Below are 288358 nucleotides of genomic sequence, written 5' to 3' on the forward strand. Positions count from 1 at the left end.
CTACTGTGAGGATGCTGCTTCTGACTTCGACGCTATCGTAGAAAGTGATCGAAGGTTGCTTCTCGACCGCGGTGTCTCCGTCGCAAAAGGCATTGCGCACTTTAAGCAACGCCAATCTCACGTTTTGGTCACTAATTTCACCGAAGAGTACCAGCATTTAAACAAGGGAGCTGCAATTGCGTTCCTCGAAGAAACACAAGAAGCAAGTGATGTGATCGCAGTCGCCGACTTTGAACGCACACCCGTAGAAACATTCAAGCTCCCGCAGCCCTTCGACGTGAATCCGGCGCTACCACAAGAACAACGGAACAAATTATTGGCTTTGCTACGTCGCTATAGCGAATGTTTTTCGTCGAGCACAAAACTACGTCAGACCCCTCTAGCGAAGCACCGAATAATAACCGAAGATGGAGCCCGACCTACCCGACAGTCACCGTACCGCGTCTCTTCACACGAACGGGAAGCCATCCGGACTCAAGTCGACGACATGCTCAGCGACGACATTATACAGCCATCGAAAAGCCCCTGGGCTGAGCCCGTCGTACTCGTAAAGAAAAAAGACGGCACATTAAGGTTTTGTGTTGACTACCGGCGACTGAACAAAATCACGAAAAAGGACGTGTACCCCCTCCCCCGAATTGACGACGCCCTCGACCACCTCTGCCACGCGAAGTACTTTTCATCGATGACCTGAAGACCGGCTACTGGCAAATTGAAGTGGACGAGAGAGACCGAGAGAAGACTGCATTTATAACCCCAGACGGCCTATACGAGTTCAAGGTGATGCCGTTTGGGCTGTGCACAGCACCAGCGACGTTTCAAAGAGTCATGGACACTGTGCTAGCTGGCCTTAAGTGGCACACCTGCCTCGTATACCTCGACGACGTAGTGGTATTCGCCCGGACTTTCGACGAACACCTTGCAAGGTTGGAGTCTGTACTCGAGGCCATTCGTACGTCGGGGTTGACGCTGAAGCCTGAAAAGTGCCGTTTTGCATACGAGGAACTCAAGTTCTTGGGCCACGTCGTCAACGCCGCGGGAGTCCTACCTGACCCGGCAAAAACTTCAGCTATCGCGAACTTCCCTAGGCCGAAAGACAAGAAGGGCGTGCGAAGATTTCTCGGGCTGTGCGCATACTACCGGCGCTTCGTCGCAAACTTCGCACGCATTGCAGAGCCACTCACGCGCTTGACGAAAGACAGCACCCCTTTCAGCTGGGAAAACGACCAAGAAAAAGCATTCTGCGAGCTGCAAAAACGCCTGCAAAGCCCGCCCGTGCTCGCTCATTTCGACGAAAATGCCGAAACGGAAATGCACACGGACGCCAGTGATATAGGCTTGGGTGCCGTCCTTGTCCAAAAGCAAAGCGGCTGCGAAAGGGTAATCGCCTATGCCAGCCGTGGTCTGTCGAAGGAGGAGAAAAACTATTCTGCCTCTGAGAAAGAGTGCCTGGCTATTATATGGGCGATTTCAAAATTTCGCCCATACGTGTATGGAAGGCCATTCAAGGTTGTAACAGACCACCATGCGCTGTGTTGGCTCGCCAATTTGAAGGACCCCTCTGGCCGTCTTGGGAGGTGGAGCTTGCGCCTGCAGGAGTTCGACGTTACAGTCGTTTATAAATCCGGCAGGAAACACTCCGACGCCGACTGCCTGTCCCGCGCCCCCGTCGACCCACCACCACAAGACTCTGATGAAGACAGCGCGTTCTTCGGGATCGTGACGGACAGCGACCTAGCCGCCCAGCAGCGTGCCGACCCCGACTTACGCGTCATAATCGAGTACCTCGAGGGATGCAACGTTGCCGTTCCTAGGGCCTTCAAGCGCAGCTTACCAGCATTCAGCCTGAGAAACTCCGTCCTCGTGAAGAAGAATTTCAGCCCCGGAACAAGAGCGAATTACCTTCTCGTCATCCCCGCGGACCTTCGTGACGAAATTTTGGAAGCGTGCCACGACGACCCGTCTTCCGGACATCTGGGCACAGCCCGCACTATTGGAAAAATCAAGGCGAGGTACTACTGGCCCGGCCTTACCTCTGACGTCACCCACTACGTCCGGAGCTGCCGTGACTGCCAGCGACGAAAAACGCCGCCGACAAGACCCGCCGGACTTCTGCAACCGATCGCCGTCCCATCGAGACCATTTCAACAGATTGGAATGGACCTTTTAGGCCCGTTCCCTACGTCACGATCACAGAACAAGTGGATTGTCGTAGCGACAGACTACATGACGCGCTACGCATAGACCGCCGCTCTTCCGAGGGGGACTGCACAAGAAGTGGCGAAGTTCTTTATAAGCCAAGTTGTGCTGCGACATGGAGCCCCGGAAGTCCTAATCACAGACCGCGGAACGGCATTTACTGCGGAGCTGATGCAAGGAGTATTACGCTACAGCAACACGGATCACCGAAGAACGACGGCGTACCACCCCCAAACGAACGGACTAACAGAACGTCTGAACAAGACAATCGCATATATGCTGTCAATGTACGTTGACGTTCAACATAAGACTTGGGACGAAGTGCTCCCGTATGTCACGTTTGCGTACAACACGGCTATCCAGGAGACGACGCAGCTGACGCCGTTCGAGCTTGTCTACGGTAGAAGGCCGACTACGATGCTCGACGCCATGCTTCCGCACGTAGAAGACGACGATCTCAACGCCGACGTCCACGAATATCTTCAACGTGCGGAGGAGGCCCGCCAGCTCGCTCGAGTTCGTATAACGGACCAGCAGCTGGTGGATGCGGGCCGCTACAACCTCCGACGCCGAGACGCCGAGTACCAACCAGGGGATCGTGTGTGGGTTTGGACTCCCATCCGACGACGCGGACTCAGTGAGAAGCTCCTGCGACGCTATTTCGGACCGTACCAGATTCTACGACGTGTTGGCCAACTTACCTACGAAGTGATCCCTGATGGTGACTCCGGCACATCATGACAACGCAGGCGGCCTGAAGTCGTCCACGTGGTTCGCCTAAAACCTTTCTACGGACGATGACAAACTTTTATTTTCATTGGTTCGGACTGTCGCTTATGTTAGCATCGGGTCGATGCACTCTTAGAGGGGGGGTAATGCCGCGAACCATACATTGGGTTTGTTTATTTGTGTTTTGCTTTTACCGCCCGGCTGCGCCGGTCTGCGTTATCTCTGCGCCAAGGGAAGCGCGTGTTCCATTCTTTCTTTCTGTGTCGCATGTGTTATCTGTTGTGATAGGGAGAGCATTCCGATCTTACGTGAACAGCCCAGAATAATCTTCTTGGATCTACTATGTTCTCGATGCGAATCGACGTTTCGAGAACCACGCGCGCCGAAAGATAAAAAGCCTGCAGTGCGGACGCCGGGGCATTCGATTCTGCGACGCTCGCCGACGCACGTACGTCACTTTGTTGACCACTGCTTCGCCGCCTCTGTATTCTTTTCAGTTGTTAGGGGAGCACAAGTTCGCTCCAATAAACTTGTTTCTTTTCCAAACAACTGCTTCGTCCTTGGCTACGTGACATATCTTTGTTTAAATAAGCAGAAATAAATGAACTTGGCCTGTCCATGTAATCAAACGAATTGACAACCGGTGGACACTTAGGGTAGCAGGGTGGATACCAAGATAGTGGCAAAACAGAAAGGAAGGCCAGTAACAGGCTGGGGGGATAAAAACAGTAATTTGGTAGTAAACTGTGGACTCGAGCAGCACGGCAAAAGAGCGCACGAAGGTCAATGGGAGAGGCCATCGCCGTTCAGTGGACCTCACCTGGATTTGGTAGTGCTGCTGCTGATGAGAATGATGACGACGATTGCTATTCAAAAACGACAGGTTTTTTTATATGATGGACACGCGAGGCAGGCAAATTAAACCAAATAAATCCTTTCTGGCAACTTATATTATCACAACTCCGACTGTTTAGAACACAGTAAATATCATTGCCTTATACTAAATTTTTCATTTCACTTCTTTCGGGCCCTATTCACTTTATTAGTGTTTCGACACGAAAAATGTTTTGGGCTATATTTTAAGTTTGTTTTTGAAATTCACCTTTATCACAGACATACACGACCTTGAAAACGTCACGCAAACTGTCGTACAGAAGAGTATAAAACCAGCCTGTTGAGATTAACCAATTATTAGCAAGCATTTTAAATTCAAACATGTGTAAATATCGAAATGTATTCAGCTGGGCTTTATTTTAATTGCTTTAACATCAAAAGGTTTGGGATATATTTGAAGTTTTTTTGAAATTTATCTTCATCATTGACATACACGAGCTTTAAAACGTAACAAAAACTATTGTACAGAAAAGAAGAAACCAGCCTTTTGAGGTTAGCTGAATATTATTATGTACTTAATTGGGATGGGCTTTAGTTTCATACCTTTATACTTACTAATCGTATCGTGAGTAATTAACGGAAACAGCACCACACCAAATATATTCTTGTTTACGACAAAAGAAAAGTCAATGAAAACAATCATAACTGCTCCAGAAACTACTAGTGTAAATAGGCACAAAAAAAACTACATTACGGGCACACTTCAGGTAACATAAAGTTTCTTTTATTTGAGGCAATAATTGGACGGGGAGAATTTCTATTTATTATCTTCCAATTTTCCTGACCACTACCTTGACAAATGTAGCAATAAAATCTATATTGGAAGGGTATAAATTGTGCGACAAATTAGTATTTTTGATGACTATAAAATGATGAGAAGAGGAAGAAGAGCAAAAAAATGGTTATGACTAAAGACTGAAAGGTTATTATATCACACGCAGCAAGAATACTCAGCAGATCAGCAACTGTGAAAAGATGAGATGCTTTAGAAAAACAATCTCTATGATATAAAATCATTATCCGGACGATGGTAGCCACTGCATACGCTCATCCTTTCAGTTCGCGTAACACCTGGTTGTGGATGTGTTTTGCCGATTGCACCACTGATATTTTAATTTCTATTTCAATAGTGCAATGAACGTCGTGAACTTTTTGCTGATTGCGCTAACTTGCACGCTTTTTTTCTTTTTCTCGCCCCTTTATTGCCGATTTTTTTATAACTTGGCTTTCACCGGAGTGCGGCAACAACGCGTACAGCTGGCAGCGTATCCCCAAATGCACACTCACGGCGTCAGCACATTGTAGTCGAGGGGTAAATTCTTACGTCGAGCCACCCACCCGTACCCCCCGTATAATTGTTTGCCGCACAGGGGTCACAAAGTACAAGAAGGATTTAAAGCACAAACCAAACCTTCTGTAGTGACTGGTGGCACATTTTAGCACTTTTGGAGTATCATGATTTACTCTTCAGTACCTCCGGTACAGAATAAATAATATTTTCTTCACTAGGCTTCCCAAAAATCTTCAAGTTGTGGGGTATGCCGTCCATGTACTTCGTTCCAGCCTCTATAAGGCTCAAGAAACGTGCTTTGAAGGTGGGTACGCTTGAATGTGTCATAAATTTAGACAGAACATTCCAGTAGCAAGTTTTGGCAAAAGGAGTCTTACACCTTTATGTTTGCCTTCAGGTTGGTACTTTCAGCACACGTGCCTTGGACGTAGGGGTAGTTTCTCCTCCAAGAATATTTAGCGTAAATTTCAAGCCAGTTGTAAAAACACTAGTTATGATTCCACGCCTTTCAAAATACCCTCAATACCTCAAAGAACAGATTCTTCAAACCACACTTATCGTTATCAAAAACAATTAAAATGTTCAACAAGTGTACCTACGTTTTATACCTTCGTTCAAACATGGTAAGTGTTACTGGGTCAGGGCTGGCCTGAAAATGGTCGCTTATGACTTATGCGCTGCAAAGTTTGCTACACACGACTTGTTTTGGCATAGTAGTGTTGCAATTTCATAAGGAAAACGTCCAGTACAAGTACTCCACCCGCAAAACAATACATGCATTGATAAGGCACTCGCACAATATTCTCTAGTTTTCCTAGCCCGTACATATGACTGTATGCTTCAAGACACTCGATCAATTAGCGATAGTGTACAACCTAATCTAAAACGTTGATGTCAAAAGACCAGGCCTTGTGCATTTTTTTTTCTTCCGGAAGCGGTGTATTTCTTTACAAATTTTACTTAGAGTGCAATCAGCAACACTCGGGGTGTTGCGCTTTCTAGAATAAACACTCCAAATTATTTCTGTTAGGTCTGGTTCTGAGCAACCTTTACGTGTAAAGCTCGGCCAACCTTTTGCGAAGCAGCGATGAAAATATTTTGTATAATAAGGCTGTGTATTGTTTTCTTGATCGTCTTGATCACAAGAACAAAGTTTAGCTGATTACGCGTTTTAGCAGGAAATATTCTCTTAACCTGGACGACCCTTTATTTAGTCATTTATTTAGCACTAATGTCTCTATTTTTTGGGGCGTATAAAATTTGTTGTGGAGATAGAAAATAATTTTGATTTTCACTACACCACATCACTGGCAGAAAATGACCTGGAAGTTGGTTTAAAGCGTTTAAAAAATAAAGCTTCCACAGACACTCGCATCCGACTCTGTTCGTGGAGTTCTGGCGTGACTTGCTCACCAAAACAATAACAACTAGGCTTGCAAACTCCCCAAAGCTTTTATCCTTACTGGGCGGTATTGCTAATGCCTAGAAACCGAGAAAAAATATACTGATACGGCATATGCCTGACAAGTAAAATTATGTGTAGTTTGAATGCTGAGTTTGTACAGCATCATGTAATTTTTTGTTCAGATATAAATTTCCTAGAATCCGTAAGTTATAAAACAATAATGCCCACTTGCAGAAACAGACGACTTGAAACACAAGAAAAGGAAAGAGAATTCTAGTTTTTGCCATTGCCAAAATAATGCATTCAATTGGCTTCAGATAACAAATACTTTGTTGTGACTAACAAGTGGACAGGGTTCATTACCTTTTTGAGCCCTCTTGAAGAGAACACAACCAGATATAGCGCCTTCATCTGCATAAACGGCGGTTTCGTATTGTTGAAATATTTATTTCATTTTCTGTACCATTTGTCACAGTTGTACAATTGCAGCATTAAAATTTTGTGAATGATTCGGCAGCCTAGGTAAACGAAAACCCCTCTTTCCCAAATGGACACGAAAAAAATTGTTAATGATAGCGGTGGGAGGGATGGCCAGACAGCCCCAGGTAATTTTCACCATAATCGACCATTTCCCAAACGGTGTCTCCATGCAGTGACTATCAGCTTAAGCCAACTAACCAGGCGGGTCGACAAGCCAATTTAGCACGAGAAGCGCGACCATGTGCCCCGTTCTCTTCTTTCACGGTAATGTAGGAGGCCTAATGAATTTACGGGGGACAACGTCATGTGACTATAAATACTGCAACGGCAACGACGGTAATGAGTTCTTTACTAGATTTTTGCAAACCCAGTTTTTTTCATCGAAACAAATCATTCACTGCTAGAAAATTATTTGTGAACGAAGAGGGGAAGTGCTTTATCTTCTCAAAATAACTTTGGCATTCATTTTTTCCGCATTTTTGTTTAATTCAAAAAGTGAAGAAGTAAATTTAGGCTGTTGTTTTTTGAGAGATGTGAGTGAATTTTTAATCTTAGGAACATGATAATTTTGATGTCGCCCGCGTAATGACGCTTCAGAGCACACAAAGGACAGAAGGCACGAACATGCACTAAAGCGTTGAGCATGGCAACAATCAAACCGGCAGCGTAAAAAAAATGTACCGATGCGCGCACGGTACAACCATTTTCGCGAAATCCTCGACAACAGGAATTGAGTAGGTTGGAGTTTCAGCAACCTCGGGCGGGTGCTTGATCAAACCAAAATCTGGGTGGTCACCTATCGGGTATAGTGTACCTTGAGCTGCTGCATCAAAGTTGAGGACTGGTAGGCAAATCTTGCTGTAAACCACTGTCACAATATTATCTAATGAAGTACAGAAAGGGCTATGGGATATCTAAAAGTCCTCTACGCGAGAAGATTCCAGCTTCTAAAAGACATCTCAGCCATGGAGGTGCTTATGCGAGTTGTCTTGGAGAAGCTTTGTAGCTGTGGAAATGCGACTTTTAGAGCCGTGTATTTGTGTGATTTCAAGATGTATAAACAACTCTTTGCAGTATATTTAAAAAAAAATACAGAAAAAAGTTACTGGGAATATACTATATTTTCAATATCCGTACAGCTGGATACAAGTACCGCGAAACAAACAGGGCTGAGTGTATGACACAGCGCAGATGATACTGACCGGGGAAAGTTATGACTATCCCAGGGCGTCATGAAAATTGACCAGGTTATTCAAGGTTTGTGTTCACGGGTAAGATTAGCGCACCTAGTAACTATGTATACTAATTTATATTGATCGCCATTCTGCTGCAGTATATATACTCCATGGATCACTTTGACAGGTTATGTGCGCAATTCCTTGTGCCGGAATATGCGGACATGGTTACCTCGGGTTATATATTGTAATTTCAATCACCAAAGTATTTAAAATTCACAAAGAAAAATATTTACGACAGTTATTTTTTAAGGTCTCACGGAACAGTTACTGGCATGCTATGCTGAAATATCTGTAAAGCTACCATTCACTATTTATAGTTCTTAAAAATAGTGGTAGCTCAAATGTGTTGTGGTAGCTAGTTTTAATGTTGTCTTATAAGTCCCAATGAGGATAATAGTAATATTGTTCAAATTTTTGTTCTGCAAGCAAAGCCGTCAGCGCCCGAAGCCAAGGGTGCATATATCTTCTGGTGCGTTGCCGAACTTCTGATGGTTGATTGGCAAAGGCCCATTGGCCAGTAGCCCGGCTGGTTCCCGTTACGAAGTCAGAAGCCCCTGACAGAGCATTGTCACGGTTCTATGATCGCAAGATCGCAGCCTCAGTTGTGGTTTGGCCCTGGCCAGTGTTAAAAAAATCGGGGATGAGTTGCAGGAGGAAATCCTGGTTTTCGTTATTTGTTTCCCTTAAGTTTCTCAGGTAAGTCCTTGGTTTAATATTCCTTTTGACTCGCCCCTAAATTTTTTTGGTGGTTATCGTTTTATTCTTTGGTTGCTTTGATGAAGCTCCTGTTATAATTGGGGGGTTGTTCATAAGATATTTCTCCAATCTTAACACTGAAATTCAAATTATAATAATAAAATGGAGCCATATTGGGGAGTGCTGCATAAGGCTTCACATGTTAATTTATCTAAGTTGAGTGGCGAGTTTTGAGTGAGAGTGGTAAGTGCGTTTTATGTTAATTGCTAACTTAAAAGATTTGTCGGGCGTCCCTGTGTTCAATTGCTGTGTTCAATCGCTGCTTAGTGTTGCCGGACAGGTTCTAATGAACACTTTCCACCCTCGTGGGAGGGGATAGTTAAGGCCAGTTTTTTGTTGGCAAACAATTTTCACTCTTGAGTGCAAAAGGGTCTAAAAATGTGGCGTGTTCAGGGTAGGAAGTAGCACACGAGTTAGTACATGGCATGCAGTAGCCGGATTTCTTTGTAAAAGTGCGGCACCCTGTTCGGTCGTCTGCTGTTGTTAGATTGTTTAGTAGTGCAGTCTTTTTCTAATACTCGTGTATTTGGCTTGTTGCAAAAGATAAAGGGCACGACTTCACCTAAGGTATGATTCAGCAGAGAACCAATCGCACCTGTGCTGCTTTTCAGATTTCTGTACTGTTGAATTGGGCACTAAGTGTTGCTTCTTTTGCCTTTGGTGTAGGCTATCTTTATGCCTAAATTTCTGAAAATGGTTGCCATGCAGTTTGAAAGGCCCGCTGATGACTGCTCCCGCGATCACCAAAAAATCGGTTGTTACTACAGGTATGCGTTGCCAAGAGGCTGAAGTTGACTCGTGCACGAGGTGTGCGTACACGTAAAAATAACGGGGGGAACAATTACAACTCTAGAGCCTAAAATAGGCTTTCATAATGGCTGAGTATCTTGCGGTTTCTTCGAGTGCAACTTTTTATGTGATGATCTCTGAAAGCGATTATGTTGCAGAACGTTGCAGACTGAAATCTCCCCAGCATGCGATGGTTGGAGAATGTGCAAAAGCAGAAAAATCTGTCGTTCATACTTTCTAGCTATCTCTCATTGATGTCACCCATTAAACAACAGTAGTTTATTGTTAAAATTAAAACGTACTGGAGGCAACGTTTATTCAGCAAGTTTTTTTCTATGTGAGTGGTTCTCTTTATTGGGAGCTCTTTTTAAACTTGTCTTTTTTCACGCATGAATTCCAGGCGAAGAGACTCCGATGAAAAGATGTCAACCCAGCTTCTTTGGAGGCTTCACAATGCCTGAAAGGCAGGTTTTATATGAAATTTTGATGCTTGCTTTTCAGCCGAGCCAGTTCCAAATGCTTCTAGTTCTTCGAATTGTACTGTATACACTAGTGGAAATCTTATCCTGCTAGAGATAGGGGCTCTAAATATTTTAAATGCCTTATACAGTGAAACCGCGATATATCGAACAGCGCGATACCCGCGAAATAGTTCGATATAACGAGAATTCGATATATAAAATTACGTAAAAAACGCGTCATAAACTGGTACAAATCAATAAATGAACGAATTGTGCAGTAAATACTCACTTGGTGCTTCAAAGTATTTGTTCTTTTAGCTTAAAGTACTGCAGCAGGGTAGCCTGGCGTGTTATACACGACTTTCTCAACGTTCCACAAGCGACAGGCCGGTGCCTTCTATAGCGCTGCTGTAGCGGTGCGCTAGGGCCAAAAAACCGCTGAAGCCTCGGTCGAAGTCGGCAGCGGGGCACTATCAGCGCTCGCGGGTACAACCTCGGCAGCGTCTTCGTTTGTGCGCTCAGTAGTAACCTAGCTCCGCTAAGATCTCTACATCCGTCAACTCCGCCGTCGTTCCGGTGCTGTCGTCACCGCCAACAAAGTCATCAATGCACATGCTTCGTGGCTCAGCACCAACAAAGCGCTCCAGCTGGCCCCAGGTTTCTTCAAGCTCGCATTCTTTTTTTGCACCGTCCGATTCTGCTTTGGGGCAACCGATGCGCAGCAATCGGGAACGTCCATCGCGCCACCGCTATCCTCGACGGTACTGCGGGATAGCTCGCCGCCTGTCAACAGAGCGCGAGCGGGCTGGGCAGTATGGGGTGGCGGAGTTCGATATGCACATTTCATGTCCGTCCCAGTTCGAAATAAAAAATAAAAAATGCAGGTGATTTTCCGCGTGATATAGAAAGTGTTCGATATAGGCAATAATTCGATATACCCGTGTTCGATATATCGAGGTTTGACTGTACTACTGAATACACCCACAAGTCTTTAAATGGGCCATGCAGACAAAGCACAAGTTTGGTTCATTTAAAACATTGCTTCGTTCAAGGCATATCGACACCAGCTTGAAAGTAAGCTTCGCTCAAATATGCTAAATAATCAGGGAAAAGGGAATGGCTATGCGATACCCTACCTCATTTTTCGCTACTGAACCTGTGATGTCCTATTCCCAGCCGTGCGATTGCCTGAGTCCGTCAAAAGCAAACTCAACGTGGGCAGGCCTTATAAGCTGGGGGAGCATGCTTTTGCCGCTCTAATGGATGGCAAATCGTTTCATACCACTACAAATTGTGCGCTTAACAACTAAACTATTTAACAAACACGGAAACTTGAAAGTACCAGTGAAAACTGCCGATGGTTCTTCACGCTGTATGCTTGTTATAGCTGCACAGTTGTGCGGCGCTTCGGGGTTGTCCCAGGTGATACTGGGTGATTAGCGTAGGTGACAGTGTCTTATGTTACCATATTCGTCAAACATACATCCTGTTTCACGAAACGATCAATACCTGCCACAAGAAAAACCAGGCAGCGCAAATACGGTCAGAAACAAAGCAAAGGAGGACAGCGGTTCTCCGGAGTATGATGGCGCTATATAGGAGGCCCGACCGTAAACAAAGCTTCACTGTATCAGCACAGCGCAGGTCCGGTCTAGTCTGTATGTGCCGTAGTCCAATGTTTGCAGAACAACCCACTTGACTTGAACAATGCACTTGAACGGCGGGCGTTGCGCACCGCAAGACCCGCTAGGTGACGTTATGCCAATCGTCATAAAACGCACAACTTGGCGGGAGAAATCGAGTTTTGACCTAAATTGATAATTTCTCAATATATAAAGTGTCCCTTGCTGAGGAAATAAAACCAAATATTTAAAAAAAAAACAATATTGTATTTTATCTCCATGTCCACTTTAAAACTAGTGTTCATTGAAGAGTAATGTAGGTAAGTGTACTCCATCTAATCACTGTCTGGATCGGGTAGCATTCATACATAGCTGAACTTGCTGTCAGCGAACTAATAAAAATTTGATGTCGCAAGTCAGTACAACCAGTAAAAGTCACTACGATAGTGAAGATGTCGATCAACATGGTTAACAGTGCTCACAACATTTAAAAGTTGTGAAATTGATGTTAGGATGTTAGGGCATGGATTGTTCTTCAATTTCTTGTTCGTTCATGAAAAGCTTTATTCTTTCGGGTTTCCGCAAGGCCAGGTTATCTGAATATCACGTTATGGGGGTTCAGCGCGGTGCTGACAAACCCTTATTCTCGTCGCTTACTTATTCTCGTCGCTTAATATAAGTCAAACTTTATGCGCTAGAAAGAGTAAGCATGCATCCGCCACAATTTTTTTTCTTGGCCTTTGAATGGCCTCACCTTCGAAGTGGGTCAGAATTCTGATGTTTTAAGTTACAGCCAGATTAGCGCATCGCCATCTCCTCCATTGCAGTAGCAGGATTTTTGTAACAAAAGTACGTATTTCAACATTTTCTTTCAATTTATTTATTGAACCATTAGAGGCTAAGATTCATTAAATAAGGCTGGGGAAAGCATTTTTTTGGAAAGCTCTTAATTACAAAAAAGGAAGATAGAAAAAATGTAAAAATTATGTACAAGGAAAACAACGGAACTACGCTCAGAAAGGAGCACGTGGTACAATAATCGATATCGCAGTTACTCAAAAAAGGCAAGCAAGCAATACACATAACTAGGCATTGCTATTAACAGGGTTCAAGTAACACAAAATCTTCTAGGTAAAACAATTTTTTTTGTGAAAGGCCTTGCGGTCACTGGTCAAAAGAATAATGTCGGGGAGATTGTTCCACGGGGTGTTGTATTAGAAAAAAGAAATTTTCACACCAGTTGTGCTAGAGTAAATGTGCGCGATTGGACTGGTGTGGTTGACGCGCGGGGAGATTCTAGGTGGCCGTTGAAGAGTATGGTGTCTAGCGACTGGGTGATAGCAGAAAGAGTGAAGCATGCCGACACGCCAGATGATACGACGTGATTCGAGGGTAGGGAGGTCAAGTGTTTGTTTTAGTTCAGTGATTCTGTTTATATGGGAGTTGTTTGACATGATAAGGCGCACAGCAAGGTTTTGGATGGATTCTTATTCGTAGGTTAGATAAGCTTTGGAGGGATGCCAGATAGATGAAGCGTATTCCAGTTTAGGCCGACGTATGTCTGATATGCGAGTTTTTATTAGCAGGTGACGCGGATCTGATATTGCAACGAAGAAAACCTTGTGTGCGTAGGCATATGCGCATATTGTTCAATATGAGCAACCTATGATAATGACGGTGTAAGGATACGCCGAGATATTTACAGCAGTCTAGTCGGGTTTATATGCTATGAGTGATTTGTGCTGCTGCACTTACGATAAACGAACATATATTGGCACCTAATAAGGTTAAGATGCATGACCCATTTTGCACACCACAAAGTTATGGTGGCTGTCTTCTTGAAGGTGAATGGAATCACTAATGTTATGAATGGCATTATTTATGACACATTCACAAGCGAAAAGACGAAGTCTCGTTTTTGCTTTGAAGGGCATGAATCTGAACTGTTCAATTTAGTAGTATTTTGCTTTATTTTTGTCTGTTGGTTTAGAGGGATTTATTAGCAACATATTAAACTTTAAAAATGAGATTCAGCCTCGCAGCCTGAGCGTCGTTTGTTTTTCATATTAGGCTTTGCTTATACACGCCGTCGATTACGGAAAATGTTCTGTGCAGTTGGAAGTGAGACAAGATTGTGTAGGCGCTGTGGGTAGAATGTGGTAAGAAAGAGGAGTTGACGAAGCGAAGTCTTGCTGTTGAAACAGCTGGGCCACCAACATTCCACTGGTGCCACAATGTAAGATGCCCTAGGCGTTGTTGCACAACGTGCAACAATTCATGCACAGCACGCAGCAACAGGACACAAAATTTTGGCCGGGGACAGCGCGCTCGGCCAGAGCTGTGTACATGTCATTTAAATTATCTTGTTGATGTGTACTGCGTTTACAGAATACCCCAAAAGGGCAGGCACAGCTACAGGTGCAGGGCTGACAGGACGGGTAAGCAGTAAAAGAACGCAGAAATCAGTTTACATTACGTTGTGTTGACTGAAGGAATGATGCAGATCAGTTCGCTAGACGTAAAAACGGTTACAGCAATCAACTTATTAATGGTGGAATGCCCTAAAATACCAGGCTATTTGAGGGTTTCGCATCCCTGTTACAAAGAGGCAGCCGAAATATTATCATAACCATTTGAATCAGGTCTGTACCCACGCCGGTGGCGTTGTTGCTTTTTTGCGTTTTTTATGTTTTTGTGGGCCTATCTTGATAGGGTGATTTGTACACCCACTAAACACCAACCTATTGCTGCCTATTTACGGCTTCTGCAGTTCAATTTGGCAAAAATGCAGAAACAACAGATGGCATCACACGTGGGGAAAAGACCGAGGGTTAGAGAAACACCTCCAAATATAAGTTAAAAGAACTCAGCTGTACTAGGACCCATGTAGAAAAGGACTGAAAATTCCTGTCCTGAGCTTCAGAATTTCCTCTCGTCAAATAAACAGTAGATGCAACCTGAGCTTCTTCTTGTTGAACCAAAGTACAGTGAGGGAAAGCACTTTTTGTTGATTTCTGCAATATTATTTAATTTGTGCAAATTATCTTATTATTTACTTTCTGGAACATTTGTTTAAAAGTCCTTCATTCTTTATAACAAAACTGTGCACAACTCCTGAAATACGTCTGCAGTAAATCGGGAGTTAAAAGTGTAGGCCTGCTTCTTGTGCTAGATTAAGGAAAATAGAAAACGTTTTTTTCACCTAATTTATTTAGACCCCTAGAAGCCACTCTTTGCTCTCTCCTTATATTCTGCTAAGATTCTTTACTCGCTGAAGTATTCCTTTCTCCTACCAGCCGCTTTCCACATCCTGCCATCACCTTTGGCTGCATCAGCTGTGGTTGCTGCTGCCACTTACAACGTTCTAGGGATGACCATGTACCCATTATTACAGTGACTGTTTACAGGTGTGTATTACACATCATTCTCTCAGTTGCTCAATAATTTTGTTTGGTATTAGAAGGTAAAACAGAAGATAACTTGTTGTAGCCAAAATCAGTCTCGTTGGGCTACGTAAACTCTTTCAACGCTAAAGTATATATCCACTAACTTCGTCCACCATTTTGGTTCAGATATGTGTTTTTTCTTCTGACTTTTAATTTGTGGCTTTTTGAACTTGGCCACCATGTGCTTGCACGCACCCTAGTCTTCTGATACGGACTTGTTTTCAATGTTATTAAACTTGAGAAAGACTTTCCCCCACCATAAAAATATTTCTACGCTTTTTCGTTGACATGACACCTAATGCACTCGAAAGTTTTTTTTTTTATGTACACGACCAATACATGAAAGCTTTCAGACCAGCACTTGAAAACGCTACAGAGGATTTTATTATTTGATTAAATTCGACCAAAAAACAGCTTTTTCAAGAAAAGTGAATATTAAATAGTAAAAAATTACTCTTCATTGCAAACACTTGCTTTAAGAGCAATGTTTTACCTGCAAGTCGTTTGTGAATAATATATAAAAATTAAAAAGTGTTCAGGACAGACGTATAATATACCTATTAACATAAACTCAAAGTAAAGTCCAACTAAACTCAGCCGGCAAATACTTATAGAGTTCACAGAGTGAGAGGAAGTGGCGACACATCTTTGTTGGGAATAAGCAAAAAATTCTGATGCATTCGGAAGGCAACAAATGAGGGAACTGCAGGTAGGTAGGGTTCATAAATTGGTAAAAAGAAAATGTGAGCAATGAAAACCTAAAAAGGGAGTGCAGCACACCACTTGAAAGAAAGTACGGGTGAAACACTCAAAATACCGTGAGGTCGCAAATGCGGCCACGAATCAGAACAAGGAAGAAAATACGCTTTGTCAAGTGATTTTATAGATATAGCATATTCCAGGGAGATATATCTCCTCTGAGCGACCTATATCTGCTTGTACTTCGGAATGTTTTGTTCGGAATCCCTGGAGACTAGGCCCTATCTTTTACGGTTTTTCTGTTATATGATTTGCGCCTAATGGGATTACCCAAATGTTCCATAAAAACCTGTACTACCCATATTGCCCTGTGTTATAGACGGACGGATAGATATATGGTCAAACTTCTAGGAGGGTGTCCTGTGAAGACACACATTTCAAGGCCTGTGCAGCTTGTGTCTATCAGTAGTATGCTCAAAGTGGGCTTTCCCCGCATTGATTTTTTTGCAAAGGCTACAATATTGCACCTTGAGTCTTTTAAAGCCCTGTAAATCGCTCATTTTCGTGCAAAGGGCGTGTTGCACTCTTCCACTAATGCTTCTGCACTTGAACCTCGCACTTCGTTATTTCAACCCCTTACCTCCCTCCTGCCCTCTCTTCTTCTTTACATTTGGCAGTCTCGTCTCACTGTACATCGGAGACTAAAATGTAAGTGCATTCATCCTCATCATGTTCGTCACCCACATCTGCGTGTCTACGCACAATGCACGTCAAAGGCCTTCCCCATAGATCCCTAATCATTCCGTTCCTGTGCTAATTTCGACCAATTCCTCCCCGCAGACTTCTTGATCGTATCTGCCAGTCTAACTTTCTGGCGCACCCTGCCAAGCCTGTATTATCTAGGGATCCACTCTGACACCCTTATTGAACAACGGTTATATTGACTTCGCATTACATGCCCTGCCCACTTCAGTTTCATTTTAACCTCTACTAATACGTCCTCAACACGCGTTTTTTCCCTGACCCACCCCGCTCTCTTATTTTGCTCTAATGCTACACCTATCATGTTTCGTTTGATTGCGGGCTCAGTCAACCTCAATTTAAGTTGAACACTTTTGGTGAGCCTCCAAGTTTCTACCCAACCGCTGAGTACCTGCAATAGGCAGATGTCATACACTTTCTTCTTCAGGAACAATGATGCGCTGCCAATTAATATTTGAGAAAGAATGCAGAATCCATACCACGCAAATCTCATCTTTCTAATTATCTGTGCATCATGGTTGGGATCCGGGTTCACTACTTCCACTGCCTCGTCGCCTATCTCAAACGGCTGGGCTCTGCCGAGGGCAGTGATATTACTCTACTTCCATGCATGATAATGTTAAGGCTCATGCTTCTACATTACCTGACTATGAGGTAATCACGATTTGCAAATCTTCACCCGATTTGCTTAGCAACGCACTGACATCTGCAAATCTGAGGTTACTGAGGTATACTTTATTAACATTGTGTCCACCAGCCCGGAATCCAATGTTGTGAATAGCTTTTGTAAACATAGTGGACATAACAGTAGAGTGGTTATATCTTCTTTTTGTAACGCCCTTCCTTACAGATATTTTCCGGCTCTCCTTAAAGAGCATATTAGTAGCTGTGGACCTACTGTAGATATTCTCTAGTATTGTCATGTAATGTGCCCCTACACAGTGATTTCGCAATGCCTGAATGACTCCTCAAGTTTCGACCGAGTTAACTGCTTCCTCATAATCAATGAAGTCAATATTTATGGGCTCAGTATACTTCGCGCGTTTCTCTATCATTTTATTGATCCTGTGAAAATGGTTCAATATTCAATACCCTAAACGAAACCCTGCGTTATTTGTGTGACTGGAATCTAAGGTGGCAGTACTTCGGTTAGCGATTACCTTGAAATGTACCTTGTAAAAAACTGACAGTAACTGATCGGACTGTAATTTTTTAAGTCCTTCATGTCGCCTTTCAGAACGAATTAGGACGATGTAAGTGTTCTTCCAAGAATATGGTGCACTCCAGGTCCTTAGAAATTACGTACACAAACTTTCTAGTTTTCCTGGAAAAATTTGCATGCCGTCCTTCAAGAAGTCTGCTCTTACCTGAACCTCACCACCGCTTTGCTTCCCTTCTTTTCTTTTGCGGCTTTTTTATTTCCTCGGTCATTACTGGTGGGATGTCTACGTCCTCTGAACTATCTCCTTTTTTGGTATTATCCTTGATGTCGCGGGTACATTACAAATCTGCATTGAAATCCTCGGCTACCATCACTATTTTATTCCTATGTGTTAGGACATTATCTTGGTTGAGTTTAGATGCATACATCTCATCGAGCCACTCCATTCCTTTCAGACTGCCTTTATTTTTAACAGCATGCTCATTTCTCTCAATAATATAGTTCTGTTTGCCAGCGTTCTTACGCTTAGTGATTAACTTCGAAAGCTCCACTAGTTTTATACTGTCAGCTGTGGTAGAGGTAGTCGTGCTTTGCCCCTTCTTAGTGAAATTTTTACGCTTATGAGAAAGGCTGTCTATCTAGAATACCTGCGAGTTTTACTGCACGCTCCGGGATAATGCGTGAAAAATTGTTTCTTGATTTCTGTGTAGTAAACTGCGCTTCTATAATAAAAGCTGAGTATTTTTGCTGAGTATTTTTGCTGCAGCGCGAAACTGATTTCTTTAACTTTCCGCCGGGCTTTTTCTCTAATAAGCGACTTCTTTTGTACTAGCTTGCTACTGCCTTTCGTCAAATCTAGCCTAAATTGAAATCTTAATATAGGGTGGTCACAATACCTCACCCTTCTGAGCAGTTACAATTCCTGCGCGACGCCAGGGTTATCACATAGTATAAAATTTATTTTATTTTTAGGCTCATTGTTCAGGCACTTGTACGTCCACTTCTGGCACCACTAAGTTGTCCCATCAATCAATCAATCAATCAATCAATCAATCAATCAATCAATCAATCAATCAATCAATCAATCAATCAATCAATCAATCAATCAATCAATCAATCAATCAATGTTTATAAGAGTGCCTAGAAACAGCCTGAGCCCTCGTGCTGCCGCACTGAGAGTGAAAATGTAGCACTGAAATACATGAACACTTTGCAAATAAACAGTCCACTGCGCTGCGCACTGAGGGTAAAAAATGCACTACTGAAGTACATCAACAGTTTCAAATTACAGTCGGTGAGCAAAACAACTACAAAATGGCAAAGAAGAATCAACCTAAAATAGTGTAATCCAACCAACATGAAACAATCAATTTGTTCTGGCACACAGAGAGGGTGTAGGGCAGAAAGGAAATGCATCACCAGCGGGAAAATAAACAGTCAGTAAGGAAAAAAGAAGAAGAAACTACACAGATTGCAAGGAAGAATAACAACAAAATAGTGTAAATTAACCAACATTGCACAATCAATCGGAACTGTAATGCCTGGTACATTGCAAACAGTCATCTCACCTTGAGTGAAAGGATAAGATATGGTAAGTGAAAAATGGAAAGACTCTACCGTATCTGGGTAGTGTAAACTTTTAATTTGAGATGAACGCCCGAAAGAATCACGGCTAATTACACTGATAAAATGAAAGAAAAAGCTAAGTTGTGCGATAAATGGAGTCGCGGAATCAACATATATACGAATAACTGAGAACAAAGACATGCTCCGTAAAATCAATGCATACGTGAGGACGATAAGTGAAGACAAAGAGCACTGCCAAAATGAACATCCTTTGAAAATGTTAACAACCCGGCCAAAAACGGCTGAACGAGCCGGTGAAAAATATCGAGCCTCTTGAAGTGAAACTTATGCCGATGCTGCAGTATTTGTAGAGACGGTGTGCTGAGAGGTTCAGCCGTTTCAAAAGGGTGGGCGAGCCTTGCAGGTTTTTGTGGAACACGAAAAGTGATTGATTTAGGCAGTTGCAGGGATAAAATACTACCATGAAGCAGTTTCTACAAGGAAAGAATGCCTGATTGGTTCCCCCGGGAACTTAAAGAAACAGTTGTAGGCAGAGGCTACGAAGGAAAACGGTGCTAATTATTATTAAAAATTTGGTCTGTACATGATTTATACGTTGACAATGAGATCTACAGATTCCATTCCAAGCGTCAGGAGCATATTTTAGTTGCCCAATACAAAATGTTCTGAATAGTTTCAGTAATGAATAAGGAAACCGCAATTCTCTTAAGAACCTCGCTCGCCCTATTCATAACTGCATACAGCCCCAAGAGATGGGAGCGCCCGCCTAGTAGGTTGAGGGACATTAGGTGAGATAGTTAGGCCAATGGCGAATAGCACGCCGAAGTCTCTGATCTCTTTTATATCGTCAGCATAGAGAAGCACCGAATACATCCTTATTTCTTCTCACACATCATTCACAAAAATTGAAAACAAGAGAGGTCGCAAACCGAACCTTGGGGCACACCGCTTGTTGATCTGTATAATATAGACATCTGCCCGCTAACGCTAAATAAACTGAACCGTATATTTACATAACTACCCAACAATGCCACGAGAGGTGTATCAATGCCCGACTCTAAAAGCCTATTGGGTAACAACGTCTAAGAGACAACATGTCATCCCCAGATGACACTAGACAACGTCCACCTGGCCATTTTCAGAAACGGCAGCGGAGACATGCTTCATGAAGTAGGCAAGATTACTTGTCGACCGTCCCGATATAATTATGTGCGGTTTTCTTAACAGAATATTGTGTACAGAACAGTACTTTCAACAGACTGTCTGAAACAGCTTGAAACAAGCACAAAAGAGAAAAACTATTCTATAGTTTGTTGCCTCCGGTTTGGAGCCTGACTTGAAAAGGAGACGCACCCGAGCAAAATTTTCCACGGGCGATGTAACACGTTTTTTAAGACACTGGTTAAATATCGCAGTCAAAACAGGTACAAAAATGCTGCCATATGTTTCGATAATGGCTGGAGGTGTTCTGTCAGGTCCACACGACAATGACAGATCCAGGGGAAACGTAAAACCAGGTATATCAAAATAAAAGCTTGGACATTTATTTTCTGGGTTATTTTACTTGGTCAGAACATGTTGTATACTTCAGGGTAGAAATTTCAATAAATTTAAGAACGGTGGAACCTGAGGAATGAGGAAGGAAGAAATCTTGCCAATATGGTTGAAACTACAGCTGAGTAAAGAAATAATACATTCTAACCTACAATATTCTGATCTGGTGTTAGACCACATGTCAAAAGGTTGTCGTGGTTAGATTCTGATTTCACAAAACATATCTTAGACCTATTGAAAACTTTTATCCAGGTAAATTTACACTGCCAATTTCCAAATTTTTATTATTTAAGGGGTAAACGTTGAGCTGTGTATTTCGAATGACTTTAAATCTGACGCCACGACGTTTCTTCCGAGTTACAAATGGCAACAATGTGGTTACAAATCCAAACAGGATCCACATATTTAAATATGACAAGCTACTGTAGCATCCAGTAAATAGATTGCAGTATACTAGATCATAACAAAGAATGGCTGCAATTGCGTGAAATAGCATGTATACCAAGAAAAACTGCACTGTTTAAAGAACACCAAAAGCCTTCTGGCTAAGCCTACAGTAATTATCAGGCGTATTTATATTGTGCTCTATGTTACAATTGCTGCTGTTCTTGACATTTTTATGATAATATATACACCAATTTCACTATACAGAGAAATCATTTAGTGGATTGTGTTTTGAAGAGTTTAACACTTTTGTTGGCACGCGGAAACAATGTCTTAATTTATTCAAATGGTGCATGACAACGAAAAACATCTGAAGTGGAATCTTCAAAGTCGTGCGGCATTCGCTTTTGCGTCAATATGTTGGTACAGTGTGTATTCTTGCGCTGTATTTTGAATTTCGCATAACAGTAAAAATTGCCTTTGAGAAATGAATTGATTCGAACTGAAACGAATACATAGCTCCAGGCCCCTTTGTATTCTACAATCTTGTTTTCCTCTTAGTTCGTTTAGAATAAGTATGCCTATAAATACTGGAGGCTGAGATTTTAAACATAAACATCTTGTTGCAAGAAGGCATAAACCGTTGTATTTATTTCCGGGAATACTGCCCAAATTCTTCTTACCGTATTAGTGCGCACCTGCACAAACAGGTAACAAATCATTCTTTTTCTGGGAAATGTCGCTGCCTACTGAGCTTGTAAAGCAAGTACCAACAAGAGAAATGGTAACCGCGAATGCGCACGCCGCAAGAGATACTCAGGCAAAAATAGCACGCCAGAATTACCAAATAAAGGGAGAACTAGCCGAGGACAACAATTATCTAGCTATAGTAAAGGAGAAGCGTTTATGTGAATCCGAGGGTATAGAGGTTAGTCACTCCGAAGAGCAATATCAATGGCATTGAGCAAGAACTGACATTATTATCAAATAAATTTTGTGAAGGTAAAATTATGGAATGGTTGCCTTTTGTACGATTCAAGAAAGTGCATTTGAGCAAGTAAAGTTCGTTTATTTGAAGTTGAAGTTGATGTTTATTCATCAAAAGTAAACGGTTACAAAGGAAGTTTACAGACAAGGGTCCCGAATTCAGTGACTGCACTGAGACCCTCCATGATGAAGTACAGAAAAAAACGTTACAGATGCAGCAGTGAAAGTGAAAACAAGTACAATAAAACTTTAGTGAAGAAAACAAATAAGATAAAAACATGTAGTGCATGGTTTTTATGTAAAATAATAAAATATTGAGCTATGTACATAAAGACAGCAATCAAAAAGCAAATTATCATTTTACAGAAATAAAAACTAACAGTTTATTAAAGTACAGAAAACACTACTGCGCAAAAAAAATGACGAAAGTCAAACCAGCAAAACCAAGACATTAGAAAGCCTATCAGGTAAAAAGAAGATTTTTTGAAGGTTTTAAAATCTGTCATAGAATGTGATGACTTAACAAAGTGGTAGGCGGTTCCACAGATTAATGGCAGAAAAATGAAATGTTTGCTGGGCATAATTAGTTTTTACCTTAGGTAACAACAAGTTGTTATTCAAGGCAAATCTAGTAGTGTTATGATTCACTAAAGTACCTAAGTCAAGAAGTTCAAAACATATTTGGTTGTTGAGTAGTTTGAAAAAAAAAATACCTAAGTTAAATTCGAACAATGCTGTGACCAATAAAACTGAATTTTTACGAAGTAGAGGTTATCCATTTTAATGGCGAGGGCTGCTAGTAATAATACAAAAAGCTTGGTTTTGAATATGCTGAATGGGTGTTAAGTGGGTGTGATATGTGTTACCCCAAGCAGTGATTCCATAGTTGATATGACTGTGCATGAAAGCGAAGTAAAGTGATATTAAACCCTTTGTTGGAACGAACGGTCGTGCCTTGAGCAATGCCCGGATGCCAAATGCCACTTTTTTCTGATATAATCGACGTGAGAAGTGAACTTAAGGTTAATGTCAAGAATTATACCAACAAATTGGACGCAGTCGCATGATACGATCCGATTAGAGCCAAGTTTTATATCTGGCAACATACCTAACACTTTCTGGTGGCTTCTAAAGATCATAAATTTAGTCTTAGTAGGATTAATATTTAAATTATTTCTGAAGCACCACTTAGTCACATTCGTTAAAAAAGCGTTTAATTTGATCAGTTAGAGATACAATAGATGCATCTGACAATGTTATTGTGGCATCGTCAGCATATAAAAGACAGTTGTAGCGGTGTAAAAAGTTGGGTAAGCCATTGATATAAATAAAAATAATAACGGACCGAGAATGGAACCCTGCGGGACACCTTGGTAAAATAGTTTTACAGTCGGAGAACGGGCTAGCTGCAGCTACCACGTATTGCCTATCAAACAAGTAATTTTTAATAGAGTAAATACTGAACCGGTTATACCATATGCTTCAAGTTTCATGAATAAAAGTTTGTGATTGATGGTATCGAAAGCTTTTGTGAAGTCTAAGAAAACTGAGCCAACATATTTACCAGAATCAATAGATTTGTAAAAAATCAGTTAAGCTTAGTAAAGCCAAGCTAGTGGAACTTCCCGCATGAAAACCGAACTGTGAATTATTTATTACGATAATTTTTTTTAGTTAGTTAAGCGTTTTGCAAGTAACTGTTCGATGTTCTTGCTCAAACTTAAAAGGATTAAAATTGGTCTATAGTTGTTAATAATTCCGTGTTACCTTTATTAAATACTGGAACAACCTGGCCCTCTTTAGGTTTTTAGGAAAAATGCCAGACTTAAAAATAGTATTAGTTAGTGTACTTATTGTTTCCGAAACGATATGAGCAACAAATTTTAAATGATGCATAGAAATGTTATCCAAACAAGGACTGGTATTTTTGAGGTTACAAATCGTTAAGTAGACTTCATTAGCAGTAACGGGGTTCAGATAAAAAGACTGTGGGGGGCGTGGTAGGGATTGCTGATCAGTAGTGGTAATGCTTGGGGTTCATAACGAGAAAAAGTTGCTGGAAGCATTAGCAACGTCGAATGGCTGAACCGAGACTGTCCGTTAAAGTTAATTTTCTGAAAATGATTACGCGAGGACACTGCATTTAAAAATTCACCGATTAGTTTGCGTTGTTTTGGGGTGTTATGACTCTCATGCGTAAATTCGGTTTCATAATATTTCCTTTTAGCAAGCTTAAGTTGATTACTGAGAGTATTAGTATATTTGTTTTAATGTTGGGCTAAAGCAGTGTTAAAAGGCTGACGTTTTGTTTTCGGGTAAAGGTTATCTCTTTTGCGTAAACTGGTCAGTAAGGCGTTCGTCATCCAAAGGGTTGCATGCGTGTTGGTACTGTTTTTTACATTTAACAGCTGTTCTGCCCAACGATACAGCCTTAAAAAACAATGTACAGAATTCATCGAGAGCCTTCAAAGGGTCAATACTGCTGTTAACACCACACCAGTCAGTACTGAGAATGGTATCAGTAAATTTATGTTTTGAAAAAAAAAACAGAAGTAAAAAAGGATTTATCAGAGAGTGAAGGTGAACGATCTAATAAAACAAAAATGGGATAATGGTCACTTATGTCAGTGTACAATACGCCAGATACTGGAGTCGGGTAAATTAGATAAGGCGTGATCTAGAAGTGTTTTAGAACCCCAAGGGCTGCAACTTGTGTAGGAGTTATTCAGGAATTCGAGTCCATAGCCAGAGAAGCACTCAGTGTAGTCAATATATACCTTAGAGCTTCCATCGAGAAGGTTAATGTTTATGTCACCTAATATCAAAACGCTCTTATTTAGCGGATGATAGCTTGTTAAGAATGGAATCAAGAGCATGAGAGAATTCAGGAAAGAAAGATGACGGGGAACGATACAATTAGCCAAGAACAAAATTTTTACGATTATGTGCTAGTAAAGAATCTTCTATTTCTAACCAAACAGCTTCACCGTTGCTAATATGGAACGATAGATCATGCCTCCGGGTGTAAACGATGGTGGGATCAAGGAAAATGGCAGCGCCTCCATAGATATCCGAGGGTCGATGACAGTATTCAGCCTGATAAGATGAAAATCCATGCCAGGTATTATCGCTATCAGAAAGCCACGTATCAGAAAGGCATATTGCTGAGAAATGGTGGTTGAGAGATGTGATAAAGTTATTGATATTATCATTGTTTTTTCGTAAGCTTCGCGCGTTGAAGAGGATCAATAAAAATTATTTTTTGGCAGAATATGATTGAAGTTGTCTGGAGATAACCGGGACATGAAAGTTTTGGGCGCGCGGTTGCGCGGGACAAGCGCCAAGGGATTCGATGAGCGATATTAGGTGAAAACGTGCAGGTCAGATTTGGATAAAATGCGATACGTCTTGCTGTCACTTGTATTACGTGCGAAGATGTGGCAGTTGTCAGTCCACAAGAACTGCCAGCCCGTTTGCTTTTTGAGAGCAAGTGCCTTGCCTAATAGCCTTTCGTTGTCAGCAGTGAGATGGTGATTGATGAACACTGGCGTCTTCAAGCTTTCCGGAAAACCAATCTGGTTGCCACACCGACGAGCCGTCCTGGGCTTCCGCAAGAAATCATTCTTCTTTTCGCGACAAAGAAAGCGGGCAATTAAATTTTTGCCACCAGATTTTGCGGGGACGCGGTGCACGATGTCTAGGTCGGATGGCGCAACAGGACACTCAGAGACCTCCCCTATCAGCTGCACGATCGCCGCACAGTCCTCCCCCTCGGTAGAGGGAGCACCTCTAATCTCTACATTGTTGCATCGGGAGTATTGTTCCAGGTCGGAAACTTTATTTTCTAGTTCGTTGTTGCGCAGTACAACTGCTTTGTTCGTGGAAATGAACCAAAGAAATGAGACGTGCAACAGAGACAGAGAAGATCGTAGTGGGAAGGTTTCCAGACAGGATTTGGACCAGCGTTTGAATACAAGAACTTTCATGCAATGAGGAAAAAGATTGTTGATGCAATATGTTGAAAAATATCATGCTTTAAAACCACTTCGTTTCCAAGATGTGTATTACTGTTCAGAATAAACAAACGTCATTACATAATATTACGAATCTTTAGAAAAGCAGCTGCATTTTATATATTACTTTTATCATTGCAGTAATACATTTTTGTTAGCAGCTACAATTTAAGCTCATGATTCGGTTTTCAGTATGACTTGGTATGTTTATTTTGTTTTTATTTGTCCGAAAATGTTCATCTTGTAAACAGAAACATTTCTTTCTGGATTGCCTTCTTGCAATTTTTATCTGAAGGTTTTTATTGCAAAATGCAGCAATAGAAATATCTAGATACACAATATATTCCATAAAGTCCAGTGGTTTATGACCATTACTCTATATATAACGTAGGTGTTAATATAATTATTCTACATATGTAAACTTCTACACATATACTCTGATCATACCCAAAAAATATGCGTTTATCAAATGGTTCCAAAAGTTTCATTGCAAAAATTTTGAAAGAAACTTGGCCAATGTTTTTTTTCGTAATAAGAAGAAGTCATGTAACTCTATCAATGCACATACCTCAAGAACATTTTGAATGTATACATAGTTTTTGAAAATTGTCAAAAAACGTCCCAAACCAAGTCGACGCTGCGACATCCAGACAACCTCCGCAGGATGACATTTCCCATAAATTATGATGCCTAAAAAACGTTCTCAAAGAATCCTAAAATTCTGTTTAAAGATTTAGGACGTCTGGACTCAAAACATCCTCACTACATCCTCAGGTGAGCATCTCATTACCTGCCTAGTTAGTTTTGAAACTTCCGTAACAAAACATAAAATTATAGCAAAATGGTGTAAACACAATCTCCGTGATATAAAATTTATTCCCACACACTGTACTGGCCGCTCTCGTCTTCCTGACCCTTTTGATGTGTCACACTACGGCATAGTTATCGGGGATAAAGTCATTGGAAAATTTAAAACGGACAAATTTTCAGTAAGATAAAATGCACACGGAAACTAGAATAAACTTGGACTGGTTAAAAAGTAATTGCGTCAGCATGTTACAACCGTGTTTCCCAAAACATCTATAGAGAATAGTGGTATGGAAACATGCAACGAACGCAGAAAATGCGGAAATATTTAGTGTTCGCCAAAAATTTAGCAACCCAATGCATGGGGGCGAGGTCTGAAGATATAGCATTTATTTTTACCCACTCGCGTTTTACTGCATCATGTTTTCTTCTCCAAAAGAGAATATCGAGACACACATGAGCCTCGTGGTTGACCCTAACAGGGCACAACTGCTGTCTGTATAAACTGGTAGAACTCCAAAGCCTGTTTTGTCCAGGTGCATTCGTCATCATTATTACCAGCCTATCTACGCCCACTGCAGGGCAAAGGCCCCTCCCAATAGTTTTAAATTACCTCGGTCCTGTGCTAACAGCGAGAAATTTATCCATGCAAACTTCATCTCATCTGCCCATCTAATTTGCTGCCGCCCCCTGCAACGCTTGCCTTCTCTAAGGATTAAGTGAACTCTGTTACCCTTAATGACCAACGGTTATCTTGCTTTCGCATCACGTGACCTGAACACGTCTATTTTTTCTTCCTAAATTCTCTTAATACATCCTTAACACGCGTTTGTTCCCTAACCCACTCTGCTTTCTTCTTGTCTCTTAACGTTACACATTATTATCGTCCGGCCCGGTGCCTTATGCAGACCAAATAAGCATCTGTTGCCGACTGACTAGTAGGTCCTGCCTTCCCTGAATCCTATAAATATGCAAAACCAGCAGAAAAAAACCCGGCAGCCCGCAAACCTCAATGGTTCTTTATGAACACCAAAGTCTGCTTTTAGCTGTTGAGAGTTGGTCTTTTAAAAGTTACCTTTGCAGCATTGTAAAACTATGTTTTACACAATACAATTGTTTTGACCACTCGCTGTTTCTGCTTCGTTTTTTTTTCAACTTTTCGGCAATACATGCGATCAGGTCTGGAGGACACTGCGGTGTCTGCTTGTGTTGCTGCGGCAAAGTTTTGTTTCATCGCCCTGAAAAAATTGTTATCTATTGCATAGGGAGATCTACCTCGCTTGTATTGCGAAATGCAGCTCAGGACATATACCAGGTGCAGCAGTCGAGACACCAGGACCAGTGAGTTTGTGCTCCTTAAAAAAATAGTTGCGCGAAAATATTTACAGCAAAGCTGTTTAGAAAAGCGCACTTTTTTGGGTCCGCGGTAAAAATTACAAATACATTTTCTAGCACCAACACATCAGTTTGGGGTTTCAGCCCACCACCGAGCAATTAACAAATCCAGGAAAATTCCGAGTGCTCGTGTGTGAGTGGTTGGCAACTACCGCCGAGCGTCTCCGGGACACGTTTGTCCAGCCAAGCATAGTCATTTAGGGAGATTGGCTAATAATGCGGCGACAGCCGGCAGTTAATAATACCAAAACGATTCCGAGCGCTTGTGTTTGCGTGCATCTGGTGACCAAGCAGCGTCCCAGGTTAACGTTTGCAAGCCAAGCATACCCAGCTAGGAAGATTGGCCAGGATTTGCAAAAAAATCTAGGAGCTGATGTATTCGTCGCAATACTTGCTCGGAACGAGAAAGACGCGGTGTAGCGTACACACCTCCAAGGTGATGTCGATTTTTTATCACTTCGATAACAAGAAGGAAGCTCACACCTATAGCAACATATAGCAACGATGATGGAGGATAGCTCGTTTCGGCAGCGAAGATGAAGGAAATCTGCGGTAATCATGTACTTAAACTGTCGTGATGGTCGTACAAGTTGATTAGAGCTTCGCTATCTTCAACTCTTACGCGCTTGTGTAACCTTATTTTATTTTTGCGTCCTGCCCAAACAGCAAGTGTGAAGTGTGCAATGCGAGAGTTCTTAAGTAGTCCCTTTGAGACCCGTTCAGCATAAATATATTCCAGGCTTGAATGCTCTTAAATGGCCATTTCACCACGTCAACGTCGTCGTCTCTGTCAGATTTTTCTGGTTCACTGTTCATCTTGCGAGTAAGTGCATCCAATTTTTGGCCGCACAGCTGGCATGTTATTTCTAAAGTGTGAATGTCCCTGAAAATTTCTGAAGTCTGCAAAATGCCACCAAATCGCAAAAAAATATTTGATTTAGCGAATATTGATTACGTGAAACCAAAGACAAGTCAAAAGCCGCCAAATGAAACAGCTGAGAAAAAATTGTTGACAGAAAAAGCAGGCACAGGTAAACGTGCTTACCATAAACCTTCAAGCTGCCAGCTGTAAGTATGTTGCCTGAAGGAGTCCTCAGCTCACCAGGGCTTGCCCTGGTTTAAAATGATGCAATAAAAATAAAGAAAAAAAAACAATACATTTAAATTTGTTACACTTGCTTTGTTCTAATCTCTATGGTTTTGTGGAATCTGTGCCTAATGAAGTGATGAATGATGGCCCCCTCAAGCACTCTGAGTTCCAAGCACTTTGTCTAAAACAGATTAACCTCAGTTCAAAATCCTTGAGCGAACGTCCCTAAATTGAACCTTACATTCTTCGCTGTGGACATGCAAAAGCTGTGCAGACCATTACGATGGACTGCTGCACCTATGGGAGTAACCTGCAAAGATGTCTTATAGAAATACCATTCTACTTGTACTATATAGGTTACATCAAGTGAACATGGCTGGTTCAAGGAATTCAAGAACTTGCAGACCACGGCTCCTGTCCTGTGGTCGGGTGCAGAAACTCGTTTTTTTCCTGCGACAGGGAAAAGAAAAATTTTGGCTTCAACGTTATCATCCCTGCCAATAAACAATAAAAGCAAGTTCATGTGCAAATGCTCAGGAATATAAACAGTTGTGGTGTGGAGGCAGCTAGTGCAGCAGTGTAGCTTAAAAAACTGCAATCATCATCGACCTCAGGCTATTGAAAACAGTGGGAAGCTGATAAATCAATACAAGTTTGTTCTAGAAATCGAACATGGCTGGTCTAGGGAAGTCAACAACTTGCAGACCACGCATCCCATCCTGTGGTCGGCTGCAGAAACTCTTTTCTTTCCTGCGACAGCGAAAAGAGACATACTGAATTCAAAGTTATCATTCCTGCCAAACTAGAGAAGCCATTAGTATCTAACGTAGAACTGTTGGGCAGCTGTATCTTGGGTAGCTCCTCGTCCTTCCCATCTGCAATAAAAGCAAGTTGATGCGCAAATGCTATGGAATATAAACAGTTCAGGTGTGGAGAAAAAAGTGCAGCAGTCGACCTTAAAAACTCAAATTAATCACCTTTGCGCTATTGAAAACCTTATAACGCTCAAGTTCAAGGTTAGAACGATTACGAAGAGCGTATTGATACACTTCGAGACCATTTTTTGGGATATCAGTTGCCTGCCCAGTTTCGAATGTCGCTTGGCCATGATGTGCAAACAAAATTGAAGGTTCGTTGAAACGGGCATGGCGTCTACACGACAAGCAATGCACACATACGATTGAAAGCTTATAAGTGTTCAGGGCCGTTTTATGCTCGCACAGACAATTATTCAACGAGCGTCCTGTATGACCAATTTCCACTGTCAACCAATTTCAACTGTCATTTCAACCAATCCAATCATCATTTCAACCAATTTCAACTGTAATTTCAATGGTGTCGTACACAACCGCCACGTGGCAGCAAATATTCTTACAAGTTTGTTTGATAGCACAAGAGCCGGACCCTGAGCATGACATAGCTTTTCTATCGACAGCCGCGGAAAGCCGAGAATTCTTACCAGGGGCACTTAATATTACATCACAATGAAAAGGTTTCGCCATTTCTTAGACAGCGAAATCACATGTATGTATAGTACACCCGCGAACATACCTTTAATACTTTGTGGCATTTCTCGGTCGGGCTTGGAGCAGAACCCAGACACCTGAAAACAGTTTATCAGGGAACGCAGCAGCTTTCAATCTGGCCACCTATTGTCGGAAGCTAGTGCTCACAGAATGGGGACAGGATTTTAAAATAACTGACTTGATGCACGAAAGCGCGATGCCAGTCTCAAAAAATTTTGAGTTGGCCGATCAGCACATCTGGAGGGGCTTAGTAAAACTAGGCGAGAACCACCAACATACATGATGATCAGAGAAACGTAACCGTATGTCAAGATTTTGGAGTACGTCGTCCTTAACCAGTTGGAACGAGAAATTCATTCCAAAGCCGCACTTCTTAAAAACTGCTACCATACTTCCTGAAATCTTACATTGCAGAATGGATCGCCTACTGGGGAAGTATATCAATGGGCTTCAGAGGCGTCTACCTAGATACGTAGTGGAATATTTCTTTCTCTCAGATAGGCGCGATTACCACAGAGTATGCATTATAGCCTGAATGTTGTCATGAGAAATGTCCAGAGAGGTTTTATGACCAGAAACTTCGAGAAATAATAAGGAAGACGAGCAAAAACCGGAGATCTCTTCAGTTCATCAGCTTTGTTGGCGAAACGACTAATGGGGGCTCTTCAAATGCTAAGTGCACTAATCTCTGCAGTTCAATAGTTAAGATCTTGGACGCCCCTTGCAAGCACCCATTCTTGCCTGCAAGCATGGCATATTGCCGCGAACGATGTATGGGTTTGTTTATATATCGTCTGTTTTTACTGCCCAGCCACGCCAGGCTCTGCTATCTCTGTCCAAAACGCAGCGCGTCTTTTATTCTTTAATTTTATGCCACAGGGGCTATCTCATTCAGTAAGCAGACTGTTTCGCCCTAACATCAATAGCCCAGAATAATCTTATCTGAGCTACAATGTGCTGGATGTAAATTGACGGTTCAAGAAACACTCGCGCCGCAAGATAAAAGCCTGCAGAGCAGAGGCCGCGGCTTTCGAATAGCCGACGCTCGCTTGAGCACGTCACTTTGTTGACTGCTGCTTCGCCAGCTTCGTATTCTTTAGGTTGTTAGGGAAGCACAAGTTCGGCTAAGTAAATTTGTTTTTCTTTGAAGACAACGGCTTCGTCTTTGGCCACGTGTCATCTGGTAGGTGCGGGGTAAATGTACCTTAAGCCCTCATCAAGCTGACAAACAAGGCCCACTCGTGTAAGCCGCCGACAGCCAGCGCTTCAGCCGGAGTTTGGACTGCTTAAGTGTAATGCGAAGAAAGAAGACGTCGTGACCACCACCATAATCAACGCCGGCACCATGACCAGCGCTACCAATCCTGCCCTCGTTCTAGAACATCCCCGGAAACATCATTGCTCCGCGGATCACGCAGAGAACACCCTGAGGACTGGTTGGAGAAAGTGAAGCGCGTCTGCATCTTTAACAAAATGTATAACGAAGAAACTTTCCGCAATGTTTTCTTCTATTTTGAAGACACAACCAGAACGTGGTTTGACAACCATGAACGCTCCCTAACCGACTGGACTCGCACTTAGCGTGTTCCTCGAAACATTCCCTACCGCCGCCCTGAAAGAACGAGCCACCCTTTTGTGGAATCCCGCCCAAAACACCCAAACAAATTCATTTTGATCGTAGTTGAGGAGACGAAGCAACTATTACGCCGAGAGGGCCCCGAAATGACGGTGGAAAAGCAGTTACGCTTCTTGATGCGCCGTGTGAAGGAGGAACTCTCTGCTGGAGCTGTACGCCACCCGCCCAAAACCATCCCCGAGTTTGTAACCGAACACAGCACAATTGAGAAGGCCCTCGAAATAAATGCTAAGCACTATGACTGCAACTTTGTTAGCGAGCCCAATGCGGACTACGTCGACAAAATGCAGATATCGGCTCATAGAATACGCAAGACCTTACGCGCAGTAGTGAGAGAGGAGCTGCGGAAACTTCTTCACACGCCGCCGCAGCCCCACGTCGCTTCCCTTACTGAAGTGATTACGAAAGAAGTGCAGCAAGCGTTGGGAACACTTACAATTTCGGAAGTACCCCCCCCCCCCTCTCCAGCATATTTCATGACGTACTCCGCGGCTGCTCTTCATCGACCCCGCGCCCTGCTACAGCACATCATGAAGTGGAACCGCCGTACCACCACCCACTGTCGGCGCTCGGCCGCCTGTAGTCTAAAACCACACGCCGAGGAAGACGGGCATATAAATAACTTCCGATAATCGTCCTCTGTGCTACCACTGCGAAAAGGCCGACCACATCTGCCGTCGCTGCCCCTACAACAGGCTCGGTTTGAGGGGGTTCACCGCCAAGCCCACGCCCCCGGCCGAGTGGGCGGACTACTGAGTTCGAAGTATACCGCTCCTATAACAAGCGAGGGCCAGCCCGCTTCCAATGTTTACCCTCGCCCTGCGCGTACTAGTCGCGGCACAGCAGTACTACTGCTGTATTCTCACTTGGAAGGTTCCCCAGCCCACGCGGGCGAAACTAAAAGCAGGAACTTCTGAAGCTAAAGTTGCATGACCGCGGAAAAATGAAAACCCTGAAAAACGCAGCGACTCGCTGAAGACCATGATTCACGACATGCCGTCAGCCCGACGAACCGATTAAACCGTGATGTGACTCTCGAACTCGACGACAGCAAAATGGCGCGCCGCATACCCGACATGACCGAACCTGCCGCTGAAACTACGACGAAGATAACGACGCATAGTGCCCCATCCTCAACACGTCATAGTAGAGATACGACGCCACGACGTTCCCGGAACTCGAGGAAGGCGGCCTTCAACTTTCAGTTATCAATCGACGGATTTGATGTAGTCGCCCTCTTAGACACGGGAGCCGACTACTAAGTAATAAGCGGACCATTTGCGGCGAAGCTAAAGAAAGTTATGGCATTATTGGCGTTCTCCACATACGCACAGCAGGTGTTCAGCTCGGGACGCCATGTGGAACGTGCGCATCGCGCGTCACCATAGACGGCACAGCGTACCCAGCGACGTTAGTCATTTTGCCTAACTACTCCCGCGACGTAATTCTCAGAATGGACTTTTTGACGCACCAAGGTGCCATAATGTGCAACAAGGTCGAGAACTGGGCTAGTTGGTATACATTCATGATTTACCAGCGCACATTAAACGGGACGAGAGAGGAGTCACAACACGAGCGCTCTTGTTGTGTACTCTTTTCTCGTCCCGTTTAATTTGCGCTGGTAAATCATGAGTGCAATAATGTATCTACAGTCCAAGTCTATAACATTTTCCTCCGATCACTGCATGACGCCGGAACCTAATCCCGAAAACCGTGCTGCTGTAACGATCGCCGATGATCATGTTACCTTGCAACCCCGCGCAAGCTTGGTGATAAGCGTCTACTTTGACGATGCGGTTCCTGTCGTCGGCGCTATCTTAGAGGGCGACCGAAAGTTGCTTCTCAGCCGCGGTATCTCTGTCGAAAGACGCATTGCGCACTTAGGCAACGCCAACCCCACGTTTTGGTCAATTATTTCACCGACGAGTATCAGCATTTAAAGAACGACGCTGCACATGCGTTCCTCCAAGAAACGCAAGAAGGAAGTAACCTGATCGCGACTGCCAAATTTGACCAGCACCATAAGATATCTTCAAGCTTCCAAATCTCTTCGATGTGAATCAGGCCTCACCGCCAGAAGCACAGGACATTTTTTTGGCTTTGATGCGTCGCTACTGGGAGTGTTTTTCATCAAACTCAAAAATACGTCAGACACCTCTACCGAAGCACCGAATTATTATCGAAGATGGAGCCCGACCTACCTGACAGTCACCATACCACGTCTCTCCACACGAGCGGGAAGCCATCCGGACTCAAGCCGAAGACATGCTGAGCGACAATATTTTACAGCCATAAAAAACCCTCGGTGAGGCACCGGGCGTACTGCTGATGAAAAAATACGGCACACAAAAGTTTTGTGTTGAATACCGGCGACTGAACCAAATTACCAAAAATGACGTGTACCCCTTGCCACGAATCAACCGTGCCCTCGACCACCTCTGCATGCGAAGTACTTCTCATCGATACATCTGAACACCGGCTACCGGCAAATAGAAGTGTACGAGAGAGAACGAGAGAAGACCGCAAATATAGCCACGGAGGGACTATACGAGTTCAAGGTGATGCGGTTTGTGCTGTGCACAGCATTACCAACGTTTCAAAGAGTCATGAACACTGTGCTAGCTGGACTGAAGTAGAACACCTGCCTCGTATACTCGACGAGTTTGTGGTATCTCGCGGATTTTGACGAACATCTCCCAAGGTTGGAGTCTGTACTCGAGGCTATTCGTACGTGGGCGTTAACGCTGAAGCCTGAAAATTGCCATTTTCCGTACAAGGAGCTCAAGTTTTTGGCCCAAGTCATCAACGCCACGGAGTCCTACTTGACCCGGCAAAAGACTTCAGCCATTGCGAACTTCCCAAGACCAAATGATGAGAACGGCGTGCGAAGATGTCTCGGACTGTGCGAATATTACCGGCGCTTCGTCGGAAACTTTGCACGCATTGCAGAGCCACCCACACGCTTGACGAAAAATAGCAACGCTTTCAGCTGAGAAAACGCCTAAGAAAAAGCATTCTCCGAGGTCCAACAGCGCCTGCAAAGCCCGGCCATGCTCGCTCTTTTTGACAAACATGCCGAAACGTAAATACGCACGGACAGAGTGATATAGGCTTGTATGCTGTCCTCGTTCAAAACCAAAGTGGTTGCGAAAAGCGAAAAAGTAATCGTCTTTGCAAGCCGTGGTCTGTTGAAGGAGGAGAAAAATTACTTGGCATCTGAAGAAGTGTGCCTCGCCGTTTTATGGGCGATTTCAAAATTTCGTCCATACGTGTATTGTAGACGAAAGTTGAAATTCAACAAGAACGAATCGTAAAAGTGGCTCACTTCAGCCTTCATATTGAGATAATTTTCTTTATCGTACACTGTTATTGTTTTCCACATTTCCTGTGGGCGTTTGCGTAGGCAATCAAACATACCATGAATGACTGCGTAGTCAATAATTCCGTCCCGATGGGTGAGTGGAGAGAAACTATCAGGGTAAGAGGCAAGAACCAGGTTAAGTAGATTGATCGAATGATTTGTAGTTTTTCTGGGTGATGTCACCAACTTCGATAGTCGAACGAAAGACACTTGTTTATGAAATCGCTTTCGACGATTTTGTACGCCGGCTTGATAGCGGGGTTGCACCCGTCAAGCGACGGAAAGTTAAAATCACAAAAAATTGCAATACGCGTGTTGGGGTGTAGGGTTGAGACCGAGTGCAAAGTGTCGTCAAAATTGGGTACGAATGAGGCGTCGGCATATAGGGGGCGATAGCATATGCCAATTATGACAGGCGGATAAGCAGCTGTGCATCGAATAAACAGTATTTCGAATGGGAAACTATTACAACACGAAAGCAGTGCAAATTGCGATGGGCACCCAACAAGACACGACCACCTCGCCTGTTTACGCAATCACATCTAGGACGTCGCAATCTGGGACAGAGAGCTGTACATCAGACCGGGCTGATTGGATTGCATAATCTCATAGACATCGTCAAGATTTTAAGGGAGCCTCTGCATTTTTTGGAATATCCTGTCTCTTCTCATTAGAGACATTTCAGAGCTTCTGCAGTTTGTGTATTTTTGTTTTGTCTATCAGGGCTTGTATTCTTGGAGGGGGCTTTTTAGGTGTTTATTTGGCTGGGACGCCGGAGGTTGCTGCTTGTGCTGCATTGCTGACAGGAATAGTATGATGCCCATCCAATCTAATGTCTTGGGGGTGTCCGGCAAACCGGGCACCCTTGTCTTCGTTTGGGTTCCCTTTGTTCCGCTAGCGCCGCAGGGGTCGGGAGTGCCACAGGTGGCATGGGCGGTGCGGACGGGCTAGGAGCACATGCGGGACCCCCGGTGTCTATCTCTTCTGTAGACCCCAGTGGGAGCAGGGGCAAGATGGGGAATCGGTCCCAACGGTGGTGGGTGCCATCACAGCCGCTGCTGTCTCAGCAAGAGGTCCGGGGACAGTTTGGGCTACGAGTGGTAAATTAGGGGAGGCGTGGGGCAGTGCTAGGCCAAAGTCCAACTCTCGGTACAAAATTTCTGTCGAAACCATGCGAAACCCCGCCTTCAGCAAGCCGCGTCGTCGTATCTCCCCACAAGGAGAGAGTTGAAACTCCTTTGCCACTATGGGAAGGTGATGTTCTCGGTGATATTACCATGAATTATATGTTTCTCATTTTTTAACATTTCACATTTCCTCTAATAGGCTGCTTGGGGTCTTTGGCAGTTAGCGTGCTGATGGTTATGATACGCAGTTTCTAGAAGGATGGTCATTCTGGCCACACTTATGCAGGTAAGTCGGCCACGCAAGAGTTCATACCATTACTCAAAAGTTCTAACTTGAAGCAGCGCCCCGAATTGGCGATGTACTGCCAGACCGAAAAATGCATATTGCCTGCATTTTTGGATTCTTGAAGGGTGGATCAGTTTATAGTCAGAATAATGTGTTTAGTTTGTATTTGTTAGCCATCGCAGCGTAGGAATATTCGGTTTACAGCCATGACACTCTGGTCCCACAGGCCTTCCAAACGGTCACAATCGGCTTCGTAATCAGATCTTTTGCAGAGATCACACCTTGAGAGCTTTTGAGGCTGCGTTAGGGGGTGACCCTGCTATTCAGAACTGCCATGCGGTTTTTTTAAAAGGGGATTTTTTTTATTGCTATTTAGTTTTGACTTCATCTAGCACTTCACCATTTCTTAGCTTTTTCGCGTGGTATGTTCTGCCGTAGAGGCCTTCAAAAATTGAGAAACAAAAACTTGAGACGTGCAGGCTTTGATTTGTCCGCGTATTCGACGATCAGAAAAAAGACGGTATTTATCCGGCTTTGGGAAAGCAATTGTTGGCTAGTGTGCAAATGAACCTTCGGTGCGGCCCGTGTGTTTTCTATTTATAATACGGCATAGAAAAAAGCAGGTAACGTGGTAAATTCTTTTTCAGGGTTGCACTGATATCTGAAGAGGTCCCGGGGCTCTCTGTCTGACAGACAGACAGGCAGACCATCCATATTTGCTTGACCATGGCTCCGATGGCAACCGCTTGTGGGTTCTTACATTCTACCTATAAACACATTTCCAAGGTAGGTTACAACGTATGCTTTGGGAGCACGGGGTCTGTGGTGTCGATGATTACTCAAAGAAGCCCGTGCGGGGATTTAAAGTACACCCGATCACTGGTTGAAAGCGACAGTACCTTCAAAAACTTGCCGAACAGGCCTACAAAGTGCGAAGATTTTTTTTATTCATGGCTTTGTTCGGAGATCCCGTCACGCCGCCCTTCATTTATTCCACAGCCTATTTCCACAGCAATGGCAGTTTTTGCCTGCAATCCTTCGTTGTATAATAAAAATACCCCGAAAGCGTACGCGGTTCTTTGGTTAGAACTCGATGCTGTCCTGGGAGGTGTTATAGCAGGCTCTTTCCAGAAATTATTTAGCAGACAATCAATGCCTGCATATATCTTCTGTTCTTTGACTTTTTTTGGGGACAGCTCTCTCGGGTGCCCTTTAGGTTTTATGGTACCTCTGCGTGTTCATATCTGCCGACCTTTCACCAATATTTAAATATCTCCAAAGCCAGCGTTGTTTTTCAGAGAACATGATTCCTCCCCGTCAGACGTATTACAAACGCCAACCTGAAATGATTTAGCATACAAGCAACGCACGCAGGCATCTTATGTTCATGAAATGTTTTTGCTGACGCCCTTTATGGCCTGCCAGCACTGCCTTTTAAGTGTTACCAGCGAACGCGGACGGGAACAGAAAAGGAAGAAACCACAGGTTTGGCGCATTGTCCTGTCGCTTCTTTCTTGTGTGTTCCCGTGTGCGTGCGCTGTTAAACCTGCTAATATGCACCTGAAGACACCCACCGAGCCATCCGTGTGTCTATTCTTGCTTTTTACCCTTGAGCCATTTAAAAATAACACTAAACCGTACTGTGTTTTTCGAAGAGAAGGCGAGGTTTTCCTGAGATTCAGAAAAAAGAAACCTTCAAAAAATGGTCTACCGGACAAAAAAAGCCTGTAGATCCCTTAGGTTCATCAGTATTCTTGGCGGTCCTCCTCACTGGTGATTTCTGTGTGCCCACCAGCAAAAACTTTTATGCCTCCAAGCATTTCACAATTTAATAAACTTAGTCAAATCAGTCTATGTTCTTAAGAGAACACGACGATATCCTGAGAGGTGCAACAACAAAAACCTTCCAGAAATCGTTCAGCAGAGGACCGAAGCAAGCAGATATCTTGGAGTCATTTTTATCGTACAAAGATGGTGCTCACAGGCAGCAATTACTGGCCTGGCTGCACTGAGTATTACTGCGCCTAAATCTTTCAGCAACATTTTTAAATACCCCGAAAGGGTTTTCAAGTTGTGCAGGAAAGACGATGCCGTCCTTTGAGACGTCATATCAAGACTGCGCGAGAAATGGTTTAGAAGACAAGAAATGCACTAAAATTTCTTCAGTTGAATGGCTTTGTTCGCGGAGACCCCTCACATGATGCGTGTCAGCAAACACTAGCTATTCTCACGTGTAAACCTTTTAGCTATTACGAGCTGTCCTAAGAGACATAAAAACAATTACATCCGCAAAATGATTGATCAGGCAAGCAAAGCAAGCCGATATTTTGGCTTGATCGACTGTGTTTGTGGACAGCTCTAACAGGCGCACTGTGCTTGCCCACCACCACTGCTTTTCTTGCCACCAAATCTTCAAGAAATGATAAAAACGCCCCCAAAGTGGACGCTGGTTTCAGGAGGAACACGACGCTGCCTCAGAAGCGTAATACCCTAATAACAAGAACTTTCGTGAAGTAATTTACCACACAAGTAAGCCATGCAGATCCCTTTTGATCATTTGTTTCATACACGAAAGCTTTCATGGGCGCAGTTTGCTTTTCCACCAGTACTGTCTATGTGGCCTGCAAACGTTTCAGCATTTACCAAAATCCCCGAAAGCGTATATTTGTTTTCAGAGATAACCCGACGATGTCCTGCTAAACGGTATAACAAGCAATTAGCATACGAGAAAAGCACTCGATCCATTTGGTCCATAGGATTTCGTCAAAACGACGTTCTCAGGCGCCCTTTACTTTCATTTAGCCCTACCTATGTTTGCGTGCCAACCTATCACCATTTATAAATTTACTTGGAAAGAGCACGCAGTTTTTTGGAAGAACGAGTAGCTGCCCTAAGAGTCATAATAGGCGACCCTGCGAGGAATGGTTTAGCAAACAAGCAGATAACGCAGATCAACAAGTTCATCAGGTTTGTTTGCGCACACCTCAAACGGACGTCCTTTATTGTCCCTACAGTACTGCTATTCCTGGCGGAGAAACTTTTACTTCGGAACAGCACCTGGGGAGATACACGATGTACTTTTTAGACAATACGAAGCTGTGCTTGGAGACCTAAAACACGCAACATTCAGAAAGTGTCTAGTATTCAAGGAAACCACGCCTCTGTGTTCGGTTCATTGACACAATTAGCCGACACCTCTCACTGGCACCCTCTAAACGAAAAGTACGCCTATTTCTTCGGTTTGCCCGCTTTGATTGTGGACCACCATCAAAGGCACCGTTTATTGCCAACCGGTAGTCCCTATTCTTGCCTGCGCACCTGTTAGAATTTATTAATATTACCATAAACGAGTGCACTTTTTTTTCGGGCGAACTCAATGCTCTTTGCACGCATAAGCACCTTTCAGAAATGGCTTACCAAACTAGCAAAGCAAGCATATCTCTTAAGTTGCGAGGCCTTGTTCGCAGACACTTCTCTCGGGAGTAGTTTGCGTGCCTGGCCTGCCTTGAAACGTATAGGATTTATTATTATCAACGAGGAAGCGTACGCTCTATTCCAAAGAGAGGCGCAATTGCATCCACATTCAAGAAATTGATTACAAAGCTAGCAATGCACGAAGACCTTTTCGGGTCATCGGCATTCTCGGTGGACATCTGTCGCATGCGTGCTTTGTTTGCCTGCGAGCTATTCCTATTGAGGACTGCAAATCATTTAGCCTTTAAATACCCTAAAATTGTATAGTGTGTTTTGGATATAACCTTGCGATATCTTGATAGGAGTTAAAACAAGAACCATCTTGAAGAACCATGTTGAAGCAAGGCAGGCTGATCCTTTTGGTTCACTGGCTTTGTTGGCGGACGCTCGTTACAGGCAGCGAATACTTGCCCGTCACCACTTTCCACTCTTGGCTGCAATCCTTGTAGGATTTATTTGCTTTAAGAAGAACCCGGCATTGTCCTCCTGACAGCAGGTATACCAAGCACTTTAGAGTAACGGTTTAGCAGAAAGGGACAGCCCACATATCTCTTGGGGTAAAGTTCTTGGTTCACGAACGCTTACCACAGGTGCCCTTTGTGTTCTCGCCAGCATGGAATATTCCTCCATGCCAACCTGGAAACATTTATGACAACACGTTTAAAGCGTACGCTATGTTTTTTAGAGAACACGAAGATGCCTTGAGACAGCAAAACCATGCCCCTTTAAAAAAGCGTTTACACGGAAAGCAAAGCCCAGAGATTTCTAAACTTCATCGGCTTTGTTTGCAGACCCCTCTCACAGGAGTACTTTGTGTCCTGAAATAGTTCAGCCAACAAGCAAGGTATGCAGATCCCTAGGAATCATTGGCTTTGTTTCATAACAAAATATCTTTGAAACGCACCCCTACGTGCGTTCCCGTATGGTGATTACAGTGTATAGTGCGTGTGTCAAACACCGATAGGTGACGCTAGCCGATGCGTCATGTGCACGTGCGTGCGTGTGCGATGAACAGTGAACCGCCCGCATCAAACACGTCTAGTGCGCATAAAACCAGAACATGTGCAGAACCAACCAAGTGGCTTAACAGCGGCGCCCACAAGAGCAGCGAGTGAATTGGATGACACATCCCGGACTCAGCGTATCGGTGGAATGGGAAGGGAAATGCGAGCTGAACTACAACCACGACAGTTGGACATCTGGGACAAGGCGGCGCATGTAGTGGGCGTGGATGGTGTGGCTTAGAACAATGGACTCAAAAACATTTTTGAGTGTTTGCGAGGCGCCGTTTTATTCTTTGCAGAATGGAAGCTGTACTCTTTCTTATTTTGCGATGCTCTCATGACCATTGTGTTGTATTCGGATGTTTCCCCCATGTTTTTCTGTGTCCCGGAATAAGGCGGTGATATCTGCTCCTTGTGTGTCGGTATGGCTTTTTTTGGCGGAGTGAGGCTCGCAAACCCTTCCTACAGGAAGGACGGTCCTTCACTGGCGCCCAACGTCGATTCCTTTTTTTTTACTTTCTTTCCCTTTGTCCCATTAAGCCTTGTCCCACCCGCGAGCTACAATACTGCCAGAATGAATGGATATTTTCGGAACGTAATTAAAGCTGTCTGTTTTATTCGGGCCGCTAACCTATGTCATGCGAGAGTTACCGACAAAATAGGTGGGTTTGAAAGCCAGGTGCACCACCGGCGTTAGAATTCCCGAACCACAGGAGAATTGTTTTAAACGCCCACCGCATGCCCGCACACTATGACGAAGTTGGCGTGGATTGGCGCGTCCGAAAGCTGCTCCACAAGTGCTATGAGTAACTCGCCCTTACATCCAAAATGTAACCGCTCATTGATTTTTCAAGTCACATAGTTTTTCGTTTTTCTGTTTTTTGGCTTTGCAATTTGTAGCGGTATTCCGACCACTCTTGAAAGTATTTCGCACCTACAACTATGCCAGTTCGCGAGAATGCAGTTACTTCACTAAGGCTAGTGGAAAAAATCGTTTGGAATTCTAAAAGCGAAATTACGGGCGCACTCGTTTATGAAGGTTTTTTGTAGATTTATCCGTTATCAGACAATACGCACCTTATTCTTGATCTGATGCCTCAACTGATTGACGCAAAGGCCGATTTCTAAATACAGCTGTTGACGCTGCAGGCTTCCAAGCTGAACAGTGAGGCTTTATCAGATACTCGGCACCAGAACCTACTGAGTGCGGCTATCGCCGAAGCGAAACTTCGTAATTAAACTTGGTCATGCTATCGTACTCGGATCGCACCAAAAAAACTCCGTGTTTGACTTTGTGAATTATTGTACTGCCATCATCATATGGCAATCTCAAATAGTGTGCTGACAACCCGGATCATGCCAGTGGCTTTGCTTGCGGCAGCCGATGTTTAGACATGTTAGCAGAAGCCATTTCATAACATGATAGATTTCAATGAATGATTTAAGCAAGAGTTCTTGCATCCCTCTTATTAGTGTCGGATGAAAGACTAAATTCGCGAATGGACAAAGCGACAGGCTGACAGCCCTCGGGAATATGTTTGGCTTTGCAGCACCTGTGAGAGCGAGTAGAACAGGCGGCACCCGAGGCAGAAAACATTTTCTGGTTCGTCAGACAGTGATACCCGAGGTAAGAGACTTACTTGCGTTACAAGCGGTTCTCCGATTTTGATGATCTCGCAAAGGAGTCCAGGGCACTAGAAGCTGCACTGCTTGCCACAGAATGCTACCAACCTCTGCCGGTGCCTAAAGAAGCGTGCTTATAGGCTTGCTGTGCGTGCGTCTACTATGCAATTTCTGGGCGAGACCAGCCGAGAGCCCGCTGGAGGAGAGAAACACAGCAAGCCAGCAAGCCGGCGCTGTTCGTATGCGCGGAGACTGACAACCGGCAACCACGGGAGAATTGCCAGCGGCAAACAGTGGAGAGCAGCCACAGCTGAAATTGGTGTAGTGCTGAGCCACGCCAGTGGTGCGGCATCACCATGGGAGATGGCTGCACCACTGGTTCACCTCAGTGGAGTGCCGCCATGGGAGATCATTCCAGCCCTGGCTCACCTCAGCGGTTCTGCGCCACCGAGGGAGATGGTTGCTGTGCCGGACCCTCCAAGTGCTGTGGCGCCAACGTGGGAGATGGTTTCGGCGCCGGCTCGCCCCAGTGGTGCTGCGGCAGCAAGGGAGATGTTTGCAGTTCTTTCGCACCGCAGCGCTGCGGCGCCAACGTGGGAGATGGTTTCAGCGCCAGCTTACCCCAGCGGTGCGGCGCCAGCGTGGGAGATAGGTGCAGCGCCGGCTCACATCTAGCGATATACGCCACCGAGGGAGATGGTCGCAGCACCGGCTCCCCCCAGCGGGGCGGCACCACCGTGGAAGATGGGTGCAGCGCTGCCTCTTCGGCGCTACCATGGGCACTTTTTTTCCAGAACTCACATGCCCATACGGGGCGCTGTTATAGTGGGAGCGCCATTTTGGGCCGGTATGACCACAAGCGATTACCGAAAAGATGTGAGTTTTTTCTTACCCATCACCAATTCTTGCGTACAGACATCAACAACGAAGTCGTGTCCACCTCACCCGTATCGACAAACAAGAAAACACTCCAAGCGGCGTTCAATCAGACTAAGTACTCGAGCTGGGCGAGCCTGTAGGCACCACCTCGCCTTGTCACAGTGCAACCAGCAGGCGCAAATGCCATTGCACGGGTATTCTGGTCATACTTGCACCCAGGGGCCCGTTGCGCACAAACCCTGCCGCAACCAATCAAGATACGCAGCTCGAAATTGCGGCGAGACTCACCGCAACATGGAATGAAGCAGTGCACACACCCGCCGGCGCATCAGTTCACAGACCCAGTGCCACTAAAGCGGTCCAAACGCCCGCACAAATCTCGGCGAGGATGGCGGATGGAGGAGCGGACCGAAGAGTTCACACCAACTATCTTCGAGGACGCCGGATGCTACTTGTACGACATGAATTGGCGTTGACCTTGTACAGAATGCAGACAACTGGCCTCAAGGGAGCAATTATCAGCGTATGATGTGCTGTTGGCCGTTGGGTCTTCGAGAACAGGCTGGAATTGAGGACAATGCACATGTCATTACCGTCAAAATAGCAAGACTGGGTATACCTGCCCCACTGGACACTAGAGTAACGGTTTTGAGGTTCGAAAACCTTGTCGGAGAATGGGGCTCGCCGAGGAATAATGAATTGCGCCAAGCAAGCGCCAGTATCAGATGAGCTTTAGAGCAGGACGTGACCATAACGTCGGCAAAGTAACTGGCACAAATCGTTGTAGCCAACAAACACAGCACCGTTTTTTTTTCTTCCAGGTATTACCTTGCCAGCATTTCTGTGGCGCGGTAGTATGGCGAGGATACAGGCAGTGCTTAACGTGATAGCCGGAAACTAACATCATGCCAATGGAAAGCCACTATACCGCTCGCAGCAAGACCACTAGAATGACTTTCAGGCCTGCTGACGGCCGCGACCCGTGCAAGAAAGGTTGAAATTGATTAACAAACAATCTTGCTGTCGTTCGCAGGACCAGTGGAGGGAAAAAATTACACCATCTCCCGGTGGGGAACCGTGATGAGAATGCGAATCATGATGAGGGTTCCATGCGTTTCTATTGTGTTGCCGTTGTGTTGAGTGATCTGGTGTTGAGTAGCGCGAGAGGGAATTGCACGTCCGGATTCACACCGGTGGCAAAGGCACGCAAGTACTGTTGCGTTACGGTGAGTACGCGGTGGTGCTGGAGTCGCCCAACCTCATCCATCATGATCTTTTCGATGTTGTCGTGTCTGTGGTAGAATCGATAGTCTCAGCGTTGGTGAGGTAAAGGTTGTTGACGTTGGTGCACCTGCTGAGAGCAACGTACACGCCCTCCTCTTCGCAGCTTTGTCTTCTTCTCCTTCCTCTTCAGCGGTTACCCTACGGGAAGATGACGACGGTGGTTGAACGCGAAGGTATCTAGTGATGAAGTCATTGTTTGGGCAATCCCTGGGGGCATCCTGCCACAATCATCATCAGAGGCACTGCGGATGGGGCACGGACGCGGGACACCCCCCCCCGAGGAAGGACTGCTTCGCATTGATGAATGGATGGCAAAACGTTTATTGAGCCTAAAGGGAAGGGGTATAAGAGCGTTGTTAGCCTCCTAAGTCAAGGAGGCCTCTTGTCTGGGCCACCTCCTGTGAGCGCCACACCAGGGTGACCTGTCGCTCCTGTGTGGAGCTGTTCAGCTCGGACTCACTCTGCTCAGGGTAAGGGGAGCATGTAAATTTATTCTTTAGCGGTTCCCCTACGGGGAGACGATGACGGTGGTTGAACGCCAAGCTATCTCGTGATGTATTCTTTGGTTGACCAGTTTCTAGGGGCATCCTGCCACAATCATTTTCAGAGTTGCTGCGGACGGGGCATTGACCCGCGACATCCCCCCGAGCAAGAGATGGTTCGCATCTAAAATCACAGCTCGCCGCACTAGCACAATTTTTTGCAGCCATGTAACAGAAGCCCCAACTACTGTGAACAATTTGGGAACACCGCATCGAGCGGTAGATGCATGTCCGCTAGGGATCAACCTCATGCCTTTGAGCGTCCACAAATAACCACATCTGCACAGAGCCCTGAAGAAGATGGCGAACACAGGAGCGGTGAGGCCATCAAAAATCTCCTGGGTATTTCCGAATCAGTTAACGGAGAAGAAAGATGGTAGTGTCCGTACGTGTGTAGACTACAGAAACCTAACCGCGATAACCCCGAGAGACTCGTACCCCTGTCCATTCATCAATACGGTTATTTAGGCGCTTGGCTCAACAAAGGATTTCTCCACACTCGGCGCTAGTACACGTATAATATTGATCCCTGTGTCGGAAGAGGGTATCTGGAAAACAGCGTTTGAATTTGTCAGGCTTCTTTTGGGATTGTGTCGAACTCTCCAACAACTTTCCATCGCGTGATGAACATCGTGCTAGACCACCTTGAGAATCAGGTTCTTCATTTCTAGACTGTGTTGCACTGCATGCAAAACGTACGCCGGACAGCAAACCCTTGCAAGGTAGAGTAGGGTGCCAGCAGGATCGCGATCCAGGGCTCTGTTGCGGACCAAGGTTCATTCCTCCCAAACGAGGAGAAGCTCTAGACGATCTTGTAGTTCCCGATCTTGTAGGGAGGCCAAGTGGTCATTGACGGCGTTAGAGGAGTAGGCGTTTGAGGTACTATCAACAGACATCGCCAATACCACAAGCCTGCGGTGGCCAGATCTTTACCACCCCTTTGTTTTTCAAACCGGTGCAAGTTATTACGGCATACGGGCCGTTTTGCTACAGGAGCATAGGGGCAAACTGTACCTTTTGAGCACCCGGGTAAAACTATTAAAGATAGATAAAGAGTGCCTTGTCATAATGTTCTCTCTCAAAAGAGTTGAAAATGTTCTTGCATTACGGTAATTTGACATTAGAGACTCACCACGAAGTATTGTCATGGTTGGCACTGCTTGAGAAAACTGTAGGTCTCCTCGCACGCTGGGCACTAAACTGGCAGAAGTATCACTGCATCGTGGAATGCAAGGAGGACACCTGCAAGAAACAGCGGACGCATTTCCCCTCTCACCCCCAACACCACAAAGGCACCCAGAACCTTTGCTCCTCGTGGTTACAACCTCTGGAGATGCCTGGAGAACCCTGGTAAGTAACGCGAAGTTGCTTTCGGTGTAGCAGGCCAATGAGTAGAGCAACCCTATTCGAAAATCAATTACGGCTGGAGAGAATAACGATACTACATCGGCACGGGCACTGGACTGCGACTTCTACTTCGAAAGCCCAGACACTCGTTATCGATGTACATTGCAAGCGCAGACGCAGATAGTAGTGAGTATCTCTCCCATGTATTCGTAGCAAAGTGTCTAAGGAGGTCTTTTTTAAAATAATAATATGACACTACCCTCGAAGGTCATAGGGACGGGCAGAAAATGTCTGAAAAGCTTTGCGGCCTTGTCACATGGGCTTGCGTAAGAAAGAAAGCAATGAAGTGCACCCAGACATGCCTAGACATAATCAAGAGGTGGCAAGCAACCGGGCCTTTTCAAGTCAGTCAAGAGCCGCTTCCCTTCGCAAACCTTCGCTACCAACTACTCGTCACAGATCGTTTCTTCAAGTAGGTGGAACTGTGTGCGTTACGTAAACTTGATTCAAACTTGATCGAGAACAAGTCGTTATACACTTTCACCCGTTTTGGATTTCCAGAACAATTCATGGCTGGCGGACAATACGACGTACTTCACCAGCGAGAACTTTGTGCAAACTTGTTCGCGTCAGGGCCTAGTACATAAGAGCACTACTACGTACGATCACCCAGCAAACATTACTTAACGTGTCAACAGGAATTTGAAGATGACGCTGCTGGCCTTCATTGAATACGACACACACTTCGATGCTCGCCTTCCGGAAATGGAAGAGGCAAATCGTAATACGGTTCATTGCGCGACCGGCTTTACTCCAGCACCCTGCTGCTTACCCGTGACCCGTGTTTTCCTACTGAACACTCATTCAGTGACTAGGTCGAGGAGCGCCCTCGCACTTATAATAAGTATGCGGAAGATCTTCGCAGAAGCCTTAGCAAGACCCTTCAGGAGGACAGGCAACCCGTGAACGAACACTTCGGGCAGTACGAGTAGGGACGCCAGCAGGTTGAGTTTTCTGTCGCGCTTCTGGTACTGCGCCAAATACATCGGTTGAGTGATACAGCCAAACGGGCTGGTGCTTCCCAATTGGATTTTCTATACAAGGTAACAAAGCGCACATCACGGGTGACTTATCGCCTTCGCAACCTGCACGGAGAACAGGATACGGCTCTTGTAGCATTGAGGAATCTCAGGGATAATATCAACAGCTCTCCAAAAAAATTTAATCTTATTGATGTTCATACAAGATGCGCTACCCGCTAAATGGCACAGCAAATAGGCTCGTTGGGAAGTCCCCCTTAACCGCCTTCATCTCAAATTCGCTGGAGAAGGCTTCCTCAGCGGCAGAACCCCAGCGTTTATCAGACAACTTAGGAGTTGTTCGATCTTGGTGAAGTGAGAGTGTAGGGACGCAGCCCGTACGGGCGCCCTGGTATTGTGAATAGAGTGCATTTCCCGCGCGTTGCGCACCTTTAGTGACGTCAGCACGTATGCGGCCTGTGCCAGTGCGTGCGTGGGGGGGGAACAGTGAGGCGCAACAAACACCTGCAGTGCGCGTATGACCCGGAACATGCGCACAACCAACCTTGTGGCCTACAAGGGGCTCCAAAAAGACCAGCGGAGGAGTTGGACGACACAGCCCGTCCGCAGCAGATCACCGAGGTGGGAGTGGAAAGAGGCTGTGAACTGCAACTACCATCCTTGCCAATCTGTGACTAGCAGCGCATCTTGTGGGCGTGGATGGTGTGGCTTAGGACAATGCACTCGGAAACATTTCGTAGTGTTGGGAAGTGGCGTCTTTTTCCTATAAAAATGGAGATAGTTCGGTTTCGAATATTGTGATGCTCCCATGACCATTGTGTTCTATGAGGTTGTTTTGCCCATGTCGTTCTGTTTCCGGAATCACCGGTGATTCCTTTTACTTATGTATCGCCATTGTTTCGTCGGGTGGAGTCAGCTCACGAACCCTTCACACAGCAACGATGGCCATTCAGTCTCTAATATTGGAGCGTACAGCAAATGCGTGCTCCGGGTGGTAGGGGTTTTTAAAGAGGCACAAAACACCAAAAAGCGAAAGCGAAGGATGTAGCCTAAAATCGCTGGGAGCCGAGTGTGGGGCACCAGCGCGCGCGATCCGAACAGGATGATTTTTGTTTCTTCTGCCTTGTCGTCGATCACTGTTGCATGTGCCCTTTCTTATACAACACGTAACAATATTAATGAGAATCAGCAGTAGCTCGAATACGCTTTCTTGGGGGACCCGGAATTACCAAGGAGTGTGTCATGGTTAATATCTTTAAAATAAATAGATTGTTTAAGCAGTCATGTTCGGATACAATTTATTTTAAAATGCGAGCGAAGAAAGCCTACTTTGTTTAGTTTTATTACCAGTCGAGAATAAATGTTTTGACAAAAGCCATCTTTATATGTAATATATGATAAGAAGTGGAGCTTGATAAAACAGATTCGACGCATACGTTGAACTAATTGGTCATTTCTTTTCTAATCAACCTATCATAAAAAGTGGACCTTGAAAAAACAGATTCGAAGCATACATTGCACTAACTTGTGATTTCCACTTTGTCCGAAAAACTTATATTTTATTGCAGTCTCGGTTAGCCGCACAATTTAAAGCGATTGCTTTTTTAATATAATGAAGAAGGAACTTTTTGGCTTTCAGGAATTTTCGGGGAAAAAAGTTTTGAGTGTGAAGAATTTTCTTTTATGTCCGTTTTTTATTCGAATAACTTTTTGTACTGGATGCATTTTCTGTCACATAATCTGAGAATTGGCCTTGCATTTTCTTGTCTGGATAAAAATTTTGAAGGCATAAATAATAAACGTATTTAGGATTCAAATTCAGATTGTTGACTTTTTAAAAAAACAATACGATACATTAAAATGATGAAAGAATTGTTCCCAGAAAAAAACACAATTTAGCAGCTTGCCGGGCTACGGCCACCATGAACTAACCACAAACTAGAATAAACACCGCAAAAAACATGCATTCATTTGTAGTGTTACATAAATGAATTTGTACTCTGTAACATGTAATGGGATGTCATAAAAGTGGGATAGCTAAGACATCATGCTAAAATCAAATACAAATCACTTGTTCACTTTTAAATATCTAAATGAACGTGAGCACCATAAATTCTGAAAAAATAAACGAGCATATTCCGCAATGTAGCATTTTTCACATGTAAAAAACAACTATACAAAATGCAGGCAGGCAGCGCGGTAAATTGTAAGACCTCTCATGTATGTATAAGTCCCAAATGATAGATGGAATTCGTACTCGAATGAGAATGAATAAGGGAGGTATGAATAGTATTTTCTGCATGCAGGGACACCTGTTCGCGAGTAAAATCCACACAAAAACATAAGCCATTGTAACAATAGTTCCCGTCTGGTATTGTCACTCTTGGATGAAGGATCAATGCATTACTTATAAAGATTATACAATGTGTTAGCAAAGCGTGGCATAATCTGTGGCGCCCATTTTTTTGCGTTAGAATGCTACCTGCCAAGAAATTGCGCATCGACAGGAGTGTAGCGGAAGCTGCTTAGCACCGTGACATTCCTTTCTTTCCCGTCTGCAGCCGGCCGTCGACAGCGCGCCTTTGTGAAACACTGGTATTCGCGGCGCCGGCGCCTCTCCCTACCCTCTTCGGTGAACAACTTGTTGTCGGGCCCACTCCTGGGATTAGCCCTGGCGCATGCTACGTCTGCTCGCTCGGGGGCCCCTTTTTCCTCTCTGTTAGAAGAACGCGGGGCTTCCCCCTTCCCTCTCTCACCGGGGGGATCTTTCGGCACTCGCATCTTTGAAAACAAACAGTGTGTCTTGGAACTCCAAACTAGCACAACGTCTGCTCCTCGCTTCCTTCGGCAGCCTACATTCCAGGCTGCTACAAAATTGGTGACCCGAACCACGCTTCAACGAACACGCCGCGACCTGATACGACGACAACACAGCTGCCTCCACGCCTGCAGTCATCGCCACAGAACTGAAGCTACCAAATGTTTGGCCTAAAAATCCATGAGTTTGGTTTAGCCAAGTGAAGGGCCCTTTTCAGCTCCAGCCCATCACCTCGCAGACGACGAAGTACCTTCACGTCTTCGCAGCCCTGCCCCCAGAAATCGCCAACGCTATCGACGACATTTTGGATTCACCCCCCGCAAAATTAGAATACGACGCCCACAAAAGACGGTGCTGGACGGCCTCGAGGGGCCTCGAGAAAGCCGAATTCAGCAGCTCTTGTGGCACGAAGAGCTGGGCGGCCAACGACCTTCGCAACTGCTGCACCGGATGCGGCGACTACTCGGTGTGCACGCGTGTCAGGACGGCCTGCTCCCATTTCTTCATGAAGTTTTTCTGCAACGGCTGCCGAATTCGGTGCGCGTGGTTCTCGCGGATTCAAATGAGACGTTATTGATCGACTAGCGCAACTTGCCGATCACATCACGGAATACTCAACTCCAACCTTCGCGCCCATAGATGCTGCAAGAACACATGACCAACCAGACCGACTGTCGTTCCTTCAGGAGAAAGTGCAACACCTTACCGAGACCATGCAGCAACTTTTGCTATCTGGCGCTCCCCAACAGGACGAGCAACGACGCAACCGATCCCCTTCAAGACAGTCAAGCTCTTCGCAGAGAAGCCATTCAGGAGATAGACAGGACGGACTTGGCTGGTAACACCGTCGTTAAGGCACGGGTGCTATCCGCTGCACTCAACCTTGCTCGTTTTTTGGAAATGCTCCGGCCAGTCGTTAATGGCTGCTTACATCATCGGCCCTCCTCACAGCCGCCTGTTCTTCGTAGTCGACCGCGTAAGCAACTCGCGCCTGCTAGTCGACACGGGAGCCAAAATCTCTATTGTCCGGGCAACCCCCCATGATCGCCTATGTAGCAAGAACAGATCTTCGCTGCAGGCAGTGAACAACACTGCCATTGCAACGTACGGCTTCCGCTAGCTGACAATAGACGTCGGGCTCAGGCGCTTGTTCCGCTTGGTCTACGTGGTGGCGGACACTACTTTCGCCATACTCGGAGCAGACTTCCTCAGCCACCTCAAACTGGATGTGAGCATACATGACCGTTTCCTCAAGGATAACAACACATCCCTGAAAGTACGTGGTTTGGAGTCAAACATCTGCTCTTCTGGCATCTGCGCCTTCAAGCCAGAATCTGCCTACCACCACGTCCTGGCCGAATTCCCTTCTCTCACCAAGCCCCACAACACGGAACAGGCGGTGAAACATAACGTGACTCATCACATCGTTAAAACCGAGCCACCAGTCACCGCCCGGCCACGACGGCTGTCCAGCAAAAGGCATCAAGCTGCACACAGGGAGTTCGAGCATATGCGGCAGCTGGGAATTTTTCACACTTCGTCTAGCAACACATGGTGCCTAAAGACGACGGGAACGACTGGCGCCCGTGCGAGGATTACAGAGCCTTGAACGCATCGACAACGCTGGAACAGTATCTTCTGTCACACATTCACGATTTTAGTGCGCGGCTGGCAGGTACGAAAATATACAGCAAGATCGATCTCATAGCGGTTTACCACCCAATCTCTGTCGAATCGGAGGAAATACCAGAAACAGTCATAACAACTTCGTTCGCTCTGTTTGAGTTTTTCCGAATGCCCTACGGCTTACAAAATGGCGCACAGACCTTTCAAACATTCATGGATGAGGTCACCCGGGTTCTTCCTTCCGTCTTTGTCTACATGGATGACATTTTCGGGGCCAGCAGAACGCCTACGGAGCACAAATAGCACCTCCGCCAGCTCTTTCAGCGCCAGGATGAGCACGGTCTGGTGTTGAAACCTCAAAAGTGCGCGTTTGGGGTAGAGGCGCTCAACTTCCTCGGCCACCACATCACTGCTGAAGGCATTATGCCATTAGAATCGAGGGATGAATCCGTCAAGTTTCCAGCTCCAACATCTTTCCGCGAGCTGAGATAGTTCCTCGGACTCTTAAACTTCCACCGGCGGGTAATTCCGCCTTGTGCTCGAGTACTCCAGACATTGACCGACATGCTGCGCCCAGACGACCAAAAGGCACCAGAATTTTGTTGGCCTGACGAACACCAGAACGCTTTCCAGAAACGTAAGGACTAGCTGGCCGCGGCTACCCTCCTCATTCATCCACTGCCTGATGCTCCTACACGCCTTATGGTGTACGCCTCCTCCACATCGGTCGGAGCACTGCTGGAGCAGCCGGGGTGTGCCCACTGGAAGCCACTGGGCTACTTTTAGAAACGTCTGAAGCCTGCAGAAGTACGGTACAGTACTTTTGGAAGGGAGTTGCTCGCAGTCTCGCAATCTCTAAGCTAGTAATTGCTGTCTTTCTTTAAAAGCTCCGCAATCTAGTGGGGGAGCCTTTGTAGCAAAAGCTGCTTAGTACCGCCGCATTCCTTTCTCTCCCGTCTGCAGCGAGCCGTCGAAAGGGCGCCTTTGTGAAACACTGCTATTCGCGGCGCCGGCGCCTCTCCCTACCCTCTTCGGGGAGCAACGTGTTGTCGGGCCGACTCCTGGGATTAGCCCTGGCGGCATGCTACATCTGGTCACTCGGAGGCGCCTTTTTCCTCTCTCTTTTAGAAGAACGCGGGGTTTCCCCCTTCCCTCCCTCGTTGGGGGGAACCCTCGGCACTCGCATCTTTTGAAAATGAACTGTGTGTTTTGAAACTCCAAAGCAGCACCAAGTCTGCTTCTCGGTTCCTTCGGAAGCCGAACTTCCAGGCTGCTACAGGAGTATGGCGAAACCCTTTCCTGTAGTAAAGCAAATTAAAGAAATGCTGCTGATATACTCTGTACTCAACTTTTATAAGTTCGAGGTAGTTTTGGATTATAAATTTCAAATGCTGAGGCTAGGTGTATTGCAAGGGCGTAAGCTTTTTTTAGCTCCTCCGGCGAGCTTTTTAAAGTAACCGTTCATTTGATCGGCTATTTCTTTGCCTTTTGAAACTTTGTTATCAGTAATTGCAGTTTGCACTTGAGTAGCATTTATTTTCCTGTTTCAAACTCCATCTAATTTTTTCCACACAGTTTCACTTGTGCGGAGGCAGTCAACATTAGAGATGCAAAAAAATACCTTTTTATTGATTTTTTTCCTTTGCTCATATTTCTGAAAGCCTTCTACTGGTTTCATTCGCTTTGACCCCCGCAATGAAAAAATAAAGTGATAAAGCTTGTTTTTCTTGTATACATATGGCTAAGAATAACTGTCGTTAGTTTGCGCGATATATTCCTCGGATTATATTTGGGGTGGGCAATGATTCGAAGCATTATGTTTAAATATTTCAAAAATCTTCACAAGAGGTGTAACCTTCCTGATGAGGGAAAACGCCTGACCGGTCTATGACCTGTATCTTTTCTCTAAAGGTCTCTTGTGAGCCTTAACATGTCAGACGATATGGAGTTTCACAAAATTTGTTAAGGTGGAGGTAGGAGTGTCTGTTTACAAATGATATATGTGCATGTGATCACTAACATCGGATCGCCAAACACTAGATTTGCTAAGCATATTTGGGAAGTTCATTATAAACATGTCAAGCAACAATGACGTTGTAGCAGTAACACGCGTTGGGGAAGTAATTACATTCCACATCCTATTGTGTCTAAGTATTCCTAGAAAGTCTGTTCTAGCAACAAATTCCTTTAAAATATATATATTAAAATCTGTGTCAAAAACTGAATGGTATTTTATTCATTTGCTACAGCAGAAAACTGTAAAAAAAATCCCGAAATGCACGAATGCGGCAAGCACGGGGCCGATAAATGGCTCCAGATATTTTTACGTCTTGCTTATACTCAATTATTTTTTGCCAGGTACAACTATTGCACACCCGGGGATGGCTAAAAGAATTGAGTCCCCGGCCCCTCTACTGTCTTCGCGGTTCAGGTAAAATTGCTCAAATCCTCTTGGTGCATGAAAGTTTAAATCAATGCTGTACATTGTTTCTGTAAACATTGCCACATCCAATTCAAACTTCCACGAAATGAGCAGAGCTTATATTTCGTCTTGCTTTGGTTGTTAAGATCAGGAATAGAAGTGTAAATGTTTGGGTCATCGTTCAATATTTGTGTCGCCACCGACTTTGCCGATATCCTGTCCAAGGACGTAATGACTATTAATTGTTGATGATCAACGCTATGTTGGGCATGCAATGCTTTTGAACGTATTGCGTAGTCAGAGTAGGGAAGATCTTGTCACGATCACTTCCATGGTTGATGCGTAATATTTGCGATTTCTGGGTTTGTCGGGCGAGAAATAACCGTTCTTGACGCACACAAGCTTTCGTGCATTTTCGTGATTGCATGCACCAGCCATGCCTCGAAGCCTTTTATGGCAGGGCAATGATGATCAATTCTGTATATCGGGTCAGGACACTGGGAACCCAGTAAATCGTTCTTTTGCATTTTCCAAGGCGCTTTTCAAAAAAACTGATCTCGTTTTTCCCGCCGCTAAAACTGAACAATATTATTTTTGTTATCGTCTTTCGTCTATACTTCCTGATATACCTCCACAGCCAAGGTGATGCTGCTTCACCAATGACGCCACCAGTTTTCAATATATCGGCAAGGTTCACCGCCGGTTTGTTCAGGATGCATTTGAATTCTACATTTTTGTTCCTTGTGTATTGGTAAGTGTGATGGACTCGTTGGACCTTGTGGGTGTACGACGCGTAAGAACGGTACTCGAGCGGGTAAGAGAAAAGAAAGTATATTAACAGCGCCACCAGAAAACGAGACAGCGGAAAAGCGGTACAATTGCGAAGCACAACAGCAACAAGACACTAGTCCGATACCCCTAACAAGCGTTCAATAGAGCGGGAAAAAAATGTTCTCACAGCCGCCTCGACGGTGGATGTTCGGCGACGTCGATGGCGGGTCGTCCCCGGTCCGAGACACGGTCGAGCGCTGGCCGTCTGTTGCCAGCTCTGCCCGAGCGAGACGGAAGAAGATGCACCACGTCCTACGTGGCGGGTGCAGCGCTGGTTCCGCACTGGGCCGTGATCCCGAGCCTCGGCCAGTCGCACGATCACGCCCCGGTCGTCTGCGGGTCCCACACGGATGGCGAGCCCCGACTCACACGCCTCGAACTACTCGAACGGGATCACAGGAACTGCGGGTCCGCCACGGTCCTTGCCCGCTCGTCAGCTCCGAGTCTCTGCTACCGCCCGAACCGCGTTCCACCTCCAGCCCTCTTCTTTCTCCTTCACGTCTTCGTGCGCCAGCGCGTGGTCCCCTTTTTCCAGCAATGATGGCCAATCCTCACAGTAAGATTTCAAGAGCTCATCCTTTCTTGTAGTCAGATTTCTTCCTAATGCGCTAACCTTGCCGCGAAGGTCATCGTTTTCGCTTTTCAAAGATTTGCTTCATCTAATTTTGCTTTTGAGATGGCCGTTCGCGTGGGCAAGGCATTTGCTTATGAGATGAATGTTTTGTTTTATTGCGTTTATTTCGGTGCCAAGGCTTTATTGTCGAGGTGAAGGTTTTGCGCCAGAGAATGTTTGAAGAGCCTCATATCGGCTGCGGGAGTGGTAGGATGTTGAATATGCGGTGATATTTCAGTCGTCTTTCTCAACCGGTACTTTGGGTGCGGCTACAAAAAATGAGGAAAATAAAGAAACGACCGTGCCATCCTTGCTGCTCGAGCACATGGCGGGCACTTTGGCAAAGAGAGCCTGCCACGCTGCTTTTCTATTTCTCCGGAGTGCTGAAAACTTGCGCTTCGCGGCAGTGTAGACTGCGCTCTAAAATACTACCTACCAGCGCCACCCTGCACCTCACACTCTCTTCCTCCCGATGCTACGTTGCGTTTGCAGGTTGTCGGCGCGGTACAGCTCTAGCTGGCCATGCCTTGGCGTGTAAACACACTGGTTTGGTTCCTCCAGGTGGCCCATCTTCAATCTACACCAAGAAACCTCAAGGGGTTCAGGGTTTTCCTGTTAACTTCCCTATCTCCCCATTGACACCGCTTATTAGGTGGTGGACATTACCGGTACACCTTTTCGACGCCCAGTTGCTGCGGGTCATGCAGACCTCTATGTACAGCACCTGGGAGTCAGACAGCGCGCGGCTTTAGACCCGTCGCAACCATGACCATGAAGATCTTTACTATCAGCGTCCCTCCTTGCTGGTTCATAACATGAGACTGCGCTTAAGTGTCAGCAATGCTTAGTCGAATGGTCCACTTTTAAAGTCGGTTTGGCTGGATTGTTCCCCACAGTTCACCTGAAACGCCTTGGCTGCTTCAGGAAAAGTGACTCTTTTATTCCTCATTGGGCTTGCTATTGTTGTGCAGTGTCGCACTTCACCGCAAGTCTCCTCACTTCAACACCAATGCGCTCACAGGTGCACCGCTCTGATACCAGGACCTATCCGCTCGCCCCTCCATTTTCGCCCTTCGGACACCTTTAATGCCCCAAACTGCTCCTCCGAATGTCCTAGCAATTTAAACGCCTTGAGCAATTTCGCCTGGTTTTCAACGCATAGAAATGCTTATTGGGGTCTTCAGAGCTCACTTGTCAGGGCCATAAAATCTCGACGCGAGGTGTGTGCTTTTTATATCCTTTCGTTGAGGCTGGGAAAAACTTTCCAGCATCCATGAGCCTCGGCAAGGTTCTTGAGTTCGTGGGCTTTGAAAATTTGTTTTAACGTATAATATCTCCATGTCCTGAGGTTGTGCAATCATATTTACAGATTCTTCGCACATCCAAGAATTTGTCACCTGTGATTTAGGGGTATCCCAAAGCTCAGGACCTTTTCTATTCTGCTAAACAAGCCGTCCCCCACTCTGTCTTCTCGTTCTCGTGGAAAACAATGTGTCCATTCCGATCAAAGCAGATGACTCAAGGTTACAATCCGCGATGTTCTTAGCCGCGAAATTAACCGTGAGTGGCACCAGACTGAATACTTTTAAGTGCGAATGCACTTCTTAAGCGAGCCTGAATCGTCCGCCACCGTAGTCCGCATAGCAACAGCTGCGGGTGCGCGCGCTCCTCGTCTTCCCTAGCAACGGGGGGAGATGGGTGCGCGCTGCCTGGCCGCTGACATGGCACATACACACTTGGGGGATTGGCCAGGAATCGGGCATGAGAAGGGCTAATGCACCCGCCTAAAGGAGTACTGACACGAAATTTCAAAGCTGAGATCCGCTATAGCAATCAAGTACAACGACAACACAAATAGGTGTCTGTGAATAAATGCATCTTTCTTTCTTTGTAGTTGTGTGTGTGTGTGTGTGATCTCTCTTTCGCGAACATTACCGAACCGCGCAAATTCAACTCGTGCATTCGCACTTACACACTCTCCCCCTCGGGGAAATGCAAGGAATTTTTTTTTCAAAATCTTCGAACTGCCGAATTCGGTCAAAGCGTTTATAGTTATTAGCTGCTCGCTGTTGACTTCACGATGAAGCATTTCTGCCACTTTTTGGAGAGAACGTGGTTCCCCTTCTGACGAAAATGGGGCCGCTGTTGTGTTTTTTAACACAAAATGCATCAAGTAGGTCACACTTGAGCTTTGTCAACATGTTTATATAAATATTTTACTACATACTTCGGACATAATAAAGGCCCCGACAACGAAGGAGATCACACACTCTTATGGCCCTCAGTCGGCATTTCTGCACCTGTAGTAAACTCTGACCTTTTAGCCCTTGCACAGAGGGAAGGCCTGGAGCTTCTCGCAGTCCGTGGCTACCCAAGTTACTGCCACCTACAAGTTGTGCCTAATTCGTTCGCGCCTTGCTCACTGTGTTGCGGAACAGCAGCGGCTGCTTTCCATCTCTTTGCACCGCCTGGCTTTTGTCACGCACCTTTTCAACCGGTGCACCCTCTACCAATCCACCATCCGAAACATTCGGCGACTCTTTACACACCAGTATATCTGGCCGAGCATCAACGGTGATTAACAACTGTGGGCCAGCTGGCACCTTGTCTTTCAGACAACGAAAAGGACACGCTACGCAATCACTTCCACACAGTCTCTTTTGCAAGCTAGCTATCACTTTGCCCACGTACACCTTGTTTTCGTTGGATCATATCGTCTCTCTAGGGTATTCAGTGCTTTCTGATAATGATAGACCGTTTCACCACTTACCGGAAACCGGTCTCATTCCGAACATCATTTCTGAAACCAACGTAAATAATTTTCTTTCAACATCATTTCGCCATTTAGTATGCTCGGTGGTATTACTAGGGAGTGTATATGCGGGCGATAGAAGATTCAGGCCATTTGAGTGTGCTGTCTTCTTTGCCCTGAACATTCGGCTGGGAACTATGCGCTGCTGAACCACAGCACACCATCCCAGTGCCAAAAGAATAGTGGTGCTTCTCCATAGGCAGCTGAAAAATAACCTCACTGAGGGCATGAATCGAGAGCACTCCGTTGATAAATTTCCTACACTGCTTCGTTGCCTGCGTATTGTCCTTCACCAGGGTCTCGTGTGCTCAACGGCTGAATTTGTTTCTGGAAGACTTGATGGCTCTCTGGAAATTTGTTCACTGATTTGCCTTCTGCGTGAAACTTACGCCCGTACATTCAATGAATTCAGAACTAGCGCATGGCTTTCCTTTGATCGTATCACCATTGCAATATTGTGGGCACCCATTTTGGGCCTCAGAAGAACGGGTTTATGAGGCGAATCACTGTAAGAATGGTTCTTGCACCCTCCTACAACGTGCCCTACCGTGCTCTAAACGTAACGCCAAAGTCGTACCCCATCTTCTGGAACTTTCTTAAATGCGTCACCTCGTTTTCCGGCCCCAACAAGCCTAACGCTGGATGCCACGAAAATATTTTGTTCAAAAGTAGCAAGCGTAACGTCTCATCTGATGTACCTGAAACCAAAACACCCACCTCACTTCAGAACGGACAGCATTGTAGCGCCCGTTAGGCAGCGCTCTCAGCTGACGATGGTTGCTGGCTAAGAAAGACGGGCAAGATAAAGCAACGATTGGTGAAATCATTGTGCTCCAGCATTGGATGGGCAGTTTTGCAGTGGAGGCTGCAACGGTGTTACCCTCTCTCTGTCACTGCACTGCAACCCTGCAGTTTCAGAGATATATATACTTCTAATTACCGTAAATATTCACGTTCATGTTCATCGTGTAGATCCTCGAGCAAAAAAGGGCTCGTCTTTGTTACCAGAACAAAAGAAGTCCCTTCATCCTTTTTTACGCTACACTATGCCTAAAACAACACGAGGCAATCAACTGACACAAGAACGGTTTGCCCAAACTGTTTATTCGAACCGTTTAAGAAGATATATTTATGTTTAATAGCTCTCAACCTTAGCAATGACTCCTCCTTTTGACATTTTAACTTTTTTTTTCAAAATAGTGCAGTGCAGTTTTATGAAACCAAATAACCAGCATGGCTTCACCGGCGTGGCTTCAATAGTGTCCACGCGTCGAGAAAATTCATTTTATCGACATGTATCAAATTCATTTTCTGCAAGGCGGATATGGAGTTTACGGAGAATTTAAATTTAGTGTCGTTTATAATATTATAAGCGGGAATCAGTGACCACATTGCGAGTGAGCTCCAAACCGTAGTATTGCTACGTATTTGTCTCTGCATAATTATCAGTACAACCTCTTACGCACGTGCTTCCTCTACGATATTCGGTCCAGTCCTCTGCCTACCCGCCGTGGTGGCTCAGTGGCTAAGGCGTTGCGCTGCTGAGCACGAGGTCGCGGGTTCGATTCCCGGCCGCGGCGGCCGCTTTTCTGATGGAGGCGAAAAGCAAAAACGCCCGTGTGTACGAGATTTCGGCGCACGATAAAGATCCCCAGGTGGTCAAAATTAATCCGGAGCCCTCCACTACGGCGCGCCTCATCGCCTGCGTTGCGTCGGCGCGTTAAACCCTACAATCAATCAATCAATCAATCAATCAACCAGTCCTCTGCCTGTACATATACAAACCGGTAGCCCCTTGGAGGTAACGACGGGCCGTTGTATCAGGAAGCGTGCTCTAGGTAACTTCAACCACATTCTTTACAACGAAGCGTGGCTTTTTCTTTCAGATTTGCAGCGTAAGTGTTCATCTAGAGCAATATTTTCAGGCACTTTATTTTGAATCTACTTTGTGTATATCAAATACCGTACTTTTTGCAACAGGGGTGTCGAAGCAATGATTAATAAATAAACATTCTCATTTCTTTACTTTTTATAGTATTTTTGTGTAATAATTTACGCAAGGTAACTTATGTTTGCGATGCAGAAAATTCAAACAAAAAACTTATTGGCATTGCGCTCGAGTACTTCTATTATGTAAACAAAACGTGCCATAAAAACCCACTTCAATCAATCAATCAATCAATCCAGAGTTTTATTATCACAAGAGGGGAAAAATGTTTAGAGACTATTTGGACCAATAGCCAGGGGGCTAGTTTCCGGTCCAATACCAAAATACACATACAAATGAGTCGCAGGTATCCACCACGGTATCCACCAATCGAAGTGTCTTGGCCAGTATATGTCAACGTCCCGTATATTAGGGACGTTGTCGGACTACATTCCTGGGTGAGTGTTGCCTATGCTCAGAACGTACTGCTTTGCCAAGCCAGAACATAATATTTTTAACTACTCGCCTGGAAATAATAATGTTGTGTCACAGTAAATGCAAAAAGAACACCTCGTCGTATTGCTGAAAGCCACCACTGATCCGCTATTGCAAACAAGGGCTTCAGGGGAGCAGTGTAGTTGATTTAGCATGCCGAATGACTACCTGCCGATACTGTAATTGTAGGCCTGCCTTTTATTAGAAGCACAAAACCTGTTTGAAAGATTGGTGAAACACTTTTCTACGGCAAGGCAGTTATACAGCCCTGTGTTTTAAGCCCTCCTGTCTTCTTCTAACACTTGGGTTCTTGTCATGAGTAAAGGACAATCCCCGCGACAACGCCGAAGAAAGTGTCATGAGTAAAGGACAATCCCCGCGACAACGCCGAAGAAGATCGAGGAAAAGGAGGGGGAAGGAGAGAGATCGAAGCAGGGGCGGAGGAAGACACTGGGCTCCCGAAGAGCGAAGCCTGGGGTGACCTAGACCCAAGACACCGACGTCGCCATACAAGCCTGGGCGGGAGCGGGCCGCCGACGCTTCGGCTCCGGTCTCCCGACGGTCCGCCAACCCACGTCTTGGCGGCTCCAGCGGCGACGGGCGCGTGTCTGCGGTCAGCATCGTATCGTCGTCCTGTGCTACGACGGTCCCGATAACGGCAAGGTCCTCTGGAGTACCAGCCTCTCCACGCTAGCCACCCAACATCGCGACGACGGCACGCGGGTACCAGCTCTTCGTGGCTGCCTACGTCAACCGCCAGATCCACAAGTCAACACCCCCGAAATATGTAAGCCTCACCTGGTGCAGCGTTCCGGGACATAGTTGTGGCTGTTAGGGAGAAGTGTCTTAGGACATTGTGTATATTTCATCGTCGACAGTTCGATAGCTTTATCTCGTGTATGGTTTTATTAACTGGTTTTGTTTGCTTCGAGCTTTGCAGTGTCATAAATGTCTTTTGTTAACCTGGCCTTGTTTCCCATTGCCTTCTTCTTTGCCGGTCGAGACTCGTGACATTAATATTTGGCGAGCCTGCCAGGATTCTTGGCATACCAACTGCCAGGATAGGCCCAGTGTCACGTGTCTCGCCAGCTTAGAAGAATGGATTGGGGAAAGGTGCTATCGTTAGTTGAAACCTTCGGGTTAAACAAAGATTAGGCATTTCGAATAATTGAAGAAGAGAGTCAGGAAGAGCAGGAAAAGTTTGAGGGAGAAAAAAGAGAATTGGAAGAGCAGATACAACAGGCAGAGGCACAGCTGCGCCTTGTGCAAGATAGCGTCAAAAAAACAGAGAGCATTGAACCCGCCGCACATGAGATGGAATGCACGCGCACTGCAGAAGGCGATAATGTGAAGGGTAAGACAGATGGAAAAGACACAAACGTCTACGTCTCGCGGCAGACCGTGGAGGAAGAAGCAGCGTTCAAAGTGCGACATGGGAAACCTGGTGCGTGTGGCATGGCGGAAGGCAAGCCGCAAGAAGATGGCCGCATCGAGAGGGTGCCAGCCGAGGACAGTTTGCGGTCCACAGATGCTTTTGGCGGTTCCTATAAAGACAGAGAGGTCCTCGCACAGCGAGCGAAGACAGACAACGTCTTTTCTGAAATGAGTACTTGTGGTAGTAAGACTACGTTGAAATGCGGAGTTCCTCCTGATATGGAGAAATCTACCAGTACGGAGGCTAGGGTTACTTCTGAGAAGGGCAGGGAAACCATTGGCCTTGTTACGGCAATCACAGAAGCTGAGCCATTCGCAGAGTTTGCAAATCCACTAGGACCGCACTCTAAAGATGAAGGGTCTGCTGTAGATATAGAGACGCGAAGGAAGGGCTTGTACAGGGATGTCAGGCACGAGCTAGTAGCCGCTGGCAAATATGTTTGGCGAGGCCCACATAAGCAGTCTCGGGCGACCACCAGAAAGCAACAACATGCATCCTCAAGAAAGAGCTCGGGGCAACGAGAAGAGGAGAGCTGGACACGTAGACAAGTTCTGGAGTGCCAGCGTAGTCCTCTCGCGAATGACCGGCAAACTGGAAAACTGCACAAGCTATCCCACGCAACCAGGCGGACATCTAAACGACTCACCACAATGCGACGCAGCAAAAGCAGGTTCGAAATTGAGCAACAGCAAGGTCGGCCACGTCAGGGGAAATCAGTTGTCACAAGCCGAAAGAACTGTCCAGAGAATTCCGCGGGATCACAAAAAGGGGATGATCAGATTGTGTCAGTACCTTAAGATACCGTTGAGAGAAAGCTCATGTGACAGCTGTGGAAAAGGTCGAAAGACAGCTTTTTGGAGAAACCGAAGCGGTTGCTTGGAGAAGGATGTTAAATGGGCTCGCTGGAAGAGGGTAAAAATGAAATAATCGGCTTAAAGACCTTACGGCAAGCACGGACTGGATACGGCGACAAATAGGACTCATACAGATGGAGGACAATTTCATTGTGTGTAAAGGTTAAGTCGGAATTGTAGTTGCACGACGAAAAACCCCGCCGTGTATATGTATTCAGAGGTGTGTAGTTGTGAATGGTAGTATAGTTAGAGAAATGTTTGGTTTGGGGATCTGCAGTGTGCGTACAATGAGTAACGTGGTGTTAGAGATGGTTATGGTTGTGCAATTGGTGAAGAGTGTGTGAACAGAACGGGTATGGTGCGCGGTCAGAAGTAAAGTGTACGGTGATGAACTGAGAGTGAACAATGGGTGACGACTGTGGGGAACAATGAGTGCATGATAGTGAACAATGGCAGCGTGAACAATGTGATGGTGAACAATACGTGCGCGAAGAATGAACAGAGGCTCTGGGCTTAAAGTTAATCTTTACCTCCCTGAGAGAGGTTGGGGAGAAGTTTTTTTGGAAAAAAACTCTTGAAGAGGGGGGTAGTGTCATGAGTAAAGGACAATCCCCGCGACAACGCCGAAGAAAGTGTCATGAGTAAAGGACAATCCCCGCGACAACGCCGAAGAAGATCGAGGAAGAGGAGGGGGAAGGAGAGAGATCGAAGCAGGGGCGGAGGAAGACACTGGGCTCCCGAAGAGCGAAGCCTGGGGTGACCTAGACCCAAGACACCGACGTCGCCATACAAGCCTGGGCGGGAGCGGGCCGCCGACGCTTCGGCTCCGGTCTCCCGACGGTCCGCCAACCCACGTCATGGCGGCTCCAGCGGCGACGGGCGCGTGTCTGCGGTCAGCATCGTATCGTCGTCCTGTGCTACGACGGTCCCGATAACGGCAAGGTCCTCTGGAGTACCAGCCTCTCCACGCTAGCCACCCAACATCGCGACGACGGCACGCGGGTACCAGCTCTTCGTGGCTGCCTACGTCAACCGCCAGATCCACAAGTCAACACCCCCGAAATATGTAAGCCTCACCTGGTGCAGCGTTCCGGGACATACTTGTGGCTGTTAGGGAGAAGTGTCTTAGGACATTGTGTATATTTCATCGTCGACAGTTCGATAGCTTTATCTCGTGTATGGTTTTATTAACTGGTTTTGTTTGCTTCGAGCTTTGCAGTGTCATAAATGTCTTTTGTTAACCTGGCCTTGTTTCCCATTGCCTTCTTCTTTGCCGGTCGAGACTCGTGACATTAATAATAATAAACCAACACACTTGGGTTGGTTTCAATTTGGCTCCCAATATAATGCTATGGCGTTGTTGTACCTGTGATTATTCCGTTGAGCATGGTTGTGCCCGTAATATTCCGGTAGTTTGCAGTGACGGCTGCAAAAACTAAGAAAAACCAAACACATTTTTTTCTTCACAGAAAAATAGTTATTTAGAGGCACTCGTTTTTGTGACGCAGAGGGTAAATTGCCAGTGAAATATACCAAGACAAGTTTGACTGGTTTGCAATGAATACTCAATAACATGCATTTTAGTGACAAAAAAATAAAATATAAAGCGACTGCAATTCCTCTTAATGCAGTCAATAGTTATCAGGTAACACAATGCCAAGCTTCGTTACCACTATCCAAATGAAGGACAATACCTACACTGTCTCGAGAATGTATCATCTGCTTAAGATTTTAAAACGTGCAGTCGAGCTATATGAACTGGATAGGTAGATTCCTTACTTTCCTGAACTGATGGGCATGCTCAAGCACTCGAGTCGGAGAAACAAAAAGCGCTTTCTTGTGTGAAGACGCATTCGGTATCAAATTGCAACCAGGTAAATACGTAATAGGCACTATTTGGCGTATCAAAACCTACTTTGACAACTTAGCTTTAGGCGCTGCTGTATTTCGTAATGAAATGAATAAGGCCAGAGCGGTTGTTACACACAAATATTGTCCAATGAACTACCCTAATTAACACTGGCCAATATCTACTTTCCTGGTGTTTTCCACAGTCCTGCAAAGTAATATTTTTGCATGATTACCCCCTTTCCTTAAAATGAGATGTGTTAACAATTTAAAACTTGGGTTTTAGGCAACATTCATCTAACAAACAAGCAGTGCTGCAGTAAAAAGAACTAACACTTAGTAGTATCAAGAACAAATTTATTATAGAAATATCGGCGTCTTTTTAAAGTATTTGACAAAATGAATCAATTGACCCTTCTTTTAAAACGTTCAGCATATGGAACCAGAAAAATCTGCCGAATGTATTTATAATTTTCTTAGTATTTGCATGCAGTATGTCACAATTGATAGATTTCAATCTGCCTTCAAACCGTTTATGAAAAGAGATCCTCAGGGAAGCTTGCTAGATTATATAATGTTTAATGTATATGTATATACATAATGATCTCATTCAAATAGATAAAGAAGATAAATACGTAATGAATGCAGATAATACTGGCTTATTCTTAACTGGACGGGCATAAACAGCTGTGATGCAGGTTGTTTTTGTACTGAGGAGAATAAAGATTACCCGGCGGAAAGGAAGCGAGGCAGGTTTCGCGACGGAGAAGAAATAAAGTTTATTGATATGACAAAATGGTACGACCAAATTAACAAATAGATATGAACCTAATCTAGGAGCTACAGTCCAGCAAGAACCGTCCTTCGCACAAAACAGCTAGGGCTCACTTGCGAGTACGATATCTTCGGCGCTGCGGCTCGGAGTGATGGTCGTAGACGCTGTCGGGGACGAGAGATGCCGTGTCTAGAGGGGTACCGTGCGATGACGGGACGCTGTCACCTTTACGTTGACTGGTCACCGGCGCAGGCTGCGGTGAGGGCATTGCAGAGACGGCGTTGCCAGTCCTCAAGGCCAGGAGGGAAATGTGGCTATGCTCTGAGTCCCCTGGGCGTTCGCGTCAAGCAGAGAAGTCGCCGAGACCCGCGTTTCTCCTGCAATCAGCTTGTCACCTCTGTTCCGCCTATTCTTCCTCCCTTTCGTCTCGCGCGCTCTTCTTCGCCATCAGCACGCACCTCGTCTTCTTCGCTTCTCTTAGCCGTAAAAAGCGCCTCCTCACAACGGCTTAGTAGGAAAATGAAATTTAGTCCTAGATAAACTGCACACAAGGCCAATCCAAAATGCCATTTTCGTAAACTCTACCAAAACAAAAGCCATGTTATATAGAGCCAAAACACCAGTTATCACATCGGCAGACAAATTTTTGGAGACTCAAACCATTTGAAGCCCCAGACGTGGAGTAAAAGGTATTGTTAAAGGGTGCATCGCACACGATCGCCACCTGGGGAGTAATGCTGAAAGCAGGAAAAAGATACTTGAAGAATTTAACTTAGGGATCGACACGGTGTGCTTCTATTATTTGTTAATGTCATTCTTTCTTTTCAGTGAGAACGTATACAGGCAGAACGTCATAGGGATGCGCGGTCAGGAAAGGCGACGAAGGCAAGGCAAGAGTCCGTAATAAATGACCACACGTTTGTTCCAGTTTTAAAAATTCAGCTCTGTCACACATTTTTTCAGAATAGTAAACCTTCCGTAACCCCAAAGTTGCAAAACAGCGCAGTACAATGTGGCTGCATAATACTACCATATATTATCCGTCTTGTTATCTCACCTGTGCTGCACCTGTCTCATTTAGGTGCAAAAACAAGAATTTATAAAATTTTTCAATGCGTTTGTCCTCACCACAAATTTGGTATTAGATGAGATATTTTTGTAGCAAGAGGGCTAGTAAAAAGTCTTTAGTTTGGTATAAAAGGCTTTCCCTCGTGTTATGGTCGCTTTGGTGAAGTTGGAAGAAAATAAATTAAGGCTTCTTATTATGAAGATGAGAAAAACAATCATGCACTGCAAAAAATGCTTCATATTTACACGCACGAGAAATTGCACTTGGTAAACCCAAAGTTGGGCCTAAGTTTAAAACTGATACACATCTGTAACTGTAAGGACGTGAGAATTCCAAAAAATATTTTTGCGCGGTACCAGTTAATATGGAAAACGGGTTCTCTGGATGTTTCGACCACTTGCTTTTAGGTCGTGAAAACGCGGGAAATTGGCTTGTGAACGAGAAAACGAGCCGTTTTAACGTGAGAATGACAGTGCATTTTATAAAACGATGATAAATTGTAACGTTTTCGTCAATGTGATGCGCTTGATAAGCATGCACGAAAATGTAGAACTATTAGGTAGATCTGAAGTGAGTAATATAAATATATCGAACAAAGCGCGTGATTTCCAAGGAATCCCAATTTGTCAATTACGAAAGCTCGGTTGGTAGAGAAATGGGCAATCAGAAATCAATTTTAAATCCGCCAAAGTTCTTTTATTACACTTTTGAAGGAGTGAAGGGATATGATGAAAGCTCCGCAATAAAAACCCAAAGAGCGTTAAATGGTTGCAAGAATTATTTAATGTAGTGATAAAAGCCCAAAAGGAATTCAGCCTAATTATGATGTTGTTTTTATTAATTTCAACATCAATTGTCGTGTTATTTAGGCAGCAAGAATTCTGAAGAGAGTATACTACTTTTCGCGACGATATCAGTTTTCAGAAAAATTTAATAATATAATTTTGAACAGCGCCAAGAAGACGTTGCTTTGACGTCTTTTTAAAGTGTTGTTTATTGGTTATGGTAGCGGTTTTTATTAGTAGCCGAATATTGGCGGGAAACCTTGTTCTATGAATAACGGATGTCAGAAATATGTTAAAAGTTTTCAAAGTAAATCGCCTGAGGCGATGTCTGCCTTTCTTTAGAGTTTTTATATCTCCAATTTCTGTACTTGTGATTCCGATTTCTAAGCTACACACGACGCTGCACATCCATGTCAGTGCCGACAATCTTAAAAACTAGCGTGCGTATGTGTGTACATAAACGTATGTATGTTCCCACCACGTTATGCTTTATAAGGATTTGTGATCTTGAGAATGGCCAGTGGCATAGCTAATTGTAAATTTAGCAAAGAGAGGCAGCGTTTTGGTGCTACTTTCAGATGAAGGAATCAACAGGGGCTTTTAAAGTGGCCGGTAAAACATCGTGCGGCATTCCTTGTACAACACATTACTGAAAAAAGTAATGCAAATACAAAATTTAGGTTGAAGTAAATGTCAAGGGATGTGTCTTACACTTGCGGAGACAAATAGGTGGAGGCGAACACGAGTTGTATTAGTCTGGTTAGCAATCAGTTCTGCATTGCCCACTTAAGAGCTAAAAACGGCGCAAAAAGAAAGAGAAAAGATTTAAGAGTTGAAGTGTGAGAGTGAAACAGTAAACCGTGAATTCATGCTCTCTCCTCGCCATCTTGGCCTGTGTCACTAGGAGAGTCTGGTCCTCCGGTAGACAGTTAGTCAACAGTGTCGCCCAGAGCTCAGAAAAGGAACAATTGGAGAAGGGTGGTAGGGGTGGGTGGTGAGCGGAATCCACAACTATATGCTGGATACGTACCTGTGAACACAATTTGGAAAGAGTGGTGTACTGTGTGGGAAACAATAAAAATAATGCATAAGCGGGTAAATGTAGGTGTCTGCTTGTAATTGTCGAAGTTTTACTTCCTGAGTTTTACTGTGGGATGGGTGAGGGCACGGAAATTTTGTCTTGTGGTACGGTAAAATTGAGTAATCGCCTTATATGTGAGAAGTGGCGCTGGAGCTCTGGTGACCTCTGCGGCTGAGTGGGCTAGTTCGCTAGCCTGTTGGTGGGCGAAGTTGCTACCCGTTACAGATCCATGTGCAGGTGTCCAAGCGATCGCCACTCGGTGAGATGGAGAGTATGGCTAAGAACCCTTAGGATCGTTGGTGCTACCCTCACTGAAAGAAAAATGCGGCAGGCTGTTTGAGAGTCTGATGATGACTGCTGGAGCATTGGGTGAGGTTTAGGGCAATGGCGAGTTTTTTGGCGTGTCGAGGGTATCTCGTAGAGATAGATGCGCATTGAATACTGGTTTCTGGATGTTGTCACTCAAACCATGGTTCCGTTGTCAGCGTGGATTGCCGCATCGAGATAGGACATGTCAGAACCATTGCCATTTAAGCATGCATTAGCTTGGCTGCGGCGGTCCTGTGCTCTGGGTGGAGTTCGGGGTATATATTCTTTCGTAGCGGTCGTACAGCGATATGCTTACGCCACTCGTCTGACAAAGGGGGCAGGTGGGTTCGTTCTGCACAGGGCTGGTTGATGCATTGCAGAACTAAGCGGCCTGCTTGAGTGTGTGTCGGACGGAGATGCTGGGTGGCGATTTGACCTTCCATGAGTTCCGCAATGTTGTTGTGAAGACCCATTTGAAGAAGCTTGGTCGTCGATGTACTCATGAGGAGCGCGATGGCTTCTTCAAATGCCTTCCGAATGATCCTGTTGAGTGCTTCAATGTCGGATTCATTTTCCCCTTTGTCATTTCTCCCCTCACATAGGTGAGGTGAGAAATGACAAAGCCTGAATTAGTCCCATTGTGTCCTTTTCTTTTATTCCTCGGTACCGGTTAACGACCCGTCAAGTCATATTTTTACGTCACGCCTCAAATACAGGCAAACGACGAAGACGACGAGAGACACCAGACGGTGCTCGGTTCAAGAATGAAGAAGGTTGATCGGCCAGCTAGCCAACTGTTCGTTTATTCACTGCTGCATGCGATTATTGCAGACTGTGTGAATATCGCAAATACGCCTTATTTTCACCATAAAATTGTGGTGGAGGTTGCGGAGTTCGTATCGCCACCTCATCCCGTACCGCTTGCCCGGGCGTACTCCACCCAGCACGGAACTTCGGAGTGGACGCTTCGTTTCTCGAGTAACATTGCGTGGTGATCTAGCAACCACGTCAACGACCCCTCTCGTCATTGTGTCTCATACCCGGGAGCCTGGCATATTCACCGGGACGGACGACAGTGATGTGGGCGACTGGCTCAGCCTCTACAAGCGTGTTAGCTCTCACAGCAGGTGGGATCTCTGGGATCTCACCATCTTGCTCGCGAATGTCCTCTTTTATCTGAAAGAGTTGAGTCCTGCACGGAAGTGGTTTGAGACGAACGAGACCAACTTGACCAGCTGGGAAGTCTTCAAAACGAAGCTGCGAGAACTGTTCGGAAAGCCGAATGGTTGCCAGGTTGCTGCCCGCAAGGAGCTGGCATCGCGCGCTTAGGCGTCGACTGAATTTTACGTAGCATCCATCCAGGACGTCTTCGTCCTGGGCTCGAAGGCTGACAGCACAATGCCGGAGGCTCACAAAGTAGGCCACATACTGAAGGGCATTGCGGACGACGCATACTACCTTCTTATATGCAAAGACTGTGCCGCAGTAGATTTTATTACTACGAAATGTTGGCGCTTCGAGGAGGCCAAAAGATGCCGTATAACCCACAACGTCACATGACTTCCACACAGAGCAGCGACCTCTTCGTGTGAAGATGTACACCTACAAGTCCATATTCTCCGCCTAGCAGATCCCGCTGCATCGTCGTCGTATATCACCAAAATCGTGCGCCTAGAACAGGAGGCTATAACTTGAACTACGGCGGGGCCATAAATGCGTGATCGGAATGACCTCCACACAATGACCGTATCCATGCCGTTGTTCTCTATCAAACTGCCAACATGGGCCTTCACCCTGTGTGCTCGATTAGCTCTCTGTTCGGACTATGGTTCAGGTATCCCGGTCCCCACAACAAACATCCTCCTCTATTCTCCCCATGCCGTACCCCGCTGACTAGCGTACCCCGGATGATAAACCAATTTGTTTCTATTGCTCCAGAGCTGGTCACATTGCCCGTTACTGTCGCAGCCGCCAGGTCGCGTTCTTCGGCAAAAGTTACTCCGACTATATTCGTCGACCACCCTTTGTCTACTCCACAGACCGGCCGAAATACTTCTCTTCTGGCCCTGAGCTGAACCCGCACAACTTTAGCAGTCCCCCGACCAGATTCAACTGTTCGTCGTCACCCCAATGCCGCCAGCCCCGCTCACCACAGCCTAGCCGAACATCCGTGACGTCCGAGTACGCGTGAACTCCTTCGGAAAACTAGGAAATGCAGCTCGCGGAGGTGACGCTGCATTCCCCACCACGCAAGAAAATCCTCTCTTGATCTCGACTACCCAGAACAATGTACTGGACGTTGAAGTTGACGGCGTTCCTGTCAGTGCTCTGATCGATGCAGGAGCGCATTTATCTGTTATGAGTGCTCATCTTCACCACCGTTTACGCAAAGGTACGACGCCACCAGCATCACATCTTGTTAAAGTTGCTGATAGAGGGACACCTATTGTGATTGGAATGTGCTCTGCTCGTGTGACTATAACTGTTAATCAAACGACTGTTTTGTTCACGGTGCTTGGACGTTGCTCGCATAACCTCATCACTTGCCTTCCCTAGTTATCTAAGCACGCCGCCCTCCTTGACTGTTCTATTGGTATTCTTTGCCTTGAGATGCCGATTTTACCAGGTCCCGACGACACGCCCGACGAGAGGCTTTCTTCCCAAAACCACATTTCCTTGACACCGAGGGCAGTAACTTATGTTCGCCTGTCCTGGAGCTCCCAAGTTCTCGGCAGTGATTACGTAGTGTAACCAATCATTGATGTGCTTCTTGCGCACAGCATGAGCCTACCTCATACCGTAGTGAGTGTTACCAACAACGAAGTCAAGGTACTCCGACCGAACCATTCTTCTGCGCCGGCTTAGACCTCCTTAACCCTTTCTTTTCATCGCTGTGGGGCAGTAGGTAGATGGCGGTTTCTACCGAAAACGCGACCCGATATGCCATCACCCTTGCCTTGTCAACAAGAAGTGCCACTGATGTTGCCCACTTCCTTCTAGCAAACGTGAATTTTTATCATGGTGCTCCGCGGGTACTCCTCACAGGCCGTGGCCGTTCCTTTCTTTCCAAAGCCGTCGCCGACCTGCTGCGCTCGGTCTCTAGCTGACACAAGTTGGCGACAGCATACCATTCCCAGACAAATGGTCTCAGAGACCACTTGAGTTGCACACTCAACGAAATGCTGGCCATCTATTTCTCATCCGACAACAAGAACTGGGACGCTGTGCTTCCATATGTCACAATTGCTTAAAACGCATCACGCAATAATACCACCGGCTATTCCCCGTTTTATCTGTTGTATGGTCGAGAACCTGCTTTGCCAATGGACATCTTACTGCCTGCTCCCGCTTTTTCACCGACCGCCTACGCCCACGACGCCATCATGCGGGCTGCGCTGGCACGTAACGCCGCTCGCGCACGGTTGTGCTATTCCCAGGTGGCCCGAAAATCCCGTTATGACGAAAAGCACCGCACTGTGTCTTTTCCGCCTGGCGCTGTGGTGCTCCTGTGGACGCCTCGTGTCCGCGTTGGCCTTTCTGCAGAGTTGATGCCTCGTTACGCTGGACCTTTTCAGGTGCTGCGACAGGTGACGGATTTCACGCACGACGTTTCTTCTTTTCTGCCCTCCACAACCCAATCTGCTCCATTGGACATTGTTCACGTATCTCGCCTCATGGTCTATCGAACGCCTGCCGATAGCGACTGCTAGCCAACACCGGGACGTTGCTTTCGCCGCCGGGGGTCATGTTACGTGATGCTTCAAAAACAGGGAAACGAGGAAGACGACGAGAAACACTAGACGGTCCTCGCTTCCACAAAGAAGAAAAGGTTGATCGGCCAGCTTGCGAACTGTTCGTTTGTGCGCTGCTGCATGCAACAATTGCAGATTGTGTGAATATCGCAAATACGCCTCATTTTTATCCTAACAATTTGGACGACTTGATCAAACATATTGCGTATTTCTGACAAGGCAAGCTCGTTTCGGGTATTGGCTTGTATGATAAGGCCTAATATCTTAAGTGAGTTGCTAGATTTGATAAAATGGCAGTGAAGAGATATTTGGATGGGCTTGACGTGCTGTCGTTGGGGGTGTTTTCGAATTATCAAAAGTTCTGATTTTTGCGGTGAACAATGTAAGCCACAATACTAGGCGTAATTATTGACTTCTTCGTCAGCACGCCGTAATGTGTCCTGCACCCCACCGAGAAGGTCTGTGTAAGTGTAGAAGGTAATGTCTTCTGCATACAGTGCGTGGTAAATATTCGCTATCTGCTCTTGCAGTCCTTGTAGACTCAGAAAAGTGATATTGAAGAGGGGTGGAGACAGACCGAGCCTGGCGGTGCACTGCGATTGCCAAGGGAGATTGGTGTGGATATCATACCTCCACTTTTGTGTACAGCCTGGTGGCCTGTGAGGAAGTGCGAAATGTACCTTGTACTACAGTGCAAGGTTATAGAAGCAGAAAAACTGGCGTCCCCACTACCTTTCTAGGAGAAGCGGCTGTAGTACCTCCCTTTAATTGCCGAACCTGCAACCGAAATGTCTCCATAACTGGCATGTCCGGATCATTTTGTCCGCAACTTTTCACACCTTTTTCAAACGGGACCACCTTCACTTGCGCTAGAACCTGCTGCAATGGACTTCCAGATCTCGCCGTCTGCATTGAAAACTCCGTGTTTTTGATGCCCAGCTCCAACGCAACGCACGGGACCTCAAGGAGAGATGAGCACGACAAATAACGCCAGTATTGCTGCGCAGAGTCTTTGCCAAGGGTATACTGGCCGACGCCCACGTCTCCTAACGAGGCGCATGCTCTCGTTCACTTGGCATATTTTCTTGGTATGTTTTTTTCGTTCATCGGGCCTGAAATATTTAACCTTTCGGTTGTTAAAAGCCAGAAATGTTGAGGTGACTTTTCTCTGAGCATCCGCGAATGAGGCAATGGCATCAATGACTGCAGAAAGGTCTGGGTGACAAAACTAACCATGGTAAAGACACGTTATTATTTATGGATCTGTTTTATGAGTACATGATGAAATGTGAAGTAATATAATATTGGTTCTTTATATACCACTTGAAAGTAATGTTTTTTATAGATAACCGGCCGTAAGGGACAATCGGTAAAATTTTGGGAGTTACTTTTGGTTGTCGTCATCACTGAAAGAGTAAACCAAGGTATAGTAACATTGAAAGAAACGGTATACAAAAAGCTACAAGCAGAATAAAAAGCAATTTCGTATGTTTAAAAAAAAGCAACGTGACGGACTTATTTTCTAAGCGATCATATTGAATTTGCTAATATATATTTCAGCCACTACGTGGAATAAGCGTTGTCAACGTTAGGGCCGAATAGGTGTTTCTTGTGTAAACAAAAAAACACCACCGTTCAGGAATAACAACCACTCTGAGATATTACGTGAGCTGTGTCCGTTGAAGTGCTAATACGGTGGTGCGATCGGGGGTCTAATATGAGCAGAACTGTTTCACTGTATTTCACATTAACATGTTCACGAGGTTGAAGAAGAATACTTATGCTCATAGGTAGCTATCAAATATGAATAGCGAAAGACTTGTTACAAGAAACACAAATATTTCTCTTCTCTGCTTTCTAGTAGATGCGACTCTCTTTTTATTTTGCCAACCAAGCTGATCATATAGCAAAATGCACTGTTAGTGCACAATACTATAACGGAGGTTTTTTTGCCAGCACAAAAACTTATTAAAAATCTCCAGTTTGAATCAATGCAGCGTTGGAAATATTCCGTAGAAGACATTGTACAAAAAGCCGATCCCGCTAAAAAAGACAGTTTGTGCAACGTAACATTCTTTAACAAAACTGCGTTTTATGAAATATTGCTACCGAATGCCGGGATGTAGAGATGTTTAAGAGGGTCATCCAGATGGACTACGTCAGAAAAACGTGAGCATCATTGCTTGTTTTTAACAATATGTTCAGCAAGGTGGCACACTGATTAGTTGGTACAGTAAATAGCTAAGCAAGCGCTAATTCAATCCGACAATCTGGCAAGCGTTGTGTGACCGAACCTGCCGAAACCCTGGATGATGTGTCCTGTGATGACAGTAGATAACACCGCCTAATCGAATCACATTATGATACAAAAAACGTTCAGAGCCTTCACTCACCCTTTTTTGAAATTCGCTTGCGAGTAACGTAATTGTGGCTGGGGGAAAAAATACTAGATAAACCAAACTTCAATGACGCCTAACTACTATAGATGAGCTTTTTGGAATAAACACAATAAATAGATGTTTCTTGACAACAATCATCCATCAGCGCCTCTTTAACATCGGTTTGTACAAAGAATATTGTTCAACCAGGGGTTTCTTATACGAAGGAAATTATCAGGGATAATTTCGTCTGGTAAGTTCGTCAGCGCACTTGCAGGTGACCAATAAAAATCAATCTGCTATAAAAGCGCAATCTATGTAGCAGAACATACTTTACCTTTACAATAATAAATAAATAACTTGAGTAATGTTAAAACTCTTTTCCGCGCAAGCAACATACAGGCCGTGGTTGACAGTGTTATTGGTTTCCGTGTGGTGAAGGACGGTTTACGGATTGTGCAAAACCGTGCTGGGCAACGGCCACCTGAATGCGAACAATAGGCAAAAACGTGGTTGAGAACCCCACAGATCGTATTTATTGCAGGCGCATGATGCACAAGTTTTTGCTTTTTGAACTCTCAGTTGATAGTGCCGAGGCACACTCATTGTTTGAACTCTTATTCTGGCTGGGTTAATCACGCATAATACTTGCTTCACGCAATATTACCATTTTCGACCTGCTTAGATTACATTGGTGGAGGTTGCGTTGCATAATAATCATCTTAGTGCTAAAAAGTAGCTAAAGAGAAAGAAACACACTCTTTTCAGATTGGAGGAAGGGTGAGTGTATCCTCAGTAGAAAAACGTTTTTAGCTTTTCATTCATGCAACCGCAGAATTTAAAAACCTAAAATAAAATTGGCAGGGAGCCAAGAAATTCACTTACATTAGGCCTGGGCAACCGCAAAGCAAACTCCTCAATTCTGCATCCGATATTGCCCACTGAAAGGTATGATTCCAGAAGCATTTTTGCAAAGTTAGGTATGATTCATGCTGGCTAAATTGTTTTTTACGGTAACCGTCCTCGAAACGGTGCTCTTGCTGGCTAACGTTCTCTAGCAATAAAATTTGTTTGTATAATTTACTTGAACGTTTGTGTTACTACAGCGGTTTGGACAGTCTATAAAGGGTCCAAGTCTTGTAGGAAAACGTAATATTTAAATTTTCTAGCACGATGCCTATTACAAATCGTAGATGTAACAATAAAAAATATACAGAAAAGTACACACGCAGAAAGAAATACATAATGGGGGTTGATTCTGCTTGTTTAACACGCAAAAGGAGAGTCTGTGGCGGTAGAAGTGCGCATTGTAACTTGTGCTTATTGAGACAAGACAGTGTATTGACAATAATAATGTGATTGTGCTGCTTCAGAATTCTGTTGGATGGCCAAAAGCTTCAGCTGCCGATTAAACCTGGGCTGTGCACACTTCTTGTAATTATTTCGCATTTTTTATTGTTTTGTCGTTCGCAAACGTCACAGTGACCAGGGATACGCTCCGCTTGTGTGGCAGTATTTCACCTGCGGTATTTCTCTGCCCATCGAATATTGTGCCCACTAGAAATAATTTTAAGCCTTCAACACTCTTTTGCGATTCGCAGGCAGAAAAATGTCAAAAATAAACCCATTCGTTCTTATGAGTGAAATAGGATGCAAAAAATATAGAATAAATGAAAACCTAAAATAAAAATACCAAACTTTAAAAATTATTTGAGGAAGCTAAACGTAAAGGGCATGCATTTACACTTGTGTCCCACTTAAGGGTTGGTTATCGTGATAGTCGGAAGGAATAGTAAAATTTATTGAATTGAACAATCTGCATTTTGCTGAATGTACCATTGGCTGCTCGAGCTCGAAACCTTGTTATAAGTGATTAAATGTTCCTTATTCATGAAGCTTCATGAATGCTCTACACTTCATTAAAACAGTAGCATTACTTCTATTTAAAATAAATCGTTAGGGAATTTTGGCTTGCATAAGAAATATCGCTTTTTAAACTGTGTTCCTTAGCCTATTATACTTGTAGTTTTGATTTTACGATTTATTGCCATATTTCTTGTGCTCAGTGCTTTTTACATTTATAAGAATTTGTACATTTTGATAAATTGAGGGATAAGTTTAGTTGACCTTCTCTATGTCTCCAAGCATGTATTTAGGTATTGTTCATATTATTTGGAAGTAGAGTAAAATGCCACCAAGTGCTTTGATTTCTTGGAATAGGAAACAATTTTTTAAAAAGAATAATTAACCTGATGTATGTATTTTTCCAAATTTCTCGGGTAAAACAAAATGTTCTTGTGTTTTTGCAGCCGCCCCTTTTCACAGGGACGAGTTCCCGTACAAGCCAGGTGAACTTCCCAAGCGTTGTAGTGCCGCACAAGGGCCGAGCGTCATGCCAGGTAATAGCTGTACCTATTTTTCAGGTAGCTGCCAAGCGCAACCAAGGCACATTGATGCACGTTGAGCCTTCCGTAGCCACGGTGGACGATGAACTCACAACCGCCTGTGGCAGGACATGCCTCCACACTCTTTCACCCCGAGCAATGACGCAACGCCGCCTGATCGCCGGCGGGCCCGCCAGATGAACAAGGGTCAGGGATCCCTCACAAGGGTAAAGGCAGCTTTCCAGACATGAATCCTCCTTTCAAGTGTCCGCACTCTACCAGGGACGCCTGTAGGCGTTAAAGAAACAGGTGGGTGGTAGGCGGTACTAGAAATCGAACCCTATACCTCCCTCATACGATATGAGTGCAGTACATCTGAGCCATCGCTGCGGTTTATATGTTACGACCCTTTCCACTGGGGCATTTCCTGACAAAGTCGGGTAACTGCCCAGGTACAGGATCCCCGCTTTGGGGGTACTTGTAACGCTATTTGTTACTAGTTGAAGCCCAGGGGTACCGAACATACATTGCACCTTCTTGTAACTAATGATACGGTCCTACGTCGTACTACGTTTCCCAGATTCCCATCATGGAAGGCGCCTTGTAGCCATTTTTTTATTTGGTTGGGTCGCCCATCCCTGTACCGCAGCTTGTCTCGACTCTGGCACAAACGCTTGTAGCTTAACCACAGGCAGCCATGGGGGACCATGTGGTAGGTCTCTCGAAGCCCTCCGTGCAGGATGTGGGATCTCTGGGCACCCACCAGATCAAAGGCTACAACCGCCCCCTGCCTCAGCTGGGGATAAAGTGATTGGGCACGCCCTACCACTGCGGCAGAAGTGCTAGGTTCCTCTGGATACACTCGTCACCCACCAGAATATTCAATGGGGACAGTTGCCTAACGTACGTGGGATATAGTGTGCTTGAAACTGTTCCACCACGCTGGTTTGTACCATGGCTTACTAGAATGAATAACGTACTTCGGTACCTTTGGACACCAACCGAAGAAAGATTTGTGCAAGCGCTCAATGCTAAGGAGATCTTGTTCTTGGGAAGTTACCCGAGTTTGTCGGAAAATGCCCCTGGTGGAGGGTGTCGTTTTTTTAACCGCGACGGTGGCTCAGAGGAACCGCCCTTGCCATTCTGTGTTTAGCGCTCCCTCCCACTGCTCTTCATTAACACATAGGTAATGGGTTGATGGGCAGAGGGAGCGATGGCTGGCACAAACCCATGGTGGGCAGCTCGGAGCCGGAGGACCACATACTTCTCGTCACCCGTGCTGCCAACATAGCTGCAGGCCTGAAACCGGCAGCCACACCGCTCCCGTAAACCAGCCTAAGGACTAATAAAACGACTGCTCCTGCTCCTCCTGTAGCGGCAGGTACTGGGTTGGAATAGTAGTACGGCTGTCACCCACCAGTTTATTTAATGGGTACAGGTGTGTCTTGTAGAGTGCAGACCTTAAAAGGGAAATCTCCGCCTGAAAAGCTGCCTTCATCCTTGCGAGGGTCCCCTGACCGGTGCCCATCTGGCGGGGTTTCGGCCATCATGCGGCTTTGCCTCATTACCTGGCATGACAAAATCTGGTGCTATCTCCTGCCACAGGCGGTGGCGAGTTCAGTGAACAGCGGGGCTGTGGAAGGTGCCATGTGTATTGGTATGCCTTTGTGGAGCCGGGCACCTGCCGGTAAAATAGGAACAAGTGACTTCCCCGGCCTGTCAAACGTCCGTTGTTTGGGCTACAACGCTTGGGAAGTTTCCCCAGCTTGCACCGGTAATCGTCTATGCAACAACGCAGGAACTCATTTCATGGTATAGTTGGTTCACTTTTTTTGGAAATGAAAAAAATGTCACCAAGTGCTTCGATTTTTTAGTATAGGAAACAATTTCTTAAAAAGAAATTTTTAAGTTTTATGTGTGTAAGAAATATTCCACATTTAGGCGCAATACTTGAATTCCCTGGCTTTATGTTTTCAGATATTTTTTCGGTGATTGACACAATTTTTAACCCGAAAGTTTTATGCCGGGCTACTCCAACTCCTCACCGAAGTCATGACTATTAAGAAAATGACATCGCCGAAAAATTGTACTGATGGGGCGGCACTAGGTTTCAAGCCCAAAACAATTCTGGCCGAATCAGGATTGGTGAAATGCTCGGCCAGTTCAGCAAAGAACTCAAATCTCTATAGCTCTTCAAACGCGCCTTATATCATTCAATCTGACTGTCTTCATCCAGATGGTGCTGCGGTTTATGCGAGGTGGCGCAAAGTAGTGCAGCATAAAGGTATTGAGCACAGATACATAGCGCCTCGATAAGGTTGCGTATAGCAGCGTAAGTTGCGGTAGTTACCCACCACCTATGCGGCAGATGTCATGGCTCTGTACACGGTGGAGCCTTAATCCTCCACCATGGCCCCATAGAAAAAAAAACTGTTGCATTAGTGCTGAAAGCTAACGACGCCGATGGTCAAATATTGATCTCCTGACTGCTTTGGCGTGACTAAAGGCTCGTCCGCGGGAAGCGGAACGCTATTATGCCTACTAACTTTGCCTCCTGCGTTCCACAAGCTGTGCGCCTCGCAACGGAAGAGTCGGTCGCACAGACCATGGAGCAGGACCGAAGGTTTCGTACCTTTGGTGACGCGACCCGTCCGAAGGATGTCCATCATCAAGCACCGCTGCCGAACATCTTCCAACACGCAAATTATTGGGAAGCGGATCGTGGCTTCACCAAGAGTTTCACTAAAAATCTATTAGGGTTTCTTTTCTTGTGATTTGGGAGCCCCTGGGGTTTCAATCAAATTTACGGAATGCTTACGCGTTTAAACCAGTCTCTAATGTTGATACGTCCAAAAATGTTATACTGACGAAAAATAGATGGCGATGCGGAAGTTCCTATCGAAGCACAATAAACAATATACTGCTGATTTGAAGGCGCATTTAACATTTTCGTTTTACTGACTTATGTGAAAGAGAGAGAACCTTTTTTTAAGTGAATGGTGCTCTTGAAGGTCGCATTTGTGATTTTTGCGGTAGGGTAGCCAATTTATAGTCAAATATTTCTACTCGGTATTTGTTTTTAGGGTTTTCTCGATCTTAATACTAATTTCAACGAAGAACGTAGGCATGCTAGCAAATCTAAGTAGGAACCTACTCACATTTTCTTGCATTCTATGCCGTGACCACAGAACCTTCTCACACAAATTTTCACAGAAGGTAATAAAGGCGCACAATCTTAACATTTCACATGCACTTGCATTAACTAACATTAAATACAGTTATCTCCTTCCTCACACCTGTATGCAAACTGGCAACACACTGGTGCTTCGGCATTTTCGGTTCGGTTGCCATTCGGTTAGGGTATGTTTGAAAAAACAATCAAAACCTCACCACTTGTAGCGTCAATGCGAAACCCAACACAGCTCCCACTTGAAAAGATGTTGCAGTAACTTTTTGTTTCAATTTATTCGACCTAACAGGTTACGTAAAGTTTTAAACAAAAACTTCGCTCTCTCTCGCCATGTTATACAATTCTTCACTACTGCTGAGAACGTGTTGCTAAATAAAAATATTGAAAGCGAACCTTCCGTAGTAGAGGCAGCAAATTGAAGCGATGCAATTTCAAACTTGTGACCAATATTTCATTCAATGCCACAGCTGACAAAAAATGCGCATCTGCAGGACATAGAAATTCTCAACATAGTGGTTAAGCTACAGTCATCAAAACCCCCAAACCCGAAGCATTATATAATCGTGAGTACAAACGAGGTAGATAGTTATACTGTTTACAGAGACCAGTTCTTCCTGTCCGAAGTAGTAGTGTAAACAATGGCGACCTAAATATGGAAGTGGCGTTCGTAAATCTATTATTTTCTTTAACAAATAAAAAACATGGTATAACCCATGTGTCAAGAAATCTGAGAAGCGAGTGAAATACTACACGCAGGCCCAAGCATTTCTCAGTCTATCATTAAAACAGGAAAGAGTACTCCCTCATGGTCCCCACTTCCATGCACAATGTCGTTTTGGAAGGGTGCCACGAAGGGCCATTATTTAAGTTGCGCGGCATAAATTTACTCTCTGTATGATGAACACAAATTTCTACTAGTGCCCCCTGTTATCATACGTTAATCATATGTCCGAAAGAAGGCACAGATTAGACATTAAACAGCTGAAGCCCTTCCGCGCACCATTGCGGCGCCTTCACTATATCAAAATGTACATACTCGGCCGGTACTATATGATACGAACCGAGAACACGTAGGTTGTTGTATGCGCAGAATACGTGACCCGCCATAAAAAATTAGCTGCTCTTTCCAGGAACCTTTAAACAACAAAACCATCTTAAACCGCGCCATGAAGCTGTGACATGAAGCTAATAAAATACCAAACATGAACCAGGAATTGTTAATTTGAGCTGAACTTGTGCAAGACGTCTTGCAGTGTAAGAGGGTCGAGCTATCACGAACAAGCATAAAAAGCATAGTAGCACCAGACGACATATTAACCTAACGTGTGAATGAGACGATTACCGATAAATTATCTGTGTACATGTGCCGAAAAAAGCAATTGGAGCACTGGCCCCACACATGGCACCCTAAGTGATCTGAGGGACCGTTTTGCTGTATCCAACAACGTAAGCTGTATCCAGCGGTGGCGATGCGTTTATAGGTGGAGGGTGAGAAACCACGAAGAATGGTCATCACAGTCCAGGTCAAGCTCCGGCAGATCGGCGCCCAGTCTGTTTACCAGGCTGGGAGTTCCGGGACCTCTCTCGTTATCAGGGTAACCCTAGCAAAGAAAGTGCCCGGTCCCCTGCTTATCTACTCTGCTACGAGGTATTTTCTAAACCTCCCCAACCCAAAACGTGATCGGTCACTGTAAAGGGGCCGCACAGAAGTTTTTTTTTTAATTTATTGCCTTCGATCTCGCTGCCGAAGCGCGGTAATTTCTCGTGCTTTTTGATCTTGGAATTCCCCGATAAAACAACGCCAATCACTTCCCAGTCTGTGTTTCTAATCTCCAAGTGTTATGAAAGCTTTGTTGGTAAGTCGTACAAGGCTAAGAAACTGAAAATAGGAAAACTATTGATAGGAAAACTCACGCAAACGCGCAAGGCAGATGTACACACCAAGATCACGCCCCATCACAGCCTTAATAGCTTCCAGTGAGTGATCTCTGACTGGGATATAAAAGTGAAACCGAAGCCTATCTGATCGAGGGCCTTCGTGATCAGGGCGTAACGGCAGTGAGGCGAATAACCATACGTTTAAAGGACCACTTAATTACCACGAAACAGATAACCTTAACGTTTGAAGGCTCAACACTTCGTGAGTCAGTCAACGCAGGCTTCATGAGATGTCCGGTCCGACCCTACGCGCCGAACCCACGCCACTGCTACAAGTGTCCCCGCACGGGGCATCTTGAGCAATCTTGGTGACGCTGTTGGCGACACCACGAACCCCGAACCCCCACACTCACGCTGTAACCTAACGTGGTAATGAGTTTTAGGGTGAAGGGTTGACACCTCAAACGGTGCCGTCGGAGCCCAGGTCAAGCTCCGGCGGATGGGCTCCGTGTCTTTTTACCAGGCAGGGCGCTCCGGTACCTTTTCAGCTATCAGGGTAAGGCTGACAAAGAAAGTACCACTGTGTCCCTTCTTTTATACTATGCCATATGGATAACTCAAAACCCCCAAAAACGTGATCGGCCCCCGAAAAGGGGCCGCACCGAACTTTCCTTCCAAACCTTTCCTACAATCAACATTCCGAAACCTGACAACTACCCTCCATTCTTGGTTCTCAAGGCAGTTGACAAAACAAACGCTGTTTCTTTCATGTCCGTATTCCTGATCACTAAATACCTGGAAGGCATCCTCGGAAAATTGTTCGGTGCTAAGAAACTCCTTCTGGGAAAGTCTTAGTGAATTTCAAGATGCAGCAACAAGCCACTAACCACCTGACCCAAACCTGCATGGCAGATCTTGCCATGTGAGGCACTCCCCATCGCAGCCTCAACAGCTCTCAGGGTGTAATTTTGGAGACCGATTTATTGAATGAGGCCGAAGTTAATCTCTTGGAAGGCCTGACAGATGAGGTTTTAACTGTAGTAATGCTTATCACCATCTGACGAGATAAGCAGGAAATCCCCACAAAGCATAACATCTTGAATTTCAACCGCTTCCCACTTCCTGAATCCATTAAAGCAGGCTTCATCTCGTGCTCCGTCCGAACATCCATCCCGAATCCGCGTCGCTGCTTCAAGTGAAAGTGGTTCGCGCACGGTATTGACTCGCGTCGGGGCCAGCCAACTGAGCCCAACACCATCTCACTGATTAATGTAAATCTAATCAATTGCTCTGTGCCAATTGCCATGGACCTCAGACTGCATATTCGCGAACCTACGAGTAGTTTAAACCTGAGAAAAAAATGTTCAACATTAAGGTCACGGAAAACATCACCTTCCCAGAGGCGTGAAAAAGAGGTCGCATCTTTTCTTCTGTGGAGGTACGCCAACGCCGCGCTCCGGGGTTCGAGCGGCTTCTCGTATGGGTGAGAACACAGTACCGAGAGTTGGACTTGGTCCTTCCCGCAAGCCTAATTGGGGTTCTTCTTGTAGCCCAACCCGCCTCCCCATCGCTCGCGGAGCTAGCAGCGGGTGAGGTGGCAACCAGGTCTGCTGGCGATGCTGCTGTACCTAGTGCTGCACCGGCCAAAAGCACACGCGAGGGCCCTTAAGAGATAGAGATGGAGAAAACTGCAGCAGTTCCCACCTCAGCCGGAGCGCCTGTGCCACCCGGGGCGCTCTTGACGCCCTTGGCGGTCGCGGGTAAAACGAAGGGCACCGCAAAGCATGCCAAGTTGTGATCGGCTGGTACACCGGGTACCCCTTCCAGATTTGATGATCAGGTGGATATAGGACCTTTCCTGTCTCTTTCGGAGTGGAAGGAGCGGGTCCCTCTATCTAAACTTCCACAGAAGGTAAAAAAACGTCTCCCAAGAGTGCAAGCCCCGAAAGATCTCTTAAACATCATAATTGGAAGACAAAATATTGTCCAATGAAACTACAGAGGCATTCTGAATAATTTTGACGACGTGTGCGAGATCCTGCATGCTAATCAGCCAAGTGTAATGTGTGTTCATTAAACACATCTGAATTCTAAACACAAATTTCTTGTATAGTTACCTGGTATACAGGAAGGACAGGGATGGCTGCACACACTACTCTGGGGCGGTGGCCATTATTAGCCGAAAATCCTTAGCCTGAAACTCTGAACACTATCCTTGAGGCGGTAGCAATTCGAACAATAATTTTTGTTAGGTTTGTAACGGTGTGCTCCATATACATTCTTCCTGATCTGGCAATTTTTAGCTCTGAATTCGAGGCGCTGGTCGATCAGTTGCCCGAACCATACATCCTAACAGGCGACCTTAACGCTCACAATGCTCTTTGAGGCTCCACCAGAACTGATGCCCGTGGTGGCCTGATTGAGGAATTCCTTACATCTTCAGGAGTATGCGTCTTCAACAAAAAACAGCCTCCATGCTATAACTTAGAACACAACGCATACTCAGCTCTTCATTTGGCTATTCGTTCCGCAGTTGTCTTTCCATGTCTTGAGTGGGGCGTTAGCACGGACCCATGTGCTAGTGACCACTTCCCCACTTCAGTAACATGTATAGGTAAAAGTCCATGCAATCCAACTTTCCAAAACAGGTTCGATGAGCAAAAGTTAACTGTCATACATTTACAGAGACATCAAAACTACACCACACATACATAGGACACCTACACATCGAAGAAGCTTCCGAACTCCTCACGGCGCACATCCTCGACACTACCGAAAAGTTTATTCTCCACGCCTATCGTGCCCCGCGCATTCAGAGGAGGCCGTGGTGGAATGAGGACCGTACGCGGGATCGAGAGGCCCAGAACAAGGCGTGGGGAATAATTCGTCTGTAGCCCATGTCGGGAAACCTTTTATTGTGAAAAGAGCAAAGGCGATGGAAAAATGTGTACGCCGTGAGGCAAAAAGAGAAAGTTGGCGCACCTTTCTAAAATTTATTACCTCATACACAGACAAAAACAAGGTATGGACAAGAATACGCAAACATAAAGGATAACATACACACAAACTGCTCCTCGTCAGCACAAATGGGGACATGCTCTAAGATCAGGCTAACCCACTTGCACAACACTTCCAAGATGTTTCCTGTTCCGCACACTACACCAAGGCTTTCCTGAAATACAAAACCGGTTGTGAAAAGAAGTCCCTGAGTGACAATAACAAGGGAAAATACGGTTACAATTTCGAATTAACACTGTACGAGTTGAATGCTGCCATTAGCAATAGTAAACGTAAAAGTCTAGGGGCACATACGATTTCATACTCCACAATAACACACCTACACCTAGACACTTTTGAAACACTCCTACCTCAATACAACAAAATACGGCTTTCCCGGTGTGCTAATTCAGACGGCTAATTCAGCTAATTCAGTCGGTGCATGTTAAAAAGTGTGTTGACCTCCCCTTTACAAGACAACCTTCATTCCGATTGCATACGTATTCCGTAAATTACTCTCCTTTAAGAGCGGCCGCGGAATATAAATAAAGAGTTTATTTACCGAGTGGATAGAGGGTAAATAGGCAAGTTCAAAACTTAAAAGTTACGCCTGCAGGTGTCTTAGGCTTCGTGAAACAAATTTCAGCGAACCTTCATCTAGACTGAAAGAACAACTGCATTTCGCTCATGTGCACTACAGTACGCATGTGTTTTCTGGAATTCCTACAACAAAGAGCAGTTTGATACGCTCGAAAACATACAGAATAGTGCAGTGCGATTCGTATTATGTAATTGGAACAGTAATCTTAGCATGAGCCAAAATAAATGTTAACTTTAATGCTAAGACGTGAAATAGCACAGCCGAAACTTCAGGTTGAAATATTTTCGTTATATCTGTCCTTCGAAAACGGAAATAGAAGGGGTACATCCAAGCACAATTCTACATATCCCAAAGTGGGACCGCTAGCTTCAAGCAAATTTATAACTTGCCTTTAAAAGTGACGCCTTGCGAGAACCATTTTATCTTAGGTCGATACGAGAGTGTATTTATCTTCCACATATATTCGTATCTGTTTGTAAGGACGATTTTTACCGCGCTTTGTAGAATTATTCAGTTACTTGACCTCAAATTTGATGGTTAGGGTTACGTATCTCTCTGCTGTAAAGCGTGCAAAGTGGAAGCAGGAATCAAATACATAAATAAATAAATAAATAAATAACAAAAATAAAACAAATAAAAATAAAATAAATAGAATTAAAAAAAAATAATGAATAAATAAATACATTAGCGAAACAAAAGATAGCAACCGACGGGTTCAGATCCTTACACATTTAAACCAAACCCCACTAAGAAATATATATTGTTTTATTTATTGCAGTGAGCAAGGTTGGATGTATGAATACTACCATTGCTATGTTAATAGTTTGAAACAACTTATGAAACTCTAGACTTACGCGTTTCCTTGCGCAAACACAGAGGCATACAACCACAGCCACTTGAATCAGGGCGTCATTGGCAACGCGTTTAGAACTTTTTAACGCTGTACTACATTAGAGGAAAATTATGTTCTTTTGGTCTATTAAGAGGTGTGCAGATAACTCATAAAAACAACATAAAAAAAAGAATACAAATGAAAGTACTTGATCGATTTTTACCAGGATCATCCCTGTGAAGATTATCAAAAACCTTGATCGAGTAGAAAATTTTTTGCAAGAAAAATGAGCAAACATTTGACATACATTTGTGTGAACGAACTTATATTGTATTCTCGTGAGTGTTTTGTGGAGTACCTAACGTAAAGGCATTCGCGCCGGTTTTATATACAACAAAAGCGGTCAAGCAACTGTTTAGTCAGAGCGTGAAAGTGTTCAGGAAACTTTTATTAAAAGAAATTGGCTGAAAGCATCAATTTACACTTTGTGAAATTTAACCCTAATAAAGTATGCGCCTTCCCCCACTCCTCCTTCCCCATTTATTAAAGGTAAGCAGCCCCAGAGAAGATATCAGGACTTGGACAATATATCTATTCCAGCTCCACAAAGAAACGTATATTTTCGGTATGCTGGAGGAAAAGAGGCACATCAATTATAGAAGAGAGAATTTGTGAGCACTGTGTAATAAATGAATTTTGCTGTCAACTCACGCTGATATTTAAACAAGGCTGTGATGAAGGCTGGACAGCTGGAGGTGGCGCATGGGCTCACTTCGATTTCGGTGCAGTGGCCCCAAAATGGTGGGTTTGTGCTGCTGCCAAGCGCAACGGAGTCTTCTCCTTGCGCTGCAAGCAGTGGTCGTCCAGCAGCCTCAGTAGAATTAACGTACTGTGGCTCAACTCCAATGCCCGTAGCATGGCCGAACTTCTGCCAGCTTTACTCCGGCTGGAGTCTGACGACCACGTCTCGGCTGTCCTCGGCTGCCGTACTTCGGCCGCTCACTGGTGGCTTTGGAATGGTAGGTTCTCTACGGCTGGAATTTGGCAGTATGAACGCAAGCCGGTCGATTGGCCGACGGACACTAGCCGTTGGATAGCCATGGGAGTACGGCCGTACATAGCCAAAAAGCCCACATTTGGACGCGGGCCCAACACGGCTGCTGGAAAAAGGTCGTACAGAAAATCACCGGCCAAAGTACACCGGCTGGAGTTAGGCCAAATAGTCATATGCGGCCTGGGAAGTCCAGCTTTGTGTTAACAAACTAGCTGTCTCGGCAGATAGCAACGGTTTTCAATATATCCTAGTAAAGTGTACTTTTGTTTTGTTTTCGACAAGGCGTGGCATTCGGCCGGATTAAGACATCAAACACTTTGGTGTCTCAATTCCAATCAGAAATGAGCACAAGTTTTTAAGTGTAGTCCTTGACCAAAAGCTTATATTCATTACACATAAAAATAACTTAAACGGAAATGTTTAAAGGCTTTAACTATACTCAAGGTTCTCCCCCATACTTCTTATGGTGCTGACAAACACCTTCTTTTAGGTATTTTTACTAGTCTGATAGGTTCACGATTGTACAATGGAAGTGTTGTTTATGGGTCTGCAACTAAAACACCCCTCACAATGCTGGACCCTGTTCTTCGTATGGGGCTTCGCTTCGCATGTGGCGCCTTTCGCAGAAGCCCCGTCTAAAGCCTCTGTAGGGAACCTACAACGTCAGAGAGCATACACAGATCTCCTTTATGCTTTGAAAAGTTTATCCATGCCTCATCATCCTTTTAAATCCGTTTTTTCTGCTACCTTCATGACTAAACTGCTGCTAATGGACCATTGTTCTCTGCGCCCTTCTCATACAAAGTTAGATAGAAAGCGTCCGTGCTAGCTGTATCTTTTGTAGATACCATCCAAACTTATGTAACAAATTTTATAGCACCATGGCATCTCAGCCCTGTTATATGAGAGACATATTTCACACATATAGATAAACACCAAGATCCCAGACGTGCAATTTTGCAGCACATCTTGTATTCGCAGCAGAAGTATCAGTACTCTGAATTTTATAGGGACGGCTCCAAAACTGCCACCTGTGTATCCGGCGCTGCACACAGACCCGGCAATAATGTCACTAAACATTGTAATATGTACACTAGTATCTTTATTGCAGGCTTATGGTCTACTTCTTCATCATTATCATCATCATCATCACCAGCCTATCTACGCCCACTGCAGGGCAAAGGCCTCTCCCATTATTCTCTACTTCTTCTTGTTGTTCATCATATACTTCAAAGCCATGTCTCACAACACATTATCTACACAGATTCTTCAATGTGGTGTGGCATTGTCTTCAACAAAGTCTTTCATAAACCTCGTTGTAAACCTGATCATCAAGGGTATTAGGTCAGTTTATGTCCACAAATTCGAGCTGGTCCTTTGCAGGGTCCCTGGACACTGTGGTATAGCTGGGACGAAGCCTCGAATAGTATGGCTGCTGCTGCTACACTCTTGAATACAGTAGATATAACGTAATTACTCTACACCGACGTGTAGCCACATATCAAACAACTTGGAAACACACGGAAAAACACTGGAGTGAACAAACAGACAACAAGGTACATGCACTCAAACCACACTTCTGACCATACCCTTACCACCGACACACGCAACAGGTTCAAAGATGTCGCCTTGGCTATTTTACGAAAAGGGTACACAGATGCAATGCTCTCGCATCTGCTCACGGGATATCCAAAACCTCTTTGAAGCATATGCGGATAGGCCGTATCCGTGATACACTTCGTCATACAATGCAACGCACTAGAAACAACACGACACATACCAATACACTTTCCGCAACTAGTGTTTGAAAGGAGACCAGCGGTTGTGAGTCTGCGTTTTCCTTCTTAAGAAAAAAGCCATTCGGGAACTCAGCGATGCAGACGTATTTTTCATCTTCTGGGTGTTTCTACTCTGGACATTGCCAGTTTCCCTTTTAGGCCATCGGAATAAAATTTATTGCCCCAGAAGGCTGTGCCACACCGACAGAAAAACAACGCCTCGCCAGTAATTACAGCTACCGTGCCTCGCTAAGCGGCCAGGTCGACGCAATAGCTCGAGGGTTTTTGCCCCCTAGAAAAATATAAAGCATTGGAGGCATCGATTTAACAGAGATAACCTGCCCGACATGGTCGTTGTTCACCGAAAATAGGTGGCTTTCGAGTGTGTCGAGCAAGCCGCTACCACGTAGGAGATAAACCAGCAGCATGTAAAGAGCTCCCCACCAATTAAAGGCCACGACACACAAAAAAGTAAATTTACAGACAGTCTTCTGGAAATACTACGGGGAAAAACAATGTTTCAATATTTTGTTTGCACTAAACACAGAAGCTAAGCTCGTGCATTTTTATATTTTTATGCTCAAATTAGTGCTCTGCACTCTTCCTACATCTAATTTTATGACTGCCTGTTTAAAAACAAGTGTTGTTTTAAATTTGGTATTACAACAGAGCGTTGTCAAGTACGAAGCCTGACTTTTATTTTGTTGTGCTCTTTGAAGGTCAGCTCAGCTACACTTGGGATAGGACACATTTGGTTAAACATAGTGTCCAGCATGGTAGTCCACAAAGATTTCTTCAAGATTTTTCTTGCTCAACGCAGCTTGTTGAGCTCACACGTGATTTGGCTGTAGGATAAGATAAGCGTAAAGTAGTTTACTATTTTCTTGGACCTCAAAAAAGCATTCGACGTTGCTCCTTATGACTTTTTTGTTAGTAAATTGCGGGACTATAGGCTGAATGAATCGGTTTTTTTATGTATATCCCTGTAACTTTCTCCAAGGTAGCAGTAGGTCGCTCTCCATGGGTGCTCTTTGGATGTGTTGCCGTGGCATCAGAAATTCTCCAGGGCTCAGTTGTGGGGCCTCTTTTGTTTCGGTTCTATATGCATGATATTACTATTGGCCTCGAATCCTCGTTCAAAATGTTTGCGAATGACTGTATACTTTAAAGAACAATGAAGAATGAACGTAATTCTGAGTGCCTACGTCACACGTTGAATGTAAGATTATCCTGGTGTGTCAATTCAGAGACTTTATTGAAATGTAAAAAGTGTGTTCACGTCACCTTACAATGAAACGGTCATACCAGTTGAGTACTTATAGTGTAAATATCGCTGCTTTAATAATTTTGAAGAACGGAGCGAATATTTATTGGCAAATGAAACTATACAATGATGGTGATATAAAGGCAGCTGCTAATATCCACCTCTTCCTCTTCTAATATTTTTAACATCCTCCAGCCGCACGATTAGCAGAGGGAGATGCTGAAACTAGAGTTTAAGTGGCTATTTAGCGTCGCTCCCTTTGTTCCATCGAACAGCACAGTTTTTGAAGTTCGTTAATCAGTCCATGTTTCAAATCGAAGCAGTGTCTATGGTAGCTGTACCGGAGCAGTCCATACTTTTGTTTCCACGTGTACTTCCAGCGCCACTGGCACAGCCGCTGTGTGGAATCAGACCTTCGTAAGTGGTGCGTCTGGAGCATCCACCGTCCTCAATAAGCACGTTAAAACTCCCGCGAAAGCATATTGCTGAATGTGCATCGGACAGCCTGTCGTGTGTTGGAGGAATTACTTTGCCGGTTGGGTCATTTCGTCCGGATGTTCATCGCACACCTTTCCTTTCTCATTTTTTAAATCAGATGCCAGTTGGTCAGGTGCTTTGGGTGAACGTTATTTTTGGTTGTTGCGTGTAAGCATAGTGGGGCCCCAGCGTTTCACCATTTCTGTAGTGTTCGTTTAAACGTCATGGTCTTCACATTACTACGTTTTAACTGGGACAGTACAATTCTTTTCCAACCATTGCTGTAGCAAAGCGCCATCTCTCCTTCGTCTCTATGGGTGAACCAGAGTTTCTTTTCTTGTTTCAAGCACTTTGCTGAGCTTCATTATTCTGTGGCTTTTGTGGGACTTCGTTACTTCGTTTCTTGTGAATTGATCTTGTTTCTTTCCAGTAAAACCTTGCAAACAAGTTGGCTCTGCAGGTTCTTGCACAGTCTTATCATTAGTATGATTATTTGTCATTATTGTCGCCTGTAATTGAAAACTTTCGCCGTTGGGGTTGCCGTCATCTGAGCAAGCAAAAGGAATGGGCGCCTCGCCTTGGTGATTCCTTGAATTAATTCATTGCCTAAAGGATACAGCTTTGTTTCTGTGTTCTGATTGCTAATGAACTCTTTCAGAGGCTCGTCATATTGCTGTTTTATTTCATAAGGCGACTGTTTTCCACAGCCCAATATTTGACGTTTAAGATACCATCCTGCTTTTTCAGGGCTATTGTAACAATTTCATCGTTAGAAAACATTTCCAATTCCGGGAACAATCGCTCCATTCTAAATTTGGTCAGCAGAAAAAGATGTTCAAATTCATAGGCGGCTGCATATTCTTTCCCAAAATCATTTAAGCAGCGAAGTTCTTCAATCTCGCTTACAGCTTTCTAAGATTCTATGTTTTCTCAATAGGCTTTTCTTGAGCGAAAGACGCTCACCCATAGATGGTGTAATGATATTCATCTCTGAGTTTAGGTCCTTGATCAGGGCAGTGGCGTCATTGTGGATTAGGTTTCTTCGTTCGCAAAGGTCGTCCATGTCGATGCTCGCGATCGTTAATATCTCGATTTCACAGAGAATAGTGTTGGTAGGCGAGAACCCAAACCCGTTTCTTCCGTTGGTACCGGCAGGTGTCCGTTAAGAGTGGGTAGCGCTGTTGAGGTAGTCTGATTGTTGGTCGCTTGGCGAAGCCCTAACTGATCCTTGGGTAGTCGCGTCGGCCTGCCGTCCGTGGTCAGCGTTCACACTCTAGTCGCATCGTTCTGGTCACTCACGTCATTGTTGTGGGGCGGTGCGCACTCAGTTATTCAACTGCACCATGCATTGATCCTGGTCAAGGTACAATTTTCTTGAAGAACCGAGGCGAGGACGGCGGGACGTGAGTGAATCTTTAATTGGGGATGAAATCCTACAATTATGGTGATAGTTAAGAGCAGCTGCTAATAGCGATACCTTCCTCTTCAAATATTTTTTAACAAAGAAAGGCCAAGGAATATAAATAAATAGGAGTTTATTTAACGAGTGCTCTGAAGTTAACTAGGCATGTTCAGATAAAATTTATAGCTGCACGTGTTTTCGGTTTTCTGAGAGAACATTTCACTGAACCTTCATTTAACAAGCAACGATTTATCACTGATGTGTGCCCAATGTTGGAATACGCATGTCTTTGCTGGGATCCCTATACCAACGAGAACTTAGCAAGACAGAATAAGGAACTAAAATAAAATGTTAATTAAGGCCGTAAAGATTGCCAACAAAAGGTCAGGTTGAATTTTTTCATAATATCTACCATTCCAAAACTGGAATCCACCAGGAGATTAATGTCCAAGCGGCATTCTGCATAACCCAAAGAGTAAGGTCACATCTTGCGCAATACCTTTTCTAAGATAAATGCGAGACTGGAAATATCTTCACACAAGATTGTACCCATTGTTTTATAGACGATTCTTGCCACGCTTTATAGAATTCTTTCCTTATCTGGGCAAAAAGTTTTATGGTTACATCTATGTATCACCCTGCTGTAATGCAGGCAAACAGGAAGCTGTTATTAAAAAAATAAATGAATTGAGACTGCTCTTTGGGACAACTTTTACAAACATTTTGTCTCGAAAAACGGACAGGGACACAGAAAGAAGAAGCGAGTGTCCCGTCTCCTTCTTTTTATATTTCTGTCCATTTTTTGCTGGTAAAATTGTGCTAAGTCAACACCAACTAGCCCTACGTTCCGACCTAACTGTTATGTTTTAGCAAACGGAAAAGGCAGAGTACAAAATTTTTTTTCCCTAATTTTAAATTGCCGCCACAAAAAAGTGCTAACACGCAGTCATTGACGCTGCTTAAAGTGCTAAAACGTGGGCACTGGAATGTGCGAAGTACAAAGCTAGACTGTTTGCAGTTTTGGAGGGGAGGACGGCGAATGCCTTGTTACACTCTAAACCTGGAGGAAGGTTGGTGTACATAGGCCCAAGCCGAAAGTTCAACTCTGAGAGGTTGAGAGCCTTGTGCATTAAAACTGTGGCAAAAAATTGATGATGTTTTATTCACTGCAGTATGCAAGGTTTGCTGCATGCATACTACAATTGCTGTGTGTTTTGTTTAAAATAAATTATCAACGTCTAGTCTGACATCTTCTCTTGCGTGAACACGAAGTTGGATAGAACTACAGCCACCAGAAGCAGGGCGTGATTCGCAACAAATCTAATTTTTTTTTAACGAAGTACTACAATAGAGGAAAATATTATTCTTCCGTGTTCTGAGTGGTGTGCACCGGACTCATTAAAGAACATCAAATATAGATTGAAAATGGGAGTACTGTTTCCACCTCTCCTTGAGTAAGGCATGTGAAAGCTCATCAGAAAAATTTATCGAGTATAACATTTCTTTAAAAGCTTAATCGTCACAAACTGGACATACTTTATTGCAAAATAAATTTAATGAAATTTTCTCGAGTGTTTTGTAGAGTTGCAGAACGCGTCCTAAAGGCGTGTGTGCCATTTTTAAACACAACTAAACTGGTCATGAAGCTGCGGTAAAAACAGTTGATTTGGTCAGAGCATGGGTGTCTTCTGGAAGATTGTCGTAACGAAATCGGTCAAAAGCGACACTTTCATCTCTGCAAAATTTACCCCCTCAAGAAAGCGCCACCCCATCTGTATTACAGCTGTGCCGCACAGGAGACATAAGGACATAGACAACACCCCTATTACAGCTACAGCAAAGAAATGCATACTTTAGGCATCCGGCCTCCGAAAGCGAAAGAACATAGCAATTATAGAAACGACAAGTTGTGAGCAGGGTTAATTAATACATTTCGCTGTCAACTGAGGCTGATAAATAAGCAGGTCCACGCTGAAGGCTGGACGGCTGGTGGTGTCGTGTGAGGTAGCTTTGGTGGGGGTGCAGTTGACCCAAACAGGTGGGCTTGTGCTTCTGCACAGTGCAACTCAGTCGTCTAGTTGGGCTGCATGCAGTGTTCGTCCAACGGCCTCAGCGAGGTTAACATAATGCCGCAGAACAGCACCCACATCTTGGTTGAACTTCCAGCAGCCGTAGTCCGGTTCCAGTCCGACGACCGCAACTTGGTTGACCTTCGGTGGCCGTACTTCCACTGCACACGGGTGTTGTCGAATGGTTGGAGACATACGGCTGGAGTCTGGTAGTATGAACGTAAGCCATTCGACTGGCTGACGGACACTGGCCGTTGGATAGCTGTGGGAATACGGCCGTATATAAACAAAAAGCCCACATTTGGAAACGGGATGAACACGTCTGCCCGAAGAAGGCCGGGAAAAAAGTCACTGGATGAAGTACATCGGCTAGAGTTAGGTTGACCAGTCCTGCGCTGCTTGAGTTCAAGGCATGCTTTTCAGCTGCGTAATTCATTATTAAAGCGTGTCCCTGCTGGGATACGTCTTGTGGAGCTCAATCCTGAAGGCAGTTATTTTGTTTTTGCACACGCCATAAAGGGAAAGGGTGGAATTCTTTGGAATTTTATTGACTGCATCCACCGGACCAGTAAGGTTTTTCAACCTAACCAGATCACAGCAAATAAAGTCTAAAGAAGAAAACACCACGGTTTGCGTTTGATGACGATGTATTGTCCAGATCTACTTCCGCAGGGGCGATCTCTTAAAACAATAGATCTGCCTAAACCATGTGACCCCAAAAAACCGCGAAACCAAACAGCAACCGCGTCGAACATACTCGTATCGGAGGTGGTGACTTGTATTTCAGGCAACAATGAGTGCTAAGATTTTTAAGGCCCCGTGGCAATGGTAGAGCTAAACGTTAGGCCACAACGCATGTACGGCCCAAGGTGGATCGACGGGTCACTTCTTTCTTCCTTTCCTGCAAATGTCCTGTCCGGTTTTTTGTCTCACGTATTTGCCTGCATCCTCGTGGCTAGAGTTGTGTGATAACCAATGCTATTTTTTACAAAGCAATGCCCACACTTCTTGTCGCGCTTAATGGCCTTAGTTGCTTAAGGACCAATAAAATCAACACAACCAAGTCAACGGTTCGATCTTTTCAAACTTTGCGATGGATCTTATTTGAACGGTTTGCTACCTGTATATACAAGCTTTTTATTGAAGTGTTAGCAAAAGTATCAGAGTGTTACTTATTTTTTATAACAGATAAGGGTTGGCCTTTTGGTAGAGGGCGTAGCAACACACAAAAATACAACCGAATGAAAGAAACAGAAAGCACATCATTGTGTACATTCGAGAAAAAAAGGCGTCGTACAAAAAAATTGCAAACACACGTTGCTTACAAAACATTTTCAATGCTGAATAAAATAACATGAGTTAGTTTACTGTGTGTCAATATGCACACAATAATAAAAACATAACCACCGAAAATGTAGCTGAAAATTTTAAATATGTTCTGGCTCGTATATTTTGAACCAAAGTTTGCAAAGACAAAGAAAACGTGGAAGACAATAAATATAGCTGAAAATTAGGGAGCTTCGACGTATGGTGGATATGCAAATAAAAATGTCATAGAAGATATCAAATAACAAATGTAGAGCTTTAAAATAAAACGTGATCTTCAATATTGTTGCCTGATTTGTGCAGCTATTGTGTGCCCAATGCGTTAAGTTCACTTCTTATCAAACTTAGAATTGCTAGTCTTAATGTTTCTTTGGTGTTACTTTATTATGACTTTAAATAAAAAAGATGTTTTAAACGCGCCATCATGAAGAATTACCAGCTGTATGTTTCTGTTTTTATTTTTTGTGCGTGCCTGTGGGTGCATTATACTGTTAACAAGCTTTGCTTCTAAAAAATATTTTCCGTGCCGCATTTTAAATCTGTACATGGGTAAGTGAGCACCAATGGTGCTCGGAGGGAAAGCCATTGGCAGGCTTGTGCCTTTTTTCTTACCACAGGCTCGTCTGTATTATCTATATAAATGCTTTTTTTCTACATTGTGGCTTCTCTTTATCTAAATAAATCAAAGTTCGGCTTTTTGCCCAATCTGGTCAGACTTGGCAGTTTCTCTGGATAAGCTTCCGTATCTTTTCGTGTGCACGTACTACCCTAATGTTCGGATGTAAGTCTAGTTATTTGAGCTGAAAGGTTCCCGAGGGCCTTTCTGGAAAGGCTTTATTACGATCCGTAGTATGCATAATCAACAAACGCAGCCAAATGTCCGCGAAACTCAGAGGATCCTCGCATTTAATAAAAATGAGATATAATCGCTTCTATTTTATTCCAATTAACCTATAATCTAATTTAGGTGTTCCTTAGTCACTTCTAATTACTCAAACCTCCTTTCTGCTATTAGGTCTACTCAACCTGTACTCACTTGTATTAGTACTACAGCTGCACTGACGAGTAATCGCACTGAATGTGAACTCACTTGTACTCCTATTACGAATGTGATGTTTTGTGCCCTTTTGTTTATTTCACCTGTAGCGACGAAGTCATTCTAGAATTTGCATGGATGGCGGTAGTCACTGAACACAAAACAAGAAAACTCTTATTTTTACCAAAATGAAGTAAAGAAAATTCTTTATGGAGCCAGGCCTTCTTAAGTTACTCTTATTTACTAAGGAAATGTATGCAGAAAACGCTTGCTTGCGCTCTAGGTAAACCATCTGTATTTACGGCACGAATCCTCAGAAGATTAGCTTTGATCTTTCACATTTTAAAGCCATTTCACCGTTAAGTACGGCGAACTCGTAAGCATCCTCGTTTCTGAAGAGTTCGAGAGCAGATTCTACAATCGTTCAGTTGGTTTCTTCAACAATAATTCTTTTGTATTACTTATATAGCCTATACTCTTTTGAGACTCGCGAATAAGGAAAGAAAAATAAATAGAAGCAAACAGCTTCGCCTTTATTCCCATAGTGTCGCCATTGTTACGCAAAACATCTCTGCTGGCAATATTTTCTTTTACTCATATTTTGTTACTCCCACCTACTGTATGGTTATAACAAGGACGCTCTTTGTGAATTTATATGCCTGCTGCGTACGAGAGTTTCGTGTTTAAACAGTGCCAAGTATAGTTATTTTAGGCTGGATAGCTTTAAATACTTATTCGCCAAGTTTACCAGAAATAAAGTTCAACAAAAAATTGTGATAAAGCAAATGCGTAGTACCTGCCGCTGGTATTAGGCAAATGAATTAGGTGGTCGAGATTTTTTTTTCAAAGACAGAAGCTGAAGTAGATAAAAACAAAATTTTGTGGCCGATGCATTTGAAGAAATTTTGACTTGCTACTTTTGCCTCAATTTTCCGCATTTTATCTAACTAGGTCGATTTGTCGGGTTTGCCGGCTAGATTTATTGATTTTTAAAGCTACAACTAACACAGCTACAATTGTACTTTGTTGTATTCTGTACTCACCTGCACGGGTAATAAATGTGCACTCACTTATACTCAGCTGATCAGTATTCTAGGGTACTGGGAATTATTTTTATTTTCTGGTACTCCTGTTGACGCGACTAGGGGCCGTAGTAGACGCACGCCCCTCACTTCAGCTCCCGTTTTTGTCGCTCTACCAGCGACCATTCTGACCAGTGCGAGAATTTCACCACTGGCTCCGGGAAGTCCACGGGACCATTTGGACACCAAGACGACCCGCGAAGAGCATCGGGGGGCTACTCCAGCCCAGAAACTTCCCCGATAACGCGTCCTATTCAGGCCTACATTACGGGCCTCCCGCCGAGGCTTACCCCCGACTGACTCCGATGGCGACCTCAGGGATGCCACCAGCAGCGATGGAGTTTGACGAATCCAGAGGCTGGACGATCCATTTACCCAACCCTTGGACTAAGGTGATTCAAGCAGGAACCCACCAAGGTCTACGAAAAGCGCGAGCCGGGAATAAAACAACGCCAAACAACCAAGAACGGGCCTGCGAGGTGGAGCTTGGACCAAGCTAGACATTGTACAAGGTTTGAGTACCTCAAGCGGTCATCCCGAGCGCAGTTCCTGAAACGGATTACTATCCTTGCCCAACCGGAGGAGAATCTCGTCGTAGCCGGCACTCCAGATCCCAATATCACCACCGTCATCTCACAACTTACAATGATCACGTTCGGGAAAACCAGCTTTAAAATCACTGCCTACATGAAGCTCTCCCTTCACTGCCTACATGAAGCCAATAAGCCTTACCAATAACACGAAAGACTACTGGTACTGGCATTTTCAGCCTTTCTGACCTTCAATAGAATCAGAATACTTTTCTACGTGAAAGCGGGATTCGAACTCATTCGATGCCACCCGTACAAGTGGGTGGTGCAAGCGCGCCAAGAATGCGGCGAGGTGGGCCACGGCCTAGACGTGTGCCCCCACCCCGAGTCCACAAACTGTTTCAAAAGTGGTGCTGCTAGCCCCCCAACACACCCCAACTGTCTCCCAAAGTGCAAACTCTGAGATAAGCCACACCCCACTGCTACCAAAGAGTGCCGCCAAAGGCTTCTTCGCACTCCGCCATCACAGCGAGCACAAAGGCAGCCGCCTGTATATTTCCAGGCCGTCTACAACCGCAGCACCGGCGCCAGGCGCCCCCTCATAGAGTCCCATCTCTTCCACTACCGAAGGCCTACTTGAGCCGGTCAGCGGCCGTACGCAGCACTCCTACTGCTTCCTCCGAATACAACTAAATTATGTCCCACAACCACCCCCCTATCCCCCTACATGCTAGCCTTCCAAAACAAAATCTCCAAGAAACAAAATTTTTTTCAGGCATGCCTAGATGCCCTCACTTAAAAAGTGGACAAACGCCCCTCCTTGATTCTCCCGCATCACCCGTCTTCAGAGCCCGAGCAGCTCGATGAGCGTTTTGACACTGTGCTGGACACCAATTAAAAAAGCCCTGCCCGAAGCAACCAAACCACAAACCGCCGGAGTGGAAGCGCTTAGAATACGTCAACTGAAACTAGAAGAAGCAATCTCTAGCTACTCTCCAGCCCCGACCCAATTCGTAGCCTCATTACGAAAACCGAAGTACATCTGTATGATGTCTGCAGCCTCTCCCCACGACCGCCATCCAGTATCTCGTAAATACTTCCGCCCTAGAGTGACCTTTGCATCTACCTATGAAACGGTAGATCGTACATCAGCGAGAAAGACTAATTTGGCCTCTGTATACTCCAAACCTTCCCTGACATTGCTGCCCTATCAGAGCCAAACACCCCAAACCCCGGCCTCCAAAACAACGTCTCACTCTCACAAGACCCCTAAAACAGAACGGTGTTCATGGTAAGCAAATGTAACCCCGCTCATACCCATCATCTTTCTCAAGATATGGCACACCTTTGAAATAATTATCCCTAGTCACTCTTTTAAATCAATCATATGCATTCATGACTTATGCAGCCCACCATCCACATCCCTCAAGAAAATCGACACCCTGCTTCACGAAGCGCGCGAGATCTCCAAGCAAGACCCTCTCCTTCTGGTGGGAGATTTCAACGCCCCATGCCACAGCTGAGGATAGGCACAAGCCAGAAAAAAGGGAAGCGGTTCACAAGAAACCACGCAGCATCATGGATTTGTACTATACAATGATTTGACCCAACCAACCATACTGGGCATGCGTATGGCACGGGATAAAACACCGTTATCTTTTGTTCGACCAACACACCAAACGTTAAGTGGACCCGCCTGCCGGACACATTAGGCAGTGACCACAACATAATGCCTGTTGCAAATACGGTCGCCCACACTCCTACCAGGAGTAAAAACGCTAGAGTCGCTAACTGGCCAGAATTTAGAGCTGACCCCACCCCTCTCCCACCCATTGGGTAGACATCGCGGCAAGGACGGAAGCACTAAAAAAAACTTGTCCGCAAACACACACAGGAATAATCCCTCTCGTACAACAACCCTGGCGTACACTCCATCTTCTCCACATCTGGGGTGCCCGCCTTGGCCTCACCAAGAGATGGCAATGCCAGCGCCACAACAAGAAGTTAAGGAAGCGCATAGCCCAACTCACCTAACAAGCTCAGGACTACGCCAAAACACTCCAACAGCAAAATTGGCGCTCGTTTTGGGACCTGTTTAAGGGCACTGTCAGTACAAAATGCACCTGGTATGTACGGCGCCAACTCATCGACCATACCATACCTGATCCATCGACTAATCAGAAACACTAAACTTTCACCTGGACAGCTCCTTCAAGCCATCAAAAACCGCCTCTTCGGTCACCCTACGACGCTTCCGGCCCCTAACTCAACTGAATACACGGGCAGCCCAATAGCGAGCTAGGTTTTTTTTCTCAGAATGACAATTCCAGCAAGCATTAGCACACCTCACCGAAAACACAACGCCAGGTAGAGATGAAGTCACCAACTGACAGCTTTAAAATTTGTACCACAACCCTCAAGAGTGACTTCTAGAACTGTTCTATCATCATTCGGACCAGGGAACCTTCCCGGACGAGTGGAAACATTCTGACATAACCCTCATTCCAAAACCCCACAAGCCCATTTCCCCAACATCGCTTCACCCCATCTCACTGACGTGAAGTGTTGGAACATTTTTCGTGCACCAAGTGCACCAACGCTTGACAGCCTACCTAGAAGAACGAGAACATTCCCCGTCACCATGTTTGGCTTTCGTGAAAATCTTTCGGAGCAGGAAGTTCATATACACATAAAAGCGCAATTCGTGGATCACCTCATTTGTTCTACACCCAAAACCACACAGGCGTTAGATATAAAGGGCACCTTTGACAACGTCGCCTATGCAGCCATCCTAGAAAACTTCGTTAACACCAACTGGGCAGCTAACCTAAAAACTTCGTCAGAACGTTCGTCAAAAATCTTACGGCAACGCTCTGTATCGGCCCACATGTATCACCCACCTTCAACACTCTGGCCAAAGGGACGTCCTAGTGGTAGTTAATTTCACCCCTCCTATTCAATACAGCACTCTTTCCACTCCCTTTATAAAAAAATCAATACCACAGTTCCGATATGCATTTTATGCGGACTTGATTGCCATAAGGACCACAGATGACTCGAGTGGTCACCAACAGGATGCCCTACAGGAAGCAGTCGCCACCACAATCTTCTTTCTGCCTCAAGTCTAGAGGGCTGACTTCCGAATCATCCAAAAGAGCCCATATAGTATTTAAGTCCGCACCCGCGGTCGCCCGCCTCTTCCAACGCATGCCCCACAAGTAACTTTCTCCAGTCATCCCATAGCCAAAGTCAAGACTCTGCGAATAGTGGGGTTCCAATTCCACCACGATGGCCGCAGACGTGGCCCTGTTACCACAACTGCCAAAAACTATAGTCCAACTCATCCACCTAATTCGTGGCATCAGCAACAAAAATTTGGCATGAAAGAACAGGACACCTGCAGCGTCGTACAAGCAATACTCTTCAGAAGGCTTACCTGGGCCACGCCGTTTCCGACTGTCAAGCCTCAAGAAGAGACCCAATTGGATACCCTCGTACTCAACAACTACAAAGCGGCACTGGGAACATCTGGGTACACCACCAGCAAAGGGAAACATTCACAATTCTGGATACATAACACCCTCTCAAAACTTCTTGAAGACCAGCACACAGCACAACTCAACCGACTGCCCTAACACAACCTGGCAGGAGAGTGCTCCAACTCATTGGGAGAGAACCCACCTATTCCAAACACGCCACGCCCCCGATCCCGCCGAATGTACGGTGCAGGATACGTGTAGCCCCCATACCCCGCCACATGCACCCGACTTGCAACAAGGGTCTCACAGAAGCTCGCGTTCATCAATCGGCCCGAAAATCCTCCGAAGACCATCAGGTTTGGTACACAGACATTGCAAGCACGCATGATAACGAAGAACCCCAGTTTTATTTTTCATTGTTTTATTTATTCGTTTATTTATTTATTTATATATTTATTTATTTTTTATTTCTGTTCCTTTATTTCCTATTTTCATTTATTTATTTAAACAATACTGTCAATCTCCCAGGGGGATTATCGCAGAGGTGGGCAACATGTCACCGCCCACCAACGTCCGATAGAAAAAATTCACAAAAAGAGCACTTGATGTAAACAATACCAGCAAAGCATTGGTATATTCTTACATATTAATTGTTGCCTTTACTCCACAAAGTGAAGTAGCCACAGGAGCATCTTATTGTTAGGTTATCACCCACAGCGAATTACGCCATCGTGACGATTGCATATGCTGCAAGTACCCACCCGAAACAAACACAAGTCAGAGTTATCAGCGATTTCTAACAAGCCTGTCCACTGTATAAGTGCGGCAGGGTAAAGAAAGCGCGATTCGTCTGCGGCGGACCTTCCCCGAAGATCTTCAAATCGCCATCGTAGGGACCATAGGCAACTGTTGGTTTGTCGGGAACGAGGCAGCTGACGCTGCCGCCCGCGACCGGCCCTTCCGGGTATCCTCATTCTTAACGCAGGATGCCTCGATCTGCTCTGGCTCCACAATCCCCTCTCTAACACCCCTCGATCTTAAATACAGTGCCATCCTAACCCACTACCTGCACAGCCGAGGGATTTGTCCGCTGCCCCAACCTACTTTCAGCAACCATACCTTCCATATCTGTCGCCGGCTATAGACCGGTACTTAATTTAACCACATGGTTCTCTCCCACGTTTCTCCATCACTCTTCCAACAAGACAGCCATACTTGCAATGTCCCTCTCAACAAATATCACTACTTGGTTCACTCATGCCCAGACAACAACAAATCCTTCAAACCATAACCTGAGCAGTGGGAGTCTGCACTGGCCAGCTCGGCTCAGGAGCAACAAGCTCTGCTCGACCGGGCACTGAAATCAGCACGGGCGCGCTTCCTACGGAACTTGGTAGACTGACCACTTCTGCTCTTACTTATTTGCCTTTAATCAAAATACACGTTTACATCTCTCATCGGCCTCTCCTCTGCACTTTTCTCTCCTAAAGAATGTTTACGCATGTTTACTTTTCCATTATATGTTAACTGAAAAGGCTACACTGTACTGACTGCTGAATATACAGTTACACTGCAAAATAGTCGGCTCTAATAAACCGTGATCTTATCTGGAAGATTTCAATGGAGTTCCAAACCTGCATTATTAGTGTAAAACCAAGGCCAAGCATTGCTGTTTTCATGATAAAGAAGAAGATTGCAAACTTGCTTGCATGCAAAATCTCTATTAGATACCGCTACCAAATACGAAAATGGACGACTATCTCATGTTCCCTCCAGTACCACCAGAGTCGGCTACAATCGCGTATAAATTCCCACGTATTGCAAAGTCGGAAACTTTCCCAACCAGCGCATTCAAGAGAGTTCACTGGAGCCACTACCACAAAAAAAAGTTGATATTTCGACCTTGCAAAAACACATAAGATTTAAAATGCGCTTCCAATAAAGCAAAATATTGAAGTTTAAATATTACCAAAAGAAATTACGGAAGCTTGGGAACACTTGACACTGCCCGAATGTGAAGCCGTATGCTACGAAAAGATTGATATAAAATACCTTTGAATGAAGGAAACAACAAACTGTTACAACAATCACAGCGTGAAACATCAATTACGCACCCAACACCAACGGTCAGTGCACAAATTATGGTGTGAAATAAAATTGCATAGCACTGTTCCGCTGCGCCTAACACCACAATTGCTAATGATGCAGCTACAAGCGCATTGGAACATATAAGCAAACTGCATTCGTGTTACAGGTGGAGCTCAGAGTTCTGATAATTCGAAATTTCTTCTTTGCAAGAAATTTGAGAAGAAACGGCTCTCGGAGTATGTCGGATCACCGGTAAGAGTGTCTCTTCGCTCCGAAAACGCCAACAACTTGTAGTAGACGAAATTAGGATAGCTGTGATGAGCAAAATCCTTTAGGAAGGACAAATGCCTCTGTCTTCAACAACGTAGTAGGCACTTAACTTTCACCTCTACGTTTCCCGGCCACTGCATATAGCCGGAGCAGGCACTGCTAGCGGAGCGGCTGCATTCACTGAAGCTGCTAATTAGACATTTAATTGCACAGCAACGATAACTGCATTAACGTAATTCTGAGGACAAATACCCCAGCACCCAACAACTTGACCTAAGCTTTTATTAGGTATTTTAATTATGAAATATGCAATCAGCTACGGCTGTAATTTATTACATAGGTAGGATGACTTGAGGCATTACTGTTAAGCGGAACGTTTTGGTAATCCCAGACATTCTGATTGCCGGGAATGGGTGAAATTATCATCGCCACTGTCAGTTGCCCAAACATTCTATAAATGCTTTTCTTTTTTACGCATAGGCCGAAAACTTGGATGCAACAATACTTCGTAAACAGCGGACTTGTTTAATGCTCAGGTTTCGTGGTCGTGTCTAGCTATAAAACGCAAGCATATTTACACAGTGATTTTCCACTTGTACTTTTTTTTGTTTACTTTTGTGTACTCGAATATGCTTCACCCTATCTTCCCCGTGTTCTTTAATCTCTGGTGCTCTACATGTTGCTTGTATTCTTTATTTCTTGAACTCTGGAATTTCTATCTTCTTTGATTTTTCTACCAAAAAAGGCTGGGTCCGCTGTCTAGCTTTGTAGCGTTCATTCCGAGCCAGCTTCTCATACTTCTGAGGAAATTGATAATCTCTGAATAAAAATGTTCGGCGCTTTTCCGAAAGCATTGACGTATCAAGGTTAATTATTGGTAATCTATTGCACCCAAGTCCCAAAACAACACATGGACGTCACTTGCGTGAACAGGCCCTTCCGTCAGAACGGCTCTTTCAATCTGCACATTCAGTGGTCGCTTTTTGAGTGTCCCGCAACTGTAAGCACCAAAACAATGGTCTGAGAGAAAATGCTACAGAACTTGACAATTACTTCATAGAGCAGCTGGAATACTTATGGTATCAGGAGTGCACTGTAAGACATTGAGAAAGACAGACTTGTGAAGTTCACATGGAGCACAGCGCTTAGGTAATTCAAAATTTGTTGATTACCTGGAACCCCAAATTTATTCGTTATCCACCAATTGTAGCCAGTGTCCACTAGCACTCGTAGTGCATCAAATCCATTTAACGGTATTGAGAAAGCCGTTTTCAAGAGACAGCCTTGTCTATCTCTGCTTAATGAGCACAGGGAAAAGATCTCCTCTACCATTGCTCCGAGCAACTGTACAAAGCCGGAACACGCGTTTGCAGAAAAACGCTGTTGTAGGTGCAGCGTCCCATCTTGTCTTTCAAATCTTGTTTTCCATGTCGTATTTATATCCCAGTTTATTTACATTCTGTTCGTTTATTTATTATAGGATTACGAATTTTACCATGGTAGCAGATCAGCCCCAGGAACAACTGGCGGAAAGAAAACATACACGAAAGCGGCGCAATCACAACTGAGCTTTATTCCTTCCGTACGCAATTGACAGGCACGAAAAACACCATGTGATACTAGTTGTAATACGTGTGAAAGCGATTACAGCTGCAGCACCCTCCTTACCAATCATCCTGATAATCCACCTCGCTCGAGAAAATGTCAACTTAAGGCTTGCTCACACATCAGCCTACATCTTTTTCATAACGTTCGCCTCGAATATTTCCCGTTCTTTTTTGCGTATGGATGGTGTACTCGGTTCTTATCGAAGGCTGACGCGAACCTCGCGTCTTGCATTCCGTCTTACAGTGAACCGCCAAACTGCTTCCTGTTCCAGCCGGTCGCTGAGGCAGCACCACGTCGGTCCTCTGTATGCACGCCGCACTTCAAAAAACACCCCTGCACTCCGTTTTTTGTACACTCCCCGAACTTAGTCGCATGCTTCTTCTTTGTGCAGACAGGAGGCCTAAGTCCGCCGCCGTTAGCTATTGGGTGAACAGTTCCTAGTTGGGAGAGCTGAAGACCACGCGCACACGGGCACGCTCCGGGTTTTTTTACGCGATGAGATATTCTACGTCGGTATAGGATGACGGCAATATTCCGCCTTTGATTTTGTCCGCTGTCCGACTGGCTGGCTCCTTCGTGCTGGTCATTCAAAAGCTTTCCGGCTATGCCACATACAATCGAAGGAGGGGAGCCCGCCTGGAACAATCTTGGGATCTCCGAGAGGCAACTCCCCTGTGTCTGATCCTGGCAGGACCTTACGAAGGTGTTCCTTAAGGCAGCGACCAGTATTCCCTGCCTGACAAACATGGAGTGACCAGAGGCGAAGGCAAACAAGGCTTTCTGTCAGCGGGGAGGGGGCATCCAGCAAGCGTTGTCCTCTAATACCGTTAGCTCCAGGTAGAGGAACCTTAGCTGATGACAAAATGCCAGCTCCATGGTAATTGTGTGAGGCAGTGAAGCAAATTTTACGCTGCGATTCCCATACTTGACGATGTAGGTTGCTGGAGCATAGAAATCTGGAGTATCCTTTACCTTCTTGTTTTTGATATCTGCAGCCGATATAAATACACGGTATTTTTCTTTATTTGTCTGCATCTTAAAAGCGGCCACCATGTCATTGATCGAACCCAGTAGTTTGGGCTGTCTCAGCAATACAACGGTTAACCACGAAGCCAACGCGTTGGCGCACTTGAATATTGGCAAAAAAGCGTGTTCCTTGGGTTTACTTATGTGTTGTCATCAGTTTCTGGTTGTGCCTAGTGATCCTATATAAATCATAAATGAAGCCCACTATATATAGTGTGTCACCTGTCTTCACTAGAATTGAGCGTTTGTATTACATCACGCGGGATCGAGGTATGATTCGATAGATATCAAAATTTGAGCTCAGAACAATAAAGGCTCGAAAGGTGCGTCCTCACGTATGTATAAACTTCGTACTGGTAAACCCTTGGTTCGTTCTTCGCTATTTCAGAATATGGCTTTCGCAGTGCAATACAAGGTCTTAAAGGGAGGCCATATAGTGGCGTTTTTTAAGGTGGACCAGTCTTACCCCTACAATATTTTCTCATTGCCCGGACTAGCTGCTATCGCCAGATTACTGAAAAAAGATTATCAATAGGATACTCGTACACTTCTTAGAGTGCGGTGGTTTTCTTGAGAACGCCGAGGCTGGCTTTAGGATGGGGTGATCGTAAACTATCAACTTGAGAACCCATTGTCGTACATGAGGATCCCTACGCTCATAAGCAGTTTGACGCAACTGAAATTTTTGAACTCCTAACTGCTCACGACCCCGCACGGCGACACAAGATCCTTAGCGACCTGATGCTGTTTCGTTTCCTGGGCAAAAAGATGAACGCCCTTCTTGCTGCTTAAGTTTTTTAACGTGTCACTTTGCAAGCGCCAAGTGCACCTTGCTGTTTAAAAACAAGCTGCGTTGTCGGATAAAAACAATTTTAAACTAAGCCCTGGCAAAAGCGCCTATTTTGCGTACTACTGAAGGCATTGGATGTGACCATATTCTGAAATCGAACTGAACGTGTGTCGATTCTATTTACAAAGAAACACATTTTTGAGCGTGGTTATTGAATAAAATATCTGTTTATACCGCACAAAAAGTACTCTAAAGACAAGTGTTATAAAAAACGACACTTCTTAAAACCCTGAGGAATTAGTTCCCTTGTGCGGACAAATGACTTCGGCTACTGTTTTTTCACCTGTTTGATTTGCGGTATGAACTATGGCAGTATTGTAATGTTGGACTAAAAAAGCTTCAGACGTTATCCACATGGTGCTCATCTAGGGGTGGAGCTTGCGTATGGTGCTTTCCAGAGTAGCCCGATGCCGAATTTTCTGTGACAAAAGTTGCCTAGCGAAACAGGAAAGAAATGCTGACTTGTAGTGTGCTTTTAAAATTTCATCAGTGGCTCACCAGCCTTTGAAATATGCCATGATATAAACCTGCACATCACAACTTTTTTCAATGCTACAATTTGTCTATGTGTCTTTATAATTTAGGATTACAGATGAAGTATCAAAAACCTTTAACTCATTTCATCTATGTTTAATTGATTTTATATCACCATGACAATTTCGTCTTGTGTAGTGTGGCCGTTTATACATATTTTCCCTAATACAAGTTACCCCAAATTTCAATTTTGCAGCATTTCTTTATGCGCAAAAGAAATACCACGGTGGATGATTTGTTCTTATGCATCTAAAACTTCCCGAGTGGTTTATTGGGGTGCGCATGAACGAAACGACATGCCAGTTGAACCAACCAAGTAAATGCAGAGACTTTTACGTTGAAAACCTATTGCATTTCCTTGTTGCAGGGCACATTATTTTAAATTGACTTCCAATCTCCGTCATGTACGCATTTTCACTCAGCGTTGTGGGCGGAATACAATTCCAAAATATTTCCAAAAAATAAGTTGATTGGCTACTTTTGAAGCAAAAATGTGTAAGTAAAACCGCAAAAATGTGTAAGTAATGCTATTTGGGATAAGTGGCAACTGCGTTGTTTCCAGTAATGCGGGCGCAGATACAAAAGCGGCTCGTGCCCTTCACAAGAATAGACTGCAGTTTGCCTTAAGACACGCCAACATTAAACCCCCAATCCGGCAACCCGTGCGGAACATACAGCGAGCAGACTCGGGTAAAAAAGACATAAAACCCTATAACCTACATGAAACCACACACCGGTGATTCGGGCGTGTAACCGTCGGAGGATCTCTTTACAGCTTCATCCCCGGCTTCCTTGCGAGTAGCAACATTCTCCGGTCCGACAAGAATTCACGTGGGAGGGATAAATCAAATCGCTGAAGTCACTGCCCGAGCCATTGCGATTATGTTTGGTTCACTCACGTCCACCGGGTGTCTGCGTTTCATTTTTTTTGTCTTGGGTATTCTCTTTCTTCTGGAATTTGCTTTTCTTCTGACCTCCCGCCTATATTTGTTCATGATGATCACGTCTGGCGATCGCAATCACCCATATCCACGGCCTTCCGAAGGCCTTTGAAACGACCGTGTAGCACAGGTATTAGATCTCCGAAAATGACTCGTTCTTGAGTAATCATACTTTTTTGTCTTGCCTCTTTTCTAACAAAAAGAACGTGCGGTGCTTTTCGGTGTCCCACACGCCTATGTGAAGATTTGCGGTCGTCGAGGGGTCCGTGCTTTTACGAGCAGCGCGTTAGATATGGTTGCTTTTAGCAGCCCTGTTCTTATGCAGCTGGGGCTGTTCCACTTTTATATCGGTCGTTGGCCTTCCAACTCCTGGTCAGGCTGGTCTCCTAGTGCTGTCTGTGTGTTGTCTGTACCTTAATACGTAGTCCGCCTGCATATATATTCACATATGCTTGTTTGTGAACGTCCCTCTGCACACAGTCTGCACAATGCCTCATCTCTAAAAGGATGGTCACCATCACTTCTGGAGCGTTAGATTCGCAGTTGACGCTTTCCGAAGCAGGTGCGTCATCGTCATCAACTATATCCACTTGTGATGCTTATGAGTCAGACTTGGTAGGTGGAAGAGTTGATTACTTCTTTTTTGTTGTGGATATAGTGAAGGTGGTGTAATGGCACCTTCATGTTTGGGAGCATAGGATGAAATTGGGCTGACTTATCTCTTGCCAATCTTCAGTCACGTCGTTCAAAAAGGTGCATGCTGTCGCTGGTACAACTAAGGTTTCTGAATGAGTATTATCCTTAGAATCCTTAGGTTTCAGAATTCCTTTCAGGATCCTTAGGGTTCTGAATGGGTATTTAAATTTTCATTGATGTCGTTGAACTAATCTTTGGGTCAAGAATTCCATTTTTATCCCCGTGTACCTCGTTTTCACTTGTACTCTTCGATTAATCTATTGTTCGGCGTTGATTTCTGCATTCCTTTCCGAGAAATGACTCCTGTTAGGCGCCCCCGCTTAGTCGATTAGGTCCTCATTGAAGTGATTCAATTATTCTGTGAGCTGGTTGAAGAGACTCCAGAGCCTATTTGTGGGGCCGTCAATTCTCCTTCCGTGAGACAGTGCTTACAGCTTCCCAGTGATTGTAGCAAGTTGGTAGGCCTTAAGCTAGAACCTGGCAGACAAAACAGCGGCCTTGACGTCCTTGGTTGGCTCTAGACTTGGCATATTTCTGGTGATAAGCACCTGGGTAAAGTTGAGAAGCCTGATCTAAACCAACCGGAAGTGGTTCCGCTTTCGCGATGCATCCTCCTTGCAGAGACATTTTCGTTCTATGGCTAACCTCAACGTGTAGCTTGATGTCCCGGTTTTCGGCACCATGAGGAAGAACGTCCAGCAAGGTAAACAAGGAAGCCGTCATCTGGGAAAATTCACTATATTTACCCTACTTACAAGAAACCACCTTCAAAGCGGCCACTTATCACCCCACCTAATCATCTTCTACGTCCGCGCACCCATCTGCTGAGCTCAGTAGCAGCTTCTTCCTCGAATTTATCGAATGTTCCAAGGGTTACGAAGATTTGTTGTGAAGGGGCGCTTTTTTGAACCTTAGCGTCATCTTAACTCACCCGGCCACAAAGTTTCGGCATTTTGCGAAACAATAAACTCCCGTTATCTCAAAATGTTCATCGGATTTCATGACTTCGAGATAACGAGAGATTATTTTTGTCGGACATTTTGGTGTCATTGCGAACATTCCGCGAAACATTTAGTCTGAAAAAGACCCCCTATATAAGTGGCATTTCTCTGACCGCCACAATCAACTCGTGTTCCAACCCCTCCTGCGCAGCATACTTCTTATTGAGATCGTTATTATTAAACTTCAAAATATTTTGAACCGTTCTCGCTCCTATAATTGCGGTTTAGGCACAAATCATTGTAGCTGGAGGGTCCCAAAAAATTTCTTTTACAGTTTATGTATGCTTTCCACAGTGTTGCTCGGAACGGCGTTAGTGGAACTAGTTCCTTTTTGAAGGAATTGAAGAACGCCACTATTCCATTAAGGTAGGTGCCACTGTAACGCTAACCCGTTAGGTTTGTGAACGAACGGCAGGAAAGGCGTTCCTTCTGCAAACGTGATATTGCTAGGATTTGGCTGTTTTGGATCCCAAGGCTCAAGTAGAAAAATTCCTCCCAGCAAACCATTAACATCTCTGCGACGTGGCAAAAAGTTCCGAACGTATATGTCCCGTCAGTATCTCTGTTAGACAGCCGTAAAACGTGCAATATTTTTATAAACATTTTTGGATGTTGAAATAACGTACCTGGTACCTTATGGTCGGACGTTATTTCAACTATGCTAAAACGTACTGTCGATGTGGCTGATGCTTCATCTGTAGACAGTAATTAAACATATTTTGCTGACGTTCTTCAGATGTTGCTGGTATGTCCGCTTTTTACTTCATTCATGTCTATCCCAGTTGCACTTATTTTAGCTATATCTGCTATACTTTATTTTCAAACTCTCCGCAGACGTACAGTTTGAAGTTACCAAGGGGTTTTGTATGTGTTTTGTATGGGTTTTGTACCGGCGGGTTTTGTGCAAGTTTAGTAATCCACCAATATTGCTTTTACAGATATACAAATGCGGAGGACACAATAACTACATTATACTCAATATATGCCTGAAGAAAATTTGATGGTCCTAGGAGTTTTTATTCAGTGAAACCACCATTTTACTTGGTCCTTGGGCTTGTTCTCTGTGATGTTTCTTTGTGCACGGTTCAGATTTTGTGCTTCTCCGCAGCAGATCTCGCGTAGGCGCAACTTTGTTTCGTAAAAAAATACTTATAGCGTGATCTAGCTCAAGGCGTGATTTTAAGTATAGGTTTTGATACCACCCAGGAAAAAAACATTGACGGCGTCGCCCATGCATTGCTGCAAAGCTGGTCCTCTGAGGAGCACAAAGAGCCGGTGCTGGGCGTCAGCCTCTGTATTCTTTCGGCAGGCTTTCGAACAAAGGTAACAGCCGGCGGCTGACAACCGACAACAGCGAAAATGACACACCAAAACCAATTCCAAACCTTCGAGGCTGTCGGCTTTGGCAGAAGGTGTTACAATTTCAGCTAATCGTATCTGAGATAAAACAGATTTGGCAACCTTGCCTAACGCATGAAACTATCGTATGAAGTCACTTTACGTTGTCACGGCATAAAATTGTGCCGAAATGCACTATGGGGCACCACTAATATAGGTTTACTTCAAATTACCTGCTGTGTGTATAGACGCGTGCTGGTTTTTACCAGGCTTTAACCAGTATGCAGGCTTATTGAGCAAAACGAATAACCTGTACGGCAAACATACAGTAAGACTGTTTGTTCAGATTTAGAGTATTGGAGTGCATTGGTACAGCCATAACATCCCAATATTGAAATAGGCGTTATAGTAAAACTGCACTCAAGAGGAAGAGAACCCAGAAAAGGAGAAAAATTTACCAGTAAAATCGAGCTGTCTAGTGGGCAGGCTCTTCTGTCCAAGAGGAGACAGTAAGATTCATTTTTCAATTCACCGAACGTCACCCCAAGTAGGCCAGGATTTGTTCTTTGCGACTGAAGGGGTAGGAAAACAATAAAAAGCTGCTTGGACATATTCATTGGTTTCAAATTGTAGTACACTGATACATGGCATGCATACTATTTTTTGAGTTCGTTAGCGAGTATATCAAGTTTTTAACACCGTAATCATGTCATAACTATTCCGGTTGAGATTGAGTTCGTTAGGATAATAATGGTTTGATAGAAATTACGTGCACAAAAGCCGCTTCTGTGTGCTGTGGACAACTAAATCTGTGCCTTAACTTAACTTAAAAAAGTATCCAGATTGCAATTTATCATAATGCTCTAAGCTCGGAAATCGCTAAATTTATTATATAATTTTATTGCTACACTCACGGCAATTATTCAATAAATTGATCACGTTTTTTAACCAAAAAATAATATGACGGAAAAAAGGGCATCTGCGGAAACTAAACAAAAAACATAGGGCATAATATCCCGCTAAACATAAACGAAGTGCGTTTAACGCATACACGCACTTATATTCGCCCTCTACGGTTTCCCTTATTTCATTTCATATCTAAACATTCGGCTAGCAAAACAGGACAGGACACAAACACTTTGCCAAACACAGGGCTAGAAATTTCGCCAGAATTGATTCTCTTTACACACGCATCCGCCAGGTACAAAGGTCTACCGACAATTCTGCGTTACGCACACAGCCAGTCACTCAAACTGTTAGGACTAACCGCTAACGCAGACCGAAGTTAGAGAGCAACTCTGCTACGTCTATTACATATGACAAGAAAACAAGGTTCACTAGTATGCTTACTTACCTTCACTACTAGGTAGTATTTCGTCGTCCGGTAGATAAATCCATGGTAGTCAACTCACGGAAATAACGAAAGTTGAAGGCGTGAATATCCGTGCCGTAACCGGCCAGTAGTGTGCGCATCGATACGGAGTGCAGTTAACACAACTGTCCGACGGTCGGGCTCTGCGCGCAGCGACTTTCCGGTCTCATGTTCGTCCGAGGGAAAAACTAGTTTATGAAAGACACCCACCTTGATGAAAACGCGTTGCGAAGTAAATGCCCAAGTTTTTGGCAAATACAGGTGTTTACCAATAACTTTCCAGTTATATACAGGAAAGGCTTGAGCGCGTTTTTTTTAAAGAAAATAGCAATTATACCGACAATCTAGATTACAGCATTTAAGGAAATTTCAGGTTCTACGGTGGAATCACAGCTGGCGTGGGTTTGCCGGCGCCGTAATTTTTTGTTTCTTCTGAAGCCGAAACCACTTGCAGCGTATTTTCCCCGCTTTCGCGCGTCGACATCGAACTGTGTTCTCATCGTCGGCCAAATGCACGGCGACGGTGCTGCCGCGGGAGCTACGCCGATGTCTATGCCGGCCAGATATCAGAGACGACGTAGTGAAAGAAAGCATCCGAAAGTAGGCGACATCGTCGGGATTCTATGTCCATGTCCTGGTTTGGGGTCATTACTTTCGCACAAAACAATCATTTTTTTTAACCTGCGGTAATCAGGTGCCTTGAGACAACTTACAAGCTCTTTCTGTTCGAAAGTGCGCTTTCCTTTGTGGCTAGCGTGGCGCTTATCGGGGAGGTTGTTGCTTGGGATAGTTTTTTGTGAGATAAATACGGCCGCTCTGGCTACATCACTTGTAGTGTTCTCATGATGGGCTTGTCTTCGAGATCGCTGCGTAACGAACAAAGTTTATTAACGCCAGAAATCTAGCAGCGCATTCAATGTCATTCGCGGTTACCGTAGCTTGCATAGGGGAAAAGATGAAGCGCGATAGCTTTTCTTGGCTCAAATAAGAAAGCTTTGGTTACATCACTTGCAGTATTAGCATAATTGGCCTCGCCACCAAGATCGTTGCGGAAAAAACAAGCGTTATCACTGCCGAAAGTTGTCAAATACGCCCAAACCGGATCACTCGACAATATTCGTTGGCAGCCTTTGTTAGGGTATCAATATCTTGGGTCCACGCATTTTGTTTAGGCCAATGGACGAATCGATCCCGGCCGGCCACTCATAGAGAGCTATCAGGAGCAAGTTAGGAAATCTATGTCAGGTGCAACAGCCGGGTCTCCGACGAAGAGAGACAGAAATCGAGAGAAATCCCTTTATTTTCTAAGCATGTTCAGTAGGAACGTGTGGTGGCTGCCGGCCGAAGGCTGGTGGCGGCAGTGGCGGATTGGTCAACCAGAATTAGCTGCGCCCCCCGTTGCGAGAATCTGAGCGCGTCCTCCCACTGCTCGGCGCTGGAGATGGGGTGGATTGGGCTAAGAGGACAGTCCCACATGCCGTGGCTGAGTGCGTCCAGGGAGTCACGGAAAGGACAGTTTTGCTCATGGAACTCAGAAGAGTAGGTCCTGTGGAGGAGGGATTGAGGGGCGAGGGAGTTCGTCTGAAGGAGTCACCATAGGCACTTCTGAGCGTTAGTGAGGGATGTGTGGGCCGTGGGAAAACGGCGGCGGGAGAGGCGATAATGCTTCGTGGCTTCTTGATACAAGAGCAGACGATCGCGTGCCGACCGAGCACTGTGTTAGAGAGCAGGAGCGAACACAGCATGGCTGTTTAGTTCTCGTACTTCTTTGTGAGCGACCTCGTTGCCACCCACCCAAGAGGGACAGGGGTGGTTCAGTAAGGGGATTTTGGAGAATCTTGAATGCTGCAGCCCAAACGCTACCACGAATGAAATTTTCAATAGCCTTTTCGAATTAAGTGATTATAATTTGTGGTGGCAGCCTGGTGATGCGGGCCAGGGCTATTGCCGCCTCTTCCGCCGTCGCGGGGTAAGATGTCCGTACGGTGAGGAAAGTGACCGGGGGAGAGCTTGCCAGCTCTCCTGTTCCTCTAGCCTTTCTCCATCGATACAAGCGGGGAAATTTGTTTGTTAACAAAAGTGGCTGAACAGGGTCGCCAGCGATTTGATGGGTCAGCATTTGTATTTTCATTACGAAGGTAGAACTACAAAGCAGAATGATGGTTTCACTGAACAAAAACTCGTATCATCATCAAATTTTGTTCAAACAAAAGTTGAGCCTAATTTATTTCTTATGTAGTCAGCATTTATATTTCTGTAAAATCAATATTGGGTTATTACAAAACTTGAACAAAACCCCTCGGTACAAAATCTATACAAAACACATACACAGGCCCTCGGTAACTTCCAAACCGTACGTCTGCGGAGAGTGAGTGTGAAAGTCAAGTATAGCAGATTCAGATAAATAAATGTGACTTCGATAATCATGTATGAAGTAAAAAATGGACATACCCGCAACATCTGAACAACGTCAACAAAAGATGTCTAAATAGCGTTCACAAATGAAACAGCCGCATCATCGAGAGTACGTCTTCAGCATGGTTGAAAGAACGTCCGAAATTAAAATACCAGACACGTTCTTTATTTATTTTATTTTTTTATTTATTTATTGATACTGTCAATCCCTTCTGGGATTTTTACAGGAGCAGGCATAAGCAAAAAACACATGTCGAACAGATTTTTTTTACAATAGGTAACGAAGAAGTATAACGATGGTTGACTCGAGGTACAGAGCTTGCAGTAGAACAGAAATTATGCAATACAATAGAGGCAGCAAAGATAAATGGCGAAGAAAAGAAAAGATGGCGCTTGCTCATAAGGTGGCGAAATCAACGGAGAAATTATACAATACAATGAAGGCAAGAAAGATAAATGCCGAAAAAAGATAGCGCTTGCTCAAAAAGCTATCGAATCACATACATCGGCTCACGTAACATGCAAAACCTGTTATCCAGAAAGGACCGTAATTTCAGCAAGAGAAGTGAATTTATCTACTGTTGGTTCTTGAGTGATGGAGCGATCTAATAAATTCTACTCTCTGATGGCGCGGGGAAAGAAAGAAAAGTAGAACGTGTCGTTATTGCAATCATATTCTTCGAGTGTGTGTGAATGTTTGTATCGTGTATGACGGGTTTTATTGGTTCGAATGTAGGTATCGGAGTTTGTCTTCAACGAATTGTGAAAGAGTAAATACAAAAGCTTCAAGCGGTACACTTTGGCACGCTTTTCCAGTTCACTAAGGCCCGCATGCTGTAACGTTTCAGTTGGAGAGTCACTACGCCTGTACCGGTTAAAGATAAAGCGCAGAGCCTTACTTTGAACGCTTTCCAATAACGCAATGCTCGCCTTTGAGGCCGGAAACCAGGTAGCACTAGCGTACTCCAGAACTGGGAGTACGAAAGTAGTATACGCGAGAAGCTTTGTTGCGTACGTGGCATCTTTCAAAGTACGCTTCAAAAAGAAAAGCTTGTTGTAGGCTTTAGATGTAACGTACATGTGCATTCCATCTAAGATTAGACGAAATTATGACACCTAAGTATATATATTCGTCAACTGAATAAAGAACCACATCGTTAATGTGATGGGAAAAATTAAATTTTACTCCTTTGCGCGTCACGGTCATAGAAATGGTTTCTTCAGTGTTTATTTGCATTTTCCAGTCGCTGCACCATCGAGCTACTTTATTAATGGTGTTGTTGAGGTTCAGCTGATCATTTCTGTTTAATATTTCTTAATACAGAATGCAGTCGTATGCGAATAACCGGATCTTTACATCAATATTATCTGTTATATGATTAATACATATTAAAAAACAATAACAGAGCCACAACACTGCCCTGAGGCACGCCAAAACTAACTTTTACAATTTCAGACGCAAAGTCGCCATACTGAACATATTGTTACCGGTCAGATAGGTAATTATGAATCGAGCGAATGAGAGGAGCATCACCGAAAACACTGATTAGTTTAGAGATGAGTTTTACATGTGACACGTGATCAAACACCTTAGACAAGTCTAGAAAAATAACATCAGTTTGTGATTGTTCAGTTACGGCTCTCGCAAGATCATGTAGAGTTTCAATTAGCTGGGTGGTAGTCGATAACCCCCGTCTAAAACCATGCTGGTTCGGATTAAACAGGCTATTTGTTTCAACGGCTTCAGTGAGGAATTTTAGTATGATGTGCTCAAGAATTTTCGAACAGGAAGAAGTAAGATAGGTCTGTAATTTGATGGGCATGAGGCCTCCCCTGATTTGTGTATTGCGATTATTTTGGCTATTTTCTATTCCTCAGGGATAGAACCTTCCCGGAGTGATTTTGCATACAAAAGGTGAAGATATTTACTAATCGGCTCTGCGTACCTTTTTGGAAAACTACTAGGAATTTCGTCGGGACCAGTACTTTTCTTCTCATCCATATTTAGTGATAAGGATAGAACACCAGATTCAATAACTGATAGCGTCCCGAGCAAGTAATAGTCATGCACTATTAAAGAGGACTTAGTTCGACGATTATCCAGGGTGAAAACACTTTCTTTTTTCTTGTGCTTGTTCTTGTTCGACCATTATCGAGGGTGAAAACAGTTTCTTTTTTCTTATGTTTTTTTCTTGTGTGTCTTTTTCCTTGTGTTTTTTACTACAGTGCGGACAAAGTTGTTGATGCAGTGAACAACGTGATTCTTAAATGATAGCCGACGTCATCAATGCAGGACCGTTCACCCTCACTGAGTTTTTAGTAATCGGAAAATTCGTGCAACAGATAAGTATTTATAGCATTGTCATCTGCTTTTTGGAATGCAAGTACGTGATGTTCATGGGCTCGTGGTTGAACAACAAATGCAGTCGGCAATGTACAAAGAACAGCCTTATAATCAGATAATACACCATCGAAAATTTCCCCGTCTATTTTGTTGGATAGGAAATGGTCGCTAATAAAAACAAGGTCCAGAAGTGAACTGGACGTTTTGTGAATACGAGTGGGTTCTTCAACAACTTGCGCGAGAATAAACGAAAACATTATGTCAAATAACGCGTTTTCTGGGCTTGCGACGCAGTGACAGAGTTCCAGTTTATTCCGGGAAAGTTGAAGTCCCCCTGACATTACTATTTTGCTACCTAGCATATGCGTGTGCATGTAGTCGTATAATGGAACCAGATAATCAGTATCAGCGTTAGGGGGTCTGTAGATGGCACCAACAAAGATAGCACTATCGTTCAAGTGTATCTTACACCATACGGCCGCAACATTTGGCACGTCGCCCTTAGGAGAGTAATCGATGCCTTGCCTTAAAAGGATTGCCACGCCCCCTCCCCTAGAGCCTCTGTCTTTGCGAACAATCCTCTAGTTGGGTGGTACGACGTCTTGATCAGATATGCTCGGATAGATCCAGGTTTCGGTAATTGTTACTACATCAGGTATGAATGCCAAAACCTGTGCTTCCAGCTGGTCCACTTTATTGACCAAGATGCGAGCGTTAAGATTGAAGAGCGTTAAGGGCGTCGTCGCTGGCTGCGCCGCGGTTCGACGACTGTGGGTTGGCTTTTGTTTTTTTCAATTGAAATCAGGTCGCCTGTCTCGTCATTCCAAGCGAATTGACGGGTATTTATGCGAACTTTGTCGCGGATCAGCGACACTTTTTTGTTGCGATCACGATTTTCTTTAGTTTTAGCCCACAGTTTTTTACGTGTGTCACGCACGGAGCGCGAGAAGTCTTCGCTAATGGCAAAGTTAGAGCCTTTTATTTTTGTACATTCTTTGAAAATGATGACCTTGTCCAGGTAATTCACTAGCTTTAGTATTATCGGCCGGCTATTTGCTTCCTCTCCTGGTTTAGGGCGGCCCAAACAGTGAATTCTTTCGAATAATGACGTTCGTACATCTAGAATGTCGTTAAATATTTTCTTTGTAACTGTTTCCTGCAACACATCTGTGGTTTTATCAGGTTGTTCCTAGACACCGTAGATAATCAAATTCGATCGACGGCTATGGTTTTCCAAGTCGTCCACTTTTTCCATCATCGTGGCAAGGTTTATCTCAAGCTGAAAAATGTTTGACATGCATTCACACTTGTTTTTCTAAGAAGGTGATTTTCTCAAGCTTCTTATTGCTTGCTTTGAGATTCTCATTAGTTGAATCCTTTGACTTTTTTATTTCTGCGATATCCTCCGCAATAGCCTTCAGCTGAACAGTGATAGACCCTTCATCAGGGCCTGGTTTTGCTTCAATGTCGCCACTCAAAAGCAATAGAAAACGGAGGGATGCTGAGAGTTGACACAACGTGTCCTGAACAGGCCGGAGGCACGGCAGCAGGAGCAAAAACACATCGTAAATTTTAAAACATTTCTCGAATCGTTTGTTCACCTGGATAAGGAACACAACACGGTTCGTGAACCGCATCCTTGTGCTGCTGCCGTGCCCACTGCTGGACGACCCTTCAGTCGGCTAATTTATATCCTCCAGCGATGTGTATGGCGCACTGCGCCATAGATTCGCGTTCCCGGTGGTTGCGCTCGGATAGTAGTCATGAAGTGACGTTGGCTGGCAGATCGGTTCAAATCCAGCTGGCCACGGTATCAGCAGCGGCCCCTTCGGCGTGACCCAGGTAGGCGATGCTTCAAACGGTGACACCAGCAATCCCGTTGCGATCTGGATAAGGAACACAAAAGGGTTCGTGAACCGCATTCTTGTGCTGCTGCCGTGCCCACTCAACAATCAAAAATTTTCGTAAAATATCGCACGTTGTACGGATGTCTAATAGAGATACTGCTGGGACATGAACATTCGGATCTTTTTGAGACGTCGCCCAGATGTTAGTGGTTTGCTGGGTGGTTAACCGCCAGGCTTCGCTAGGTGACCTCGAAATGACTGTCAGGCTTCACACGCTCTCGAATGTTTTCTTCCTGACTTCTGTTCCGGATCTGGAGAAATGCCTGCAGTTAGTGAACTGTGTCGCGGGGTCCGTACTCTGCGGGTGGTGCCCGCTGATCTGAGATATCTTCTCCACAGAAAACTGAAGCGGTGAACGCAATAGCACGCCGTCTACCTGATGCTTCGAGGGCTGTTTTGATTTTGTTTCACTTCGTACAAGTTATATTTTACCTTGATCGTGTGGGAAAGGTTTGTTGTAAAAGTGGGACTATGAAAAATGTCCGGTACATAATGACACTCTTACAATAGCTGGCATAGGAAATTCGTGATAACCGAGAGAACGTTATATCTGAAGCGTTACAAGCGGGTTCGACTGTGCCAACTACAGTTAATGGTGCAGTTGATGATAAGAAATAAATTATCAGGAATAATTTTGTTCCAGCAGCTTCTAGTTAGCGCACTGACATATGATGGAGTACTGTCTATCGAAAGTCAAAGCGGCATCTTCGTAGCGTTGCACTCATGTTCAACGTAAGAATAGGGTTGCAAAAATATTAAAGCTGCGTTTTTGAGCGGAGGTAGAAGGCAAGTAATGAGCATGGTGTGAAAAAAAGTTTCAGTTATTTTCTCAGTTCAAAGAACTTGCAAAGCACTGCTACAAACACGAACTTCGAAAAAGCCTTCTTTATCCAAACAATACCCTTAAGTGTGAATAAAAATGCTGTCGACCGTCTTTTTACGTTACTAAAGAATGCACATATCGTTGCTCATTCAGCAGCCAGTCAATTGTTAACTAGGATACAAAATTTACTGCTTTTTATTTGGATGAACGGCCGATCGATGCATATACTTCACAAAACCATATATACTCAAAATGTCTATCTGCTTCGGCCTATACCGCAGGTGGCTTTATTGTAGCTTAATTTAACAACGATACTACTGAGGCATTAAAGAGTGAGACTCTTAAGTAAGACAATCATATATTTTTCAGGCCTTCGGAACAGTGAGTGTATCCTCAATAAAAATTTTTTTTTCTTTCAACTTCTCATTTATGGCTCTACACTGGGGTGGGTAGCGACCCGACAAAAAAGCTTTCTAAGCATTGACAAAAACCAAACACAATCCCACCAGCATTACTAATTGCAGAGCACAAACGTGGCTTCTTAACACTAAGTCTCACAATTTGGTGGTATTTACTATATTAACATGGATATTAATATTGTGTACAAGACACGTGCGTTATCAATGCATAATGTATTTGTTACTTCAAACATTATTTCGGAACTTTCTTGCACCAAGTTTTCTAGTGTTACTTTAGGCATTGTGCCATATTTTTGCAGGTTTCAAGAATGATGTGTTCTCATGCAACTGTTGACTACAATAGAGGGAGCAGACTCCATTCGGATTGTACATACAGTTTGACTTCACTTGTACTTCTATATATTTCGGCATTTATATAAAAGTTGGAAGCCATCAATGCAGTCACTGAATGTCCCACAGTGTCTGTTATGCCTTAAAATTGCAGCTAAGAAACCGGAACAGCAATGACGTCATTTCTGTGTTGCAAGCTTCTAGAAACTCAGTGCTTTTGCAAATCGAAAATAAATTTTGAAAAACAAAAATTTTTCCTCTTGCGATCCAGTGTTTATGTAGGCTGTTTGTGAACATAGGACAAAGGGGAATGTTTTGTTGCAATGCGTTTTCACTTTGTGAATTCTTTACCAGCAGCGATGAACCAACGTTTCTATTAAGTTGTTACTTGTATGCTTTCAGATACCAGCGGCAATTTTGATGATAACTCGGCACAGCTCCCAGTCATTCGGTGAACATTTAGGGCTTAGGACATTTATATTTGTGTTATTTTATGTTGGAAATAAAATAAAATGTTCGTGTCGCCGCAATCTTTTTAATACATGTATGCCAGGCTGGCTTATCAAGTCAGTGAGATTGATTTTTACGCATTCACCAAGAATGAATCCTTAATCTTTGTCTAATAGAAACATTCGTGTTATAAAACTCTCTTTTAAAAAGACTCTGGGGAACTGCGTTCCTGGCATCATAAAAAAATAAGCATGACCGCCTTTGTTTGCAATTTGGAGTCGTAGAGACTACGGTTTACGGAGTGCTGCATACTGCAACTCTACTCTTGATGTGTGCTAGGCTCTAAACTATCTCTCAAAAAGAGGCGCAGGCACCTTTGTTTTTACTTGCGGCACCGAGGAGTAAGCTGGACTCGTTTTCTACACAGATCTGCAGTCCTACTGAGTTTGTCCTGCAGAGCCCAGCAAAAGCTCTTTTAACTCTTCCTTATGGCTTTTCTTCTGACAGTTCCGCAACTGTTTAAAGAGAGATTGCGGTCCGGTCGGCAAGGGTCAGCATGTTTTTACTTCTCTCGCCAGCGAAGGACCTTGCTAAAAAAATCAGGCGCTATTGTCTCCAATCTTACAGTGTATAGATTGAATTTTTGCACACGTTGTCGAATAAAATGAAGTGAAGGGCTTTCTTTATTTTCATTACAATTGTTCATGTCCGCGCATTGATACGTTCTGATAAGCCATAAAATCTCTATAAATATCGGAGTTCGTGCCATAACACCACGTCTACGAATAACAAATATTGGGGTTTTTGTGATACAAAAGGTTGCTCGTAATATTGTATCACTTAAAAGTTTTTATTATATGTATTTACTTCATATTTGATAATCATTTTTCTGCCTAATGACTCTTGCAGTTCTCTTCAAATAAAGTCTAAAGGTTTATAAAAGTTTACTTAATCTTCCTATCTGCAGGTATAGTATGAAGCTATCTGTAATACGTTGATGTAATATTGCTACGCCACACAGCCCTTCAATGCCGCAGCATAGAAAACACAACCTATTCACGTACCAGATCTGCGTAGTTATTTACAATAAAGAAAACATTTTATTGAGATTTTTCACCTTTTCCGAACAGTGTTTCGTGTTTGTATTACTTTTTTTGCTCAGTAATGAACTTTGTCTCGTTTTTGGTGCATTTATGAGCATTGTCTATACCGTACGGTTCATATTTGTGCTCTTCATCTGTCCTTTCTGGTTTTAAGGACTTAAATTTCGATTGGAAGTAAAAAGCGTATACACGTGGGAGAAGCAGCGTGTGAGCCTACTCTTTTATTCGTGCATGCTAACCAAGAACGCTTTGTCTTTGCATACCAAACACAGCACAACACGGAATGAGATACTCTGTCACCACAGTATGCCATTACAAACATTCAATCAGGCTAACAAAGGACATGCTCGTATGGTGTGTTACAGGAGGTGGCATCAATTCCCCGGAAATACTGCAAACTACTACGTCGCAATGGTGCACAAAAAATCAATCACACAGAGTTGCAGGCCGCTTCGGTAGACAGAACCCTCCGGAAAATGACCCTAACATCCATGCAACAGGCTATTGGGAAAAAGCAAAGCTGCTTGCCCTTGATGACACTTTCAGGAGTCTTTGTTTGAGGACCAGCTCAAAAAAACTGCATGCATTATCTTTGACTCTAGGCATTGCGCATCGCTGATCAATACAGTTTTTTGAAGTGTATATAGAATATCTGCTGAAATATATAAAAATAAAAGCCGATCTTTCGAAGTGAAGCCAGTAAATTCAAGCGCTGGGAGGTTTGACATCTCCGTAAAAGTCGGACAGCCATGAAACTAACAGTGAGAGCTGACGAAAAGAAATTCGCTGAAACCTGGAATTTGGAGCAGCCATGTTAAACTACAGGCCTAAAAACTTTACCAGCAGACACATTTCACAGAAGTAAGAACCGAGAACGCAAGGTTTTAAAATTAAGGTTTTAAAACTAAGACCAGCTAGACGGTTTGCCGTTCTTGAGATTATAAAAACAAATCGTTTTCCTAGGTTGACTTTTTATTACAACCTTTTTTTTTCAGAAAAGCCAGGGCACGCTGAGGTACTTGTGATTTTTAAAACAGAAGGAACAAACCATTCAATATTATCTTCACGGCAGGTTTTCCTTCTTCGAAGCTTCCTTGTAGAAACACAAATTGACAAAAGTGCAAGGAAGTCTACAAAGGATAATCAAGCATTTTTTTCCGAATTCGGCATGTTTGCTTCTGCAACATTACAGCTAACAATCTTCTGTTAATTATAAAATCGGATACTACATGAGTTGGGCCGACTGCCTGATGTAAGCTTGAGAGGTGTTTTCAACACCATCCAAGGGAAGAAATATCAGCTGCCAACCCCTTACCCGTACGGGCCGAATGTTTTGTCACTGAGACCACAACCCGCCTCATATATCTCAACAATACGAGAAGACACCACACGGCAAAACTCTAACACATTTTTAAAGTTTATTCTTCATATCCCAAGTAGTATCACTGAAACTGTGAAGCGGACTCCCTGAAACTTCCAAAATGCCGCATTGGAGCTCGCAGATTTACTGAAAATCAGGCAGAAAACCACTGAATTTCAGTGCTGCATCGCGCACCAAAAACATTACAATGTGTATTTGTAAAAGCACTGTAAACGTATGAAAAAAACGTATGAAAGGTGCCGACATCCGCACACCAAAGACAAGGTACCGACCTGCATAAATAAAGAAGTACGATGGAGAAACCGATAATTGTTGTCGGCTCCACACATGCTACTATGTTATTGTATGTTTTTTGAGCATCAAGCCTGGTGACCTTTGTAATGCTAAATTTTCAGCAAGACAATGCTTGGTAATTACAGCACATGTACATGAAAGCTTTCAATCTTATCCACGATATACTCTTGTTATTTTCGTAATTGCTTCGCACGAGTACCCACCGATTAGGCAAACAAGGAAGACCGGCGTGTAGAGAACAGTGACCCACGTATAGTGTGCTCACACATACAAGTCAGCCGCATCTCACACGCTGGCGTTACGAGTTACTGCGAGTGGGAGGTTTTCACTAAGCACCCACTACCATTTTGTCAGGACAGCCCATCCACATCCACAATAACCTGCACCGAATATGATAAGCTAAGGAAGTTTCAACCATTCGCTGCTTCCCATTCATTCATATCATCGAGGCGCTGCCGCAATGCTGAATTACCCGAACACGTTTACTCAGGTAACGGGAGTAAGCGAATGGTTTCGGCTTATGAAGGGGAAGCAGCTCCGGCGGAAGGCCTTTCAAAGCCTGGCGCCTTTATAAGTCAGGCATGACTTCTCAATCTGATGAGCGTCATACGCCACAAGAGCTGTTTGATGCCTTTACACCTACCAATACCAAAACACCGACTATGAGTCCTACCGGCGTTTCAGTCACACCTGGAAAAAAACACACGCCCCGATGCTGAACAACAAAATACTAAAGTAGGGCTACTGATCATATGACTGGAGTAAGATGGTGGGTTTTAGTCATACCAGAGGTGACAACTAAGTAATGAGTGTGGAGTTCCGTCGCAGCTAAAAAACGTTATCACCGCTTTGACTGGTACAAACATCACTACACCCACAAACTCTCGTCACGCTGACTGCACAGTGTACACACGGCGTGAAAGAATTTTGGAAGGCGATTTCGCAATTCGAAATCAATTCCTGTGCTGACTGATGGGTCAACACTTGAATTTAATTTCTAATTGAACCATCACACACATGAGTCTCATCAAAGTACGCGTAGCAGCAGCTTAGCCACCAGGCAGGGGTGAAATTGACTTCGGTGTTTGTATCGCGTCCCGGAAACTTTCGACGCCAGGTGTACATCGGCAGTACCCTCAAATGGTACCACGTCCGTATTACATTCGTCATCATCACTAGCTTCCCTCACGAGGCTATTTACGGAATGAACATCTTGGTCACCAATATTGTGGTAAATGGTTTGAGTGTATAGCCGATCAATTTTTGTGCCTTCCATGCCTATCTGAGTGAACCAACCCGGCCCAAACTTAGAGTTTGAGGTATTGTGGGAACGATGCAACCGTGCCTGAACTCGCAAGCCTGATGATCGCCCTATACTGTCTAGTATCTTCTCTGCTCTTGAATCCCAAGTTACAGTATACAGAGGCCACCGCGTGCTTATTGACAGAAGTGTATCTGCCATAACAGGATTTGTGCACAAGCACGAAAAAAACTCACAGGTTCATTGCAGAAATTTATAAAAAATATCATCATTGAAACAATCACACATTCATCGTCCTCGAGAAAATTCAGCAACGGAGTGAGCGTGTTTCGGTGGGGTATCTCGAACAGGAAGCAGGCACCTAGAAATCAGTCTTTCATCTTTGTTAACTCTGAGCCTATCGCACAATGATAAGGAAAAAACCTAACCCTTTCATTCCTCGTTCAAGAGCAAAAATATTTGTTGGCTGAACATATACGCTACCTGACTCGGGGAAGGAACGAACGACCAGTTCCTGCCAACGTGAGGGTTAAATTACAATGTGTCTTGTGAAGATATAGTGGTCTTGTGAAAGTAACTTGAACCCATCTTTAGGGACTACATGACACCAATATCAAAAACTCCCCGCGCACGCGACCCATGCTGATGGAGATCTGATGTTCTGGAATATTTTATCCGGTTGAATAAAGTCACAAAAAGGCGTTTAAACTCCCTCAAAATTAGACTAACACACTTGACCACCTTTACCACGGGATGTTATTCGTTTCTATGCAACTCAGAGCCATGAGCAAGATTTTAGGTGTGTGAAGTTACCGCCAGGGGTAATTGTTGTGACAAATAAAATTAACCACTGACCAAGTGTGTTTGTAAAAAATAACGAAGTCATTTCGAATCATGAATGGGAGGCTTGTTCACAATGCGAATTGTTGAGTAATGTGATTAGGTTATGTTGGCTTCACGATGTAACGTAGGCTACGTTTGTATACGTGTGGGAAGTCGTTCTTATCGAAATTACGTGTGTGTTTGGTTGCCTGGATTGTCAATAATTTAAGACAAAGCATTTAGGTTCAATGTTGCTCTTTTTCAACCACTTTCACATTGGTCCTATCTTTAATGCGGCATTGTGTAACCCCTGAGGACGAGTGAGGCCTTCAAATAAACGAGAGAGCGACTAAAAAGAGACGTAGCGCGAATGCACGCCGATCGCGCGATGAAGACAGGCGCTGCTGATGGTGGTGTTCTTGGTGCTATGCTGATCATCGTAGATAATCATCTTGATCATGATCAAGCACTTCTTCGGCCACAGATGCTAGGTGTTATCCGGCGTCAATCAAATATAAGCGCTACACAACTATTTTCTTCACTAGTTCATTTGGGAGCCGTAGTGGGCAAGCACAAACTTTGTTGTCATGACCTGCGTGAAGCTGCTCTGTGTGGACGAGATATCTTGATGGAAGGTTGACAAATGTGTTCTTTTCCCCTCCAAATCCATCTCTGGTTTCTGGACGTGGATCCATGGGTCATGGCGTCTGGAGGGAAGACAGTGCAACGCTGTAAACCTTCTGCCGACGAAAAAGCACGCAGGTGTAAAAGCGCTAGGTACCGCTTCGCCATTGCATAAAGCAATCAGAGCATTGATGATCGCCTCAAATTCCATGACAACTGAAATATTCGAAATATTGTGTTTTCAGCCGATTGTGAATTACTGGTGTAGAATTTTCAAGCGCGCTAATTTTGCTCGGTCCGGTAGTGTTGAAAGACACCGTCAAGTAACAAGCTTCTGGGCGAGTCGTTACGGGTGTGCTTAGTTGTAGATTTACTGGATGGTTTTTCTTCAGACCCTTTATTTTATTTCCGTTTATTATTGTGAGGGCAAGCGACACATTGGTGGCATAGTCTACAATTGGGCGTAAAAACTTGGTATGTCACGGTGCGAGTCGCAACCAGCGTCATGCAAAACAAAACCTTGAGCACAGCAGTTGAAGTAATGATATTGATGTGTGAATCCCACTGAAGAGTGGATGTTAAATTGTCACGAAATACTTGTGCTCTTCGATTTATGTAAGGATGGGCGCTACAAGACGGTAGTGAAATTTCTATGGATTCTTTTTTGCTGTAATTGTGCAAACTGATGTTTTTTTTCATCAACATTTTCCACATATTACATGCTTCGGCAGTTTTTTTTCCACTATAAAGAAACTTCGTTAACTCATACTGTCTTGGTCGGATTTATTTCCTTGTTTATGGTGCAGTGTCATATCAAAAGTTTAATCTGGCAGTCTACGTTACGGCTGATGTCGTTAATGAAAATGTGGAATAACAGAAGTGCTAATATTGATCCCTGGGGGACACCTAAAGCGACGGTAACTGTACTGGATGGTGCTTGGTCGCAAACAGTGTATTAAAATCGCAGGAATAGAAAGCTTGTAACCCATGGTGTAATAGGGCCTTCCCCAATAACAGCCCTTAGTTTCGAGAAATGCTTGGTGTGGGAGGATCAGTGGAAAACGTTTGTAATGTACAAAAGAATTATGCCTGTTTGACCGCGGTTGTTTTTGGTGAGCGTGAGATCATTTACTATCTCGGGTAACTGGATGATAGTTGATAGGCCCCTTTGAAACCCATGCTGGTGGAGACGTGTGAACCTTATTGTTTTGTAGCGCAAGCTACTCTACGCTACCTCAGGCAGTCTTCGCGGGGTGACGGGTTTTGCCTTGGAGAGCTAGAGGTCAAACTAAAACATGTTTTCTTGCACCCGGATTGGAGCAGTGCCTGATAGCGGGGAGAGATAGGGGAAGAGGGAACGGAGAAGTTCGCGGGACCGGTTCCGCCACTTGGTAGAGGAAGGCAAGGACGACGACGCCGCAGCGGTAAGTGCGCGCTGAGCAGTAAGTATTGGAGTAGGAAGAAAAATCAGCGGTGCTAACTCGTGCAGCGCGACACTTTAACAACACCCTCAGGCGAAAAAGAGAAACACGCTACTGTTATGACCCGCTTCGCTACATTCAAGTCTTACGCCTTAGTGTGAGCTTCCTTCATTTTTGTAGAAAGGGAGTAAAGGTATTCGATATGTGTTTCATGACTTTGCAACATGTAGTAATGAGAGAAATTGGTTCGTAAATACATGGTGTGTAATCACCGGATATGAGAAATGGTCCAACTTGTTCCATTTTCAAGTAATCTGTTAACAGCGCCGTGTGAAGAGATTTTCCGAATGCAATTCCGAGGTAATGGCTACACAATTTTGCTGATTTTTTTATACATATCCGGGATATTTTCGGGGTCGTTTGCTTTTTGCGGTCAAGGTATAAAAATAGAACTACACCAATTGGGCAGAAGTATAGAAATACCGGCGTCCGCTATATTCAGGAGTTGAATAGGTGTATCCAAAGTAGAGCTTAGTGTCGGCCGTGGACTGTTGTCGGATATAAACACGGAGAGAAAGTAAGCATTGAAGTTATTAGCCTTAGCTGTTCTTGCTGGCAACAATGCAACTAGAACTCTGTGTTGGGGTGCGTACGAGTAGTTCTAAAACCACTGCGGAGTGTTTGTAAAGAATTGTGACAGCGTTTCGTTGAATTGTGGCCGTTTAACTTAACCCACCCGTGTTTTGAAGTTTCTCTGGCACATGCGTTCTGAGAGTACCACGTAGTCTCTCTACGTTACGCTTAGTGTGAAAAACATCTCGGGTAACCCATGGGTTGTGTACGGGCATTTTATTTTCTTGATCTTTACAATGTTTCAATGAAACCGAAGCCAAAGAGTGTTTCCTAAAATAATGGATCAGAGGCCTTTTGAGAGAAGCTTGGGAATTCGTGAGCCACGTAGGTTTTTACGCTAGCATCGGTGTGCCCTGTTGAATTTCACTTCTTGTTGGGTCGGTATTTTTGAACAGCAGCGCCTTGTGGTAAGGTACTTTTGGGGATATCACTGTCCAAAAGGTTTTGAATTACAACTGTTCGGCTTTCCTTCAGAAGAAAAAGGTCACTTGCATTTGGTAGGTCAAATATGTTGTACGAGGTACTCTGAGTGTGTGTTCGATAGTGCACCACTTGGTGGAGATGAAAGTTTAATATTAAGTATATTAGTGCGCCTGAACTAGGGGACGTGGAACGCACGCTCATGCAGCCAAAATGCAGGAGGCTGAAGTCGCCCAGAAGAATAACGCGGGAGTTTTAAACGTTATTCTGCACAAAGCTATCCAACGCTATCACACGTCCAGCTCCAGACTGAGGGCTTCTGTAAAACTATAAGGTGAATATGGTGCTTTGGTTGCAGGCAGAGATTGCAGGAAGAGAAGCGAATGGTATTAGGATTTTTTTCGCCAAAACTATTCCACCACCCCTGCAGTATGTCTATTTGCGGATAACGGAATCATTGTACTGTGTAAATTCTTCGTTGAAAATATTGCGGTGAACCACGCTTCAGTAATAGCTACGATGTCGGGAGCATACTCAAAACAGAGGTTTTCAAATTATTCGGTTATATTTAGTATGCTTCTGGCATTCATATTAGGTATTGTTAGTGCGATAATATTGTTTGGCTTCGGCTTTGTGCAAGGCCTCGTTCTTACATTGCGCTCTTTTGTAAAGACCCTCTTTCGCTCTTAGCTCTTCCTACATGAATGCGTAGACGTTGATAAACAGTTTATAAAAGAAAGAGGGAAATTGTTCTGGTTTTCTAGCGTTAGTTTAGTGCTGTCCCTTAGGTTCATCCTCATACGTTGAATTCTTCGTCTGAAGCCTTCCCGATTCCTAGGTTAGTTCGCTTAAGTTTTTGGAAGCATTCTGGTCTGGAAATTTTTTTGCTTGAATCCAAATGTTTTGTGCTATCGGACGTGTTTTCTCGGCATCCGTGTTTGGTGTTCGTTGCATGCGCCTAAATATGACTGGTGCCACTTCGAGTATATTTTTATTTTTGTTGTCATTAGCGACAGAGTCTACATCTTTGTGGGTCTCTCCCTATTTTTTTTTAGGCCATACACAGTTAGGTTCGACCTTCGGCTACATTTCCTATCTACATTTTGACCTATCAATTTCCTTCGAGGGTTTTTTTAATGTCTTTAAAACCTTGTTTCTCGACGCGATTTCTTCCAGGTGTGCAACTGCGTCCAATTTTTTTTAGAAGTCTGCTTGTTTTATTTCGTTATGTCGTCAATGTCTTGTGGTGAGACTTTCGATGGATCAACGATTTGTTTTAATTCGGGACCTAGGTTGGTCTGGACATCTCCGCCTTATAGGTTTATCTTTATGTTGAAAATACCAACACCCGCACACAACAAAACCGTGGGCAAGGCCGAACCAACAGAAACGCTCGATAAATTGTCAAGCACCTTGTCTAGTGCAGCAAGCGTAGCTACACTATTGGCAAAGCTCTAAAGACTAAGTTGGATAATACAGTGCTAAGCAAAGTTAGAAGGATAGGAGAAGGCTTTATGGAGCTAACACTGGCGTATTGTACGCTACAGTGGAGCCCAAGTGAAAAATGAACACGAGGTGAAAGTTTTATCCCTCGGAGATATATTAGTAAAAGTGGGGGACTTTTTAAGCGCTAGCGAGAGTGTGACGGATGTTAAAATCAGGCTACACAAGCAATACAGGTAAAAATATTTCAGGCCTGTGCGCCAACAACCAGCTATACTTCTGCTGAACGTTGAATCAACAATAAAGAAGACGACAAAGCAGTAGAGGATTGAGATGGCAGGCTTTAGGCAAAGGTCTTTAGGACGCGAGTGGAGGAATGGTTACTGGGAAGCTTTCTAATAGACAATCGCCACTCTAGAGGAGATACAATAATGGGATTAGCTGAGAGAAAGAACCGGAAGTTGATAAAAAGAGTCTTCTACGAACGAAAGATGAGGAAATGGACGTGGAAATGTCCCGATGGTACCACCAAAAACGCAGATGACCTAATTTAGGTTACCACCTAGGCATCATGAAGAACAAACAGATGTTAAGTAAGATCCGGAAGAGTAATCGCAGGGTGGTTAGATGAAATCTAAGGCTGAATATAAAAAGAGAAACACGGTAACCACTGAAAACTAAGAAATCCCGGATATCGTCAGTCTGAGCCAGATACCAGGAGGTTAAATTACCTCATCAAAACATTCTCCCTTCTGAACGAGCAGAACAAAGATAGAATACACAGCCTAAATAACAACGTGAGATCTGCACTCAGTGAAGCAGCAGGAGCGGTGGGGGAGGCCACAAATAGAGAACAAACTGAAGATCTATGATGACGAAGGAAGTAATTTGCAAACGTAATAGCATGGAAGTCTCAACTAGGGCGGATCGGAATGAATCACCCATTCAGTTGAAACCGATTAGTAGTAGTACACGAACAACAATTACTCGGCAATAGAAAACAAAAGAAACCGTTCTTTTTGGTATACACCGGAGGCGATTTAGAAGCACAAAAAAACCTGAGAATAAATAAAAGCTGCGTAGAACTTGTAGAATACATATATAAGGGATTGACGCCAGTGTAATGCTCCACAAGCACAGAAATAAATGTACGATCGAAAGGGAGAAACACAGGAAGATATCTCTCAAAACTACTCACAGCATTTTTGAAAGGATATGTAAAAAGTGTGACCCGGAAAACAGGAAAAGGTTAAACAGGCAATACTTGAGCCTTTTGAGGTTTGCGGACGCCATAGTCCTGCTGAGGGATACCACAGAACACATTAAAAAAACGTCTGAGGAACTACATTCAGAAAGCACAACTGTGGGGCTAAAAATAAATATGAATAAATCTGGAGCAATGAGGAAATGGCGTGCTAAAAAGGTGCCTCTTCGCTTAGACAACGGTACGCCAGAAGTAGTAAAAGATTATAACTACCTAGGACGATGGCTATTGCTGACCCCAACAACGAGAGAGAAGACCGGCTGGGAATAGATACTAGATTTGCATTGCTCGACAGGCTTTCCAAAACTAATAAAAATTAGGCTACTTCTATCACTAAAAAAAAACTCTGCAACTAGTGCATACCGCCAGTGATGGCGGACGGAGCCGAAATGTGGCGCTGTTGTAAACAACTAGAAACCAAACTTAGGTCAGCTCTACGAGTAATGAAACGATTATGGTTAGGGATAACACTCAGGGGCAAAAAATGATTTAATTGCATCCGAGAAACAAATTTGAATTGACGAATTTAGATTTCAAGGTTGTTGGAAAGCGAAGCTCTAAACTACACCCACTACGATTAAACATGCGACGTCCCTTGAATTTATACACATGGCTGTAGACAGAGTGAAACCAGTGACAGGTGACCGTACTTGACCACACCCTTTGTTACATCAAAGAAATATTTTTTGTTATGGTGGAATAAATGCATGATTACTGAATGTTGGATACTTGAGTTGTCTTGTTGAAGCAAATAGGCGGAAACTCTTTTTCTTTATAAAATGAAAGAAATCTCAATCCCGTTGTAAGATTATCTCACGTCTTCTTCATATCTGCCGCCGATCTCGTAGCCTTTTTTGGCGATGGTTCAGACGGAGAAGGGAGGGGCTATACGTTGGTGTGAGCTACCTTTAAATTTTATCAACTCCTAGCGCATGCGAAAAGCACGTACAAGGCCACTACAAGCGCCGTAGGTGGAGCGCACAGCGGCGGGAGAGGTCACGTCACGCTATCTCGTGACATTCAGCGATAACGCAGGGGGTACACCTACAGATGTGCTCGGTGAAATCGCGGTCTCTCTCCCCATCTCGACGTCAGAAGGTAGCTCTCTCGGTAAAACAGCGGGCTCCCCCTCCTTTCTCCCTAATCGTTCTCTGTTTGGTCCTGTTGTAGGCAGTAAATTCTTTTGGTTGTTTGTGGGAGTTTTTTGTTGACACTAACGATCGCCACAGAATCCTTGAGTTAGTGGTAGAAGCTTCACTTGACAAACACAAATGGCGTTGGTCTCGCATGTAGTGAGGTGAACCGGCAACCGATGAACAACTGGAGTAACACATTTGATTCTGAGAGAAGAGTCAATCAGAAGAAAGCCAATTACATGATGAAGAGATGAAATACAAGGTAAGGGATAAGCAGTGGGCTCGAGAAGTGCAACACTGGAGTGGTCGGAGGTCAATAGGAGAGGCCTTCGTCCTTCAGTGGACTTGAGTCGGTTGATGATGATAATGTTTCGTAGGGTCCGCTTTCTTAGTATGCCTTCGCACTCTGTCTAACACAAAAAAATTCTCAGCCACCTTTTTTTTATATAAGTTGTGCAGCGCGGCTAACTGCTTCTTCAGCATTGATCTGTGCTTTAAACTTAAACTTAGACTTCTCATTCTGCTTCATACCTAACCTAAAATATTTGCCTTTGTGATTCCGGTTGAGCCTTTATGCGTTTTCTTTGTGCCTCCCGTTGTACTTTCAATCTAGCTCGTTTACCATCAACCGACTGGTGCCGTCTTGAGCTCTTCAATTCCTTCGGAAAACAAGTTTTTTTTTCTCGGGTGAACAAGCAGAAACCCTGTACCTGTATATATTTTCTAATCTCTGGAGTCTCACTCTTCAAGCTATTAGACTAGGGTAATTTCTTGGACGAGAGTATTTTAACTGAGGTTACCGAAGACTCAAGCCGAAGTAATGGGAAACAGGTTCAAGATGGAAACACAGAAATATATATAATTCATGGAACAATAGACATAGACAATGAGTGCCACGTTAACACAGGGACATAGAAGACAGTTCGAATATCAGGGCAGGAGGAAAGTTGGGGATATAAGCAGTGACAGTTTGCTATAGCAATGTAAATGAGCGTTGATTGATTCTTACAAGGTGGAGAATGTGTTGCAGAAGATATCAACGAGGGTAGGGCGTTGGAGTGGTTGTGGCACTGCTAATTTAGCAAAAAAAAACAGCCGATAGAAGGTGATTGCAATTATACCCGTTGTAGAGGCTTACAAGGTAGGTGATGGGGACGCATGCCTGCCGGTTCTGTAACATGCGCACGACAGCGTGGTTCTGGCCGTCCTACGACACGCTTCAGAAATGGATGTCTCGTCGGCTGGGCAGAACTAATGCGTTCTTGTTGTTGGTGGTGGTGGTGCCACAAGATATGGCTCGTACTCACTCAGGGGAATTGGCCAGGAAAGGGGCGCTCAACGAGACAAATTCTGTAGTAAAAAAAGAAACACGTTTTAAGAATTAAAATAAAATAGCCTTCAGGGAGAAATATACACAGAAAGAAAACTGCCAAACATAAGACGTAGCAGCATGAAGTGTTTAAACAAAAATAAAATCAGATCTTTAAAAAAAAACTTACACAATCTTCCCGTGGGGAACCCAGATGAGGATGCGAAGCATCATATGGTTCAGTGTTTTCCATTGTGTTGCCTTTGTGTTGATTGGTCTGGTGTTAAGTAGCGCAAAAGAGAATTCCACGTCCTGGTCCACACCTGAGGCGAAGGTGCGACCTAGATGAGGAGCCATCCACGAGGGTCGGCGATCAATTCGACAGTGGTGCGCAGAAAGATGACGACTGATTATCTGCCTTGCTCTGTGCAGCCTTCTTGCCGGCATGGAATAACAGCTTGCAACAGCTCTCGGCTTCACACCGCCTAGTCACGGCCACACTGCGCTGACAGTGAAGACACCGACCCCACCAACAGCGCCACATCTGTGACCAGCGACCTACATAAGGAGCCATCCAGGACGGTCAGCGATCAAATCGGCAGCGGTGCGGAGAAGGAAGACGATCTGCCTTGCTCTGTGCAGGTGAGAATATTTTCTTCGCTGGCTAAGACTTCTGCGCACTGCTGCCGAACACTGCAATCAATTTTTGTTGTGCGATTCTTTTTCTGTGTGTAAGACTGCTTAGTTCACACCTGAATATAACTGAGTGCTAGTTATCTTGTCTAAGTATAGTGGTGACTTCTCTAAGGCCCTGGACGATCTGAAGCGTAATCTGCGAGCTGATTTCAAAATATTGAAAGAAAGTGTGAAAAATTGTAATGACACTTACGGTGAAGTGAAAGAACTCATCAAAAAAATAAAATAACTTCGGAAAGAAGTTCAAAGCTTACAAAAGAAAACTCCGAAAATAGAGTCAGAAAACCTCAGGTTTAACGAGAAAATAGAACAACTATAAGAATATCAGAGGCCCAAAAACTTCGAAATAAAAGTTGTACCAGGGGAAGGGGTTGCCTATGATGTTGTGAAGTGGATTGGAGCAATCTTGCAGCACCCGATTACGGACGCAGTCATTGATATTTGCCATCAAGTCCCTACTTTAAAAACCGACCGAACAGAACATAGTGGTTCGCTTCGTTGGGCGCGAGAAGCGAGACAAGTTCCCGAAGGAGTTCTTGAAGCAGCGGGTAACGACTGAGAATTTAGAATATGGTCGAGACCGCAAACAGGTTTTTGTTACGAACACCACTGCCTCGAACAAAAAGCTTTTGGGTGCTGCAGTCGCTCAAAAGAAAGCAACAAAAAGGAAGTTTTTCTGGACGGCAGGGGGGTAAAGCTTTATGCGCAAGTACGTCGTATCGAGGGCTTTGACGATTGCTACGCTGTCGGATGTCGACAAAATCAAATAAAAAACTAATTATTCGTGACAATGATTTTGTAGCGGTCATTTTGTTATGAACGACTTACAACCAAACTGCCGCTACTTTACAAGGCAGGAATTTAACAAACAACATGGAAAAAAACTGTACACGATTGTCTACAATTCACGTCAATATTGGGAATATTAAAATAAAGCAGATTCTTTTGAAACGTTTTGCAATCCCTTTGCGTACAATTGGACATTATAGCTATAAGTGAAACTTGCTTGACAAAAGAAGATGTGCCACCCTACTCGAACGTTACAAGTGCGAAGCATTGATCAGGCAGCAGAGGAGGGGTGATGGTACAGCTATCTACGTTAATACTAATCCTCGCCAACAGGTTATCGAGCCATCGAATAGGGTAGATAAAAACATTGAAAGTTTATTTATTAAAGTACTCAATTTGTATTTGTGTGTTGTATCGGCCGCCTTCGGGTAACATGGCTAAGTTCTTGCAGTTGGTTTAAACTGTACTCTCTAATATTGGATCCACAAGTTGGCCATTTATAATAGTCGGGGATGTAAATATCGACACCGGTTCTGAAAACCCTTAAGCATGTGATTTTCCCGAACTTCTCACCCATTATACCTGTAACTATTTATTCAGTTTATTGTTTGTTCAAAATAACAAAGTTCACAGTGAGTAGCATGCATACGAGGGTTTCAAAAGTCGGGCGACTGCAGCGGGACCCTCGGTTAACAATACCTTTTAAAAGAATGATTTTACGGCAAGCAAAATTACACAACAAAAGTTAAACGTGAAAGTACTACAAAACAACAACCAACAAACAATTAAGCATCCTCAATGCGACACAAGTGCATGGTAATCAGTTACACAAACAGACATAAGTATGTCATAAGAGAGAAAACCTAAATTTACAAACATTTTCAAATTACGGGCACACTTTAACATCAAAACTAATTATTCTTGTCAACCTAGTTATACAAGATGAAGTTTTTAAGTTCATGTTTGAATGCATGCAAAGAAGATGATGATTTAAGAGTATAGGGCAAGTTTTTCTATAACTTATTCACCGTGAAGGACGATGTCGTGTTTGCCATAGATGGTGTTACATTTAGGTAAAAAAAGTGATTGTTGGCGAACCTAGTGCTATTGGTGTTACTGAGTAACCTAGGATCAATTAAATCCAACGCAAGCTGTTTGTTAAGCTTTTTAAAAAACATTATCATTAAGTGAAAGTTAAAAAAGCCAGACACAGTGAGAATGCAGTTAGCCTGATGGAGTGCAGTAGTATTAGAATAAAATGAACTGTTGGTAATAATGCATATAGCCCGAGTCTGAAGGTGCTGTACGAATGAAAGATGGGTGTTATAAGTATTTCCCCAAGACGATTATCATAGGTGATGTGACTATGAATAAAGGCAATGTATAAAGACAATAAGGCTTCATGTGAAAAAACTGGACGAGATTTGATGAGTGTTCGTATACCAAATGCTATTTTTTGTTTAACGTAAAGAATATGATTAGTGAACTTCAAATGAGGGTCTTATTTTATGCCCAGAAAACACACACAGTCAGATGCAGGGATGAAATAATGGTCAATGAACACTTGTGGTATAAAAGGTAGCATTTTTTGAGAAATTTCTAAAACCATGAACTGAGTTTTGAGTGCATTTAAAATAAGGTTGTTTAAATGACACCATTCCACAACATTAGCCAGTTGCTTGGTCAACATATTGATCAGAGTGGGTAATGATTTATGCGAAATGAAAATAGTGGTATCATCAGCGTAAAGAATAACTTTGGAATCATCAAAGCAGTCAGGCAAATTATTATTATAGATAGAAAACAACGAGGACCCTAGAATAGAACCCTGCGGCACCCCTTAATTAATTATTTTAAGGTTGGAAGTAACGCCCCCTATGCACAATGATTGTTCGCGATTAAGTAGGTAATCTTTCATGAAGGTTAAGGAAGGACCAGTGATACCCAAGGATTCGAATTTGCTAAGTAAAATATTATGACTAATAGTATAAAAGGATTTCGTAAAATTAAGAAATACAGACCCTACTAAATTACCGTTGTCGATGGAAGTTTTCAAGAAATCGGTTCATGATACTAAAGCGTAATTCGTAAAACTACCAGCACGGAAACCGATTTGACAAGGCTTTAGCAATTTAAATTTGTTGAGGTACTTGTTAATACGTTTCAAAAATCATTTTTCAATAAGTCCACCAATGGACGGAAATATAGATATAGGGCGATAGTTACGGACATCTGTCGTATCACCTTTTTTGTGTATCGGAGTGAGTTTAGCTTTTTTTAGGGAGCTCAGAATTGTACCACATTTAAAATGACATGAATTCTATTACTTAACAGTTCTGAAATAACTGGAGCAGCAAGCTATAAACGAAACGCCAATATATTGTCAAGTCCAGCGCTACAGTTTCTTAGACTTAGGATTGTAGAATTGATTTCATCGGAGGTTACAGGAAAAAGAAAGAATAATTGAGAACAGCGATTAAGGGGATACGAGATACATTGGGCCCATCATTGTATATTTTATGGAAGTAATCACTAAAAGCCTAAGCTATGTCAGATGATTGTGTACAGAATTGCTGTTAATACGTAATTTTAACAATTATGTTACTAACCTGGGGTCTGTTTAAAAGGCATTGAAAAGTTTCAACTTTTTCTTTGGGTCATTTTTTGACTTGAGGAGTTCTTTTTTATAATATATTCGTTTCGATTGTTTCAAAAGTTTATTCAACCTAATACTGTATTTTTATACTAAGTCTAAGATTTATATTAAATGGCTGTGTTTTAGTTTTCCTGTAGAGATTTTTATTTCTCCGCATACTAGTTAGCAAGCCTAGAGTTAACCAGGGGTTACGGTGAAACCTAAATATTTTCTTGCATTTACAGTTGTAGTATTTGCATACACAGCTTTGAGAAATAGGGAAGAGAAAATATTTAGTGCTTCGATTTTCAAAGTTGCCAGTGGAAGTCCAGTCAGTGCCCTGAATTGCCTTGATAAATTTTTCCTGATTGAAGGTTGAAGTGAAAAGACACGTGTTATGGTGAGGTTGATTTATGGCTAATGTTACAAATATCGGAAGATGATCTGTGATAGGCACCTGAATAGCACCTGCACTTGGCGTTGGTGATACCTCGCTTAATACGTGGTCAATGAGAGTGTTAGTTCCAGTAGGTGAAAATCGGATAGGGGATGAAATTAAGGATTCCAGCCCAAAGCCAAGAAAACAATCACTATATGCTATGGTGCTGATATTATCTGTATTCATTAGGTTAATGTTGATTTCACCAACCAAAACAACTTGTTTATTTTCAGCAGTGATAATATTGAGTACAGCAGGTAGATTCTGTAGAAAATGCGGAATAGATGAAGATGGGGAACGGTAAATGCATGCAATTATTACTTTGTTCAGATTACCGGAAGAGGGGAAGCCAGCTCAGCTTCAATACATACGGATTCACAGTTCAAAACATTTAAAAATAAGTTCGACCTGCGTTTGTAGTTAATGTGGGATGATATAAATATAGCCGAGCCGCCGTAGCGGCCCGAATCGTGGAGACAATATTCAGAATTATACGATTGAAGTTCATACAGGTTGCCATCACAAGGTCCGAGCCATGTTTCAGTAACACCTAAAATGAGAACAAATGGCAGAGTTAGTCAATGAATGCAGTAATGTCCTAGTTTTTCGGCAAGCTACGCGCATTGACGTGCAGCAAAGAATTAAAACTAGCAAGCAAGGATTTCGTTTCCTCGAAAGAAAGCAACGACATGATGATACAATACGAAAGCTATGGGGTGGAAAGAAACAAACCGAAGTTGTCAACGGCCAGTGAATATGCTGAAATCAGACTCCATGTTAATTCAAAAGACCTTGCTGTCCTCCTACTTACGAGCCTTGTTATGACAATTCTCTGTCCAGAGGAACCGCCATTTCTTTTCCTTTTTTAGAGCAAGCGCTTTAAAAAATAGCGTTTTACTGATGATGGTGAAATGCTCATCGACAAAAACTGGTTTCTCGTTACTTCCAGATAGTCTTATCTGAGAAGCATGGAGTCGTGCCCTACGCCCTTTGCGAAGGAATTCATTTTTTTTTGGCGTGGGCGTGAACAGAAGCGCCGGATATTGCTTTTGTCATCAGCTTTGCTGGCCACACGATGAACTGCATCGATATCTGTTGCTGAAATAGGTCATTCAATCACATGTCCAATGGTATTCAATAAAACTGCGTAGTCTTCGCCTTGCGTACAAGGGGCACCTTTGATTTCAACGTTGTTGAGTCTACTGTATTGATCCATATCTGCCATCTTCTTGCTTAACTCGTCATTTCCGCCCTCAGTGCTTTGTTTGACGGCACCATCTTATCTAAAGAGGCGCGCATTGAATCATATTGGTCACCGATGAAGCGTACGCTTTCAGCAAGAGCAGAACGATTGCCAAATCCCTGTTCTTCAAACTTTTTCGATACTTTAGACACAAGATCATCAACAAGATAGTCAAGTTTATCGTGAAGCAGCGACTCAAGGTGCTCGATTTTCTTAGAAAGTTCGATGATAGAACGCATGTTGTGCAAGCAAAACCCAAAGGCAGCACTTATGAGCACTTAGGAGCAGCAGCCGCAGGTGAGTAGGCAATATGAACGAAAAAATACTACGAAACCCAACCTGTAGCGGAAGAAACAGATGCTTATAAGGCGTCCAATTCCTACGGCTGCTGCTCAAAAAGTTTTCCGGGTGCCTCAGTGTCTTCCTTATATATCCTTTGATGTGGCCAACGCATGCGCAGGGGTCACCAAGTGTCCGAGAGAAGCACGTGCGAATACCAGGACGCTAAAGATCGTACAAGACGACGATAGCGAGCCGATGTTGTTTTCCCAGAAGCCATGTAGCGATGTTGCCGATAGGCACTTCCGGTAGCCAAGTAGCGCTGGCGCAGTCAGGCGCAAGGGAGGCGCAGGCGGTTGGATCGTGTAGTTGCGCACGGGTGCATGCTGCTCAGCGGGAGCACCTGGACAGCACCGGCCTGTAGCGGAAGAAACAAATACTTAGAAGGCGTCCAATTCCTACGGCTGCTGCTGAAAATTTTTTACTACCAATTAGAGTTACCAGTACCACTGCGACATCTCTTGATGTATATAATACAAATCTAGACGCTAGTTCTGTTTCGGCTGGAATTATTTCATGTGATCTGAGCGACCATCTACACGTATTCTGTTTAGCCCCAGTTACCAATGGTATTGTTACTATCTCCGAACAAACTATTGTCTTTCGGAACATCGACAATGAAAGCATCTGTTGCTTTTATTCCCTCATTGAAAATGAAAGTTGGCTTGATATTTTTAAGAGTACAGCCCCATGAGTGCCCAAAAAAAATTCTGGACAAATTTGTATTTTGTTACAAAAAAGCGTTTCCTTCTAGGCAGTACAAAACCAAACTTTAAAAAGTGAGAAAGACATATAACCGTCGAGCTGTACAAAAACGAAAGGGAAAAATCGCTTGTATCACGCATTCACTCTTCGCAAAGTCAACGTGTTTGATAGTTAGAAACAATACAGAAAGCAATTGAATTCCAAACTGAAAACGCTAAGATAAGTTACTACAAAAATAAATTTCAAGACATTAAGAATGATACCCGTGAGGTTTAGGACACAATAACTGTCTTATGAGAAGAACGCAAAGTCAGCATACTATAAAAGATCTTAGTAAATATTACCATAATTGACGGCGAAAAACTTGCAGGTGATGTTAACAGACATTTTGTAAATGTTTGCGTATATGCCGGGACCAATTAACATAGGCCCTGTATAACAACAGTTGGAAACCTATCCCAATTCATAATGATTTTCCCAACCAGCCCGCATAAAATTAAACAAATTTACAAAAGCTTAGATAACCATGTAGCCGCTCGTTACGATGAAATTAGGGTTTTGCCTGTAAAACATGTACCAGACATAGTTTGTCACAATTTATCGGATATAACAAGTAAGATACTAGAACCTGGCGAATTTCCTGACAAAAATAAAACTACCACGAGTTACTTCCGTTTATAAAGAAGGTGGGGAAACTGACAATAATAACTATATACCTATTTCTGTACTTCCAGTAATATCGAAACTGGTAGAGCGTGCTACAAACGAGAGAATTGCGAATTTTTTTTTCAAAAACATCAAGTAACAACACCATTGAAATATGGCTTTCAAAAATATATCTGCAGAACTGGCTTTTTTTAATATAAAGGATAAAATAATTCACAACATTGAAAAAAAAATTATACACCATCGGATTATTCTTAGATTTGAAAAAAAGCGTTCCATACATTACAGGACGTTATTTTAATCAAGAAGCTTGAATCATCAGGCATACGAGGTGTAGCTCAAAAACCAATTAAAAAGTATCTCACAAACCGATACCAATATGTTACAATAAACAAAACGTTATATTCCAAAAAGCCTATAGTTGACATGGGGTTCCCCAGGGGTCACTTTTGGGCCCACTACGGCTTCTTGCCTATATAAATGGCATTACGGAAATACCAGGATCCCCAGAATTTTGTACGCCTAAGACACCAACTTTTTTTACGGCGGAAACGAAAATCCTCCAAAAATATATGAATGCTTACCTCTTGAAACTGTCCCAATGGTTAACCAAAATTGGTTAAGTTTAAATACAAATAAAACTAAGTATATAACTTTTAAACCAATGCGTAAACGAGATAACAAGTGATGTTAAAATAGTATTTAACAGTAACGTGCTAGAAGATGTTAGAGAACAAAAAATGTTAGAAGTATGGTTTACGAATACCCTATCGTGGAATATACACGTCAGTACACTGAAATCTGGTTTATCTAAAGCCATTGGGTGCTTGTATATAATATAGTGTTTTGCCGACCTTGTTAAGGAAAAGCCTGTATTATTCACTATTTTACTCCAAGCTGAGCTATGAAATTTTTGTATGGGGTACTACAACAGCTTCTTACTATTTTCGACTAAACATTTTTCAGAAAAAGGTATTACGCATGTTGGAGAACTATCGGGGGGATAAACCTGAACTTCGAATGGAGCGTCTTTTTAAATAAATATAATATGCTTAAGGCGAACCAAATTTACTACTTTAAACTTTTGCAGTGGATCAAAAAATCTGGAATTTATAACAAGCCACCGGACGACGGCGCTAGGGCGTACAATATAAGACGTCCTAAGCACAGGCTGCCTGCAACAACAAGAAATTATGGTAGGCAGACGTTACACTTTAGGATCATTAGCGTGTTGAACATTGGGGATATATGTATTGATTTTAATCGGTTTTTTTAGTTTTAAATGTGCATGCGGAAGGCTTATGATAGAAAATGGTGTCCTGTATTCACCAGCATAGAACTGTGAAAATAATTTCGCTTGAAATGCGCCTTGTGTATTTAGACAATTCTCCACATTGTGTTATATGTTTCGCAAATTTGAATGTATGCATCCGGTTGTTTAATTTTATTTTAAACGCTATGTAACCCTTGCTTTTTACATACTTCGAATGTACCGTTTGTGTTTGTGCATGACATCAAATCGCTCCGAGTGTTGTTGTTGTTGTTATTGTTTAGTTTGTTTTTTAGGTACCGTTTCAGTTCTATTCAAGATTATGTTAAATGTTTAAATATTCTATTCCAAGCACTCTGTATCGTATCTCTTTTGATGCGTGCTTGAGGATACGTTTTCTGCATTTCCTTCTACGCTGAACTGTAGGGGGGCAGACGCTTTGTGAGGTATTCCGCCTATATATCTGCCCCCTCACGGATAGCGCCCGTGGAAACACTTCTGAAGAAAAAAAGTACAGTTGTGTGACGGTGAGCAGGCGGTGGTTCTAGAGGTGCCGAAACTCATCCATCATGTCCTTGTTTATGTGGTCGTCTCTTTAGTAGAATCGGTAGTCCCCGGCAGCGGTGGTGAGGTAAAGGTTGTTTACGTTTGTGCACCGGCTGAGAGCAACGTACACGCCCTTCTCTACGCAGCTTTGTCTTGTTCTTCTTCTTCTTCTTCTTCTTTTTTTCAGCGGTTCCCCTACAAGGAAGATGACGACGGTGGTCGAACGCGAAGCAATCTCGTGATGGATTCTTTGCTGGCCAATTTCTAGGGGCTTTCTGCCACAATCGTCATCACAGGCACTCCGGACGGGGCACGGACAAGTGGCATGCCCCCGGGCAAGAGATGCGAAGGACGTAGGTGAGCTACAGTTTGTTGACGTTGGTGCACCGGCTGAAAGCAACGTACACACCCTTCGCTTCGCAGCTTTGTCTTCTTCTCTTTCTTCTTTTTCAGCGATTCCCTTAGGGAAGATGACGATGGCGGTTGAACGCGAAGCATTCTGGGGATGAGTTTTTTGGTTGGCCATTCCCTAAGGGCATCCTGCCACAATCATCATCAGAGGCGGTGCGGACGGGGCATGGACAAGTGACATCCTCCGAGCAAGAGATGGTCCACATAAAAAAAAAATATGAAAGTATGTAGAAAAATAAAACAAGAAAAGAAGAAGGGAAGGTAAGGAAGGAGAGGCAGCGGGCGAGAAGGCACTGATTTCAGTGATCATAGACGCTGGGGTATTTTTCAGCGAAGGCATTTGTGTGTTACTCTAATCCCTTCCGTGCATCACCTGCCTCTTACTCATTTGACCTCCTTTGATAGCTCGATCAATAATTTCTTGCAATTTCAGGAGGATTGGCCGCCTACCGTGGCAGGTACCTCATCACACCCAGCCATATTATCTGGAATTTCAAGTCACGGTATTTGAAGTAACTGAACCTAGCTCCGGACTACAAAATACTCGGTGATGCTATATCTCTCGTTCAAATGTGTTGTGCTGTTCTACACAAGCTATGTGTGTTCGCCGGATATATAGGTTTTTATGGGCTGTATTTTAAAATTGCTGATCATTTTAGCATTTTGACAGTACAGTGATGTCTAACCACAACTTGGTGAATACATGTAGTGCAGTGTCTTTAGTACACACTTGCTATAAACACTATACTCATTGTAGATTACGTGTTATAAATGGCGACTTTATGCATAGGCATTGCAAATTCAGATATATTTAAATAGCAATTTTTTGTCCGTGATAGCAAAAGGCAGCTGCCCTTGTCTTTATTTAAACTTTCAGACTGATATTGTAAGTAGGTCCTATTGATGGCATTTTTGCTTTTTTCAAATATTCGATACCATGGGAGGAGAAAAATGAAGTTGGAGCAAGATCTTTTGTTCTGGCAAATGCCACCTCATTTACGTAGTGCGACCATTCCAATGACAATGTGTCTCAATTGCTGTTGATACTACAGGGTCGCTTTCGCTAATGCCAGCGGAAAGTTTTCTAGGTCTGTGTGAATATTAGGTGTTACAAAATGTGATCTGGTTGAAAGGAAAACGAAGCAGAAGAATTGAGCCCAGCAGCAGCAGCACGGGCAGCAAGGCTCGTGAAATCAGCTTCCTCGACCGAACCACCCGCTCGAAGGTCATAATAAACCGGTGCTAGTTTTACCGCGTCTGCCTCCTGGTTTTCAACATTTTGGTGCCGTGACCAGGATGCAAGGTTTACACAGTTGAAGACCCCTACCGATGAGGCAAGACTATTGAAAAGGGCACCCCGGTCCTCGAGCGGCGCATCGAATCCATTCCGCCAGAGCGACATCAACGTACCGGGCCTCACCATGGACCGTTTGAAACGGAAACGTGGGATGCACCGTGCATCAACGACAAAGATCATTAACGAGATGAAATCACTGCTGGATGGTAACCCACTACCTATCGGTGAGCTGAATGAACACCTCAACATGCTCAAACAGAAGAAGACTGTATTAGCCGACCTGGACAAAGAGATAGAGCAGCATGTACCAGATGAGGAGCTAGACGAGGAATTTGCTACAGCAGAACATTACCAGGAGTCAATCGATCGCATGATCTATCGCTCGGAGAGAAAACTTGCGGCCACGTGCCCATCGGCGATTAGTACAGGTCAGGAGGTCGTTCCATCCCGCGAAAGAGTCCAGGTTCGACTGCCGAAGCTCGACATACAGCCTTTCGATGGAGAATTTATTCGTTGGCCAGAATTTTGGGACCAGTTAGAATCTACAATACATAAAAATCCATCGCTAGAGAATGTGGACAAATTTAAGTACCTGAGCAGCTATCTGAAGGGGAAAGCGGAAGGCATCGTTGGCGGCTTGTCGACAACCAACGAGAGCTACCCCATAGCAATTGAACTACTGCAGCAGCGTTTTGGTGATAAAAGCTTGTTAATCAATGTGCATATCAGCAACTTGCTAAACCTATCTAAAGTGACCTCCTGCGACGACTTGACTGGCCTTCAGACACTTCATGAACGGATACAGACCAACGTGAGATCACTGAAGAATCTCGGTGTGGACGTCGCGGCCTATGGAATTATGTTGAGGACTCTAATATTGCAGACTCTGCCCCGTGAGCTTGTGCTCAAGTTCAACGAACAAACGTTAAAGGAAGTACCAGCACGAGAACCGGGAGATCAACGGCCCGATGAACTCTCGATATTGCTTGACCTGTTGCAGCTAGAAGTACGGAGTCGGGAAATTACTTCCATTATTACTGGAGCAAGAATCGACACGCAAGTTCAAACTCAGTCACCCCGTAACGAAGCCAAGGACAGCATTCAAGGTCCTACCTCCATGCTAACGGTCAAGATATACCACCATGGATGTCTCTTTTGCGAGTCCAATACCCACACAACAGGTGATTGCCGGGCTGGACTTTCATTAGACGAAAAGAAAGCCAAATTGCGGAAAAAAGGTTGTTGCTTTCGCTGCGCCAGGCCCTTCCACCGCTCCAGGGATTGCAAGAATGCAAGAAAGCTTTCGTGTCGGAATTGCAAAGGGCGTCATATTACTTCTTTGTGTGATCCAACTTGGAAACGTCCAACAACAGAAAAACTGTCGACTGTGTCCAGCTCTGCGGCTGAATCAGAGACGCCCCAGAAAGCGATTTTGGGAGGAGAGTGCAAAAAGACGCGAATTTTACCTCGCCCAACACTGAATCAGAAGCGGTGGCAACCATGCACGTGACAACGGAAGAGTGTGAATCCGTGACGAAAGCCTTTGGGGAGCTCGACCACATTGGACTCCAAGATAAGCGAAAACATCCAGAGGAAGATTACAAGGGCCCAACAGCCTTCACTGCAACCACATTTAAAAGCAGTGAACGTAACCTTGTTGAATTTCGTAGGGGCCCGTATCGTCATAAGCCCTGTCACGTTGAATATATCGACAACATCATCGATTTCGAACGCAGCGAACATATTGACAATACACGTGATGAAAGTGCGTTTACGTCAACCACCTGCAAGACTCAGACATATGAACAAAGTGGTTACCAACAAACGAAAGAAACACAGAACACCCGAATTGTAATGGGGCCAGCGAACGCCAGTGGACGCGTTTCAAACGACGGTCAGCGGAACGGTTTCATCGCTACTAAGTTTCGACGTCTACCTCGACAAGAAAGGAATATTGAGGGTAGGATGGCTTCTGCAGCTCAAGAACTTCCCCGGAAGCATTGTGCCTGCCGAACTGAAAGAGGTTTTTCTGCCCCTTACCCAACGGCTTTCCTCGATAGTTTGTGTTCAACTTTAACACCTGAAGCTTCGTTAGCAGAAACCATTTGTGCGCGATGGAAACATCAAGAGCATCGATCGAGCAGGCGATGGAACCGATTGCGTCAGCGCGAACACCTGTACATGTTACCCACCGCAGATGTAACTCCAACGAAATCTTCAGTTCCTTTCGACCTTATAAATACTGCGATTGTTAAGCATAGACACGCCGATCGACAGACGTCGACGAGGGACTCAACTTTTCGGGGAAGAGATGGAAAAGTTAGTTGATCTCCCGGTTCTCGTGCTGGTACTTCCTTTAACGTTTGTTCGTTGAACTTGAGCACAAGCTCACGGGGCAGAGTCTGCAATAGTAGAGTCCTCAACATTAGGTGAGGGCCGGTTCACTGTTATTGTAAAATACAAACAGGGCAACATTGATGGTAGTGAATCAATAAACCAATCAGACGCAAGAGTGATTAGAGGCGAATTTAGGGGAGAGGGGTGTCTAAGGGCAGGATAGCGTGGTGCTTGGTAAATAGATGACTCCTATACAAATAATCGACAATGAAATTGATGTTTGAGCGAATGGTGATTGTTAATACAATCAAACATTCATATAGTGTGTTTAATGGAAAGGGACCCTAGCAGAGTATCAAGCTTCATTACAACAAACGATCGTTACAACAATGTGTGGTAAACGGATAATAAATCAATGTTAACTCGATAGTTGTCGTGCGTATAGCAATGACGTCAGCTTTCAAAGACGGAAAACTGCTTTTCCCTTACTTGCCACTTGCCATGTATCTGTTATAAATGCGGCCACACCCCCTCCAATAGCTGAAGGTCGGCTGAAACAGTTCGATTTGAAACCGGGCGTGTTATCGTGCAGTAGAAGAAACGAAGGCATATTTACTTTAATCAGGACGAAAACAAAAAAAAACAATACGAAGCGGTTAGAGCCCAAAATGATCTTAGTGCATCTTAACACTAATAATATTCGTGTGTGATTGTTGGGATTGTTGACGTTTTGAAAGAAAAGGCGTCTTGAGGTTCCGGAAAGAAAGAACGTGAGATAACATTGGCGTCCTTTATACTTAGACAATCATTTCGAGATGTGATAGCCTCCCGATAGGAAGAACTGGCGCTGCCCCCAGTGTATTGGTCAGAACTGCCATTGCTTGTACACACGAACCTATAATTGCGGTGTTTTTCTCGGACACGGGCCAGCCCATTAAAATTTCTGTTCATGTTGGTCAAATGTGTTGACGTACAGTCGAGGAAAGAAGCCTTTCTGCTGTAGCGCAGCAAGATCTTTTTTAGCGTTCAACCGTTATTGCTCAGCGGAGATGGTTCGAATCCAGAGAAGAATGGGCACTGCCCTGTCAATGAGACTGGGCAAGCGGTGCACGGAATTAACACAATTAAAAGTAAAGTTTGCACTTTGAAGCCCGATAGCAACATCTCACAACAAAAACCGTAGATCGTCGTTAGCCTTTTAAGGATAACAATCTTGCAAACGTTGTAATCCTTGTTATAATGTTTCAACTCCTTCATTTGACCATCTATGTCGTAGACATACTCAGCATGTCCGGCCACACAACTGATAATTGCTGGTACCAGTGGTTGACATTCAGACATTTTAGGGTAATACGGCATGGTTCAAAAAATAGGACGTTATATATCCTGGAAAGGTGTTCAGCTAAATTCTGAACTTCGGCTATATTCCCACAAATTTGCACAAACGTCTCTACCAATTCACAGCTCCCCAACCTTCAGTGTCAGAGCACCCACAGTGTTCTGAAAAACGTCTACATTTTCTTTGCCGAAAGTATGAACGAAGAACCATCACCGATTAAGAAATCGGCCCTTCCCGGTTTTTCTGTCTTTGTTTTCCATTCCTGACATTCCCAGCCCCACTCCTTGCTGAAGGAATCTTAGCAAATTAGGCATCCTTATTATTTCAATAGTTCCCTCGCACATGGTAGCCATCGCTGCATGTAGGACAGGTTAAGTTTTTGCCATCAGGTCGCAAGTCTTCCGAGCAAGAGTCAGAGGGAGTTCACATCATTCGACCATGCCTGGCCGTAGGTTACTTCAAAGGCGAAATTCTGTTCAGGTTATGCTGCATGGTTAGAAAGCAAAATTACCTACCGTAAAGGTGTACTCCGAATTCAGTGGCAGCCCACACACGACAAAAACGCTTCGTTTACGTAACGAAGTAGTCGTGGTCGGTGGTTGACAAGAGAGGCCCCGCATAGACAACGAAGTGGGTCTGGTCGGCCCGTTTGTTTCAAGAAACCCGGGCCTAAACCCATGCCGCTTTCGTAGGTGTGAACATTAATTGAGGCCGATGGATCAAAAAGGTCGGAAGTGGGTGCCGACGTAAGCGCGGCGATAAACGTTAAATATGCTTTCTCTTGCTTAGAAATCTATATGTCGCTGATTCCATCTGTCTTAGGAATCCAAGTGTCGCTGACCACGGGAGGGAGACTACCACAAAAACTGACATCGCCTAATCGGTGCGCTGGGCGGCCCTGGACACGGCTTGGGTGATAACTTTTTGAAGGTGAAGACCGTAGTCTGTGTACATAACATAAATGTAGGTGGTAATATTTGTTAGGGCACTTGGTGGAACACCGTCCACAAAAAAACTCTAGTACAATTCGTCTGGGGCACAAGGTTAGAGGAGAATTTTACGATGAGGTAATAGGTAAAGCGTTCCCCTGGCACCTGCATTTTGTAGTTATCTGAGGACCAGTAGTTGAGGGTGTTATGCAATAGATAATGGGGGGGGGGCGGCATGGGGATTGGTATAGAGAAGTTGAGGTGAAGGCCAGCGACACCTGAATCTAAAAGATGATAGAGTTTCGTCGCCAGAACAGTTAGAGTAACTTGAAGAGGACACGTCTGCCATCAAAGTGTGGAGAGAACGCAGGGTTCCCTGGAAATGAATGCCGGTGTGCGTACCTGAACGGAACTTAGTACTTGTGATGGAACACAGTGGAAGCAACTTTGCATTGTTCAGACAAGGCAAAGAGCAAACTTAATGAACGCCGAGTTCAAGTTCGTTTCTCTCACTTTTTTGGATAACATAAGCGAACACTGAGACAAAAGAGGTCGTGAAGTTCAGAACCTCGTTACGTGAGGTAGTGTTATTAGAACAAAACGCAGAAAGCAGTGGAGCAGGTTTCATAACATCGTAAAACAGAATTAGGACAAGCAAACTCAATACATTTAACAGGAAACATGCAGTATTGCTGGATTCAGAATGGACACACATGTTTTCTGGAAAAGAGATTATAAAAAGCAAAAACAAAAAACATTGCTATAAATGTAGTTTTCCGAGCAGTTATATATTAAATAAATTTACAAACAATTGCCTTGTAACTTGACTTAGTTTTTTTCCGGGGTAGTGCGCTACGTTGACACACCAGAAAATTTTTCGGTCTGTTTGTCGTAAATCGTATGCACTTTCAGCGTCGAAAAACTGATTGGGCAGAGAATCGCGTCGTGAAGTTGTTGAAGGACAACAGGCTGCATTACAGAGATGGCCGATTATGCATATCTGCGGCGGGCACAGCAAAGTTACCGGCAGCTAATGCATCAATTACCCTCCGAATAAATTTCTTCGGGTTGTCGGGCCAATAAGGTTCTTCCCGTCACGCTAGTCTTGTTATACAGGTCAACTGACAACACTTCTGGGCTCAAAGGTGGAGTGTTTCCTCCAGACCATGTGGCGGCCGTGTTTTCAAGCCACCATTATGGGCGCTGATGCGTCAAGGTCTCGCACGCTGACATTGGCTACTGTTAAATTTTTATCATCATTGCGGCATTGAAGAGATTTTGATCGTCGGTGAGTGTCATCACGTGATGGCAGCTCCCGCTCGAGCTGCTTGGCCCTTGGCCCTCGTATTTTATACGGTGCTGACACCCGGGAAGAAAGTCCTATGCGATTACCACTCATCCGAAGTTTGACCTATCAGAAGGAGGACACCTCAATGCGACCACGGATGATGGTGCTACCCAAGGCCGACCGGCGCGATAGGTACACAAGAAGACCAAACAACATCACCTCCGCCAATTTTCTTTCCTGGGTCTAGAAGGCCATTCTGCACACGGAAAAGGGAGTGCCGCAGCTCATCGCGAAATGAAAATTGAACGACCTTTGATGCATGAATAGGATGTTTTACAATCTAAGATGCGCTGGCACGAACTGAAGACAAGTGGGATGGCGCGGTTCATTGCTCGAGAGCGGCGTACAAACGCAGAAGCCGCTTTAGAGTTGCGGCAATGACAAGCATCGTTTGCGAACTGTTGACGAGCTTTCTGCAACCGCTCCGTAAATGTTAAGTTAAACAGATCCTGTTGAATAAGGAAATTGAACCGCTTGTGGACATCGACCACTTAAACGATGAACTGGCAAACAAAATAAAACACGATGACAAAATTACTCATGGTATTTTCCGTACATACTTAAAATTGCAAGATAAAAAAATGTGATACCAAAAAACAGTGCCAGATCGACGAGATAATAGACTCACCGACATATTTCAATGCGTTTTACACATAGAGGAATATTGCATTATCCACGTGATTCGAAGAATCCTGAAGAAGACTCGATGACAGTAACTTCGCCAGCGTCAGATTTCTAGCCACAGCCACATCATGCGATTGAGACATCTCGTTGGTCGCGCGTGACATTCGAACCAAAGATGCCTTGCACTCGTATGCATTCGAAGACTCTGACGAGATGGTCTCTGGTAACAAAGGCGTAGTTATACTGAAGGCTGTTGACCGAGATTAGGAGGTATTTTTTACGCCAGTCGTTCTTAAGTGCAGATGAGAAATACTACTTTATCAATCTTCTGTTGTGAATTATGGCGATTTGAGCTGACGACGTCTTTTGACCTTACCAGAAACAGCAATACTTAACAGCAGAGACTCACCGCCATTCTTGGCGCTGATTGAAAATATTGATACCACGAAGGACCTAAGGTAGTGTTTTCTATAGGTGCAAATATATGAATGCATAGCCTCTGACAGGTCCGGAAAAAAAGCACGTTATGGTGGCCGTACTTTTTTGTTGCGTTATAATGTTTGCAGAGATGTACACGCTATTTTCACATTACACTGTTCACATGAGCGCGCCCGTGAAGCACACAACAGTTGACGACGGCCTGGCTACACTTAGTACTGTTCAAGGAGCGGACACCTCCCGCTGCTCCACGATCGAGCATCCTACCGTGTCAAGAAAATCTGGCAGCAGTTGTCCCTGTCAACACCTCCAACGAAATCAGCGTATAAAATTATTCCCTCAGCATTAAAGCATCTCTCACGACAGGCCTGTCACTTGTATGTCCCTCCAACCAACCGGGAATACTCCTGGCCCTTCAGAACAATGCCGTGGTTTGATTTTCGCTGGGAATTTTCTGAAATGCTTTGAAAAAACTTTGGCCCTATTGTACCAACTAGCCGCAATTGTATGGTTATGGCTTTCTCTAGACAACACTGATTTTCAAAGAACTACATGTTACTCTCCCCGTTTTGTTGTATACAAGGATGGCCGCGTATTGATGCTGGACGTCTTCTTTAACAGCAACTACGTCCGAGTTCTTCGTCTAAGTGCCGACAAGATCCAAAAAATAGTGAGTGCCGATATGACGCCACCCTAGGTACATTTGATTCTCCATGGTTACGAGTTGCTCGGGGTACATTGTAAGTAGACAAGTGTATTAGAAATTTTTTATCGCTTCAAAGTCCCGTGTTGTAGCATACAAGCTTTGCCGGCGAGCTACCGCGTTGTTTTTTGCAGTTCTGCTGTGGGCCACGTGAAATCGTTGAACACACAAAACGCACGTACTACAGTTGACCAATTTCGGGTGGCACTCAACAATAGTTTGGGCATTGTTGCGGCCTCCTCCCACGCTGTTGGTTATGCGACACCATGGTTTGATCATACAGTGTTATGCACACTGAGGGAGTCGCATTCAGTCGGTAGTATCCGGTACGTATTCGTTACTCCGAAACCTTCTTCATTCACTATATTGAGCAATGAAAGCAATGTATTATGCAGAGAAAGCTTTCCTAGTTGGACTGGTACCTCATGCCAAAATGTATTGCATTGTCCCTTCGGACGCTTGGCCGACGGAAAAACTTTAAGATCTTTGGACAAGCGGCGCATCCGTGAAACAGTGCTTTATTTTCTCAAAACAGGTGCTTTATAATTTCGGAAAAGCAACAGTTCTCAGGTGCCACAATGCACGCATCGCTTATGCAGAAGTGCAATTGTATATCTATCTCGCAACTACACATCCTTACACATTCCTATCAGTCATACATGCGTTTATTAGTGCGCAAAAAATGGACACATTGGTTCCAACTTCGCTTGGGATTTGGATATTTCAAGACTTCACGATCGATTGGCCTTTTTTTATGATTCGGCGCGTTTTTGCCTTACTGAATTCGCTTAAACTTTTTATAGAGGAATGGTAAGCATCCTAACAACTTTTCGAAGGGTCGCTCTCCAGCCGAAATGTACAACATATTCTTTCAGCCAGAGAAGAAATATAGCCAAAGTCCGGCCTAGTTTTTAGCGCCAAAGGCGTCGTAGGGGAAGTAATATGTATTTTTCTGCGGTTAGCGAAGTTATCATTTATACAAGTTCAGTAATGAAAAAATTTAAAAGAAATCATGCACCCAGAGTGCGAACGAAAACCAGGCCATGCAACTAGATCCCAGTCGTTCAGAGGAGCGCAACCTGGCTTACAATGAGCTTTGGGTGCGTTATCTTGTTCTGCAAATTTTCGGTCCAATTAGCGTGGCGATGTTTGAGATTGTTTGTGTTTTATATTGCCATTTTACCTGATTTATGCAGCAGCTTTATCCAGAGCTTCTGTCAAAAAGGAGGCCCTCCATAAGCCAGTTCTGCGAACACTCTTCCATTTTGAGATGTTCAGGCACTACTCCATCCCCAGGAGAAGACAAATCAACCACACCCAGGATGCCAACACCTGCACTGTCACTCGTTAAGTCAATTGGTAACGCAATAAGTATTCTTGTGAGTGAACCGACGCGCTTGTTGTGCTTATTGAAGATGTTAAACAGCCGCCAGGAGGTCAAGAGATGGGATCGTTTTTTGAGCTCAGGGCAGCGCTTAAAAGTTGAATTCAGTGCTTCTTTATAAACATTTGAAAAGCACTGGCACGTCAATCTCCACGGTGATTAGTAGTTCCAAGGAACCAATGGCCGAAGCGCGTTCACCACCGAAGAAAGACGGCCAATAATGCACTTTTCGCAGACGCCGCAACGAAGCAGGTATTGAACAGGAGCTAGCCCATTGTTCTAATTTCCGGCGCAGTGGCTCGAATGGAATAGTTAGTTTTAAAAGGAGCATCTGGCAATGCAGGGTCTAAAACTTAACAGCATCGCTCAATCGTTTGCATGAGCTCCTTACGCTAAATAGAAGCGTCACTGTAGCGCTTCACTGCATGTAAATTTGTTCGAAGAAACGTGCACACGATATCTGTGTACGGTTGTCCTAACTGTTCGCACGACTTTTTCGAGTACGAAAAGGCCATCCCTACGTGGAATGACACGTTGATTACCGGGATCAGGCTAGCTAATTCGCTCTCTCTAGAAGTGGGTCTTTGAGACCACATTAGAAGCAAATTGCAAACTTTCTGAATTTTACAAGGAGCTTCAATCACAAGTTTCTGCCGTCCAAACTTACTACCAGATCAAGTATGAACAGCGCGCACGTAATTTCTTGGTGAGAACCAGCGCCTCGTGGACTATGAACGCTCAATACAGGGTTTTCACGAGCGAGGGAAGCGGAAGCACCGAAACTGAGTTATCCGGGCAGTGCGCCAGTGCCTTCCAAGTATCCAGGCCTAGTTGCACTTCAGCGAGTTCTCAAATCTTGACGACCTTGCAATAGAGGCTTCATACATTGACGGTGGCGGCGCTCTAAGCAGACTCACTTCATTGGCTCGAGCACCGACAGCTTCATCATTATCATCATCACCAGCCTATCTACGACCACTGCAGGGCAAAGGCCTCTCCCAATATTCTCCAATTACCCCGGTCTTGTGCCAACTGTGACCAATCTATCCCCGCTAACTTCTTCATCTCATCTGCCCTTCTAACTTTTTTCCGCCCTCTGCAGCGCTTACATTCTCTAGGGATCCTCTCTGTTACCCCTAATGACCAACGGTTATCTTGCCTTCGCCTTACATGTTTTGCCTACATCCATTTCTTCGTAATTTCTACTAATATGTCGTTAACATGCGTTTGCTCCCTGACTTACTCCGCTCTCTTCTTGTCCCTTAATATTACACCTATCATTTTCCCCTCCATTACCCGCTGAAACGTTCTCAATTTAAGTTGAACCCTGTGAGTGAGCCTCCAAGTTTTTGCCACTTAGGTGAGTACAGCAAGATGCAACGGTCATAAACTTTCTTCTTCGGTGACAATGGTAGGCTAGTATTAATTATCTGAGAATGTCCGCCGTATGCTCTCCACCCCATTCTGAACCTTTTAATTATCTGTGCCACATGGTTGGAATCCGGGGCCACAATTTGGCCTTATTAGATATATTGGCGTACGACATCTGTTGATTCGCCCCCTATCCCAAACTGCTGCGCTGTGCCGAGGTTATTGATCATTACTTTGCTTTTCAGCATAATAATTTTCAGGCCCACGGCTCTTTTCTGTTCGTCCAGTTTGAAAAGCATGCTTTGCAATCAGTTCTCCAAGTAACTTAGCAAGGCAACGTCATCAGCAAATCTGAGCTTACTGAGGTATTCACCATTACCCTAACTCTCACCCGTTCCCAATCTAACTTTCTGTATACTTCTTGTAAACATGCGGTGAATAACATAAGAGAGATTGTGTCTCCTTGTCTGACGCTATTCCTCACAGGTATTTTACTGCTCTCCTTACGGAAGATGAAGGTAGATGTGGACACAATGCAGATATCCTCTAGTATTCATGCATAATGCTTATCTACCCCCTGATTCCGTAATGCCTGAGTGACTGCTAAGGATTCGACCCAGTCAAATGCTTTCTCATAATCTATGAATGCTATAAATAGTGGTTGAGTATACCCAGAGCATTTCTCTATCAACTGATTGATCGTGTGACTATAGTCCATTGTCGAATAGCCTTTACGGAACACTGCTTGTTCTTTAGGTTGACTGCAATCTAAGGTAGCAGACATTCTGTTAGCGATAACCTTGGTAAGTACCTTGTAGACGACGGAGAGTAAGCAGATCGGCCCGTAATTTTTCAAGTCCTTCATGTCACCTTTCCTATGGATTTGGATGATGTTCGCGTTCTTCCAAAATTCCGGTACCATTGCGGTCATTAGGCATTGCGTATACAGATCTACCAGTTTTTCAGGTACAATTTCTCCGCCATCCTTCAAGAGGTCTGCTGTTATCTGGTCCTCACCAGGTGCTTTGCCCCCTTTAATTTCTTTCAAAGCCTTGCTTACTTCTTCGGTCGTTACTGGTGGGATGTCTATCTCCTCTGAACTACTTTCTCGTTTGGCATTATCCTGGCTTTCCTGGATACTGTACAGATCCCCATAGAACTCCCCGGCCACTGTGACTATGTTATCCACATTTGTCATGAAATTGCCTTGCTTGTCTTTAAGTGCATACGTCTAATTTTTCCCCATGCCAAGACGCGTCTTCACTGCTTTCAGGCTACCTCCGTTCTTTACAGCGTATTCGATCGTCTTCATATTATACTCCGTATGTCGGCTGTCTTGAGCTTTTTGATTGACTTCGCTAGCTCATCTAGTTCTGATCTGCAAGCGCGGATGGAGATTGTTATGGTTCACCATTTCCAAATTAGATATTTTGTCTCCTGGAAAGTTTACCAGTATCCTGTCTAGCCATCGTGCCCCCGACTTGTACTGCACACTCCGTAATATTTGTGTAATGTTGTAGCTGGCTTGCTGTGTCGTAAGATCGCCTTCCTCGGTAAAAACTGAATATCAGTTTTGCAGCGCGATCCTGAACGTTTATATTTTACGTCTTGCTGTTAGCCTAATAACCGGCCCTTGTTTCGTACTCGCTTGTTGCGGTCCCTCCTCAAATCTAGGCTAATTCAAGGTCTTACTATAAGCTGATCACTGCACTTTACCCTTCCGAGCACTTCCACATCCTTGACTATGCCAGGGTTATCGCATAATATCAAGTCTATTTCATTTTTATGGCCCCCATTCGGACTCCTCCATGTCCACTTCCGGCTCTCCCATTTACAGAAGAAGGTATTCATTATGCGCAGGTTATTCCGTTCTGCAAACTTTACTAGTAGGTCCGACTTGCTATTTCTACAGCCCAAACCATAGTTTCCAACTGCCTTGTCTCCAGCCTGATTCCTGCCTTCTTTATCATTCAAGACCCTCAACTCTACGGTATACTGTAATTTTACTTTAGCTATTGCCCATTCCACATCTTCATAGAAGCGTTCCACTACCTCGTTGTCGTGGCTGGATGTGGGCGCAAAGCCCTGTTATCACCTTGAGCTTGTACCTTTATTCAGCCAAATCACAAGACCTGCTACCCTTTCGTTAATGGTATAGTGGTCTGCTATGTTGCCAGCTATGCTTTCATTGACTAGAAATCCCACTCATTTCCCTTTTGTCCACTAGACCCCAAATAACTTAAAACGTGTCCATTTTTCAGCACCATAAAGGCTTCACCTGTCCTCCTAACCTCACTAAGCCCTATGACAACCCATTTAGTGCCCTTTATTCCTCGAACAACACCTCTAGACTCGCTTCAATAGAGAAGGTTCTCGTAGTAAACGTTGCCAGGTTATATTTCCAATGGCGGCCAGTTGCTTCTCCGCAAATTCGAGCGGTCAGCAACACGAAGGATAGCAGACGAGGTCCAGACACGGCCGGCACAAGCCATGTGCCAGCACCGGGTGAAAGCCGTTCGAGCCATATCTCTCTAGGAATAAGGTGGCCCGGAGGGAAACATTTCTGTGCGCACCACCAAAAAGGTTAGCCACATCCGTGGGAAAAGGTTGCAATACTGAGTCACCCGAGCAGTGCGGCGATCATGTGGGAGAGGTTTCAAAGCGTTAACTCGCTAAAGCGGTAAGGTGCCCCCGTGGTAGGCCCCTTAGTGCGATGCTGACCAAATGCATAAGGTCCAGGAAGGGATACCTTGTGTAAGGAAAGCCAATCAATCCGTTCAAACATCGGCAACGAATTCTTGCCCGCATTGCCGAATCGAGCACCGGCGGTAGTCGAGGAATGGCTGAACACTAGAAGGCGTACCACAGCTTGTCAACGTTGTTGTGTCCCGCGACGCATCTAGCGCTTTCGCAATGCAGTCAACGGATGCAATCAAAGCATAATGGTAATCTGGGCCTTCTACAATGCAGAGGACCGCTGTGCAGAAAGCCAGGCGCCAACTAGAAAGAGACGCAGCTTAAAATTGCGGTGAGACTTATCACATTGATGAATGCACCAGTATACCGAACCAGGGACACAGCAGTGCACCGGACCCACCCTCGTCAATGGTGCTTAAGCATCGCGAAAATATCGCCAAGTATAGCAGACCCTGCGGCAGAGCAAATATTCTGGACCGACTATGTCTGATGACGCTGCATTTCGTATGAAAGGCATACAATGCGGTGGTATAGTGCAGGAAGCACGCTAGGGACCTCCGTTGAACCACAATCAGCACGTGTTGCACTGTTCGCCGTGAGAGCATCGAAATAGTATGCAGGTGAGGATAATACACCATTCCTTACAGTTGAAGAGCAGGCTTGAGGACGCCCGACATACTGAAAATAACAGCAAATGTTTTCACGTTCGCAGATTTTGTGATAAAAGGGTGCTCGGCAATGAAGGGCAAATTCCGGCATGTAAGCACCTGTATCAGAAAAGGTTCACATGAGGTAATGTAAATAGTAACAGAAGCGTGGGTGTCTGAAATCGTGGAGGGCGAAAACACAGGCAGCGTTTTTGCACCTTACATGTGTTTCCTGTCCAGGCGTCCAAGTGCAATATTTTATAGCCTGAACCGGGCTATTGCTTGACATGAAATACCGGAAAGTAAAACTATAGTCCTGGAACACCACTAATCAGCTTTGCAGCAACACCATCCGATTCGCCGTCATAATTGTACAAAAACGGGCGGCAAGGTAAACAATGCTTTTAAAACAATCTTGCACCTTTCACAAGCAGCGAAGGCCATATTACGGCTGGCAGCATTACTAAAGAATTTTCAGCTACATTCATGGAGGCCACTCGGAGGGTATTTACTTACGAAGACCAGGTCGAGACGGGAAACTCGAGTCGACTCCGGTTTAACCTCGTAACCTTGAGTGATTCAACCCCATATTTTCTGATGGCGAATATGGCAGCGGTGATGCCATCAAAAAGTTATTAGGGATTTTAAGCAGGGTTCATGTATAAAACGCTTGTATATCCCGCATTTGCGTAGACTGCAGGCGCCTAACTTTGATGACCACGAAAAACTGTCATTCTTTTTCATCCACCAATTTATTTTGTACGCGCTAAGTCAGTAAGTGTGTTCATCACACTCGACCTAAGCAGAAGTTTTCGAATAATCTCTGCAGTTGAAAGAAAAATCCAGAAACAGCGTCTACTTGTAGCAGTGGGCTGTTTGAATTCCCTAGGCCGCGTTTAGGTTTTTCAAGTTCCCCGGCAACTTTGCAGCGCGCGATGGACATCTTGTTGAGGTACGCCAAGTTTGACTACGTAGTGGCGTACATCGGTGATGTGGTAGTATGTTCGGAAAACTTCGATAATCATGCTGTTAATTTGCAGACTGTGTTTCAGCGCGTGTGCTACGCAGGAATCACTGTAAACCCTCACGAAGAGCAGCTGGCGGCCAGCAGAAGGAAGGTGTGTGGCTTTATTGTGGACCCAGGATCAGTCCGGCTGAACTAGAAAAAGCTTAGGGTGATCTTGCAGTTCTCGTAACTGAAGAACATCAGAAGATGGTCGTGCTTCCGGTGAAGGGGTGACTTTAAGCACAATGCATTAAAAAGGTGCGCACTTGGCATAAACTTTTCATGAGCTGCAAAGTTTAGGCTCCTGTTGGTCTTGAAAGGCTTCAGAGGAGCAGGCGTTTCTTTCGCTCTCAAGCGCTATAGCCACACTTCGAGCCTGCTGGGGCCATACCTGAGCCACTCCTTCGCTGTTCAAACCGGTGTATGTGAGTACGGCATAAAAAATTATTTGCTTCGAGAGCACAGTAGTGACCTGCAACCTATGGAGGCCACAAGCCGCAACCTATCGGCCCCCCCAAAAAAACTCAGTGACGCCTAAAGATGGTCTTGCCAAAGCTTTTCCCTTTGAAAGCTTTAACATGTATCTGAATGGTGCATATTTTACAACACAGACTGACCACCAAGCTGTTGCATGGTGGCCGCTGCTGCAGACCCCTGCTGGTCGCCTCTTCCGATGGGTACTTAACCTGAAATATTACTACTGCCAAGTGGAATACAGAAGCGGCACCAGCAACACAGCAGCAGACACTGTCTCTTCCAGGCATACCAGAAGAAGCGCAGCCAACGCCACATGTCTTCACGGTTACGACGCCTGAAGATGCCCAGGGAACAGAAGTAAGTCGGCATCAAATGGTAGAAGCGCAGCGAACCACGAGCAGGGAAACACATCCGAGAATCTCCCGTGACCGCAAAGACTTACGACGCTATAGCGGCACCGAACAGAAATACAGCTACACAGCGAAAGCCTCGGCGGATTGCTACTGGGATACTTCTTAAGCGCAGACAACCACAGTGTTGTGTGGTAAGTTAGAAGGTATATTCTGGATTACCACCAGTGCCAAGGTCCTGCAAAGCCCGGCCTTGGGAAGGCCCATTTCTATGAACTTTGGCAGGTGACAGGGACGAACAGAGCATGCCCGCAACGCTTTGAGGTGTCGTTACGTGGCCTGGCATGGAAAAGGAAGTTATGAAGAATGAGGAATGTTGCCCCGTTTTAAGTGCGAATGCACTTTATAAGCGACCCCAAACCATCCACCTCCGGCGTCGGCGGCGTCGGCGTCGGCAGTGCTCCACTATAAAAAACAGCATCCGGCGCCAGGTTTCGATCCGCGGACTTTGCGGCCGCAGCGCGACGCTCTACCGACCAAGCCACGGACGCGACGTGATATCAGCATTAGTGACGCGCCTTATATCTTTAACGCATTCAAACTACGTCGTCAGCGGCGTGCGTTGGCGACTCAGCGGCGTTATAGCGGCTTGATAAATGCGTGGGGTACACGTGATACTACAAACCCGAAGGAAGAGATGGAAGAGAAGGCGGCGAGGCGGTGGGCTGCGGGGGCCGAGCGCAAGCGCCGCAAGCGGGCCGACAACCGTGCATTCGCACTTTCACATTCTCCCCCTCGGGGAAATGCGGGGGAATTTTTTTAGTCTCTGTAGCCAAGAGGCGGTAAACCACTATGCCTGATGAAGCTGGTCGAAAGTCGCTTTCCTGGCACGTGGCGTCGTGCGGAATAATGGATCCATTACTAAGATCGGGGCATTGTCCTCCTGTCATCACAGATCATTTCTTAGAGTTGGTGCAGCTGCACGCTTTACTGAAACTTGATCCAAAAGAAATCCGGAAAAAGTAGTGTTCACGTTTGCTAACTTCGGCTGCCCAGACCACCCTATAATGTACAATTCCATGGTATTCACTAACAAGAACTTCACGGACACTTGTACAGTTGTGGTAGTGGTACACAAGAAGTCTACTAGACACCACTTAAAAGAAGATATAACCAATAATGTGAAAGCAATTTGAGGAAGATGTTGGTGGTCTTCACTGAATGACACAAATCTCAAGATGCTCACGCCTCCGAGATGCCGTTTGCTACTCTGACTACGGTAATTCACCTACCAGAATACACCAGAGGTGCGAAAGTATAGTTATAGTATAGTATACATTGAATCACAGTTTTTCACAGGTATTACCTATATCATGTATCATTTACCCGTCGCAAAAACTCGGGTCAGCACTTCAAAGATCACGATAACATTCTTTGCTTTCCGCCACGTAGTTAAAAGCGACGGGGTAGTACATGGCTTTATCTGTGAAAGACCGAGCTTTATACAAACGAAATATGAGTGTAAACATTGTTTTCAAAGTAATTGATTGCTACTTTATCGACATAATATTCTTTACACGGTATAGCCAGAATTCTGACCATACTGTGTGGTGTATAATTCTCTAGTCCTGGGTTACTCTCTAGACCCAAAAACGCGGTTTTCACAACTCTACTTCAATAAAGTATCCACAATAGAAGACACAACAATGGCTGCCAAAAGGACCGCCTGCAGTGGGATGAATAAGAAATATGTGTGGATTTAAATCAGTAAAGTGCCAAATAAAATTTGCATAAAAATACACATGTATCGTACTACGTTTTCTGTTTAGCCATCAAATTGAAGCACCACCACTCTGCATACTCTTTAACTTCCGTATAGTTAAACCAAACTAACCATGGTAGTTCACACGACTCAAAATATAGCCTGAGTTCTGCTCGCTGTTTTTTTTTTTTGCAAAAATGAAAAAAAGCACAGGTTACAAAAATGACGGTTATAATTGAGCAGACGTTTATTAAACATATCTCACTGGTTGTTTATTGCATTATCTTATTTCTAATTTAAAGCGTACAGAAGTAAGTATCTCCTTAACAAACGCAAGCTTTTCCGTAAAGCACCAGAGATAAACGCGAAGGGGCATTGTATATTTAAAGGCTTTTCGAATTTTTCCCGAGAATAAGAACTCTTTGTCTGTCTACGATTGTTTCATTGCTGCAGCATAATATACAATGTTATTACCACGTCATAGAACTGTCTTGTGTGCACGCCAATAAAATAGCCCGAATATGGTAAGAGGCATATTTCGCTTGATAAAAATAGGTAATTTATTATATAACTTATATCGTCTGATTAAAAATTCCTCAATATTTAAAAATATCATCAAAGGTTTGAAAAATATTGCGAGCTTTTTTTATTGCACCATTAAGTTTTTCTTATTCATTGTTGGAAAAATCTACATACTGGCAAATACTCACCTCAATAATCAAATATGGATAATATTCACCACGGCAAGTCCCTCTTTACACTGAAGGCTTGTGCTGAATCTGTTGCCCTCCTACGGTAGTGGACATTGCGTTTGGTCTCAATCTATTACGAACGCCGCTCCAAGCCTTGAGCTACATTCCTATTGCCAAAGGGAACCTCTAGTTTGTCGAATTTACTTTGTGCGCCAAGTGCTGCATCTGATAGCGCGGGGGCGTGCATGGTGACGAGCTGTCAGCGCAAATCTGCCGTCTTATCTGACTTTTCAGAAGATGGCGTCAAGTGTAGACTTCGACACAAAATCCCATCAGCCCGTTTCAATATCATATTTTCTCTTGGTCAGTATTAAACTGCTAATCTCTTTACGGTTTGAAGCAGAACGTATTACACATTGGTTAGTTTATTGTTAGAGGTCTACAGAACCATTCGCAATAAAGTTTTGTATCAAAGCAGTCGTCGAATAGACTGACAGAACGTTGATTCAAAGGTTGAACCCAATCTGCGTGCATTCGTAATATGTGTTACTCAAATTTCTAGTTTTTAACATCGTTTTTTTAATCGCGTACTTCCAACACTCGGCTTCAAAAAGTAGAAATTTAAAGTGTTCCTATTGCATTTCGGTTTCTTGACAGGCATTCGCAACAAAGCCTCGTATGTAACCACTTTTTAAAATGACTGATGAGGTCTTCATTGATACTTCTACCTTAGACGTCTTTTACTGTTGACATTGTTCATTTACTGATGACTGGTTTAAATCGCTTTTTGTCGGTATCGACGTCCCTGTGGGTTCATTTCTGTGTCGCAATTGGGGCTTTTTTGTACCGCATTCATCCTGAATTTTTAGCAGTCTTAAAACTTCCGTAACTACTCGGCCTCTGCAAATCGTTGCTCGCGAGACCGCAGGAGTATTCATGGCTACTAAAAACCCTTTCCATGGGCCTGTTTGTCAATAGTTGAGTTCATGCCAAGTGTTTTGCATAGTTTTGTTTTGCGGAAGCCCCCGCGCGTGCACTCTTTGAATTTAAAAATCGACTCGAACTGCTGCATTACTCCTGTTTACTTGAGCAATATGCAGTCCCCCATAAAATGGCGTATATAAAGATTTGAGATAAGCAGACTGGGTGTGCGTTGGTATTTTTAACCGAAGGTATGGTTTAGCTGTTGATGTCCTTATATTCGATGCCAAGTGCTTTGTATCTTTTTGTTGCTGCAATGGACAGTACTTAGAATTTAAGGCGTCAAAACTAACTTTATTGTATCAATATTTTTTTGTTTGATTTCATAGATGCCATTCATAATAAATATTTGAATGTGCCAAGTTTTGGAGAACAGAGATTTGGCCTTCGATGGTAGTTATAACCTGTGCGTGGAATACTATTCAGTTAAGCCTGAATTATTATTCCTGTGCCAGATTTATGGTGGGCTGCTTTGATCGTGTTGCTCACCAGCCTGCCGCATACTGTTATTGGCTTCAAAAATATTTTTTTGACACAATTCATTTTCTTTTATAACGAATCTGTGGTGGAATTAGGGCCAAAGCTTTGCTCGTCAATTCTTTTGCAAAAAATAGACAGGCCGTTAATGGATACCTATACCACGCATCGTGTGCCTGTGTTGATATCGCCAGGAAGCAGGGGATAGTCTTGTTGGTATTTGTTTTGTTTTTTCTGACCGGCTGCGCCGGGCTGTGGTGTCGGTGTTATAAGTGGCCCAAATGAAGCGCGTGTTTTATTCTGTATGCTGCGCTTGTTATCTTCATTGGTAGAGAGAGTGTCGTGAACCAACGTCACCAGGCTAGAAAAATCGTCAATGATGTACAGCGTTCTGGATACAATTGCACTGTTATAGCTGCACTTGCGCCGAGAGATAAATGACCGCAGAGCCGACGCGCGGCATTGGACTCGCCGTCGCTCGCCAGCACAGGACACTTTGTTGATTGCTGCTTCAACACCTCTGTATTCTTTGAGTTGTTAAGGGGGCACAAGTTCCCTTCAATATTATTGTGTTTTTCTTGAACACGACAGATGTCATCTTTGGCTTCGTGACATATGGTAGAGGTGCTGCGTAAGCAGCCTCTATGCTCCTACAGACAGCTGGAAGCCACCAAGCCAGTCCAACCAGAGCCAGCCGCCTACTGCCAGGTCTGCCGTCCGAGTTTGGTGTCTTGGCAGACGGACCCAAGAGAACGACCGCTGCAACTATCAACATGGTGAATGAAGCCACTCGCTCATCGTTCTGCAACAGCAACAGAAACCACCTTCGTTCCACGTATTTCCCGCTGAAGACCTTGAGGACTGGTTAGAGAAGGTGCAGTGCATCCCCATCTTTAACGGGTTAGATGGCGAAGAAAATTTCCGCCGTGTTTTTTTTTCTATTTGGAAGATACACCCTTATGTAGTTCGAGAACAATGAAAGCTTGCTACCCGACTGGACTCTCTTTAAAAGTGAGTTTCTTGAAACATTTCCCGCTGTCGTGCTTAAAGAACAAGCCGCACTTTTGTTGAAAACGCGCACGCAGACCCCAACGAAAGGGTCGTGATCTTCCTTGAGGAGATGAAGCAACTATTCAGCCGCCCGGACCACGAAATGACTGAAAAAAAAGAAGCTGAGGTTTCTAATGCGAGGAGTGAAGCAACAACTCTTTGCCTGCCTTGTCCGCAACCCCCTAGAACGGTTCTCAAATTCAAGTCTGAAGCTGCTGCATTGGAGAAGACGCTGGAAATGTGTACGAGACAGTGGGACCGCCCCATTAATGCGCTAGCTGCGAAGACGATCGGTGCCGGCTCTATAAGCTTAAATACACTCCGCGAGACAATTCGCGCAATGGTGAGAGAGGAGCTTCGGAAAATATTTCCAACGACGCCGCAACATCAGGTCACGTCCTTGACTGACGTCATCCGAGAAAAGGTCCAACAGGCACTGGGGACTTAAAAGATATCCGAAGCACCCTTGGAGTAGGACGCTATGACCTACTCCGCGCCTCATACACGTCGTCAAGAAGCCCAGCCGTACCGCCGTGCATGGTCGCCACCACAACCCGCTGATACCCAGAACCAGACGCCGAGTTAGAGGGACGTATGCTGAGTTCCCGATATTCGTCTGCTGTGCTAACCCTGTGGAGAAGCCGATCACATTTACCGTCGCTGGTCATGCAAGAGACTCGGAGTGCATGGTTTCTCCATGAAGGCACCTTGCCTACTTGCTGGCCAACGACCACGTGAGATCGACGAGTATCTGTTTAAAACAACACGTGGCCCAGACCGTTTCAACCGTTCGCCATCGCCCTACCTACACCAGTCGCCGAACCGCCGTAGCAGTCCTGACGTCTCACAAAAAATGTCCCCCAGCCCCCGCAGGGGAAACTAAATGCAGCAAAGTTTCACACCGGCAAAAAAATTAAAAACCCTCCAACGATGCAGCGACTCCCGAACACAATGATCACGACATGCCCTCATCCCGACTAACGACCGAACCCTGACGAGACTCCCGAACATAACGGCAGCTACACGGCGCGAGGCGCACCAAACATCACCGAGACTGCCGCAGAGAACACGATGACCATGACGACGCACAGGGCCCGATCGTCCACACGCACAGGCCGAGATGCGGCGCCCCGAAGCACCCGGAACTCGAGGAAGGCAGGGTCCGAAGTCAAGCTGTCCATCGACGGCTTTCATGTAGCCGCCTTTATAGACACTGGAGCTGACTACTCAGTTATGAGCGGACCATTCGCTTCTCAGCTGAACGAAGTTACGACCAGTTAGGCCGCTCTGCACACCGGCACAGCTGGGGGCTATCTCGTAACACCAAGTAGAACGAGAACATCACGCGTGTCCATAGATGGCATTACGTACCCCGCTGCGTTCGTCATTTTTCGTAACTGCTTTCGCGACGTATGCCTCGGGTTAGAATTTTTGACCGACAACGGTGCAATTGTTCTTCTGGATACCAAGGCAATAACTTTCTCCTACGATGTCCCAGAGGCGGGAACCCAACCCCTAAAACCACGCTATTGTAAGGATCGCTGATGATTACGTCACTCTGCCTCCCTACGTAAGCCTGTTGATCACCGTTTACTGTGAAGAAGCTTTCCCTAACATCAATGTTATCGCAAAGTGGGACCAAAGATTGCTTCTTGAAGGCTTTGTTTTCCTCGCAAGAGGTCTTGTGCGCTTTAAGCAATGCAAATCCTAAAATTTGGGCAACAATTTTACAGAGAAGCACTAGCATTTACACAAGGGTGCTTCAAGTGCGTTTCTCGAAGAAAATCAAGGAACAAGTCAAGGGATCGTGGTCGCCAACTTTGAACACGCACACGCAGAGTCTTCAAAGCTGCCGTATTCATTCGGCGTTAACCCTAAGCTGCCGATATAAAATCGGGACAAACAAATGCTGCGTCGCCACAGCGGGTGTTTTTGTCGAACTGAAAATTACGTGAGACGCCCCTAGCGAAGCATCGTATTATAACCGAAGATGGAGCCCGACCTATCCGACAGTCACCGTACCGCGCGTCTTCACATAAGCGGGAAGCCATCCGGACGCTAGTCGAAGACAAGCTGAGCGACGACATTATGCAACCATCCAAAAACCGACTAGCGACGACTGATCAAAAAGACCAAAAAGAACGTGTACCCCATGACCACCATCGACAAGACCCTCGACCACCTCTCCCCCGCAAAGTACTTCTCTTTGATGGATTTGAAGACAGGCTACTGGCCAATTGAAGCGGACGAGAGACGCTGAGAGAAGACTGTATTCATAACTCGGACGGCCTATACGAGTTCAAGGTGACGCTGTTTGGACTGTGCACGGCACCAGCAGCGTTTCATATAGTCATGGACACTATACTGGCTGGCTTGAAGTGGCACACATGCTTTTTAACGTCGACGACATTGCGGTATTCCCCCGACTTTCGACCAGCACCTTGCAAGGTTGGAGTTTGTTCTTGAGGCTATTCGTACGTCGGGGCTAACGCGGAAACCGCAAAAGTGCCGTATAGCGGAGGAGGAGCTGCAGTTTCTGGGCCACATTGACCACGCCGTGGGAGTTCTGCCTGATCCGAAAAAACTTCAGCCATAAGAAACTTCCCAAGACCGAAATACAAAAAGAGCCTGCGAAAATGTCTCGGACTATGTGCATACTACCGGTGCTTCGTCGCTAACTTCGCACGCATTTTACAGCCACTCACACACTTTACGAAAAATAGCACCCCTTTTAGCTGGGAAAACGCCCAAGAAAAGGCATTCTGCGAGCTGCAACAATGCCTGCAAAGGCCGCCTGTGATCGCTAATTTCTACGAAAACGCCCAAACGAAAAGCAGAACGGTTCCGAAAACGTAATCGCCTACGCTAGCCGTGGTCTGTCGAAGGTGGTGAAAAAGTACTCTGCCTCGAAGAAAGAGCGCCTGGCTAATATATGGGCCATTTCAAAATTTCGCCCATAAGTGTATGAAAAACCGTTCAAGGTTGTGACCGACCACCATGCGCTCTGTTGGCTCACATTTTCGAAGGACCTCTGTTGCAGTCTAGATTGATGGAGATTGCTTCAGCAAGAATTCCACGTTAGAATTATCAAAACATTTGCCAGAAACACTCTGCTGCCGACTGCGTGTTCCGTGCCCTTGTCGACCCACCACTACATCATTCCGACGAAGACGGCACCTTCTTAGTAGTCATGACCGAAAGTGACGTAGCCGCACAGCAGCGTGCCGATCCCGAGTTACGCGTTATGGTCAACTACCTCAAAAGACGCAACGTCGCCATGCCGTGGGCCTTCAAACATAACTTACCAACATTCAGACGGAAAACCTGCGTCCCCGTGAAGAAGAATTCAGCTCCAGACCGAGAACAAATTATCTTCTAGTCATCCCCGCAAACCTTCGTGAAGAAATTTTGAAATGCTGCCATGATGACATATCTTCCGGACATCTAGGCCCAGCTCCCACTATTGGAAAACCCAAGACGAAGTAACAGTGACCCGCCTTGCATCCACCGTCACCCACTACGTCCAGAGTTCCAATGCCAACCAGCGACGAAAAACGCTGACGACAAGAGCTGCCGGTGTTTTGCTGCCAATTGCCTTGCCTTCCGAGCCCTACAAACAGTCTGGAATGGACCTTCTGGGCCCGTATCCTACGTCACGATCCGCGGACGAGTGGATTGTCGTAGTAACTGTCTACATGACGCAGTACGCAGACACCACCGCTCTTTCGAGAGGGACTGCACAAGAAGTCGCGAATTTCTTCATAAACCAGCTTGCTACGACATGGGGCCCCTTAACTCACAATTACAGACCGCGCAACAGCCTTCACTGCGGAGGTAATGAAGGAATCCTACGCCACAGCAACACAGATCATCGAAGAACGACGGCGTACCACCCCTAAACGAACGAACTAAGGGAATGTCTGGAAAAGACGATCGCGGGCACGATGTGAATGTACGTGGACGTTCAACATAAGACTTCGGGCGACACACTTCCGTGTGTCACGATTGCTTACAACACAGCTATGCGGAAATATTCGCAGATGACACTCTTGGAACTTGTCAACGGAGGGCCACCGACTACGATGTTTGACACCATGCGCCTTCAGGTAGAATACGACGAACTCAATCGCGACGTCCAAGGATACCTTAAGCGTGCGAGGGAGTCCCGCCAGCTCGCTCGAGTTAGCACAACGGACCAGCACTTGGTGGATGTCGGGCGCTACAAACTCCGACGCCGAGACGCCCAGTACCAGCCATGCGATCGTGTGTGGGGTTGGACTCCCACCCGACGACGCGGACTCGGTGACAACCTTCCGTGACGCTATTTCACACCCTATCGGATTCTGCAACGTATTACCCAACTTAACTACGAAGTGATTCCTGATGGGGATTCCGGAACATCACGATAAAGGACGCGGCCCGAATTCTTCCACGTGGTTCGCCTGAAAGCTATTACGCAACATGATACAGTTTTCTTGTTTGTTTGGACTGTCTTTATTTTAGCATCGGGTTGATGTCCTCTTCAAGGGGGGTAATGCTACGAACCATGTCTTCACTTTGTTTTTGTTTTGTATTGGCAACCGGCTTCGCCGGGCTGTCTGTTAATCGTGAGCCAAGTAGAGCGCTTTTTTTATTCCGCACGTGTTATCGCATTTGATACAGAGAGTATTGTGTACTAACGTCACCAGCCTACAATATTCGCTTATGCTATACCGTGTTCTGAATGCAATTCGACTGTTCCAGAAGCTCTCCCGCTGAGAGATAAATGACCGCCGAGTAGACGTCCGGCATTCGACCGGCGGACGCTCGCCTGCACAGATCACTTTTATGACTGCTTTTTCGCCACCTGTGTATTTTTTTAGTGGTTTGGAGAGCGCAAGTTTCTTACAATAAACGTGCTTTCCTTCAAGACACTTGCGTCGTCTTTGGATTTGTGACAATATTCTTCGATTCTAAGCCTAGTGTTTTATACCAATTATGTCCCTCTTATCCGCCCACCGCGTACAATTGTTTGTTTCCAAAATACACTATTTACTTATTTCTTTTACCTTTTCTTTGAGATTACAAGAACCATTCGTTATAAAGTTTCGTATGTCATCACCCTCGGAGACGACACATGGGGTGTTAATTTTAACATATCCTGGCCGCGTGTATGGTTTGATATTGTTTTAAAATATGTTAAGTGTTTCGCATTTTTTTTGTCCCTCATAGCCACGCCAAACCTGCATTTCCGGTATAACATGTACTTTTTACTTTTTACTGCGCTCCCTCCCTTTTTGTTACATATCTGCAGCGCCATCCGTAAATGATCTTTCCTTGCATACTCATTTTGATAGGATAGATAGGGCTGTTCACTTTTACTCCCCTGCCGCGGGCATATGTTGATGTGGTTGTTTTTATGCCAAGTGTTGTCTATGGTTTTTGTCGCTTGTAGTCGTTCTGAAATTGTATCCTTTGGCTTTAAAAAGGTACTTTATTTACCTCAATCTTCCTTCCTTTTTCGAGCTCACTACACTCATTCGTTGAAACCGGCGGATATAACAACATTAGGAGAACACGAGTGTGGTGTTTCTCGCTGCTTCTAAACCGTTCCGCGTGCCTCTGTTTGTCATGGTCTTTTTCAGACGAAGTTTTTAAAAAAAATTACCTGCCGTTCTATAGTCCAACATGTGCCGTATTCGGGTCCAAATTGAACTTCATTTATCCCATCCTTCTCTTTTCGTTTAGGATCACCACAAGCCTCAACAAAGAAAGTTTCGTATGTTACCAATTTTGTACAGACAGGTAAGGCGTAATTGGTAGGGTTAACCCGTGCCGCGTGCCTGTGGTGATAATGTTTATTACTCAAGTTTTAGGGTTCTTTGTTGTTCGGTAGGAATAGTGCCTCCTCACACTCAAAATTAAAAGCTTCAAGATACTCTTTCATCGTGCATTCTACTCGTTTTTTTAGCTTTCCCAGCTACCCAAAACAATGGTTCGTACGTAAGCACTTTCATATATGAGATTTTTCACCATCTTTGGTACTTTTAACAGTACTGCGTCCCTGTGGTGATATTGTTTTGTTTGATTTATTCTGTGATCCGTTGTGCCCTTCTCATAGCCCTATGAGTGATTGTGGTGGACTCATAATGCACCTGAACTAGCGCATTGCTTCTTTCCTTCACGCTCCGCACAACCATTCGTAGCAACGCTTCACATAAATGATTTCGGACAACAGAAAGAGGCTGTTTATTCGGACCTAAAGGGTTTCTAAAAGGCCTTTAAAACACACTAAACAAACAAGCACAAGCGTTAGCCTGGTTGGTCAGCGTCATCTGTGCCAGGCATATTATTTTACGTGCAGCAGCAAACTCCCACTGTTATTACAAAAGTCGGCACCCTGTCTCCACGCATTCCTATTTGTTTTCGGGCTCCCGCGAAGACTTTCGCCGAAGGCAAGTGTCATTTGTTCAGCTTCGACGGGGCCCGATGGCATATTTGGTAAACCAGCTGTTCCTGCAGAACGCTTAACGCGATTGTGTTTGTCCGTACTTATCTTTGTTTACTCTATTACCATTCTTCTCCGTTGATTTTGCTGACACGACGATTGCACGACGACGTCGCCGACTACCGTGTTGGCAGGCCGCCATGTCAAACGACGCCGATGGCAATGATGCAAACACGTCGGACCAAATAACTTCCACCTGGTGGGGCTGGCTTACCGGCAGAAGATGTCAACAATACCGATTATAATGGCCGAAGAGTTGTCGAGAATCGATGTAGAATCAAAAACTGTGGCCAAAATACATTCTTGCCGTTATAAATGCGGCTCTGATCTGTTTTTTCTTAGAGTATCATCTACATAGTAGGTTCCATGAAGCATATAACACTATATTAGCCCAAATCCGACCAGTATTTGCGTTCTTAATGCTTCAGCCATTGCGTTGGCGACATTTGGGTAACTTGAGACACAAACTACTTTTAAGTGTGCGACCAGCAATTCTTTTAATAATTTACCTTATATTTAACTCCTTTTACGGAATAGGGGCAACGGAATGTTTATAGGGCAATAAGGTATCAAAACTGGCAAACGATATTGGCCTTAAGCGTAATAAAGTAGCGGCAAACACCATTACCCCCGGGTGCGATCGTAGCCGCAGGCGAAACAGGGCTTTTCAACAATCAGCAATGGTGGGGGCTTCGTGGAATTTTACTGCAGAACAGCTATTCAAGAAATTTTATGTCAGAGAGCTTGGAATTCTTGAAATTAGGTATATAAAGTGGATATCACACAGAGGGTCTCAAGGAAGTAAGTAGGGTATTTTCGGGAAATCTTACGATTTGTCGTGGTGCAGTGGACTAAATCCTCGCGCTCACCTAATCAAAGTCGCGAGTTCAAATCCCGGCAAAGGTGGCTTTTTTTCTCTGCGCGGCCTCCTAAGTGACAATGTTTTGGGATAGTATTTGCAAAATCAAAACAAACTTTTTGGTGGAACGGTGAAACTACCAAATTAAACGTGAATGCATAGTTAAAGACATTGAATCGATTTGTTTAGTTGCGAGCTAATGATTTGTATTATATAGAAGTTATAGAACTTGCACAATACCTACTGACTCTTTATTGTAAAAATCGGTATGCGTTCACAGTAAAAAAAACATAGCTTACTTTTATAAACCAAACAAGACTCCAGAAGACCTAGAGTGTCAGTGTTAGGGCGGGTATAGGGCTGCGGTCAGCAACCAAGCCCCCCACAAATTGCAGTTAGCATTACTGAGCACATAAGTTAGGAATGAACTGTTTTTAGAGAAAGAAAGGGCATCTGGGCTTTTTTTTTCGTTCTTTTTTACCATTGATCACCAGTAGGCAGAGGTTGGCATGCTTCTCTGCCATCCAGAGCCTTTTCGTTCAGGCTTTCGAGCTTGGACTCTCCACATGTTATGTGTCTTCCTCTCTCTCTCACCGCACGCAGATGCAGCACATCGTTGTTTTCCGTGGACGTACATTTGTTGAACTTTATGCGTCGGTTTTCTGTCTATTATTAAACAACTGTGCCTGCTTCCCATTTACAACTTCCCTTTCTCCCCCCCTGTTTTCTTCATTTTTCCCACCTCCTGTAGTGTAGTTACGACATGTTATTGTTACTCTTCCGATCTTTTACTCACCCGAGGGTTCTCATTGGCGCGGGTGAGGAGAAAGGGAAGCCCGTGGGACCAAAGGGTGTAGATGCGTTCTTCTGTCCATTCTAAGACAACCCCGAAAAATAAACGTCCACCGTTTGAAACTGTTGGAAACAATAAAACCCTTCTTTAGTGTTCTCAAGGGTCTGCACCCACGTTTTGACCTATATATATCTTTCAATATAATTAAAGTTCTCACGTTAAATCTTCCGACCCTGATCGGGCACCTCAACATTTTCTGCATCATTTCTCTGCCCCGCCGCCCAAGAATGGAATGACCTTCCCCATGATGTAGTTTCAATCACCTGTCCATCACGTTTTATTCAAAGTGTGTCTATGCATCTGCAATGTTAACCTGTGGCTTTTGCATATATGTTGAACAACCCACCCCTTATGTAACACCCCCTCTGTGGGGTCTTTAAGGAAATAAAGTGAAAGTGAAAGTGTTGGCCGCTTCCGATTTAGATATATGTGAATATATATATATATATATATATATTTATATATATGTTTAAATGTATATATATACTGCCGACATTCCTTGCAGACCCAGAGTCTCGAATAACAATACCCCAACCGACCGTATATCTGTATATATATATATAAAAATATATATATAAACGTATATATATATACCACCGACATTCGCTGCCGACATTCTGGCTCTTCTTCCTTCATTTGTTCTGGACACGCCCGCTTCCTCCGCATAATAGAAAAGACAAATAAGACTGGTGCCTACCCACTGGAACCCTCCTTGCTACTCTTGATCTTGCTGCATTGTATACAAACATCCCTTTAGTCAAAGAAATCGAAGCTTTTTAAAAGCTTTATCAGAGAACCCGCACCAACATGCGTCAGACGTGTACATAACTGTGTTAAAACTAGTGTTACCTCTCAAATATGTTCAATTTGACTCTTCTTTTTGCAAGTTTTTTGAACCAGCATAGGTACTCCCTTCGCTCCGGCATGTGCCAATGTCATCATGGGGCAACTTGAGGCCACCCCATAAGGCTCTTTTCCTCATAAACCTCAGGTTTTTCTGCGCTACATAAACAAAACCTTTTTTTGGGAGCACGGCCAGGCAACTATAAAAACGTTTATATCTCATCTAAATTCTTGGAATCCGAATAATCAATTCTCCTGCCAGTATTCTGAAAAAGAACTGAACTTCCTGGATAGTACTCTCATTTTAGACAACGGTAAACTTAAAACCACGCTTTTTAGAAAATGAACAGACAGGCACCAATACCTAGATTATAAAAGCCATCAGCCGAGACGCAGCAAGCAAAGGATTTTTTTTCGACAAGCCACCAGGATTAGAATAGTAAGCAGTAACGACAGCGACTACGTAAAGCATCTAGACGAACTCAAGTCCACCCTTATGAACACGGACCACCCCAAAAGGTTGCTCAAACAGGCATACCAACGTGCAAAAAAATCGCAAAAGGGATGAATGTTCAACAAAGAGCCGCAAATACATAGCCCCAGGCCGCCTGTCCTAAAAACTGAATTTTTAAACGCCCTCACAAATGTAAACAATATACTGCAGAAGTACACCCCTTTTTAGCCAGTAACGACCAACTTCAAAAGACGTTCTCTTAAGCACCAAGGGTTACCTACCGGAGAAACAAGAATCTAAAAGATATTTTAGTGCATGCTAAAACAGGGTCTTCAAAACAGCCAGTCATAGCTGGTTTCTCCCATCTCAGATGCAAGACTTGCTGGCACCTGCAGACAGACTGCATTGTAAGAAGCACAGCCAGTAATTATGTCCACAAGATTATTCCAAGTTTTACGTGCACTTCATCTATTTTTGTGTATTTGTTGGAATGCTCAATGTGCCACAAACAGTATACATGCGAAACGAGTAAATCTATGAGCCTACGTGTTAACGGTCACCGGGCAGATACTCTCAGCAAACCCCCAATAGCTGTAGTGCAGCATTTCAACCAATGAGGCCGCAATTTTGATGACCAAAAATTGTATATACTTCAATGAAACTTTAAGTCTCCTAGGGACAGGAAATACGGAGAATCCTATTAAATTCACATATTCAACCCCATGAAACTTGCTGGAAATAATGCGTCTAGGGGCAACTTAGAATCCTTGCGATATTCACAGGGAATATATCATTAGGCATTGTCTTGCATATACCTTATTCAAAGACATTGACCCCTCCCTCTGCTCCTTACTTGGTCACCAAATTTTTTTTTGTTTTTTTTCCTCAGCTTGCAGTATAGCACGCGCCCGCATCCTTCCAAGCTTTTATTTTGGAATTTCGTTTTATTTTTATTTTTTGTTCCGCTTTGTCTTGTGCCCCGTACGTAACTCTAACTTTATCTCTTCGTTTATCAGTTTCCGCACAGGCCAATATCAGCAATGTTGCTGTGGGTGACACGCGCCATTTTAGTTGTTGGGTTATCGCTTTTTATGCTGTGTCTATGTTTGTGTGGTTTCCTCCCTCTTTTTTCTTCTTTTTCCTTGACCTCGTTATTCCCCCACTTATCTGCCTTTTCTTGTGAACTGAGGCTTGCAGATACTTTCTGATCAGGACCTCTCTCAGCGCGTGTTCTGCTTCCGGCGGTTCTGAGAACCGTTCGTTATGTGCTGCAGCGGGTCACCAACCCCCTCTTATCCTTTCACTCCAAGAATTTCTCGAAATATCAACCCCCGCCTGACTTCCCTCTGACCTACTTCGCAGCTCAATCTATACACCCTCTTTCTCCCTGAATATCTCCCCCCACATACTCTCGAACCAATCCCCTTTCTGAATTCTACTATTTTCGCTCCTCTCACCTGAGGATCTACACCTATTTAAAGTGTTCCAGCCGGGAAATAGGTCGCCCTGACGAAGGCAAGTATCTTTGCTGAAACGTTGGCAACAATCGTAGTTTCTGCCTTGTTCGAAGTTTTCTTTTCCTATATATATATATATATATATATATATATATATATATATATTTAAATATTTATATATATATATATATTTATATATATATCTGAATTTAAATCTGGCAACATTTAATGCGGGAAGTTTATCTAGCGAGGTGAATCTAGAGGTGTTGTTCGAAGAAATAAAGCGCAATAACTCGGATGCCATAGGGGTTTAGGAGGTTAGGAGGACCGGTGTAGCCCTTCGATGCTGAAAAATAGGGCACGTGCTACGTTACCGTTGTCTAGTAGACAAAAGAGAACTGGGAGTGGGATGTCTAGTCAATAAAAGCTAAGCTGGCACGATAGACAAATACTATAGCAATAACGGAAGGGTAGCCGGTCTTGTGATTAGGCTTAACAAGAGCTACAAACCCAAGGTTGTACAGGGCTACCCGCCTACATCCAGCCATGACGACCAGCTAGTTTACGCTTCTATGAAGATGTGGAATCGGGTATCACTAAAGTAAAAACACATTGTACCGTTGTTATGAGAGACTTGAATGCTAAAGTAGGCAAAAGTGAGGCTGCTGATATGGCATTGGGAACTAAGGTGTTGGGTGTAGAAATAGCAAGGGTCGAGTTTGCAGAACGGAATAATCTGCGCGTCATGAATACCTTCTTCTGCAAACACAAAAGCCGGAAGTGTACATGGAAGAGCCGGAATAGGGAGTATAAAAATAAAATACACTTCATAATATGCGACAACCGTGGCTTTGTGCAGGATGTAGAAGTGCTCGGAAGAGTAATGTGCAGTGACCACCATGCGGTCAGGTCTCGGATTAGCCTAGACTTGAGTAGGGATTGCAACAAGCTAGTACGAGAGAAACCGAACATAGGGCTAACCGTAAGGAGTAAAGTTTATGACTTCACGATCGCGCTACAGAACCGATATTTAGCTGTTACCGAGGAAGCAGAGATTACAATACGGGAAGCCAACAACAACCTTACAAGCATTATAACGGAGTGTGCAGTAGAAGTCGGGGGCACAATGGCTATACAGGATACTGGGAAACTTTCCCAGGAGATGAAATATGTAATTAGGCAACGGCATAAGCATGGTATTCTCTACTCTAACTGAGAGTTGAACTAGCAGAGCATTCGAAGTTAATCAATAAGCGCGAGACAGATGACATACGGAAGTATAATAGGATTAGGATTAAATATGCTTTAAAGAATAGAGACAGACTCAAGGAAGTGAAGAAGCGTCTAGGCATGGGGAAAAATCTGATGTATGCACTTAAAGGCAAGCAGGGCAGTATCATCACAAATAAGGATAAAATAAACAAAGTAGCTGAGGAGTTCTCTAGGGATCGCTACAGTAGCCAGTACATCCAAGATAATGCCGAACAAGAAAGTAGTCCTGAGGAGATAGACATCTCACCAGTAACGACAGAAGAAGTCGGGAAGGCTTTCAAGGAAACAAAAGGGGTCAAAGCAACTGGCGAAGATCAGATAAAAGCATACCTCTTGAAAGATGGCGGGTGCTTTGTGTATGGCGGGTTAAACTGACAAACCTGTCACGCAATGCCTAATGACCGTGAGTGTACCGGAATCTTTGCAGAACGCCACCATAATACTAATTTATAGGGGGACATAAAAGACTGGAAAAATTATGGGCCGATCACCTTACGGGGTCGTCGCCTCTACGATACTTACAATAATATTCGCTAACAGAATTTTTTCTACCTTAGATTTCAGCCAACCTAAAGATCAAGCAGGGTTTCGTAAATGGTATTTAACAATGAACCATATTCACCCAATCAATCATGTGATAGAGAAGTACGTGGAGTATACTGAAACCCTATATATAGCATTCATAAACTATGAGAAACACTTTCACTCGGTCGAAACCTTAGCACTCATTCAGGCATTACGGATCCAGGGTGTAGACGAGCATTATGTAAGAATGACACCACATATTTACGGTAAGTCAACAGCTACCATTATCCTCCTCAAGGAGAGCCGTAAAATACCTATAACTAAGGGTGTCAGGCAAGGCGTCACAATATTTTCGATGTTATTCACAGCATGTTTTCAAGAAGTATTCAGAATATTTGATTGGAAACAGGCGGAAGTAAGGGTAATGAATAATACCTCAGTAATCTCAGACTCGCTAATGCGTTGCCTTGTTATGTAACTACAGGGAGCAATTGAAAAGCATGCTTACTGCACTGGACAAACAGAGTAGAACCGTGGGCATGAAAATATCATGCAGAAAAGTAAAGTAATGATCAATAACTTCGGGACAGCACAGCGGTTTGAAATAAGTGGCGAAGGCATGGAAGGGGTAAGCAAATATAACTACTTAGGCCAAGTTGTGACCCCGGTTTCCAAACATGAGGATGACATAATTCGAAGGATAACCATAGGGTGAGTGCATTTGTCATTTATTCTCCGATAATGAATGAGAGCCTACCAATGTCCCTGAAAAGAAAGTGTATGGCTTCCGCACCTTACCGGTACTCACCGACAGGGCAGAATCTTGGAGGCTGACTAAGTGTGTTCAACTTAAATTGAGGACGACACAGCGCGCGATGGAACGGGAGATGATCGGTGTAACATTAAAGAGACACTGAAGCGATTTATAAACATTGCGGGATTACTCGCGCAAATTCTAGTGCTTAGTCAATAGGCTATGTTTCGACCACTCTAAACTCGTTTACGCGAATTTATTTCTAGAAAAATCTATTCGAAAACGATGTCCTCCTCTCTCCACCCTCGCCCATTTTCTGTGGCGTTTCCCGTGTGACGTCAGGGGAGATGAGGTGGCAATTGGCGGCGTTTCTGAATGGCTGGCCGACCTTCCGACCGAGTCAATCGGCCCAGTGTTGAGTCGTCGCAGCGTTGAGTCGTCGACAGGTCATCGGAATTCGGTCGCTCAGTTAAAACTAAGCCACAACACGTTTTTGAATGGAAGAATGTGCCTTTCTTTGTTTGTACACTGTATCAAAATCCGGGTCCGGGTCGCTCCACACAATCGATGCTCAAGTGCACATGCGACGCTTCGCTTACATTATGCTAGTAGGAAAATCTAAGGCCACTTGAAGGCGGGAGAGGAGTCAGCAAAGTCAATATAGGTACTAACGAAATAAATTCAACTGAAACTTTTACCTTACAGCGCAAATCTAGGGCGCAATTAGCACTTCTTTGCTCTGGTGAACAAGAACAGCGGTCAGCAGCACCACCGCACACCTGCGCACGCTTTTTCGTGAAAGAATTGCAATTGCTAGACGTGAGATATTGTAGATGTTTGGGGGATGATTACTCCATGAGCGCTACACAACAAATAATCTCATAAAGTACTTGAAAGGCTAAAAATAAATAATAGTGTAAACTGGTTGTATGTGATATACATTATATATCTAGCCCGGCAGCGCTGGTTTGTGCCCGAGTGGTCTGAGGCACTGAGATTGTGGTTTTGGAAGTCGCAAGTTCGAATCCCCGAGGGTACATGGTTTTTTTGTCAGTTTATTTTTTCGTATGCGGCCGCCGTTTCCTGAACTGAGTTCACCATTTTTGGGCCGTAACATTCACTGCTGCACGAGCGAGTTGGCAGAACGCGTGCATACTGACAATGACGTGCTAGCGAGTTCTCGTTGGCGAGCTGTTGCCACAAGCACCGACTGTTTGCGGTCAGTGCGCACAGGCCTGAATCAGCAAACCCTTGGCATGGTGCGAACTAGATTTTTACGATACAGGCATGAGTGAGGCAAACTACGTATATGCAGGAAATTGAATGGCATTTGAGTGTTTGCGGTGAATAGGAGGGCGTTCATTCACTGCGTACGCCGTGGTCGGTGATTTCCACGATTCTAAGAAATCCTGGGAGGTTTATCTTAGGCATTTGACAGCCATCCTATACATTGTTATTATTATTATTACTATTATGTGCGTTTTATTGGCGCAAGGGCGTCTGAGGCCGTCGTATACATTGCAGAAGCGAAGTAAGGCGATTATGGAGATATGGAGAATGCCCATCCAACGATGCCATCGGATGTCAAGCATGTTGTTTTACAGAAATGAATCAGAAAGTTGTTTGAATGCTAACCTTGGAGATCGTCTAATCACGGTGCATTTCCTCCTGACGTACCAGCCTTTAGTTGGTGTGGTCGCCACAGACCGCGCTTGGTAGTTTTTCTTCTTTCCCGTTTGATAATTTAATTAACGAGTTAAAAATTGGAAAACGATGACTGAGATATTTGAGCCAGTCTCCACAGTGCAAGCAAAAGTTCGAGCTTGACAAATTTACTTTAGTGTGTCTTTACGGGACCGGACTAGAGCGGAGTGGGTAAGAATACAAACGCGAATTAAGCACATATTAGTAGCAATAAAGAAGAACAAATGGACGTGGCCAGGGCATGTAATGCGAAGGCAAGATAACCGCTGGTCATTAAGGGACCAGTGTAGACCCATAGAGAAGGCAAGCGCTGCAGGGGGAGACCAGGGTAATTGGAGAATATTATTGAAGAATATGTATATATATATGTAAATATATATATATATATCTTTATACCTATATATATTTATATATATATATATATATATATATATATATATATATATATATATATATATATATATATATATATATATATATATATATATATATATATATATATATATATATATATATATATATATCTACAATACAGAACCAGGAATTGGCAGTCAAGAAGACCTCGGAAAGCAAAGGGAAGGATGTAATAGCTCAAGATAAAGTATTTGCAAAATAAGAAGTCCGAGTAGTCCGAGTGGCGCTGGCTACCGCCCCCAAGCGCAGGAAACAAAAACACCTGAACATAAATACCCCAGAAAGTGGAGGCTAAAGTAGCCCCGCCGATAGCGTAGTGGTTATCGCACCAGACCGGTATTCTGGAGGTCGTGGGTTCGGATCCCACCTGGCGGGCATTTATTCTCAACTTTATTATTTTCCAAATTCTTTATCTTGAGCTACTACATCCTCCCCTTTGCTTTCCGAGGTCTTTTTGACTGCCAATTCTTAGTTCTGTATTATTTTCAACAAACCCCTCAATTCCTATTCTGATTCGCAATATATATATATATACCTCACAACTGGAAATAAGTAGCCCGTGGTTGAATTGGAACAGAAATAATGGTTGTCAGTCAAGATTACAATGCAAAGCAAAGGGTAGAATGCGTTAGATAGTTTATTAACTATGAAACAGATGCAAACGTTTCAAAGACAGTACGAAAGTGGGGAAAAAGGCCCGTCGTATCATATCCTAACCCACGACCTCCAGAATACGTGGCTGGTGCAAGGACCACTATGCTACCAGCGTGGCAGTACTCCCGTTCACTTTCTTGGGCATTTACATGAAGGTTTCTGTTTCCAAACACACACACACGCACACATATATATATATATATATATACATAAATATATATATGTATATACATATATATATATATATATATATATATAGTCGTGAAGTGGAGTCCTTAGTTGCTGCAGGAATACGCACAAAGTAGAAGTACGGTCTTCGGAGACTTTATTTCCAACGTTTCCCGGAGACACCGGATGTTTTTGGGCCTTTCGCGACCCGTGAACTCGTCGCATTTTCTGTTATCCCCACAACCCGCGTTCATGCAGTGTGTTCCTCCTTACCACTTTCTTGCCTCCTCCTTGCCACCTTGTTCCTCCCTCTTCCTTTCGCCTTTTTTTTGAAGGCTTTTTTCGCCTGCTTTGGCAGAAGAAGCTCTGTATGCTGTTTGTGGTCGTTTGTGTGTTTGTTTCTCATGTGGCTTGTGTTTCGTACGATCTCTGAGTCCGTACGATTTTACCCAAAGCTTTCATTCCTGAGGAAGACCTGTCTCAGGTCGAAACGTTGGAAATAAAGTCTCCGAAGAGCGTACTTCTACTTTGTGCATATATATATATATATATATATATATATATATATATATATATATATATATATATATATATATATATATAGTCATTCGGCCCAATTAAATATTTCGAAAAAAGCCGAATAGCACTGGCAATGACGACTGCAACATTGATATGTATCTTTACCGAGTCCCTCGTCCCGTATCTATATATATATATATATATATATATATATATATATATATATATATATATATAGGACAGAAAATAAGGGTTGGCAGTCAAGAAAACCTCGGAAAGCAAAGGGGAGGTTGTGCAGGGTCATAGAAAGAGATGAAGAATTTTTTGAGTCGAAAAGAAAGTGGTGAAAAAATGCCCGCCGGGTGGGACCCGAACCGGGAGGGACCCGGACTCAAAAAATTCTACATCTCTTTCTATGACCCACCACAACCTCCCCTTTGCTTTCCGAGGTTTTCTTGACTGCAAACCCTTATTTTCTGTCTTATTTCACGGAGCCCCTCATTTCCCATTTTCTGATTCGCTATATATATATATATATATATATATATATATATAATTCTGGAGAAAGATAAACTCACAAAACGCGCAGAAATAGTATAAGAGTCAGATACACAGCAAGAACAATAACAAACAATGTTTACTTACGTAGCGGCAACGTGACTTGCCTTCATCAGAGTAAAGTTTCACGATTTTGCTGTCGAAACCATCTCGAACACATTTCTTATATAGGTTTGCATAAAACTGTGAGAAGGAGCGGAAAATGTTTCGGAAATAGAGAGTGTGCATACAGTCAGGCTACGCCTATGTTACAACCAAAAAAAAACAAAAAAAGGGGGGGGGGGTGGCGAGAGAGAGAAAAAAAGGGTCGTGTTAACAATGCAGCGTTCAAGGTTGCACCATGACGGGTAAACGTACGCCGCGCGGGCTGCAAGTTCAGACAATGCGGGAAACTGGACAACGGCGGTTTCAAAAGAAAGGGAAGAGTATGCAGTAAGGTATTCAGTGGCTGGGGAGACTGGTTGGGGCAGAAGCGTAAATGGGTGTGCCCCCCGCGGATGAAGAGAATAGATAGGGTGCACAAAAGAGCGTTTAACAGAAGCTAGCAACTGAACAGGAAATAGGTAGGGTCACAAAAGGTTAAACATGAATAGATCACAAAGACTTAAACATTCTTAAGTGGTGGTGGGAACGAGGCCTCCTTCCCAGGACAAATGGCATTGTTGCGCTGCATTAGGCTACTAAAGCTGCTGCATTAGGAGAGTTTCTGCGAATTCTAATGGGAAAACCAAGGGTAGGATTGATGAACATAGGCATAAAAATTATGAAGCCGCTAATTTTAATCGTAGGATAAGCACGTTAGTTTTCCGTAACTTTCATTTTTTCCAAGTGTGGCTGACCCAAACTTATAAATGAGATAAGATTCCATAACCTCGCTGATCTGTTTGGGGTGCAGTAGTCGAAGCATTTATTACAGTCGTAGTGACATTATCGGCCGTATTGTCAGAGTTGGGGCAGGTACTATTGCCGGAGCTTGTTAGGTTCTTACGCATGTGGCCAGAGTTAGAAATCTTATTTCGGTTAAGCTTTCGGTCTTTTGTTCGGGATATGGCGGAGGCCGTCTTAGATTCGTTGTTGCTTAAAAGGTTCAACTCTCTTTTGCTTAGTTCCTGACTAAGTAGTTCCTCTTTCTTTCGGAGAGAATGGGCCGTAGTTTTGTAATTTTGAGGATTATTTTAGTTAATTATAAAGATGCTTTATCGAGTACCTGTTTCCACTTATTCATGTTGGACGGGGCGAGTTCGGTGGTAGCAGGTTATATTCTAATCCTAAGACCCCTGGGAGCGACCGCGGCAGTCAAGTACTGTGCAAGAGCGGAAACGTGCAATTCTGAACGTATGCGCTTTTCGGTGATTTTTCTTAGCTTTAAAAACTGTCTTGAAACGGGGAAGGAGGCCGCGTTACCTGTTTTTTGGTGTTGTAGTATATATATATATATATATATATATATATATATATATATAGAATATACATATATAAATCTGGAGAAATATAAAACTATCAAAGCGCGCAGAAATAGCATAGGTAAAGAGTCGGATACACCGCAAGAACAATAACAAACAAGGTTTACTTACGTAGCGGTAACAGGACTTGCCTTCATCAAGTTCAGTTACATGATTTTGCTGTCACAAACATTTGGAACACATTCCTCATATAGCTTTGCAGAAAACTGTGAGAAGAAGCGGAAGATGTTTCTGAAACGGAGAGTATGCATGCAGTCGGGCTACGCCTATGTTACAACAACAACAAGAACCAATAAAAAAAAGGGGGGGATCGAGAGAGAGAAAGGGGTCGTGGTAACAAAGCAGCGTTCACGGTTGCACCATTATGGGGCAACGTATGCGGCGTGGGATGCAAGTTCACACAATGCGAGAAACTGGACAATCGCGGTTTCAAAAGAAAGGGAAGAGTATACAGTAAGGTATTCAGTGGCTGGGGAGACTGGTTGAGGCGGAAGCGAAGATGGGTGTGCCTCGCGCAGATGAAGAGAATAGATATGGGGCAGAAAAGACCATTTCAAAGAAGCTACCAACTGAACAGGAAATAGGTAGGGTCACAAAGGGTTAAACATGAATAGATCACAAAGGGTTAAACATTCTTAAGTGGGGGTGGGAACCAGGCGTCCTTCCCCAGGACAAATGGCATTGTGGAGCCGCATTGGGCTAATAAAGCTGCTGTATTTGGAGAGTTTCTGCGAATTATGATGGGAAAACCAAGGGTAGGATTGATGAACATGGTTATAAAAATTATAAGGCTGCTATTTTTAATCGAGGGATAAGTACGTTAGTTTTCTGATGCTTTCAATAATCTGAAGTGTGGCTGACCCAAACTTATAAATGAGATAAGATTCCCGAACCTGGCGGTCGTGGTGCGTTTTGAAGGCGGATTTTAAAATCGTTGCATAAAGATGTTCAAATGCATGCCCGGGACAATTCACATGTCTTGACAAGGGCAAATAAGGCCGGCTTTTTGCATGATAGCGGTGATTATTGAACCGTATTCGGAAGGGCGTTTCAGTTCGGCCGATATATTGCGGCCTACAAGCAGTGCACTCTAGAAGGTATACGACATTAGCGGAGTCACAATTAAAGTTACCTTTTATATTTATGTAGTAGTCTGAAGCTGTGCTGGTGGCGCGCTGTGTAGTGGTCATGCATGGGCATACTTTACATCGGGGTTTATTAGAGGGCATGCAGCCAGAAGTTTGCGGTCGGTTCATACGAGAGTTAGTAAGAAAGTCGCCTAAATTCTTATTACGCCTGTGGAGAACACGTGGTGGTTCGGGGAATATGCTTTTAAATGCATAGCATTTTAGTAACTCACAATGTCACGCGGCGTTGGCGTGCCTTGTCGTAGTCCGCAGGCCCGCCTTGTCGTAGTCCGCATGCGCGCCTTGTCGTAGTCCGCATGCGCGCCTTGTCGTAGTCCGCGCGCCCGGTTTCGAACCCATGACGCCGCGGGCGGAACGCAAAGTGCCCGGCGCACTACCGACCGAGCCACGAAACCGACACAGATTTCGATGCACCGAACGCGCCTTATATCCTTCACTCATTTCTGGTTTGTTTCGAAAGCGCCACAAGTTGTCCCGCGCCTCCGAAAGATGGCGACACGGGTCCCGCGATCGAGAGATACGACTTGCCGGCGCACCCTCTCGGAAATGCTGTGCATTTGATCGTGCCCCTCGCGAGGGGGATGTCTTCGTGAGTCTGTGGCGTTTCCTGTGCTGAAGTTTTTTTAGCGGTCACTTTGCGTTAGGATATGTTAATGTTTCTTTAGTACGGTTGACATTCTTGGAGTAGAGGATGAGTGGAAGCATTTATTATTCGAAGCATTTATTACAGTCGTAGTGGCAACATCGGTCGTATTGTCAGAGTGGGGGCAGTTACTAGTGCCGGAGCTTGTTAGGTTCTCGCGCATGTGGCCATTGTTAGAAATCTTATCTCGGTTAAATTTTCGGTGTTTGGTCCGGTATATGGCGGAGGCCGTCTTGGATTCGTAGTTGCTTAAAATGTTCAACTCTCTTTTGCTTAGTTCCTGACTAAGTAGCTCCTCTTTCTTTCGGACAGAATGGGCCGTAGTTTCGTAGTGATTGAGGAATATTTCAGTTAATTGTAAATATGCTTTATCGTGTACCGGTTTCCACTTATTTATGTTGGACGGGGAAAGGTCGGTGGTCTTAGGATTAGAATAAAACCTGCTACTACCGAACTGCGTTCTCTGCGTTCTCGCTGAATGTCACGTGAAAGCGTCACGCGACCACTCACGCCCGTCTAGCGGCCCTGTGCGCACCTTGCCCATGTGCTAAGAGTCACAAAAGTTAAAGGACGCTTACACCAATGCATGGCATCTCAGTACTAGTATATACGCCAACGTGCTAAAGGCTGTGGCCTCAAGTGTTCACATAAAAAATCACAGCTCCTTGTCGTCCGCCCTCACGCCAAATCAAGGAATACATCCAAATATTCCTTGATGGCCGGGCCATAATCTAAGCCCCAGCATCAAGATCCTGGGCCTACATTTTGAGGCTAACACCAAGAGTGACGTCTCCTTGCAGCGCCTCAAAACAGCAATAATCAAATCATACACATGATCAGGCGAGTTGCCACAATAAATCGAGGCCTAAAGGAATCTGGTACCTTTCGAATAAATAAAGCTTTTCTCCTCTCGAGAGTCTCTTCCGTCAACCCCCTGTCTTATCGACAAGGAAGACATATAGATGCTTATATAATGATTAGAAAGGCGGTCGAGCAGGCAATTGGTCTTCTCATGAGCGCGTTCACACAGAGGCTGCTTAGCTCGGGGCTCCACAACACGGTGGAAGAGCTGACAGAAGGCCGTCTTTCTAACAAGAACGTCCCACTCAGAACTTCGGTGGGTAACCGCATGCTTCACCAGATTGGCTGGGCAGCCCAGAATGTCACTCTGCTTGACGTACTCCCAGACGTTTGGCGACTAAACTAAAGATTCTCTTTTTGCTTAAAAATATGAACCCCTCACATGACGAGGGTCACCGAAAAGCACGGGCTCAAGCGCTAAACGCCACACTCGGTGGGGGTCATGCAGTTATCTACACAGACGCCTTCAAACATCGAGGGCAGCAATACGTGCCATCATCGTGGCTACCTCCAGAACCAACCTCCTTGCGTGTAGCTCGCTTAGGACTCAACAAATGACGGCAGCAGAAAAGGAAGCCATCACCTTGGCTCTCTTTCAAAAAGGGTTCGGAGGGTAGTCACCGATTCCTAGCAACTAGTAGCAAGCCTACTGGAATTACCAGTCGGGTTGGGTGTCCTGACCTACACTAGAGCGTGCTAAAAAAAAACTCCACGAACAGTTCCATTCAGCTCATCTGGACACCCTCTCACGCCTAAATGGAGGGCAACAAATACGCCGACCCAACAAGCCTGTGTTTTACCTCCCGTGTTTTGGAGCTGCACGAGGACAGTCCCTTACTTGCCACGTTCAAAGAGATAACCCAGAATTATCACCTTCTGAGACAGACCGTACCTTCGCCTTACCCTGACCTTTCCAGAGAGCAACAAACTACCCTACGGCTCATACAATCCTGGCTCCTTCCCACTGCCTACGCATCTTCGCTTAATGTATCCGAATCGCTACGACGCTGAATGTAAATTTTCCTCAGAAGTAGGAACACCCCGACCCGTAATTGGGATGTGCAACTTTAGCCCTGAGCAATCTCCTCTCTTTCCGTCAACTACCAAACTAGAGCAATGTTGATGCTGCTGTCCAGGCCCTCTCTACATACCCAGCTTCAGCGGGTGGACAGAACACAGGCCGCGCGTACTGCATATGGGCCCCACAGAAGAAGGAATCACTCCCCATGGCTGCAGTCAGGGCCGTTAAGAAATCTGAACAGAAGTATTGCTTCCTCCTCCTCCTGCTTCTCTGCCGCAAATTCCTTATAGCATAGAAGTGTGGAATAGACTTCCAGAGTACGCGGTTGCTATTTCAAATGTCAAAGCGTTTGAATGTTCGCTAGAATTGTACTACCGGCATAACGAACCCTTATGTCTGTTTTGTCATTGTGTATTGTTTTTTTTGTTTTTATTCCTCCCTGTAATGACCCTCAAGTGAGGGTTACAGTATCAATAAATAAATAAATAAAAAATGTCGTCGCCTCCGGCCGCGGCGCTGAGACGGAAAAGTCAGGACATCTAACACCGGTTTAGACCTTACTTTATTTAATAAAAAAAGTTTCCACTCTTGTGCAACACAAATACAACTCAACCAAACAAAGTTTATTTATCATGCATTGATTTAACCTTACCAAGAATATCTCTTTGAAGTTATATATGTGTGGTTAAGTGCATTTCAATTCTCTCTGGTTTTATTATTTGTAGAGCGATGTGAGTGAATTTAAGTGACGTCGTATGGGTAATCGTTTACAGCTTTGCTTTCCAACCACATTCACGGGGTGGATTGGCGCGATGTTTTTACGGTTGTCTTGAGATCAGGCTATGGGCTAAATCCCATGCACCCGAAGGCTAAAAAAACTGCTTTTGTAACGCCCGATGGAATATTTCAATTTACCGTAATGCCCTTTGGGCTATGCAATGTCCTTCCTACCTTTAAACGATTCATGGACACGATTCTGGGTGGACTCAATTGGGAAATATGCATGTGGTACTTAGATGATGTCATTATTTTAGAACGAACCTTTCCGCAGCACAACAGTCGCTTAGCAACTGTTCTTGAGTGCTCGAAAAAAGCCGGCGTAGTCCTAAATTCTAAGAAGTGCCGTATCGAAGAAGGCCAAATGCTCGTGTGGGTTCATTGTTCGATAAAGATTGCGTCAGTCCCGACCCACTGAAGAGTAAGCAGTCAACAATTTTCAAGAGCCCCGTTTGGTGCAGGAGCTTCGAAGTGTTTTATGCTTTTCTTCTTATTCTCGCTTTTTCATACCTGGATTCGCTAACACAGCCAGCCCATTGATATCGCTACTTCAAGAAAACATTTTCCATTTCTTGGACATCTGAATGTTACACTACTGTCCTTAGGCTGAAGGTTCTTTTGGAGTCAAAACCTATACTTCGCCACATTCACCCTGTAGCAGGTCGGCCTTGCTGCTACAGGCCAGGTGCATACGCTAAAGCAGTGATTCAAAAACACCGCGGTTTATTCGCCGCTGAAACAATTGGTGCTTGAAGGGTGCAGTCGGGCGCCAGTGTCGATCTTCGAAAACCCGGTGGTCCTTCCCGAAGCATGGTCGGAGGCGCGTTCACGGTCGACACTGGCTGCCCACAGCAATGTCGCCGGTGCTCTCGACAGGAACTGTGCGTGAAGGCGTCCGCCTTCTACAGGGGTTCCCGCGGCTCTGCCCGGATGGCAGTAGATCGGTCCCACAGGTGGCATCCTAAGACACTGGGGTCTTTGCAGAAGGCCAAGGCGTGGCAGAGTCCAGTCCCTGGTCTTGCTCCATGGGGCGGTGTCCGGCGCAGGCGTCAGCAGCTGCCTCTGCAAGCAAGCAAAAAAAGAGACCCCCGGCCGGCGCGCACACCGGTTATAAAACATTATCCCAGCCACCGCGCATACTTCTACGCAGGGTAATCGCAAGACTCTTTTTTTGCCCGCGATCATCAAGATAAGCCGGTCACGCTGCCTCAATGCTCACCCGTAAGCACACGCACGTTGATTGCCAGCGTGGGTTCCTACATTGCCTCCCTCTCAAAACGAAACAGCACGGAGGTCAGTCCCGCAGTTGAGAATGTAGTTCTGGCCCTCAGTGGTGGCGGCGCATATTCTAACGCCGGGAGGGTGGAAATAACCTTCCTGCGGAGCGCTGTTCTTCAGGACCCGCAGGGGGTGATGCGGCACCGTCTTGGAATTCATTTTGTTCCTCGGCTTTGTGAAACTGCCTAAGATCGGAAAGATGAATGGGGCCGCACTGTTGTCCTGTAGCACAGTTCGTCAACATGTACGACAGCCGTGAACGAGCACTCACCCTGTATGGTCCATCCCACCTTTTTGCACGTGACGCCGTAAATTCTCATTCTGCGTCACTGAGGGGGTGTGTACGCCTGAGTACCAGATCACCAACGTTGAACCTAATGACTCGTCGGTGCTTGTCGTATTGTTTGGCTTGTTCCAGTCTGGAAACCGCTAGATGTTCACGAGGCTCTCGTACGGTTTCCGACAGCCGCTGGCGAGGGTCGCCTGCCAAATGTACGGGGGATGTCGACCGTCCAAGAGCAGCCGTCTGCAAGACATTTTCTATGGCAAATTGTAACTTCTTTCCCAAAGTTCAGTTGTGCAGGAGAAAAGCCAGTTGATCTGTTAACAGTTGTGCGTGCCACAAACGCCATTTCAGGAAGTTCAATTCCCAGTCCGTGTGGCGGACAGTGTGAGCGGCAAGCATGGATTTAAAATTTCGGTATACCCTTCCGCTAATGTTTGCTGTGGGTGGTAGGTTGACTTTCGGACGTGACGAATCCCCAGGGTATCGCAGCAGCATGCAAATACCTTGCTCTTGAAGTAAGTCGCCTTGTCTGTGATCAAGCGGGAAGAGAAGCCGGACCTCGTGAATACTTCAGGCAAACATTCCCACACTTTCTGAGAAATAAATTACCGCAATGAAAAGAGCTCGACCCACTAAGTGAAGTTGTCAGCGACAACAAGAAGAAATTGATTTCCGCGAGGGCTTCTAGGAAAAGGGCCCATCACATCTCAACTGGCGAGTTCCCATGGCCATTGCTGTCTATATATTTTTTGTACCTAGACAAAAACCACCACGTGGCTTCACTTTCTGGCAAACAGAACAGGAGCGTACGTAACGCAAAACATCTTGGCGCATCCAAGGCCAAGTCACTGTGCTGCACAGTTTCTCAAACAGTTTCTGCCCGGATGCATGACCAGCAAGGGCCTAGTCATGGTAGTAGCGGACGAATGACTTACGCAGTTTGCTGAGGCCCCGATCTGGAATGGTTCGCCCATGTTTTCACCAGCCTGGAGAATTTAGTGGTACATCAAGCCGCCATCTCCCATCACGTAGGAGTATAATTCCCGGCCGCTTGCGTTATCGTCCGATATCTGCGCGGAGCGCTTGGCGATCACTTTACAGCAGAATCCGTCCTCGTGTTGGGCGGAGCGGAGGTCCTCAGTGCTCATCTATATACCCCAGCAGTTGTCCATGTTTTCCTGCACAGCAGCGACTCGTGCTCCTTCGTCAGGTTCTACCTGCGCCTGCGTACCAACAGGAGCAGGAAAACATAAATTAAGGCAGCTGCATTGCTGCTGCTATTCCGGACCCACAGGGTAAATGCTCGAGGCGGTTAGTACTCCGCTGGAAAATGATGATATTGTCGATGGGTAGGACTGCAGGAAAACAAGCAGCAAGGTTGACGTGGCAAGCAAAGGTGGCGTAAAGGCAGTACATTACGTGGATAATTTTCGTGGGCATCGTGTTCGCAAGCCTCGTATTGCGCCCGAAGATAATAACCTGGACCAAAACTGTAAATTGTGTAAAGACTTTTCTCTGTTCTAAAAGCTGAAATTTTACACTAGCCCAGAGCAAATCTCAGCTCACGAAGCGAGACCTCCCAGTTTTACAAAGTGGCTAACCTGTTGTCTTATAAATGGTTTTGTTTCTCATTGTATTTGTCTCTCATCAAAGTGTGAGGGTAGTGTCCAGAAATTGACACGTGCTCAAAATGTTGGCGGCCAGAGGCAAGGTATTAGTCAGTTGCTGTTACAATTCCGCAGCCAAGTTCATTTGCGCCGTTGAATACATGTGTTTATGTACGTCTCGACGACAAGCCTTCTTTCTGTAGTGGCCTCACGTCGCACACGCCGCTGGCGACCATTTGCTCATTTCAAAGATATGACGTAATTGGAAGTGAGGGACAAACAATCAATACCCCACACTGTTAGTTAGGTGCAGTGCACTTAAAGCGATCCCTATGTCTTCCTAGCTAAGTCGCTGGAACCAAGCATATCATCACGGCGTTACGATGTAGCCTGTCACGGTTGCTTCGCCGCGGGGTACCCCAGGGGCTTCGAAAGCCAAGCGGTTTATATTGTCATATGCGCTCGAAACTCGTGAATAGCTGGCGCTTAGCAGGGGCCTATCTCGGCTGTGCCAGGATACACGTAGCGAGAGCTAAAGTTGAGGTGGTTATAATTAGACTTCCTGGTTGTGTAGGTTTAGCCGATTATCATGCTTACTGCTGCTTATCCAATCCAAATACAATGCAATCCAATCCAAAAAAAAATCAATTCAATCCAAGTCAATGTGATCTAATGCAATATAATTCAATTGTTCTGGTTGCGGAAAATATCGCAGTGCAAGGCCGGCACGTGCGGGGAGAAAACCACAAAGAGAACAGAACCCCTGCTGGCGCAAATTCAGGCAGGGGGCGCACGAGCACGGCGCAGGCGGGAAAACTGATTTGCATGACATGCTAAGAGTAAACGAACAACGGCAGTACGGCCAAATATGGCAAATGGCTTATCTGAATTTCAGACAGCTATCATATTATTTGGACTGGCTTTAATTTTTTGGGCCTCTCCTGCCCGCCTGCATTGTTTTATGCGATGGCTTTGGGTAGCGGGGGGGGGGGAGAGGGGGTTACAGAAGGCCGGCAAAATTGACTATTCTGCCCGCTTATGAAACAAACTCGCAAGTAACATCCCGTCGGAACTATCATTTTATGTGTTTAAAAAACAACCTAAAGATCAAGTATTTGTGCTGTTCGAGGAATTTATGGATTTTATATTGTTAGTATGACCAGTGCTTGAATTTTAGTAGATAGTTTTTTATATTTGTCTGGGAATAGGGTTGTTTTATTCACTCTCTCTCTCTCTTTGTTTCATGCTCTTTGTAATTTTTTTCCAGAAGCCAATTACCTTTTCCTTCTTCATGACTGCCATTTCTTTTGTTGTTATGCATTTATTATATAAGTCTTTGTAACAATAGTATCTACGAGGAGAATGAAGGTTTTGTTTAAAAATGCTCATGAATATTAAAACCTCATTAGTCGTACGGAACCCTTTTACTACCCATTCTTGAGTCCTGGGGTCCCGCCTGTATATATCCTTGCGGATATCTTTCGTTCTGTGGCAATTACTTGAAACTTGAATAGTGAAACTTCTATAAAGTTTAAGATTTTATTTATTATCCTTAAGAGATAGCAAGACTTTAACTAAACAATACAGATGGATTTACCTAAAATGTCATTAAAACCCGCTTATACAACACAGTAAAACATTCTCGCCACTCGTAACTTGCAAAAACTGACAAAAGCAAATGCTCTACATAATTGGGCTCGTTCCTCAACCCGCGCTGACCCCTGTTGTATTCGCCGCCAGCCATAACGCATCGCTTTCTTGCTGTTTTTCTCCCTGTGTTTAGAAAAACGGAAGAATTTCGTTGCCATCAATGTCTTGTTACTATGGCCGGATTATGATGTCAGAAAGATCGAACTGTCGAACTGTCATTTATTGTAACCGAGATGGCGTCTCCTTGCGGTCCAGAAGAATAAATTTTTATAGTAGCCGTATAAGTGAGAACTCATACATACGCAAAAAATACTAACAAGGACGTGTAACAGAACTGGTCGCCCTACTAGACTCTATGATAAGAACGCAATTATGATTGCGGATACCTAAGAGAATGTCTTTCTTTCCCGTGTATCCTAGGTGTCATTCAACGTAATTTCTAGCGACTTTACGAAATTTCTTTTGTAAAGTGTATATAAATGACTATTCGTTATATATAGATACCCATGCAATGTAAGTGCTCGCTTTATGATTTTGTGTCCGCCGCTGCTGTTACTGCTCCGTTTGTTCAAGCTGTTTTTATATTTTTGTTCCGACAAAGTGCTCCTTTGTAACTTCGAAGCAGCTGAATATTTCGTCCATAGATAAAAACGAAGACAGCAACTTCTTTGTGTTAGCACTGTAAACTCTTCCGGGTGTTGAGTTTTGTTCTTTATAAAGGGATCCATGTTTTATGTATTTTCTCGGTGAGCAATAAGAATGTCAATAAAGAGACATCATACTGAAGCTGTGCTTTCACTACCCATTGCGGAAAATTACAGGAGGTGAGATGAATTCTCGGAATGAGTCTCCGACAATGCGTGTATATATTTTAAGTGCGAATGCACTTCTTAAGCGACCCTGAACCTGCGTCCACCGGCGATGTCCGCATAGCATACCCACGTGGGGGATTGGCCAGGGATCTCCTCGTCTTCCTTGGAAACGGGGGGGAGATGGGCGGGCACTGCCTGGCCGCTGACATGGCACATACCCACGTGGGCGATTGGCCAGGAATCGGGCGTGAGAAGGGCTAATGCACCCGCTTAAAGGAGTACTGACACGAAATTTCAAAGCTGAGATCCGCTCTAGCAATCAAGTACAACGACAACACAAAGAGGTGTCTGTGAATAAATGCATCTTTCTTTCTTTGTAGTTGTGTGTGTGTGTGTGATCTCTCTTTCGCGAACATTACCGAACCGCGCAAATTCAACTCGTGCATTCGCACTTTCACATTCTTCCCCTCGGGGAAATGCGCGAAATTTTATGTGTAAATATAACACTCATACATTTATTTACTCGTGTCTTTGTAATTAGAACACACGTAATTGAAGTTAAATTTAAAATATACTTGATCACGCTTTGAGTGACTTCAGAACTTCTTCCGAACAATGATGTTTTTGCGCTGAGAACACCTAGCAAGTGATGAGCTGACAGGAAATGCTTGGCGGTTATTTGCTAGGTGGCGGAATGTAAAAATACCGTTAAGAAGATTTTGGCCAAATAACGCAATTTGTTTCTTATTTTAGTGCCAGGTAAGTTTGTTTCTACCATAAGCACATTTCAAGCGAGCCTATTTCAAAATATTCTGCTCTACCAATAATGGTGAATACAAAACATTTTACGCTTTACCAGAATAACACTTTGAAGATTTGATGTGTATATATAAATGTTTAAAATAAAGCTTATACATAACACTCTGATCTGAAATAAATCTGCTATTTTTTGCTCAAACAATGGTTTATTGTGAGATCTATGCCCCAGGCCAATGTTAGATGAGTCACCCTATTGCGTCGATGTATTTACCTGAAGAATAAGTTTATAACATGCAACATAACCGCTCAAAATTATCGGGAAAAAGGAGACATCAACAAAAAAAATGACAAGGCTAACTTGTATTCATATATTCACATACATTAGATCCAACTTAATTACTATACATTGGGTCACATTAAAAATAAAAAGTTTTCTATGCTTCAACGACCGATCGCATAATAGTTTTTTCTTCAGGTTTTAATCCGGAAACTCGCTTGTTCTGCTGCAAATGATTGTACAGCTGAATTTGTAGATTTATTTCATATTTACTTTGACTATGGTATTACATGTAAAGTTGTTATTTACGAGAAATACACAGCGTAAAAAGTTTTTCTTGGAAAATAAACCTAATTGATTCAGAAAAATGGTTTATGATTGCTTCTATCCTTTCAGCATGCTTTTAGTTTCGAGGAACAAGATAGGCAAAGAACACAGGTTCTGATTGACATACTGGACGTTGTTTTTATAACTGTACTACTCCACGTAAAATATAAAAAATTTCCGAATAGCACTGAACGTTTTTATTACACCGACTGTAGTAATCGAAAAAAGTGCAGAAGGTGACAGAAAAGTACACAGCTCCACATGTTGATTTACTAAAAAACAAAATTTTCAGTAGAACTGGCGTCGTTTCTGCGAACAATTTTTTTAATCAGTAAAAATATTAAACATCGTACTATATGTCGCCGAATATAGCTTGTGAACAAAAACATAATAACGTGCAGGGGCAGGTCGCCCTCAACTTTTGCAGTTCCGACTTTCATCGTAACATTTTCTGACCCTTTGTCTTTTGTGCCATGTTGTTTACTTATCAAAAGCTATGCTCCCATGACGTTTGTGATTAACCCGTCACCATTACAGCATTTTTTTCTTGTGGTAGAAAAATTACATTTTCTCATAGATACGCGGTCAGTACAACATTGTAGACTTCCTGGCCATTTATTTTTTAACCGTACCCTCAATGCGAAGAGGCATTTCCGATGAGAATTGTTTACAGAAAACTACAGAACTTGTTTACAGAAAGTTTTACAGAATACTAGTTAGCAGCAACAAAAGTGGTAGGCAGATAAGTAACAAACCTAAATGAGCTTTAATAATACAATGTTGGCGAGTGCTGCGCGAAACTGATGTTTGTTTTAACTGTGGTGGTCAGTCCTAAAACACTTTTCCAATCCTGTGACGTCGGAGGAATAAATCACTGAAACAACGCGCGGGTGTTCTGGAATATTGTTGCTAATTTGTGGCGGTGGTCAATTCGAGAAGAAATTCTCATCGAGAACTCTTTGCATAAGTGGACGTAAGGTAGTATGTTTTGTGAAAGAGACCGACGAGAAAGTGTTTGCTACGTGAGGTTAGGGTAAAAAAGAGTATGTTTTTCGTAGACGTGGCACTTGCCGCTAAGGAGAAATTACTGAGCATAAAGCATGCTGCGTTTTTCTGCCCCAGTTTAAGTGATGTCAACAAATAGTAATGCGTCGGGTCCCAAATGGATGCGGCATAAACCACTATAGAATGAACGACTGATTTCTACAAAGTGCTTTTAACGAAGTAGTTGCCGAAAAGAAGTTCCGGGGAAGATAGCCAAGCATGACGTCGCCAATAATATATGGTACTGATATTGTTGGGTTTACCTCGGCAAAGGGCAAGGCGGAAAATACCACGCGCTCTAACAATGACAAAAGAAGACGACGATGAAGCGGGTGGGTAGCGAGGATTGCGCGTGAGCAGTCAATGAAGGAAAAAGTAGTCATGAGATCTTGCATTAGGGCTGTCGGCCTCTTTACTGTCTCTACATTTTGATGGCGAAACCCAGGAGAAGGCCGGCATCCTTCGCACCGACACCGTTCCGAGGATAGAGAAGCTGCGCAGGCGTCGAGGGGCTATACGTGGCTCCACTACGCGACTTCTGTCTTCGGCCAGCGACATCCTCATGGGCGGCATTCAACCGTCATCATCCGACCTTCAGGAAATCATCGACGGGCTTCGAGGAAAGGAATAAGCGCTCGCTGAGCCGGATGACCAGATCGCCGACTCTCTTGACGGTGACGAGTTTGAACGAAGACGTCGCAGGGGCTCTGGACTACCACGAGAAGATCGGAAACTCTCTCTGCAGACCTCAGTAAGAGCTGAACGCCCGCGTATCGACTGGCGCTGCTGTCATAGATGTCGACCCGTAGAGTCCGCTGGAGATTCCCGACGTGTCTGGCAATTCCACCGGAGCCGATCATTCGTATCTCGTTAGCCAAGCCCTCGCAGCTAATGGGAGGGTCGAGCGCCGAGTGTACATGTCGCCTTGCCAAAACTTTAATTACCCTCTTCAACAGCGAGTTCCCTGACTGGCAAGACTTTTGGGAGCACTATGACGCGACAATACACGCTCACCCCGATCTCAAGCACATTGAAAAGTTTCCATACCTGAACACTTACTTGACCGGCCGTGCGAAGCGAGCTATAAAAGGAATACGCTTGACTGACGCTAATTACAAGATTGCCACCAAGGGACTCACGGCGAATTATGGCAGGAAAGATCTCCTTATTGATGATCACTTAGCTAGCCTGCTCTTTATCGAACCGATCGAGTCGTCGTCTCAACTATCAGGGCTCCGAGACCTCTACTGACAGATCCCTTTCATGACCGGTTCTTTGGACAGCCTTGGCATGTCATCTGCAGAGTACGCGGTTGTTCTGCACCGGGTGCTAATGCGCTCACATCCGGAAGACCTGGCGATGTTCTACCATACTCGGACGAAGACCTACACAGCCGTATCGGACTCATTTCATTTCACTTGATTTCAAGTCTGCATTTATCGTTTTTTTTTGGTACACAAGAGGCGGAAGAAAAAGCCACCCAACGGTAGCTCGGTCCGTACAGTAGTCGGTGCAGATCGGTACAGTAGTATCCAGACAGGATCAAGTAAAGGCAAACCTGAAGTTTCTGCAAATTGAAGTCGAAAGCAGAAAGGAGACTATTACGCGAGAAACCTGCTTCAAGAAAGTTGTCAGCAACCCACAACGTGACACCGCCTCAGCTACCTTCCGAGCTTGCACTGGCATCAGGATCTTCCTCACCAGGTGCCAAGTCATCAATGCATGGGCAGACTAAGTGCCCCTTTTGCGACATTCCGGGACACGTGACGCGCGACTGCGACGCCGCAATACCAGCGGTGGAAAAGAGCTGACGGCTCTCCAGAAAGTATTGCTGCCTTAATTGTGGGAAGCAGAACAACTCTTGCTCACCATTGCAGTACGGCCACGTGGCTCAAGTGCGACCATTGCTCAGGGTGACACATTTCACCCCTGTTTGATGTCTGGAAGCTAGTAGCAACGGGTCATTCCGAGAAAGCCTACTGATATAGCCGCCGAAAACCAAGAGGCGGCACCACAACGAACGTGACAGGTTACAACGCCTTGTGCAAGCAGCACGTATTCCTCACTGGTGCTGCTCCAAACCGCCAGAGTATGGGCGAGTGAAACTCGCTGAGTTGTGCCGGTACGGATACTTCTTGATACCGGCAGCCAGCGTAATTTTGCGCCACGACGGGTCGCAACAGCTATCTCTGCCATTTATTTGGTCAGAGGATTTGGCAGTGTTCACAATCGATAAGTGCAACCACCCACGTCAAAATCAATGCCGAAGTGTGAAACGTACATTCTGTGGCCACGTGGAATCGAAGGAACTCACGCTTTAAGCTCTGGAAGTGCCTGTGTTCTGTACCCTAAAGGGTCCTTCTGTAGATAGTACCGTGATTCTACTGACAGATTCTACTCCAGCGTTATGTATGCGTTGTGTACGTGATGCGAATAAATGCTTATTATTTCTATGCTGGGTGACCGTACTTTGCCATTGGCTGACCATCCCCAAAAAGATGCAATTGAAAACTCCACTATCAGAGTGTTAATCGGCTAAGACAATTATTGTGGAGTTGTAACCGGGCGTGTCGCGCGTCTCAACGACAACCTGTGCACTGTATACACAACCTTCTGCTTGGTAGTTCAGGGAAGCTCGGATGAAAACTGGCATCATGCGCCAGCGCGTAAAACAGTTACAACGGCTCTGTTCCTTGCTTGCACTCACGAATGCTGCACCGAGTGCCGTCATAAGGCCCCATCGAATATGCGGCGGTTTGACGCACTGCGCGAAAGCCATGTGTAACGAGTATCCAGACGTCGGCAAACACCGACATTCACCCAGTTTAACAGTACAGTATACAACAGCACCCACCGCTACGTAAAAACGCTCATCATCAAGGCACCTGAGCTCTCCTCAGGCAACAACCGGACGGTAACAGATGGTAGAACAAGAAGACAGAAACAGCATTTCGAGAACCAGCCAGACCAACTCCAGGAATGCAATGGCATCATCAGTGAGTACATTACAGAAGCCCATGCGGAGAGAATGATACCGTCTGAAACACCCGCACAGACTGTCTGCTACCTACCCTATTATGCTTTAGTATGTCGTGAAGCCGTAAATATAAAGGTCGGCGTAGCGTTCAATGCATGTACTCCACACACAATCTGGAAGTTCATAAGCGAACGAGCTCCGTGGTTAAGTGGTTTCTTCAACCAAGAAAGCGTAAAGCAGTGCCTTTGACGAAACCCTCTCGGTTCTAAGAGGTACTCAACGGTGCTGACTGAAACAGAAGCGATTTTCAACTGTCACCATGTAGCGAAACTATGAGGACACTAAGGGAACAGCGAAACTAACGCCATCACACTTTCGGCTGAAAAAGGGCTCCTTGGAACTTCCAGCACTAACTGCCCACTTTCTGCGAAGCTCTACCGCGCAACCCTAGCGACGGCGGTTGAAGTACCCCACCCTGCTTTTGCACCGACAACAGAACGCTGTAAGGAAGAGTACTAGCTTTTCCGCTCCGCTCATCACTGCATCCATCATCATCGTCCCGGTTGGGCGTTGGCGATGTGGGAATTGTCAAGGATGATAACATGCCGTCACAGCAATGAAAGCTTGTCAGAAGTGTCGAGGCGTTACAAGGAAGAGACGGCATAGATATTTCACAAACAGTTTTCCAAAAGGCCACCAATTTTGACGGGCTGCACAGCGCTTATACCTCTTGGAGGCGGACGCCCACTGCTCGGCCCCGGGAGGATGTTGAGTTTACCACGGCAAAGGGCATGGCGGATAATACCACGGCATTTAACAACGACAGAAGAAGAAGATGACGAAGTGGGCGGGCAACAACAACAACAAGACCAGCGGGGATGTCACGTGAGCACGCAATAAACGAAAAAGAAGGCGTTCGATCTTGCAGCAAGGTTTTCGGCCTCTTCACTGCCTCTACAGATATAAAGCCACCAGGTAAATCAGTTATGTGAATTACCAGGTACAGTACGACGTCGCAAGTTCAAGACGTGTGTTGTTAAAGTAATATTGCCGCGATCCATGTATGGGTTGTTGATTTATTGTTGGTTGTCACTGCTCGGCGGGCGACGCCCGGCTCTATTATGTGTATCCAAAGCGAAGCGCATCTTCCATTCTTTGTGTTTATTCCGCACGGGTTATCTCATTCAGATGAGCAGAGTGTTCCACCCTCACGTCACTAAGCACAGAATAATCTTTGATCTACAATGTTCTGGATGTAAATCGATGGTTCCCGAAACACTTGCGCGAAAAGATAAATGCCTCCACAGCAGACGCCGCTGCATTCGATTCAACGGCACTCACTTGCGCAGGTCACTATGTTGAGCGCGGCTTCGCTATCTCTGTATCCTTATCTGTTGTTAGGAGACCACAAGTTCGCTCCAATAACCCTGTTTCTCCTTCAGGGCAACTTCGTCATCCTTGGCTTCGTGACATCTGGTGTGGTGTTGGGTACTCAGCCTTTATGGTCGCTACGATATCTGGAAGCCGGCAAGCTAGTGCAACCAGAGAAAGCCGCCGACTGCAAGTATTACTACCCGAGTTCGTCGGTCTTCTGCCAGAAGGGCCCAAGAAAACGAACGCTGCAAGCAACACCATGGTGCAAGAAACAACGTCGCCAATCGCTTTGCAGCAGCCCCGAGAACCAGCATTGTTCGGGGGAGCCCCCGCTGAATACTCCGAAGAATGGTTGGAGAAGCTGGAGCGCGTCCGCATCTTCAACGGGTGGGACGATGAAGAAACTTTCCGGTATGTCTTCTTTTATTAAGAAGATGCTGCTCGAACTTGGTTCGAGAACCATGAGAGCTCTTTTACCGACTGGACTCAATTCAAAAGAGACTTCCTTAGGTCCTTGACTACCGTGTTGGGAAAAAACCGATTTGCGCGTTTCTTTGAAACTCTGACACAGCACCCCAACTAAGGAAATGTAATCTTCGTTGAAGAAATGAAGTGACTATTTACCCGTGCGGGCCCAGAAAAGAGGGAAGAAAAGAAACTGAGATTTTTTATGTGAGGAGTAAAGCAAGAACTTTTTGCTTGCCTTGTCCGCAACCCACATAAAACGGTGGCCAAATATGCATCTGAAGCAGCCGCAAGACGCTAGAAATTTGAAAGAGTCAGTACGACCACCCGGTCGACGTGCTGTTCTCGGCGACCATTGGTACCGCAAGTGCAAGCTCTGATAGATTGCGCGAGAACCTCCAAGCAGTTTTCAGGGTGGAACTTCACAAGCTCTTCCAATGCCGCCGCAACCTCAAGTGGCTTCCCTGACTGACTTCTTCAGAGAAGAGGTTCAACAGGCACTGTAGACTTCTAGGCTTTCAGAAGCACCCCATGAGCCCCAGGCGATGACATACTCCGCAGCTCTTCATCAACCAGGCCCTGCTCCAACCCGTCGTCAAGAGGCCGAGCCATACCGCCACCCAATTCCGGCCGCCCGACGCCCTGTTGACCAATAGCAGACGCCAAGGAAGACCGACGTGTGGCGGACTCCCGATAATCGCCCGCTGTGCTACCACTGCGGAGAGGCCGACCACATCTATCGTCGCGGTCCCTACAAGAGGCTCGGTTTCCAAAGGTTCTCCGTCGGCGCGTCACTTCCCCGATACAGCCAGCGCCCTGCTGATATCGAAGAATACCTTCCCTACACCAACCGAGGAACAGCCCGCTTTTAACCGTTCACCATCGCCCTACCCGTATCAGTCACCCAACCGCTGCAGCACGGCTGACTTCCCACGTGGAAGGTCCCCCAGCCCACGTGGGGTAAAATAAAAGCAGCAAATTCTGGAGGTAAAGTTGCACGCCCGCTGAAAAAAGAAAACCCGCCAAAGAAGCAGCGGCTCGCTGAATACCATGATTCACGACATGCCCTCAGCCCTACGAGAAAATCTTACCCTGACGTGACTCCAGAACACAACGGCATCAAAACGGCGCTACGCGTACTCGACATGACTGAACCTGTCGCTGAGAACACGACGAAGACGGCGACGGATGCCCTACCGTCAATGCGTAAAAGCCGAAATACGACCCCCCGACGCAACCGAAACTCGAGGAAAGCGGCGTCCGACGTTCAGCTGTCCATCTACGGCTTTGATGTAGTAGCCCTCATAGACACGGCAGCCGACTACTCAGCAATGACCGGAATATTTCCGTCTAAGCTGAAGAAAGTTATGACCAGATGGGACGGTCCACACATACGCTCAGCAGGTGGTAAGCTGGTGACGCCATGTGGAACGTGCACATCACGCGTCACCATAGACGGCACAGCGTACCCTGGGGCGTTTGTCATTTTGCCTAACTTCTCCCGCGACGTAATTCTCAGAATGGATGTTTTGACGCACAAAGGTGCAATAAATGATCGACAGTCCCAGTCTATAACAATTTCCTCCGATCAGTGCATGACGCCAGAACCGTACGACGAACACCGTGGTCCTGAGAGTATCGCCGACGATCATGTCCCTCTGCCACCTTGGGAAAGCCTAATGGTCGGCGTCTACTCTGAAGAGGCTGCTCGTGACGCGGAAAGCATTATTGAGAGTGACAAAGGGTTGCTTCTCGGCCGCGGTGTCTCTGTAGCAAGAGGCATCGCGAGCTTTAGGCAACGCTTATCCCAAGTTTTGGTCACTAATTTCACCGAGGAGTCCAAGCATCTAACGAAGGGCGCTGAAAAGGAGTTCATGGAAGAAACGAAATATGCAAGTGACGTGATCGTGGTTGTTGACATTGAATGCACACGCACAGATGCTTTCATGCTGCGTATCCCTTCCACGTGAACCCGGCGCTGGCGCAAGAAAATTGGGACAATTTATTAGATTGGCTGCGTCGCTACAGCGAGCATTTTTCTTCGTACTCAAACTTACGTCAAACACCCCTTCCGAAGCACCGAATTATAACCTAAGATGTAGCCCGACCTACCCGACAGTCACCATACCGCGTTTCTTCACGCGAGCGAAAAGCCATCCGGACACAAGTCGAATACATGCTCAGAGACGACGTTATACAACCATTAAAAAGCCCCTGGACTGCTTCGGTCGCACTCGGGAATAAAAAAGACGGCAGACCTAATTTCAGTGATTAGTACCGGCGATTGAAGAAGATTAACAAAAAGAACTTGTACCCCTGCCACGAATCGACAACGTCCCCGACCACCTCTTACACGCGAAGTACTTCTCATCGATGGATCTGAAAACAGGCTACTGGCAAATTCAAGCGGACGAGAGAGATCGGGAGAAGACTCAATTCATAACCACGGACTGCCTGTATGAGTTCAAGGCGATGCCGTTTGGGCAATGCATGGCGCCAGCAACGTGCGAGTAATCAAGAACGACAATGTACTAGGCTTTAACCTGTGTTCATCTAGATAAAATTATTCGGACGAGATGGCTATGTGTTGTTTTGACATGGCAAGTCTGTTAGAGGCAACAAATGTAGCGACCGGAAACGATGACCAAACCAGAACTGAAATCAACTGGCGCCAATTTCAGGGGTTTGGTATTGCGCCTGGTACTTAATGCCTAAAGCATTTGTTAACGTTCAGGGCTCCATGGTGCCGGCCAAATACTTGGGAGTCCTGCTGAACCATTATCGTGAATGCAAGCAACCCTGGGTTGAGGGAACCGAAAAGTTAATAAAAAAGGCCGCAGTTTCGCAGGGCCGAGATCTTCTCGTTTTCGTATGGAGCCCTGTATGTAATGTGTTTCTCATTACCAAAGTCATGTGTGTGTAAGTTTTTTTATGTATGCAAACTGTGCCTACAAATGATCAGCCGGTTAAGCGGGAGTTGGCTGTTTTTATTTGGAACTTGTATTAGAAGAGAGTTAGCCGTACCACGGTGTTAAGCCGTGCGAGACAGGAAGGACTTGGTCTCTTCCATTTGAGTCATTGGCTATTATTCACTCGATTTTTCTTTGTCTGGGACCAAAGCAATTACTTTATGTAAACAGGTATACGGGTGAAAATATTGAATTTCATTCCGCCATTTATTGCGTCTTTTGTTGGCCCTCGACAAGGCTTCAATGGCTACATTAAGGAAGCGAGAACAGCATGACCAATGTTAAAAAGCCGGTTTTATTATTACCTCTCCGCAATTGCAAAAAGAAATAGATGACCAAAACTTAGACCACACAATTCTACGGGTTCCTCTTCACAAAAATATGTATTCTTAAGGTTAAGGGCAAGATATTACAAATCTGGTTAGGGGAATTCCAGTACAAAACACTGTTAAGACGGTCTTCTTTGAACTCTATACTAGTACATAACCGTTAAATGAATGGTTGCAAGAAAAAGGTCTTTTTGCTCCCTGGACATCTAACTGCATCTTTAGCATAAAACAAGAAACCACTCAACAAGTCTTTTTTGATTGTTTAGTTTCATCAAAATTCTTTTGGGGTGTGCTGCAAAGAACACTTAAAAAGAACGGCCGAAAACACCGCATGGAATCAGTTATTTGTCCGTACTAAACGGCGGAGAAATTCCGTTTAACATGTTTGTTCTGTCAGACCTCCACACCCTTTGGAACACTAGGATGGTTGTAAGGCATACAGATTTAAATGACCGGTTGGTACGTCCGAAATTCAGTGAACGTATGTTGCAAGTAAGAGAAATGCACAGTATTCCTTCATACACCTGACTGAGTGGCATATTAAACGACTTTACTTCCTCGAAGAAATGTTAGTGTGACAATGATCAGCCGGATTTTGTCTCGCGACTTCTTGCCATTCTATGCGCACATTGTTTTTGTACTGCTGAAAAGGCACTTGATACATTTTGTAAAAAACGTTTTGATAGCTCAATAGAAGAGAAGAAGGTTTCATAACGCGAGGAAGCCATTTTCGACTACGACCAGGGAAGAGTTGTTTAAGCTGCTTATGTTATTGTTCCCTACACATGCCCACACGTAGCCCTCAGGCCTTTTTGGTGACTGTGTTGTAACTTGACTTTTTCACGTCCTAAAGGTGTCGGGTTTGCTTCCCGGGAACTATCTAACATCATTCATTTCGGCTCCAGAAATATCCGTCTTTGCCGGGGGTTGTCGGCCTAAACATCCCCGCTGTTAGAAAACCAGCTTTAAAAAAACAGTTTCAGAAGGCAAAGCCATTGTATTAACTAGTGGGTGCTGCTTTCTACGTGCGCGGAAACTGAGAGTGTGCCCGCAAATATCAACGAAAATTGAGATGAAAAGACACGAATCTGGAGAAAAACATTTTGGGCAAGCAAGTGTGGTTCATATGTACATAGCATATATTGAAGACTGCACAAAGTGGCAGAATATAAAATAGAATACTCTTCGCAGATAAACGAAACACCTGAGGCTTGGCAACAAAGGATTCCACCCAGCTTATTTCGATAAGGGGAGACGGTTGGCGAATATGTCAGTTGACGCAAAGACGTTGTCACCGTAAAAGAGAGACGTCCGCTAATGAAGAAATCGGCACCACAAGCTGCACGACGCGCCGAGAAGAGCAAAGAAAACTTCAGACAACGGCCAAAAGGCGCAAAGGTTTGTCTTCTATTCGTACCGTCCTGTTCTTTGTGCTGCGAGTTTCTTTTATTGTTGTGTACCAGTCACTTTACGACGTTTTAACTAAGAGCGACAAAAAGTTTTTAGAGGCGGAGCATCTCTTGCTCGGTGGTACGTCCCGCGGCGTCTGCGTCCACGCTCACACTACGCATGCACAACTCTCCCCCTTCCCGCTCTCCAACAACTGCGCGTTACTCTCTCCACTTCTCTCCTAAATGCTTGCGCTTCTCCTGTGTTCTCACTGCTGCTCTCGCGGTGCATGCGCTAATCTCCTCTGGTCTCCTCTCCTTCAAGGGTGAATATAAAGCGGGTAGAGTGCGGCGCACGTTCAAAGCAGCGCTTGCTTCGGTTAACTCCGTTGATGCTCCCGATGAAATGTGAAAGAAGCAACGGTCTCGCAAGTGAGTGGGCTGACGCAAGCACACGTGGCAATCAGCCCAAACACTAATGGCAAAGTTAAGTCCACTCAAGACAAAGCTGCGAAGCGAATGGCACAGGACGCTGAACGCAAATGCTTGAAGCGTGGGGCGGACCCTGAACTTCGTCAGCGCGAAGCAGCTTCGAAGCGTCAACGTCGAGCAGCGGATCCTGAGCTTCGGCAACGTCAAGCAGCGTGGGTTCGAGAACGTCGAGCGGCGGTACCGGAACTTCGACAACGTGACGTGGAACGCAAACATACTAAGCGAGCGGCGGAATCGAACCTTCGAGAACGGGAAGGCGTTTGCAAACGTCAACAATGTCTGCATTCCCAGCGGGGGTACCGTTGCGTTCTGTTGTGTTAGTAGTTGGGTATTAGGGAAATGTTGGTGAACCCCACGATGCTCCGCATCCTACTCAGGGTTCCCCTCGGGAAAATGGCGTAATTATTTTAATGTTCGTTTTTCCAATCCATTTCTTGACATTTATTTGTTTAGTCATTCGTTCCCGTGCACCTGGTCTTCCTTTCTATCAAGATTTAAAAGAGCTTTTATTTAAAATCATAGCTGTTGAAGGTGATACTCTACTTGGTGTCTCTAGTTGGTAAAAGATATTCATTTTTTCTTCATTTGCCCACTTTTCAAACATTGCGTATCAGCGAGTGTACACATTTTCTACATAGTACTATTTTATCGGTTTCATCTGCAGCGATAATTTTGTTCATGCACAAAATACCTTAATTCTGCTGTAGAATGAAGCTCCTTGTTAAGTAAGCACGGCGCATTTGGATACATGTTATTACTTTTCATTTTTGTTTTTCTGCACCACTGATAATTATATTGTGCATACTATTTAGTATTTCAATTTATCCAGAGCAACCTTAAATACCCTGGGCGGTTTTCATTGTTCTTGTGTAATTTGTGTCTCCCCATACTCCTTTGGTTGTAGCTGTTTCCAGGCATGGCCTTTGGACTCTAAATACCGATCACGAAGCTCCACCTTGAAGTCAGCGTTGGGCCGGTTTGTACCCTCAGTTTGGGGTTTCAGTGTTACGACATTTTTTTATTGGTCTACGCAAATGGGCAATCGTAAGTTTTTTGTTGGTTGCTGACTATTCTGTGCTGAAGGTGAATATCGCAGACAAAAGTGTTAGTAGAAATATTTGCCTTGAGCTTCTCTACCAACACACACCCAAAACATTTTGTATTGAAAATAGCTAGCTCTTCATAACAGATCTTTTGTCCTACGGCTACGTTGATACAAGTAATATATGCACAATGGAACCCCTTGGTTATATTTTCAGCCTCAGGTAAGCTATTCATTTTTTTCGGATATATTACATGGTTTGTTTACGTTCTTCAATGTGCGAAACACCATGCTACCTACAATTTAATAGACTAATGAGCAGCGGTAAAAATATAATGCCTTGGTGACCAAACCTTAATATTACAATAATAAACTAGGCAATATGTGGTGTATTGCACAACTACTAGGAGAGGAATCCCGTAATTATCTGATTTCAACAGCAAGGACTTGCTTCTCGAACATTAGGTTCGGTGTATATTATTTTTAGCTTCCTGTGTTCAGGGGAAAATTATTTTGAGGGTAATTTTCAGGTATTCCATGGCGGCTGGGTGCTGCCACTGTACCAATTTTCAGGTAAAGGCGCTTGCAGCGGCACACGAACACGTATTTTCAACCCAACACACACACGGCAAGCTACATGGTAGTATTAGTTTTAAAGAAAACTCCAAAGAGAAGCAGTCCTTCATTGTTCGGGGCGATGAGGCGTTGTCTGTAGGGCGTTGTGGGTACTGGTGGCAATTCTAGTCGAGGAGTCGCTGGGCTAGGTCGTCGCACCTGCCGGAACGTCGGCGAGGAAGACGTACCATTCTCCTAGAATACAATGGTATGCTCGGCCCACACTCACGATCGGGGGCCCTGTAGCAGCTAGCAGGAGGCAACCGTGCAAAAGACGGCGGGTCGTGCCAGGCATACACCACGCCAAGTTGCCTGCCTCCACGATTCAGGAGTCACGCCTCGCTAGGAGGATGCCAAGGCGCATGAAATACCCTTCTCGTGCTCGAGTACCGAAACCCCAACGCGCTTCCAGCCTTCCACCTGGACGGCGCGTTCTTTGAACCTGCTCCGTCCATTCATCCCGGCTTTCTCTTCTGTTCCAGGCTGGTCTCCAAGCTCTTCGCCTGTGGCATCCTCCAATTGGCCACGTCAAACCGACGTGTGCTTGCCAGTTCTTCGGGCAACCACACTCAGGGCAATCCCCGCAATAGTACCGCGAGGAATTGACGTCACACGACGGGAACTTGACGTCACACGTGCCCTCCTTTGGACATTTCTTGTAAAAAAGCTGTACCCGGATGTGATGAAAGCCTAGTCGTGAAAAATCATGCTCCTATGTGCAGTCCCGCATACCATCACACACACTAGGGGAACACCACACACAGCCACTCGCCTGAAATTGCCACGATAACATGAGTTCACCTAAACATATCGCAACACAATATTACCAACACGTCAACTTACTACCTGTATATATACAGGAAATACAAGAGTACAGACGGGCCATAAATCAAACGAAAAGGCAATCCGGCAGGTAGTCACCCCCTTTTCCTCCATTGGCAGCGGTGCCACTCTGGCGTCATTTGTAGACCCGCCTGCCCTCTTACACAATAAGCGATACGATCCGTTTGGAACGTACCGGAAGTCTGGCGGCACGGCCGTGAGAGTTTATAGTTGTGTTCGTGGAACCTTTCTGTGAGCAGCCAGTGAGATTTAACCTTCAGCTCTTGGTGTTGACCCTAATATTTTCACTCCTTTTCCGGCTACCCTAGCTTTCTAAGGTTTATAAACCTCCTTCACCTGGAGACCCGCCTTGTCAGCTCCCTCAGCGGCGTCTTACTCCTCGACACTCTCTGGGTCAAAATCTGGCGTCGTACAACCCCCTTTCGGAAAGGACTGTTTTACGGTACCCCAAGGACCTTCAGACGAGGATTGTCCCGCAGACCAGTTTCGAAGTCATGTTCAACCACGGGTGTTGAACGAGCAGAGAGTACGGTTTAACGTCGCCTGTCTTTGTTTAGAGGTGCCGGTATCAAGGAACAATCGAAACATCGGCTACTGTATGGCCTCAATTTCCCCAAGCCCTTCTCGGAGACGCACATTCCATAATTCAATTTCTTGTAACTTTTTGGCCGCTTCCAGCTCCACGGCATATTCCTCACGCAATCCTTTGTCTGCGCAAGCACCCACTCTGATAGGTCTTCGGCTCTTAACCCTCACATCTTTCCGAGTTTGGTAAACCTGAGTCTGAGCTGCAGGTTTTTCTCTTTGTTCTCTAGTCGCATTCGAGTAGCCACGCGCTCGGCAGATACTTCGTCTCGGGCCTTCGCGAGAACACCGTCAATCCACGCCCGCAACTAAGCAGCACGCAACCCGAGAGGCTCCCCTGCGGCGATTATATCTTGCAGGTTCACTGTGCACTAACAAAAGCGACCTACTCTACCAGCACGTTCCGATGCTAAACGCCCTCGTCATGTCGGGGACGCCAATTTGTGGTGAGGGGAAAACTCCCTTGCAGCAATTTTTCATGTATTCTGTGGTGACTGGTACCTCCCACAGTGCCAATAATCAGACTAGGGTGCGTGGAAATGGCACCAAAACAAGTATTCTCAAGCAAACGCACACACGGCAAGCAACTACAACTCAAAGCTTTGCTAAATATACATAACACGTCGAAGTATTACTCATCAGTAACAAGTGACACAGTAAGTCAAATGCAATGGCATCTGTACACACGCGAATAGCACGGCGCCAGTCTGGGTCGTAGGTGCACGACACCGCAACAAGAAAGGGGTTATCACTTCGGTACTGAGTTGAATAACGGAGGTAACTAACCTGCGTCAAAAGATGCAAAGGCATGACTGCCTGTCCGGCGGTGTCGTGCCCCGTCTGGGTCCGGTGCGGAGGCTCCTTAAGTAGGTATGGATGTCCACAGCCGGTAATGGCTCGGTGGAGCAGGAAGGGGCAACCGGTCGCGGCGGGCAGAAGCTCGTGTTGGGAAGGTCGAGCGCTCGGCTGATCGGCCAGGGTGTGGAAGGTTGCTTCGTCGCAGCCGGTAAGGTTTAGGCGACCGTCACAAAGAAACAGCGAAGTCGACGCCTCGTTGGCGAAGTTGACGTCTCGGGGAAACGGGAAGAATCCGAGCAGTACGACCTGCGTCAAAAAATGCAAAGGCATGACTGCCTGTCCTGCGGTGTCATGCCCCCCTGGTCCTAGCACAAACCCTGGACTTACCACAGAAATTCTGGCTGCCATAAGTAAGCTTCAAGAATGCCAAAATGCTATTCAAACTGAGCTAAAAGATCTGTAGACCACACAGTTTTCACAAGAAAAAACGATCACAGATATCACTAACAGGCTTGCCGCACTGGAAATAACGCAACCGACAAATAATCCAGACCCATTTGTGCACGAGGCAAATTCAATCAAACGTGAAATCGCGGTCCTTCAAGCGGCTCACACAGATACTAACAACCGAATGCGGAGGAACAATCTTCTGTTCCTGGGTATCGATGACGCAGAAAAAGAGACGTCGCAGGAAGCTGAAAAAAATAGTAGAATTTTGCTCTCCCACCTTGAAGTTGCAAGTGCATGACAACGCTATCAAACGTGCCCACCGCTTAGGCAAATTTAGTAACAACAAAAAAGACCCATAATTGTAAAGTTAAACCACTTCAAGACTAAAGAAAATATCCTTGCTTGCGGCCGCCAACTGAAGGGAACTGATTAGGCCATCCGAGAAGATTTCGCTCCCGCTACTCGATACGTGCGCTCCAAAATAATACAATTCATATGACCTCAAAAGTGTGCCTTCAAACTCTCCGTTGATAAACTGCACATAGGAAGTAAATCTCATTCTTACGACGCGGCAACCGATACCGTTTTAGAGTGTGAAAACTTCCCTGCGTTTGCTCCGTTCCCCCCTCAGCATCATCTCAGTACCGAAGCATGTGGTAACTGACGCAGAGCAAACAACCAAGGTCATTCAAACAACCGTCCATCCTCTTCTGTAGAAATCAACATTGCTTTCACCAACATTAGAAGTGTAGTCCCGAAACGAGATCAGTTACACAGTTTTATCACAGACATTGACACCGACGTAATTCTTCTCACCGAGACATGGCTGAATGACAACATTAAAGATTGTGAAGTTTTGCCCTTGAACCGAAATTACACACTATACCGCCATGATAAAAAGACAAGAGAGGAGGTGGCGTTCTCGTAGGAGTTAAAAGTAGCCTCTCATCCTCACTCGTCAGCCGCGATGACAACCTTGAGCTCACATGGGTGTGTGTGCAAAATTCATCTGTTAAATTATTGTTCGGTGTTTGTTATTGGCCACCAGACAGTAATCCGCGTTTTTGTGACCACCTTCGCAATTCCCTCACAAACGCCAAACATAAATTCCCCAAAGCGCCAATTTTCCTTTTTGGAGACTTCAACTACCCTCACATCAATTTGTCCCTTCTCGCGGTGGCCAATCAGTCGCCCTCGAATGAACCCAAACAGTTTCTAGACTTGGTACTAGACTTTAACCTTCACCAAACAATAACGACGCCTACTAGAGGTGACAATGTACTTGATCTTTTCCTCACCAACTGCCCTTATGATGTATCAAGTGTAACAGTACAGCCCGGACTTAGCGACCACAACCTTCTTCATGTATCCCTATATATGCCAATAAAAAGACGGTCACTTACGAAGAAATTAATCACAGACTATAATAGAGGAAACTTTGAATTAATCAATAAAGAACTTATTCACTACTATGAAAATTTTTAGAAGTCGTACGAGGCTCGTACAGTAAACACCAACTGGGAACTCTACAAAAAGAAATTGCTCAGCTTAAAAAAGAAATATATACCTACAATCCCTATACAATCAGACTCGAATAACCCATCGTTCAACAAACACCTAAAATGACGGCTAAACCGAAAAAAGCGCCTGTATAGAACCGCAAAAAGCAAAAACAGTCCAGAAGCAGGGGAGCGACACCGCCTCTGTGAGGCTGAATACATCAAAGCATTAAATCACGTCAAAGACAAATATTTCCAAGTTGACTTGATTTAAATACTCCGAAGAAACCCAAAGAAATTCTGGCGCACCATTTCCACCAAACCACAAACTAACCAGATAAACCTTGTCGATGCAAGTGAGGAACCCATAGGCGTCAGTGATTCCGCAGCAGCCCTAAACGAATTCTTTACATCGCTCTTCCACGATTTTAATTCTTTCCCTACAGAACCCTTGCCCAACTTCTCCCCCAAAACAATGCCTGAAATACAAATAACCATGGATGGCATAACCAACCTAATTCGCTGTCTTAAAATATCATCATCAGCAGGCTGCAATGACATCAATGCAAAATTACTTAAAGGTACTATACATATCTGTAGTAAATATCTGCACCTTATATTCAAACAGTCCTTGAGCACAGGAACCCTGCCTGATGATTGGGAAAAAGCGAAAATACTCCCCATTTTTAAAGGAGGCAGGCGCGATGCACCTTCCAATTACCGCCCGATTTCTCTTACCAGTGTCCCATGTAAGCTCCTCGAGCACATCATAGCATCTAACCTAATGTTTTACTTACAATCAATAATTTTTTAACCCCTTCCAACACGGCTTTCGTAAATCTCTGTCTTACGAAACTCAATTAGGTGAATTCACACATGTCCTGCTACAACACATGGACGACAATCTTCAAATTGACGCAACATTCTTGGATTTTTCGAAGGCCTTCGACCGCATTTCTCACAAACATGGGCTTGCAAAACTATCTCCCCTTGGTATCAGTCCAAACAATATAAAATGTCTTGAACATTTTTTAACTGGACGCGTCCAGTTTACCTACGCCAACAATTTCCACTCAGCTCTAACTAATGTAACCTCAGGTGTTCCCCAAGGTGCAGGCTTATCTCTACTCTTGTTTTTGATTTACGCAAACGACCTCCCTACCAACACAACATCAAAATTACGCCTTTTCGCGGACGATTGCGTCCTGTATAACCCCCTTCTTTCACCTAATGACGCTATCGCCCTACAACATGATCTAGACACCATCGCTGCCTGTTGCGAAAAATGGCATATGTCTTTAAACCTCAGAAAATGCAAAGTAATGTCGTTCACACGCAAACATACCACCACGAATAACATGTATTGCATGCACTCCGTTTCTATTGACCACACCACTGCTTACAAGTATCTAGGACTTCATATGACGCCATCTCTATCATGGGTGACACATATTCAAACAATCCGCTGTGAAGCTTCACGCACACTTGGGTACTTGCGAAGCAACTTAGATCCGCATCTTCAGAAATTAAAAAAAACTTGCATATTTACCATACTTTCCACCAAAACCTGAGTAGGCATCATCCATTTGACACCCATTCCAAGCTTATCTCAGCGATGACTTAGAAGCCGTGCAAAACCGCGCTGCTCGTTTCATTGCTTCAGAATATTCAAGACGAACCAGCATAATAGCCTTAACACAAACTCTGTCTCTTCAACCGCTTGCTTCGCGGCGCATAAATTCTTGCCTCTGCCTTCTGCACACCTTTCACTTCACTCGGTGAGGGCACGCTCTCCTGAAACGCCCGTTTCGGTCATCGTCCCGTATATCTCACACTCGCCCCTTGGTGGCGATAAAGGGCTGCACGACGGAGATGAGCAGCTGATTCTTTCCCCACACCGTCCCCCTTTGGAACGCGCTGCCGGATAACATTGCTTCGTGCAGCGATCGCACAAAATTTCGCGAAAAACTAACGTATATCAGCAACCCAAACGATTCTACCTAAACACCCCACCTGCCTTTTTCGTCTGTCTTTTTTACTCTTCTTTGTTTGTCTGTTATTACACTCATGTAAAATTTATTCTTCGTTTTGCTGGTGTCACTTGAGTGTTCATTCCTGCTTTTATTTCCTTGTAGTGTTGTTTCTAGGTACTATGTGTGACCATTGTCGCTTTTTTATATGGTAAAACCTGGACGTACGCCTTGTCACTTGAGTGTTAATTTCCTTCCTTTTTATTTCCTCTTTTGTTGTCCCTTGTTAACTTGTGATCATTTTTACTTTTTTCACGAAATTGTTGAAACCCCAATATACGCCATCACTTGAGTGCTGATTTTTGTCTTTTTATTTCCTTTTTTTTGTTAATCTTTGTTACATTTTTGCGAAGATGTTACAACCTTGATGTACGCCCCCCCCCCCTTATGTAATGCCTCCTGGCCCTTAAGGACGAATAAATGAAATGAAATGAAATGAAATAAAAAACTCGAAAAAGCTCCCACTAAATGATCTGGCAGATGAGGCATTGTCGGGCATAGTGGGTCCTGGGGGCAAAGGGCGGCGAGGCGTCGCGGTGCTACTATGTAGTCGTACACGTGCCGGAATTGCGACGAGGAAGACGCACAGTTGCAATAGCATACAATGCTCTTTTTGGTCCCCACTTATGATCGGGCGCCCTTTAGAAGCTGGGCAGAGCAACCGTGCACAGCCGGTTGACGACGGGAAGCAGGCGGCGTATCGTCCCAGGTGTGGAGCACGTCAATGTTGCCCGCCTGCACGAGTCAGGAGTCGCGCCTCGACTTCACGATGCCAAGGCGCCTAGTAGACCCCTCTCGAGCTCAGGTCGCGAAAATCCGTCGAGCTTCGAGTATCCACCTGGACGTCGCGCTCCTTCATCTTGCTCGTTCACTCCTCCCGGCGTTCTCCTCTGTTCGAGGCAGGCCTACCCAGCTCTTTGCTTGTGGCCAACTCTAATTAGCCCACGGCCGCCCCTCGTGTGGCTTGCCACTTATTTGCGCACCCACGCTCAGGGCAATCCCAGCACGAATAATACGTAGGTATGTTTCCGTAAGGTTGTCTTCGTTGCACTCGTCAAAACAGGAACCTCACCTCACACTTGCAACAAATAAGTTTGATTTGAAGAAAAATGAACTTTGATAATGTACTTTGAAATTTGTTTATAATTTTGTTTCAATGCGAGCGTGTATTATGTTGTGCCGGTCACTTTATTAACGGCATTTTCGGCGATTCTGTTTTTGTTTATGACACCGAACAAGTTCACACCCGTGAACTGTATTTTTCAAGCAGCCAGTGTCACCTTAGCACCCTGTATCAACTTAACGTGGGAAAGCCATATTGCAAATATGTGCACAAATAATCTAGTTAAGCTAAATTTCTTACGCGTGCACACCAGGCCCCCATTGGGTAATCTAACGCCCATAAATCTTTCATTAAGCCACCTCTACAGTATGCAGACATACTACAGAACTCCCTAAAATATTCCTTAGACAAGTTGAACCCGGACATAACCTGGCTTGGCTTTTTATCTTCTTAACTACACCAGGTTTACCACTGTTCGTAATCTATGAAAGCGGGCAGACATCCGAACTCGTTCATACGGCAGAATCCATCGAGGGTACAGTTTTAGTATCTTTAGTTCTCCGGCCTATACAAAATAACCCCTAATAACTACCTTGAAGCTCGTTTCTTGCACAATTATTCCACAATTCATAAAAAGAATATCAGGGAACCTAAATGCTCAAGTTCTGTTTATTTCCAACAGCCTGGCAATCTGGAACAAACTAGAGGAGTACGTTGTCAATGACACATCAATTGAGTAGTTTGTTAGACCGCATAATGACCTAAAATTTAACATGTGATAAAAAAAAATTGTATATTTTGTGTTTATATCATTTCTTTTACCAAATAAACGTTTATAATGTATACTAATGCTTTTTGTCGCGTGTATGCTTCAATTGGTTTTCTCTCGCCTGTTGAATACTTATGTTATCGTTAAATAAAAACTTGAATTTATTGTACCCCCTCTTTCCTCGGCCTTGAAGCAGCTGCGCTATCTAGAAATAAATAAAATTCAAAATAACTGTAAACCTTACCAGTAAGCTATGTATAGTTAGCGGTGAAGACTCTGCCTCTCTTTTTACTTTTTGAGTGCGCGACACTCACTGGTGATGCTAAGGCAAATACACAGAGCAACCCACAAGCAGACAGAGGAAGGAACTGACGGTCAAACAGACAGACAGACAGACAGACAGACAGACCGACAGAGAAAGCGACAAAAATCGGTTCCGTTCGCCGCAATAATACCTAATGCAATTTGTGTTATACGACGTCAACGTGGTCAGACTTAGGTTGAGTCTTTACAAAATCTACTGCTGTAGTATAGAAGCAAAAAACACAAACGAGTACATTATATTTACTTCATTTTGTTCATGAAATTGCGGTATATTTTTGACAAAAGTTGGAGTGACCAGATATAATGGAAAGAGCACAGACCTACTAGAATTTTGTTTGCCGTGTGAAGTGGTTAGCCTGTTTGATGTGTTAACCCGCAACTTTGGTTTGTTGCTGCCCCGATATATATGCTGCATCGCTATATTCTTACAATAAATCACTTACTCTGAGTTATAAAATTTCACGTACGGCAGGGAATACCCAATTCTTCAATATGATCATCGCTTTCAATAAAACCTTTGAAATTCGTATGTTGAAAAATCTAGCTAGTGGCGCCAGTTATACCACTCATTGTTTTTTTTGTATCAAAGACTGATTTTCGGGGACGGAAACAAAGCAACGCGAAAAAGAAGTTTTGTCATGTTTAAAAGAACAAGCCGACCAAGCCAGTTTTAAACACGAGCAAATAAGTGCCAAAAAAGCGACTACGCAAAAATCTTTCTAGAACTGACCAGTTCCAAGTTCTCCTTTTTGCTTCTACTGGTTTAGGATATTGCCACATACCCACTGAGACGGTTTGAACAGGGTTTTGTTCTGGTCAAATTTCTTGAAAATGTGTCATTTACAAGTGGAATACGATGATTGCTAACAAAAAAATTGAAGCAGTTATACACCACGCTAAAGCTGTAGAAAATGCAGAGCAGTGATTCCCCCCGTGAGGGTTGTTTCGCCGTTCAAGTTCGTTTTACTTATATGCCTCACACTCGTCCCCATTTTGTCTCTCCTCTTCTGATGACGTTTATTCTTTGTAGTTCAATTTTTCTGGCTTCAGAGGTTTTACGCGCTTTCTCCTAGAGAGCTCGCATCCTCTTGTATCTTTAGTTCCTTGGGCAGCGTGCAGCTGCGCGTGCTGGAGATGATTTCTTTTTGTGCCTGCTGTCATCTCGACCATGCTGGGGCCCTTTCGCGCCATTTTGAAACGCGGCGTGTTTTGTTTTGTTCAGCGGCTGACTATTTTTATTTTATAGTAAATCCCGACCGAATGAGCATTTCCGGTTCTCCCTACATGCAAACTGGAGCTGCGGGTAAGTAAAACAATTTTGTCTCAAATATACACGCAATTTTTATGGCGCTCAGTTGTCGGGACATGCATATCAAGGGCAAGTGGTTCAGGAGTTTCGAACTTTTATGACTACAGAAATGACATCATCATCTAAGTGGTAACCTTACACCGGAAGGCCCCCAGCTCAGGAAACGTAGTGCGGAAACTGGGCACAATCTTTTTGTCTTTTTTTGAAGAGGAAAACCGACAGAGTAGCTCGAACATCCTTGTAGCTCTCAACCAGTTTGATGGGGAGCAGCCTCCCGCGGCGTCCTGGCCTTGATTAAGTTTGTACATCGTACGCGAAACACTCAACTCATTAGAAGCAGCTTTTTAAACTCCTTCCTGGGAAAGTGCAATTCGGGTTTTATAGAGTACCGTACATAGGCCCTATGGCCGAGGCACCGCAAGCGTTCAACGCCTCAGCCGCAAAACCTTTTCTGGAACTGTTTGCACGCATTCCAGACTTCACAATTTCACACATTACCTGAAGGATACTTAACAAACAACTGGCTGGGGTGCAACTCACTGTGGAACAGAAAGCACGTTCTAAGAAAGTGCGCTGGTGACAGTTTACTTCTACGGTAATCCTTGCGGACGTTAGAGATTTCGGGGACGAGCGTGGGTAGTGCGTTCTACTAACTAGTGACCACTTAGCAGCATAGTCCATAACACCGTCAGTGCGATGTCCTGCTTGCAGATAAATTGAATCTCTGCAACGTGAAATCTTTCAGTATTGTGTCGCAAAAGGGTTTTTGATGCTGATGTATAGGATGTTTAAAGTAAGCCGAGGGGAGTGCATAAAATCGCGCGATGCCCGAGTGATGTTTCTCTAATCTGTGGGTTGCCAGGTTGTATGGAGCCGTGGTTGTGCAGCGGCACTCCGGTCCCGGCCCTCACAAGGCTATGTCCCAATGCTGCACCGCGTGTGCACGCGTTTTTCTAACACCTCGAAGCGGACCTCATTACGCTAGTTGAAGAAGCGTTCCGCCTGTGTTGGTCGTGCCGCTTTATGAATGTGAATAGCGCACGTTTCGAAATTTCAAATGTAGGATATTGGCTTTGTAGCCAAACCAAAAACGCCAAACAGTTATCTGCGGTGTTCGCTATCCCACATGTGTACCTGTAGCGATTTAAAGGTGTAACGGAGCTACTAACCTCTGCGGTGTTTTAAACCTGAAGTAATGTCAGTGTCTCTCAACCACTTACCTTTCCGCACACTCTATGCCGTAGCATGCGCAGTACAAGAGCTTAAAACTTGTATGTAGGCCACAGTCAGCCATTTTTGGATTGTTGTTTTTGTGTGGTTCACTTTTAATATGCGTTTATTCCCTGAGGATAGTTCCATCGAAGCACGTTATGTATCCGCTTAGATGGACTAATAAACCTCTTGAACGCCACTGATTCCGCTAGTGTTCGTGATGCTATATTACGGCAGTGACTAGATAGTTTGAGAGCGAACACGTTATGATGACAAACCGTGTCCCTAAAGTGCTCTGCAATTCAAAAAGGAGATTCGCCGTGGCGAGTGACAAAGAAAAATTGCTATTCTGATTGGAGACAACCAAGGCTCTTTGTTTTTCTTTCTTCTTCCGCCAGTGGTTCTTAAGCTTGCTAACTCCGATTGTTCTTACCATCAACTACCAACAAACGAAAGCTTAAAAGTATCTGGCTTTGCACAAATCCATCTTCTGTTTATTCGAGGTTGTTTTGAAAACTTTTCGTAGGCCATGTTTTGCATGTACTTCATAAACGCACGAAAATACTTGCTTGTTTTTTTCGGTGATTTATTGTGGAACAAGGGGGAGGCCCAAATGGGGTGGTCTTGATGTCAGTGAGTAGGTGGTCTTGGGATCCGGGGTAGTTGTGAAGCAAACGTTTGAGGTGATGTGCCGTAGCAGATTTGGAGGGTTTGTCCCCGAAAAGCGATCGCAGGCTGTGCCATGACTTTGTAGTTCCAAGTGTTCCTTGCAAGTTGTTGCAAAAGGTAGCCCAGTTTTGCTGATGCAGCGTAAGGGCGTATTGGGCTGCCTCTTGGGTGATTTCATTATTCCGGCGGCGGAGTTTATTATTGTGTTTTTGTTTTTTCAATACATGAAGCAGCTTCTTCCGGGCGTGTAATAAATAAAGAAGGTGGTCATCTATTACTGGGTGTTTGGAGGTAAGGGGGAGAGTTTTGCTGTGTCGTGATACGGTTCCTTCAATTTGAGAGACCCATTCATCAAGGTCCGTGATGGGGGTGCGGAGCGGGTTAAGATCTCTGTGAAAGGCTTTCCATTCAATCGGCGTGGCTTGTCCACTGCGGGTTTGGGCCTAAGGTTGAGGGAGAGTCACTTGGATGATGTGGTTGTTGTTTCCCATTGTTTCGTCGATGCGTGCCCAGATGAGGTGGGGATGTTGCGTGAGAAGATGAGGTCAGGGTTTGTATCACGGGTGACGGTGTTGCCAATTCGAGTGGGAGTGGTCAAGTCATTCCACAGAGATATTTGGGGGTGATGCGCGATTGTGAACAAGTCTTAGCCTTTCCATCTGTCCGACGAGTATTCCCATGGGGTGTGAGCGGCATTGAAGTCTTCAAAAGTAGGAAAGAGTGCTTCTGAGAGTGACAAACGGAACGTTAGACGAGATAGTCCTGCGAAGCGAGTGATTCTCGTGGGGGATGTACACGTTCAGCAGAATATACTAGGCATGGTTAGCGAAGTAGAAAAATTTCGATAAATATATGGCCAATGTGAGAGTGAATGTCGATAATTTGCATGGTGAGATGGCGTGCCACCAGTATTATCGTGCGAGGAGAGGCTGGAGAGACGTATGTTTTGTAGTCTCGTAGGCTGACAGGGGCGGTATCAACTTCTTGGAGGGCAATGACATCTGCTTTTTGTCCTGACTGAGATGTAAGAGGGAGATACGTTGCTTTGAAATGAACGAGTTTCATTGCCACAAGGTTAAGGGACGTTGTATGGCTTGCTGATTAATATTCATTTAGAAGGGCAGAAGAGCTGCTGCCATTTCCGCGTCTCATTGAGGGTAGGTCTTCTGTTTCTTTGGGTATAGAATGTGTTCTCGATTTTAGAGTTCCGAGACTTGTTTAGTCAGTTTCACGAGCGCCCAGTTCATTGCCGTGATTTCTTGTTCAATTGCATTTGTCTGTGTAGTGAGGGCGTGCTCTATTTGGAGAATGAAGTTGGTTGTTGTAGTTTTGGCTTCAGTGATTTGGTGATTGATGAGGGCGCTTGTTTGCTCGGGCGATTGGAAGACGGAGTGAGATGATCGTTTCTATTAGTAGGGTATTCTGAGTCTCTATCTGAACTGGGCGTTTGTGTGTTTGACTTTGAGGTTTGTCAACTCGTTCCATCAAAAGATTGTGTTGTTGTAATTCAGCATGTGCTTCGGAGAGTGTCAGACCAGATGGGGCAGAACGTCGGGAAAGGGAGTGTTGACAGGAGTAGGTAGAGGGGAAGTCGGTATGCAAAGCAGTGGGAAAAGGCGCAGCCACTTGCGACCATCTTACGTTGGTGACGTGGTGGAAAGGCTTGGCTGGTTGATTGTTGAACTTCTGTGTGGTGAGGCCGGCCGAAGTCTTGGGTTTGGATGTTGTTTGGGGAAGAAAACGCTTGGGATACTCTTTACCCGCTCTGATGTGTGCACGGTAACACAGCTTGCAGCTGGGTTGCAGTTGTGGTCAGAGGAGGGGTTCTGGGTGCCGGAAGCGATACACTTCGACTCGTCCGGCTGTGGGCAAATGGGCTGTCTGTGGCCCACGTCACCGCAAATGCGGCAAAGCTTTACTGGTCGTCGGCAGGGGCAGCAGCTGGCCAGTAGACAGCCCACCTTGATGTAAAATGGCACGTGGGGTCCCTGGAACGTCAGGAGGGATGTTGATGTTCGTCCCAGTTGTCTGGCTTAGAGTAGCCTGGGTCCTTCGGCTAACAAGAAGTTGTTTAGGTCTTCGTTGGAAATGCCTTCATCGAGGCCCTATGACACCACAAATGGTGCCCGGCGGGGGTATCAGGCAGTGCGACAGTTCTAGAATTCCGGTCATGAGGGCAAGTTGATCGATGGTGCCCAGCAGAAGGTCGTAGTCTTCATTCGCAGTTGAGGCCACCAGCACATTTTGTGCTGGTTGTTTTTGCAGTGTTATAGACGTGTAGAACCGTTCTGGAGGAAGCTTGGTTGCTGCAGCGAGTGTGGTCCCAAAAGGTTTGGTTGAGCAGCGCCCGACAGGGCCTGCGGCACCGGGATGGTAGACGGTAACGTGCTCAGAATCTGGTAGGCTTGGTATGACGGGATTGCGAACGCGGGGCTGGCGGTGTGCAGGGTGAGATGCTCGCAGCTGACGCGGACGTGACAGATGGGACTACGGTGGCAGCAGGGGTTATTGCAGAAGCGGCATTCGGCGCAGGCAGTTGGTGTAGCGCCATGAGTAGGAAATGCAGCTGTTGGCTTTGATTTGTTATTCTTGCGAGGTTGGAGAATTTTTCTCCAAGGTTCCTTGGAATGAAACGCGCTACCGCTTAGTTCGTCGAAGTCCATCCTCTGAGTGGTTGTGTCCACAGTAGAGAGGCGCGGGTAGGTGGCGCAGCCAGAGCAGCGGCATTCCCAAAGGCTGGCAGGTTCGGCGGCTTTTTTCTCCAATCGCGTTCACCGCTATGCATTGCGTTGAAAGTTTGCGACCAAGCGCCGATAGTACGTGCACAGTCTGAGGAACCTTCTCGCGCCTTTTCTGGTGTCTTCGGCCTCGGAATGATCTTTGGTAAAAGTTATAGCTGTGTCTGGAAGGACTCTATCAGCGTTGTCAAGAAGGCCCAAAACCATTAGTTCCTCGCACGAAAAGGGACACTTTTATTGTTTCAGCATCCATCTGAATGTTCGAATTGCCTAAAGTACTGCCTCCCTTCTTTCAAGATGGTCGTCGAAGCTCCAGGAGAATACGACAATTTCATCGAGATATGCGAGGAAGGACTACCTCTTAAGACTGCCTAGCACAGTGTCCATGACTTTTTGGAACTTCGCTGCTACCGTGCACAGTTCAAACAGCATCAACTCTAACTCCTATAGTTCGCCCGGCGTTATAGCCGGTTTTTTGCGGTCAATCTCGCCAACCTCAATTTTGCACTAGCGGGTATTTAGGTCCACCAAGAGGAGTATATCGCTTTGCAAAGGTGGTTTGGTGCGTTGTCGGTTCGTCGGAATGGGGATACGTAATATTTGTGATTTTGTTCAATAGAACGTTAGCGCAGCCTTTTTTCTTCGCGAATACACTTGAGACAGCCCAGGGGCTCTTCGAGTGTTGTAACATGTCTTCTCCAGAGAAAGTTGTCAAAATTCATTTCGTTTTCATTTCATTTAAAATTGGGTCCGGATAGCCTCTAGCTGCTCTGTAGACACCCAGTACGCTGACTTTCCCGCAGGTCGGGCTCCATCATCGGTGATAATTCGGAGATTCACCAGTGGTGTCAGACGCTGCTTCAAGGTCGGCAAAAAACAATCACTATAGCAGCCTAAGTGGCCCTTAGGTACGCTGGTTTTTCTTGTAGTAGCGGCGGATTTACGTGGAAATAAAGGTGACGCTAAGAGGGGTTGTCGGACGGGGTTTTAAAGTCTGTGACTGCAATCACACCCCTTGTTTCATGGATTTCTTGAGAGATACGTGACTACAGTTTCTTCGTTATTATGCTGATACTCCTCTGCTAAACTACTGACCCGAACGTGGTACTTTTTTGCTGCCACTGCACAACGCCTTTTTGACAAAGGTAACCGAGGTTACGATGTCACCGAGGTCACAAGGTGACCTGCCGTGCGGGTATGAATACCAAGCCAGCTAGTGGATAGGTTTTTGCGCATGGCATCCAGTCATTCTCTCCTGAATCGGGTCCTGTATATCATAGCCACCACGACAATGCCGTCAATGGATTGCCGTACGGCGATCGTTGTCCTCTTGGACTTTTGCGGTGTTTAGGGGCGTCGTGTCTTGGCTTGCGCGTGTTGATATTGGGTAACCGCGGGTAATTGTCGTCGTTTTGATATTGGTGGTCTGGGTCATGTTGATTGTGACGTCATGGTGACATCGCACCGTCGGGCAGAGGGCACGTCGGGAATATTTGTCTTCATTGCGTGGTTGCATTGTTGAAGGTTTTTAATTTGTTCGCCGTTACGCAACTTAACTCCTGAAGTTGCTACTTTTAGTTTCACCTACATGAGCTTGGGGATCTTCCACGCAGAATGTAAGCATTGGTGCGGTGTCTGGGTGATACGTATGGGTAGGGTCACTGGGAAAGGTTGAAACGGGCTAACCCGCAACTGGTCTGAGAAAGATGCTGGTCGATCCCCCTGGTCGTTTGACGGGGAGAGGGCGCGGTTCATCGACAAAGAAGCGTGAAGGCCCAGTGGTTTAGAGGGGCTGTGAAGGTAAATGTTGTTGGCATCTCCGTAATTGTAGCACAGCGGACGATTACCGGGGATTAACCGTAGGTCTGTTTTCGCCATCTGGATTTCGATTGCAGAGGGTCCGGTGGTCGACAGTGGACGACGGTATGGCGGGACCTGTGGTCGACGTGTTGGAGCTGGATGGGGTCGACGAGCAGCATTGACTTAGGCCTATAGCTCATAGCTCACCGGTGGTTCCGAGAGTGGTGAAGTTTCCCTTGCGTGCTGAACTTCTCGGATCACGTTGGCCAGGAAAGGAACTTGGGGTGGCGACGTCCTGGAGGAACGTTTTCTAAGCTTCTCCCTGAATACTCCACGGATGGTCTCACGCAGTGTATCGAAGCTAACACCCGCTTCTCGCTCGCCGCGAAAGGCTGCATATCACACCTGCGCGAGCTCCCGCGTACCCAAAAATGACGCAGCTGTCTTAAACAAAAACCAAGTGTCTTGCTGCTCACTTGTGCTCGTATAACACATGAAACAATACACAGGAGGCCAAGCAGCAATCGACAAAATGACTTCCGCAAGCGAGTGCTTCTGAATCGAATTCCGCAGCGCCTGCGCTGCAGGTAATGATCTTTTGGTGCGAGCGTTTCTTAAACCGTCCAAGTACATCGAGAACACTGTAGATGAACAATATTACTATATGCTAGTGATAAAAGGGCGAAGCCCTCTACCTATCAACACAAGTTGACCCGGTGGCGCGAAAAAATGGCTACCTATCTACTGTGCTACCTATCTACTAGAAACTTTCGTTACGGTTTTTAATTTATTTCTTAAAATACTCTCATTAGCTAAAATGGGGATGGGCGGCAGCAGGAGATGGAGTGAATTCTTTTTCTGCAGTGAATGGAGTATTTCTAAAACCTAACATTCAATATTGCAAAATGAAGAAACACTGTAAATATCACTGATCTATTGACTTTCTGGTAAATATTTGTGTAATATCATGCTATCCTCAAACAATGTTGACAAGCATGTACCTGGCTACTGGATAAAGGCAATTAGATCTGGCTGTGGGTATATAAACCTACTTGGTAGCTTGTGCTTATCATTGGCGGAACCACTGAATTGAGTCACGGACAGATAGAGAGACAGATACTGACAGACAAAATGTCTGCATTTATGTAGCACAAAAAGTGTATCGTCCTAATTAAATGAGAAAGCATGAAACACGCTGTTCAATTTTGACAAAGATAACAGCTGGGCACGGCCGAAGTGGGTAAAGAAATAGAGGTAAACCAAGATAATGTTGGATCGCAGCAGTATCAAACGTGTGGGAGCCTATTTTGTTTTACTTTAAATTGTAAGACAAAATGTTTCATTTTTAATTAGGCATTTTTCGGCTTGTAGAGGTTGTCGTTATTTGCTATGTTTATATTTAGTTAACCTTTGCTCCTTAGAAAGAACATCGCCAAAAAACGGTACCATAGGGAGTGATAGATTAACACTGCGCGGTCGTATCGGTTTTTGGCGATGTTTTTTCTAAGTAGCATCGTGCAACAACTAGCCCGTCTCAGTTCAGTTGTTCAGAACCTTTACTCGTTTGTGTCTTTTATTTCCAACCAGTTCTCAAAACTTTAAGAGTTAGCCGCGACTGCTAGACCACATCCTGTGTTTTTACAAGCAAAGAACCTGTAGCAAAATACTCTTTCACACATAACTCAATCATAAGGTAAAACAATATATACCGCTATTATGCAGTATTTATCGGTTTGGTATGTTCCCTTGGGGCAGCGTATTTATTTATTTTTGTTTTTGTTTCATATTACCCTATGTCTAGTATTTTCTGAACATGTGTTTTTTTTTTTTGTTTTCGAACGCTATCCCACTCAGCTGTATCTTGATAATGTTTGTTTTGCAGCTTACATATTTTTTTGCATGTTTCCCGCCTAAGCTTGCGTATGCAACGACATGCCCTAATTCACTAGAGCCCTTTGCTGCACGAAACAACAATTCGCACTGCGTGAACATTAGGTGCCTGATTGAAGGTTGAATTACCCCAAGTACTAGGCCTTCACGCTCCTTGTCACCCGCTCTTAATTTCAAATACCATAATATTGTTACGTGGGGGCTGGACAAAGAGACGAACGATGCGATGTGGTGAAGCGATCAATTTACATAATGTACATTGCGGCCATGACCGAGCTCCGAAAAAGTGCGCTTCGGTCACTTCATCGTAGTCGTTATCGTTTTTGGTTCAAGGAGCTCTGAGGCATTGCCCACCTTTGTCCCCTCACAACATTTTCCCCGAGCTCGTACAACTGGAATAAGTGAGCGCAAATATTTGGTAATCTTAACTTTCTTGTAATTTTAAATCTCTGAACCACAAACCTATTTTTTTCAGTTTGCGGTAAGCCACATATTGTATGTTAAACGTTAAGGACGATATTTACTGCAGGTATATTTGGATATTTGAAATATTTCTTCAAAATATTTCTTTGTTTTTTCACTTATACTGTGAGATGCAAAGTTAATTTGTTTTAGCTTGTATGTTGTGGCTTGTATTTAGCCTGTATCTCTAGATGACATTTTTGTTAGTCTTCTTTTGAGCTTCTTTTAAATCGTACTTGCTATACGTCTACAAATACTATACAGGCATAGGCGGTTTGATGGAAAGCTCTCACGATACTGTAATGATTGGATGTTGCCTCCGCCGAGGGGTTTACCAATAAACGATTCCATATCCCCGTCGACAACATATACAATGGAAATCTCACAGACACAAACTTTGCAATTTTTTTAAAATTCAAAGATATTCGGTTGACAGTTACAAAAAAGCCTGGCAAAATACCTGGCATAACACCTAATATTACACAACAATATTCCAGGTCTCAGTGTTCAATAAGAAAAAAAAGTTCGCGAAAGCTCTACTTTGCCACGTGGCGTTGTACTTGAACGGCACAGTGTTGACCGGTAGGGACGACGAGGACCACCTGCAGAACCTGCACACTATCTTGGTACGATTGCAGAATGCCGGGCTGAAGCTCAAGCTGGAGAAGTGCATTTTTAGCCCCTAGTGTGTAGTATCTGGGACACATAATTTCCCAGCCCGCCCTGCCTCGAAACCCCGCAAAGTTCAGACTATTCTCAAGGCGCCCAAGCCCCAAAATGAGAAAGAGCTCCAGAGGTACCTCGATCTCAACAAGTTCTGCAGGAGTTTTCGGCCAAACCAGTCGTTACATCTACAGCCGTTCCATTTTGCTGCTTAGAGATGAACAGCAGTGTACCTTGAAGAAAGAACAGAACTTGGCCTTCCAGCGCTGCAAGAAGCTCATCAGTAAGGCTCTGGTGCTGGTGCTCTTTGATCTGGCCACGTCTGTCGTCCTGACCATAGATGCGTTGCCGTGCGCCGTGGCCGCCGTCCTGGCACACCAGGAGAAGAATGGCCGGGAAGCCTCCGTATCGTTTGCGTCCCATCAGCTTCATGCTGCAGAGCAGCGGTATAGGACTCTGGACAAGGAAGGCTTCACCCTCATCTTCGAGGTCGAGCGCTTGCACCAGTACCTGTGGGGCCGATAGTTCGAAGCGGTCACAGACCACAAGCAGCTCCTTGGACTGCTGGGGCCTCACAAGGTGGTTCAAGTGGAGGCCTAGAGTGGCGCGCTGAGCCTTAAGGCTCACTGCCTACAGCTACCGGCAGGCCTACTGTCCACGAAAGGACCTCGCACCTGCTGATGCCCTGAGCTGGCTGCCCGTGCTGGAGATGCGTGCTGTGGTTCCTGAACCCGCGGAAGTGTTTATGCTGGAGGATGCATACCCAGAGGTGGTGTTCTGATCGGCGGTGCCGCAAGTTATCAGCCGGGACCCAGGCCTGTCACAGGTGGTTCAGGCGGTGTCCCTAGGGGACGTATAGCCACAGGGCCGCCGAGCTGACACTACACCAAGGCTGCCTTTTGTGGGGTTCCAGTGTGGTGATTCCACAGAGCCTGTGTTCCAGAGTTATGCAGTTGCTGCACGGCGGTGATCCAGGCGTAGAGAAGACCCAGATGGTGGTGTGGTCCCACGTCTGGTGGCCTGACCTGGACCATGCCATTGCTCACATGGTGCTCAGCTGCTCAGTCTTCCAGAAGGAGAACCAGCAAGCCTCGCGTGATGTAGAGATCCCCTGTTTGGCCGTGCTTGGAGAGGCCCTGGTCCCGCCTATATGTGGATTTCGGTAGACACTTCAAGGGCCACTACTTCCTAGTTGTAGTGGATGCCTTCACAATATGGGTGGTGGTCCTACCACTCGCCACTCATTCGGGAGGAGCAACCATTGTTGCGCTGCGGCAAGTCTTCTTAGCTCAAGGGTTGCTGTACAACATCGTGTCACACAACGGACCCGCTTTCGCTAGCGTGGAGTACCTGGCCTGGCTGACTAAGAACGGAATCTGGCGGATCATGGTTCCGCCACACCATCCTGCGTCAGATGAGGCTGCCCAGCGGGTGGTACAAGTTTTGAAGGACATGCTCAAGAAAAGCAAGGGCTGGGGATTTCCAGACGCAGGTCGCCTGGGTACTGTTCCAGTATCGGACCACACCCCTCGTCGTCACGGGCCGTTCGCCTTGCGGGCTCCTTTTGGGCCGGATGTCGAAGAAACCGTTGGACGTGTGGCATCCAGAACTTCAGTCCACAGCGCTCCTGAGGCAGCTCAAGCAGGAGCTGGCAGCTGACCGAGGTTGCCGTCGTGGGCTTTTTCCGGAGTCTGGGGCTCCGGTCTTCGCCAAGAACTTCCGGAATAGTCCAGTGTGGTACGCCGGGCATATGGTCTCTCATGCCACTGCGTCCTCACTCCTCGTTCGTATGTCGGACGGCACCACGTAGCACCGGCATGCGGACCACGTAAGGCCTCACCTGGCAACTTCAGCCGCCCCTTCAGGAAACCACCATGCAGGGGAGCTAACACCGGCAGCGGCTAGCGAGCAAAAGGGGCTGGTGCTACTCGTGGCAGTGTGGCCCCACTTGCAAGTCCTGGGTCACCTACAATGCCGACGCATGGTGCGAGAATGGCACAGGCCGCACCCGATGCTGCCGCACCTACATCGTTAACTGCGCTCAGGCGAAGTGCGAGACTGCGGAGACCGCTTGAACGTTACCCGCCGTTGTGACAGGCCTTGTTTTGGCTTTATGTTGCACAAACAAGGTTTGGGGGTAAGGATTGTGATGCGTATGTGGCGCCCCCCGTGACCATACATTCGGTGGCCCCCCAAGGCTTGGTCAGCAACATTGTGCACGGCTTGCGAATAAACGCCGGCGAGCACAGCAGCTCACGGTCACTCAACGTCACTATTAGCTGACTGCTGGTTGTCACTCGACTAGATAGTGCCCCGACCCTCCCACGTTCCCGAATGCGGGCCAAGTTGTGACAGCGCATTTAGTAATTTACCCAATAGGGTATATATCCTTGCTAAAAGGTGGACTTCGTAGTTTATGTCAATCCGAGGCCACTCCGAACACCCTGTCCTCAAAGGATATAGTGTAGTTTATGTGAATCTGAGGCCATCACAAACAAAGACGTTTGTTTTTAAAGGAATATTTGAAAAAGCTGACAGAAACATAACATCGGTAAAAAATTCGATTGAACTACTGGTTCCACAAAAGTCAGCGCAGCGAAATGTTTTCCTTTTCAAAGAGTGGAATACCACTTCTAGGTGTGGTGAAGTTTCCATGCGAGATATGATGTGATGCCAGGGGTGTCGAAAGGCTACTCGATGGTCAAGGCTGCTGAGGTGTGGCTAAGGTGGTGAAAATACCTTCCGATACGAGATTGTTGAGCACCTCCAAAAGATGTGTTTTGTGTCCCTTTTATCTCAGCAGTGGTAAACTGATTTATAAAACAGCTCTGCGATTCGCACAGATGCGATCGCTCTTTGGCGCAAGCAGGTAAAAGGAGCTCGAAGGAGACCTTTATCATTTTTGTTGTGCGGATTCTATGATATACACGCTATGGCCAAATACGGTGGAGGAGAAGGGTTCATAAAACAAGTAAACTAGTTCGCAACGCTGTGTAAGCTGCCCTTCTGAGTGTTAGAGCCACGCATTTCATCTGACAAAGCCACCTAGAAGAAGAAAACAAAAAATAGGCTTTGCCTTAGCTTAGGTATTCCGTAATATGCAATAATAAATACTGGTTTAGCCTGGTTAAGTATTGTTTGACTGGGCTAAATTTTATTTTGCTCTTCATAATGTACTTTTTGTTCAAAGCCTGCTTTTGTGCGGCTTCAAGCATTCTCTGAGATGAAAGGCTTGTCGGTCGATATCGGAGGGATGGTCAGACGCCGCTGGCTGGCGACACCCCAATGCCCCAAGCTTTAAGGCAATGTTCAAAGAAAATGGCTCGGGATCTCTCTTTTGCTAGGCGAATCTCGCATTAACGCAGCAAATATTATGGTCTGGCACGAACGAGCAGCGAAGAGCACATATGCCATGCAGGGGGCACTGGCGGTGGCGGCGAAAGCCGCCGTCACCGTAGCTCGGCCCAGCAAGTAATGTGATGCGTTCCCTTAGATACGACCTTCCTGCATTCAAATCAAGATCAAATTAACCGCTGCGGCGAAGTAGCTCGACGGGAGTAATGAAGTGTTGCTTTAAAACTGCGTGGAGGAAGGATACTATAGTGAGACCTTTTAAAACAAAAGCCGCAAGGTTTAGTTGACAGAGCCAACTCGTTAGCCCGAATGAGGAGGTCGCAAGCACAGTCGAATAGCTGACTACCATGGCAGACAAAAAAGTCCTCCGATCACACTTGTAAGGGCATCTATTTGATCACCTAGCGATTGGCGCATACATTTATTTTTTTTTATGATTAACGTCACTCTTGATTTTTAGTGCTCTACATGACAGGGTCCCACAGAGTCCGATCGGATTGTCATGTTCAGCGGAACCTTGTTCCTTGTAGTTGCGTGGCCTTGCTGACAGAAACAGCAGCTCCGAGCTAGAATTTTTGTCCATGAGCAACGCGCTTAGAAACGAGAAGGCTAAGCACCTGCCCTTAGGCGAGTGGGTCTTTATCCAATACCCGACGCATAATTATTTGGGAGATGGACCACATATGCATTGAATGCAGAACAAAATGATATATTACTTTTTCTTCAAAAATATGTGAATACGTTTCATGGTAAAGAACAGCAGGGGCGACTCGCTCCGTCTTTGTCTTCCCCGCTGCATAAATAAATGTCTTGCATTCTGTTTTGACGTCGTGGTCGCAGTCCCCGTTGAGAAAAGACTTATACAGCACCTTCCTGGTCAATAAAACTTTATCCCCGAACCTAATATGACAAGCAAAGGTACCGGGGAAAGATAAAAACGTTCGCACCATCGGCCAATAAAATACTACAATGTTAATGTACAATATCCGCGCATGGAATTTGAAAATTTAAAAGTATTCGATCTTCGAATCTCTATTACTATAATAATTTTCATTTTCACGAGGTATTTTTTCTGCATGAATAAAACGCGCTAAGCTCACTCCCATGTACAAAACAGGCCATAAAAATTTATTTTCTATTTATCGGCTGATGTATTCCAGTGTTTCTAACTTAAGATCACTGATGAATGGTTTGCATGCATTTAACAGAGTACATCGGCAAATTTAACCTGTTAAAATAACGCCAATTCTGGTTTCATACTGGAGGCTCGACAAGTTTAGCCTTGCTTTCATTAACATATCACATTTAACATTTTATCAATACTGGCTACATTGTTTTCCCAGTATTTCTGGACTTCACCAAAGCTTCTGGCACCACTAATCATTACACTTTACTTACAAAGCAATAAAGTTAGGGACTAACTTGACCGGCGCCACATTTCCACAAATCTACAATTGCATAGAAAATATCACAGGTATTTGAATGGTGTAGTTTGTTAACTGAGTTCCCTAATCATGGAGTGCCCTACGGAGCGATATTCGCCCAGTTGCTGTTCCTACTATACAGTGACCTTCTTTCAAAACTGATTGACTTGATGTCATTGTGTTTTATAGTCTTATGATACGGCAATAAAATCTACAGAATAATTATAACATTCTTATATCTAAGCCAAACATTGAACTTTTCTTTCTCTACTGCTTCTTTCCGTACAGATTAGCCTAACAGTTGCAGAATACCGTACACTGCTAGCGTAACAACTGCTTGCACATTTGCTCTTGCAAAAGAAGATTTAGGATCTATAACTCTACTCAAAACTAACTACCCTCACACAAATACCCTTCGTTAGCACTGGCTCCTAAGCTGATTACTGTTTTCAACTCTGCTTCTTTTCCTCGTGTCTTACGTAACCCCAACCTAAGTTTTACCCCTCGCATCCCTCATATCAACAAAAAGGACTGCAAATTTTTGGGGGCCCTCTTTGAAGCTCGACCACATTTTTTACGTGATGCTCTCTCTTCAGTATACTTTTGGTTCATTCATATCCATTTTTATTACTAATTGGAGCCTGCGGAACCTGATATTGTGGAATTTTTTTATCCCAACCTATTCAAAATAAAGCTATTCGCATTGTCGATACGAGCAAGCCTCTTTCTAAACCCCGAGCACCATTGATTCATTGAGTTGTTCTCGGTTGAAAAGTGGTTTCAATATAACTTTAGCCTAATATTTTCATTCTCATGTATTTCCAATTACCTCTTAACATTATCAATCAACCGTTACAGAAAACCAGGACCACCAAGGTTTGATTCAAATGAAAACTTTTTACTCCAGTGTTTAAACTAATTAGGGCAACAAAACACCAACATTCTATACACAATAAACACTAAAAAGTTCACCAACTGGTGTGAAAGTAATAATTTGTGTATCACAAAAAAATTGTCCATTACGACCATATTTTGTACTTCTAACTCGTCGTTTGTCCCTTCCTTGCCTGGCTATTTCTAATAATTATTATGTCGATCTGCTTCGGTATCTGGCGATGTTCTTGCGGTTTCTATCATTTACTTAAAATAAACTCATGCTGTTTTCTGGGGATCCATTATTGATGTACTGATATTGTGTTATATTGTTGAGGTTGCCTTAGCTAGGTTACGGATAGTACACAAGCAAGTAACACACTCACACCTGCTCACTGGTTCGTCATGACCATTTCATAGCAGGGGCGGAAAGGGACTGTCCGTAACACCCATCCTCACACAATGCACAGCACTAGACACAACACGACATAAACAGTTTCCGCAGCTATAGACACAATACCTACCGCTGCATCTAGCATACTTTTGAGGAGATAACCCTATGTTTGCGGGTAAACGTAGTTTAACATTTTTCACAAATATTCACTTTTTAGAACTCATCTTACATTATGCGTGATCACCAACCGGCCCTGTACACCAGCCATCTTCATTGGAATTTATTTCGCTTTAAAATTGCTGTTTTCATACTAATAATTTAGTATTTCACTTACAAGTGTATCATAAATAACCATGTCCTTGGCGGCCTTTTGAATTGCTGGCCTTGTGCCAATGAACAGAAACCATCACCTCATTGTTTCACTCCAGCAGCCATTGTTTATCGTGCTTCTTACCTCTTTTTTATCTCATCGAGTGTACCGGTGCAGTAATAAAATGGGAGCTGTCAAAGTATTGTTTTTAATTTTCTTTCTAATTCACTTCTATAAACGTGTTTGATTTAATGTCATTTCACTTGAGTTGAGCCGCGGAGCTAAGAAATAAGGAGGGAAGGGGATGGGCGAGGGCTGTCGCGGTGTTGGTGGAACAAGTGCCCCTTTTGCATTCCCGTGCCGACACACCAGATTTAGAAGGAATATCAAAGTTAGCGGTGAGAACATTCAAAAGGTTCTGGTTCATTTTACGTTACTGCCGCACCAGTTTTTTTTAATCGTTTCGCCATTGCAAAATCGCAATCACAATCATTGAAAACTAAACGTAGCAACAGCTTTTCGCTTATGCAGATAATGCTATATCTTCTATGTGACTTTAAACAACGGAATGTACAGCATACGGACACCAACAATATTAGCTGAGAAGTTAGACATACTCTTCTTAGAGTTACATATAGTTTATAGCAGACGTAATAGTTAAATATATAGATTTAAAATTCTTTAGGTTTTTTTCCATAGCACTTCGGTGGTAAATTTTATACTATGTCCCGGAAGTGCTAAACGGCAGGCGTCGTTTTGTAGAGCACTGAAACAATTTGCGATGTTTAGGCAGCAGTCCTGAAATACAACGGCTCCTAAACGATGAAGGAATACTTGCAGAAACACAAATTTTATGATCATATAAACTACTTGTACTTATGCAAGATAGTGAACCGCCCTTCGAGAATGCATACAGTATGCGTCGTTAACTTGTATTTACCTTTGGGTTCACTGCATAAACTGTTTGAATTTCAGGGGCAGGTGAGTGGAAGGGTCCACATTACTTTCAACAAATTCTACACAAATTATACGCTCAAATGAACATATTGAGACATCTTGACTTATCTCTTCTGTAATATGCAGCCACAACGACTGCAATCGAGCTCAAGTGGGTAGGTTCAAAATTACAACGCCTTAGCCACTGAGCCAGGCTAATAGCAGATTCAGGGGAAAACCTAATTCAGCGAAAATGGGGTGTTTGTGTGCGAGTAAAAGGATGTCCGCCGTGGCATAATGTGATAAAAACACATGTCACCTGATCGGAATAAGCACGGGACTGCGATGCAGCAGGCAAGTACTTTTCCATCTGGATTGTCTCTGCGTCTAGTAGCCTAGAACAAAAGCTGTACCGGTGCGTTGAGTGTTTAATGTGCCCACTTTGCAAAATTCCCAAAGGTATAAATTAGAAACGTAAAAGTTCTAGAATAGACCGTTAGGCGCGTATAAGCCGACGGTATAATCTAAGCTGGGACATGGGCTTCTGTTTTTGTGAATGCGCAAGAGAAGCGTAACCAGCGCATCTTCATAACCGCGCACTGCAAGAAAGTGTTCAGCGATATCCCCTTCCCCGAACGGGGCCTGGCTGCCTGGGCATTTGCTTATAACAAGCATGGGCGCTCTTCGGAAGCTTTTTCCCCAGACAGTTGCTGACGCTTTGGCGGAACACCTCTCCTACGTAGCACCATCTACGGAAGAGACGTTGGCATGCTCACGCATTCTGCGAGGGGTCTCGCAGCTTTCGATGTCCTCTGGTGCACCAGTCTACCACCGCATGCCAGGAGCCTTATAAACCATTGGAAATGGCACTCGTATTCAATCGAGGCTGCTCACAAGAGAAACAACGACCACCAGTGAAGGCACGTAGCGCTGGTCCTGCACGAGGAGCAGCCGATACTTCAAGAACGACCACACAGTCTTTTAACATTGTCCTGGCAGCGATCTTCAATGGTCACGGACAAAATTGTAGTGAGGAGTTAATAAAGTCCCGTTCCCACTAATATTTCGGTGTACCCTTTTCCGTAAAGCAGCGCGACAGAAATGTTTCAAGTGTTACACCTGAAAATGTTCGAACGTGAGGAGAGCAGGTGAGGAGACTAGAGAACCATCAAATGTTAATAATGGGGACAAAAGCGCTTGTAACATATACTGTCGTTTGGCCTAGCCGCCGGCCCATGCTCAGTGCCACAAAAATGGGGTTTGTTATTTTATATTGCCTATAAAAGGTCAGCCTCAGGCTGCTTGTTTTGCACAACGCCCCAGGAACGTTTGTGTATGAATGGGGGGGCTGAGTAATTGCTGAGTAATTACTGAGGAATTACTGAGGAATTACTGAGTAATTACTGAGGAATTACTGAGTAACTGAGCAAGATGAGTAATTGCTCACCCAATTACTCACAAAGATTACTCCTTGAGTCCTGGCACATACAAGAGAACCGGCAAGGCCTGAATAGATCCCTCGGAGCCTTTCCCACCATCTACGCCCACGGCCTCCGACGCGCAAAGGCAAGATTCCAGTAAGACAAAATAAAAAGAAGACACCTATTTAACCGCTGCTTCTTGTCGTATACAATCACCCCAGATGAAGGAGCTGAGTTGGCTCTAAACGTTGGGACCACTTTTAATGAACTGCCCTGGTTGGTGTATTTCCCTCTTCAAGTTTAACCCAACCAAACAGAGTTCTGTCGAAGATGTTCACATTCAAGAAACGAAAACAGTGTTGTGGAAACAATGAAACTGTAGTTTATTATATATTTTACGGCGAAAATGACCATAAAGAAACACCTCTAGCAGAAACTCATTGTAAAGTGTAACGTACATTTTAATCAAATTTAAATTGAGCTTTTTTTCTCGGTTGTTTTTTTTTTACTTAGAAGATTGTGCAAGATGCTTTTTCCTCAACATGTTGAATTTTATTACACTTGTACGTGATGTGTAATTTTTCAGTATTTGGTAAGTTACATCTGTACGAAACCAAAAGCATGACGGCTTTTTGCATTGAAATAAAACGGAAACAGCTAACTACCCCAAAGGCACCCTTAGCTCGAACGCTATATGCCAGAAACACAAAACTACTAGTTCAAGATGGAAGAAGACTGATGGCATCACTACAACACAAAGTGTTTTTGTTTTCACACTTCACGCTTTTCATACAGGCTTTCAAAATGCAATGCAGTTCCAATTCACGTTCGATTATAAAAAGTAATGTTAGCTTGAAACGTGGCTAACACTCGCTCACCAATTTATCACACACGATTTCCTAGTTTTACCCTCATAAATTAAAGATGTTGAAACCGAACTTTTTTTCCTAATGAACTTTTTTTTACCTTTTTTGCTAACAAAAGCTTTATTGCATTTCATATCCTGAAACAAGCCCTGCAAATCTTCTTCAGAATTTGTCCAATAGACTGGTAATGTCAGACGGTCCCATTTAACATTTTAACGTTTTTTGGCGCTCAAAACATGGCCTGAAGAAGCCAAATTCTGTGAGGCCTCAACATTTACATGCAGGAACGGCAGCGGATTCGCGCTTTTCTTCTCGCAGAAAATACAAAACCAAAATAAATATATATGAAATCCTTTTTACAATGTTTAAAAAGCGAAGAAAAGTTATCTATAAGGGGCCAGAGAAAGAGGTTTTACCAGTACAGGAGTGTTAACTATTTTTCATGGACCTGTTTCGTCTTAATTGCCTCCTTCGAGAATTTTGTTACAGAGACGAGTATTCAGGGGTTTGTTTCAAGTTAAACAGCGCATTTTCGGACACGCCGCGATTCTCCCTCTTTATGTTCACCTGCTCGCACCGAACAAGCGTGATCGCCCATGACACTTTGCTTCCAAAGCACGTATGCAGAAACATCCGGAAAGAGGAGGAGGAATACACGTCCCTATAATGCAGTTCCCTTGGGGAAGAATCTTTTTTCCAGGACCCCTTCAGACCGTCCGGCTTCTACAGCCCTCTTCACCAGCCAGAGCTGGTCATCAGGGTATCAGCTGCACAGTTCTCTCTCCCAGTGCTCAGGAGAGGGAAAGGGCACGGGGAAGGTTGGGGTTCTTATCGAAGCCCCACACAATATGATAAAGCGTGCCCGGAGCTTCACAGAAGCGGCATTCCGAGAAGTAGAGGGTGGGGCTAGAATGTGGGCTCTAGTTGGGTGGGGAATCGTATTGGTTGGATGCCTCGAAATTGAGGTTCTTGTACGTTTGTGAGGTTTTTGTGTGAAGGAGGGTAGATTGTTCGCTGCAGTATTGCTGCGTGATTTTTGTGTAGGACCAAAGGGGACAGACGCGCCACTGCTCGCCGAACTCCTGACAAGACAGATGTATCAAATCTCGGGCATCCTGGTGGGGCGCTTTGTTGTCAGGCACGTCGATATGGGCGGGAGCCCAAATATTCCTTCATCGGTGTTGTGGAGGATGCGGCAGAAGAATTTGTGTGGCGCAGGGTGAGACGAAGCCGCTGTATGAAGTTCTACATGCTTGTTGGCAGTCCGGTGGCGCCCGTCGTCTGCTTCTGCCTTACTCTTCATCCCAGAATCGCTTTTGAGACTCGCCGTCTGACTTTCTGGGTTCCGTAAGGGCGGTATTTTTATTATTCGCTTAAGAATACTGCACTACGCTCACGGCTGGAGAACGTGCTCGTAAATTCGTATCAAATTATACGCTGTCACATTATTAGGCGCGACATCACCGACTCTGCAACGTCTGACCGTATGGTCTCAGTGTTCTTAATACTAGCCCTCGAAAAGATCCCTCGCCCACTGAATCACCTTAACGTCCATCACAACAGTTTAACAGGAATTACCACAATTTTACACGTTTACTCGGTCAAGATACAATCACCCTTTGTGCTGCGCATATTTTCGGAAAGAATGTAAATGCAGCAAATTCTCCTTGGGTAGCACCAAATGCTTCCATGAGCTCTGGTAACACCTGCAGTAAGTGAAGTCCTAATTCACGCATTGCAAACCCTAAAATAACTGGAATATTGATCCACCATCTGGAGCGCATGAAAGAAATCCAGAAGCAATTGGTGGTAGTTTCGACAACACCATTTACGAAGAGAGTCAACTGCTTCAACTCACAGAAAATTTTCATTGTTACGAAATGAGGGAATAGAAAGTCGTTTGCAACAGCCCCTGGATGACCCCAAGTAGAAGCACCATGGATCCTTTCATAAAATTTCAGAACAATCTCTCGAAAGAATGTGGAATTTTTTATCTGTTATCCAATATAAAGAAAATCCATTGTTCTTCCCCTACAAGAGATGCGAGAACCCATCCCTGCAGTACGCGGCTAGGACACATAGCTGCGACTCAAAATATCACGACTACAGCGCATGTTACGCAAGCCGGAGGGAATCGCATTGATAGAGCCTGTGACTCACGACGGTAACGCCAAGGTATTAGTCCACAGCCGTTTTCCACGTGTCGTTCTTGATCTACAGCGCTGGTATGCATCTCATCACAAAGTTGTTTGCGTGACTCTGAAGCTTGATCATCGTGAAGTGGGGGTAGTGTACGTGTACGTCCGCCACTCACTACATAAACCTTGTAAAATTGACTGGGCTTGGGTCGAGAGCATCCGGAAGAAGGGTCATGGCACTGTGTCGTTGGGTGCGATTTGAATGCTCCCCACGGACCCTGGGAATGCAGGGTAGATACGTTTTATGGCATGAACCTCGTTCGTGCGATGAAGGACAATAACCTTATGCTTAATTTTAAATAAAATGATTGAACTAAAACGGGGGACACGGACGGAGTGGTCACAGACACACACGGCGTCTGTGTCCCCCTTTTTAGCGCAACCATTTTATTTAACAATGGAGCACCAACGTGCACAGGACGCTACCCTTATCACGCTTAATAATGACCCCGATAGGCCACACGCATTTGTCAACATGAGCGCCAAGGCAATACGTTCAATAATACGAATTAGCCCAAATCAATCGCTTCGGAGGAAGGTACGGATACGATGGGTGGTGAGCATTTTCCCATTTTTGTTCCACTCCGTGATCATTCTAGACAAACCCCAAATACGCTACAAGCGTCGTTTATTAGGATAGTTTTCGCTACACGTCGATGTTTCAGACGATGAGTGAGAGCAACCCGCCTCAATAAAATTGTAGAAACGATCAACTATGCCTAACAGTTGGCAACCCCGCAGTTTCACGTTAGGGAGAGCTCCTGGCGCGACCTGCTCAACTCGCCAACCGTTTGCGCGAAATCCTCGATGCATTGCGGGAATACAGAAAGAAAAAATAAACCACCTAAGCTGCCCGTCGCATTAACAGTGTAACGAATGAGGCACGCGTTTAGGCGGCTTAGCTTGCGTCGGAGAGGTAGCGTGACTTCGGTTTGAGTTTAATTGGTAATATGAGTGGCCCCATATCTGGTACCTGTTTTGCAGCTGGCCAGGGAAAATCGAAGAAATGCACCACTGGCAAAGCAGTCGACTTTCGCGGCAAATGTTCGAGCTCAGTCCCCAAACAAGCAGCCTTGCGTGGTCCAACAATATGCTCTTGGGACTCGGTACGGAGAGGTCCGACGATCATCTTTCTACAATTAGGGCAGAGATAAGTCGGCCACTGTCTATAAACAAGAAATGGGCAGCTTTCGCAGGGGGCGAATCCTCGTAGTGCCCCACGCCCGGACAACGACAGCACCATAGAAGTGCAGAAACTCCCAGAATATTTCTCGTGAGGTCTTTATTGACGGGATCAATCTTGTTTGGATGACCGGCACGTTTCCCGATGCCTTGTGTGGCTGGATTGTCAAACGCATTCCAAAGCCAGGAAAAACCACAAAGTGACATTGCCAACCTTAGACCCATATCCCTCACGGGCACAATCTGTAGACTGATGGAACACATGGTTCTGGAGCGCCTCAATTGGCAATTTTGAGAAAACTCCACCTTGAGTTCGCATCAAATTGGCTTCCATCAAGGGCAAAACATGCAGGATATTCTCCCCACGCTGCATCGCCAGGTCGTCAGTTACCACTAAGCAGTGCAGACACGGACTATGGTGGCGTTGGATGTCCGTAATGCCTGTGACTTTGTCCCACACACAGCTGTGATAGAAAGCGCATATGTTGCTGGAGTACGCGGTCATGTGCTTACGGTCAATAAACATTACCTGTGCAATAAAATCTACAGAGTCCACAAACCCGAACACCTCTACCATTATTCCCAAACAGGTTTGGAGTACCCAGGGTCTCGTGATCTTCAATTTCGTAATGGCACGCATTCCGCCTTGCTACACGTAACTCCGTCAATAAATTTCGCCGTTTACGCTGATGGCATCACTATTTTGGCTACAACTGGAGCATTGGGACAACAGGAACACTCATTTCAGCCTAGCCTAGATACCGGTATTAGTTACCTTCAGACAATGAGACTGATTGCGTCTGCTAAAAAAACTGAATACGTGGCAGTTCTTAAAGGGCCATTCATGAAGACCGAAGCAGTTCGTAACTATTTTTCTCTCTCCATGGCAGGAAACAGACGCTCGGAAACCCTTCCATCAGGGCTCTCGGAGCATACACTGAACAATATGGTAAAAGGAAGACACGGGTAAAGAATGACACCAGGCAGTGCATGTCCTTGCTAATCTCGTTTGCCGATTTGCAAGTATAAAAATAGATACGAACTAAAAGGAGACGCGGCAGCTCGTGGGAGCTATAATCTATTCCCACATTTTCAACGCTTACAACTAACATGCACCTACCTGTGGCCAGCAAGACAAATGTAGATAATTAACCGTGACGCCGTACGAATTGTTATGGGGTTGCTCAAGTGCACCCCCTCGATCGGCTTTTTGCGCACAGTGGGAAGAATTTGCTATTGGCATTAGCCGAGCAATCTGTCTTGCCGGACCGTCTTTTCAGAACTAACCCTGGAATTTCCATCTTAGAGAAGTATAAATTATTACACACTATGGCTCTTGGTGTAGCCGTTTCACCCGCTCTAAGGGCTCTGAGGATTCTCTTTGCAGATGACAAACCGCTTCATCATGGCAGGGGACCATTGCTTTGGAATTCAGCAAGACTGCGCCGATTTGATTATGCGCCAAATTGTAGCATCATGAAGAAATCGTTATTGTTAAGAGCCTTGAATACACAAGCATGGAAAAAAATTCGGTGCGTCCACACAATGATACCGGTATGCACTACGATAGTAGCCCAGTACACGTTTGGATAGTGGCCTGGGTTGACACTACTCATTGCGTGCTAATGCGGGTCTCCTTATCAGTACCGCCGGTGTCGGCAAATGGCACCTGGAAGTATTTGTCCTCCTTCATGCCACACAGGGGTGAGCAACACTTTGGCACCACGACACGTACCACACAGTACATTGCACTTCACCTTTCGCCTTTCGCATACAACATACGCAGGCGAGTGAGCAGAGCTTCGTCCTCATATCTGGGAATGTTCGTCAACTTGGTCGCACATTTCCGGGATTTAAATTTTCACTTTAACATTACCGCGTTCATTTCTTCGGTGTCCCCCCTTGGGGTATTAAGGGCAATGAGCGGGCTCACAGCGATGCGCGATCTGTGGCTAAACAACCAACCGCCCAGATAGCATTGCCCAATAGTAATGCAAACCCATACGATGTCACACTTCGGAAAGCACTCGCTCAACAGATTTGGTGACAAGTACAACGGCGCCTTCGTGTGAAGAGGGAGACCGCACCGAACAGTATGAGCGCACTGTTCTTACTATTCCAAAGCGGCTATCGTGGGCACACAGACATTGGATCGCTACCTGGCAACAAACACCGCGTTTTCCTGAGAGCTTAGCAACCAATTCAACGGTGATGATCCCCACTAAAAACGCTGTCAGCAGGGTCTCGTGCATTAAAATGCCACATAATTGGTCGGTGATTGCGAGTGTTTCGCTATTTTCCGCGCTCGCACGCTCCATACGCTCCATGACTCATGGCCGACTCATGATGACCTATTTCCGACTTTCGGTCTTCAATATTCCAGAAAACCTAACTTGCCTACTCCTCCACACTCTCTCTCTAATCTACGTCGGTTTATATATCATTTAAACGGACACTGAAGTGAATTTGTCAAGCTCCCGTTTTTTCTTGCACTCCGTAGACTGGCTCAAATTAGCACACTTTTCATCGTTTATCCGGTTGACAAATCGGTAATTATTTTACAAAGCGCGAAAGAAGAAAAACTACCATGCGCGGTTTGCGGCGGCCGCACCAACTAAGGCTGTGACGTTGGGAGCCGTGATTGGACGATGCCCAAGGTTAGCAATCAAACAAGTTTCGGTTTCAGTTTCGGTTCTGTAAAACATAACCAATGGCGTTGTTGGATGGGCATTCTCAATATCTCAGTAATCATCGTACCGCGCTTCTGCCATGTTGTCGGCTGTAAAATGCACAAGATAAGCCTCCCAGGACGGCTTGTAGTCGTAGCATTCACTAGCCGAGACCTACGCAGTGCATGACCGCCCTTCGCGTACGCGCAGACGCCCAAATGTCGTGCGCTTTTCCCCCATATTTGGAGCTTGCCTCCCTCATGCCTGTATCGTAAAAAGCGTGTTCGCACCAGGCCAAGGGTCTGTTCATTCTGGCCTGTGCCCACTGCCTGCAAGCAGTCGGTGCTTATGGCAACAGCACGCCAACGAGAACTCGCTAGTGCGCCAGTGCCAGCCTGCGCGCGTTTTGTGAACTAGTTCGTGGAGCCATGAACGTTGCGGCCCAAAAAAAGGTGAACTCAATATAGAAAACATTCGGCGGAAAACGAAAAAGTTAACTTACAGAAAAAAAAAGCACGTACCCGCGCGGATTCGAGCTTCTGACTTGCAAAATACTTGCGGTGGCATATCTAGCGCCCCAAACAACTCGGCCACGGAGCTTTTTTTTTTTTTTTTTCTTTATTGCCTGTTCACTCTCCAGAACAAAATAGAAATACACATCAGACACACCAAACACAGCAGCCACACACTGGCCGGAATGTAGTGCCTAGAATTGTTTTAGGCACGCCAATTCATCCAGAACTTTTGTCCACTCAGGGGGGTCGTTTTGGGCTTGAAAAACATCACGTATATAACACACACTTTCAATGAAGTTTTGCCGTACCGGGCGTGCATGCAAATCTGCATTATCTACCGCTGTTCTCGTTTTCCACATTGCGTGGAGGCTCAATAGCATTATCAGGTCGACTGGAATTTCTGTGTTATCAACCGGTAAGTAGCGGATACCGTGTGCACTGATAGGCAATTCTTTCTTTAGGGTTCTCTTCAAGACATCCCAGTGAAACACGGCGTCCCAACAATCAATGAATACATGTTCCACGGTTTCTGGTGTTTTGCAAAGGCGACAGTCCGTGCTCCATGGAACAAAAAGGCCCTTTTCATGCAACCACGTTTTAACTGACAATGTGTTTGTATGCAGCTTGAAAAAGAAAGTCTTAACTGATGGTTTAACTGGCATTTTTTTCACCCGTTTCAACACATCCTGGCCTTCCTTGCCAATGTAGTTTGCACGGTAAAGGGGAACAGGCAACAATGTGTCCACCAAATCACTGTACAACTTTTTTCTTGTAATTGTGCTCAGGTACTCTCTCGAAAATCGAACTATTAAAAAACGATACGACGAAATAACTTCACGCAAGTACCCTGTTACGGACCATCCCATGCACTGAGTAGATGATACAATGAATTCAGGCAGGTGGCTTTGAAGACGCACCTGTATAACAGTACGCAGGAAAGGGTCACTTTGATCACGCAAGAAAATAAAGCGTGAAACGAGTTGCCGAATAAATAGGTGGGCAAGGCCAAGCCCTCCGCACCGCACAGATCGAAATAAGTTGGTTCGGCTGGTTCGCTCCCAACTAGATCCCCAAATAAACGTTGCGAACACTCTGTGTATTTTTTGAACACTGACGCGAGACATGAATAGCACTTGTAACACATACCAAACTTTAGCAACTAAAAACACATTGCAAACAAACGCACGCGCAAACATGGAAAAATCTCGTCCCTGCCACGCCTGCACCTTCTCGTTCATTTTTTTCGTTTCCCCTGCCCAATATTCCGTACTTTCTTTGTAACATTCCAGTGGCACTCCCAAGTACGCCGTCGGCAGCGTTGTCCACCGCATGTTTGCAAAGTACTCGGGCGGGCTCTGCCAGCAACCGTGCCAGAAACCAGCGCTCTTCTCCCAATTTATTGCACTCCCAGTCTGCGTGCAGTACTTTCTGACGTTTTCCTCAACCTTCAATACACTTTCACTGTCTGTGCAAAACACCGCTATGTCGTCTGCGTATGCAAGAATTTTAACTTCCTTGGTATGTAGTTGAAAGCCCCTTACACTTTCATCGTTAATGACACTTAAACAGAAAGGCTCCAAATAAATTGCAAATAATAACGGACTTAACGGGCAGCCCTGCCTTACGGACGATCGAACAGGTATGCTTTCCGTAAGAGTCCTATTTATAACAATGCGGGTAGTACATTCGTTATACACCATTTTTACCCCTTCTAGAATAACACTTCCGACATTCACGTGCTTTAACACATCAAATAATATTTCATGCGATACCCTGTCGAATGCCTTAGTTAAATCTATCTGCATCATAGCTACTCGGCCCTCAAACGCGTCGCAGCATTCTAGCACACTCCGCGCAACGTGCACATTCGTCGCAATATTCCGTCCTTTAATACCGCACGTCTGGTGGGGGCCAACTACTTCTCTTATGATTGTTTGCATTCTTTTTGCTAGTACCTTCATATAGATCTTGTAATCTACATTGGTGAGGCTTATCGGACGATAAGACCCCACCGATATGAGTTTTTCTGGGTCATCCGTTTTTGGAATCAAAACCATATTGGCTGTTGTGAAAGACCGGGGCACACGCTTTAATGAATACGACTCCTCAATAACGGCGTGCAAGATTGGAGCTATCATGTGCTTGAAGGCCTTATAAAATTCCGCCCCCAAACCGTCTGGTCCGGGCGATTTTCCAGGGGCGAGTGCATCGATTGCGTCCTTTATCTCTTCCACGCTTATAACTTGCTCCAAGCTCTGCCTAACTTCGTCTTCTAATCTGGGCATGCGCATCAGAAAATTATTTGCAAACCCTTCTTCTGTTTGCCTTTTCTTACCGAACAATTCGTGATAGTGTTCAATAAAAGCCTGTTCAATTACTTTTTTGTCATCCGTTACTTGGTTCTTATACTGTATGCATTTAATCTCATTTTTTGTTGCGTATCTTTTTTCATCACTGAGAGCCCTTTTATTTGGTGCTTCGCCCACCCACAATTTTTCGCTTCTAGAACGGATCATTGCGGCCCGATACCTTTCCGTGTCTATAACTTCTAGTTGGTTTTTCACGTCTTTTATTTCATTTAAAAACGTACCAGGCTGGGTGCTTTCTATTTCTGTGAGATAGACGAGTTGTGCTTTCAGCTCGTTTTCTTTTTTTCTTTCGTCATAGCGAAGGATGCTTCCTTTTTCTATTGCCATAAGTTTTATATTACTTTTTACTTCTTCCCACATCGCACTGTAGCTGTTCGTTTGACATGACAATAGTTTTTCTAACTGTCCCTCTACACATTCCACGAATTTCTCATCATTTAGCAGCTTTGTATTGAACTTCCACAGGTCCCAGTTAAAATTGGTCATTTTTTTCTTTACTCCCACAGTGAACATTACTAAGCTATGGTCACTAAATGACACATGCTTTACTTCATATGAGCTGATCAGTGGAACTAACTCTAATGACACGTAGGCCCGGTCGAGTCGGGCATGACACTCGCGCTGAAAATGCGTGTAGCGAGGGGTAACTCCGCTCCTGAGTGTGAGTCCTACATCCTCTAGGCACTGGGTACCAGTCATTGTGGACAACAACAAAGCACTCCTATCACGCGTGGCTGAATTCTTGGAACGATCTTCAGCAAAGCACACACAGTTAAAATCACCCAAGAATATTACACGTCTGTCACACTTCAAAAACGGTTCTACTGATTGAAAAAAAACATTTCGATCATTTTCCTTATTAGGAGCATAAACACAAATAATACGCCAACGGCATTCAATGTACAAAAAATCAACAACAACAAACCGTCCCACCTCACTCGTTACAACCGCCTCTATCACAATACCTAGACTGTTTCTAACAAAAATTACGCAACCAGCGGACATACCTATAGCGTGGCTCACACAAACGTAGTATCGTGTTGTAAATGGCTGGACCATCCGATCTGTATGCTCTTGGCTCTCGACTTTGGTCTCCTGAACGGCCACCAAATCTAAACCTTCGTCGAGAAGCAGTCGACTAAGCTGGTACTGCCTGCGCCTGGCCGACAACCCGCGAACATTTAGCGTGCCCACACACAATGCATGACTTTTATCGGCCATTGACAATAGGTTAGGGGCACACAAAACACTTTATCAACCAATAATATGTACCGGTACTAGACCCATTTTCCCCAAGAACACTTAGCGTAATGACCGGAGTAATATTTGCAGTCATGCTTGACCTTACCAACTTGTTGCACTTCATGTTCGGGGCTCGCCTTTCCGCGTCGAAGGTGGTTCACGTTCACATGGTTCAGCGCCTCAACACACAACACTCGTATCCGTTGCCCGCTAATGTGGGGGCGTTGCCGCCGCCGCACGGTCCTTTGTTACGTTGGGTTTCGGCTTAAAGGAAGACCGTCGCGCGAACGTTTCCCTTGCCGGTTCCGCAGACGTGGTAGCCGAAAGCTTCTCACCGCTGCTGCTGTCCTCCTTGCGCGGCCTTTTAACCACTGCTTCCAACTTGTCTTCGTCGTTGTCACTCTCGCCGCGTGAGTTGATTTTCAGCGTCCCCGACTCGTCCATTGGGTCGCCGTCATTGATTTGCTCTCCGGTGACACCTTCAGGACCAGGAGCGCATTGCAGGGCCGGTTCCTTCATTGCGGGGTCCACCTGTGTTACAGGTGGTTCGGTGGGCGGCGTTTCCCCTCCACCTCCCGCAGCAGCTTCCGCCTCCACTTCGTCCATGACGAGTTCGGAGTCTTCCTCGTTCGTCACGGGCCCTGCCACATTCGCGTACGTTTTCACGCACTGGGTATCGTCGTGGCCAAGCCGACGACAAACACCACAGCGCGGCACACGGCACTCACGTCGTACGTGACCGGAGCAGTGGCAACGCAGACACATGGGCGCCCGTCCAGGCACCACAAGCAGGGCTTGGTCACCGGCGACGCGAAGCTGATGCGGTAGGTCGTCGGCCTTGACACCTGGCTTGAGCTGAAGCGTCACCCAGCGAGTCGTCGAACCTTTGTCGACGACGCCGTGAACACGCCAGCGGTCCCTCGTCACGCTGACAACCTTGCCGTACGCGGCAAGGGCAACGCGCACGTCGTCGTCCGGGACGTTGTACAGCAGCCAATGCAACTTAAACCGCACATCCTGGTTGCTGGGGTCGATAACGACGCAGCGGTGTCCTTTCACGGTGACTTTCTTGGCTTGCACCATTTTCCTTGTTGCGTCTGCGCTGCTGAACGTTATCGCCCAAACATGATTCATCTGATACGCCCCCAGCGCGAGCACATCTGGGAGCAGCTTCAGATGAATCAAAGTGTCCCGGAAATCTTCTACACGATAAGGCCGGGCCCTGAGGTCTGCGTGCAAAAACACAGTATTATTTACCGAACGACCTGATGGGATACTTGGCAGCATGACTTGATACTCCTGGTCTTCGTTAGCAGCATTCCTGTTTCCGCAACCCTGACGGGATGCTGTATCCGCTCTAGGAGAGCTCATGTTCACACGTCCGCTCACCTAGGTGGCCGGAAGTGGAATCCTCGGCCACGGAGCTAGCTGCGCTGGCCTTGGTAATATAGGGTATATATTGTACAACCGGTTTACACTTTTATTTAGTTTTGGCATTTCAAGCAGGATAGGTGACTATTTGCTGTACTGCGCTCGTGCAGTAAGCGTCGCCCGAGTTTCCACAGTAGCTCACGTCTAGCAATTGCATTTCGTAGACGGCAAAGCGTTCGCAGATGCGTAGTCGTGCTGCTGACCGCTGTGCTTGTTCGCCCAGCGCAAAAAAGTGCTTCCAGCGCCCTAGTTTTACGCTGTACGGTAAAAATATCAGTTGGTTTTATTTCCTTAGTACCTATATTGACTTCGCTGACTCTTCTCCCGCCTTCAAGAGGCCTTATATTTTCCTACTGGCGTACCAGTCAGCGAAGCGTCGCATGTGCGCTTGTGTGAAGCGACCTTGACTTGGAGCTAGATACAGTGTACAAACAAACCAAGTAAAGAAAGGCACATTCTTCCATTCACAAACGTGTCCTGGCTTCGTTTCAACTAAGCGAACGAATTGCGACCAAGCAATTTTTTTTAACCTCCCGGACTGCAACGACCCGCCGGCGGCCGGCGGACGAAACGCTGGGCCGACTGACTCTGTTGGCCGGGGAGCCGTGCAGTAGCGCCGCAGACAATTGCCAGCTCATCCCCTCCTGACGTCACACGAAAACGCCGCAGAAAATGGGCTAGCGTAAAGAGAGGAGGACAGCATTTTCGAATTAGTTTTTCTACTAACTAAAATCGCGTAAACGCGTCTAGAGTGGTCGAAACATGGTCTGGGGACTCCGGACTACAATTTGCGCTAGTAATCCCGCAATGTTTACATATCACTTCAATGTCCCTTTAAATGGCCGCTAAGTCACACCAATGCCGAGCTTGGTGGTATTGTGGTTGGGCCATGCACACGTGTGCACTGCAGTTTAAGTATTCTATTCGTTTATTCCAATTGGTACTGAAACGTTTGCAAGGCTGGCGCTTTGCTACGGTCTAGGAGGCCGGCTTGGACTTGCACTAATGGAACAAGAAACTACTTTGAACGCCCGAGCGCTCTGGTGTGTTTGCTTACACTGGCCTCCCAAACCCTATAAAACAGGAAGCTAGCAAACCCTGCTTTAGAAGTGACATGGGCCGTATAAAATATCAAAGAAAAGCGGCTGCCTGGCTAGGCCGACGTATAAACTTGGAGTCATCCCATCTGACAATCACGTCTAGCTTATAGGCACTTCTATTACCCACACCTAGCGTGAAAAATACACTCGCCTTCCGGCACCCGTCTCGAATAGTAGTGGGCGTGGTCAAGAGCAGTCACGTTCGGAATTCGAACGACATCCACCTTCAGCAAGTGCCCTAAGCACTCAGGCGTGACAAGATTGGATCTAAGCGGTGGTCTGATATAGCGAAAGCAACATCAGTGCGCAAAGAACGCATTAAAAGTTAAGCGGGTTCGCTTAACCACCTACAGTAAATCTTTCACCTTTTGCAGTTTCCTGTCAGGGTTTTAGCTTGTACAAGCTTGGATGTGCAACGTGGTATGTAATTGACTTGGCTAGTTGCGGAACAAAGCTATTCCGTTCCAGAACTAAACTAAAATCGTGACAGCCCTACTGCCGTTCTACCGATCGGTATTGCGATCTTCGTCGGTAGGCGAACCAGCCGCATCACAGGATTTTTTATCTTCCAACACCGAAGTCGGCGTCGCCGTCGTGTCGTCGTCGTGTAGCCGTAGCCAACGCGCCCTAACGAGAAGCGGGTTAATAGAAAAAAAAAAAAACGATAAATACTAACGAACACGAAAGCATTAGGTCTGCTGCAGGAAACACAAATTAACCAAAGGCACCGGCTCGAGCCCTTACGCTTCCCACACGATGCCTCTATTCACCAGACGCGCGAGAAAATGACGCCGAGTTTCAAGTGTTCTGCTGCATGACGCGCGAGGGAGAATCGATGGCATACAAGCGGGACCGCGACAGACCCCCCCCCCCCCCCCCCAGCACGCAGGAAAGCGTGGTAACCAGGCGACGATATTTGCAACAAAATTGTGAGCCTTCGACAGCACATAAAAACGTTATACTTGCCACAGATGACGTTTACCATTCTGTACACCGAATGCGCTATTTGGGACCCTGCTTCTGGGACCCCTAAATGACTAAAGCGGTAATGTTTAATTATGTTGGCTGTCATGCTTTACAATATTACCCAGAAATTCTATATTTCAGGTCCCTAATTGGTATTTTTATGGCCATGCCCCACGAGCCACGAACCGAAGCAGTTGCAAGAAAGAATTCAGCTTGTTTAAATAAAACACGTGTTTGTAAGCATGTCCAATGTAACATTTGATACCTAGGCGTCTTATGCGCTATAACATCTCAATTCATGTTCGTGAATACGCCTTATTTGAAAAAAACACTGCCATAAAATTAATGTCGTACTTACAACTTGTTTTACAAAGGCGAAGATTGTATTTGTTGATTTGATATCAAAGCAAACGTTTTCCGTACTTGATTGCTAAGGCGTATTTTTTCTCTATCAGCAAGTATTCTGAAGTATTCTGCACTGCTTCTGGGACACACAACCACTTTTAGACGGAGTGAATAGGCTACCCATACGGTTAGCAATCCGTTGGTGAAAGAAATTTTATTTTCACTGAACAAAAACGACTTCGGTTATGAATCGCTGGAGTTTTAAAAAATGTATTATAATCATTTAAACCACTTTTTAATTATATGTACATAACGTGTGGTTTGCCTACTAATTTTATTTGGTCTTTACAGGGTGTAATAAATGAACGGCTTTTAATAGCAAATTACTACAAAGCAGTATACGTCTAACCCCCCCGTGTTCATTCTGGTGTCATCGATTTACTGGGCGCCGTTCCGGGGCTCCTCCTTTCCAGCATTGGCACCCCTTTCACAACTTTTTTCTTTCCCGCCTCCACCGACGCTCCCTTGTAAAGTTGCGCAGGCGGCAGCTAACAGCGGAATGTGGCTATCAGATGATTGCGAAACATAAACTGAAGCACAGATGGGCGTAAAAATGCACTGACGATTACTACAAATTGTGCGCAGAAGGAACTGCAGTCTTCTGGGTCACGGCCCATTTCTACTGCGTTTAAGGAACTGTTCGCCAGGTCAGTGAACGTACGACGTACGACGGCGTGCGCTACTCCGCTGCTACCTTCCAGTGCACCGCCGCCGCCGGCCAGAATGTTGGAAATCGCGTTCGAACCTCCCGTGCAATTTTCATGTGGTTCGGATTAGCCCCGCACAAGGGAGCAGCTAGCATGTTGTTGCATATTGTGTTTGAACCTCCCGCGCAAACGCGAACAAGTTTGGATTAGCGGAGAATGGAACAGCGTATGGCAAAAGTGTAGGGGGAGGGCGTTCTTTGGTGGCGAGACATGAAACATTTGTGAAACAAGGGCAGCGACAAAGATGACGCTGTAGCCACACGTGTCGTACTCCACTTCACCCTTCGCTAGGCGCACCTTTGGGTTTTCTTTCTTTCATCGCTGCTGCGCTCGTTCACTCGATTACGAAGACATAAACAGACGCCGCTCCAGCAAAGCCCTGGTAACGGCTGCCAAAGGGCTGCCCCTGAAATAACCGAAACCGGCTCTCACGGGGTATGTCACTTCTAAGCACGCGTAAATTATCAATTCCCTGTTTTTGCGTGCGCAGTTTTGTAGTGAAAAATTGTGGTAGGGAGAAGGGAGGGCGTGCACACGAAGCTTTATGTTTTATGCCCATACTAATGATGGTATGTCTGTTGTGCTGGTACGAGATTTAAACGCGGACGTTAAACGGCCAAATGGGACCTGTCCGGAGCCCTCAGTGGTAGAGCGGATTGGCTTTGTGTGTGAGGCTAAGTTCATATTACCGACGCGAGACTATCATCGTGATCTTTGGACGTAAAAAATGTCATATCACGCAGTTCGGTTAGCTCATACGTGAAATAACGTAATTCTTTAAGTCGTTGCGATAGTTGCGGCAACAGCCTGAACCCGGCCCACACAAACAGTAAGATGCTTGCGACACGGGAGGGACACAGGCAGTTCCATGTTTATCTGCAAGAACAAAGCTTGGACAGTCGGAGGATCATTGAGCTAATAGGCTAGGAAATATGCTCCACCGCAAATTACGAAAAACGTGTTTTGTTTCGTGCGCTCCGGGGACTGCCTCCAGCTTTGCAGGTCATCCTTCTTCACAGAGCGGAAAGGCACTAATTTTTTTTTATCTTGTTCTACCAAAAAGTGTACTACACACCTATATACGCCGTTTTATTTTAGTGTTTAAACAATTGCTAACAAATGGCGATTTTTCTTTAATTGGCAAAATTATTTCCTAGAAAACGTTTAAACAACCTGCTGCCTACCATTTATCCTATTTTGAAAACTCCTGATGAACGCATTAGCGTATTCCGATTGAATTGATAAGATTATGGGTGAATAACAGTTTTAATGAGTAAACGTGTCCTGCACAAGGCAGGCCTGCTGCAAATGTATCTGGTCAGTGAGCCGCAGGTGTTAATGTTCAAGTATTGTAGGTGTCACCGAAGGGTGCAGCCAGTGTAGTGGATATTTCATTATTTATTATTTCTAATAAAAAAAATTTATTTTAATATTCAAAAATTGTGTTTGCTAATACTTGATATGTCAATTTTAATTTTTGTTTTAGACAGGCAGATTCGATTATCTCAAGGCACCCTTTGAATGAGTGAATACGTCTTTTGTGCTCAGGCGATTTAGCCATGTTCGCTTCATTTACATTCGGCGTTCTTTTATGCATAGCGTGGAGAGATGGTATTGCTTTATTTATTTTCGCTAGGGTGTACTCACAGGACAGAATTGGATCGTTTGTTCATAAAGAGCCTTCATAATCTTCTTAGCATTGCCAGTTATGCTCAAAGGTTACATGCCCAGTCACTATAAAGTTTGGCAGCAGTACGCGGCAATTTAACAAGGGGATACTGTTCCAACAATGCCAAAGTCTTACTTGCACAAAACAGGTAGGGTAGCGATCTTGGAGACCACTTTCGCACCTTTAACAAACTGCGCAGCCGCCCGTGATGCAGTCCCTTACAAAGGTAGCCGATGGTAGCCTCCCACGTTGATTGGTGGGTGAAGCGGCGATGCAAAATGTAGCGTTGGAAGCCACGCCGTTGAATCAACAATTTTGGATCTGCCGGATGCGTTAGTGGCTGCTCTTCCGAATTGCGCTGTTAACCCGGTGCACCCGAGAAGAACACGGGAGCGATCCAACCGACTGGTGCACGCTGCACCACTCTTGGGAAGTGAACTAGCTGCGTTGCCTAGTTATCATAGCCAGGCGTAGCGCTGCTCGTTAAGACACAGAAACCACTACTTCACTTCAATGTCGCGAACCCACTTGTCACAGGAGCCAGGAGCAAGGGAAGCTGCGTAGCAGCCAAGTCAAATTCCAAGTTTCATCAAACTTAGCAGAATCCGATGTCTGCGCCGGCAACACTGATACCAAGATGGCTGCGCCCACACGCAAAATGGCCACGGTATGTTGTTGGACGTTCTTACCAATTCCTGGCAAATTCAGACGCAGTTTCTTGTTTTTTAGCCTAATTATAAGTTCCGATTAACGTTTGTGGCAAGGAATGATCGCTAAGGATGAAGTTTCAGCCGGATTCAATCAAAATTCGGTGGTTTGGCTTGACCGCCGCCTTATTTGTTTTTCCGGTAGATTTCAACGGCTCCAGGGGGTCCTGAGGAATAATCTGGTTTTGTCCAGGGTCCAGGCACTTCATGAGTTTCTGGTGAGCCTTTTCGATCGTGGTACTTCTTGAATTTCTTTGAAAAACTTGTTTTTCGCTGGAGCCCAAGTGGGAGCCCTCCGCAATTGCTCGGCTTGGCTGATGTGAAGCCTGATGTAGAACAGCCCATTAGGGTTTCGTTTTAGCCTTCAATTTTGAATTTAAATTTTAGGTTTTGACATATACGTCGTAACAAACTACTCAAACATGTAGCAGCGTCATGAAAGCAAGCAAAGAATAACACAAAAAAATTAGGCCCATCTTCCCGTGAGGGGGACTCGAGTAAATGCGTCGCATAGGGGGTGGGTGTATTGCGTTAACGTTTACTATTTGGGGAGTTGGTGGTAGTGAATGCGTTGTATCAGCAGCTTCTTGGCGTAGTTTGAATGAGTCAAGGATATAAGGCGCGTTCGTAGCCTCCCATTCTGTGTCGGCTTTGTGGCGCAGTCGGTAGAGCACCATGTACATTGCGTTCCGCCCGCAGGGTCGAGGGATCGAAACCAGGCGCCGGATAGTATTTTTATATAGTGTAGGGGGAGGGGTGCGGATTACGACTACGGACATCAACGCGGGTGGCATCGTGAGTTACTGAAATGCTCGGCATTTAAAAGTACCAGAAGCGCTAAGGGCGAATCTGGAGGAATCGTAATGTGAGGGCTTATGTGAAAAGGAGATACAAACGGAAGACAAAAAGACCAGGGTTTGCTCCTTGAGCTTGCTCGGACCCTTGGCAGAGCTTAACGACAGCTCAGGCTGCCATCTTGGCGAGAGACCCCCTGGAAATGCTCCGTTAGCTTCAGGCTTTGGAACGAGAACGCGCTGGCTAGCTGGGCAGACGCTTTGTCTTTCAACCTACATATAGCCTCTGGAATGCACCAGAGGCTATATGGTCGCTGGCTTCTAGCAGCGACAGCTGTGTCCGCTGCGACAAATATTTAGCCATATGAGGAATGTCCGCACTGGCCCTACTAAGACAATCTCAAATCTAACCCTCACTGCCAATGTCAGGTTCCGCTCTTAAAAAAATATATTGTGTGAATGGTGACTCTGGACTTTTTAACTCTGGATACAGGTCCCACTTGAACATTGAAAATATTTTTCTGTGTCTATCCTAACTGCTTGGCTGATTGAAGTTACAACATAGACACGCATGAAGCCATGTTTACAAAATGTAGGAAAAGGATGCATACACAAACGAAGACAGGGTCATTGGCATGTAAGTAAACATCCTGCAGCAGAATGGTGAGCTAGGCTAGTTGGTATATATGAGTAACTAAACCTTAAAAAAGCACATCACTTATAAACGTGTGTTTTTGTCCTCTTAGGCCTATCATTTTACGTTTCTCTGCAGCACGCATCAAAGTAGTGCAAGAACTTTTTACTGCACAATCACATGCAAACAAAGTATTTCCTTATTTGAACTCTGTTTATGTCAAATTTACAGTGGCCAAGGTATTCGAATTGCCGGGGCTTTAACTTGATTGTAGTCAGTTGTTTATGCAGGCTTTCATTAAATTAGGTGCGTTTTTCTTACGGTCTTTCCGAGGACATTACGTGTTTAAGCAAATAACGACGATGTGGTGCTGATTGCTGGGGCATTGCTTAAAAACAAACCAAAATAGTAGATCCGTCCCACTCACTTTGGCTACTACCGCACCTGCTATGCCCTAATCCTAAACAAGCTGAATATTTAATAAATTTAAATTTACATCGATGCACACCTAAGCAGGCCACATAAGAACACCTACCACACAATTCCTAGATTTCAGTTGTGGGTGGTGCATCAGATTGCATTTTGCTTGCGCTAGGAGTTACATGGGGAAAATAAGTTAACCAATCTGTCTCAATATTGCAGCCCATGAAAATTTAGGGACTTGGGTGCTTGGGTGGCATTTATGCAACAAAAATGACTGGCATACAGAATAATCAGGACGAAAACAAAGATTCAAGTGAAGTAAAACATGATACCACTAATTTGCATTTCATACGGGCTGAATTTTACGGCATACAGCAGGTTTTGCGCTACCAACTAGGGAGACTTGCAAGGAGTGAAGGGGAAAATGACAGAAGCTCACTCTATTGTGCAAGACTTGATGGTACCGTAGGTGTACGCAACCGTGAGTTTTTCATTTTTAGCTTCACAGCGTTTGTTTAAGCCTGAACGTTTTATAAGGGACCAGAGCTGCGTGTTTGTCTCTTGCTATCGCACACGGTTCTGCGCCGCACCTGGCTTCGTGAGCCTCCTTGGTGGCGCGCTCTTCTCGCTGCGGCGGCGGCCTGCTCGCCCTCCTCTGCCACACACCGCGCAAGGAATCCGCGCACGTCTCTTTCTTTGCTGGCCTATCTCTCCCCTGCCGCCTATATCTCCACGGCATTTCACCGCTGCTACGTGCCTGCGCTTGCGGAGTGGGGTGTGATATGATAGGGCAAAACTGGTCACCCCGGGAAGACTGCCCGAGGTAGCGCAGTGTAGCTTGCGCGACAGAAGAGACAACGGACGTTTGGGCGTAGAAAGAATTTAGTTCACAATGAATTTGGCTGGTGCTCACGTGCTCTGACTCGCAGGAGTGTCGAGAGGCGGCGGCCGCTGAACCTTAGGGATGGCGCGTTTGCTCTCGGGCTGGGCTGCACAGGGTGCGCTTGCTCTGCTACTTGAGAAAGAAGCGGACCTCGTTCTAAGGTGTGGTGATGCCCGTTCCAGGGTGCAGTGATCACCGCCTTTATTGAGGTGAGGATCATTTTTTTCAGAAATATTTTTACCTCCTGCAGCATAATGCTCACAATGCGAACTAATACTCTGTCATTTTCGCCACTGGGACCAAGGGGATCAAGGTATGCGGGGCCAACGCTCATTGCACCTGCAAAACAATTTCCTCCAGCTCCACTTGTCACTTGACAAGTTCGCAGGCCACCTCGCCCTCCAGCACGCATTTACTTAGCGCTGGCAGCAATGTCTCTTTCAGAAGGCAGACTGATACGGCGTCGTAGACATCTATCCGCCGGTTTGGCCGCCCAGGTACACCTCCTTTCCTTATGGCACTCTGGCACTATGTATTTAAAACAACGTCGCTGAACAACACGTCTACCTACTCCTCTGCGAGGATGCTTTGTCCTATCAAACCTTCACTGATAGAATAGACTTTTCGGTAAAAACGAAGAATGCCTAAATGCAGTAAGGTTCCAGAAGGTTAGGGTCACACCTATCTCGCAACACAATATTGACTCGAAGGAATCGCTGATGATGCAGACGAGGCGAACTGTTTTCCGTGCTACGTCGAGGATGCGTTGTGACCCAAAAATGGCTTGATTGCGTGGGCTTTCTCGCTAAAGGCTAACTTTCAATTCTTTTTCCAATTGGCACTTACAGGGGCACCAGGCATGCGGCACGGTATAATAGGGCTTGTCCTGCAGTAGAGGTTATTTATTAGCCTTTTAACGCCCCCTTCATTAGTTTCGTGGGACTGTCGGAAGCAAAGAGGAGGCGCAGTTAGTTTGCCTGGTTCTGTGGCGCTCCCACTTTGGCGTATTATGGGGTTTCTCGGTTTGTACTTTGTTTCGAGCTTCTAGGAGCTGTACACTGCGAAAAATCTCTAGATAAGCGGAAGTACTCTGTGGTTATAGCAATCCGCGAGGGTCCTCCGGTGGTTCTGGCGGCCGGTGTTTAGGAGCATTTCTTTGCTCTTTATATCAATTGATGCCTTAAAAATGCGACCCACCTCCTTTCACTAGGAGCCTACTTCCACAGCTTCAGTCTTGGTATACTTGACGCTCCGAATTGCTGTTGAAATGCTGTTAACAGCCCAAGCCATCCTTCACTTTCTTACGGGTGCTGCGGTGGCTTAATCAACCGTTCGTCGTTTTCGCGCTAAATTAAAAATTTGTTCACTCAATGGGCTTCAAAACTGAGTGCGCAGCATGTAATTCAATAGCTCCTTGGGAGCTTTGTCGTTGAGTTGAACTCCAACCGTCATAATTATCCACCGTACGGGTGGCAGCAAGTGGGTTCCGTTAGGAAAGTACTCCAAGTTATGATTCCCGTCATGGCTGCCGAACAAAAGTTTTGTAACTTTATGAATTCCGGTCCATCTCAAACCTCGGGGTTCCCAGGGCTTTCAAGTAAGACAATTTTGTTGCGGCAGCAATGACTTTAACATGCCACGCGCGGTCATACGAGGGTCCAACCATGTTGCAACGCCAGATCCTTCAAGATATGCATTCATCCGTCCACCAAAAGTGCCTACACACTCCCAAACGCCAGGCTGCGTAGGTGAAGCACAATAAAGGTGAAGATACCGTTGTATGGGGGACCACAGAAATACGGGAACAAATTATCTAATAACTATTGGGGCGACCTCGACGGCGGACGATCGAGAGTGTGATCGATAGCCATGTGGGCCTTCTTACGCCTCCGTTGTTGCGCGGAGAGAATGAAGAGATGGGAGCAAGGTTGGGGAACTCGCGGTTGGCGGGTTGTTTCAGGCTCCACACGCATACGCGACGCCTTAGCCATGTGCCTGGCGGTCAGCAAAGGGATGTCTCTGAAGGATCGTCTACGCTCGAACACGAGAGTGTGGGGGCCTAGTATAGCGGAAGTCTGCGTCGTTCATAGCAAATTCAAAGCCCCCAACATTTGTTACACTTCCAAGCAGACCTATTCAACTGACGAAATGGTGTAGGGATAGGCAGACTGAAGGAAATGTGCCAAAACTCACCCCATATTATTTACAAACTGGCGCGTCAGAGCCCCATCACAATTTTCAACTACCATGCCTGTACAAATCGTAAACACGGTAAAATACTTGGTTGTCCGCATAATGTGTCATCGAATCGAGAACCATCACATCTATACAACAGCCATCAAAGCATTTGAATTCCTGGGACTACTTAAACGCAGTCTGCATACAGCTAACACACCCACAAACCTTCTGACCTAGCAAATACTAGTCCAATCAAACACAATATATCGCACGTATCTGGAACACCCATGAGCCGTATCTCTCGAATAAACTTGAAGCACTAAAACTAAAGCTCCACTATTCATTCCCAGGAATTACTAACGAACATCACGTATAACAGATATGAAAATTACCGAATGTACCACCCCTACAGCAACGCTGGCTTCATAGATTTTTATCAGATTTTCCCTGGCTATAGCACAGCCTGTCTTCTTTCGCTGCCTCGCACAGAAACTCGCTAGTGGCGTCTTCTCCTGATTAGACCATGAAATCAAGGCACAGGAAATATTTGCACGTACTAACCTATTTTGTTGTCACTCTTACTTGCTATTTGTCTTTGGAATCAGCTCCGATGTAACAGGGTCACCCTCATTATCGTTTGCCAAATCGACACATGTATTCTGAATGTATAAATATCTTTTAAAGCAAAGCTTTTTACCTCTACCCCCCAAGGGTTCTTTCGCGACCGTTGGTGTCACCAGAAAACTCCAGCGAACAAATAAAAGAATGCACTGGCACCGCCGGGAATCGAACCTGGAACTAATAGACTAACAAAGCGAGAGCCCGTTGTCTTACCGATTTAGCTACGAGCCCACGCGATGACTGAAAAGACAGGTGGTGTACTCACCAAGCACATCTACGGGTTTACCCCCTGCGTTCTCGCTGAATGCCACGTGAAAGCGTCACGCGACCACTCACGCCAGTCTAGCGGCCCTGTGCGCACCTTGCTCATGTGCCAAGAGTTACAAAAATTAATGTAAGCTCATACCAATGCATGGCATCTCACTTCTAGTACGCCAATGTGCTAAAGCCTGTGGCCTCCATTGTTCACGTAAACAATCACAGCTCCTTGTCGTCCGCCCTCACGCCAAACCCAGGAATATAGTCAAATACTCCTTGATGGCCAGGCCATCACTCCAAGCCCCAGCATCAAGATCCTGGGCCTACATCTCGAGGCTAACACCAAGAGTGACGTCTCCTTGCAGCTGCTTTAAAACAGCATTAATCAAATCATACACATGATCAGGCGAGTTGCCACCAAGAAGCGAGGCCTAAAGGAATCCGGTACCTTTCGAATAATTGAAGCTTTTGTCCTCTCGACAGTTACTTACGTCAACTTCTTTTCGACAAGGAAGACAGGGAGATGCTTTATATAATGGTTAGAAAGGAGGTCGAGCAGGCCATTGGTGTTCTCATGAGTGCATCCACACAGAGGCTGCTTAGCACTAGGCTCCACAACACGGTGGAAGAGCTGATAGAAGGCCATCTTTCTAACCAGAAGGTCCGACTCAGAACTGCGATGGGTAACCGCATGCTTCACTAGATTGGCTGGGCAGCCCAGAATGTCACTCCGCTTGACGTACTCCCACACTCTTGGCGACTAAAATTAAAGATGCACCCTTTGCTTAGAATTATCAACCCCTCACATGACGAGGGTCACCGAAAAGCACGGGCTCAAGCGCTAAACACTATCCTCGGTGTGGATCGTGCAGTTATCTACACAGACGCCTCCAAACATCGAGGGCAGCAATACGCCATCATCGTGGCTACCTCCAGAACCAACCTCTTTGCGTGTACCTCGCTTAGGACCAAAGAATGACGGCAGCAGAAGGGGCAGCCATCACCTTGGCTCGCGCTTAACCAGGGATTCGGAGGGTAGTCATCGATTCCCAGCAAGCCTACTGGATTTACCAGTAGGGTTGGGTGTTCTTACCTGCACTGCGCGTGCTAAAAAAACCACTCCCCAAACGGTTCCATTCAGCTCATCTGTACACCCCCTCACGCTTCAATGGAGGGCAACAAATACGCCCACCCAACAATCCTGCGCCTTTACCTCCCGTGCTATGGAGCTGCACGAGGACAGTCACCCGCTTGCCACGTTCAGGGAGATAACCCAGAATTATCGCCTTCTGAGACAGACCGTACCTTCGCCTTACCCTGACCTTTCCAGAGAACAACAAACTACCCTACGGCTCATACAATCCGGGCTCCTTCTCACGGCCTACGCGTCTTCACTTAATGTATCTGAATCGCTACGATGATGAATGTAAATTTTGCTCCGAAGTAGGAACACTCCGCCCCGTAATCGGGGTGTGTGACTTTAGCCCTGAGCACCCTCCTCTCTTTCCGTCAACTACCCAACAAAAGCAATGGGAGGTGCTGCTGTCCAGGCCCTCTCTACTTACGCAGCTTCAGCGGGTGGGCAGAGCACAGGCCGCGCGGACTGCATATGGGCCCCACAGAAGAAGGAATCACTCCCCAGGGCAGCACTCTGGACCGTTCAGAAATCTGAACAGAAGTATTTCTTCCTCCTCTTCCTTCTCTGCCGCAAACTTGTCGGCTCCGTCCGTGGCGCAGAGACGGAGAAGACAGATCGTCTAACACCGGGTTGGAGCTTACTTTAATTTTATAAAAAAGTTGCCACTCTTGTGCTACACCAATACAACTCAACCAAACACCGTTCATGCTTCATGCATTGATTTAACCTTAACAAAAATATCTCTTTGAAGTAATAAATGGTGTGATTAAGTGCATTTCACTTCTCTCTGGTTTTGCTATTTGGAGAGCGCTGTGAGTGAATTTAAGTGACGTCGCATGGGTAATCGTTATGGGTGCCGTTTACAGCTTTGCTTTGCAACCACATTCACAGGGTGGATTGGCGCGATTTTTTTATACTTCATCTCAATTTGGAACCTGTTAGATTCGTTTATGTTCATTTCTGTGCCATATTGAACCTCTGTCAGTTTTCCCCGTCCTTTTTGACGTTCGATAACTCTTGTGCACCTTCGTGCGTGCCCGTATTTTGAATTATTAATTTTGACATGAACGTGTTTTTAATTATATTACCGTAACTGCTGCTGTTTTTTGTAACAATGGGTTTTATTTCTCTCTCCAACCCATATATAACGAACTTACGGTTTTAAGGGTGAAAGAATGTAATAAGAGCGTTATTTAAGGCAGTAGTCGGAGACAGCTCATTCAAGCACCTTTGATTATGCTTTTATGACACCGGATTACTTGCTAGAGGCACAGGGTAGTTATACAGCGACAAAGAAATGTTAAACGGTTCCAAGAGGATCGATGTCCAGCCGCAGCTCAACTTCATTCTCTGGTTGCGTCAACTGTGGGGCTGAGGCAGGCAATGTTGTAACCTCTGGCGAGTAATATTGGCGTAACATTTCCCCTGTCCTAGACGAAGCCCTCTGGGTAAGTCAAGTTACACTGCGTTCTTGGCAACGTTTTAGTCGGGTACTATGCACCATTTTTGTATTTTGGGATATTAGCCCACTGCAAGGTAAGCGTCAAATAACATACGTAACATCACTAAGATATTTCATCACAACAAACGGCCGACGTTATGGCACAGAGCTTCTCGGGAACCCGACGCTTTCGCGATGGCGTCCATAGCCACACAAAGTCACCCGGCGCGTATGTAAGATTACTTCGGCGACTGTCAAATGGCTTCTTGGAGAGCTCTTGGGACGCGAGAGTTCATAGGGGAGCAAGTCGACGGCCATCTTCAGCTTGGTAGAGCGTCCTCGCAAACGGGGGTTCGTCATGAGGAGAGAAAGGAAGCATGATGTCCAGGCAGCTACTAGGTTGACGGGGGTGAAGGATGAAAAATGGGCTTTACCCGTGGTTTTATGCTTCGCCGTGTTTTATGCGATGGCTATGAATGCCAACGGGTCATCTCATGGCGACGAATAAAACCACTGGTTAAAGCACATCTTTCCTCCTTTACGCCCTTCAACCTAGTAGCTGCCTGGACACCATGCTATGAATGAAAAGAGCTCCTCTCTGTTTCTATAGTCCGAAGCGACGCACATCGATAGCATGGTCGTCAATGTTCGGTTGGTTTCTTCCGTCAGACTGCTAGTCGGAGGGTGGTACGGCGAAGAGTGGCGAAATTGCACGGCTCAAAGGCGGTGATGCTCTTCAAGCACCGTCGCAGTGAATTGGCGCCCACGGCCACTGAATGTGACTTTTGGGGGTCCATGGCATAGCAGTATGTGCCGTAGAAACAAGAGCGAGACTTCTGTCACAGTTGCAGGTGGTAGAGATGCCGACTCAGCGTAGCGCGATATGTAATCCACACATACAATATTCCAGCGATTTCCCGGTGATAAGCGCGGGTACCAACAAGTCTATGCCAACTTTTTCAAAAGGACAGTATGCCGGGTCCACTGGCTGAAGTCGGCCTGCCGGGACAGTAGTGGGATGTTTGCAGCGTATACATTGGGTGCAAGAAGCCATATGGTACTCAATGGTTCAATATTTTGGCCAATAAAAGCGTTGTTGGGTGCGGTGAACAGTGCGTGCTAGCCCCATGTGGCCGGGAAGTACATCATTGTGCATAATGTCAAGAACAACGTTGCGAAGGCTTCGTGGTACCACAAGAAGAATGCGAGAACAGACGCCTGAATAGTTGTTCTTGAAACGAAAGTCGTTGCGGAAGCAGAAACGGCTAGTAGGGCTCGACTCGGCTGCGGCGAAAAAGCAGTCCAAGCTGAAGTTCTTGAGTTGTTCTCGTTTGAACACAGCTATATCGGGGAACGCCATCGACACAGAGGCGAGGCACTCATTAAGGGTGTCAGCATCTGAGTCAGTTAATTGTAATGACAGCCGAGGAAGGCAGTCGGCATCGGCATGCTTTCGGCCACTCTTGTACGACACCGTGATATCATATTCGTGTAGTCGGAGATTTCATCACGCCAGTCGCCCACACGGATCTCGAAGATTGATGAGCCAGCAGAGAGAATGGTGGTATGTCCATAGCCAGCTGAGGGAAAGGTCAGTCCATTGAGGTAAGAGGGAAATCGTGGTGCAGCAAAAACGAGCGCGAGGCACTCTTGTTCTGTGACTGTGTTGTTCCGCAACGGCTTACTGAGAGTTCGGCTCGCATTAGCAATAACATGCTCCCCGTCACTGTGACGTTGAGCAAGGACTTCCCCCATTTCAACACCCCTGGCATCGGTGTGCACTTCCATTGGTGGTGCGGGATCAAAGTGAAGAATCACCGGCTCCGAGGAAAAGAGATGGTTCAGGTGCCGAAAAGCGATGTCGCAGTCGGAGCTCCATTTGAATGGGACGTCCTTGGACAGAATGCTTGTGAGAGGGTAGGCTGTGTCGGCAAATCTGGGAATAAAACAGCGAAAGTAGGAGCATGGCATTAAAAGGCTGCGGAGTTCCTTAACAGAGCACGGTTCTTTAAAGCGGCTCACGGCTAGAGTTTTTTTCGGGTGTGGTCGTACGCCCTCTTTATCGACAACGAGACCGCGTACAAATGTTCGTCTTTTGCCTTATAGGGATTTCGTTAGTGCAGAATGAGACCAGCCTTGCCCAAACAGTCCTAAACAGTGGCCAAGCGAGCATTTTGCTCTTGAAAAGTGCGAGTGAAAATCACAATATCATCAAAGTAGCACATGCACTCTTCCCATTTAGGTTCACGAAGGACAGTGTCCATAAAGTGCTCAGACGTGGCAGGGGCGTTACAAAATCTAATAGGCATTACATTAAATTCGAAAAATCATCCGGCGTGACAAAGACGGTCTTTTTTTATCGTCGGTGTGCACAGGAATTTGCCAGTAGTCTGATGGTAAGTCAACTGTAGAGAAGTATGAAACTAAATGAAGACCGTCTATTGCATTGTCTATCCGGGGAAATGGATATACGTCCTTTTTGGTAATTTTGTTATTGCGCCGGAAGCACGTAGAAGCGCCATGACCAACCTTTCTTTTTGACCAAGATCACCGGCGCCGCATAAGGACTGGACGATTCCCTAATCACGCGCTTGTGCAACATCTCGTGGAATTTTTCGTTAATGACTCGTCGCTCAGAAGGAGAGATGCGGTAAGGCTTTCGCAGTAGGGGCCAGACTGTTCCAGTGTTATAAATGGTGGGTCCGTGTGTTCGGTACAGACGAGCGTTCATATTGGTGGGTGAAATCGAACGAACTTGAGCACCGCGTAAGCACTTGTACCGATGGGCGACGTTTTCCTGTGCCAAGGGTTTCATTTACCATACTATTCCACTTGGCAGTGTCGACCGGCCAATTGTTGGAAGGATAATTCAATGGTTCTGTAAAAACCGCCACTGAAAAAGACGCGTATTCTGTGGGCATAATGCGTCTAGCTACGGGGTAGCGCGTCACGTCAGGCGACGGGCCCAATAAGCCCACGTTACACGTCAGGTAGACCCTCTCTCATGGCGGATGTCGGAGAGACACCGCGGGAGAAGGGCACGCCACTCATTCGGCGGCCTAGGGAACGACGCAGGCCTCACGCCTTTCGTTCCAGTATTCTTCCCTCCATGCCTTCGTCGCCGATAGCGACGCTTTGGAAGGGGGGGGGGGGGGGGGATGGCCGCCGACGAAGCGAAACGGGAATGCCGGCTACCTTCCGTGCGACCGCTGTTACGCACTATGCAGCCGTTAGCTCTCCCCAGTTTCTCGCAGCACCGGCGTTACGGCCACTTTTTGGCCCGAGCCTTTGCACGCCCATATCGCTGTTCCTGGCAGGTAGTTTTGGGTTTCGCCTTTCGTCTCCCTTTTGCAGCACTGTACCTTGGCTCGGTCCCAAGCGCGGTTTTCTTCAGTTTTCAGTTGCCGCACCACACACGGACCTTGCCACACGCCATCCTGCATCGACCGACGGCTTCAACGTCGCCACTCGCCATGGCCATGGCACGCCTCTGCAGCTCGGGCGCTCCGGCGCTTTCTCGGGGCACTCCCTCACGATGCCTCGCGTGGCGTCGCTCCCTGCGGCCGCTCTCTGGCGCCTCCACGGAGCGCACCCGGGGTGCTTCTTCGGGACCTTCAGCCGGTACGGCACCCTGCAGCCGCGGCTACCTTCCACCCCCGGTGGCCCTCTCCTGCTGCTGCTGGTCGAGCTCCGCCTGGCAGCTTCAACCCTCGAGCCTGTTGCTCGAGCGTCCGGTGTGAACCTGCCCCAGCGGTCTGGCGGTCTTGGGCCTGGCTCCCTGCTGTCCTGGCGAGTCATCTAGACGGCCCCTGCTCGTGCCGACCACTCTGGCGTCGTGACCAACTTTGGAACGGCGTGCCTTCGAAGTGTCGGCGTGTGTGTCGGCGTGGATTCCAACTGCGGACATTCGCGGACTTCTTGGGCTGGGGACCCGTTGTAAGCTCGTAGGGTATGTGCTGTGCCTGCTGTTGTCGAGCCGGTCCTTCAGACCGGGCTCGGTCTTGAGGAAGGGGGGATGTGGGGATCCGCTTGATCCCCTTTCCTCCTCCCGCGAGCGCGATGTTCGAACGAGCGCGCTTTCCCGCACACGTGACGTCACCTCGCGGGCCGACGCGCCGGCGGGCACCGACTGTCCCGCCGCCGCTGTCACTCCTCCTCGCCCGGGAACCTGCCTCCTCACCTCAGCGCCTTAAAACTGCGACGCGCACGTTTCGCGGAGCTCTCAGGACTCTCTCTCGGCTCTCTCGCTAGCTCTCTGGATGTCTCCCTGGCTCCAGGGGCTCGGAAAGGAGATGGAGGATAGAGTATAGGGAACGCGAGGGATCGTGGCTCGTATCGCACCCTCGCCGCTACCCGTCCGGAGCGGGGCCCTTGACCCCAATCGGACGGGTGAGGTAGGCTCCCCCCACCTCGCCGGCAGCCCCGTGTCGCCTCAGCCATCGCGGCCCGCTAGAGCCCAGCCTCGAGGCGCGCGTCGGTAAAGTGTAGTTCCTAACCCGGCCTTGGCGTTATTATGCACTGTACAACTGGGCCAATAAACCCCCTGGTTCGTCCTGGCCCCCTTGGAGCCTGTCGTCACCTGTGTCGGTGAGTCGAACCCGTCGCGGCGTCTCCCTTGTGGACGCCGCGTACCTCTCTTGGGCATTTTGGATGGGTCGTTTCCGGGCGTGGGGGAACACCCTGAACCCCACTTAGGCCCACAAGGGACCGTCGAGCTCACATCGTCGCTCAACGTCTCTAACGAGGCTAGCCGGGGTGGTTTGCTACCCCGTAGCTAGACCCATTATGCCCACAATTCAGAGAATATTGCGAACTTCAGGCCACGAGGAAGCACGGTGTGCAGCAGAGTAGTTAACTCTCCACAATGCAGTGCCTCGTTAGACAACCGAAACAACTTACAGTTGCACCACAATACCTTTTTGGCACAATGCAGAGTAACTGGTTCGACCAATGCCTCAAAGGCATCTACGTCAACTCTGGGGCAAAGAACAGATACAAATACGGCTGATATCGCTAGTACGATTGTGTCACCCAATACGCCGACGGCATGGTTATCGGAAAAAGAGCCTTGCACAAGAGCAGTTAGCACTGTCCCGTCCACGTAAATTTCTCTGTTGCGAAAGTCAACGGTTGCCCCGCACAGGTTAAAGAACTGCCGACCCAAAATGACATCGTGCGTAGATCGGGGAAGCACTGCAAATTCCGCTCTGAATGTGTGGCCGCCGAACAAAACATTCAGAGAGCAAATCCCAAGAGGGCACTGGAATTCACCACCAACACCCCGAAATGTCACCATTCGGTCCCATGTAAGCATGACTTTACGACCAAGGCGGACATTGAAAGCTAAGCATATGACAGACGCTGTTGCTCCAGTGTCAATCAAAGCCATTGTTTTGGTGTGATGTACCTATACTTCAATTGCTGTTTTAGCATAGATACAGGAGAAGGTAGTTGCAATCGAGACTGTCAGGTTGAGACATACTACACAATAATTGTGCTGCGGCGTCACCTTCATTTGCCGTGCCGGCTAGTTTTCGGGCGGAGGCGACCGACGCCGGAAAGGTGAGGGTGAAGCACGCTGCCCTGTACTGGGGGGTGTTATACCCCGGTCGGACGCAGACGGATCACGACGAGGCGGTGGCTGTGCCACGGCTCGCAGATCCTGTGGCCGGGGGTGTCTTAGCGACCATTCCGAGAGTTGGTGCGGTTCCACATAGGTGGTTTCTCATACCGTGTTGCTCGACGGGGACGGCGGCAGACGCGGAAAATGAGTCCGTCCATTCCCCAATTGTAGCAGGTAGGGCCACGCTTACGGAGGTCAGGAATGTGTTCCTCGTACACGTCATCATATTGGGGATCAAACGTTGGACGCCGAGCACGCTCGTCATACGTTGTACGTTGGGAACGCTGAGAAAACCATTCAAGGTCACGACTGGTGCATGGTGACTTATGGGCATCAGGGCGCTGCGGACTGTTATTCCGAGTCATTGCAACACTCAACGGAGAAAGTGTATTTGCCTGGACGTCCTGTAGAACGCAGCTGTCCCGGATACGTACGCTGTCAATATAGTGTTGGGGCTCTTGTCATAGCAGTTCTTTACGTACAATGTGTCGTATCTCTTCAGCAATATTTGCAAGCGGTTGCAGGTCAACACTTTCCACAGTACTAAAATTATCAAAAGGAACGAATTTAGGTGTTATGCGGCGCATCTTTAAGGATTCGAAGGTGCTGCAATGCCGGACAATATTTGATGGCGAGTCCAACTTTTCACGGCCTATGAGAAAGTTGTAGACGTCCTCGGCGCTGCCTTTTAACACATGTCCAACCTTATCATCCTCCGACATTCGTGGCTAGACGACGTTACAAAGCTTTAGCACCTGTTCTATATAGGTTGTGCACGTTTCTCCAAGAATTTGCGCGCTCCCTGGGAGCGTCTTTCCCGCGTGCTTCTTGTTTGCGAAGAGTGCCAAAGCAGCGCGAGATGTCTTCCACAAAAGGATCCCACGTGGTGAGCGTGGCTTCGTTATTCTTATACCAAGTAGGTGCAGTCTTATAAAAAAAAACACGTCATTGGCGACTTGAGCAGCAGCATGCCTGCGATTGTACCAGCTTGCCCAATTGTATTGGGCAAAACCACTCATAGGCGTCCTCGTACGCATTGCCAGTGAATGTGCGGGGCGTCGTTCGGGACGCCAGCCGACATTTCGTGCTTTCATGGCAGTACCGGTTTCAGGCATCCTAGGACGCCGAGACGGCAGCACCGCGACCCATCGGCTACGAAGAAAATAATTCTGGAGGTCCGTCTTGGAGTACCCAGCAGCTCCACCAAACTGTTATAAGATGTTCAGTAAGGCTTGATGTCGCACTAGTTCGTGTAACATGATTTGGAAGGTACGTTGCGCTTGCTGTTAACACAAAGACTTGCATGTAAAAAAAACGTACACTTTCACGAGAGGACGGCGCACTAACAACTGATTTATTGTAACCAAACAAAAACATATATAGAAAACACAGAATCAAACAACATATTCTAGATAGATGGGAGAGAAGTCAGACGGGCGAAATATATTGATAAAAAAGAGATAAAGAGATATCGGTGGTTGAAGCGGGTCCACGTGCAGTCATTAGAAAGATGATTCTAAAAACGTATTCTCACGCTGGGTGAGCGCAATCGAAGGGGTGCGCACGCATTCAACCTCACGCCCTGAAATCATAAAAAACGCTTCGTAAATTTCTCTGGACCTTTTATCTTTAGCGGGGAACAAAATGGTCGTTTCGTCAAACGCGACCTCACACTTGCACCGATCGCACGGTGTGCCGCAAGATTTCCCACTGTGCTGACTTGTTAGAAGGCATATCAATGCTCACGCAGTCTTTCGTTGATACATAGGCCTGTTTGTCTGATGTAGACACGACCGCAGGCCAAAGGTATCTTATCTAAACAGGACGTGAGGGTGAATGCGTGAGCACCCCTTCGATTGCACTCACCCAGCGTGAGATTAGATTTTTAGAATTATCTTTCTAATGACTGCACGTGGACCCGCTCCGACCACGGCTATCTTTTTATCTCTTTTTATCAATATATTTCACCCATATGACTCCTCCTTTCCACCTATCGGCAATTTGTTGTTGCATTCTGTGTTTTCTATATGTGATTTTGTTTGATTCCAATAAATCAGGTATTTGTGGGCCGTGCTCTCGTGAAAGTCTACGCTTTTTTCCCGTGCAAGTCTTTGAGTTCACAGCAAGCGCAACGTACCTTCCGAATCATGTTATAAGACGGATTTATTGGCTAGAGGCACAGGGTATTTGGCCAGCGGCACATAATTCTGAAAGCGGTTCCAAGGGGATCAATGTCTGTCCGGTGCTCAACCTCGTTCTCTTCTTTCTCCAACTCGGGTGTTGTGTCAGGCATGGTTGTAACCCCTGACGAGTAATATTGGCTTAAGAATACTATACAAAATGTGCGCTTTATCATTTTCCTATACTATTCAAATCTCACAGTCAATTTGTGGAGAGAAAAAAAAAATTCTGTATTTTACAGAAATTATAATATCGAAGCCGTGCAGAGAACATTTTTTCCGAAGCCAAACGACATAAGAAGTAAAATAGGAAGCGCATAGAAATATGTAGAGTTGATAGAAAGACGATGCACGCTGTCATTTTATACTGCATTGAGAGTTGCTAGTGTGTTTGAACATGTGCTTTTCGGCGAAGCAAAGTGGGGCTTCTGAGAAATTTTACATACTTAGTACTGCAACTAAAACACCTTACGAAACATTAAAGCAGCAAAAGTTTTCCTTGTTGCCGGTAAGTGCGGAACCAGAATATAGGAGCGCATTCAAGGTATCAATTTTAAATATTCCTGAAATTGCCCATGTTCAGATGCTTGTTGCCTCCGCTGGAAATGTAGGCATCACGCTTGTTGCGGGGTCAAGTAGGCGGAATTGGCGGGCAGCGATTCTACACAGAGCTCCACAGAATTCTTAACCATGGCAGGCTATGAACGGTTGTATCCTTGCCAACTAATGTACCCAGCGGTACGATTCTCCAGTATCTTGCACGCTGAAGCTATTATTTTCTGCGAAGTCTGAAAGGGAATCCTTCTCATTTTTAGGCTGCTTTTTATACCTCGCTGGCACGTGCTTCCTGATTTATTTTTAGGTGGTGCATATTGAGATCTTTTAAATCGCCTAAAAAGTTTTGAAAATTTGGGAAAACGTAAAATATTGTCTCTAGCATGTAGCCAGCTACTGCGATTCAGGTTTCAACATGCAGATCACCACTGTGTTCATTTACAGAGTACTCTCAAAAATTCTCACAAGGGCATCTTGGCCGGGACACAACGTCAAACAGCTGATCTTGCAGTCATCGTCGTCGATGTAACATACAATTGCTGACAGTAGTTTCGCTGTTATTGGCCTGAAGCCTGCGGCATGACGGCTACGTTTAAATGATCGGCTCTCTAGTTGCCCGCAATCTGTGGGTGCCACTTCAGATGTACAAAACACTGCGGGGAGGGCGGGCAACTTCGAAATGAGGACCCACACTTAAGAAGGCTGTTTTGTTCAGTAATCGTACAGTTCTGAAAGATTTAGCAAGACGAATTGATTTTCGGAACCAAGGTGTAAGTAGTTTTATTCCGGCCAGACAGTAGGAAACAGATTCGTCCTGTTAAAATGTTTTTGATTGACAATTTCGCCGCATCGCTGATGCTGGGCATCCTTCTTTATTCGCATAGCATAGCTTCCGCATAGCTTCATAGCTTCACCGCATCCCCATAGCTTGACGCACCTGTCACTTCGAAGTGTGGAGCAAGGTCGTAGTTGTTTGCAAAAGCATTATAACGACACAAGTTTCCTATACGCTCGTACTTCAAGTAACTAAGTTAAATAGCTGCAAACGGTTAACACCGTTTCACTACGCAACCGCCGAAGGCATGAGTTTGCATGTGATGTCAGATGTACCCAGCCGACAGCACTGTAAGGATCCATATATACATTTGGGTGATTGACCTGCGCTGTCGCCGCACCACAACCGGGCTGACTCAAAGAGCAACGTTGCAGGGAAGAAAATTTAAAGGCGCAGTGTGAGGCCATGCAGTAAGCCAAATGTTAAAATTATTTTAGCGCCTAACACAAAAAGTACTCCGAATAAAGTTCCTAAATAGATGCCCGCTGCACGTACACTGAAATAAGCCTGAGCGCGTATTTATACATAGACCAAAATACAACACGCTATACGTCTGAAGATGATCAGTTTTGCAAATTTTGCAAAGTTGGCTTTTGCTGCTCACCATTACCAGTTCCCATAGTAATCTTCCGCACTTACCATCAACGATATAAACAATTAGGTAGCTGCATTAACTCTATAAATATTTTAGAAGATCCAAAATGAATGCAACTTGCTTAGGAACGCCACTTTGCTTCACCGCAAGGCTCATTTTTAGACAGCCTAGCAACGGCCAGTAAATTGTGCAAGGAAGTGCACTGCTTTTTTAATGACGTGAAAATATTTGATGGGGTATCGCATATTATATATTTGTTGCGATTTTTTTGCACCGCCAGTTTTTGCCGTCATGGGGATTTTGAAATCGCTGTAGCAAACAGAAGCGTTTTTTACTCCCGAGCAAACGGCAAAGAGAATTATTAATGATTCGAAGTGGTCAATGCTGACCTCTTATAGTTTATTCAGAGATGTTAGAGCGAACTCTATTCGACGTTTGAGTAGCATGGGACGTGAATGAAAAGTGTGAGGGTTTATTTAGTCGTTTTGGACTCTCATATTTTGGGTTTGTTTAGTATTCCTGCAGGCGCTGATGCCACAATGCGTTCCTATCGCTGATATAAAAGCCGCTACGGTGTGATATCAATATCGTCCTCGGACGCCATGGAGTTGCCCACTAATTGGCGAGCGCATTTTCCGGTGGCCTAGTTCCGATATATGCCTGCTGTGAGGGCATCAGAAAGGCCTGAATATGCGTTGGTATTGCACATGGTGTAGCAATCGCTACGGTTTACTCAGGTCTCTCTCGTCCATTACCACAGGGGACACGGGTGCAGGTGAAGAGGAGAGATTGAGGAGCAATGCTCTCCACGACCACCACTACCACTGCTGGTTGTTCTGTGCTTGAGGTGATGGTGCGGCTACCAGAGCCTGCCCAGCATGTGACAGAAGCTTGAAAAGTTCACGTAGTGTACACTGAGTCCACAAAGAGACTTCCCGCCGAACTGCTCCTTCCGAGCTGTGTGAGCATACCGCCCAAGGCGGAAAGAGGCGATAATGTTCGCGCACGTGGGAAGGAGATGCGTTCTGTCACCCTCATGTGTTCTTCTTCAAAAACTTTGAAAAGTTTTCAAAATTTTGAGTGTAGTTGTAATGAATGTTGGGCCGGACCGCGTAGAAAGTCACGAGCCTTGACTATGTTCTCGCAAACGTACACACACAAATATATTAACGTAAAATGTCCACAGCGGAATGAACACAAGCGCACGCACGGCGTAGACGCGGAAACACACTCAGGGGCGAACAAGAGCGAACACAGTTAGAAAGCACAATTCATACACTTGCTACATTCGTAGAGGCGAGACCGTCGTGCAGTGATAAATCGCAGAGCGACTTCTCGGTAGTGGACGATGAGTACGGTTGGACAACGAAGCAGGTTGCTGCCGACATCGAACGGGTGCCTCGCTCGCAAGGAACGGTAGCCGATGGCTAGTGGCGGGCGTGAGGAACTGAGGCCTGGTCTGCATCGAGGCCTCACTGCCCGCGCTCCACGCCACCGGAACTGCGATCACTCCAACGGGCGCAACAGCTTCTGTTCGTCTCGTCGGAAGCCCAGGCAGTGGCTCAGACAGGAGAGCCGGCGACGGTCCTCGTGCCTACACCGCCAGGGTGGCCGTCTTGATGATGATGATGATGCCCTAAAATATTTTGGCACGTACCCACAAGGGGGGATTGGCCAGGGCTAAACCGGTTAAATAAGTGGGGACTTCATAATACGTATTTCCGGAAAGAGGCTCTAAAAGGAAACTTAGTCGTGAATGACACCCGAATTACCCATTGATCAGCACCGTCTAGCAATTCAAACGACCTGAGGGAGAAAGAAAATTTTGAATGCAATTATATGTATACCTTTTTGCAAACCCCGGCTTTGATGCGCCAATAGATAATATAAGTGTTATCGATAAAGTCAACCCCATCCGCTCAATCGGGTCCTTCAAAAACAGTTGTCTAGCTGTTGAGAAACGGCGACAGTCGAGAAAAAAATGTTCGATTGTTTCGGGGACCTGGCACCGCACACATTTTTGTAGGTGAATGTTCTGATCTTAACAGATAGAAATTAAGCCTTGGAACCCTGCAGCGCAACCCGGTGAAGGGCACCTCAGATTGCCGAGAGCCACAAAAATGAACCTTCCACCCGAACTTTAAATGTTGGAACTCTTCAAATGATAAAAGTGAATCGGAACGGTTGGCGTCTAAATGCCAATATCGTCTTAATCTCGCAGATGCAAATAGAGCCAGACTAGCGATTCTGAATTGAATGAGAGCTGTGGCAGCGAGATTAGCTAAATGGTCCACTTGCTCGTTGCCCCTGATGTCCCAATGGCCAGGTACCCAAGACAAGCGTACCTCCTTCACGTCCCTGTGAACAAAAAATAATAGTGTGCGGTAAAATGGAGAGTCCAAAGAGGAAGTTAATGCCGATATAACTGCCATTGAATCAAATAATATGGCTATTTTTGATACATGCTGCGGTACATTGCATAGGGCGAGAGCTATTGCTGAAAATTCGGCCATAAAAATGGATGTGTAATCCGGGATTCGCAGCAAAAAACTCCAATTTATAATTGTGAAAAAATACCAATTCCAGCTTTCTCGCCATTTTGAGATGCATCAGTATAAATCACAGAAGAATCAGGATACCTGGATAAATATTCATTTAAAATAGCTGCTAATATCGAGTGTGGTAGAAGTTTTGCAGCGGAAGGGGAGATATTTTGAAAGTAAACTGAATTTCTCGCTCGATTGTGGATACCGGAATAAACTCGGTGGCCGTCTTCCTGCCGCCGACAACGAACCGCTTCGCCTTCTTCCTCTTCCTCGTACCTTGCGTCTTTTTTTTTGTCGGCTATACCCGTGGAAATCGGTGCATTGGCCTCTCTGGCGACACCTCATCACAGTAGTCTCTGGTAATTACATCAAAAACTATTTTTACCAAAAAACTCTAAAACGATAATCACGTATAACGCCTTTTGCGTATACAAATTATTGCTTCCAGGAAGGTGCATGTGCTACGTACAACCATTGTAACCTAGAACTTCATGTTCTGTATACATGTTTTGACAGGGAAAATGGGAAGGATGCATTTAAAATTTTAAACTGTTAAATGGTTTATGATCAAGAATAAATGTTCAGGAGAATAAGTTGGCCGTCCTAATCTTTATTTCTTGTATGCACTGCCGTTACTCTATGCTGGTTAAGGAATCTATGCACTTCGATATATCTGCCCTTTTTTGATAACTGGCTGATATATCACACCTTCGGAGCTGTAAATGTTGCGAATGGTTGTTACTTCGAGGTCCAAATCTGCAGTGTTACTCTGCAGTAAAAAGGGTTATAGCTTAATCCACGTTACTTTTTTCGACACTGACTCCGCCAGCTATTAGTGTTTGTTTCTTACTGCTGAGCAACAATGCTTTCAAAAACGTGGAGCTAGGGAAGACACACCGAGAAACATTGACGTTTGGGATACAACGAATTTTATATTGAAAATTGGAAGGTCATTTCAGATAGTAGATGCAACGAGACCTTGCTGTGCCTCCTTTTAATGGGCAGGTCAGGTGTTTATTGAAACAGGTTAAATGTTCATGCCTCGTTGAGCAACGCAGTGACCGTGTAATAATGATCTCACTGGTGTTACCTTGGGCATATCAATTTCCGAGTGCTCGTGCCTGGTGAACACACATGGTGCCATTGGCCGCAGTTTGAGTAGGCCTGAAATAGCAATCGTTCAAGGCTTCGACACAAGACCTCCAAACATTTCGTGTTAGCTTGGCGTAGTTAATGCATGGGAGCTCCCAACCGGCGCTTACCGCAATACCGTCATCTTGAATCATCGTGACAGTCCCATCTGCGGAAATCTCTTCACTATGCTCTCTGCTAACTGCCGGTATGCCAGTTGTGTCCTGACCGTTACGTAACGGAGAACAAATGAAAGCCGTCGAAGCGCTGCGGGCGATGTTTCGACGTTCTGCCGTCATTTCATGCTTTGCAGGGGTCCCGGGGGCGCAGGTAATGGCGTTTATTCATCGGTGGTGGGACCAGGCCTTCCCTCACGTACGTATTATCGTTTCATGAGGCGATGCACGCATGCACGCACGACACTCCGGCACTCATTCTTATCGTAATTGGGTTGCCGGGATTTGGTTTTTGTATTTTTATTTTGATTCGGGTGGCAACGTTGGTGTTCAGGTGAAGCCGTTTTGAAATAAGAGCAAAGTAATGCCAAAAGGTAACAGTCACACGCTGGTATACAACTGGTTTTATTCGGATGAGTCGGTTTACTCTCACTGTTGTGTGAGAGAGAGATGACTTTACTTGATACCCGAAATGCCTTCTGAAGGGTAGACGACTTGGATGGTCTCCCTCTCTCTGCCACATGCCAGGATTTCTTAAATCCTCGCGCAGGTGTGGGCCATCCGGACTGCTGTGAGTTCGGCCTCTGGTGTGGAGCTGAGCAGAACAGTATCTCTTTGTTCTGAAGTCTTGATGTTGTATCTTTTAAGTGTATTTACCACGAATTTGCTGTTATATCCGGTCGAATTTTTTGGAGCTCATGCCAGGACCACATCATGTGGTGTAGTTCAGCTCGGCTGTTGCAAAAAGTGTAGAGGTTTGTGTAAAGCTCTTGATATCAGTGGTTTAGGGAAACCTTGCTTGATAAAGTGTTTGTTTGCCCCTTTCCCGGAAACTGTGTGGTAAGCCGGTGGATATTTGCATCTGGTCAACCGGTAGTCATTTATTACACCCCTGTATGTGACTAGCCTGTTTTGTGAGATCTAATAACTTGTGCTTTTTCTTGGCTTTTCTGGGAGGTAGCGTGTGGGGATGATGGTCGTTGTGGTGGCGTCGTAGACAACAAACCTTTGTTGACCAGGGCTCGAGCGTTTGCGTGGGCCACTTCATTCCCCTGTAGACCGCAGTGGGCCCTAGTCCATATCAAAGTAATTTATCTTTTCTTCTTTGTCTTCTCTAGCAGCGAGGCTGCTGCCGTGGAGATCTTGCCTTTCGCGAAGTTAAGAATGGCAGACTTCGAGTCGCTTAAGGTTGTGGTTCTTCGGGTAGTATTTATAGCAAGGGCTATGGGCATTTCCTCGCCCTGAGTGGGACATTGGGCCGGCGTGAATGCGGACGTCACTGTGACGACATCATTGCTGACGACTGCAATCGCCATGGCGTTGAGACAAAAGCCGCCGTTGCAGTAGTCGGCTGCGTCAACGTGGACAATCTCACATGGCTCGCAATGGGTTATGAAACGTTTGTCAAGGGCTCGGGCTCTAGCTTGTCTGCTTCCCACGTTTAGCTCTAGATGCATATTCCTTGGTAGGGGCGGGATGATGGATGCATTTTCACTATTCGTGCTGCAGGCCAAGTTAATTCGGGAGGGAACTTCGGATTCGGATTCCTAGTGACTGAAGAAAGTTTCTTCCCGTTTTGCTTTTAGATAGCCGTTCTAATTGGGCTGTTTGTGGCACTCGAATGATTTCTTAAATTGAGTTATTGGTGCCTAGTGCATCGAAGCGTTCATTGATCGTTGAAAATTATATTCTCATTGGTTGTTTATAAACTTTCCAAAATAAGCCATACATTTTTACTTCCTTGTTTTGTTTTTGTTGTATTAAAAGAAAGCTGTAGGTGATTTTACTAATTACGGAGGTTTGTAGGAGCCATATAAGCGTGTCTTCCTCCATACCTCTATTCTTGTTTGCCAATCTGGAGATGATTCGAATGGTTAGCTGAGTGCTCTTCTCGAGATGAGCGATTGTCTTTTTGTTTTGACCATTACATTACAGTCGTAGGCCTAGGATTTTAATGCTGTTTGCAACAGGGATCTTCTGATTGTTAGCGTAGACGCAGATGTCGGTATTCGATGGGTCTCCCTTCCTCTACTGGTACGCCGGTAGAGGAGCAACTCGGCTACCTGTGCAGAACAGTCCAGTCCTCGTTCTCGAACATAAATTTTCACCGTGTCTACTGCCTCTGGTAGGGTGTCTTGAATGTGGCCATCGCTGCCGCCATCGATCCACGGAGTGATGTCGTGCGCGTGTAGACAGTGGTGAAGGCCTTTGATGTAGCATAATACCTCAGGTAGGCCTAAGAATCAGACGATCAAAACAATGGGGGAGCACAGACACTTGAGGTGTATCCCTACCACCCAGGGCAAAGTCCGTCGAACAAAGGTGGCTGATGGAAAGGGAAGGAGTACTGTTTGTAGCGATGTCTCGGATGTATTTGTATACTCGCTTCCCGGGAATATTTCGGCTAGCCCCTCCAGTATCGCAGCGTGTCTGACGTTATCGAAAGCCTTGGTTAGGTCAGGAACTAAGATTGCCCTTCTGTCCAAAGGAGAAAGTTTGTCACCGTCGAAAACTTGATGCTTGATTTGTAGCGTAATATCCTGAGTCGAAAGCTTCGCTCTGAACCATATCTCAGTGTGTGGAGATAAGTCATTGTCGTCCACGTAGTTGCTGATAGATTACGAACGACGTGTTCGAGAAGCTTGCCGATACAAAATGGTAAAGAAATTGGTATTCAGTGGCCAAGGTGAAGCTTTTTCCTAGGTTTAGCTATCATAACTATTTTTGCAGCCTTCCAGTTCTTGGAGGGGGTGCCTCCCAACCAGCACTCGTTCGTGAATTTTGCTAGAGGAGTAAGGAAAGGCTCGTCGAGGTTTCTAACCGTCTTGCTGGATATGTCACAAGGTCCCGGTGTCGATTTCGTCCGCAGCTTTTGAACAACTGCACGGAGATCCTCGACGGTAATTTGTCGGTAAAGTAAGGTGTTCTGTGGTCCGTAATAGCCCGGGACCGTTACGGGAGGATTGGAGCCGACGTAGTTGTCTTTGACTCTTTGTATGAACTTGGCATTTGTCCCGTTGTGCACGTGGCGAATTCTGCTTAAATTTATTTTGGCACGGTTTTACCCTATTCAAGATTCATAAGGTATCGCAAAAGTTCCATGTTTTCGGGATCCCGATCCGGGTGTCCATGCATTCACACGTTTTGCACATTGCTGGCGCTAGAGTAGAGTCGTGTGTTGTTGAATTTCGGAGTTTACTCTTGCAATTTACTCTTGGAGTTTACTCTTGCAAGGGCACGGTTGTGTTGTTGCTTCTTAAGCCGTCTCCCTATTCTCTGTTTGGCTTCCCAAATGGGAAGTACGCGTGAATCAGATGTCACAGAACCAGCCTCCTCTCCTATGGTTCTCGTAGATTTCTCGATGTGCTCATTCGGCTGTCCTGACCATGTGTCGTTGTCGGTAATGTGCGGCATACCGTCGTAGTGGTCAGATTCAGCAACTCTCAGGGTTCTGAAGTCGTGCCATTCGACCTCCTTGATTTTGTGGCCTTTGGGTTTAGCTGGGACAGCACTGATTTGGATGGATATAACGTGCTGGTCACTGACTAGATTATCCTGGTTGTTATTCCAGGGAACCTAAAATGCGTACTTGGTAAAAGCGAGATCCGGAGTGGTGTCCGTGCCGATGCTGTTGCCGTACCCCGTGGGGTGAGCGGGATTAGTTATGAGAGACAGTCTTTTCTGCTGGGTGATTTCCCAGAGTTTTTCACCCTTGGGTTTGTCTCTGGCGTATCCTGAAGCCGTAAACGGGGCGTTAAAATCCCCCACTATGACCAGGGGTTGCCTTTTGCGGTGTCTATTGCCTTCCGTAAGAGTTGAAGAATTGTGCGTTTTGCGGGGGTTACTGTAGAAGTTTAGAATTTTGCTTTTGTCTTCTTCTCGTGGACGAATTTCCATGAGAGCGTACCTAATTAGTGTGATTCCGACGTCGTGTTGTAATAAAGGAATGTTTCTCCTTGTGGGCGTGAAGGCTGCGGTTTTTCCCTGGCTGTCATCAGCTGTATTTAAAAAGAAAGCTTTATGTTTGAGTATTTTGGCTTCGCATCCATCTTCCTGGAGTGCTATGACATCAGGCGTTTCAGCGACGGAAAGGTTTTTAATGGGCTGCTGGATGTTGCCTCTCTTGCGACGATATCCCCTGATGTTTTATTGGCATACGGCGTAGCCCTTATATAGTTGGTGCGCTGGTCGTTATCCCTATAAATAACGATAGTTGTGGTTCCTACTGATGCTTCAACTGTTTATGGGCTTCTGACTGGTGACGGGCCAGCGTACGGTTTGTGCGTCTTTATGGGGCCGATACTTACGCTCGACTATGCAGGTGCGATACGTTGACTACCAATTCTAGTGCTATAACCCAACTCCATAGACGACCGATTTGAGTGTTTACTGTCTGTGCTAAGTTCTAAGTGATAGCTTGAAATTTACTGCTTAGTTCATTGCTTACTTTCTCGCCAAGTGTAGTAGCAAAAGATTGAAGGGCATGCTTAAGATTTTCTTCAACTCTTGCTTCTAGCGCTTTCAAACTGTGTCTGCTGTGCGGTTTCTAGCTCTTGTTTCTTATTTTTTTTCAGAGGAGGTGGGAAGGGTTTTTGGATTCAATGACAACTTTCCTTCGTTTGAATTCTTTAGTGTTTGACTGACCGACGGTACCTGCTGCGGTTTGTCTGCCAGTATAGGCCGGTTGATGGCGCCCCGGTGCGCTGGTGGCGTTTTCTTTTTTGAGATTACGGATCTCTTGCTTGAGTTTAGAATTCTCTCCAGTGACTTGCTCTAATACCTGTTTTATTATGAAAAGCTGCTGCCATAAAATTGTGCTTTTAAATCTTATATTTTATGAAACTACCGCTTTACGGTTTCTAACGCATTGCAACAAAATGGGGGCCATTCGTTTGTTCTTCTGCTGGTATTTGCACTGTGTTGAGCACAATGCTATAGGCAGGTGTCGGCTCGTAGAACATAGCAGTTATATCTTGTTTGTCCACAAGATGGCGCACATCATTGGCATCACCAAAGAAAGCGCGCGAGGCCCTCGGGGGACAGATTACTATCGCCTATTGGAGAACCCCAGAGTAACGGAAGGGTTTAAGCGTTCACCCCGCAGGGTGGGCGCACGAACATTCTGTAGGGACCGGTTGAGCACCGTACGATACATAATTACCAATTGAGTTGGGAAGGAGTAGCCTGTCAAAGTGAACGCAGCAGAAATGTGGGGCCTCTCTAAGCGGCATGCAGTGGTGCGGCCCGATATGAAACTTCCCCCAACCCAGTGTGGTCCAAACGCTGGTTCCGGGCACTTTACTCCAGTGCATGCAAACATCGGAAACGGGGCTGGACTCCGACATATCATGTGGGATTTGAAAACAAAAAAAACACAGAACCCGCAGGTGTAAACATAGGTTTTTATGGTTATTATTGGAGGTCTCGAGAAGTGTGAAACCATGCGACTCAGCTTTTCCGCCGTATAACCGGTTTGTGTGCTACTGGAGACCGAGGCCACTGACAGTGAAGGACTTCTGGCTGCCACCTTAAATTGAGAGATCTCCCGCAATTTTTTTTCTGACCCGCAAGAATAGAAAAATAATTGTCACTCACTTCGTCTATAGTGGCTGAGTTAAAATCTTCCGAAGGACTTATGTGAGTACCCTAATGATCTCGTTCATTTTTTTAACTAGGTTTTGTCGCGGAGCTAGGAAACAGCAACTTACTAGCCTTCAAATTCTTTCCAACGAGGTAAGCCGCATTTCCAAAGAGACATAGAGAGGTTTTCGATTTGGAAGTTAGTAAACGTTCGCCCACATCAGTTCGTCGACATGCTACTCTGCAGGAAGGACGAACGGGATAGTAGATTACAGGGAATGGTAGTAAACATAACGAAAATCAAATCAGCTAGTCGCATAGAGAGTGTTATTAGATAAATCATGATAACGTGATCTGTCTGCCCTAAAGGGGCTTGTAATCTCGCAGCAGCAACAAAAACTTGAAGGCGTTCAAAACACCAACAGGAGCTTCTGTGAAAAAAATTTAATTTCGGAACTATTACGGAACCGGTAATTGTTGAGGGATGCAACATTCCAATTTTTGTGGTAATTGCAACAATACGATGATGTCAGGAAAGCAATACAGTAGTACGGGTTCTATGGTACCTTGGGCAACACTATTGTCGCAGTATCAAGTTGGACGCTGGCCTGAGCGGCGTTAGTAGGAAATTGTGAACGAGACGTTAACTCGCAATTTTTTAAACAGTGGTTTAGATGAGAAAACGCTGCAAATCAAGGGCGGTCCTAAAATAATTTTTTTCAGAACGATTTGAGAAGCTTGCTTATAATAGCGGCATCCTGAATATTTGTTTGATCGATTAATTGTAGGCTTCAACGCGATGACTTAACGCAGGCGATGAAGCTCACCGTAGTGGAGGGCTCCGGATTATCTTTACCACCGGTGGAATTTTACGTTCTCTGATATCTCGTGCACACTGGTGGTTTTGCTTCTCGCCTCCATCAGACAATCGGCCGCGGCGGCCGGGAATTAAACTCGCGTCTTCGTGCTCCTCATTTATCATTATTGAGCAACGTTACTGGGCAATGACCACATCATCAGAATGTGAAACGAAAAGCAAAAAGAAAGAAAAACACGCGTCTACGTGCTCATCAGCGCAATGCCTTCGCCACTCAGCCACCGTAAAGGGTGAAAGCGGCCTCTCAACCGTTCTTGAATGCCAATGTGTCATAGCAGTCTTGCTCGCTTTGCTACGCTTGCGCAACCTCTAACAACAAGAGATTTAAACGGGCAAATATACGGAAAGGTTTGTATTTAGGGTAGTAACGATTTGACCCCTTCCGCACGCATTTGTTAATGAATTTAATTGACTCTTGTTCCTTAGCCGCTTTATCTTGCTTAGTGAATCGTTTAAAGCTTATCTGCTTCTTTTTCGGTAAGGCTAACAAAGCTCAAGGTTTTTATAGCCATCGCAGCGCCTTCTCTTGCCTCATGTGTTCAATACAGCGTTCATTTTCAATGCGCTATGCAAAGAAGTTTCTTCTTGGGAGGACGCTGTGCAGAAGGAAGCACCTTCAAGACTAAACCGTGATATACCCATGAACTGAAGGTTGCCTGCCACAACTCACTTCGGCAAGCCCGCCGGAAAAAATGCGACGTTGTCGAACTTTGTAGGCTTGACCAAACGCTTGACCGCCAAAAAGCTTGACCGTCAACCGAAAGCTTGACCACCCCGCAAGCGTGCTACGAGAAGACCGATCTAATCTAGTGGGTGATACATCCCACCTCCAATCCCGGGACAGTATGTACAAAAAGCAGCGACCGCAAAAAAATTCGAATCAACGGGGATCAATAGCAATTGTGCACTGATCTTCTGCACCTCGGTAATAACCGTAGTATACGGGACCCCTCGGATACTTCTGAATAAATCCAAAATGCAGCTCCAGCGAGGATCACGTCCCTACTAGAACTACTGTTTTGGTAAACCTACGCAGTATACGTCCCAAAGCGATTTCCATTGGGGCCAGAAAGCCGATGCGGGGATTTCTGAAAACGTACACCACTAAATAAATGTATGTTCCTCTCAGTGACCGCAGTCATGTCTTCGATTATTTTTAACATTGCGGAAAAAATAAAAATCAGAAGTTTTTGCTTAGTACATTAAATACACCCAAGTGGTGTAGATATTCTTATTTACGATTACTCGCCTAGTGCTTTGAGCTCGTTCGCTTCTTATGCTGATACTGTTCTAGTGTTCGTCATTATATCCTGCCTCTGATCTCACCTTGAATTTTCATGCGTCGTAGTTGAAGTCTAGATTGTCTTGGGCGTTGTGATGCTAGAAATCAGTTTTGATGAAATTGAGCAAGCAGGGTTCTTAAAAGAGCTTTAGCAGAAATAACAAACTGAACAACCCCAGCATACCAATCAATTGTGCCTTAAAAAGTGCAGGATTTTGTAAAAAATTTCCGGATTTTATAAGGTGTTCTTGTAGAATATTATATAGGCGTTCGTATTTTCAGCTGAAATATTAACATAGTCGTTTTCCTTCCTCATGATATTTCACTTTCAGTTTGAAGTAAGCAATACTTTTTCTTCAGACACTAACAGCGTTTTCCTTCA

The sequence above is a fragment of the Haemaphysalis longicornis genome, unplaced genomic scaffold (assembly GCF_048455015.1).
Source record: "Haemaphysalis longicornis isolate Haplotype H1 unplaced genomic scaffold, Haemaphysalis longicornis Haplotype H1 scaffold_11, whole genome shotgun sequence".
NCBI lineage: Eukaryota > Metazoa > Arthropoda > Arachnida > Ixodida > Ixodidae > Haemaphysalis > Haemaphysalis longicornis.